This window comes from Aptenodytes patagonicus, chromosome W, assembly GCF_965638725.1.
Source record: "Aptenodytes patagonicus chromosome W, bAptPat1.pri.cur, whole genome shotgun sequence".
NCBI lineage: Eukaryota > Metazoa > Chordata > Aves > Sphenisciformes > Spheniscidae > Aptenodytes > Aptenodytes patagonicus.
In genome coordinates, this window is record NC_134981.1 from 25,092,416 (window position 1) to 25,380,773 (window position 288,358).

At 43.0% G+C, this 288,358-nt stretch overlaps 1 protein-coding gene across 1 annotated transcript; it reads right to left on the reverse strand.

Moving 5' to 3' along the window:
• Positions 1 to 16,073: 16,073 nt before the first annotated feature.
• Positions 16,074 to 222,096, reverse strand: LOC143171960 (myocyte-specific enhancer factor 2C-like). Its single transcript, XM_076361146.1, has 15 exons — positions 222,048 to 222,096; positions 221,881 to 221,949; positions 206,074 to 206,172; positions 202,987 to 203,060; positions 201,765 to 201,820; positions 149,648 to 149,840; positions 129,451 to 129,579; positions 118,955 to 119,158; positions 60,747 to 60,884; positions 57,090 to 57,276; positions 36,088 to 36,260; positions 34,793 to 34,816; positions 33,768 to 33,894; positions 32,740 to 32,875; positions 16,074 to 16,730 (listed from the first exon to the last, which is right to left on the reverse strand). The coding sequence occupies exons 8-15, from the start codon at positions 119,126 to 119,128 to the stop codon at positions 16,412 to 16,414; spliced, it is 1,278 nt and encodes a 425-aa protein (XP_076217261.1). The 5' UTR covers positions 119,129 to 119,158; positions 129,451 to 129,579; positions 149,648 to 149,840; positions 201,765 to 201,820; positions 202,987 to 203,060; positions 206,074 to 206,172; positions 221,881 to 221,949; positions 222,048 to 222,096; the 3' UTR covers positions 16,074 to 16,411.
• Between the last annotated feature and the right edge of the window lie 66,262 nt (positions 222,097 to 288,358).

Here is a 288,358-nt window from a genome sequence, read left to right on the forward strand (position 1 = left end):
ATGGCCCTTCTCCAGGGTATTCGTACAGTTCTTCCTCCGGCTCCCTTTTAGAAGAAGCTTCTTCCTCCCTTACTAAACGAGCTGACTTTCGCTTCCAAGATTTCTTCTTGTGTACAGGGGCGACTGATACCGGCACAGGCTGGTTCTTTGGTTCAGCCGCAAGGCGTGTCGCTGGGGTCTGAGTGGCCGCAGGGCCTGTCGCCGGGGTTGGAGTGGCCGCAGTGCATGTTGCCAGGGTCTGAGTGGCCGCAGGTCCTGTCGCCGGGGTCTGAGTGGCCGCAGTGCATGTCACCGGAGTCTGAGTGGCCGCAGTGCATATTGCTGGGGTCTGAGTGGCTGCAGGGCCTGTCGCCGGGGTTGGAGTGGTCGCAGTGCATGTCACCGGGGTCTGAGTGGCTGCAGTGCATATTGCTGGGGTCTGAGTGGCTGCACGGCGTGTCGCTGGGGTTGGAGTGGCCGCAGGGCATGTTGCCTGGGTCTGAGTGACCACAGGGCATGTCATTTTACTGTCAGAGCCAGAGACCTTCTCTTCCCTTTGAGGGTACTGAATGGTGTTGAACAGGGCTCGGTAGGCATGGGCCAGGCCCCAGCACGTTGCAATGATCTGCATCTCTCTGGAGTTGCCAGGGTGACAGCATACTTTGTCCAAATATTCTACTAACTCTTCAGGATTCTGCACTTGCTCAGGGGTGAAGTTCCAAAACACTGGGGGTGCCCATTGGCCTAGGTACTTGCCCATCTTGTCCCACACACCCTGCCACTCATAACTATCCAGCCTTGGGGCAGATCTCTGGATGATATTCTTAAATTGCTTACCAACTTTAGACAAAACCTAAACAATATTCCCAAGAAGTACCAATAGAAGTATCTTAACTGCCCAAGGCTGTTCAAAATGCTGAAAAGTTACTGTAATGAAGGAGGAAACATCATAGAAGAAGGTAGTGACACTGCCAATCTGCATTTCCTCCGTAAAAAAACTCTCAGAAAAGTCACTGTAATTGCTGGTTGTCTCCACGAAATGGTATCCGTGGTACAGTAATGGCTTCATTGCGAAACTTACATACCACGCTAACGTCAAGGTCAATGTTCTAAAAACAAACCTCACAAGCGAGACATCACTAATCACTGCAGACCACAGCAAACTGCAAAAACCAACACCAATCTTTAACATGTACAGCAGGAAAAAGAGCGTGATGCAGATTACACAAATCAATATCGAGAACAGAAAAACCAACATTGTGACCCACAAGTGTTAACAGATATAAGTTCCTTAATACACTCTGGTTAATCTGTTATTATCTCAAACCCTTCGAGCCCCACGTTGGGTGCCAAAAAAGGACTGTCGTGGTTTAATCTCAGCCGGCAACTAAGCACCACGCAGCCGCTCGCTCACTCCCCCCAACCCCGGTGGGATGGGGGAGAGAATTGGAAGAGCACAAGTGAGAAAAACTCGTGGGTTGAGATAAAAACAGTTTAATAATTGAAATAAAATGATAATAATAATAATATAATAATAATAATACACAAAGCAAGTGATGCACAGTACAATTGCTCACCACCCACCGATCGATGCCCAGACAGTCCCCGAGCAGCAGCTCCCCCGGCCGGCTTTCCCCAGTTTATGTACTGAACATGACGTCACATGGTATGGAATGTTTCTTTGGCCAGTTTGGCTGTGCCCCCTCCCAGCTTCTTGTGCACCTCCAGCCTTCTCAGTTGGTAGAGCATGGGAAACTAAAAAGTCCTTGGCTAGTGTAAGCATTACCTAGCAACAACTAAAACATCGGTGTGTTATCAACTTTGTTCTCCTCCTAAATCCAAAACACTGTACCAGCTACTAGAAAGGGAAATTAACTCTATCCCTGCCGAAACCAGGACACCATGGAGGCCATCACACAGGGCACTCATGAATGTGAAACGTGCCGCAATCAAGCAAGCCATATGAGTAAAGTCTCCCTGGAATAGAGGGCAGTGGCTGGGTTTTTGATATGGCGAGGCCTGGCAAATTGACTATATTGGATCACTGCCACGAACCTGCCAAGGCAAGTACTACATACTCACCATGGTGGAAGCAACTACCAGTTGGCTAGAAACATACCCTGTAAACCATGCCACTGCCCGAAACACCATCTTAGGCCTTGAAAGGCAAATTTTGTGGCGACATGGTACCCCAGGAAAATTTGAGTCAGACAATGGGACTCATTTCTGAAATAACCTCATAGACACCTGGGCCAAAGAGCATGGCATTGAGTGGGTGTATCACATCCCCTATCACCCACAAACCGCCAGAAAAATTGAATGATATAATGGACTCTTAAAGACTATGTTGAGAGCGTTGGGCAATGGGGCATGGAAGCACTGGGATATAAATTTAGCAGAAGCCACTTGGCTGGTTAACACCAGAGGATCTGCTAACCGTCCTGGTCCTGCCCAAACAAAACCCCTACATACTGTGGGAGGAGATAAGGTCCCCGTATTGCACATAGGGAAGTGGCTGGGGAAGGCAGGGTGGATTTCTTCTCCCTTGGGAAAAGGCAAACCCATCTGTGGGATTGTCTTCGCTCAAGGACCTGGGTGTATTTGGTGGATAATGTGGAAGGATGGGGAGACCCAGTGTGTGCCTCAAGGAGATTTAACCTTGGGGGGAAAATAATCTGTGATGTGAGTTGTATGTTGTAGGAAGTAATGTACCAGGAACTACCTGAACGGACAAAGAGTGAGCTTTGCAGGGAACCGGGTGAGTGCAACAATGACTCAAACGAAGCCCAACAATTGAACATACTGCTTCTGTCCTGAGCGCCCGTCTTGACAGATGGGGCCCAAGTCATAGCCTGTTCTTATGAACATTTGGAGGAGTGGCAGAAGCCCATGGAATGGGAGAATAATATCTATCTGTTAAAGGACAGGGGATAGTAGTTAATGAGAATGTATAAATCTGTATGTTGGGTATAAAGGTGGTTTAAGTATGTAGTTTAAGTTGTAAGTGTTGGGAAGAAGGGATTTCAGTAATGAGAATTAGATACAATGGGATGATTAGAAGATATATAAATGTATCAAATTATGTGGGACCTGAGCATGACGCAAATGGTATGGAATAAGGGGTGGAGATTGTATTGGGTCTGGCTGGGATGGAGTTAACTTTCTCCATAGCAGCCTTCATAGTGCTGTGCTTTGTATTGGTAGCTAGAAAGGTGTTGATAACACACCAGTGTTTTGGCTACTGCTGAGCAGTGCTCCCACAGCATCAAGGCTGTCTCTCCAACATTCCCCCCTCACCAGTAGGCTGGGGGTGGGCAAGATCTTGGGAGGGGACTTAGCCAGGACAGCTGACCCAAACTGACCAAAGAGATATTCCATACCATATGATGTTGTGCTCAGCAATAAAAGCTAAGAGAAAGGAGGAGGGGAGGGGGGGCATTTGTTTTTAAGGCATTTGTCTTCCAAGGCAACTGCTACGCGTACTGAGGCCCTACTTCCCAGGAAGTGGCTGGACATTGCCTGCTGATGGGAAATAGAGAATAATTTTTTTTTTTGTTTCCTTTGCTTCCGTGCACGGCCTTTGCTTTTCTTTATTAAACTGCCTTTATCGCGACCCATGTGTTTTTCATCTTATTTTCTCCCCCTGTCCTGCTGAAGAATGGGAGTGATAAGGTGGCTTGGTGGGCACCTGGTGGCCAGCCAAGGTCAACCCACCACACTGTTTTTCACCTTTTCAGACTATAAGTTGCCGTTACAGTTCCTTGTTTTTGCGCTTATAGATGGTATCTCAGGATGTCTCCAATTTCTAAGTACCCAGCTCTACTTCAAAGATGCCAGCTGCACTTTTCAAGGATGCTTCTGGTTCCCAGGCTAACAGTTCCCTGGCTGGCAAGCATTTTCTCTGTCAGAATTTTTCAGCAGACATTTTATTCTGTTCAGTAATTTTCCCCTTCTAACCAGGTTGCCTTTCTGGCTGCTCACAGTTGCTCAGAGAGGTTGTGGAGTCTTCATCCTTGGAGATATTGAAAAGCTGTCTGGACATGGTCCTGGGCAACTGGCTCTAGGTGTCTGTGCTTGAGCAGAGGGGTTGGACTAGATAATCTCAAGAGGTCCCTTTCAACTTAAACGATTCTGTGATTCTGTGAAAAGCAATCAGTTGCATTTGTATTGGCTGTTTTGGTGGTCTGATTGCTGCACCTTGGCTTGTCAACTGTTTGTAGTCTAGATTCTAGATGCTTTTTTCTTGTTTCCTCCTTTGAGTTTTGGTGATGCAGCATACTGTGGTGGGTTGACCCTGGTTGGATGCCAGGTGCCCACCAAGCCACTTTATCATTCCCTCTCCTCAACAGGACAGGGGAAAGAAAATATAACAAAAGGGTCTAGATAAGGACAGGGAGAGATCACTCACCAGTTACCATCACAGGCAAAACAGACTCGACTCGGGAAAAATAATTTAATTTATTGCCAATTAAATCAGAGCAGGGTAATGAGAAATAAAACCAAATCTTAAAACACCTTCCCCCCATCCCTCACTTCTTCCCGGGCTCAACTTCACTCCCGATTTCTCTACCTCCTCCCCCCGAGCGGCACAGGGGGGTGGGTGTCCTGGTTTTGGCAGGGATCGAGTTAATTTCCTTCCTAGTATCTGGTACAGTGCTGTGTTTTGGATTTAGGATGAGAACAAAGTTGATAACACACCGATGTTTTAGTTGTTGCTAGGTAATGCTTACACTAGCCAAGGACTTTTTATAGTCCTTCCATTATAGGACTTCCATTATATCATTCAATTTTTCTGGCGGTTTGTGGGTGATAGGGGATGTGATACACCCACTCAATGCCATGCTCTTTGGCCCAGGTGTCTATGAGGTTATTTCAGAAATGAGTCCCATTGTCTGACTCAAATCTTCCTGGGGTACCATGTCGCCACAAAATTTGCCTTTCAAGGCCTAAGATGGTGTTTCGGGCAGTGGCATGGTTTACAGGGTATGTTTCTAGCCAACTGGTAGTTGCTTCCACCATGGTGAGTATGTAGTACTTGCCTTGGCAGGTTCGTGGCAGTGATCCAATATAGTCAATTTGCCAGGCCTCGCCATATCAAAAACCCAGCCACTGCCCTCTATTCCAGGGAGACTTTACTCATATGGCTTGCTTGATTGCAGCACGTTTCACATTCATGAGTGCCCTGTGTGATGGCCTCCATGGTGTCCTGGTTTCGGCAGGGATAGAGTTAATTTCCTTCCTAGTAGCTGGTACAGTGTTTTGGATTTAGGAGGAGAACAAAGTTGATAACACACCGATGTTTTAGTTGTTGCTAGGTAATGCTTACACTAGCCAAGGACTTTTCAGCTTCCCATGCTCTACTGACTGAGAAGGCTGGAGGTGCACAAGAAGCTGGGAGGGGGCACAGCCAAACTGGCCAAAGGGACATTCCATACCATGTGACGTCATGCTCAGTACATAAACTGGGGAAAGCCGGCCGGGGGAGCTGCTGCTCGGGGACTGTCTGGGCATCGATCGGTGGGTGGTGAGCAATTGTACTGTGCATCACTTGCTTTGTGTATTATTATTATTATATTATTATTATTATTATCATTTTATTTCAATTATTAAACTGTTTTTATCTCAACCCACGAGTTTTTCTCACTTGTGCTCTTCCAATTCTCTCCCCCATCCCACTGGGGGTGGAGGGGGAGTGAGCGAGCGGCTGTGTGGTACTCAGTTGCCAACTGAGGTTAAACCACGACAATGGGGAATGGGGATTGCGGTCAGTTCATCACACGTTGTCTCTGCTGCTCCTTCCTCCTCACATTCTTCCCCTGCTCCAGCGTGGGGTCCCTCCCACAGGCTGCAGTTCTTCACGATCTGCTCCAGCGTGGGTCCTTTCCATGGGGTGCAGTCCTTCAGAAACAGACTGCTCCAGCGTTGGTCCCCTGCAGGGTCACAAGTCCTGCCAGCAAACCTGCTCCAGCATGGGGTCCTCTCTCCACAAGGCCACAGGCCCTGCCAGGAGCATGCTCCAGCACGGGTTCTTCACAGGGTCACAGCTTCCTTCAGGCGCATCCACCTGCTCCAGTGTGGGGTCCTCCATGGGCAGCAGGGTGGATATCTGCTCCATCGTTAACCTCCATGGGCTGCAGGGGGACAGCCTGCCTCACCATGGTCTTCACCATGGGCTGCAGGGGAATCTCTGCTTTGGCGCCTGGAACACCTCCTCCCCCTCCTTCTTCACTGACCTTGGTGTCTGCAGAGTTGCTTGCCTCACATATTCTCACTCATCTCTCCCAGCTGCTGTTGCGCAGCAGTTTTTTTTCCCCCTTCTTAAATATGTTATCACAGAGGCACTACCACCGTTGCTGATTGGCTCAGCTTTGGCCAGCGGCGGGTCCGTCTTGGAGCTGACTGGCATTGGGTCTATCTGACATAGGGGAAGCTTCTAGCAGCTTCTCACAGAAGCCACCCCTGTAGCCCCCCCCCACTACCAAAACCTTGCCACTCAAAGTCAATACACACACCTTCACATATACTTATTCCAGGATGCTGTATTTTCACTGTAAGACTACATGACCCGTACCGAGCAGCTCTCCTAAATACAGCAAATGATAGGCTATGTAATGTACTGCCATAGCAAGGTTATGTTTTATATCAACTGTGTTTATCATGCAAATATATTACCTTTAAGTTTCATCCCCTTACAGTGAAAGGTTCTATTACATCATTTCTCTCCAGGCAAAAAAGTGAAACCTTCATAGCTAACAGTGATTAAAAAAAAACCAACCCCAAAATGAGGTAATATATAGTCTAGTCTAAAACAACTTATAGATCATTGTCCAGACAAGAAAGAACAAATACTTGATATTGAAAGCTCTAGACAGGACATGAATGAGTCACAGAGAGAAGCACAAAGACAGAACAGAGAAAAAAAATTAGAACAGTGCACTTTACAGGTTTTGGAAGCAATGTACTCATTTCAAATTCATCATTCACACAGGCATCCCGATGTTAGCTTTGAACTATCTGTAGCCATTAAGCTGAGGCACAATGGACCTCAACGCATGGTGCTAAATCTGCTGGAATTAGATGAAGAGATACTCTGGAAGTTTGCTAGTACAGAATGCCATGCTACTCTGGCTATGGTGTTAGCAGTAATACCTGCTAACAACAATTAAAGTTACCTTGGACATGTATGACGGTGTGCCCCCCCCAACCTGACCTTTATCTCCTGTAACCCTGCTCAAGCGATAACCACCAGTGGCAGTCGTAATGGATGCGTCTGGTCGTGATGGCTGCACCCGGCTCAAAGTGGATTCGGGAGACAGATAACAACACAGTAGCCAAGGGCTAATTTGAACAATGCGCCCACCTAACCACAGTCCTGGGCAATGTCCGATTCAAGACAAATTTGGAAGAAACTAACATCTGTAGTCAGTATGCAAATATGACTATGAGTCAGTCATATTACCCCATAAAGAGTGAGCAGCCCAAGAGCCCTTTGAGCTCTCCTGCACAGCAGCGGGCTGCACAACAGGATCTCCCCTTGAGTAGGGACGCCTCTCAAGGTTACGCCTGCTGCAGAGATCCCTTACTCCTCAATACTGAGAGATTCCTTGCCGCAACAGATCCTCGGTAAATGACTAATAGCTTGCTAAACTTTGTAAGCATTCGCTAAGATTATATCTTAGATTGATTGCGCATATATATAATCCTTTAGACATAAACCATTGACCAAGTCCGGGACTAAGTTTGGATCCAGCCGCATCTAGACTCCTCTAAGGGAAGGAGTTTAGAATGCAAGGAGGTCCTCTCTGAACCTCATGACTCAACGGGAGGGTCTCCCTAACAGTTTTGTCTGACCGTGTCCTCTATGCAGTAAATAATCAAGTGTACCTTGCCATCGAATCTTGTTAAACCACTGTCGCATTTACTATCAAACTTTGTTAAATTGCTGTTTTATATCAATAAACATATTGTTGCTTCTCTCTTACGAGTGAAGTGCATCTCTCCATCCGCAACAACATGTTTACATGAACTGCAGATTTACCTTTACCTATTGCAGGCACTCTGAACACTCAATGCAAAATGTTAAACACAGCACACAAATACAAAATAAATGTAGCCCAAGTTTGCTATGGCTAAGCAGTCTGAGATTCCCAAAACCAGGGACTCCAGGAAACTGGAGTTCCATTTGTATGCATAGATGGGAACATTAATGGAACATGCAAAGCCTTGGGTCTGCATTAGTGAATTTATGAGGAATAGGCTAGGTTTGTCACTAGACACATGACCAATTTCTTCCTGCTGCCTATAGGCTAAAGGACTGTTTTAAAATCGTTGCTCCTCCCTGCTTCTTAGCCCCTCTTCCCCCTCAATGTTATACCTGTTGAAATGTAGGCATTGCATGTGAGGCAGGGTTAGGTATGAATGGGTTATAGCTACAATAAACAAAAGTCTGTAGTCTAAACAGAATCAGTAACCTGTGCTCTCTTGTGTGAGACACATTCACAATATGTCCCAGCATAGTATTCAAAAGTGTTCTGTTGTATGAATGCCATATTCTGAAAGAGGCATTAATCCAAGTTCCTTAAAAGTTAAATAACTTGCAACTTTTAAAGATCTGTGATGCTTACAAGTAAAAACATGTTAGTTTTGCAGTCTTACCCAAACTTCCATGCAACTCACCTTCTTTGATCCTGCTATCAACACACTTTGTAATGAAGCCCAGGATGCTGTTGGCCGCCTTTGCCATGGGAGTGCATTGCTGGCTCATGTTCAACTTGGTGTCCACCAGGACCCCCAGGGCCTTTTCTGCAAAGCTGCTTTCCATCTGGGCAGCCCCCAGCATATATTGGTTCATGGCATTGTTCCTCCCCAGGGGCAGGACTTTGCACTTCCCCTTGTTGAACTGCATGAGGTTCCTGTCAGCCCATTTCTCCAGCCTGTCAAGGTCCCTCTGGATGGCAGCACAACCCTCTGGCATATCAGCCACTCCTCCCAGTTTTGTGTCATCAGCAAACTTGCTGAGGGTGCACTCTGTCCAAGTGTCCAGGCCATTAATGAAGATGTTGAACAGTATTGACCCCAGTATCAACCCCTGGGGTACACTGCTAGTGACTGGCCTCCAACTGGACTTCATGCCACTGATCACCACCCTCTGGGTCCAGCCATTCAGCCAGTTTTCAATACACCTCACTTGTCTGCTCATCCAGCAGATAAGCAGATCTCTATGAGGATCTTTGAGGGAGATAGATTGGTGGAGCCGCACCCTACCTGCTACGCCACCTGGACGCTCACAAGTCTATGGGGCCGGATGGGATCCACCCGAGAGTGCTGAGGGAGCTGGCGGAGGTGCTCGCCAAGCCGCTTTCCATCATTTATCAGCGGTCCTGGTTAACGGGGGAGGTCCCGGACGACTGGAGGCTTGCCTATGCGACGCCCATCTACAAGAAGGGCCGGAAGGAGGATCCGGGGAACTACAGGCCTGTCAGCCTGACCTCGGTGCCGGGGAAGATTATGGAGCGGTTCATCTTGAGGGCGCTCACAAGGCATGAGCGGGACAACCAGGGGATCCGGCCTAGCCAGCACGGATTCATGAAAGGCAGGTCCTGCTTGACCAACCTGATCTCCTTCTATGACCAGGTGACCCGCCTAGTGGATGAGGGAAAGGCTGTGGATGTGGTCTACCTGGACTTCAGTAAGGCCTTTGACACCGTCTCCCACAGCATTCTCCTAGAGAAGCTGGCGGCTCACGGCTTAGACAGGTGTACTCTTCGCTGGGTCAAAAACTGGCTGGACGGCCGGGCCCAGAGAGTTGTGGTGAATGGAGTTCAATCCAGTTGGTGGCCGGTCACGAGCGGTGTTCCCCAGGGCTCAGTTTTGGGGCCGGTCTTGTTTAATATCTTTATCGATGATCTGGACGAGGGGATCGAGTGCACCCTCAGTAAGTTTGCAGACGACACCAAGTTGGGCGGGAGTGTTGATCTGCTCGAGGGTAGGAAGGCTCTGCAGAGGGACCTGGACAGGCTGGATCGATGGGCCGAGGTCAACTGTATGAGGTTCAACAAGGCCAAGTGCCGGATCCTGCACTTTGGCCACAACAACCCCATGCAGCGCTACAGGCTTGGGGAAGAGTGGTTGGAAAGATGCCTGTCGGAAAAGGACCTGGGGGTGTTGGTCGACAGCCGGCTGAACATGAGCCGGCAGTGTGCCCAGGTGGCCAAGAAGGCCAATGGCATCCTGGCCTGTATCAGAAATAGTGTGGCCAGCAGGAGTAGGGAAGCGATCGTGCCCCTGTACTCGGCCCTGGTGAGGCCGCACCTCGAATACTGTGTTCAGTTTTGGGCCCCTCACTACAAGAAGGACGTCGAGGTGCTGGAGCGTGTCCAGAGAAGGGCAACGAGGCTGGTGAGGGGTCTGGAGAACAAGTCTTATGAGGAGCGGCTGAGGGAACTGGGGTTGTTTAGCCTGGAGAAAAGGAGGCTGAGGGGAGACCTCATCGCTCTCTACAACTACCTGAAAGGAGGTTGTAGCGAGGTGGGTGTTGGTCTCTTCTCCCAAGTAACAAGCGATAGGACGAGAGGAAATGGCCTCAAGTTGCGCCAGGGGAGGTTTAGATTGGATGTAAGGAAAAATTTCTTTACTGAAAGAGTGGTTAAACATTGGAACAGGCTGCCCAGGGAAGTGGTTGAGTCCCCATCCCTGGAAGTATTTAAAAGACGAGTAGATGAGGCACTTAGGGACATGGTTTAGCGGACATGGTGGTGTTGGGTTGACGGTTGGACTCGATGATCTTAGAGGTCTTTTCCAACCTTAATGATTCTATGATTCTATTCTACGATTCTATGATCTTATGGGAGACAGTGTCAAACTCTATTCAGTGATTCAAATCCAGGCTTCACTGAAGTTAGAGACAGGATTTCAATTTCAAATAAGTGAGGGTACCTGGCAATTAACTCCTCTTGTTCAGAATTCTGCTTGTAAAGTGAGAGCAATGGAATTTCTCTAACTTTGTGGGATGATGTGTGGTGGGGCATTAACATTTGTGAGGCACTGAGATGCTCATGGTGTGTGACCGATCAACGAACCCCTACAATGGAAGAAGGCTCAGAGAAGATACGCAAGGATGATGAGCTCATGAACCTCAAAAAAGAATGTAGGCAGTGACCACAGCTGTCATAAAGGAAGCTGAACTTATCTCAACACCAAGGGGACCAAAGGGTGGCCTTTTTTGTAGATAAATGACTGTATCAGTTGAGTGGGTCAACTGGTTATGTAAATGGCCTTCCTAAAATAATCAATAGAAAGTATTATCTTCCAGAGCCAGCCAGACCAATATGGAGGAAGGGTATATGTGGCTCAGCCCAACTGTTGTGGTTTAACCTCAGCCGGCAACTGAGCACCACACAGCCGCTCACTCACTCTCCCCACCACTGGTGGGATGGGGGAGAGAATCGGAAGAGTAAAAGTGAAAAAACTTGTGGGTTGAGATAAAAACAGTTTAATAATTGAAATATAATAATAATAATAATAATAATAGACTATACAAAGCAAGTGATGCACAATGCAATTGCTCACCACCTACCGACCAATGCCCAGCCAGTCCCCGAGCAGCGGCCCCCCTGGCCAGCTTTCCCCCAGTTTATGTACTGAGCATGACGTCACATGGTATGGAATGTCCCTTTGGTCAGTTTGGGTCAGCTGTCCTGGCTGTGCCCCCTCCCAGCTTCTTGTGCACCTCCAGCCTTCTCAGTTGGTAGAGCATGGGAGTCCTTGACTAGTGTAAGCAACAACTAAAACATCGGTGTGTTATCAACATTTTTCTCATCCTAAATCCAAAACACAGCACTATACCAGCTACTAGGAAGAAAATTAACTCTATCCCAGCCGAAACCAGGACACCAACATAGAGTATAAAAATCAAACAGCCAACAAAATGAACTTTGAAGAGAGGAACATGCTTGAGCTGGCTTCAACCCACGTATTCCTTCCCAGTGATTGGAGACACCCAGTGTTGTGATGGTGAGCATATAGAGACTGGTAATGGGAATGATATTTGTATTGTAATTCAACTGTATATTGCAGTGTTGATTCTTTTGTGTGTTACAGTGCAAAACATTAAAAATGGAACATTATTTAAATTAATAAAAAATACACCATACACACCATATCACTAAGAAAGCCAGTAACTTTACTGATTTGTCTGCAAAATACAAATTGTACCTTATTTCCAGCAGGAGAATCTTTTGAAATTTTCCCATTTTTGTTCACTACAGACAGCTGAATTAAGTCACTTGAGATACACAGATGTGGTTTAACTTAGCTATCTTGTCATCTAATGGCGACAAAGTCCAGCTTATGCTGCTGTGAGCCTCTATTTTAATATTTGTTGCAAATGCTTGTATGCCCCCATTTATAAGCTATTTTATATTTACCATTGTTTTATGGAAACAAATCCCCAGGAAAAAGAAAGAAAAAAAGAAAAAAGGATGCAACAAACCATCTGAAGTAATCCAAGTGTAATGCCTGTGGTAACCCAGGTCTGACATTACTTATTCCATAAAAGACTCTGGTACTGCATTTTTTTAATGAGTTATTAAACTGACCTCTTTGAATCAAACTGAGGTATGGATCAGTCTGAGGTACGAGCAAGGACAGTAAAAATGCAACATCTGATTATGAAAATAATCAAAGGGATACTTTTGATGAAGAAGGTCTGTGGCTCAAAGCTTGGATTGTTCCACATCTTTGGTAAAAATATATTAACAAAAACCTTTTAGTACATCTACAGTCTGAAGCATTATAACAGACACCAATGTTCCATCAGTCCTTCAAGACACCTATAGTGGCAGGAAATTAATGCCATATAACTGATGATATCACAGCAGATGGCACAAACAGGAACAGATGTAGTATGCCATGTTTAGGCAACATCCTTTACTGAGGTTTCAAGTGGCTTTTAAAGGCAAAGGAAAAAGGAAAACAAAACAGCTTTGCTAGTACTATAAATAAAAGAGGGTATATGGGCTAATACATACAATAAAAAAGGGTTGACATCCTTGAAAACAGTTTATGACTTCTTTTATTCTTATGTCAGCTTTACCTGAAAAAGATCTGAGGACAACAGATATTTTTGTTATTCATTAAAATTTGCTGAATTCCTCTTCTGGGAAAAATATAAGCCATTTTGTTATAAAACACTTTTGAAAAACATTGAAATGATAAAAATTTTACTGTGAATGACTCAATGCATACAATATACAGATTGTGCAGAATGGGTATGTCATATAACTGTCACCAGCAGTTAGACATTAACTGCCAACACCTTTTAATAGAGGTTAACTTACTTATAATAATACTTGGAGATGTCTAGAATGACACTTCGTGTTTGAACTTGCAATTAAGAATGTTGCCTAAAACATTATATAGCATGGGTTAAGGTCAAGTAAATGTTAATACTCTTTCAGGGCTCTGCCCCAAACTCCTTAAAGACAAAGGAATCACACAATAAACCCAAATTACCTTTGCAAATAAAATAAATGGTAAGGTACACAAGGGAACAGAGAAAGGTAGACATTTACAGTTTACAGAAAGTGACTTCACAATAAAAGTTGTGCTTCTTTTCATTAGATCAGTTTACAAATATGCATTATCCCCCACTATCTTGCCACTATGTGTTAGTTGCCCTCAGTAGCAGGAACAAGAGGGATGACTGGCATCCATTTTCATGTGATTCTGTTCTGTTTGTGTTCATATAAATATCCTTGAAAGACTTAATATAAATTGCCCAGGCAATACCTTTCACACTACTTTCTGCTTAGTTACTTGCAGTAATGTATTACACTGCATCTCCCTTAAAAATGCTATCATCTTTCCTTTCATGTGTTGCTGAGGCAAATTGCAAGGTGAACTATTAATATGGCTATTCTTCATATTTCAATAGACCAACTCCTCCACCCCCACTGACAAGTTTCTACTACAATACTGAAAAAGTTGCATTTTTTGTTGAAATGACAAGGTACATTTGTGATATATTTGCATATTTTTGATAGACCAAATTTTAAAATTCTCAGGAGAATATGAGTATAGGTTCTTCTGAAGAAGAAAGTGTTTCTGAAAAGCTGTTTTGTGTTTTAAAATTAATTACGGGCCCCATTTTCACTTAACCCCCCCACATGCATATCTTTTTACCCTGCAGACTGCTACATGAGAGAAGATGGATGCATTAGTAGCACAGCATTCTGCTTAAAGAGTTTCCAAATTATGCACTAGCCCCTGCATGGCTGAGAATACCTGTAAGACAGGATTATATAAGGGCATAAGGGAAGAGCATAGGTCAGAATGCACACTGTAGTCTATTCATTGTTTGCTAATACAGAGGTAGACTCTACCATTGAGCAGTGCACAGCAACTGCACGTATAGATGGGAAATAGAGGATGTATTTCCCTTAACAAAATCTTCTGTGTTGATATTTAGCTATTGCAGCTATATCCTTCACCATAGTGTTAATGTATGTAAGTGAGAGTTGGAATGACTCTTGGAAAAAAGATAAATATTACCAGTTTTACTATGGCACTAACATTTTGCTTAAATGCTGTTTTCCTCCAACAGAAGTTTAAACTGAAACAATTGAATATACCATCTTCTTCTAATAAACAAGAGGGACAAAGAGGAACTCATCAGGCTATTTTAGTCAAAGGAAAAATATGAGGCAGGAGAAAATGTAGATGCCATATGCTGAAGCAAATCTTGTTAGGGTGTAAATACACAGGGACTGTTGTTCAATGACATTCCCACTGTGAGATTATGTGACCACAGAGGTCCATGAAAACAATGATGATGTAATCGCCAATATTGGTTGTGTAAGATAAATTGACTTTTGAATGGCCCTTTAATTGATAATCTCTCTAAAATTTTTAAATCTGTGAGAGAAGGGAGTTATCTATATAATAGGTGCGTTTGTGCCAATCCCTCACTTTTTACTCTGTCTACCACTTCTGGAAATATTCACCTGCACTCACATAACTGACAGCCGTTAGAGCTGTACATCCAGTTCTAAAAGGCAGAATACCAGCTTCGTTTATGAGAAAGGGCCAAGTTATGCCACTTTGTCATTTTACCCATGGAAAACTACAAGATACACAGGATGTAAGTAATAGAAGGGCCCTTAACCTGTTATAATGAACAAAACAGCATGAAAGAACTAATCAGTATATACAGGCAATCGCAGTTCACCCAACTGGTAAAATGTTGTATTAAAATGATTTAGGTTGTTACACCATGGGTAAATTCTAACTTTTTACGGATCTCTCTTTCAACAGATGACTTGGATCTGTAAAATGTATGCCCAGTAAAAGAAAACTGAAAGAAAAAAGTTAAATGTGCAACTGCACAAATATAATTCCCCCTCTATTAAGATAACAAAAATTTTTGCTGTTACCATAATTATTATATATATTAGAAAGCTATACACAAGCATGTTAATTTCACAGATTTTTAGAAAAGATCCTTAATATTTTATATAATTAGAAATACACATTTCAAAAACAAAACTTCTGCAAAGAGAAAACAGTTATCTTGGTTAGCAAAACATTGAGTTCTTCATGGCTTAGGGTAGTGCTTTCTATACAAAAAGTCCTCTGCTTTCTTCAGGACTGTTAAAAAGATTAGCAAAACTATCAAGGAAAAAAGAACACATTTTGGCTTAAGGAAACTACAAAAGCCACAAATGCTTTGCAAACTGTCTTACTTTTTAATAAGAAAATAAGCAAAATCTAATGTACATATTCTTATATTTTTTATTTATTATTTAAGAAGTGATGCAGACCCAGAATTGTAAAAAATAAATATGTTTGCCCTCAAACTCAACATTTTTACAGGTATGGTCCTCTTTAAATGTCTTTGATCCTTTTTAACTGAGGGTCATACTCTAATGATATGCCTGTATGTTTGTGAGCATTTTAGGTATGTTAGGTGACTGAGTCTCTTCCTAGCATTGATTCATGGCCACCCAACTGCTGGGTCTGTCAAAACACCTGTACAATTTCTATATGTTGCATAACAGCTGCTTTCTCTCTCAGTAAAGATCTGCCACTTCTGGCAAATGTTTTCCTTTTGTCTATTTACATGTAAATGACGTTGAACCTGCAACATGACACTATCTATTGTAACATACATTTTGCAAGGGAGCACAACAGTGAAAAGAAGTTAGTCTTAAAATCTATTTTATACAAGTGTTCTGTTGTACAACTCAAGTGTTAAGCTTATCTCAGCATTTCTGTTTATCCTTATACTGTATCACTGAGGTAATTTAAAAATACTTTTACAAAACAGAGTACCTGACTTTTTTTTCCACACATGGCACATAATGCATATTGACCTCCCTCCTCCATTAAGGTATAGCACACATGCACTACAAGAAAAAAAAATGTAATAAGGTTATCATGTTGCCCATCCTTCAGAGAGCCGCATGCGCTTGACAGAGGGGCTTTTCCTTTCGTCCGGTGAAGGTCTGGTGAGTCCAATGGGGGAGTGGAATTCGTTCTGGTGATCTTCTTGGTCACTTCCGTCATATGAACTGCTACAGCTGCTCAAACTGTTAACAGATCTCCCCGCCTCATGGCACATATGCTGTGGGTATCTTGAGGGTGTGCTGGTATGGTCTCTAGGAGGAGAAACAGGTTCTGACTTGATGTTGAGGCTTTGAGTAGAAGGCAGGGAGATATTTGTACTCTGAGATAAATGAGTGCTAGTGCAAGCTCTGTAGGAGGAAAGGAAACCCAGTTACAGACTGAGGAGGCATGGAGCCCCTGGAAATGCACAAACACACAAAACATCAGTGTAAAGGCTCATGCAGTACTGGTGGATGCTGAGAGAATGAGGACTGTTTACTAGGAAGTATTGCAAAAAAAAATCAGAGAGATGAAAACATCACAACAGACATGGTTCTCTTGAGTGGCTCTGGGATATGCCTTGGGATTGAAAGAAAATCTCTCTCTCGTTTTCTCATAACAAATAACATATCAACATATTTGTCATAACAAATTTTGGAAGCTGAGCCTTTGCACTGTTGGAACCACCTGTAGGTTTCTTTATAACTAATGCTTGTGTGTGTGTATGCACTGGCTGAGACAGGGGAGGCATGGACTTTCTGCTGGGATTAATTTGATTAGTTCAAATGCACCAAACATTTTTATCACTGTTCATTTTGACATGCAACTTTAGATGCAAACTGTATAACAAAAATTTGGCCTCTGTACATGTTATACCTTTCGGAATGCAGTTAAATTTACTGGTCCTCGGATTAACATTAATAAAATACCACAGACAGGTAAGGATTTAGACATGATTTTATGGTATAAATGTATGAATTCATAATTCACACCAGAATTTTTATGAATAAACTACCAAAGAGAAGCTGAAAAGTAGTGGAAGGTATCAGAAGAGTATATTGATTTGCATGTAGGAGAACCCAACTCAGAGGATGTTGCAAACATCAAGAGAAACCGTTGCTCTAAAACTTTTAAAAAGATGAGCTATATACCTGTTTTAAGTTCATTTTCTTTTTGTAGGCAGGTTATGGCAGAAGAAAGCTGAAGTAGGTGGGGAGGAGAGTGAATACTGAGAATGCATTTTATGTCTAAGGGAGAAAATGAGATCACTTGCATCTGATGAATGCTTTGTACAGAAGCACCACCTACTGGTAAAATCTGACTTTTCTTTTTATTATTAAAATACAGTTCTCAATATGCAATTCCCATTATGTTCCTAGACATTGTTCCAGTTCAGAGACCATTTACTAGTCTGAAGTTAGTGCCTAATCCCAAACACACAGTTTCAAGGTTTCTAATAGTGAGGATTTATACAAGGAAAGATTGAAGGTAATAGGGGCAATAGGCCACTCAGCCACAGAAGATTTTAAAAACCAAAGGAGTGTTCAAACATTTTTACAGCAAGCAGAAGACATTTTGGGATTTAGAAATATGTTTTAAACATGTAGGAGAAACTGTTAAGTTTAGACGTGGTCATTTCCATTTATTGAAATATTCCACTTTTTCTGATACCTCATTGACTGAGTTGAGCTTTACTTAGGCAACATCTACTATAACTTCAATGAAAAGCAAAATGTTTTATTTTCTTTTGACACATTTATACTTGAAACTATATGGCTTCACTATTGAATATCAACTGCTTTTATCACTACTTATTGCAATGTTAAATAACAGATGGATCTTGTTAGACAACAGAGAAAACAGGATGTTCTGTCTCCAATTGCTTTCTTACCCTTCATTCCTATAGAGACAAGTTTGTCAAAATTTGCAGCAGTCCCTTTCATGAGTCACAGAGTTAGTGATTAATAGCCCTCACTGTAGCAAATGTAGGTATTTTTTTGGCAAACCTCACCGCCCAAGCCGCAGAAGGCAAAGGCGGGGACTGGGAGAATGAAGAGCCGCCCACTGTGGGAAAAGATCAGGTTCGAGACCATCTAAGGCACCTGAAGGTGCGCAAGTCCATGGGACCCGATGAGATCCATCCGCGGGTCCTGAAGGAACTGGCGGATGAAGTGGCTAAGCCACTCTCCATCGTATTTGAGAAGTCGTGGCAGTCCGGTGAAGTTCCCACTGACTGGAAAAGGGGAAACATAACCCCCATTTTTAAAAAGGGAAAAAAGGAAGGCCCGGGGAACTACAGGCCAGTCAGCCTCACCTCTGTGCCTGGGAAGATCATGGAACAGATCCTCCTGGAAGCTATGCTAAGGCACGTGGAGGACAGGGAGGTGATTCGAGACAGCCACAATGGCTTCACCAAGGGCAAGTCCTGCCTGACTAACCTAGTGACCTTCTATCATGGAGTGACTACATCAGTGGACACGGGAAGGGCTACGGATGTCGTCTATCTGGACCTCTGTAAGGCCTTGGACACGGTCCCCCACAACATCCTTCTCTCTAAACTGGAGAGGTATGGATTTAATGGGTGGACTGTCCGGTGGGTGAGGAATTGGTTGGATGGTCGCATCCAGAGGGTAGTGGTCAACGGCTCAATGTCCAGATGGAGATTGGTGACGAGTGGCGTCCCGCAGGGGTCCGTATTGGGACCGGTACTGTTGAATATCTTCATCAATGACATAGACAGCGGGATCGAGTGCACCCTCAACAAGTTTGCAGATGACACCAAGCTGAGTGGTATGGCCGACACGCCTGAGGGACGGGATGCCATCCAGAGGCACCTGGACAAGCTCGAGAAGTGGGCCTGTGTGAACCTCATGAGGTTCAACAAGGCCAAGTGCAAGGTCCTGCACCTGGGTCGGGGCAACCCCCAGTATCAATACAGGCTGGGGGATGAAGGGATTGAGAACAGCCCTGCCGAGAAGGACTTGGGGGTACTGGTGAATGAAAAGCTGGACACGAGCCAGCAATGTGCGCTCGCAGCCCAGAATGCCAACCATATCCTGGGCTGCATCAAAAGAAGCGTGGCCAGCAGGTCGAGGGAGGTGATTCTGCCCCTCTACTCTGCTCTGGTGAGACCCCACCTGGAGTACTGCGTCCAGCTCTGGAGCCCTCAGCATAAGAAAGACACGGACCTGTTGGAGTGGGTCCAGAAGAGGGCCATGAAAACGATCAGGGGGATGGAACACCTCTCCTATGAAGAAAGGCTGAGAGAGTTGGGGTTGTTCAGCCTGGAGAAGAGAAGGCTCTGGGGAGACCTTATTGCAGCCTATCATTACTTAAAAGGGGCTTATAAGAAAGATGGAGAGAGACCTTTTACCAAGGCCTGTAGTGACAGGACAAGGGGCAATGGTTTTAAACTAAAAGAGGGTAGGTTTAGACTAGATATAAGGAAGACGTTTTTTACGATGAGGGTGGTGAGACACTGGAACAGGTTGCCCAGAGAGGTGGTAGATGCCCCATCCCTGGAAACATTCCAGGTTAGGTTGGACGGGGCTCTGAGCAACCTGATCTAGTTGAAGATGTCCCTGCCCACGGCAGGGGGGCTGGACTAGATGACCTTTAGAGGTCCCTTCCAACCCAAACTATTCTATGATTCTATGATTCTATATTTTGCTTTTGTAACTATTAAATAAACTGTATTGGGTCTGGCTGGGATGGAGTTAACTTTCCCCATAGCAACCCTCATAGTGCTGTGCTTTGTAATGGTATCTAGAAAGGCATTGATAACACACCAGTGTTTTGGCTACTGCTGAGCAGTGCTCCCACAGCATCAAGGCTGTCTCTCCAACATTCCCCCCTCACCAGTAGGCTGGGAGTGGGCAAGATCTTGGGAGGGGACTTAGCCAGGACAGCTGGCCTAAACTGACCAAAGGGATATTCTATACCATATGATGTCTGCTCAGCAATAAAAGCTAAGAGAAAGGAGGAGGAGTGGGGCCATTCGTTATTATGACGTTTGTCTTCCGGAGCAACCGCTACGCGTACTGAAGCCCTACTTCCCGGGAAGTGGCTGGACATCGCCCGCTGATGGGAAGTAGAGAATAAATCTTTTGCTTTCCTTTGCTTCCACGCATAGCCTTTGCTTTTGCTTTATTAAACTGCCTTTATCTTGACCCATGAGTTTTTTTTCCATCTTATTTTCTTCCCCCCGCCCATCCTGCTGAGGAGGGGAGTGATAGAGCGGTTTAGTGGGCTCCTGACATCTAGCCAAGGTCAACCCACCACAGGATGTCATCTACCTGGACTTCTGTAAGGCTTTGATATGGTCCCACACAACATTATTGCCTCTAAATTGGAGAGAGATAGGTTTAATGGATGGACTAAACAGTGGATAAGGAACTGGCTGTATGGCTGCGTCCAAAGAGTTACAGTCAACGGCTCAATGTCCAAATGGAAACCAGTAACGAGTGGTGTCCCTCAAGGGTCCATACTAGGACCAATGCTATTTAATAACTTCATCAGTGACTTAGTGGGATTGAGTGCACCCTCAGCAAATTTGCAGATGACACCAAGCTGAGTGGTGCAGTTGATTCACTGGAGGGAAGGGATGCTATCCAGAGGGACCTGGACAGGCTTGAGGAGTGGGGCCATGTGAACCTCATGAGGTTCAACAAGGCCAAGTGCAAGGTCTTGCACCTGGATCTGGGCAATCCCCAGTATCAATACAGGCTGGGGGATGAAGGGATTGAGAACAGCCCTGCTGAGAAGGACTTGGGGGTACTGGTGGATGAAAAAGTGAATATGAGCCGGCAGTGTGCGCTAGCAGCCCAGAAGGCCAATCGTATCCTGGGCTGCATCAAAAGAAGCGTGGCCAGCAGGTCGAGGGAGGTAATTCTTCCCCTCTACTCCACTCTTGTGAGACCCCACCTGGAGTACTGTGTTCAGCTCTGGAGCCCTCAGCATAAGAAAGACATGGAACTGCTTGAGCGGGTCCAGAAGAGGGCCATGAAGATGGTCAGGGGGATGGAGCACCTCTCCTATGAAGAAAGGCTGAGAGAGTTGGGGTTGTTCAGCCTGGAGAAGAGAAGGCTCTGGGGAGACCTTATTGCAGCCTATCATTACTTAAAAGGGGCTTATAAGAAAGATGGAGAGAGACCTTTTACCAAGGCCTGTAGTGACAGGACAAGGGGCAATGGTTTTAAACTAAAAGAGGGTAGGTTTAGACTAGATATAAGGAAGACGTTTTTTACGATGAGGGTGGTGAGACACTGGAACAGGTTGCCCAGAGAAGTTGTGGATGCCCCGTCCCTGGAAACATTCAAGGTCAGGTTGGACGGGGCTCTGAGCAACCTGATCTAGTTGAAGATGTCCCTGCCCACGGCAGGGGCATTGGAACTAGATGATCTTTAAAGGTCCCTTCCAACTCAAACCATTCTATGATTCTATGATTTTATGATTCTATGAGAAGATGATGTCACTTTACAAATCCAGGGACACTTAAAAACCCATGCTAGTTAAAAAACCTACACATATTCATTCAAATTCGTTCACATGGAACAAACTTGACTGTTACATGCATACTGTTCTGTTACAGCCCCCAAAGGAACAAATCTAAAGAGATAAGCTGCATTTTCTACGAAATACAGCTAGTATTGTTACACTGCAGTGTTACTTTTTTAATAGTGTTTCAGAAGTGAATATGAGAATGCATTTCTATAGACACTTCTTTAGATTCCTTGTGATTCTTCACAGGTGTTATGTAAATAAGTGGCATACAAGTTTGTGGCAGTCAAAAATATTACAGATTGATCTGCATTTTGGACACTTCTTTAAAACTGAAAAAATAATTTTGGCAGATCAGGACTAAAATTTTGAATTTTAAAACAATATAAATATTAAAACAATTGATATGAATTATCATTCAAATTTTTCATTTAAAATACTGTCTTTTTAAAAATATTTTTTTACTAAAACTATTTCATAAATTTAATAGGTGCTTTTGATGATGATAATGTGCATTATTTGGTTAAAATCTTCTGAAACATTTTTACTAGAATCTCATATAAGCTGATATGGCCAATTACAAGGGAAACGTACTGTTACACATAGGTGTGAATGGCAAAAGAGTACATACTTAGGTGCAGCATTTAGTCCTGTATTCTAAACAGAGGATAGACCTCTACTTAGAATGGAAGCTTTCTATATTATAAAAAATGAGAATTCTTTTCGCTACTAAATGATTTATTTGTGTGTGCGAGTGTGGAAACGGCTGTTTATGTATCTGTATGTAATAATGTATATTTTACACAGTTGCTTCATATAAATATGCAGTTTTGGTCCAGGTATATATTATATTCATCATTTGAAACCTACACTAAGTTCACTGAAAACCAAATAGAGAGAAAGAAATCTACTGAAGGAAGAAAGAGCCACACATATATGTTTTCTTTTAAACCCATACTTGTTTCTCTAATTTACCTTGTGTCCTGGTTTCGGCAGGGATAGAGTTAATTTCCTTCCTAGTAGCTGGTACAGTGCTGTGTTTTGGATTTAGGATGAGAACAAAGTTGATAACGCACCGATGTTTTAGTTGTTGCTAGGTAATGCTTACGCTAGCCAAGGACTTTTCAGTTTCCCATGCTCTACCAACTGAGAAGGCTGGAGGTGCACAAGAAGCTGGGAGGGGGCACAGCCAAACTGGCCAAAGAAACATTCCATACCATGTGACGTCATGCGCAGTACATAAACAGGGGAAAGCTGGCCGGGGGGGCTGCTGCTTGGGGACTGGCTGGGCATCGGTCAGCAGATAGCGAGCAATTGTACTGTGCATCACTTGCTTTGTGCATTATTATTATTATCATATTATTATTATCATATTATTATTATTATAATTTTATTTCAATTATTAAACTGTTTTTTATCTCAACCCACGAGTTTTTCTCACTTGTGCTCTTCCAATTCTCTCCCCCATCCCACCGGGGGTGGGGAGTGAGCGAGCGGCTGGGTGGTGCTTAGTTGCCGACTGAGATTAAACCACGACAGTCCTTTTTGGCGCCCAACGTGAGGCTCGAAGGGTTGAGATAATAGCAGATTAACCGGAGTGTATTAAGGAACTTATATCTGTTAATAGTTGTGGGTCACAATGTTGGTTTCTCTGTTCTCGATATTGATTTGTATAATCTGCATCACGCTCCTTTCTTTGCTGTACATGTTAAAGATTGGTGTTGGTTTTTGCAGCTTGCGGTGGTCTGCAGTGATTAGTGATGTCTCGCTTGTGAGGTTTGTTTTTAGAACATTGACCTTGACGTTAGCGTGGTATGTAGCTTTCACAATGAAGCCGTTACTGTACCACGGATACCATTCCGTGGAGACAACTAGCAATTGCAGTAACTTTTCTGAGAGTTTTTTTACGGAGGAAATGCAGAATGGCAGTGTCACTACCTTCTTCTATGATGTTTCCTCCTTCATTACAGTAACTTTTCAGCATTTTGAACAGCCTTGGGCAGTTAAGATACTTCTATTGGTACTTCTTGGGAATATTGTTTCGGTTTTGTCTAAAGTTGGTAAGCAATTTAAGAATATCATCCAGAGATCTGCCCCAAGGCTGGATAGTTATGAGTGGCAGGGTGTGTGGGACAAGATGGGCAAGTACCTAGGCCAATGGGCACCCCCAGTGTTTTGGAACTTCACCCCTGAGCAAGTGCAGAATCCTGAAGAGTTAGTAGAATATTTGGACAAAGTATGCTGTCACCCTGGCAACTCCAGAGAGATGCAGATCATTGCAACGTGCTGGGGCCTGGCCCATGCCTACCGAGACCTGTTCAACACCATTCAGTACCCTCAAAGGGAAGAGAAGGTCTCTGGCTCTGACAGTAAAATGACACGCCCTGTGGCCCCTCAGACCTGGGCGACACGCCCTGTGGCCACTCAGACCCCAGCGACACACCCTGTGGCTGAACCAAAGAACCAGCCTGTGCCAGTATCAGTCGCCCCTGTACACAAGAAGAAATCTTGGAAGCGGAAGTTGGCTCGTTTAGTAAGGGAAGAAGAAGCTTCTTCTAAAAGGGAGCCGGAGGAAGAACTGTACGACTACCCTGGAGAAGGGCCATCACGAGAACAGGAGGAGGAGAGCCGGCCGCTGATCGGGGAGGAAGAAGAGGAAGAACTCATAAACGAGGCAGTGACCACCCGATCTCTATCCCTGAGCGAGCTGCGAGATATACGAAAAGATTTCAGCCGCCGTCCAGGCGAGCATATTGTCACCTGGCTGCTCCGATGCTGGGATAATGGGGCCAGTAGCCTGGAATTAGAGGGTAGGGAAGCCAAGCAGCTGGGATCCCTTTCTAGGGAAGGGGGCATTGACAAAGCAATTGGAAAAGGGACACGAGTCCTCAGCCTTTGGAGGCGACTCTTGTCAAGCGTGAAGGGAAGGTATCCCTTTAAGGAAGATGTCATATGTCGCCCAAGCAAGTGGACCACCACGGAGAAGGGTATCCAGTTTCTGAGAGAACTAGCTGTGCTGAAGGTGATTTATGGTGACCTGAACAATGAACAGCTATCCAAAGATCCAGATGAAGTCAAGTGCACACGACCCATGTGGCAGAAGTTTATAAGGAGCTCACCATCGTCATACGCCAATTCATTGGCAGTGATGACATGGAAAGATGGAGAGGAACAAACAGTGGATGAATTGGCTAGTCAACTCCGGCAATACGAGGAAAGTCTTTCTTCCTCCATCGTCTCGGCTGTGGAGAAACTGTCCGGGGAGATCCAGAAATTCAAAGAGGATAGGTCCTACTCCTCACCTGTACGGACCAGTATCTCGGCTATTAGAAGTAAGCGTTCTTTTGCTCAAGAGAGAGAATATAAAGGGTACACACCACGGGGCACCCTATGGTTTTACCTGTGTGACCACGGAGAGGACATGAGGAAGTGGGATGGAAAACCTACCTCAGCCCTAGGGGCACGGGGACGTGAATTGCAAGGAAAAACAATCACAGAAAGAGGTTCTTCCAGGAAAATTGCTGCTCCAGTTTCCAGCGGGCAGTTCCCCAGAGAGAGTAGAAGGGCTGATCTTACTCCTGATCTTAATGAAGAAACTCCTCACTCGTACGTACAAGAAATGAGAAACGAGTACTGTGATGAGGACTAGAGGGGCCCTGCCTCCAGCCAGGGGGAGGAAAGGGACAACCGGGTTTACTGGACTGTGTGGATTGGGTGGCCTGGCACATCAGACCCACAGAAGTATAAGGCTCTAGTAGACACCGGTGCACAGTGTCCCCTAATGCCATCAAGCTATATAGGGGCAGAACCCATCTGTATTTCTGGGGTGACGGGGGGTTCCCAAAAGCTAACTGCATTGGAAGCCGAAGTGAGTCTAACTGGGAATGGGTGGCAGAAGCACCCCATTGTGACTGGCCCAGAGGCTCCGTGCATCCTTGGCATAGACTACCTCAGGAGAGGGTATTTCAAGGACCCAAAAGGGTACCGGTGGGCTTTTGGTATAGCTGCCTCGGAGACGGAGGAAATTAAACAGCTGTCCACCTTGCCTGGTCTCTCAGAGGACCCCTCTGTTGTGGGGTTGCTGAAGGTCGAAGACCAACAGGTGCCAATCGCTACCACCACAATGGTGCACCGGCGGCAATATCGCACCAGCCGAGACTCCCTGATTCCCATCCATGAGCTGATTCGTCGACTGGAGAGCCAAGGAGTGATCAGCAAGACTCGCTCACCCTTTAACAGTCCCATATGGCCAGTGCGGAAGTCTAATGGAGAGTGGAGACTGACAGTAGACTATCGAGGCCTAAATGAAGTCACGCCACCGCTGAGTGCTGCCGTGCCGGACATGCTAGAACTTCAATACGAACTGGAGTCAAAGGCAGCCAAGTGGTATGCCACAATTGATATCGCTAATGCATTTTTCTCAATCCCTTTGGCAGCAGAGTGCAGGCCACAGTTTGCTTTCACTTGGAGGGGCGTCCAGTACACCTGGAACCAACTGCCCCAGGGGTGGAAACACAGCCCTACCATTTGCCATGGACTGATCCAGACTGCACTGGAACAGGGTGAGGCTCCGGAACACCTGCAATCCATTGATGACATCATCGTGTGGGGCAACACAGGAGGAGAAGTTTTTGAAAAAGGGAAGGAAATAGTCCAAATCCTGCTGAAGGCTGGTTTTGCCATAAAACAAAGTAAGGTCAAGGGACCTGCACAGGAGATCCAGTTTTTAGGAATAAAATGGCAAGATGGACGTCGTCAGATCTCAATGGATGTGATCAACAAAATAACAGCCATGTCTCCACCAACCAGCAAAAAGGAAACACAAGCTTTCTTAGGCGTCGTGGGGTTTTGGAGAATGCACATTCCAAATTACAGTCTGATTGTAAGCCCTCTCTATCAAGTGACCCGGAAGAAGAACGATTTCAAATGGGGCCCTGAGCAACGACAAGCTTTTGAACAAATTAAAGAGGAGATAGTTCACGCAGTAGCCCTGGGGCCAGAGGGCAAAGATTTCGGAATGTCGCCAGAGGAGGAGGTGACGCGTGCTGAGGAGGCCCCAATGTATAATGAACTCCCAGAAAATGAGAAGCAATATGCCCTGTTCACTGATGGGTCCTGTCGTCTTGTGGGAAAGCATCGGAGGTGGAAGGCTGCTGTATGGAGTCCTATGCGACAAGTTGTAGAAACTGCTGAAGGAGAAGGTGAATCGAGCCAATTTGCGGAAGTAAAGGCCATCCAGCTGGCTTTAGACATTGCTGACCGAGAAAAGTGGCCAGTGCTCTATCTCTATACTGACTCATGGATGGTGGCAGATGCCCTGTGGGGGTGGTTGCAGCAATGGAAGCAGAGCAACTGGCAGCGCAGAGGCAAACCCATCTGGGCTGCCGCATTGTGGCAAGATATTGCTGCCCGGGTGGAGAACCTGGTTGTAAAAGTCCGTCACGTAGATGCTCACATACCCAAGAGTCGGGCCACTGAAGAACATCAAAACAACCAGCAGGTGGGTCAGGCTGCTAAGATTGAAGTGGCTCAGGTGGATCTGGACTGGCAACATAAGGGTGAATTATTTCTAGCTCAGTGGGCCCATGACACCTCAGGTCACCAAGGAAGAGATGCAACATACAGATGGGCTCGTGATCGAGGGGTGGACTTGACCATGGACACTATTGCGCAGGTTATCCATGAATGCAAAACATGCGCTGCAATCAAGCAAGCCAAGCGGTTAAAGCCTCTCTGGTATGGAGGACGATGGCTGAAATATAAATATAGGGAGGCATGGCAGATCGATTATATCACACTCCCACGAACCCGCCAAGGCAAGCGCCACGTGCTTACAATGGTGGAGGCAACCACCAGATGGCTGGAAACATATCCCGTGCCCCATGCCACTGCCCGGAACACTATCCTGGGCCTTGAAAAGCAAGTCCTGTGGCGACATGGCACCCCAGAAAGAATTGAGTCAGACAACGGGACTCATTTCCGAAACAACCTCATAGACACCTGGGCCAAAGAGCACGGCATTGAGTGGGTATATCACATCCCCTATCATGCACCAGCCTCCGGGAAAATTGAACGATACAATGGACTGTTAAAGACTACACTGAGAGCAATGGGTGGTGGGACATTCAAACATTGGATACGCATTTAGCAAAGGCCACCTGGTTAGTCAACACTCGGGGATCTGCCAATCGAGCTGGCCCTGCCCAGTCAGAACTTTTACGTACTGTAGATGGGAATAAAGTCCCTGTAGTGCACATAAAAAATATGCTGGGGAAGACAGTCTGGGTTATTCCTGCCTCGGGCAGAGGCAAACCCATCCGTGGGATTGCTTTTGCTCAAGGACCTGGGTGCCCTTGGTGGATAATGCGGAAGGATGGGGAAGTCCAATGTGTACCTCAAGGGGATTTGATTTTGGGTGAGAATAGCCAATGATCTGAATTATGTGATGTTAAGTACTAATTATAGTTATAATAGTTATACTAATAATACACAGATATACTAATAATACTAATAATATTATATGCCATACTAATGTTATTACAATAAGAATCACCCAGACTAATGAAGAATAACTTCAGTGAAACCAAGCAAAGCACAGTGATGATGGAACCAGAACTGACTTCAACATGAAACAATCCAACACCACATACCATCTCCATCTTTCCTGCCCTGAAAGATTATTATGATAGATGGAGCCCGAAGACATGGACTAAATGAACTCACCGAACATTTTAGACGGATGGCCCACAGACGAAGGGAATGATATCTCTGTGTGTGTGTGTGTATATATATATATATATATATATAAAAGGGGGTGGTGATTAATGAAAATGTACTGGAAAATATGAGACTTGAGCATGACGCAGATGGTATAGAATAAGGGGTGGATATTGTCCTGGTTTCGGCAGGGATCGAGTTAATTTCCTTTCTAGTAGCTGGTACAGTGTTTTGGATTTAGGAGGAGAACAAAGTTGATAACACACCGATGTTTTAGTTGTTGCTAGGTAATGCTTACGCTAGCCAAGGACTTTTCAGCTTCCCATGCTCTACCGACTGAGAAGGCTGGAGGTGCACAAGAAGCTGGGAGGGGGGCACAGCCAAACTGGCCAAAGGGACATTCCATACCATGTGACGTCATGCGCAGTACATAAACAGGGGAAAGCTGGCCGGGGGGGCTGCTGCTTGGGGACTGGCTGGGCATCGGTCGGTGGGTGGTGAGCAATTGTACTGTGCATCACTTGCTTTGTGTATTATTATTATTATCATATTATTATTATTATAATTTTATTTCAATTATTAAACTGTTTTTATCTCAACCCACGAGTTTTTTCTCACTTGTGCTCTTCCAATTCTCTCCCCCATCCCACCGGGTGTGGGGAGTGAGCGAGCGGCTGTGTGGTGCTCAGTTGCCGACTGCGGTTAAACCACGACACCTTACCTCCTCACTTCAAATAAACTTTTTGTTCATAAATGTATATAAGGAAACGGTGAAAATTCACTGTAAAATTTAGTTATGTCTGTAACTAGGAGAACAGTGGCTATTTTTGACTTGCTAGTAATTCTTTTTCTTTCAGGTTAGAGCAAAGTATTTTTTTCATATTTTTGATCATAGCAGATTAACAGTTTTTGTGTAATGATATTTTGATTAGCTTTCACACTTTAACATTTATACTTTTAAAGGGAATTTCTAAACAAAGAATAATTGGAAATGGAATCACTGAAACATCTTATTTACAATGGTGGCATAAGAAAAAAGGCTCAATCTGAAATATTTTAGGCTTTAATTCAGAACAAGGAAGTTGGCAGAACTGATACAAATTCACAAAACATGATGTTATTATGTCTAATTTCTTCAGTTAAAAGGATTCAGTGGAAAATATTTGTCCAGGTCCAGTTATGCCTACTAACCAAAATTAATCATTGCTAATTAATCAGCTTGGAAGATAAGAATCACAGAACAATTCAAAAGCATATATGAATTTGGGCAGATCTTTCATTCAGTTGGGCAGAAGTTTGGAGAAACTTCTCATATGTAAGTAATTATCTATATTGAAAATTCTTGAGATGAAATACTGTGACTGAGTTTGCACTTATATTTTATGAAAGCTAAACTTTCACCTGTGGATGACACTTAAGACAGAAAAGATCCTCTCTTAGACTGATAAATATGGATGAAAGAGAGTGGTTTCCATGTAATGGACTTGTGCCTAAAGAATTTATATCGTTTATTTCGAAGTTAGGAATGGAATCCCCTCCTGGTTAACAGCTATTAACTTCTGATAGACTCTTTGGTCCATGTTAAATAAGTGGTAACCCTCTTTGTAGAAGACATTGCAACAATATTCAGACAAAACCCCTTAAGTTTTGGGAGGGATACATTTTGATTTTTAATGGGTTTAATGTGTATTTTTTCCAGATGTAGACCCAGTCTGTGAAAGTAATATTTTTCTTTTTAATCTAAAATGTTAAAATGTCTGACTTGCTTTAATGTTACAATCATATAAAAACAGACTCTATATTGTTATCTGATTCACCAGGCTCAGCAAAAGGCCAAAAGCTGTACAGACACAGAAAGTGAACTACTCTCATATGGTCAGATATTTTCCCTTAGGCCCACTGGCACTAGTATGGTTGCTAATTGCAGAGCCAACATGGAGAGTTAGAGTTAGACTGTAGAAATCTTCTACACTTATCTGAAAGATGGTTCTGACAGTGCTGCTGAAATTTTTGGGGACTTATCTGGAGCAAGCTAATATGTCAATTACTAACCACATTCTTCTGCCATGCTTTGAGGAAGAGGAGATGATAGCTTTAGGCCCCTGTGAAAAACAAAAAAAACCTGCTGGAGAATTGGGATACCTCTCCCAGTAACTTCTGTTCTTTCTTAGGCACTCATGGGTCTTTACAGATTACTGTTTATCAACAAACATCTCACAGATTCCACAGCTTTTCAGTATATGGACTCACTCAGATAGTATTCCCACAGCATAGGGATTTGGGAAGGTCAAACCCTTTCTAGATCTATTTTCTCAGATGTCTGGGGATGACTAGAGTTTTGTGTGATTGTCTTTATTTTTCTGCAAATTCTAGCTCAGCTGATGTGGACTGGATATGTTCTGTGTATTTTCAAGTTTTTTAAGTAATTCAGAATTTAGAATAGGTGCTTTTGTATATATAACTCAGCAACTAAAATAAGGAAACGCTTATGATTTCCTGCACACATAGAAGACTTCTACAGAACTGTCAGTGAAGCAGCTTTCATAGCTGAACTGATTTACAAATCACTGAAAGAATAATAATGAGTAGCAACTCAGAATGTATTCCACCAGCCACAGCTATTACACTTCGACTTTCTGTGATATGAATTAGAAACAGATAATGATGTATGACATATCTGAAAAAGCACATAGTTAGTTTAGGATTTAATTTATACTTTTTTTTTGGTTAACCAAATAGCCTTATTACATTCTTTGATACACCACTGAAAACCATCAGCTTATTGTAAAGTTATACATTGATATTTAACATGTGAGTTTTCGATTTATTTGAGACTTTATGTCTTTAGTTGTATAGCTAGCCTGAATGTTGACCCAGAAACAGTGCAAACTTCAAAAGAAAATAAAAGAATTAGAAAGTTATTAAGACTATTTTTTCTAGCACAGCAACTATTTCAGTTGTATGTTTTTATGTAGTTAGTATCTATATATGCTTATTTATATAGAAGTGGGGTTCAAAAAGTGTATGTGTCCTCTAAAACATTTGTATTCCTGTCCTTTAAAAACCCAAACCATTTGCACATGGTAATGAACTTATGGTAAGTTACAAAGTGTGGTCAGAAAAATTAGAAGGAGAATTCTGAAGTTTTATAGTATTAAATACTTTCAGATTATGGCAACTGTCTTGTAAAAAAATTAGTGCACATGCACAATACCTCTTTCTGAAAAAAAATTGTTTAATTTTCTAATGCTTGTGAATTAAAATTATACTCAAATATACTCCAGTTGCTTTCAGCTTGTACTTTTACAATGAAAACTTTTTAAATTCAAACATGTCTGGCCATACCTTAGGTTAAGTGTGGAGTGTTGGCGAATTCTTAGGATCTTACTCAATAGAAATTGCAGATACTAGGATTTTTGAAAATTCATACTCTTAAAGTTTATTTGAATTAGCCAATAGGTTACTTTTTCAATAACTCATTAGGTGATTTCCTTGTGTGAATTTTCACACATTAAAAAATACTGAAATAATTTATCAGTGTGCTTCACCAATCTTGAAGAAATATCTTGAAATTAGCCACCAGAGGGCTGTCCTCCTCAACATAGGCAAATCACAATAAGTTTTATGGGCTGCTGGGTTCTTGGGCCTAATTATGTTATTTGCTTGTATAAAACATTTTGAAAGAAATGAAATTTGTATGTCACAGCTGAGCAGATGGGAGCATATGATTATTATAGAAGGTTAAGGCTTAATCTAAGGTCAAATCATTATGTCACTGATTAAAAATAATTAGAAATTTTTTAACTTTATTGTAAAAGTTTGTGCTATAGTAACTGCAAATAAAAGGAATAAAGGCCAAAATAAAGCAACAGTGTTTAGTTTTGTCTTTAGTGGTGAAATAAAATGCTATTTAAAGAAATGAAGAACAAAACATGAGCAGTAATCTCTACTACTGAGAAAATGTCAGGGACACAGAATATTACATTTTAGCTAACTGAAAAGCTTTTCATGAAATATGTAATTTCAGTTTTTGGAAATGGAGCTGTTATACACAGTAAATATTTCCTGATATGTTATCTTGATATATTCCAGATTTGGGATTACTGGGGATACAGAAGTCACTGTAGAACAATATGATAGTTTAAAGTAAATACTGCTTACCCCAATTGACTGAGGGCAGATGGTGGTATATTATGTAGGTGTTGCTGTTGCCAGCCAGTCACAGAACCAAGATGAAGAGCATTGGCTGTATTAAACCCAGAGAGAGATGATATATCTGCACTACTCAGAGAATATTCTAGATTTGAAAACAGAAAAGACAATAATTAAAAGAGAATTAAGGAGGAAGTAATTAAACAATAACTAGCATCATAATTTGCACATCACTTAATATGCCTTTTAATTTTAATTACACCAATCATATTAAGTTGCACTAGGAAAAACAGACTCTCCTCTTCAGCCAACTCATTAATTTGGGATCAAATAATGCACTAATAATTATTCTGTAATTTACCAGGGCTTTTCTGGATCTGAAAGATCTAAAGTATTCTTAGCCTGTATATCCACCATAACTATATATGCATTTTCATGGAGCCAAAGACTTGAAAAACATTGTAATATTTCATTTATGATCTTCCTCACAGAACCTAGTAGGTAGCCTGTGTCTGAACAATGCATATCTTCTCTAAAAGCATCTGATATGTATACCAACATGTTTTATACAGTAGCAATGTGCATGGGAACTGGAAAGCATGTCTTGGGGCTTCATTTCTAGTCCCTTCTAGGTAACTATGTAATAGCCCACAGACTTATTGAACTCCATTTTGAAACCAGTGAAACCGCTTGCTCCCACTACCCTTATGACTTTAGGAAGGTGTATTCAAGACCTAGGTGAAATTATCTGTTGTATTAAGAGGATTAAGAAGTCTCTTTTAAGTTGCATTTCTTATTAAAGCCAATGGAAGAAAGCTATCAAAGCAGTTTTCCATTCAAACAAAATATCTATTTTTAAATAGATATGCCTCAAGTCAGTGACAGATACAGAATAAGTAAATGAAGTGTGAAAGCATATCAGCTATGAATTTTTCAGTTTAGCCCAGCAATCATTAGCTAATTCATTACTACAGAGACAGACATTTGTCAGCATCTTGTTCCCTCCCCCACCTTTTACATCTTGCACTGATACTTACCAGTACCATATGTTGTTGAGATGGCTGATGGGTATCCTCCCATCCCTTGCCCTGGTAGAGTAGGAGTTGCTATGGAAACCACTGGAGTAGCCAATGACTGAGCAGACTGGGAGTTATTTATCCTCTGCTTCATTTAAAGTAAGTAAAATAAACATATTATTGACTACTTTTAAGTCAGTTAAGTATATTAGCTTTCTGGGTATGCTTTGTGCATAAGAAATACAAGCTGATACAAATTTCTAGAAATTAATCATTTAACATGTGGCTTTCATGAACTCTGTCAACTCTATAATTTACAATCCTTCAAGAGACCAATTGTCACCATAGTAACCCATTACATCAGTATCTCCTGGGTAACTGAACTAGTAACAAGTAAGATTGCTTTTATTGTGGGTAGAAAAACAGATCGTATGAAAAACTGATGAAATATGTAAATGCTATTCCTATTGTTTTGCTTTTCATTCAAATGAAAAAACAAGAAAGCATTAATGGATTTTATGCTTAATTCAGTGAGTGGCACCCCAATAGAATTGAATACTGAACTCTTTATAGCAGCAGATGGTGCTCTGCCTGCTTTGCTTTTTGTAATAGCAAAACAAACTTCAAGGAGTATTAGGTAGCAAAGCAGTTATACATTTATCTTTAACTCTGAGGCACTAGATGCTGTACTGTAAAAATTGCATTCAAGAACTCCAATCTTGTGAGTGGCAGGAAAAAACATCCAGAGAGCCACCAAAAAATGTAAGAAGGCTGTGTCATCTTCAAGAGCACAAGATTACACACTAGCAAAACTCCAAGCTCCAACAACAGGAAAGCTTTATTTTAACATGCATAGTTTGAATATGTGCAAAATGTGCATCTTTGTCTTCTATATTGCTAGATTTCAAAAATTATGATTCTTTTGTTTATAATATAGTAATGGTAAAGTTTTCTATTTTATTTCAACCACGACTTCTACACAAATATCAATCAGACAAAAGAAGTTTTTTTTCCCCGTTATTAAGATGAAGGTCACTACCACTTACCAAAAGCAGATCAACATCCTCGGACTGAGAGCATAGGAAAGGAGCATTAAAAATTGGTGAATGTATATATTTACCAGGGTGCAGATTTTCTAGTCTAATGAACAGCTTCATCTGATAGGGGTAGCAAATTAAATATTTTGAGCATAGCTTAGAAAAATAACAGTTCATAGATCTGTTCTTTGTCCTTTTAATGAGATGTTTGTCTCAACTGTGAAGACAATCTATCCAGTTTTCAGCACAATTCTTTGTCTTAGAATTAATTATTCCTTCCACAACCCCAGTGGCTGCAGATAGTGTTGCTATACCTGGTTTCAGGACACCTGACCATTCACAGAATCCCTTGGAAAGTATCAGTATTTAAGGACCTTCAAATAAATCATTTAATGAAGACAGCTTGTCACCGCCTTGGTTGATTCTGAGTATAGCCCTGTAGGAGACTATTTATTACTTATCCTCTCAGAAGACAGCATCACATTTATGGGGGGTTTCGTTAGATATTCAAAGTTAATTTATAATGCATCAAGTTAAAGTAGCCAACTTGGAAGTTGTTTTAATAGCATGTCTGTTAAATAATGGAAAAATGTGTTTATAGCATCACTTAAATTCACCATCAAGATATTTTTTTAATGAAGTTCACTTTTAATGTTAAATCACTCATGAAAGACTTACTTGCAACCACTAATCAACAACTTTACTTGTAACCACTTTCAGTAGGGAACTGAAAGATGCTCACATGACACCTTAACGGTTCAACCTTCTATCATACTACTCTGCTTACATTTTTTTAATCCTGGCAGGAGATACAGCAATCTGATGCCCCATTTTATCTTGCTCTATCTATTTACTACCTCTCATCATTATAAAATTTGGCCTTTGGAGATCAGTGTGATAGAATTCAAATTAATTTATTTGTAGTTAATTTGCCATCTTCTGAGAATCTGTGTGGCTAAATATTTAAGAAAAATATAGTGTATTAGTAATACTTAGGGTTAAATGCAGTCTTTATAACAAATCCAGGAAAGGCTCTTCCAGCTACTAGGAAGGAGAGTGCGCAAGTTTAGACTGTGCAGGACATAGTTCCCATTTTGTAACTCAATAGAAAAATGAGGTAAAAATGACTTCATAAAAGCAATCAAATAGGCTCTGCAAAATGTCAGGCCTTAAGGCTAGATAGAAAGACTAAGTAAGCAAGAATATGAAATGTTTTGCTACTGATTTTAGTAGGTTTAGCAGGCCTTGAAATTCTTAAATATCTCTTATTTGAAAGGGGAAAAAAAGCTTTGAGAATGCATTACCACTGATGGCATTGTATTTTTGCTGCCAGGTGGAATAAGCACTCGGAGATCTGTTTTACGGTTGTTCATTCCCATATTCATTGGGGGCGGAGATTTTGCTTGCATATTCTTATTCAAGTTGCCCAGTGAGACCAGCAGACCTGGTGAGTTGCGGGGGTTGCCATACCCATTTCCTGTTTAAAAAAAAAGATAAAAGAAAAAAGAAAAAAAGAGAGAAGGATCATAAGCTCAAAGGTATTTCTTAAGACTGAACATTAAAAATTTCAAATAAAAAATTCAAATACATGTATCAAGTAATGTATCTATATAGGAAAATACAACTCATGCCATATTTGGAACAACTGGTCTTAAAATGCTTTCCTTCATGGCAGATGACATTTCACTGATGTGCTGAATTTTAACTTGATTATATGACTCTATTTATAGTACTATAGTATACACAATGATATACTGTGCACTCAAAGGAGCCAAGATCTAACTTTTGCCTTAAAGAGAATTAGGAAAGACAGACAATATTATGGCTTAAAAAAAAGTCAAAGCTATGCTGTGTTTTCTCAACAAGTACAGAGGATTCTGACTTGCCTGACAGCCCTTTCCAGTTCATGATTTTGTTTTGTTTTTAACCAAAGGATGAATAGAGCAAGGCTATAATTTCCAGAAAAGGCAGGGGGAGGAATAGGAAGATTCTTAAATGTTTTTGGCTCTCTTTCCCCACACTTTTTGGACCTGATTCTGTCAACACTAAAGTCAATGGGAGCCAGAGCATGTCCTTATTTGGAATACGCCTCCATATTCTTCATTTCTTTGCTTTCTGCAAGCCCCAATAACAATTCTGAGAAGCAAATGCTTAATTTTTTTTTTTTTTCAGAAATGAGTTTCCTTCTCTCACTAAATAATACTGACAATTGTATATCAGTACTGTTACTGACCTACCATCCCGCTAAAAATGAGACCTCCCTTTTTAATCCATCTAATTTCATCTCCTACCCTCACAAAGTTTGGGGAAAGAGATGACTTTTTAGCGTAGCCTTGAAATTCTGTCACTACAGGGTCAAGAGAGATACAGAAACTGCCCAGTCATAGTGAGGAAATAGTATGAAAATTAATATAGAAAGAGAAAAATTTCACATATAAATACCAAGAAAACAAATTTTAGGGAAGACATTCTGTTCTGGGCTAATCTTTTGTTTACAGCTAGAAAGCTGCAACACACAAGCTAAAAACAGTGTGGGAAGATGAGCTAGTGAGCACAGAACAGACCTATGAATTAGAAGCCCTGGAATTTCACAATTTCCTTTGTAGTCCCAAAGTCAGTGAAGCACTCAGTATCTCACTTTTTTCATATGTGAAATGGGGGTTACAGCCCTAATGAATGTAACTGCATAATGGAACTAAATTTAATAAAGTCTATGAGGTGGCCATAAAAATAACAGTAAATGAGAGTGAATCTGTTTTCTAGTTTGGATAATGAAGTATGCCCAAGCATTACTACCATTAAATCATATTTTTAATCTGCAAGCACATTAACTAATTGTATTAATCAGATCAGCAAATTCATGAAGAAAATTGATCAAGGGCTATTAAATACAAAAATACCACTTCAGGCTCTGGAACACCCTGAACCATAAAAACTAGGATTGGGACACAGGGGAAGTATTACTAAGTGCTTAACTCTCATATTCTTTGGGTACCTGCTATTAGCCACTGGTCTGCCCTGGCTTGTTTATTCTTATGCTTTTACTTATAATGATCTTCCAACACTTTGAAAAAAGAATTAAGATCAAAACTTAAATGCATCCAGATCAATTCAGAGATTTTAAACAAAAATATTCTTTATAGTTAGTCTGGTTGTTTATTTCCTTAATATCTTACAGTTAGTGAGACAAAATGAGTTAATTTAAAAAAAAGTGTATTTTACACTTATCAAGCAAAAATAACAGAGCACTGGCAAGAATTTCCCATTTCATGTTAGTACGATTTTTCTTAAGTCAATGCCCTGGTTTCGGCTGGGATAGAGTTAATTTTCTTCCCAGTAGCTGGTATAGTGCTGTGTTTTTGATTTAGTATGAGAATAGCATTGATAACGCACCGATGTTTTAGTTGTTGCTAGGTAATGCTTACACTAGTCAAGGACTTTTCAGCTTCCCATGCTCTACCGACTGAGAAGGCTGGAGGTGCACAAGAAGCTGGGAGGGGGCACAGCCAGGACAGCTGACCCAAACTGGCCAAAGGGATATTCCATACCATGTGACGTCATGCTCAGTATATAAACTGGGGGGGAGTTGGCTGGGGGAGGGGTGACTGCTGCTCGGGAACTGGCTGGGCATCAGTTGGCGAGTGGTGAGCAATTGCATTGTGCATCACTTATTTTGTATATTCTTTTATCATCGTTATTATTCATAGAATCATAGAATCATAGAATCATTAAGGTTGGAAAAGACCTCTAAGATCATCAAGTCCAACCGTCGACCCAACACCACCACCCACTAAACCATGTCCCTAAGTGCCTCATCTACTCGTCTTTTAAATACCTCCAGGGATGGGGACTCAACCACTTCCCTGGGCAGCCTGTTCCAATGTTTAACCATTCTTTCAGTAAAGAAATTTTTCCTTACATCCAATCTAAACCTCCCCTGGCGCAACTTGAGGCCATTTCCTCTCGTCCTATCGCTTGTTACTTGGGAGAAGAGACCAACACCCACCTCGCTACAACCTCCTTTCAGGTAGTTGTAGAGAGCGATGAGGTCTCCCCTCAGCCTCCTTTTCTCCAGGCTAAACAACCCCAGTTCCCTCAGCCGCTCCTCATAAGACTTGTTCTCCAGACCCCTCACTTATTATTTTCCCTTCCTTTTCTGTCCTATTAAACTGTCTTTATCTCAACCCACGAATTTTACTCTTTTTTTTTTTTAACCGATTCTCTCCCCCATCCCACTGGGGGTGGGGGGGAGTGAGTGAATGGCTGTGTGGTGTTTAGCTGCCTGCTGGGTTAAACCACAACAGTCAACAATTGCTCTCAACATGGATTTGCTATATTTTAAGCTCTAATTAATGCTATGTGTTCTTACAGGTGAAGAGATTAAAAGGGGCATTTTAAATATACAATACTTTTTTTTCCTAGAAACTACAGTGCCTTTTAAAAGCTGAACTTCGGTTTGACAAACTGAAGACTGGAAAAACAGTTATGACATGGTGAAAGGATCAAGAGAAGAAACTGAAGCAAAATAAGAGTTTTTCTTGTGCTGGTTTCATACAGGAGCTATTTTACCAAAAGGAAGTAAAACTGCCTTGTGAAATCTGTTTTATGACAAGCATTTGTTCAGAGTGTGAAAATAAAGCTGTTTGAAGAAACAATGTAGTTTTTTAAAATTCTGCAATATACTATCTAAGATATTTAAGGAAACAGCATGCACTGTAGCCTATATGTTTGTTTTTATGCTTACAATTTTTGGAGAAAAGAAACCTTTACAAGAAAACACTCCTGTTTCCTACAGAAGATTTACTTAATATAATTTTCTATTAAAAAAACTAAGAGAAAGAATGCATCCTTATCAAATTATACTGTTCAGAAACTTTATTCAGACCTTTAATATTATTTACCTACTGATGTAAAACATTTTGAATAGTGATAACATTTCTTACATTTATATTTTTACAACTTTTTTTTAAGAACTACTGCAATCTTCTCTTTACCAATGGATTTCTGCTGTTCGTGGAATATTATGCCAGCTAGCATTTTGGAGCCATAAAATAACCATTCTTCCTTCCAGCCACCAAATTGTTATTCTTTTGGTATAATATGGATTCTGGAATATAAGACTTTGGAACTTAAACCAATGATATAGAAAACCATTATTTAAAAATCAGTGATGAATGCATGGATGTGGCTTGCAGCTAAGAAAAGTCTGCATTTAAACTATCTCTTTAAACCATATCCTCCTTACTCAGAAAGCTGTGGCTTGCTCTGAGGCAGCTGTCCCAACTTCAGATAAATCCACCAAAGAGAATGGTCTCATTTACATTCAAAGGCGCACATGCACACAAAGTATAAAACACAGCATTTTTTTACCCTTTCTTAAATATGTTATCACAGAGGCGCTACCAACGTCACTGATTGGCTCAGCTTTGGCCAGCGGCAGGTTTGTCTTGGAGCCGGCTGGAACTGTCTCCGTCCAACATGGGGGCAGCTTCTGGCATCTTCTCACAGAAGCCACCCCTGCAACCCCTCCCGCTACCAAAACCTTGCCATGTAAACACAGTACAATAATGAAAATAAAACCAGTAGATGTACAAGTTTTAAAGTGTGTATGTCAGAATTTGTAAAATTTACAGTATTTTCAATTTTGGAAGTTTTCAGAGAAAATTATTTTTCTTAGTGTTGTTTGCTATACTGATCTGAAAGAGTAAAAATATTTTACACATAGAAGAGCTTGTTTCTAGACAGAACTAGTGGAGCAGCACGTCATGAAATGCAGTGCCAGACTTTGTATTTGGACTAATGGCACAATATAAAGACAAATGCTTTCTAAGCATAGAATGCTCTTCTTGGGTATGTTCCCATATACTGCAATTAGGCACAAGTGCCATTAACTCCAGAGAGAATTTTGTCCAAGTACAGATCGCATGATTAATCCTTATGATATCCCTTTTTAAAAACTCACATCCAGAAAAGCTATTTTTATGCACCAGTAGTTAGTCAGTCAATAAAAATTAATACAGAATATTAATCTAGTAATGGAAAACTGCTATTTGAACTATGTTGCAAATTAAAGTACAACTATCTTAAATGGTCACTTCTGTATTGTAAGAATTTAAGGGTAAGAATAAGGCACAAATTTATTCAGGATAGGATAGACAGCAAAGTTTATTTCTCTTCCTTCCTACCCCATTGTGGGGATGGGAATCTCACTAACGGACATTCCTGAGTTTGATTTTAATGAGCAAACACTGTACCACCTGGCATGACAAGGCACTTAAGCAGAAAACAACGGAGAAAGGAATGTGCAGCTGGAAGGAGAAAAACAAGATAAAGACCATGAGGGCATTTCGCATGATCAGAAAGAACGGGCCAATCTGCTAGAGCATAGATGCGCGTGAACACAAGGCTATAACCTATCTGCAAGCTGCAGGTAGCGCGTGTACACTTCTGCTTGCTATAAAAGATGCTAACAAAGAGCAATAAAGGTCTTTGGTTGCCGTGTCTGCCGGAGTCCGTGCCGCTTTTCACCCCCACAAATGGCGCCCAACGTGGGGCGAAAATGCTGGAACAGAGCACCGGTGGGGAGCCAGCTGAACGAGTCACAGCCAGCGGGAGACAGAGCAGTCTCAGGAAAGAGCTGGAGCCGGAACTTTGAATCATCGCCTCATCGGAGCAGAGGTGAGCAGCTGGGAAACTTAAAATGGGATCGCAACTAACTAAGGAGGAGGAATCTATACTATGTACTATTAAGAAGCTGTTAGAAAAGTGTGGAATTAAGTATGATGATTATACCCTCCGCCTATTGCTTTCATGGCTAAAACGAAAGGGAATTCCCCTTGATTCGGCTACTGCTTTTAACGGCGAGCGGGAGACCCGCTACGGGGCGTGGGACTCGCTCAGTTAATGGGGGAGGACCCTGTCAATACGCCGCAACTGCAGGCACGGCTGGTGCCTGAAATTTTAAGACAATCAGCAGACCTTGCGTTTCAAGCAATGGTAAAGGTCCCTGATACAGGACGACCGGTAAAATCTTTTACTAGCATTAAGCAAGGGACCAACGAACCTTATATGGATTTTATCGACAAGCTCCAAGAAGCTATTCAAAAACAAATACAAAATCCTGAAGCCAAAGAGGTATTGCTTATGAAATTGGCTATAGAGAATGCCAATGAGGACTGTAAAAGAGTCTTACAGACATTGCGAAATCCGACCATAATAGACATGCTTGACGCGTGCAATCATGTGGGTTCAATTACACATAAGAATGAGGTTTTTGCAGCCTGTTTAGCCGCTGCCTTGCGTCCCGGTAACAAAGCGTGTTTCCGCTGTGGAAACTCGGGGCATTTTAAACGGCAATGTCCTGAGAATCCTGTACAGAAGGGAGGATCGGAAGGAATTCAGCAGCCCCCTGGTATTTGCCCGTGCTGCCGCAAGGGGAGGCACTATGTTAATCAATGCCGGTCGAAATACGATCTCCGCGGTCGACCCTTGTCGGGAAACGGGAAGTCGAGCGCGAGGTGGGGGCGCGCACCGACACAAATGCCACCCCAAAATCCCCAACCCCAAAACCCCATGAGACCGCTGTCTCAGCAGGCCTGGATCACCTCAAGGCCAGAACCATCGGCAGTGCCGGAGTGGATGTCTCCACAGCCACCAATCTCTCTATAAACGATCAGACTGTGCACAGGGTGCCCCTCAATGTGAGAGGCCCCCTTGGCCAGGGGCTGAGTGCCCTATTGGTGGGGAGGTCCAGTGCTACTATGCAGGGTTTGTTTGTGTTACCTGGGGTTATCGACTGATTATACGGGACAGCTGCAAGCGTTGCTATGGACCCCCTCTCCTCCAGTATTTATTGCAGCTGGAAGTAGGATTGCACAGCTAGTTCCTTTTAAGAGTATGGTTCGTAATCGGGATCCTATTTCCCGGGGAGCTGGTGGATTTGGGTCCACAGGTGAACTAAATATTTTTTGGACTCAGCTTGTCCAAAGAACTCAGCCCACTTTGACCTGCACTCTAAAGAATAAAGGCAGCAAACCGGAACAACTGGTAGTGAAGGGAATGATAGATACAGGGGCAGACGTTACTATCATCAGTACTGCAAAGTGGCCTGGATCATGGGAAACCATCCCGGTCAACACAGGGCTAGTGGGAATCGGAGGCCTGTCGACGTCCAGGCAGAGTGCCAACTTAATACAGATTGTAAGCCCGGAAGGACAGGTTGCAACTATTCGACCTTTTGTGGTTCCTGTGCCGTTAAACCTGTGGGGACGAGATGTCTTGAGCACTTGGGGACTAGTGATTGGCACTGCTGATCCGCATCAACATTTTTAGCGGGGGTCACTGGCGTTCGGCCCACCGTTCGACTCACATGGCTCACCGATCAGCCAGTGTGGGTGGATCAGTGGCCCCTATCACAGGAAAAGGCCGACGCGTTGCGAACGTTGGTGGACGAGCAAGTGAGTCAAGGACATCTGGTTCCCACCACCAGCGCCTGGAACACCCCAGTGTTTGTTATAAAAAAGAAAAGTGGTAAATGGAGACTTCTACATGATTTACGGCAAGTAAATGCCGTGATTCAAGATATGGGGACATTGCAACCAGGTATGCCTTCACCGACATTGATACCTCGTCAATGGGACATTGTGATTATCGATTTGAAAGACTGCTTTTTCACGATTCCCTTAGCGCCGGAAGATGCTCCCAGATTTGCCTTCTCTCTCCCAGTTGTAAACCATCAAGGGCCTAGGTTGTGATATCATTGGACGGTGTTGCCCCAGGGCATGAAAAACAGTCCCACAATATGTCAAATGTATGTTGCGTGTGCGTTGTCGCCCATAAGAAACAAATATCCTGACTTAATTTGTTATCACTACATGGACGATATTTTAATCGCCGGACGAGACCCAAAGGAACTCGTCACAGTTATGAAAGATATGTTGCAGGGGTTAAAGACATACGGCTTGCAAATAGCTCCTGAAAAGGTGCAAGTGCAAGCCCCGTGGAAGTACTTGGGGTGGAAGATTTTAGAACATACAATACAGCCCCAACCCATAACCTTGCAATCTAACATTAAAACACTGAATGACTTGCAAAAACTAGTAGGGACTATCAATTGGGTGTGCCCATTGCTGGGAATAGATAATGACATGTTAAACCCACTGTTCAAGTTGTTAAAGGGTAATCCTGAGTTGACATCTCCACGAGAATTAACGACAGAGGCCAAACAAGCGCTACAAAAAATATCACAGGCGCTTACCGAAAGGCAAGCACAATGCGTAATTGAAGGATTGGGAGTTAACTTGTATGTCCTAAATCAGTCCCGACAAGCAGTGGGCCTCTTAGGCCAATGGGACACCAAGGGTACCCAGGATCCCTTAGCCATCATTGAATGGGTATTCCTGCCGCATCAAGCACCAAAAACGATAGTGACAAGGGTGGAAATGTTTTCGATGCTTGTGCGAAAGGGACGCGCACGATGTTTGGAATTAACGGGCACAGATCTTAAAACAATTTATCTCCTACTGACTAAAGACCACCTTAATTGGTGTGAGGCTAATAGCCTAGAACTACAGATAGCGCTGGAAAACTTTAAGGGACAAATTCTAATTCACTATCCATCTCACAAATTATTCTCCCTTAATGAGGAAATTAGTATAATTCCTGAATCGTTGAGTAAGGAGGTACCTGTCGAAGGACCCACCTTATTCACCGATGGATCAGGACGAACAGGTAAGGCAGTTATAGTGTGGTGTGAAAAAGGGGAATGGAAACATCAAGTTCACCATGTTGTAGGAAGTCCTCAGCTGGTGGAAATATACGCAGTAATTCAGGTCTTTCGCCAATGGGAGATGCCATTAAATTTGGTTACTGATTCTCAGTACGTCGCCAACGTTGTCAGGCGCTTGGAAAAGGCTTGGCTCAAAGAAGTTGATAACGAACCAGTGTTTTTAATGTTCAAACAGGTATGGGACTTGTTGAATCGCCGCGTAAACCCGTATTACGTGCTCCACGTGAGGAGTCATACCTCTCTCCCAGAGTTTATATCAGAAGGGAATGCGCGAGCTGATCGTCTCGCTGCCCCCGTATGGACAGTCCCTGTACCAGACGTTTCTACACAAGCCCAATTGTCGCACGAGTTTTTCCATCAATCTGCCTGAATGCTGCGTCGACAATTTGGGTTGACTTGGGACATGGCACGAAGTATTGTACAAATGTGTCCTGACTGTCAGCAATTAGTTCCCATACCCCAAACAGGGGTAAATCCCCGAGGAGAAAAGGCCCTACAGATTTGGCAATCCGATGTTACTCATATCGGAGAATTTGGCAAACAAAAATATGTGCATGTTTCCATCGATACATTCTCCGGAGCTCTATGGGCGACCACAGAGACCGGAGAAAAAAGCAAAGATATTTTACGGCACTGGAAAGGGGCCTTTGCTGCTCTAGGGGTTCCACACCAGATCAAAACGGACAATGGGCCCGGGTACATAAGCGCAAAAACGCAGGCCTTTTTGGCACAATGGGGCATTCGACATATCACTGGTATCCCGTATTCCCCTCAGAGCCAGGGTATCGTTGAGCGGGCTCATCTCACTCTCAAGCAGCTACTACAAAAACAAAAAGGGGGAATGCTAGGGGAATCACCGCAAGCCCGCCTCCATAAAGCAATATATGTTTTAAATCATCTTACAATAAGGGAAGACAGGACAGCAGTTGGCAGCCCTAACACAGTAATAGCGAGACACTTTACATCTTGTAACTCAGCTTCTCCGGTAGGAGAAAGGGCTCGGGTGTGGGTCAAGTCATTGGAAAATAGCCAATGGGAAGGCCCTTATGATCTTATAACATGGGGGAGAGGATATGCTTGTGTTTCCACAGATCGTGGACCCCGGTGGATACCTGCCCGCTGCGTTCGACCGTATCTGGACAAGGAGCCCAAGGAGCCCACAGATGCATCAACGGTTTGAAGTAGATTACTGGGACTTACACAAAGTATCTCATTCGATATTTGGGGAACCACCTAGTGGACCAGGCCGTGCTGGGGTATATAGGGGACCAAGTGGGTTGCCATTAGCCGTGGACTGGGAACACCAGGCGGCAGAGAACAGTCAACTGGATAATCGAGAGGTGACAGGAATTCCCTGCCTCCAGTGTCCCGGATCAACACATCACGCATGGACTTTGTGCAAATGTGATAATTGCGAAAGAAACCGGTATTGTCACTCTCAGTTCCGGGCAGGAAGGTGCACAAGGTGTAAAGGGAATACCACCGGGAACGCCGAACCACAGAATCTACAGCTAGTGTGTGGGAGATCACATTGTGTCCCCCAGCTGTGGACTGTGTGGGAAACGGACTGGGAAAGTACCAAACGACAGTGTGACAAACGACTTGGGTGGAAACGGACAAAAAGAGAACGTAAACCATGATGCCAGTATGGGGGGGGGTGTCTTGTGGCTAGTATCACTGTGTGCGGTTGTTGCGTTATGGGCACCCTCACAGCCAAAGGAAAATGTTTGGGTAACTCTGGCCAATCAGACAGGACAGGATTCCATCTGCCTGTCGATATCTTCCCCCGGTAACCCCTTTTCTACCTGCCTAGTGGGGCTTCCTTTAGATAATTGGGACTTGGGCCTGATCAGTCCTTTCAAGGAGGCCTGCGGGGGGGGACGACACGCCACCGACAATTGGGATGGATGCCTACCACATCTTAATCACTTGCCAATAGAACCTCAGGAACTCGAGCTATTAGGGTCCATAAAAATGGATTGGTGTTTGTGTTTCAATTATTCAGGGGCCAATGTTTCCTGAGCCTGGCCTGGCATTCCCTCTCATATTAAAGGTGGGCCGTGTTCGTTGGGAAGATTAACTCTACTAATGCCAAACACATCTATGATCCTAGACCACAGAAGGAGCACCCCTAAGACGCGCAGTAAGCGCAGAGCACATGCCTACACTTCACAATGTGATGATGCTGTCGACCTATGGAACCGGAACACTATAGCTGCGGTTGCAATCTTGGCTCCAGGTGTCGCAGCAGCAAAGAGTTTGGTCACATTAAATAAATTAGGATGTTGGCTAGCGAAACAATCAAATGCAACCTCTGAAGCACTAACGGGATTACTAATGGATGTAGATTCTATACGACATGCTACTTTGCAAAATAGAGCAGCGATAGATTTTTTGCTTTTAGCGCAAGGCCATGGGTGTGAAGAGTTGGAGGGAATGTGTTGTATGAACCTATCTGATCATTCAGAATCAATTCACCGCAGCATTCAGATGTTGACGGAAGGAGTAGAGAAGCTAAGAGTGGAAGACCCCTGGGACTGGTTGGATAAATTATTCGGGAAATGGGGTCTAAGTGGCTGGTTAAAAGGACTAGCCAAGCTAGGAGGGCTATGCTTAGTAATGTTCCTTTGCATCCTGGTTTGTGTGCCGTGTCTGTTACAAGGTATGCGAAAAATGATTGAAAGATCTGTTTCAGCAGTGTTTCTAGTAAAACAAAAAGGGGGAGATGTGGGGATGGGAATCTCACTAACGGACATTCCTGAGTTTGATTTTAATGAGCAAACACTGTACCACCTGGCATGACAAGGCACTTAAGCAGAAAACAACGGAGAAAGGAATGTGCAGCTGGAAGGAGAAAAACAAGATAAAGACCATGAGGGCATTTCGCATGATCAGAAAGAACGGGCCAATCTGCTAGAGCATAGATGCGCGTGAACACAAGGCTATAACCTATCTGCAAGCTGCAGGTAGCGCGTGTACACTTCTGCTTGCTATAAAAGATGCTAACAAAGAGCAATAAAGGTCTTTGGTTGCCGTGTCTGCCGGAGTCCGTGCCGCTTTTCACCCCCACACCCCATTAGTAACATTTGCACCTTACATATAGTTTGGGTCACTGGTATGACAATGGTTGCAAACTGGCTGCAATTCTCGATATTCTCAGAGTTATGGAAATGCTTCTCTACTGAGCATTTAAGTTTGGAACCTTTCCACATATTAAGGTAACACAAATAAGGAGTGAATAATTTATTTCCATATTTCTCAACATTCTTGAACAGCATTGTCATGAGTTCAAAGTCTCAAAGTATGAAAAAATCAGAAGAATTTTGTATTTTGACTTCCTGAAGTTTTGATTCTGTTGATTTTTTATTTTATCATTTCAAAGAAACAAAAATACAATTAATGAACAAAACCTCTATGGTTAGTCCTAGAAGAGTTAAGAACAAGACAATAAATATGTCCTTTCTTTGCTTTTTTCTTTCATTTACTCTAACGCTTTTCACTGACCATATGGGTTGAGAATTTAGTAGATATTTAGGAACCTGGGATGCCTACTTCCCATTAATTTTAATAGGAAAGAGCTTTCAAATTTTTGAAGGAGTTTTAATAAATATTAGTAGTAATTTCAAGTTCTCAACAAGCATATGCTCTTACTTGTGGAAATTATCATAATTCTTCCAAGAAGAATATGTACATTCCATTTCATGGAGGATTCATAGAATCATAGAATCATTAAGGTTGGAAAAGACCTCTAAGATCATCGAGTCCAACCGTCAACCCAACACCACCATGCCCACTAAACCATGTCCCTAAGCGCTGCATCTATACGTCTTTTAAATACGTCCAGGGATGGTGACTCAACCACTTCCCTGGGCAGCCTCTTCCAATGTTTAACCACTCTTTCACTAAAGAAATTTTTCCTCATGTCCAATCTAAACCTCCCCTGGCGCAACTTGAGGCCATTTCCTCTCGTCCTATTGCTAGTTACTTGGGAGAAGAGACCGACACCCACCTCGCTACAACCTCCTTTCAGGTAGTTGTAGAGAGCGATGAGGTCTCCCCTCAGCCTCCTTTTCTCCAGGCTAAACAACCCCAGTTCCCTCAGCCGCTCCTCATAAGACTTGGTCTCCAGACCCTTCACCAGCTTCGTTGCCCTTCTCTGGACACGCTCCAGCACCTCAACATCCTTCTTGTAGTGAGGGGCCCAAAACTGAACACAGTATTCGAGGTGCGGCCTCACCAGTGCCGAGTACAGGGGGACAATCACTTCCCTAGTCCTGCTGGCCACACTATTTCTGATACAGGCCAGGATGCCTTTGGCCTTCTTGGCTGCCTGGGCACACTGCCAGCTCACATTCAGCTGGCTGTCAACCAGCACCCCCAGGTCCTTTTCCGACAGGCAGCTTTCCAGCCACTCTTCCCCAAGCCTGTAGCGCTGCATGGGGTTGTTGCGGCCGAAGTGCAGGACCCGGCACTTGGCCTTGTTGAATCCCATACAGTTGGCCTCAGCCCATCGATCCAGCCTGTCCAGGTCCCTATTTCTTATTGGGTTACGTTAAATACAAATACCATATATGTGACATTATGACTGACCACCAAGCCTGTCAAAAGAAATGTTAAATTTAGAATGGGTCTATATAAATATGCGATCAAACTATGCTATAATTTACCCTGGAATTTATAATATAAGAAAAATAAATGAAAAAAGAATAAATGCAGTAATAGACATTTTGCTATTTTCACATTCAGTTTTACATTCTTCACTCAATTCAGTTTTCCACTACTTAGAAGAATGGTAATTGTGCCAAATAGTAATTACAAGGCAATGAATAGGTGCCTTTCTCTTCTTGCATCTTATGTGTATATATATTTTTAATACATATGCATTGTTGGAAGAGATCTTATTGTTTACCACCCAAACAAAATAGATACCAACAATAATGCACTAATGCCAGGAAGTTGTACTGGTGTTGACCTAAACATACTTTTAAAAAAGCTAATTGAAGGTTCTTACTCACATGTTGCATGTTAGTCATTTCACAGTACATGACCTTTACTAACTTCAAGTGGTAGAAGAAAACAAATCTGCAAATATGCTCATCCAGAAAAAGAATATCTTTACATTAAAGTACCTGCCCATTTCCACAACATTACACTAATGGACCTTCTTTACTGAATTACTGAGAGCCAACTGAGACAGATGTGGTATATAAAATTTGCTGACTTGCTGTGAAAGAATTCTCAGGCATTTGTGAAATATCAGCTGCTTTTTGTACTGAAATAGGAACTCTTTGCTTTTGTTATAGCTTAAGAAATCAACCATTTCAAATAATGTAAATATAAATGTAAAGATTCCTACAACAATATAGGACTAAGTTGATATCTGACAGTGACATCCTCTCTCTAATTAACTTATTCTTGTGATACAGGTAGTATAACTATTAATGGGAAATTCTTGCTCTTTAAGTCTAAAGCTATGTAAAGGGCTCTGCTAGCACTACAGTTTTCCTGTACTGGGAAAAAGCCAGTATTTGGGAATCATTAAAATGCTGTGAATGCTATAGGCAATTTAGGTGTATGTGATGGCCACCTGCACTGAGAGTGCACAAAGGAAAAGGTTGCACTGTGTATCTCATTTCATGATTCTAGGAGTTATTGAGAAGATCTTGTTTTGGGAGCCAAGCAAAACTCCACTATTCCCATTGCAATGGAGATAAATGGTCTGATCAAATTTGCTAAGGAAAATTGTGTGTATGATTTGCTTATATTTGTAATATATTGTCAAGAAAATGGCTTCCCTACTCTATAGCTCTTATTTTTCAGTTTTGCTACATCCCTGGGCTGGTTAAAGCACTTAGGCTCAGATCCTACATAGTCTGAGAGTCTGGGTCTTACTGCTAAATCTCATATTTACTATCATTAACAGTTCTCTCAAATTCTTGCCCAAAGTTCCAAATTGCCCAGGCACAGCCCATATGGTGAGAGACAATTTTATAAATGCAGGCTCAACTGTGAAGAGCAGATTACCTCTCATCTCTATTCACGCTCTTTTGGCATTCCTAAAACCTCCATATGCATGTGTCAGGGCTCTGATGGCACTACTGGCCTTGCCCAGCCTCCCCTGGGGCCTTCCCCCACCCCTGCCCATGGCCCAGGACCCCATTTCAGCCCAGCTCAGAGATGCCATAGGAGTGCTGGTCTTCAGCTCTGCCACAGCCCTGCCCTGCCTGGCCATGGGCCCCACTGAGTTGGGCCGGATGCATGGGCTGACGTCCCAGCCTGGCCTCAGCCCTTCCCAGTCCCCACGGAGGTGCCTGATGCCCTGGTCTGGAGGCTGCCCCTGGCCTGCCCTGTTCCTTTGCTGGGGGTGGTGGGACAGGCCCTGGCTGGCGAGGCCCTGCCCTGCCCACCCATGAAGCCCCCATAGCTCCAGGCTCTCCAGCCCTCAGGGAGCCACCCACCTTCACGGTACCCTGACAGCATGTTCCTTATCATGAATGAATTAAAAACCAACTCTCTCTCTTCAGATCTTCATGTTGAGTACTGCCAACTACCTTAATGAACTGTTTACATGGATGAAGTAGTCAAAATTAATTCTAATCCATGAACTAGTGTCATCTAAAATTTGGAACATCCTTAGAATCTGTTGTTACATGTTGAATATTTGCAGGTGCACACATCAATTGCTGAAAAAGGGCATGCATGTCCAATACTGCAATGACCAGGTTCAGATTTCCTTCAAGACAGAGAGGCTGCTTCTCAGGAAGAAGTTGAAAATAAAGGAGTAGCTCTTTGGCCACTTGACAGTGCAGAACAGACTGCAAAACACATTTCTGGAAATCTAAGGCAGTGTCACAAATCTAGGAGGCTAAAAATCTGAGATACTTTTTCAACCAGAGAAACAGATGAGTTTATTCACACATAGAGTGAAAGACCATGAGAACAAAAATCTGACTTGTCCATCACAGACCATTACATTTCATGCAAATACTTTAATGCTGAATCAAGTACATGACTAAGTATATGGCAAACTAATCTGATCACCTGTCGTGGTTTAACCTCAGCCGGCAACTAAGCACCACACAGCCGCTCGCTCACTCCCCCCACAGTGGGATGGGGGAGAGAATCAGAAAAGTAAAAGTGAGAAAACTCATGGGTTGAGATAAAGACAGTTTAATAGGTAAAGCAAAAGCTGCACACGAAAGCAAAGCAAAACAAGGCATTCATTCACTACTTCCCATCGGCAGGCAGGTGTTCAGCCATCTCCAGGAAAGCAGGGCTCCATCACGCGTAATGGTTACTTGGGAAGACAAACGCCATCACTCCAAATGTCCCCCCCTTCCTTCTTCCCCCAGCTTTATATACTGAGCATGACGTCACATGGTATGGAATATCCCTTTGGCCAGTTTGGGTCAGCTGTCCTGGCTGTGCCCCCTCCCAGCTTCTTGTGCACCTCCAGCCTTCTCAGTCGGTAGAGCATGGGAAGCTGAAAAGTCTTTGACTAGTGTAAGCACTACTTAGCAACAACCAAAACATCAGTGTGTTATCAACATTATTCTCATACTAAATCCAAACCACAGCACTATACCAGCTACTAGGAAGAAAATTAACTCTATCCCAGCCGAAACCAGGACAACTAGGAAAAGAATTTTATCCAAAGAATCCAAGTTATTCTAGAGGAATATTTGTAATTTCTTGTCATAAAGGAAAAAAGTCATCCATGCCTGTCTTTAAAATCCTACTTACAAAGAATCACAGTTTGGATGACTCAATTGTACATTACATGTGAACTTAGGGCTTTCTTACTTTCAATCCTTCCAAGTTGTCTTTTTATAAATACAAATATTGAGACATTGACAATTAGAGAGACGATGAGACAGAGAATAACTAAATAAATTACTAAGTCAACACTTACACAACTCATGGAAGCCTAACAACGGCCAATTTTTCACAGATCTCCATTGAGGTCTACTCAGAATGAGCTTACATGGACCTCTTTATGGATAAGAGGTCACATGAGTTAGCTGAAAATACACACATCCATCTTTTGCATACAACACACAAAGTCATTGTGAGATTTTTTGACTTTTAGATGGACAGCAGCCTCCATCCTTTCAAATCCATTCTCAAAGGTTTTCTGATGTGATATTTACCTGTATGAAGAGAGTCTGAATTAGCTCTATAAAACAGATCAGTTGTCTAGGGCAGAAATAGGACTTCATTTTAGAAAGGCCTATGTTGACTGCCTACACAGACATGAATTTCAGGTACTATAAGATAGACAATTGCCTTCATACTATGTATTAGAGCTATCAAACAAGTTCTAGTGTTGTTACTGCTTTATCACGAATCTCCCACTAGTAGGTACTTTCCTTAAAACATCAACTCCTAGACTTGAAAAAGAGCCAAGAAAGAAAAGAGCAATTTATGCAGGAAGTCATATTATGATACAGTGTCAGAATCAGCATATATATCAACCTTAGTGCACAAAGTGGATCTTCCAACTGTTTTTCTATACAGTTCTTTCTGAGAGCAGTTAACCCAGTACAATTGGATGTGCTTCATGTTTTCCTGCTGAGCTTATTTTCTTCAAACATATGTGTTCACTTCTCAAACTGAAACAATAATCGTGCCATTGTAATTTGTAATCTGTATTTATAATAATGTAACATTGCTGACCTTGCTAACAAACCACTGAGTTTACTGAGCAAAGGGGATTACTTTGACAACACTGCTTTGATAAAAAGCAAGGTACTCAATAGTTCATGGTACTAGATGCTTTCTGTGCCTTAGTCTTTACAAGTAAAACTGGCTTTCAGGAATCCCAGGCCCCTGAGACCTGAGTGAAAGTCTGGAGAAAGTAAGACACCCTCAGTGGAGGAGGACCAGGTTAGGGAGCACTTAAAAAGACTGGATCTATATAAGTGCGTGAGGCCTGACAGATTGCACCCACGAGTGCTGAGGGAACTGGCTGATGTCATTGTGAGGCCACTCTCGATTATCTTTGAACAACCATGGCGATTGGGAGAGGTTCCTGAAGACTGGAAGAGATTAAATGCCACTCCTATCTTCAAGAAGGGAAAGAAGGAAGATTCAGGGAACTACAGGCCATCAGCCTCACCTCAGTCCCTGGGAAGGTGATGGAGAAAATCCTCCTGGAAAGCATTTCCAAATACATGAAGGACAAGAAGGTGATCAGGAGTAGTCTGCATGGATTTAGGAAATCATGCCTGACCAACCTGAAAGCCTACTACAATAGGGTGACTAGCTTGGTGGATGAGGGGAGAGCAGTGGATGTTGTTTAACTCAACTTTAGTAAAACCTTTGACACTGTCTACCTTAACACCATCACAGACAAGATGACAAAGTATGGGTTAGATTAGTGGACAGTGAAGTGGATGGAAAACTGGCTGAATGGCTGGACCCAGAGGGTGGTGATCAGTGGCATGAAGTCCAGTTGGAGGCCAGTCACTAGCAGTGTACCCCAGGGGTTGATACTGGGGCCAATACTGTTCAACATCTTCATTAATGGCCTGGACACTTGGACAGAGTGCACCCTCAGCAAGTTTGCTGATGACACAAAACTGGGAAGAGTGGCTGATATGCCAGAGGGTTGTGCTGCCATCCAGAGGGACCTTGACAGGCTGGAGAAATGGGCTGACAGGAACCTCATGCAGTTCAACAAGGGGAAGTACAAAGTCCTGCCCCTGGGGAGGAACAATGCCATGAACCAATATATGCTGGGGGCTGCCCAGATGGAAAGCAGCTTTGCAGAAAAGGCCCTGAGGGTCCTGGTGGACACCAAGTTGAACATGAGCCAGCAATGCATCCTGGCTGCAAAGAAGGCTAATGGTATCCTGGGCCACATTAGGCAAAATATTGCCAGCATGTGGAGGGAGGTGCTCCTTCCTCTCTACTGAGTGCTGGTGAGGCCACACCTGGAGCCCTGCATCCAGTTCTGGGCTCCCCCATACAAGAGAGACATAGACATACTGGAGAGAGTCCAGAGAAGGGCCATGAGGATGAAGAAGGGTCTGGAGCATCTCTCCTATGAGGAAAGGTTGAGAGAGCTGGGACTGTTTAGCCTGGAGAAGAGAAGGCTCGATGGGGATCTTATCAATGTATATAAATACCCGATGGGAAGGAATGAAGAAGAGGGAGCCAGACTCTTCTCAGTAGTGCTCACTGACAGGACAAGAGGCAATGGGCACAAATTAAAACACAGGAAATTCCATCTGAACACAAGAAAACACTTTTTTATTGTGAGGGTGACTGAGTACTGGAACAGGTTGCTCAGAGAGGTTGTGGAGTCTCCCTCCTTGGAGATATTCAAAAGTCATTTGGACACGGTCCTGAGCAACCAGCTCTAGGTGGCCCTGTTTGAGCAGAGAGGTTGGACGAGATGCCCTCCAGAGGTCCCTTCCAACCTAAACGATTCTGTGATAACACAGGCCTTAACAAATACAGTTCTCATTAGTTCTAAGGGAATAGGACTAAAGGGGCTAATCTTTTGCTCTGTGTACTTTCAAAATCCTTCCCCTGTTGGGTCCCAAAGCACTTAAGTAAATGCTTAAAACTAAGCTTAAGTTAATTACTGATTATTTAAATAAATGCTAACAGCTGACTAGCAATAGTTTTAAGCATAGGCTTGAAATGAAATCTGCTCGGTAGATGGAAGTCTAATGAGGGACTCAATGTTGCAATCTTTACTTAAGCTTAAATTCATAAAAATCAAACTCTGATTCCACTAAAGTCAATGGAAAAACTATCTTTGACTTCAAAAGGATCAGGATTTCAGCCACAGGAGTTTTGACTGAACAGGGCTATATAATGGACCCAAAATTTTTTATGGAAAGGCTAATATGAAGGAAATCAGACATTTATATACATGGAATTTGGTGAAGTGCAAGATTTTCAACAGTGCTGAACACCAGTCTCTTATAGAATCATAGAATCATAGAATCATTGAGGTTGGAAAAGACCTCTAAGATCATCGAGTCCAACCGTCAACCCAACACCACCATGCCCACTAAACCATGTCCCTAAGCGCCTCATCTACACGTCTTTTAAATACGTCCAGGGATGGGGACTCAACCACTTCCCTGGGCAGCCTGTTCCAATGTTTAACCACTCTTTCAGTAAAGAAATTTTCCTCTCTTCCTACTGAGAAGCACAGATAACACTTCCCACCCTTTCAGTTGGGGGAACTAAGCCAATGCTCAGCACTTTCTAATATCCCATCTCCAATATGGAGCAATTTTAGGACTCAGCCTTTGGAGGAAGTCCCTTTTTCCATTACAATGCTAAACAAATTCTTTTCTCTTTACTTGCACTGGTGCCTGCACCAGTTGTGAGGTCCCCACCAATCAGGCCACCTAGAGGGTTGAAACGAAATACTTCAAATGAGTACAATAAAACATCATAGCAGGCAAACACACAAAACATTTTCTCTAACTTCAAATTACTTGATCCAATACCCAATTCTGTTTTCCTCTGACTCCAACAGGCATCAGATCAGGACCACAGTCATAAAATTGTAATGTTTAATGCTACACATAGAAGATATTTGCCTTTCAAGGAAAAACAAAATATGCAGTACCTAACATTTCATTAGTTTATTTCCATACTTACACAGCATATGAAAAAATAATTATATTGGAAAGTTATGTCTAGTATTCCTTCATTTGAAAACTATATTTAGTTCAGTATTAGTTTGAAAAGCAATGGCTTCTACATAGGCTCAGAAGACACTGAAAGTTCCTGTAAGAGAACCTAACTCAGACACTGTAATACATATTTGCATAACTTTTCATTTTAATTTTCTCAGACTTTCATAGACATTAACTCCAAGGATTTTTAATACTTCTTTCTGTGCTTGGAGACCTCAAATGGTTCTTTGAACCCTGTATACTTAAGGGTGTTGATGTTGCTTCAGACAGTTTGAATGAATCTAACCCCCCTTTATCATGTTCAGAGGTGACCCCTCATCATCACTAGTACAGAGCATAGCCTCTTGCTATATAAGGCACTCAAGTACAGAGCTCAACTAACATTTACCTATCAAGGAACTTGTGAATGCATAAATAAGAAATTCTGTGTTTAGCCACTAGACTGCTGATTTAACAAGTGGCCTATTTTAGTTGCTTCAGTTTGTTTGCATTGGCCACACATTCTTCCCTGTCCTCTTAAGTTTTATGGTGTAGTGAGTTCTTGCATGAATTAAGTAGACAAGCTGCCCTTTTATGAAACAACTGCCCTTTTATCCTTCATTGATTTCCTTTAATCTTAGTCAATATTCAGCTTTTTCTAGAACATTGCTTTTTTATTATTTTCTAAATTGGGAATAGAAATCTCTTTGGCTTTTCTTTTGATTTTTCAATGCAGCAATTTTGGGAAACTGTTATGACTGGTAAATGACTGTTATGAGTTCTTGTTTCTCAGAGTACAGTTTAAAGTGACCTAAGGCACACAAGCAGACGATAAAAAAGAACATTTAAAGGGACGGGACTGAGTAGAGCCTACCTGTGTTACCTGCACTCGGAGGCCGATGCATCACACCAGGAGACATGCTATTTCTTTGCAAAGAAGGATGGGCCAGTGGCAAAAGGTTGGGGTTACCCAGTGAGCTGACTGGGTTACCGTATACCAAATTGCTGTGGTTGGACACTGGGATAGAAACTGGCATCTCAAAGTTCAGTGGTGGAACAGCCTGTACAAGTAAAAAAGGGGAAATAAAGACAAGAATAGTACAGAAACACAACAATCTTCAAGTATAGTTGCTCCATATTTAGTTCAAATATTTTGTAGCTAGTGGTTAAAATATTTATGCTCTCACCCACTAAGAGACAAGAGTTTTAAACAGAGTTACCAAGGCTTTTAAATATGGTTTTCAAAATCATGATTCCATCTTCCTTTAATGCAGCTTGTACATTTACTTTGTAAGAATTGGAATGTTTTTTTTCTTTTTTTTTTGTTTAAAATAAAACCCTGCTTCATGAAGCTTAATTTTCTTTTTCTTTCATTCAGTGAAGTCATAATTGTTCATTTGTGATATCTTAATTTAGTGTCACAGGTGACTGCAAGATCAAAGGTATGTGATTATGATGACTTCATTGCATGGAGAAAAATTAGAAGGGGTGGAAAGCAAAGGGGAAAACTTTAATTTCAGCATATGTTGCTTTAGCAACCAGAATGATCCCAAATCATGTTAAAGGTACCAACACAATAAAAGACTTTTTTTTTTTTAAAGTTTCTATCTTAGTTTGGGAAGGGCTTAAAAGAAACAAAGTTCTACTCAGGGATGTGTAGCAAATACAAGAACTTTACATATATACCATTCTTTGGCTTTTTTTTTTGGGGGGGATGGTGTTTGTTGATGCTTTTTCAACCAGGCCTTCATCTATTTAGAGACAGAGATACTTATAGCTCCCTTCTAGTGAACTATTTCTGTCTCCTCTGCTTTCATCACTCTTATGAAAATTACAAATAAATGTATAATAATTATCAGATGTTTTAGAACAATATAAATACTTATCCCCAGAAAATTATCTGAGGAAACATTATTGGCCTTAGCTGTTAAGAGGAAAAGCTAATTTTATTTTCATTTGGCAGCAGCTTTGTTCTCTTACAAGACCAGGCACAGGCATTGCATTGTTTTATAAATTTTGTTAGTGATTTAATGGCTTGACTTGTTGACATTTTGTTCAGTTTTGTTTTCTTCCCCCCAGATTTCTTAGCTACCTTTTGATGATCACAAGTAAATGAATATAACTTCCCTGAAGCTATACTGATTTGTACAGTTAAGGATCATGTTTTATATTTACAAATTTACATTATATACTAGCTTTGAGCTCCATCTTGCCCATTAGATTTAGGCTTACACCAAGAGAAGGAGCTCCTATTGCATTAAGGGACAACATCTACTGATTCTTCCTTTTGTGGTAAGCAGCTTGCCGGTGCACGCAGACTTTGAGTTCTGTGTGTGAAGTATTCAAAGGGATATCCTATCTTATATAAAAAGAAATGCTAACATTTTGCAGTTCTGTAGTGCGTCTCTGAAGCAATTTCACAAAAAGATAATAAATTGTACCTTGTAAGATCCCTTCAAGGTAGGAAGTTATACCCAAAACACAGCTCAGGAAACCAGAAGAGACAAGTTAATAGCTGGACTAGGACTATATCTGGTTTTAAATTTGACATCAAAAGGTTAAATTTAATGAAAGCAACTAGAGGGAAATTTCATTAATTTTTAGGAGGACAAAAGCAATGTACCATGTTTAGATTAGCTGTATTGTTTCTAATTCCTAGATCTTTCTCAGTTTTATAGAAAAGGCATTTTTCCCAAATACTTATGGAGGTAAAGAAGGTGACAGAACTCACTTCCAGCCAGGAATGAGTTCTTCAATTTTTTAATATTTTTTTTTCCATTTCTTAAGACTTTAAGTGGTTATAACGTGCTGCTTTGCTGGAACAAAACCAAGCAGCATGAGAGACAATGAAGGATCTGAAGAACCATCAAAACCCCAGTTTTTAAAGATGGAAAAGTAACTTGGTTAAATCCTATCTGATTGAAAATTCTGTTGCCTTGGTTTGAACAAACCAAAGGTCATCCTTGAAAGAGGATAGGAATGGCAATTCGTACGATTTTGACTTGAAAAAGGGTTAAGTGTTTCAGCTTATAACAGTCATCTGAAGTGGTGCAGTCATTGCTTTATTGAACTGAGTTTCACCCTGAAAAACCAAATTCATGGTGACAGCTTTAAAACTTTTTTGTTGAGAAAAACAGCTATACAAAGGAAGCAAATGGAAAGGGAGGCAAGAAAGATGGAATATATATATATATATATACTTCCCTGATGTTTTATATACATGTCGAGCATTCTTAACAAGCCATTCCAAATCCTCATTTGTCAAATTTGGTACTATTCTGGTCTCACTGAAAAAATATTTATAATTTAAATTTTTGCAAAAACATGTTTGGCATAGATGTGTGAACTTCTTCAAATTTTAATTAACTCGTGAAAATTTTTCTTCTGAGAATTAATATAAAGAACACTTATACTGTGTGAGACAGAGCATCCTTAAAAAGTATTCTCAGCTTAGATATCAGATTTTGCACACACAATTGACTAGGACTACAGAAGAGACTTTTACTCATTCTGGGTATGCAGACATCCTATTTTGTAGCTAACCATACAACCTACATGTCGGAATGAGGGATGAACACATCCAAATAATTGCACTATCTCTTCTAAAAGCAAGCAGTTATCTATGCAAATTCAGATGCTTCTTTGAACCTGGGCAAATCTTTGGGTTTGCTAATCTTTCTTCCACACAGAAGAAGGGTCAAACAGAACCTCCACATTCTGTTTGTCAGCTTTATAAATCTAATCTTAAGCATAATGACAAAATAGCCTGCCCCTCCATCTTGTGCAAACAAAGTAGCACATGCAGAGTTAGTTCTCTTAGATATCTGGCAAGGCATATGACTGATGGTTAGAAATTTTTTACTTGGTTAAAACAAAATTTAGCTCTTGTTAAAGCATTAAAGAAATGCTGATGAGGTCAAAGCAAATTCTCTGATAAAGCTGTAAAATGACCCCAACACACAAACATATCTGAATCCTACCATTAGGCTCTCATGCAGTCTGTTTCTCTGCAGTGAGCAAGTAGCTATAACCCTTCAGTGCTCCAACTAAGTTTGGCAGAAACACTCAAGAACTGAAATGGCACATAGAGAATGCAATAATTACTATATATAAAGGAATTTCAGTTCTACATTGTTTTTTCTATATCACCACAAAAAGTATTCTGTGGGTTTGTTAGTCTGTCCACAAAGAAAGATTTCCATTATTATTTTCTTAGATATAATTTGGGCAAGCGGTGTGGTAAAACAGTTCTGTACATCAAGTTAATATAATGTGTATATATATAATTCACTTCCTTCTGTAGGTTTCTGTAGGATTCACCTATAGTAGACTTTGTGTATGTGTCAGAGGCAGAGACTTGGAAGAAAAATATGTTATGTGAAATTTTCTGACCACAGTATTTAATTATATATTGTGCTATTAAAGACTGTTTCCAGCTGAAATGTTTTCCTTAAGAAGCCAGAACTGAAAGGGTTATGGTTTGTTACTGCAACAGTTGTCAGCAGACAGCCATCTAACCTTTGGTACTTACAAGTATTTTATGGTTCTTGATCATATTCTCAAATTCTTCATTAATTTTTTTGTATTTTTCTTCAGTGTGTGGGGTGAGAGCGTAAGAGGAGTCAGGATCAGGGCTTTCGCAACATTTGCTTTCTTTCTTGTTCAGTGCCTGCCAGGTTCAAAGAAATATCAAAAAGTAAAAAAAATGAAAGGAAGCTCAGAGTACTTACACATAATCTTTGCCTGCTGATCATTAGATCAGTATCTTCATCATTTTTCCTGTACTTGTCCTCAGACTCAGAGCTGTGACCTACTGAATCATCTGCATTGGGGTCTGGACTGTCACAGCCATTAAGTCCTTTCTTTCTTAATGTCTGAAATACATAATTTGGAAAGTTCAGTACATGACAGCCTGCAAGAGAGACTCAGCAGTGTTACAGTAACACAAACTGCCCAGCAGTGGAAGGTTTTATACTGTACTTTAGGGAAAGAAACTGGCTATAGATCCACCACATCAATGCTATAAGGCTCCAATTACCGGTGGCAAAGACAGGACCATACAGACTTCTTTCTTCTGAAATTGGAATCCATCAGTAAAGAACGGAGCTAGCAATCTGGCAAAGTGTCTGTGCTAGTGCACACCCCTCCCACCATATCTGATAGCATTAAAGGGTTAAGGCACCTAGAATGCAATTTATTTTAACATATTTAGGCATTTCAAATGTCAATAGCCAAGGATGTGTGTCATTTAAAGTGGAATAACACTGTGTTTTCCTTTACTCTAAAGAAAGACACAGGAGAAAGAAATAAAAAAACCCTGAAAACAGATTTAGGAATCCATGTTCTTGACAGAAGAAAAAGGAGCAGTAACTAAATTGAATTCCTCCTTTGAACTAGACACAAGGAATGACACTAACAGTGCCCTGCCACTCATAAATGTATGCTCTTGATAGGACAAGGGGGAGGAGACAGTTGCTAATGTGACTGTGAAATAACAATTAAGAGCTTCTAGACATGTTGTTTATTTTTCATTGACTCCAGTTACAGTGCCACAAATGTGCAGTGCTGAACTTCAATGTTCATGTTTAATGTTAATGAGAAGCAAGTCTTTGTGGCCTGTCCAAGTATAAGCACCAGTACACAAAGTGAGTATTTGTAGGTTTCCTCAAATTTAGCTTTAAGAGTTCCTAGGTCAAAAATTCTTCAAAGAATCCATTTGTCGGTCTACAAACATTATCAGTAAGTTTGCAGTTAATTCTGAGTTGAAACCTGGCTGAGTGGTCTCAGTTACAACATATAGATTGCATAGCACTCTTGTGTTGCTAAGTGGCTATGCTTGTGATATGTGATTAGTATGGGATGCTCCATGCAGCACTAGTCGGTTTCTTTTTGACTTCTCAGAATGGCTGCACCCCATTTGAGCTTTTAGTTCCATTTGGAAAAGTACATTTCCTAATTATTTTCTTTATGGTAATGCCCAGTTCATCACTGTTAAATCCCTCAAGTATTACAATTTCATACTTTGTTTCTGTAATATTGTATTTATATCTTTAAAGATCAGAGTTCACTTTCTATATTTTAGCTGAGACAAGAACAGAGCCCTCTTATTCCTGCAAAAACTATTCTCCTTGTGGAAAACCCTCGAACCTCACATTTTCATCAAGCCAGCAAAGTGATGGCCATCTGTCCTAAGAGATCTGAACCTTTCAAACTCATGTTGTGGACCTCTGAAACAAAACTAGGCAATTGCAGAAGGCTAGCTTCAACTCAGTGTAGATCTTTTCAAACTTTGTATCAATACAAACTTCACATCTAATCCCATGAGATACTCCTGACACAGACAAAATTATAAATCCTTTTGAATCAAACCTTAAGAAGCCGAAACAACTTGAGTCTCTCCACTTTTTTTCCATCCCCTCTTTTCTCTCTCTCTTATCTCTTAAATGTTAGCTAACAGAACTGACAGAGACTACAATGTCATGGATGATTTCTACTACTACTAGCCTGAAACAAACCAATTATAAAGAAGGCTTTTGCAATCAGCTGTTTGATAGATTTAACAGATAAAATATGATACATTAAAAGTGAATTTTTCCTTTTAGATCTGAATAACTAATCTCAGCTAATGTTCATCTTTTCATATAAATACAAAACAGTTGTCATCTGAATACAGAATACATAAAATGTTGTTTTCAAGATCCATTGGATCAAGCTGCCCAGACATGAAACCCAGATCAGTAGTCCTGGGACCTTTTCCTGAGCTCATCTAAGTCACTGACAGAGTCCTACTGATTGTGGTCCAAACAGCAATGGAGTCTGACCAGACGTTATAAAACAAACTTTATTGAGGCAGTAAGAAAGATGAACAATAACGTGCCCATACGGCGACTCACCCGATCGCTGATAGCCAGCACAGGATCGTAAGCGATGCCATGGCTCCAGGCGGACTGTCAGAGACACTTAGTGTCTGGGTCATCTGACAGCAACAGCCAATCATGCAAATGCCTTTTGAATACAGGTGAGTCGCACCACCCCTTGGCTCCACCAATGGCAATGTAGTTTGAGAGAATCATACCTTACATGGATAATGTGGGTGGCATCCTGCCTATGCTGCAGATGTCGGTCAAGGGGCAGGGTGTCAGGGGGCAGGGTGTCACTTCCACCCCTTGATTCACTCAAATCATCACTTGATGTGGAGTTATAGGCTAGGGTGTTATTTGGCAGGTCATTAGCTATATAATAAGCTAGGTGAGGTTGGTATTTGCTTATATCCAGTGGCCCCCAACCTTGGTCAGGGAGTGGCTTGACCACAACTGGGAAAATGCTTTACAAGATGATCTACAACCCGATCCACTGATACAAAACAAAACATAAACAATGACAATAAACAAGATAATTACAAAAAGTACAGCCAAAATCTTTTTGACAACTACCCTGAGATCTGGGAACCAAGAGGTAAGCCATGACCATAATTTGCCAATTCCCAATCAGTATTTTTGGTTGCCACCTGATGCAAGGGCTTTAATTGTTTCCGGATTTTCTTAAGGTCGGTCTCAAAGTATTGATCTTGGTTGACACAGACGCAGCAGGTAGTATTTACTAATGCACAAATGCCACCTTGCATGGCCAACAAGTAGTCTAAGGCTAGACATTTTTGAATGGTAATCTGTGATACTTGAGTGACTTCTTGCTGCAGTGCTTGGATGGCATCGGTTGTTTCCAGGGTAGCAGAGAGATTGACGATCACTTTCTCAAGCTCAGAGATCCCTAGCCAAGGAAGGAGGGCTTGGGCAAACTGGTGAAATCCAGATCTTGGTTTTACCAAAGGTTTAATGCCACGCTGATGTTGCAGGGTGTTGTGGTTTAACCTCAATCGGCAACTGAGTACCACACAGCCGCTCGCCCACTCCTCCCCTGCCCCGCCCCGGTGGGATGGGGGAGAGAACTGGAAGAGTAGAAGTGAGAAAAAACTCATGGGTTGAGATAAAAAAACAGTTTAATAATTGAAATAAAATAATAATTGTAATGATAATAAAATGCAATAATAATAATAAAAATAATACACAAAGCAAGTGATGCCCAGTGCAATTGCTCACCACCCACCGACCAATGCCCAGCCAGTCCCCGAGCAGCGCCCCCCCCGGCCAGCTTTCCCCAGTTTATGTACTGAGCATGACATCACATGGTATGGAATGTTTCTTTGGCCAGTTTGGCTGTGCCCCCTCCCAGCTTCTTGTGCACCTGCAGCCTTCTCAGTCAGTAGAGCATGGGAAGCTGAAAAGTCCTTGACTAGTGTAAGCACTACCTAGCAACAACTAAAAAATCGGTGTGTTATCAACATTATTCTCATACTAAATCCAAAACACAGCCCTGTACCAGCTACTAGGAAGAAAATTAACTCTATTCCAGCTGAAACCAGGACAGGATTGTTTTGTGCAAGCCCCAATTTTGAATCTGCGCTGGATACTGTTCTTAGGGACAGTCCACCAGAGCCTTGCTAATTGGGATTCTAACTTGTTAATTCACGCATCTCAGACACTGGCAAATGTTAGAAAGGGAACTGATGGATTTGTACACAATATTCTGCATCTGGTGTTCGCGATCTAAAGGGTTACTCGGCCTACACGTGTGTCGAGATCGTAACCATGGGTTCGTAGGATTCCGTAATACACAAGGACGCAGAGGCTTTTATCCTCTAAATTTCTGTACTTTATTACAGATTACCACACAAATTGCCACTAGCAAGTATACTACCACAAAAATTGCCACTAGCAAGTATACCTATGATTAAAAAAGTGAATATGTCAAGCTATTACAAAGTACTATCAGCAATCAATAGTATAGCAACAATCAGTTGTATAGCAATGATCAATATTATAGCAACAACCAAGTAGGTATATATTATTACAGGTTACTACAAACTTATCATTAGTAAAGCAACTTATCAACAATATAATAACAGATATACTTATGATAGATTACTTATATGGACATATAGTAGCGGAATCAAGTGAATTAGATTTCAGAAGGGGCCAAACCTTCCCAAAGGTTTGAGAGGACAAACTGATCCCAGAGGGCGACCCAACGATTCCCAGAAGAGGGCAAGACAAACCAAATCCCAAAAGTGGGCCCAGAGGTAGAGCAATAAAGTAACAGACAGTCTCACTTCAAACACGATCTGTGTCACAGAGTTTGGAGTCAGCCAGGCATCCCTGGTGAGAGTCCAAAATATCATAGAAAGTTTTTGCAGAGAGTTCAACCTGTTTAGGAAAGGAAAAGTACATGCAGCACAGGAAGTTCTCAAAGAGAGAGGTTCCATTTGGGGTAAAAATTAAGTCCCTTTTATATCAGAGACATAAGAAGGTGTAGGAAACCACCACTTCGAGCAGCCAATAGATGCTGTTCATTTCTGTTTTTTCACCTGTAACAGCCAATAGATGATGTCTTCTGTTCTGTCAGACCAATTTTTATTTTTCCAGACTGTTTTCCACCTTTGAGATGATAAGTTGCTTTTACAGTTCCTTGTTTTTTGCGCTTATTGATGTTATCTCAGGATGTCTCTGGTTTCTACATACCCAGCTGTATTTCGGAGATGCTAGCTCACAGGCCTAGTTCCCAGGCTGACAGTTCCCAGACTGGCAGGCATTTTTCCTGTCAGTATTTTTCAGCAGACATTTTCTTCTGTTCCGTAATTTTCTCCTTCTAACCAGGCCACTGTTATGGCTGCTCACATCATCTGGGTACTAAGGGGTTCACGTGGTGGGAATGTCAGTATTGGTGGAATTGTGGGCCATGCACCTAAAATTTTGTCAGATATTACTCTATTCGGGCTAATCTCTCAACCACCAGCTATCCACTGCTGTCTTGGTGAAGAACGGATCAGAATTCTACGTCCTCCAGAACTTTACAGGCTATGATCTGTCCAGCTATAAACCATGTGGCGGGGTCCATCCTACACCATGCAAACCCACCGTGCCAATACTAACAATTGCCTGAGAGGCACTACTCACTGCCGTGACCTTAGCACAATAGGCGCACACAGCTTGTAATGGCTGTGTGGCAATCGTGCCATGAAAACCCTCCCATGGAGGTGGGAGGGGACCTGTACACTTGGGTGAATAGTGCCTGGGACACATGTTGAAGACGCCCTGTGTCCTGGTTTCGGCAGGGATAGAGTTAATTTCCTTCTTAGTAGCTGGTATAGTGCTGTGTTTTGGATTTAGGACAAGAACAATGTTGATAAAACACCGATGTTTTAGTTGTTGCTAGGTAATGCTTACAGTAGCCAAGGACTTTTCAGTGCCGACTGAGGTTAAACCACGACAGTCCTTTTTTGGCGCCCAACGTGGGGCTCGAAGGGTTTGAGATAATAACAGATTAACCAGAGCGCATTAAGGAATTTATATCTGTTAACAGTTGTGGGTCACAATGTTGGTTCCTCTGTTCTCGATATTGATTTGTGTAATCTGCATCGTGCTCCTTTATTTTGCTGTACATGTTAGAGATTGGTGTTGGGTTTTGCAGTTTGCTGTGGTCTGCAGTCATTAGTGATATTCTGCTTGGGAGGTTTATTTTTAAAACATTGACCTTGGTCTTAATTTGGTATCTGAATTTCGCAACGAAGCCATTACTGTACTACGGACACCACTTCGTGGAGACAACTAGCAGTTACAGTGACTTTTCTGAGAGTTTTTTTACGGAGGAAATGCAGAATGGCAGTGTCACTACCTTCTTCTATGATGTTTCCTCCTTCATTACAGTAACTTTTCAGTATCTTGAACATCCTTGGGCAGTTAAGATACTTCTATTGGTACTTCTTGGGAATATTGTTTAGGTTTTGTCTAAAGTTGGTAAGCAATTTAAGAATATCATCCAGAGATCTGCCCCAAGGCTGGATAGTTATGAGTGGCAGGGTGTGTGGGACAAGATGGGCAAGTACCTAGGCCAATGGGCACCCCCAGTGTTTTGGAACTTCACCCCTGAGCAAGTGCAGAATCCTGAAGAGTTAGTAGAATATTTGGACAAAGTATGCTGTCACCCTGGCAACTCCAGAGAGATGCAGATCATTGCAACGTGCTGGGGCCTGGCCCATGCCTACCGAGCCCTGTTCAACACCATTCAGTACCCTCAAAGGGAAGAGAAGGTCTCTGGATCTGACAATAAAATGAGAGGCCCTGTGGCCACTCAGACCCCGGTGACAGGCACTGCAGCTGAACCAAAGAACCAGCCTGTGCCGGTATCAGTCGCCCCTGTACACAAGAAGAAATCTTGGAAGTGGAAGTCGGCTCGTTTAGTAAGGGAGGAAGAAGCTTCTTCTAAAAGGGAACCGGAGGAAGAAGTATACGAGACACATGACCCTAGAGAAGGGCCATCACGAGAACAGGAGGAGGAGGGCCGGCCGCTGATCGGGGAGGAAGAAGAGGAAGAACTCATAAACGAGGCAGTGACCACCCGATCTCTATCCCTGAGTGAGCTGCGAGATATACGAAAAGATTTCAGCCGTCGTCCAGGCGAGCATATTGTCACCTGGCTGCTCCGATGCTGGGATAATGGGGCCAGTAGCCTGGAATTAGAGGGTAGGGAAGCCAAGCAGCTGGGATCCCTTTCTAGGGAAGGGGGCATTGACAAAGCAATTGGAAAAGGGACACAAGCCCTCAACCTCTGGAGGTGACTCTTGTCAAGCGTGAAGGAAAGGTATCCCTTCAAGGAAGATATTCTATGTCACCCAGGCAAGTGGATCACCATGGAGAGGGGTAGCCAGTACCTGAGGGAATTAGCTGTGCTGGAGATGATTTATGACGACCTGAACAATGAACAGTTATCCAAAGATCCAGACGAAGTCAGGTGCACACAACCCATGTGGCGGAAGTTTGTACAGAGCGCACCATCGTCATATGCCGACTCATTGGCAGTAATGACCTGGAAAGATGGAGAGGGACAAATGGTGGATGAAATAGCCAGCTAACTCTGTCAATATGAAGAAAGTATCTCTTCCTCCCTCATCTCGGCTGTGGAGAAACTGTCCGGGGAGATCCAGCAACTCAGAGAGGACAGGTCCTACCCCCCACCTGTACAGACCAGTATCTCAGCCATTAGGAGTAAGCGTCCTTCTGCTCAAGAGAGAGAATATAAAGGGTACACACCACGGGGCACCCTATGGTTTTACCTGCGTGACGACGGAGAGGACATGAGGAAGTGGGATGGAAAACCTACTGCAGCCCTAGGGGCACGGGTACGTGAGTTGCAAGGGAAAACCATCACAGAAGGGGGTTCTTCCAGGAAAATTGCTGCTCCAGTTTCCAGCGGGCAGTTCCCCAGAGAGAGTAGAAGGGCTGATCTTACTTCTGATCTTAATGAAGAGACTTCTGACTCGTATGTACAAGAAATGAGAAACAAGTACTGTGATGAGGACTAGAGGGGCCCTGCCTCCAGCCAGGGGGAGGAAAGGGACAACTGGGATTACTGGACTGTGTGGATTCGGTGGCCTGGCACATCGGACCCACAGAAGTATAAGGCTCTAGTGGACACCGGTGCACAGTGTACCCTAATGCCATCAAGCTATATAGGGGCAGAACCCATCTGTATTTCTGGGGTGACGGGGGGTTCCCAAAAGCTAACTGTATTGGAAGCCGAAGTGAGCGTAACTGGGAATGAGTGGCAGAAGCACCCCATTGTGACTGGCCCAGAGGCTCCGTGAATCCTTGGCATGGACTACCTCAGGAGAGGGTATTTCAAGGACCCAAAAGGGTACCGGCGGGCTTTTGGTACAGCTGCCTTGGAGATGGAGGAAATTAAACAGCTGTCCACCTTGCCTGGTCTCTCGGAGGACCCCTCTGTTGTGGGGTTGCTGAAAGTCGAAGACCAACAGGTGCCAATTGCTACCACCACAGTGCACCGGCGGCAATATCGCACTAACCGAGACTCCTTGATACCCATTCATGAGCTGATTCGTCAACTGGAGAGCCAAGGAGTAATCATCAGCAAGACTCGCTCACCCTTTAACAGTCCCATATGGCCAGTGCGGAAGTCCAATGGAGAGTGGAGACTGACAGTAGACTATCGTGGCCTAAATGAAATCATGCCGCCGCTGAGTGCTGCTGTGCTGGACATGCTAGAACTTCAATACGAACTGGAGTCAAAGGCAGCCGAGTGGTATGCCACAATTAGAATGATAGAATCATAGAATCATTGAGGTTGGAAAAGACCTCTAAGATCATCGAGTCCAACCGTCGACCCAACACCACCATGCCCACTAAACCATGTCCCTAAGCGCCTCATCTACTCGTCTTTTAAATATCTCCAGGGATGGGGACTCCACCACTTCCCTGGGCAGCCTGTTCCAATGTTTAACCACTCTTTCACTAAAGAAATTTTTCCTCACGTCCAATGTAAACCTCCCCTGGCGCAACTTGAGGCCATTTCCTCTCATCCTATCACTAGTTACTTGGGAGAAGAGACCGACACCCACCTCACTACAACCTCCTTTCAGGTAGTTGTAGAGAGCGATGAGGTCTCCCCTCAGCCTCCTTTTCTCCAGGCTAAACAGTCCCAGTTCCCTCAGCTGCTCCTCATAAGACCTGTTCTCCAGACCCCTCACCAGCCTCGTTGCCCTTCTCTGGACACGCTCCAGCACCTCGACGTCCTTCTTGTAGTGAGGGGCCCAAAACTGAACACAGTATTCGAGGTGCGGCCTCACCAGTGCCGAGTACAGGGGGACAATCACTTCCCTACTCCTGCTGGCCACACTATTTCTGATACAGGCCAGGATGCCATTGGCCTTCTTGGCCGCCTGGGCACACTGCCGGCTCATAGTCAGCCGGCTGTCAACCAACACCCCCGGGTCCTTTTCCGACAGGCAGCTTTCCAGCCACTCTTCCCCAAGCCTGTAGCGCTGCATGGGGTTGTTGCGGCCCAAGTGCAGGACCCGGCACTTGGCCTTGTTGAACCTCATACAATTGGTCTGGGCCCATCGATCCAGCCTGTCCAGGTCCCTCTGCAGAGCCTTCCTACCCTCGAGCAGATCAACACTCCCGCCCAACTTGGTGTCGTCTGCAAACCTACTGAGGGTGCACTCGATCCCCTCATCCAGATCATCGATAAAGATATTGAACAAGACCGGCCCCAAAACTGAGCCCTGGGGAACACCGCTCGTGACCGGCCGCCAACTGGATTGAACTCCATTCAGCACAACTCTCTGGGCCCGACCGTCCAGCCAGTTTTTTACCCAGTGAAGAGTACACCTGTCTAAGCCGCGAGCCGCCAGCTTCTCTAGGAGAATGCTGTGGGAGACGGTGTCAAAGGCCTTGCTGAAGTCCAGGTAGACCACATCCACAGCCTTTCCCTCATCCACTAGGCGGGTCACCTGGTCATAGAAGGAGATCAGGTTGGTCAAGCAGGACCTGCCTCTCATGAACCCGTGCTGGCTAGGCCTGATCCCCTGGTTGTCCCGCTCATGCCTTGTGAGCGCCCTCAAGATGAACCGCTCCATAATCTTCCCCGGCACCGAGGTCAGGCTGACAGGCCTGTAGTTCCCCGGATCCTCCTTCCGGCCCTTCTTGTAGATGGGCGTCACATTGGCAAGCTTCCAGTTGTCCGGGACCTCCCCCGTTAACCAGGACTGCTGATAAATGCTGGAGAGTGGCTTGGCGAGCTCCTCCGCCAGCTCCCTCAGCACTCTCGGGTGGATCCCATCCGGCCCCATAGACTTGTGAGCATCCAGGTGGCCACTTTTGAACAAATTAAAGAGGAGATAGTTCATGCAGTAGCCCTGGGGCCAATCCAGGCAGGACAAGATGTAAAAAATGTGCTCTACACCGCAGCCGGGGAGAATGGCCCTACCTGGAGCCTCTGGCAGAAAGCACCAGGGGAGACTCGAGGTCGACCCCTAGGGTTTTGGAGTCGGGGATACAAAGGATCCGAGGCCCGCTATACTCCAACTGAAAAAGAGATATTAGCAGCATATGAAGGGGTTCGAGCTGCTTCAGAAGTGATCGGCACTGAAGCACAGCTCCTCCTGGCACCCCGACTGCCGGTGCTAGGCTGGATGTTCAGAGGGAGGGTCCCCTGTACACATCATGCAACTCATGCTACGTGGAGTAAGTGGGTCGCACTAATCACACAACGGGCTCAAAAAGGAAACCCCAGTCGCCCAGGAACCCTGGAAGTGATCGTGGATTGGCCAGAGGGCAAAGATTTTGGAATATTGCCAGAGGAGGAGGTGACGCGTGCTGAGGAGGCCCCAATGTATAATGAACTCCCAGAAAATGAGAAGCAATATGCCCTGTTCACTGATGGGTCCTGTCGTCTTGTGGGAAAGCATCGGAGGTGGAAAGCTGCTGTATGGAGTTCTATGCGACAAGTCGCAGAAACTGCTGAAGGAGAAGGTGAATCGAGCCAATTTGCAGAAGTAAAGGCCATCCAGCTGGCTTTAGACATTGCTGACCGAGAAAAGTGGCCAGTGCTCTATCTCTGTACTGAGTCATGGATGGTGGCAAATGCCCTGTGGGGGTGGTTGCAGCAATGGAAGCAGAGCAACTGGCAGCGCAGAGGCAAACCCATCTGGGCTGCCGCATTGTGGCAAGATATTGCTGCCCGGGTGGAGAACCTGGTTGTAAAAGTCCGTCACGTAGATGCTCACATACCCAAGAGTCGGGCCACTGAAGAACATCAAAACAACCAGCAGGTGGATCAGGCTGCGAAGATTGAAGTGGCTCAGGTGGATCTGGACTGGCAGCATAAGGGTGAGTTATTTCTAGCTTGGTGGGCCCATGACACCTCAGGTCACCAAGGAAGAGATGCAACATACAGATGGGCTCGTGATCGAGGGGTGGACTTGACCATGGACACTATTGCGCAGGTTATCCATGAATGCGAAACGTGCGCTGCAATCAAGCAAGCCAAGCGTTTAAAGGCTCTTTGGTATGGAGGACGATGGCTGAAATATAAATATGGGGAGGCCATATACACTGTGTGTATATATGAAAAGACAGGAAGGGTGGTGGTGATTAATGGGAATGTGTTGGAAAGTGTGGGGACCTGGGCATGACGTAGATGGTATAGAATAAGGGGTGGATACTGTCCTGGTTTCGGCTGGGACAGAGTTAATTTTCTTCCTAGTAGCTGGTATAGTGCTGTGTTTTGGATTTAGGATGAGAATAATGTTGATAACACACTGATGGTTTAGTTGTTGCTAAGTAGTGCTTACACTAGTTAGCCGGGTTAAACCACAACAAACCCACAGTAGTACAAGGAAAATGACTAATAAATAGCATTATAGCAGGAGGGTTTTTTTCAGATTATTATTGTTTAACCCTGGCCAGCAGCTAAGTACCACACAGCTGCTTGCTCACTCCCCCCACAGTGGGATGGGGGAGAGAATCGGAAGCGTAAAAGTGAGAAAACTTGTGGGTTGAGATAAAGACAGTTTAAGAGGTAAAGCAAAAGCTGAGTGCATAAGCAAAGTAAAGGAAGGAATTCATTCACTACTTCCCATCAGCAGGCAGGTGTTTAGCCATTTCCAGGAAAGCACGGTTCCGTTACGCGTAATGGTTATTTGGGAAGACAAACACCATAACTACAAATGTCACCTCCCTTCCTCCTTCTTCCCCCCAGCTTTTATTGCTGAGCATGATGTCATATGGTATGTAATATTCCTTTGGTCAGTTGGGGTCACCTGTCCCAGCTGTGTCCCCTCCCAACTTCTTGCCCACCCCCAGACTACTTGCTGGAGGGGCAGCCTGAGAAGCAGAAAAGTCCTTGACAGTGTGTAAGCACTGTTCAGCAGTATCCCTATTTTATCAACACTGTTTTCATCACAAATCCAAAACATAACCCTGTATTGGGTTTATGTGTCAAGGTTTTTGTAGATATGGGAGGGCTACAGGGGTGGCTTCTGTGAGAAGATGCCAGAAGCTTCCCCCATGTCTGACAGAGCTAGTGCCATCTGGCTCCAAGATGGACCCACCGCTGGCCAAAGCTAAGCCAATCAGCAACGGTGGTAGCGCCTCTGTGATAACATATTTAAGAAGGGGAAAAAACTGATGCGCAACAGCAGCTGGGAGAGAGGAGTGAGAATATGTGAGAGAAACAACTCTGCAGACACCAAGGTCAGTGAAGAAGGAGGGGGAGGAGGTGCTCCAGGAGCTGGAGCAGAGATTCCCCTGCAGCACGTGGTGAAGACCATGGTGAGGCAGGCTGTCCCGCTGCAGACTGTGGAGGTCCACAGTAGAGCAGATATCCACCCTGCAGCCCATGGAGGACCCCACGCTGGAGCAGGTGGATGTGCCCGAAGGAGGTTCTGACCCTGTGGAGAACCCGCGCTGGAGCAGGTTTTCTGGCAGGACTTGCGACCCCATGGGTGACCCACGCTGGTGCAGTCCATTCCTGAGGGACTGCACCCCATGGAAAGGACCCATGCTGGAGCAGTTTGTGAAGAACTGCAGCCTGTGGGAAGGACCCACACTGGATAAATTTGTGGAGGACTGTCTCCCGTGGGAGGGACCCCACACTGGAGCAGGGGAAGAGTGTGAGGAGTCGTCCCCCTGAAGAGGAAAGAGCAGCAGAGATAGTGTGTGATGAACTGACTGCAAACCCCATTCCCCATCCCCCTGTGCCACTCGGGGGAAGGAGGTAGAGAAAATCGGGAGTGAAATTGAGCCTAGGAAGAAGGGAGGGGTGGGGGGAAGGTGTTTTAAGATTTGTTCTTATTTCTCATTATCCTACTCTGTTTGAAAGGTAATAAATTAATTTCCTCAAGTCGAATCTGTTTTGCCCGTGATGGTAATTGCTGAGTGACCTCCCTGTCCTTATCTTGACCCACAAGCGTTTCGTCATATTTTCTGTCCCTGTCCAGCTGAGGAGGGGGAGTGATAGAGCGACTTGGTGGGCACCTGGCATCCAGCCAAGGTCAACCCACCAGTCCCATACCAGCTACTATGAAGAAATTTAACTCTATCCCAGCTAAAATCAGTACACAGATCAATCCATCTATCCAGGGTGGTCCAGTAGTTGGGTTTAGTCAGTGGCTCTGGGCTCATCATGGACACTTCCTGAAATACAAAATTGCTTCATGTACAGCCCAAAGGGGCGGTCAATGGATCTAACATTGAGATTGGGCCCCCCGGTGTCCACAACAATGGTGACCGAGTTCTGGTTGTTCACGACAGCTTCTAATCGGGGTAGGACATAGGGTAAGCAAAAGGGTCTGCTGGAAAACAGAGCTAGGAGGCGGATCTCCATCTGGCAGCATATATCCACCCACCAGTTTGCACATGACACCACTCACCTTAGAGAGAGAGGAAGGAGGGGCCAAAAAGGTTAACTCCAATGGCCATTCAAAAGCTTTAACAAAACATTGTTTGGCAATTTATCTATTTGTTGTGGGGTGGGGGTGTGGTGTGTGTAAACACCCTTTAAACCCCCTTTCCAGCAGGAGCTGCCATAGGCAGCCCATCTCTGTTTGGCTGGAGGAGGTGCCCTGTCCTCTGCCTGGGTGAAGATTCCTCTGCATCTGATGGCCGGGTACAGAAGCCATTGCCATGGCACCCACCCCTGCAGAGCCCCGGTGTCTCGAACCCACGGTCCCCCTCACTGAGGTAAGTTAGAGCTGCCTCAGTGCACCGGAGCCTCCCGAGCCATTCCACCCAGCCTTCCCCTGGCTTTTTATGAAACTGGTTCTCCAGGGAGCAGAACTGTTCCCTGGTATAAGCTTGCACCCTGCAAGTGCTTGAGGCAGGTAGGGGAAGGGCTCCTGCTCCTGGGCTACGACTGCACCAAGGCCTAAGAGTGGGGTCAGCAATTGTCTCCTTAATCACACGATATAAGGAGAGTGGAAGGGAATATGGAGGAGCAGGTGTGTCTTCCTGTGTAGGGTTGGGAAGGGGGTCATGGTCTGGTCCGGGGCCAAAAATGTCCCAACCCAATTATCATCCTTATCATCGTCCTGGTAGATAGCAGCCCTAACTTGGGCTGTTGTACTGGAATGATTTCTCTGGGCCTCAAGGGCCTACTGTGCCAAGGGAGCTAACTTACACTCATCCCTCTTGACCACTTAGAATCATAGAATCATAGAATCATTGAGGTTGGAAAAGACCTCTAAGATCATCGAGTCCAACCGTCAACCCAACACCACCATGCCCACTAAACCATGTCCCTAAGCGACTCATCTACACGTCTTTTAAATACCTCCAGGGATGGGGACTCCACCACTTCCCTGGGCAGCCTGTTCCAATGTTTCACCACTCTTTCAGTAAAGAAATTTTTCCTTACATCCAATCTAAACCTCCCCTGGCACAACTTGAGGCCATTTCCTCTCGTCCTATCGCTTGTTACTTCGGAGAAGAGACCAACACCCACCTCGCTACAACCTCCTTTCAGGTAGTTGTAGAGAGCGATGAGGTCTCCCCTCAGCCTCCTTTTCTCCAGGCTGAACAACCCCAGTTCCCTCAGCCGCTCCTCATAAGACTTGTTCTCCAGACCCCTCACCAGCCTCGTTGCCCTTCTCTGGACACGCTCCAGCACCTCAACGTCCTTCTTGTAGTGAGGGGCCCAAAACTGAACACAGTATTCGAGGTGCAGCCTCACCAGTGCCGAGTACAGGGGCACGATCACTTCCCTACTCCTACTGGCCACACTATTTCTGATACAGGCCAGGATGCCATTGGCCTTCTTGGCCGCCTGGGCACACTGCCGGCTCATGTTCAGCCGGCTGTCGACCAACACCCCCAGGTCCTTCTCTGCTGGGCAGCTTTCCAGCCACTCTTCCCCAAGCCTGTAGCGCTGCATGGGGTTGTTGTGGCCGAAGTGCAGGACCCGGCACTTGGCCTTGTTGAACCTCATACAGTTGGCCTCGGCCCATCGATCCAGCCTGTCCAGGTCCCTCTGCAGAGCCTTCCTACCCTCGAGCAGATCAACACTCCCGCCCAGCTTGGTGTCGTCTGCAAACTTACTGAGGGTGCACTCAATCCCCTCATCCAGATCATCGATAAAGATATTAAGCAAGACCGGCCCCAGTACTGAGCCCTGGGGAACACCGCTCGTGACCGGCCGCCAACTGGATGTAACTCCATTCACCACAACTCTCTGGGCCCGGCCATCCAGCCAGTTTTTGACCCAGCGCAGAGTACACCTGTCTAAGCCGTGAGCCGCCAGCTTCTCTAGGAGAATGCTGTGGGAGACGGTGTCAAAGGCCTTGCTGAAGTCGAGGTAGACCACATCCACAGCCTTTCCCTCATCCACTAGGCGGGTCACTTGTTTAGCTTCTCCTGCCTGTTTGAGGGCACCACACAGCCTGGTAATTTCAGCCCAGGCAGCGTCTAGGGCACAACTCAGGAGGCCAATCAAGGCGTCAGGGGAGAGGGTGTCACTGATTCGCATGGACTCTCTGTGGAATGATGTTGATGTGAGCTGGATCGGATGGCATCCTTAACTTTCACCAAGCTTTGAAATGATGGTCTAGCTCCTCTATTTACAAATGGCAATGATATTCTTTGTCCTCAGAGATCAACACAGCTGCAATTGAATGGGCAGGGAAGTGAGGGAAGTGAGCTACACAATCATTATTACCAGAAAACCCATAGTAAGAGCAATATGAGAAGACGAGGGAGAATGTTTTGCAGCCTCCCTGAATCTTTTTCTCTCCCTTATTCTCAAATCCTTGTCTGCTGCATTCATAAGTGTGCCTGGGTGAAAGAAAATGCACCTTGTCCTCAGCTCACTCACAATGCCCTAAAGCTCTGTGACTGACTACTTAGCACTCGTGAACCAGTGATGGATCACTTCTGTGGTTTGTAGAGGTTCAGGAATGCACTGCCATCTTTCAAATGTTCAGAGGAAGAAAGGCAATGCAATGTCTTGCAGCAGTCTCCAATAAGTGACTGGATTCCATCACAACATAGTAATCTATTTTTATTTTCATAACCTTGGAAAGCAGTGATACCGAAATACTAAGGAGACATACGGTTCTCTTTGTCGAAGCAAAGTAGCTAAATGTTCTGCAGACTGGACATTCCATAGATAAAAGGAATCCTTGAAGCTGTGTGTACAGGGGTGGAATGGATAAGGAAGTTATGCTGAAATCAGCTACTGCAACTAGGTGAAAAGACTGAGTTCAATTAGCGGACACAGTGAGGAAGACTATCGACGACCACCAGAGGACCCTGGAAGACCCCCAATGAACATAAGAGCGCATGCGTTAAAGACATTTGCATATGTTAATGAGTTCCAAGAAATAACATGAATATGCTAATCATTTCTCAGAAATCTAATGAATATGTATATTCTGATTGTACATAACTCCCATAGTTGAGCAGCCCGGCGCGCACACTAGGTGGAGTGATCCCCTGTGCGCCCGGCACCGCAATAAAGAATGCCTGCTTTCTAAAACTCCAAATTGAGTCTTAGAGAGTTTTTCATCTGCCGACTTACGGTAACAGCAGGTACAATAAATCAGAGTTAGAATGCTGCCATACCAGACCAAGAAGAAGCAATCTCTATTTTCACCAAAAATTCAAAGACCAAATTTAACAAAATCACACTGGTATTCTACCCCAAATTAACTTTAGCCCTAACAGAGTAAAGACTAACTTTTATTTTGCAAAACCCACCAATCCCATGTATTTGGCTGGTACCTTGGCTGACATGGCTACCCTAGCTCACTAGTCGAACCTCCTCCTTCCTGCCCTGCCCCCAACATCCTGCTTCAATGAGTTAGGATAAGGTTAGACAACAGAAATGTCCACCAGTGTGCTGCAGTCAGAGGCACATCTCCTAGCTTTGTGAGCAGTAGAACTAATACCTGGTTTCCTATGGATTGCATTTTGGGGTAAAGTGGAATGTCCAGAGAAGTTTTCCTGTTGCTGGGTCTCTTGGGATTTCTCCTGCACCCTACCCATCTTTCTGTGGATTCTTTGTTGCCTATTTGTGTAAGGACTCATGCTTCAACTCTGCCTTCAGCTGGGGCCCTTTCTGGATCTCTTTTTTTCCTGTATGAGAGCATATAATTTTCATGAAACTTCTTGGAATTTCGTTGTCTGTGAGACCTCTTTGTGCCAAGTTTGCTTGGTACTGAACAAAGACTGAAAAAGTTATAAGGGAAATACAGAAGAACAGACTGATAGACTGCACAGACATACACTCACATCCTTAGGAGAGCAGGCTGAAAGTGATATACTTATCCTCTGCATCGAGGTACTGAGTGGTATCTAGGACAAATATAATGATCCTGAGCATCATTTTTTACTTTCCTCCACATTATTACCAAATTCATACCTCTCATAAAGGTACTTTATTGTTGTGTTTCAACACAACTGATACTTGTTGGTACAACACAACTAAAAGTGGGACTGATCAATACCCAACTCATCAGTCCTTATTCACAAGCTCTCTGGACTCCATGTCAATTTTTCTCTCTGTCCCTCTGCTCAGTGTCACCTTTTGATTACGGAGGCTGACTGTGAACACTGAAGAATGGACTCATTAAGAAGACCAAGCGGGTTTCAGCAGGCTAGAGTCTTTGACTCAGTCTTGCAGTGACTTCAAAATAATTTTTCTTACCATGTTAAACTGTCATAGCCTCTTGAAATCCCTGGAAAATAGCCAGACCTATAGCATCCTCCTGGAGATTGACTAGTTTCCAAAGATGTAATGATTATTCAGGGAATTTTAAAGAGCAAAAAGTTACACAATTGTGTAGCGCATTGTATTCTAGAGAACCCCAAGACAGATTTCAGTTGGGAGCTCTTGCTGGGACTCCGGAAAAAAAGGAGAGTTTACCACTTGTGGAAGAAGGGGCAGGCAACTCAAGAAGAGTACAGGGATCTCGTTCGGCCATGCAGAGAGGAAATTAGTGTCGTGGTTTAACCTCAGTCGGTAACTGAACACCACGCAGCTGCTCGCTCACTCCCCCAACCCCAGTGGGATGGGGGAGAGAACTGGAAGAGCACAAGTGAGAAAAAGTCGTGGGTTGAGATAAAAACAGTTTAATAATTGAAATAAAATGATAATAATAATATGATAATAATAATAATAATACACAAAACAAGTGATGCACAGTACAATTGCTCACCACCCGCCAACCGATGCCCAGCCAGTCCCCGAGCAGCGGCCCCCCACCCCGGGCCAGCTTTCCCCAGTTTATGTACTGAGCATGACGTCACATGGTATGGAATGTTCCTTTGGCCAGTTTGGCTGTGCCCCCTCCCAGCTTCTTGTGCACCTCCAGCCTTCTCAGTCGGTAGAGCATGGGAAGCTGAAAAGTCCTTGGCTAGTGTAAGCACTACTTAGCAACAAACAAAACATGGGTGTGTTATCAACTTTGTTCTCCTCCTAAATCCAAAACACAGCATTGTACCAGCTACAAGGAAGGAAATTAACTCTATCCCTGCCGAAACCAGGACAATTAGAAAGGCAAAAGCCCAGCTAGAACGCAATCTGGCCGCTGTCGTTAGAGACAACAAAAAATGTTTTTACAAATATATTAATGACAAAAAGAGAGCCAAGGAGAATCTCCATCCTTTATTGGATGCGGGGGGGGGGAACATTACCACCGAGGATGAGGAAAAGGCTGAGGTACTCAATGCCTTCTTTGCCTCAGTCTTTAACAGGCAGACCAGTTATCCTCAGGGTACTCGGCCCCCTGAGCTGGAAGACAGGGATGGCGAGCAGGATGAACCCCCCATAATCCAAGAGGAAGCAGTCAATGACCTGCTACGCCACCTGGATGCTCAAAAGTCTATGGGGCCGGATGGGATCCACCCGAGAGTGCTGAGGGAGCTGGCAGAGGAGCTCGCCAAGCCACTCTCCAGCATTTATCAGCAGTCCTGGTTAACGGGGGAGGTCCCAGACAACTGGAGGCTTGCCTATGCGACGCCCATCTACAAGAAGGGCCGGAAGGAGGATCCGGGGAACTACAGGCCTGTCAGCCTGACCTCGGTGCCGGGGAAGATTATGGAGCGGTTCATCTTGAGGGCGCTCACAAGGCATGAGCGGGACAACCAGGGGATCAGGCCTAGCCAGCACGGGTTCATGAGAGGCAGGTCCTGCTTGACCAACCTGATCTCCTTCTATGACCAGGTGACCCACCTAGTGGATGAGGGAAAGGCTGTGGATGTGGTCTACCTGGACTTCAGCAAGGCCTTTGACACCGTCTCCCACAGCATTCTCCTAGAGAAGCTGGCGGCTCACGGCTTAGACAGGTGTACTCTGCGCTGGGTCAAAAACTGGCTGGAAGGCCGGGCCCAGAGAGTTGTGGTGAATGGAGTTAAATCCAGTTGGTGGCCGGTCACGAGCGGTGTTCCCCAGGGCTCAGTTTTGGGGCCGGTCTTGTTCAATATCTTTATCAATGATCTGGATGAGGGGATCGAGTGCACCCTCAGTAGGTTTGCACATGACACCAAGTTGGGCGGGAGTGTTGATCTGCTCGAGGGTAGGAAGGCTCTGCAGAGGGACCTGGACAGGCTGGATCGATGGGCCCAGACCAATTGTATGAGGTTCAACAAGGCCAAGTGCCGGGTCCTGCACTTGGGCCGCAACAACCCCATGCAGCGCTACAGGCTTGGGGAAGAGTGGCTGGAAAGCTGCCTGTCGGAAAAGGACCTGGGGGTGCTGGTCGACAGCCAGCTGACTATGAGCCGTCAGTGTGCCCAGGCGGCCAAGAAGGCCAATGGCATCCTGGCCTGTATCAGAAATAGTGTGGCCAGCAGGAGTAGGGAAGTGATCGTGCCCCTGTACTCGGCCCTGGTGAGGCCGCCCCTCGAATACTGTGTTCAGTTTTGGGCCCCTCACTACAAGAAGGAAGTTGAGGTGCTGGAGCGTGTCCAGAGAAGGGCAACGAAGCTGGTGAAGGGTCTGGAGAACAAGTCTTATGGGGAGCGGCTGAGGGAACTGGGACTGTTTAGCCTGGAGAAAAGGAGGCTGAGGGGAGACCTCATCGCTCTCTACAACTACCTGAAAGGAGGTTGTAGCGAGGTGGGTGTCGGTCTCTTCTCCCAAGTAACTAGCGATAGGACAAGAGGAAATGGCCTCAAGTTGCGCCAGGGGAGGTTTAGATTGGATGTAAGGAAAAATTTCTTTACTGAAAGAGTGGTTAAACATTGGAACAGGCTGCCCAGGGAAGTGGCTGAGTCACCATCCCTGGAAGTATTTAAAAGACGTGTAGATGAGTCGCTTAGGGACATGGTTTAGTGGGCATGGTGGTGTTGGGTTGACGGTTGGACTCGATGATCTTAGAGGTCTTTTCCAACCTTAATGATTCTATGATTCTATTTCTAAAGAAAATAAGCTATTTTCGTACTATGGAAACTCTACTGTTTCCAAGCAATTAAACAATTAATTATATTGGATTCCAATAATCTAAGATCAGCAAAGGCATTTAAAAACTGAAATGGTTAAAGGAAAATAACCTTTGGCTGAAATTGCATATGCCAGAAATTTAGCTTAAATTCTGCTCTATAAATCTCTGAAGAGAAGTCCTGATTTAGTGACATACTGGCTGCAGTATAAAAAACTATTTATTTTCATTTCATACAGAAGTTATCATCACTACAAAACCACAAAAGAATATATGATGCTATCAGCCAGGTCTGATTTTATCAAGGCAATGAAAATAGTTACAATTTGAAGACTTATAAGGAGGAAAAACCTTTTGTTTTTACAGCCCACTCTCTACTTATACAGTATTATCTTCTCCTTTTAGCATTATTGTAACAGGCAGACTGGATGTCCTGGTTTCGGCAGGGATAGAGTTAATTTCCTTCCTAGTAGCTGGTACAATGCTGTGTTTTGGATTTAGGAGGAGAACAAAGTTGATAACGCACCGATGTTTTAGTTGTTGCTAGGTAATGCTTACACTAGCCAAGGACTTTTTAGTTTTCCATGCTCTACTGACTGAGAAGGCTGGAGGTGCACAGGAAGCTGGGAGGGGGGCACAGCCAAGCTGGCCAAAGAAACATTCCATACCATGTGACATCATGCTCAGTACATAAACTGGGGAATGCTGGCCGGGGGGGCCACTGCTCGGGGACTGGCTGGGCATCGGTCGGCAGGTGGTGAGCAATTGTACTGTGCATCTCTTGCTTTGTGTAGTAGTATTACATTATTATTATTTTATTTCAATTATTAAACTGTTTTTATCTCAACCCATGAGTTTTTCTCACTTGTGCTCTTCCAATTCTCTCCCCCATCCCACTGGTGTTGGGGGGAGTGAGTGAGCGGCTGTGTGATGCTCAGTTGCCAGCTGAGGTTAAACCACGACACTGGAGAAGGCTAGAAATTGAAGGTGTGGAGCTCCATAATTTTTTTTTCATCCTATCTTTTAGTTTGCTCACTTTTGTAAAGGGGATGCTCCTTTGTTCTTAATTGGTTCCGCAGCAGATGAACCTATCTCCACAGTGCTGTAGCACTTGAGAAGCCACAGATATTTGGGCTTGAAAAGGCTCATATTAACTGCCAAATGATAAAGACCAGGTTGATCAATAAGGTCCCCAAAAGGTTTACACAAGTCCATTCTGTCTATTCTGTTTATATATCCCGTGGACCAAAGATCTAACTATCTATTGCAAGGTTAATCACTATCTTCATTTGTATTATGAAAAGTACCATCTCATTGGCTCTTTGTCCATAACAAATGAAGCCTTCACAGAATCAAAGATTCCAGTATTGAAAAATTCAGAGAGTTACAAGTCTATTTTTACTAATCCCCAAATCTGTGAAGTTGTCTAGAAGCCACCACAATGATCTTTAACTGATAACCCCATTAACAGCCATGAGTACCCACATAGTTGCAATTTGGTAAATTATATTCAACTGTCAGAAAACAAACCCCACAAATGCCCTCCATTTTCCACTATCACATTCTATTCTGTATCTGGATGGGAGAAATCTTCCAGACACAAATGAAAAATGGTTTGGTCTCTCTTGCACACTGGAACCACATATCTATGTGGCAAGGCACACAATAACTGATTATAAAGGAATGACATGCTATTGTGTTGAACCACTTTATTAGTTATAGCCATTCTAAAGCATCCAGCCAAATTTATGGAGCCAACCCCCCCCCATATTTAAATCATGGGCCTGATTCATTTAAGCATCTATTTGCTCTCTGTACAATAAAAACATTAAAGTTAGAAAGTGTTGAGTGAAGACAACCTTCACTCTCTTCTCTTGCACAGTTATATAATGATGAAATTTTATGATAAAATTGCACTATACAATGTATGGTGCAATCAAGTAATGAAAGATTCAAGTGAAATGAAAAACAAAGAGGAAGAGACAGGTTGCTATGGTAACCTTTCATCTGAATTCCCTGACTTCTGAGTAACTAAAAATCTCAATTTTTATGTTCCATTAATGTAGGGTTCTTAGATTTTTACATTTAATAATGAACATAAACTACTATGCTAATACAAATGCACTTTAATTGCATGTGCAAGAAAATCAGATACAACATTATTAAACTTACTGTTATCTAACAAGCTCCAGACAAAAAAAAAATATACTAATAACACCGAAAGATTGAACATTTCTTAACTCTACTGTATAAATTATGAAATGCTTTTGTGGTTTACACTCTTTTTGAAATAAGCCACAGGGCTTATATAATAGCTGTACTTTTATAACCACATGTTAACCCTTTGGGTACTAATTTATTTTCACCAAAGTTTCAAAGAAAGAAATTTCCATTGTCTGGTCCTGTACATCTGTCTTCAAGTGACTACACATACGTGTGCTTTTCACAACAACTCACCAAACCCTCTACTTGGATTTGCCTCTCACTTTTGCATGCTGTCTCCTCCTTCAAGTACCTTCTCTAATCACACTTTTTGTGAAACCAAATAATGCAGACACCCTTTGCCAATAACAAACATCTGCATCTCTTTGCTTTTGATTGATCAACCAGTGTGTTATGTTTATATGCACATATTGTAAGCTCCTCAAGACAGGAAGTTTTGCCTGTTTACAAAGTTCAGTCAATTCACTTCAACTCATGCTCTTGTCATGTGCCAGGACATATACAATATAGAATCACAGAATCATAGAATCATTGAGGTTGGAAAAGACCTCTAAGATCATCAAGTCCAACCATCAACCCAACACCACCATGTCCACTAAACCATGTCCCTAAGCGCCTCATCTGCACGTCTTTTAAATACCTCCAGGGATGGGGACTCAACCACTTCCCTGGGCAGCCTGTTCCAATGTTTAACCACTCTTTCACTAAAGAAACTTTTCCTTACATCCAATCTAAACCTCCCCTGGCGCAACTTGAGGCCATTTCCTCTTGTCCTATCGCTAGTTACTTGGGAGAAGAGACCGACACCCACCTCGCTACAACCTCCTTTCAGGTAGTTGTAGAGAGCGATGAGGTCTCCCCTCAGCCTCCTTTTCTCCAGGCTAAACAACCCCAGTTCCCTCAGCCGCTCCTCATAAGACTTGGTCTCCAGACCCTTCACCAGCCTCGTTGCCCTTCTCTGGACACGCTCCAGCACCTCAACAATCCTTCTTGTAGTGAGGGGCCCAAAACTGAACACAGTATTTGAGGTGCAGCCTCACCAGTGCCGAGTACAGGGGCACAATCACTTCCCTACTCCTGCTGGCCACACTATTTCTGATACAGGCCAGGATGCCATTGGCCTTCTTGGCCACCTGGGCACACTGCCGGCTCATAGTCAGCCGGCTGTCAACCAACACCCTCAGGTCCTTTTCCGCCAGGCAGCTTTCCAGCCACTCTTCCCCAAGCCTGTAGCGCTGCATGGGGTTGTTGTGGCCCAAGTGCAGGACCCGGCACTTGGCCTTGTTGAACCTCATACAATTGGTCTGGGCCCATCGATCCAGCCTGTCCAGGTCCCTCTGCAGAGCCTTCCTACCCTCGAGCAGATCAACACTCCCGCCCAACTTGGTGTCATGTGCAAACTTACTGAGGGTGCACTCAATCCCCTCATCCAGATCATCGATAAAGATATTAAACAAGACTGGCCCCAAAACTGAGCCCTGGGGAACACCGCTTGTGACTGGCCGCCAACTGGATGTAACTCCATTCACCACAACTCTCTGGGCCTGGCCGTCCAGCCAGTTTTTGACCCAGCGCAGAGTACACCTGTCTAAGCCGTGAGCCGCCAGCTTCTCTAGGAGAATGCTGTGGGAGACGGTGTCAAAGGCCTTGCTGAAGTCCAGGTAGACCACATCCACAGCCTTTCCCTCATCCACTAGGCGGGTCACCTGGTCATAGAAGGAGATCAGGTTGATCAAGCAGGACCTGCCTTTCGTGAACCCGTGCTGGCTAGGCCTGGGGGGTTCATCCTGCTCGCCGTCCCTGTCTTCCAGCTCGGGGGGGCCGAGTACCCTGAGGATAACTGGTCTGACTATTAAAGACTGAGGCAAAGGCGGCATTGAGTACCTCAGCCTTTTCCTCATCCTCAGTGACAATGTTCCCCCCCGCATCCAATAAAGAATGGAGATTCTCCTTGGCTCTCTTTTTGTCATTAATATATTTGTAAAAGCTTTTTTTGTTGTCTTTAACGACAGCGGCCAGATTGCGTTCTAGCTGGGCTTTTGCCTTTCTCATTTCCTCTCTGCACGACCTAACGAGATCCCTGTACTCTTCTTGAGTCACCTGCCCCTTCTTCCACAAGGGGTAAACTCTCCTTTTTTTCCTGAGTCCCAGCAAGAGCTCCCTGTTCAGCCAGGCCAGTCGTCTTCCCCACCTGTTCTTCTTACAGCGTACAGGGACAGCCTGCTCCTGCGCCTTTAAGACTTCCTTCTTGAAGATCGTCCAGCCTTCCTGGACCCCTTTGCCCTTCAGGACTGTCTCCCAAGGGACTCTCTCAACCAGCGTCCTGAACAGGCCAAAGTCCACCCTCTGGAAGTCCATGGTTGCGGTTTTGCTGGCCCCCCTCCTTACTTCACCGAGAATCGAGAATTCTACCATTTCATGGTCGCTAAGCCCAAGACGGCCTCCGACCACCACATCTCCCACCAGTCCTTCTCTGTTTGTAAGCAGCAGGTCGAGCGAGGCACCTCCCCTGGTAGGCTCACTTACCAGCTGCGTCAGGAAGTTGTCTTCCACACACTCCAGGAACCTCCTAGACTGCTTCCTCTCTGCCGTGTTGTATTGCCAGCAGACATCCGGGAAGTTGAAGTCCCCCACGAGAACAAGGGCTAGCGATTGTGAGACTTCTGCCAGCCGCTTGTAGAACGCTTCATCCGCCCCTTCATCCTGGTTGGGTGGTCTATAACAGACTCCCAGCACGATATCTGCCTCGTTGGCCTTCCCCCTCATCCTTACCCATAGACACTCAACCGTACCATCATCACAATCGTTGAGCTCTATACAGTCGAAACACTCCCTAACATACAGGGCCACCCCACCGCCTCTCCTTCCTCGCCTGTCCCTTCTGAAGAGTCTATAGCCATCCATTGCAGCACTCCAGTCATGAGAGTCACCCCACCATGTTTCTGTGATGGCGACTAAGTCATATCTCTCCCGCTGCACAATGGCTTCCAGCTCCTCCTGTTTGCCGCCCATGCTGCGTGCATTGGTGTAGATGCACTTGAGCTGGGCTATCGATTTCGCCCCCGGCATCGGCATGCCGCCCCTAGGCTCATCTCTAGTGAGCCTGGTTTTATCCCCTTCCCCCTTCGAACCTAGTTTAAAGCCCTCTCAATGAGCCCTGCCAATTCATGAGCAATGATCCTTTTCCCCCTGTGAGACAGCTGGACTCCGTCTGTCGCCAGCAGGCCCGGTGCCGTGTAAACCTCCCCATGGTCAAAAAAGCCAAAATTCCACCAATGGCACCAGCCCCTGAGCCACGTGTTGATCAGGTGTGTTTTCCTGTTCCTTTCAGTATTCTTCCCTGCCACTGTAGGGATTGAGGAAAACACTACCTGTGCTCCCGATCCTTGAACCAGTCTCCCCAGTGCCCTGAAGTCCCTTTTGATCACTGCAGGACTTCTCTCTGCAACCTCATCACTGCCAGCCTGTATAACCAACAGTGGGTAGTAGTCGGAAGACCGTACCAGACCAGGGAGCTTCCTAGTAATGTCTCTGACCCGGGCCCCAGGGAGGCAGCAGACTTCCCTGTGGGACGGGTCCGGTCGGAATATAGGGCCCTCTGTTCCCCTCAGAAGGGAATCGCCTACGACAATTACCCTCCTTTTTTTCTTAGCAGCGGCAGTCATAATGCGTGGGGCTGACTGCCTCACCCTAGGCAACCCCCTGGATGGACCTTCATCTACATCCTCATTTGCCTGGCCCTCAAGTTCCAGGGCCCCATATCTGTTGTGTAAAGGCAACCGGGAAGGTGAGGGAGGCCGGGCGGGGGCTCACCTGGCACGCCGAGCAGGGACCTGTTTCCATTCCCCCCCGTCGCTTAGGTCCCGTCCTTCTGCCTGGTGGCAAGAAGGCAGGGGGTCCTCTGCTTCTTGTGGAGCCTCCATCTGCTGCCTCTGCCTCAGGGACGGTAGGGTGCGGCTCCACCAATCTATCTCCCTCTCACACTCCCGGATACTCCTCACCCTTTCCACCTCCTCCTTCAGCTCTGCCACCAGGCCAAGCAGATCATCCACCTGGTCACACCACACACAGGTGGTGTCTCTGCTGCCAGGCTCAGGCACTCCCTGCAGCCAGAGACCTGGACAGCTGTATGCTCACGTGTGAGCTCTGTCTGGGTCGCCACATGCCTTCTGGCAACGGCTTTCGGCCGAGTGGAAACCATAGCTGGTCCTCTTCTCGGAAGCCGACGATTACCAATTGAGTTGGCCCTCTAGAGCCAGGAGGGGGGCTGTGCCCTGCCCGCTCGCCTTCCCTGCACGCCCTGCCTGCGCAAACTGCTACGCCACACCCTTCTGACGCACCACATCCTGTTTGCCCACTCTGTTCACCACCCTCCAGGTCGCTCACTCTCCCTGGGGGCTGCTCTTGTAAGTGAGTGGGTTTGGCCGCCGCCCCTCTTGTCCCTGCCCACGCTGAGTCAGAGCTGCCGCTCGTCAGGAACGCCCTCCTCCGGCTCAGGGAATGGGGGGGCTGGGGCACCCTCTCGCTCCCTGTGCTTTTGCTTTTCGCGGGTTTGGCCGCGGTTTTGCCGCTTCAGGAAGGGTCCCCCGGCGCGATCCTCCGCTCCGGAGCCCTTTGCCTCGGTGGCTTCGCTATAATATTTTGTAATACATATATAAAACCAAAAAAATCCATGATGTTTTGAAAGAGCACTGGGACAGTGTAGGTTTTGTTTCCTATAGCTGTGCTATGTAACTTGGGCACTGGGGAGCTCTGCAAAGCGTGTTCTAGGAGGCAGCACTTGATGCAGCCCTCTGATCCAGGGAGACACATAGCCATATGGAGGTACAGTTTGTTCTCTCTGACCTTACAATTTGTAACAGACTGGTCAGTCTCAGCACATCTCCTGTTGCCTCTCTGCAGTGTGTCCCCTACATCCATGTGAAAGAACACACCTTACCTTCTGGCTGCTGTACCTGGATTACACCTCTGGAGAGATAAGGAGACTGGAGATATGGAAATTGCAGAGTTGCTCCCTAGAAGGTGACAAGCACGCCCCTTTCCTTAGTATTCATTCTTACCCCCTTGCCAGTGCTTTTCTATTTAGTATTGATTTCAGTTAAGCAGGGCAACTTTAGCTTTATAAAAGAATATAAATAGAAGGAGGATAAGTCAAATTCAGAGATCTCATAGCAACTAATCTAAACCATGCATCTTTCTGGATTAGCTCACAAGCAAACACAAACAAAACACTCTGGCATAAAGCTTTGTAATATTTCTATTAATGCATATATGTACAAACTAAGCTTACACACCTACATTCATAATTATTTCACAGGATGTGCAAACTATTTCTGTTCATCATTGCATTTGTAAATTGTTTTTTTAAGAATTCAAATATGAATAATTCCTGAAATTTTAAGTAAGGACATTTCCTTACCCTTCAAGCTTATTTTCATCAGTTATCATAGAACAAAAGGTTTGACACCCCCCCCCAATCTACCAGGCAGCTGATGTAGAATTCCCACACTAACTCTCAATTGACAAAATCATATTTTTCCAACTTTGACAAAACAGACCTACAACAGCATCCACAACTTCTGCTCAGGACTGAGTACAGTCACCCAGGAATTCATTTGAGACCAGAGAAAACAGAGAGCAAGGGAAGAGGAGGGAGCACATCAAGTGATCTGCAAACACAAGCATTGGCTCCCTGCTCCATCAGAACTCAGCAGTTTACGATCTAACATAAAGCAATATCCTTCACCATCAGCTATTTGACTCATCCCCACTATCTACACCTGTCAGCACCTCGGCACCTGTTGTCTAATTTGGCAGTGGCCAAGTGCTGGCAGCCGATAGTAGTGGCAGTGCTGCAGCATGGCCACAGATGGCTGTCTCTGAGGCCTGTCTGCATCTCTGCATTTCAGGAGCCTACTGTTTTTATTGGTACTATTGTCACACTTTTTAGCTCTCATGTGGTCAAAGCCTATAGGAACATACCATGTGTGCTTTATGGATATATGCATACATACACCCACACCTTCTAGTATATCACTTCTCAATTCCTTCTTTTTGTCCAAATCTAGACCCACATAGGAGGATTTTTTTTTTGCTCTCTGAAGTCTTCATATTTGAACATGACCAGCCTCCGTTTATGTGGATTAGTGGAGATAAAAACAGTTATGTGCTTTTCCACACAATACTGGTATTTCCTAAATAGTGATTTCATGTGTGAGATTAATTTGAGGTGTTAAGTTCCAGTGATATAAATGCAATATTGACCTAGTTGTGATTACAGCTTTTATTGAATTATTACCAATCTGATAAAATCACCTTTATAAATATGTAAGGTTTAAAAAGGAAAAAAACCAATTTAGTCTTGTACAAACAAAATTCCTTTGAAATATTAGCAGATTTATTACTTAGAACAGAATTATTCTCAGGATGTTTGTGTTTTAAGGATGGAATAGTCATCACTCCAAATAAGGTGACTATGTGTGAAACAAATGCCTGATTCTTGAGCACCGCCGTGAATATAACCTCATGCTGAGGGTCCAAAGGCCTGTAGTAGGCCCTTTTTTGAGTAATGGAAATATATAATGGGGAAATTCTAATTATAACTGCTCAGCAGTGGTAATTTGTGAACATGAGCCAGCAATGCATCCTGGCTGCAAAGAAGGCTAATGGTATCCTGGGCCACATTAGGCAAAGTATTGCCAGCATGTGGAGGGAGGTGCTCCTTCCTCTCTACTGAGTGCTGGTGAGGCCACACCTGGAGCCCTGCGTCCAGTTCTGGGCTCCCCCATACAAGAGAGACATAGACATACTGGAGAGAGTCCAGAGAAGGGCCATGAGGATGAAGAAGGGTCTGGAGCATCTCTCCTATGAGGAAAGGTTGAGAGAGCTGGGACTGTTTAGCCTGGAGAAGAGAAGGCTCGATGGGGATCTTATCAATGTATATAAATACCCGATGGGAAGGAATGAAGAAGAGGGAGCCAGACTCTTCTCAGTAGTGCTCACTGACAGGACAAGAGGCAATGGGCACAAATTAAAACACAGGAAATTCCATCTGAACACAAGAAAACACTTTTTTACTGTGAGGGTGACTGAGTACTGGAACAGGTTGCTCAGAGAGGTTGTGGAGTCTCCCTCCTTGGAGATATTCAAAAGTCATTTGGACACGGTCCTGAGCAACCAGCTCTAGGTGGCCCTGTTTGAGCAGAGAGGTTGGACGAGATGCCCTCCAGAGGTCCCTTCCAACCTCAACCATTCTGTGATTCTGTGATTCTGTGAAGGAGTGAGAGAGTCAGAGGGAAGCTGTATAAAGGAGTTGGATAAAACTTCCTAACTGCATGATTATCAAAGAAAACCGGTCCTTTGAACAACTCTTCTTTTTCCTGAAACATGACTTCCTCAAAAGTCATACTGCTCCTGTCACTCTGCTCTTCCCTTGGAAGAAATCAGAAGGAAGGAATCAGAAATGACAGAATTAACAAAAACATGGTTAGATTTTGAAAAGATTTTGGAGAATTTAGGAAGCTTTCCAGGTAAGGGAATTCTGAATTTCTGTTACTGCTTCTCAGCCTACAAATAGTCCAGCCATGATGGATGCAAATCATGCCATCGTGGAGACAAAAGATAAGCCCCTTGTATTGGGTTTGCGTGGCAAGGTTTTGGTAGCGGGGGGGGCTACAGGGGTAGCTTCTGTGAGAAGATGCCAGAAGCTTCCCCTATGTCCAATAGACCCAATACCAGCTGGCTCCAAGACAGACCCGCTGCTGGCCAGGGCTGAGCCAATCAGCGACGGTGGTAGTGCCTCTGTGATAACATATTTAAGAAGGGGGGGTAAACTGCGCAACGGCACCTGCAGCCAGAGAGAGGAGTGAGAAAATGTGAGAGAAACAACTATGAAGACACCAAGGTCAGTGAAGAAGGAGGGGGAGGAAGTGCTCCAGGTGCCGGAGCAGAGATTCCCCTGCAGCCCATGGTGAAGACCATGGTGAGGCAGGCTGTCCCCCTGCAGCCCATGGAGGTTAACGGTGGAGCAGACATCCACCTGCAGCCCATGGAGGACCCCATGCTGGAGCAGGTGGATGCCTGAAGGAGGCTGTGACCCTGTGGAGACCCCATGCTGGAGCAGGCTCCTGGCAGGACCTGTGGACCCGTGGAAAGAGAGGAGCCTATGCTGGAGCAGGTTTGCTAGCTGGACTTGTGACCCCGTGGGGGACCCACGCTGGAGCAGGGGAAGAGTGTGAGGAGTCTTCCCCCTGAGGAGGAAGGAGCGGCAGAGACAACGTGTGATGAACTGACCACAACCCCCGTTCCCCATCCCCCTGCGCCACTTGGGGGGAGGAGGTAGAGAAAATCGGGAGTGAAGTTGAGCCCAGGAAGAAGGAAGGGGTGGGGGGAAGGTGTTTTAAGATTTAGTTTTTATTTCTCATTATCCTACTCTGATTTGATTGGTAATAAATTAAACTAATTTCCTCGAGTCGAGTCTGTTTTGCCTGTGATGGTAATTGGTGAATGATCTCTCCCTGTCCTTATCTCGACCCACAAGGCTTTCGTTATATTTTCTCTCCCCTGTCCTGCTGAGGAGGGGAGTGATAGAGCGGTTTGGTGGGCACCTGGCATCCAGCCAAGGTCAACCCACCACACCCCTTTACACAGAATTATCCAAAGGCTAAGCTGCTAGCATATATCCCAAGAGGCTGCAGTTTAGCTCCCATTTCTTTTACTAACTTCCTGCATGGACTTTGTTAATTCACTTCTCCCCAATTCTCCTTCAGTCAAAAATTGAATGATAGTAACTACCAATGTAATTGGCATGGTATAAGAAGGAATACATAAAAAACAAAGCAAACAATGTACTCATTATGGATTCTAAATTTGCTACAGATAGACAGACATCAAATACACCTGTAAGAAACATGCTGCCATTTGTAGCTTTGCTGAGTAGAAGCTAAGTTAAATTAACAACACAATAGTCAATTTCAGTACTCTAGGAAGGAATAGAACATGAGAAACAAAGCAACTTCTAATTATTATCATTGCTTGAGAAAGCAGAAGTGGCAGAGCCATATTCAAGATCTAGTCATAGAATCATATCATAGAATCATAAAATGGTTTGGATTTGAAGGGAACTTTAAAGATCATCTAGTTCCAACCCCCCTGCCATGGGCAGGGACATCTTTCACTAGATCAGATGGCTCAAAAAACCGATCCAACCTGACCTTGAACACTTCCAATGATGGGGCAGCCACAACTTCTCTGGGCAACCTGTTCCAGTGTCTCACCACCCTCATCGTAAAGAATTTCTTCCTTAAGTCCAATCTAGATCTACCCTCTTTCAGTTTGAAACTGTTGCCCTTTGTCCTGTCACTACAGGCCCTGGTAAAAGGTCTCTCTCCATCTTTCTTATAAGCCCCCTTTAAGTATTGAAAGGCTGCAATAAGGTCTCCCCGAAGCCTTCTCTTCTCCAGGCTGAACAACCCCAACTCTCTCAGCCTTTCTTCATAGGAGAGGTGTTCCATCCCCCTGATCATTTTCGTGGCCCTCTTCTGGACCCGCTCCAACAGGTCCGTGTCTTTCTTATGCTGAGGGCTCCAGAGCTGGACGCAGTACTCCAGGTGGGGTCTCACCAGAGCGGAGTAGAGGGGCAGAATCACCTCCCTCGACCTGCTGGCCACGCTTCTTTTGATGCAGCCCAGGATACGATTGGCCTTCTGGGCTGCGAGCGCACATTGCCGGCTCATGTCCAGCTTTTCATTCACCAGTACCCCCAAGTCCTTCTCGGCAGGGCTGTTCTCAATCCCTTCATCCCCCAGCCTGTATTGATACTGGGGGTTGCCCCAACACAGGTGCAAGACCTTGCACTTGGCCTTGTTGAACCTCATGAGGTTCACATGGGCCCACTCCTCAAGCCTGTCCAGGTCCCTCTGGATGGCATCCCTTCCCTCCAGTGAATCAACTGCACCACTCAGCTTGGTGTCATCTGCAAACTTGCTGAGGGTGCACTCAATCCCACTGTCTATGTCGTTGATGAAGATATTAAACAGTATTGGTCCCAGTATGAACCCTTGAGGGACACCACTTGTTACTGGTTTCCACTTGGACATTGAGCCATTGACTGCAACTCTTTGGACGCGGCCACCCAGCCAATTCCTTACCCATCTAACAGTCCATCCGTCAAACCCATATCTCTCCATTTTAGAGGTCAGAATGTTGCGGGGGACTGTGTCAAAGGCCTTACCAGAAGTCCAGGGAGATGATATCCATAGCTCTTCCTGTGTCCACTGATGCAGTCCCTCCATCGTAGAAGACCACCAGATTAGTCAGGCAGGACTTGCCCTTGGTGAAGCCATGTTGGCTGTCTCTAGTCACCTCCCTGCCTTCCATATGTTTCTATATGTCTTCCAGGAGGATTTGCTCCATGATCTTACAGGGCACGGAGGTGAGGCTGACTGGTCGGTAGTTTCCGGGGTCCTCCTTTTTACCCTTTTTGAAAATGGGTGCTATGTTTCCTTTTTTCCAGTCACTGGGGACTTTGCCTGACTGCCATGACTTTTCAAATATGATGGAGAGTGTCTTGGCAGCTACATCAGCCAGTTCCCTCAGGACCCTTGGATGCATCTCGTTGGGTCTCATGGGCTTGTATATGTTCAGGTTCCTCAGGTGGTCTCGAACGTGATTTTCTCCTATGATGGGAGGGACTTAATTTCCCCAGTCCCTGCCTTGAGGTTCAGGGACTTGAGAGATGTGGGAAGAGAGATTGCTAGTGAAAAGTGAGGCAAAAAAGTTGTTGAGTACCTCAGTCTTCTCCATATCATTTGTCACCATCTCCTCTGTCCTATTTACCAGGGGGGCACATTTTCTTTAATCTTCCTTTTCTGGCCAACGTACCTATAGAATCCCTTTTTATTATTCTTTGCATCCCTTGCCATATTCAGCTCCATCTGTGTCTTAGTTTTCCTGATCCCATCCCTACACATCCAGGCAGCATCCCTATATTATTCCCAGGACACATGTCCCTGGTTCCACTGCCTGTGCATTTGCTTTTTACACTTTAGAATCGGTGGGGAAGGGGATACCAACAGGAGAGCTGAAGGTAAGCCAAGGGGTGGCATGGCATCGCCTGAGGGTGGCAATGCTTGTGGGAACATTTACGCTGCTCCTGGGAGCAGGGAAGGTTCAGGAGCACATCTGAGATGATTGTACACCAACGCATGCAGTATGAGAAACAAACAGGATGAACTGGAAGCGTTGGTCAGTTCCCAGAGCTATGATGTCATTGGTATTAGTGAGACTTGGTGGAATGAGTCCCACGCCTGGAGTGCTGGGATGGAGGGCTACAGGCTGTTCAGGAGGGATAGGCAGGGCAGGCGAGGTGGAGGAGTGGCACCGTATGTAAGGGAGAGGTGTGACTGTACAGCCCTTACAGTTAGTGGTGAAGTGGTTGAGAGCCTCTGGGTGAGGATTAGGGGGATGGGAAACAAAGCAGCTGTCATAGCGGGTGTCTACTATCAATTGCCCAGCCAGTTCAATAGCACTGATGAGTTATTCTATAGGCAATTAGGAGAAATCTCTGGATTGGTAGCCCTTGTCCTTATGGGAGATTTCAACTTCCTAGGCATCAACTGGGAATATCATACTGCTGTGACAAGCAAGTCTGGGAAATTCCTGAAGTTTGTGGAAGATAACTTCTTGTCACAAGTACTCAGTGAGCCAACTAGGAAAGAAGCCCTCCTAGATTTGCTATTTGAGAATAGAGAAGGACTCGTGGGGGATGTGATGGTAGGTGGCTGTCCTGGCCACAGTGATCACGAAATGGTTGAGTTGAAAATTTTCGGTGTAATGAGAAAAAAGGTCAGCAGAGTTGCTACCTCAGAGTTTCCAAGAGAGCAAACTTTAAGCTACTCAGGGAGCTACTTAGCAGTGCCTTTGAGGGCTTAGGGGTCCATGAGTGCTGGTCAGTTTTTAAGACCCACCTTTTAAAAGCACAGGAGCAGGCAATTCCATTGTGCTGCAAGTCAAGCAAGCGGGGCAGAAGACCAGCTAGGCTGAACAGGGAACTCCTCATGGAGCTCAAGAGGAAAAAGAAATCGTATATGCAGGGAGAAGACATGAAAGGCCAAAGATCAACTAGAGTTGAAACTGGCCAGTGATGTATCTGACAACAAGAAGGGCTTTTTTAAGCATGTTAATAGCAAGAGGAGGTCTAAAGAAAACATTGGACGGATACCTGTTGAAGATGGTCATCTGACTAATAGGGATGAAGAAAAAGCAGAGGCATTCAATGCTTTTTTTGCCTCAGTCTTTAATAATACTGATAGACCTTGGGCTGCCCAGTCCTCTGAGTGAGTTGGAGGACCACGAGTGTGGGAACAGTGACTTTCCATTTGTGGACACTGAAATTGTAAGGGACCAGCTCTATCAGCTGAATGTTCACAAGTCCATGGGGCCTGATGGGATTCATCCCAGAGTACTGAAGGAGCTAGCGGATGTTATGGCAGGACCCCTATTGATCATCTTCCAAAGGTCTTGGGAGTCTGGGGAGGTCCCTGCTGACTGGAAGCTAGCCAACATTATTTCAATTTACAAGAAGGGCATGCGGGAAGACCCCGGGAACTACAGACCTGTTAGTCTAACCTCAGTTCCTGGAAAAATTATGGGGAAGATCATACTGGGTGCTATTGAAAGGCATTTAAAGGACAATGCAATCATCAGGCACAGTCAACATGGGTTCACAACAGGGAAAGTCCTGTCTAACTAATTTGATATCCTTCTATGATAGGGTCACCCACCTAGTGGATGAAGGGAAGGCAGTGGATGTAGTTTTTCTGGATTTTAGTAAGGCTTTTGATACCGTTCCTCACAGCATCCTTCTGGACAAGTTGTCCAACTGTGAGATGAGCAGGTTCACAGTGTGCTGGGTGAAGAACTGGCTGAAGGGCAGGGCTCAAAGGGTTACAGTGAATGGGACTACATCTGACTGGTGTCCGGTCACCAGCAGTGTTCCTCAGAGTTCAATCCTAGGGCCGTTTCTGTTCAATATATTTATCAATGATCTGGATGCAGGAGTTGAATGCACCATTAGCAAGTTGGCTGAGGATACCAAACTGGGAGGTGCTGTTGACTCTCTTGAGGGATAAGAGGCCTTGCAGAGGGATCTGGATAGATTGGAGCATTGGGCTATGATTAATCGGATGAAATTTAACAAGTCCAAATGCCGGATTCTGCACCTGGGATGGAGTAACACCGGACACAAGTATAAATTGGGAGAGGAGTGGCTGGAGAGCAGCCCTGCAGAAAGGGATCTGGGGGTGCTGGTCGACAGCAGGCTCAATAGGAGTCAGCAGTGTGCCCTGGCAGCCAAGAGGGCAAACCGCATTCTGGGATGCATCAAACACAGCACAACCAGTCGGTCAAAAGAGGTGATTATCCCGCTGTATTTAGCGTTGGTGCGGCCTCACCTTGAGTATTGCGTGCAGTTCTGGGCCCCACAATTTAAGAAGGATGTGAAGGTCCTGGAATGCATCCAGAGCAGGGCAACAAAGCTGGTGAAAGGGCTGGAGGGCATGTCCTATGAGGAGCGGCTATGGACTCTGGGTTTGTCTAGTTTGGAGAAAAGGAGGCTGAGGGGCGACCTCATTGCTCTCTACAGCTTCCTGAGGAGGGGAAGTGGAGAGGGAGGTGCTCATCTCTTCTCCCTCTTATCCAGTGACAGGACACGTGGGAATGGTTCAAAGCTGCGTCAGGGGAAGTTCAGACTTGACGTTAGGAAGCATTTCTTTACCGAGAGGGTGGTCAAACACTGGAACAGGCTTCCCAGAGAGGTGGTTGATGCCCCATGCCTGTCAGTGTTTAAGAGGCATTTGGACAATGCCCTTAATAGCATGCTTTAACTTTTGGTCAGCCCTGAAGTGGTCAGGCAGTTGGACTAGATGATCGTTGTAGGTCCCTTCCAACTGAAAATATTCTATCCTATCCTATCCTATCCTATCCTATCCTATCCTATTCTTTAGTTTGACCAGGAGGTCCTTACTGAGCCATGCTGGTCTCCTGCCTCTTACATGTGGGAATTGAGAGCTCTTGCATTCTAAGAAAAATGTCTTTAAAGAGCTGCCAGCTCTGTTCAGCTCCTTTGTCCCTGAGGGCAGTTTCCCAGGGGCTCCCATCCACTAATTCCTTAAACAACTGAAAGTTTGCTCTCCAGAAATTCAGCATCCTGACTCTACTCTTCACCTGGCCCATATCCCTTAAGATTGTGAATTCCACCAGGGCACAATCACTGCAGCCCAGGCTGCCACCAGTCTTGACATCTCTAATTAGTTCTTCCATGTTGGTGAGCCACAGGTCCAGTAATGCTTCTCCTCTGGTCAGGCGGTCTATCACCTGGATTAAGAAATTGTCCTCGATGCTTTCCAAGAGTCTCCTGGACTGCCTACAGCTTGCTGTGCCGCTTTTCCAGCAGATGTCAGGGTGATTGAAGTCCCCCAGCAGGATCAGAGCCTGCGAGCGTGAGTCGGAGAAATTTGGCCAGAACTGAGGATCTGAGGGCAGAGTTTATTGAGATACTAGGAAAATCATGGGTGAGAGGGAAAAACAGGAAAAAAAAGTTATCTTCACTCAGAAACTGAACATCTGTAGTGATCCTGACTGGAAGACCATTGTATATCGAGGAGTTAGTGATCCACAGAACAGTTAACCTGAGTAGGCCCAGATCTGTGCTGCGCTGTGCGGCAGATACAGCTTGGCCTTAAGGCCTGTGTTGTGCTATACAGATCCCTTGGCTGCAGGATAAACTCAGATAGCTCAGTGTAGCAAAGGAGCCTGTGGGCAGCTCCCACTTGGTACCAGCAGTTAATCATAGAATCATAGAATCATAGAATCACTGAGGTTGGAAAAGACCTCTAAGATCATCGAGTCCAACCATCAACCCAACACCACCACCCACTAAACCATGTCCCTAAGTGCCTCATCTACTCGTCTTTTAAATACCTCCAGGGATGGGGACTCCACCACTCCCCTGGGCAGCCTGTTCCAATGTTTAACCACTCTTTCAGTAAAGAAATTTTTCCTCACGTCCAATCTAAACCTCCCCTGGCACAACTTGAGGCCATTTCCTCTCATCCTATCGCTTGTTACTTGGGAGAAGAGACCGACACCCACCTCACTACAACCTCCTTTCAGGTAGTTGTAGAGAGCGATGAGGTCTCCCCTCAGCCTCCTTTTCTCCAGGCTAAACAGTCCCAGTTCCCTCAGCCGCTCCTCATAAGACTTGTTCTCCAGACCCCTCACCAGCCTCGTTGCCCTTCTCTGGACACGCTCCAGCACCTCGACGTCCTTCTTGTAGTGAGGGGCCCAAAACTGAACACAGTATTCGAGGTGCGGCCTCACCAGTGCCGAGTACAGGGGCACGATCGCTTCCCTACTCCTGCTGGCCACACTATTTCTGATACAGGCCAGGATGCCATTGGCCTTCTTGGCCGCCTGGGCACACTGCCGGCTCATAGTCAGCTGGCTGTCGACCAACACCCCCAGGTCCTTTTCCGTCAGGCAGCTTTCCAGCCACTCTTCCCCAAGCCTGGTTGGGTGGTCTATAACAGACTCCCAGCAGGATATCTGCCTCGTTGGCCTTCCCCCTCATCCTTACCCATAAACACTCAACCGTATCATCATCACAATCGTTGAGCTCTATACAGTCGAAACACTCCCTAACATACAGGGCCACCCCACCGCCTCTCCTTCCTCGCATGTCCCTTCTGAAGAGTCTATAGCCATCCATTGCAGCACTCCAATGTTACACCACCTGCGTGGCCTTGCCTTTATCTAACAGTGCAGTAAGAAGTTCTCATGAGAACACCAGTTATGTTTTGACTGTAGAAATGATAGAGTTGTTTCATTGTAAGAAAATCCTATAATAGCTTGAAAGACCAAAAGGGGAGAATCTCTTCTATGGATGGGGTCTGCATGGCATGCTGCGTGTGGGTTGGAGTCCTGTTTGATGCTACACTGCTTGGGGCTCCCAGCATCTAAAGGGACATAACATTATCTATGCTATTCTCTTCTTATAGTGTTAGCTCTAATAAATAGCGTTTTAAATGATACCTTACAGAGTTTGAGCGCCCTTCTTACTGGGATCATAACAGACCAGCACCTCCTGGTGCAAAACAAATGGCTGCAAGGTGGGTGTACATTCCCTTCCTCTGACTGCTGTGAAGGTGGTAACCTCCAACAGAGGAAAGGCAGTAAATAGCTTAGGGGTACTAGCATCTTAAACTATCAGAGCTCTTTCCTTAGAAAGCCTAAGTCAGAGTCTCACAGAGCCATGTTACATATAAGAAAGGGAGCTTTTTGAATTGAGAATCCCAAACCCAGAGCAGCCTGAACTGAGCTAGGGACTGTATTTGTTTTAAAGAACTGACCTCCTTTGTGATTCTTCATTTCACATTATTTTGGGTCATGGACACAGGTAGTTTTTTGGGGACTGTGTTCCCAAGAAAAAAGGTAAATCTTTATCAACTTCAGGCTATCTGAGAAAAATGTTCAGAAGTTGATAACATTCTCATACCTTTTTTTAACATGCTCAGATTGTATACAGGAAAGCACCATAATGAATCCCTGCCTAACAAAGAGCTGAAATCCACAGGTTCACAAGAACTACTCCCAATCATCTCATCCCTCTAAACGTTTTTTGTGGACATAGAAATGCCGCTGAACTTCACAGCAACCTGTCCCAAAATCTAGGAATGCCTTAAATTTGGATCAGCTACAGACTGAACCAGTAATGCGTACCTATGTCTTCAACCACCCTGAAACAGCTATGCTGAGAGATGGAACAACAGTATTTCCTATTGACATTATTGTGGCAAGAAAATTGAGCTAATTTACTTATTCCATTATGTTGGCTATCTTCTAAACTATCCTTGATGCCACAGTAGCTAAAGCTCTTTTCTTAACTTCTGCAGAGCATTTACAATGCAATAGAACAAACTAGTGGAAAAGTAAAGAGTATCAAAAGGAATAATAAAGGGATACTTCAGGGACTCTCATTTATTTAACATTTGAATATGAAAATTCAATTTTATAATCAATCAGAAGCTGAATGTGCCAAAGAAATCAGAGACTGTGACAAGATCGAAGTTGAGCTTACTTCAGAACACATGTAGCCTTGCCTCTCTATAGAAAATTTAAAACCAAAGATCTGATAAACAAATCTTGCAAAATCCTGATTGATTTCAATGGGCCCAGGCTTTCACCAAGCACTTAAAGAAGTAAAAGGGACCAACAATGTCCTAAATAACCAAAATTTCAATGAAAATCAGTAATGTTACAAGATTCTTTTTGTGAAAAGGCCAAGGAGCATATAAGAAATGGGCATATAAGAACTTCTCCAGTTCAGAACTACATAATTTTGTTGAGTCTAGTCTGTGCAAATGGGTTCACAGTCCTGAGGTTTGCCTGGAATTTCTCATCAATGTGAAACTTTCAAATAAACTACAGCAAAGCCTACTTACACTGTTTCCAAAGGTTGGCAAGATTCCTATTTCTGCCTGGGATATTGTGCTGGTTTTAGCTGGGATAGAGTTAAATTTCTTCATAGTAGCTTGTATGGGGCTACTATTATGTGTGATGGAGCCCTGCTTTCCTGGAGATGGCTGAACACCTGCCTGCCAATGGGAAGTAGTGAATGAATTCCTTGTTTTGCTTTGCTTGCGTGTGTGGCTTTTGCTTTACCTATTAAACTGTCTTTATCTCAACCCATGAGTTTTCTCACTTTTACTCTTCTGATTCTCTCCCCCTTCCCACTGTAGGGGGAGTGAGCAAGCAGCTGTGTGGTGCTTAGTTGCCAGCTGGGATTGAATCACGACAGTCCTTTTTGGCGCCCAACATGGGGCTTGAAGGGTTCAAGAGAATGACAGATTTGATTGGAGTGTGCTAGATCGAATTTATAGCTGTTGTTGCTGTTTAGCTATTAATTGGCAGGCTCCTGTGCTTGCCATGGGGCTTGCTTGCTTTACTGTATATTAGAGTCTAGTGTTTTCTGGTGGCTGCTTTTTGCTTTTGCTGCTTGCAGTACTGCTTATCATCTTACTCTGCTGTGCCTGGGAACATTTTGATAACAGCAATGGCCATGCGCTTGGGCTGGCAGATGGCCAGGGCATCGCTGCTGTTTCTGTGCTGCTGTACTGGACAGGCTGGAACTCCATTGTGAACTCGAGTCAAAGGGACTGTGACCTGTGGATGAGTCCACGTGGAAGCAGGACACCTCGAAGCATCTGTGGCTGTGGATAAGTCCACGACACAGTAGGTACACCCCTGAAGGAACTGTGGCCATGGGTAAGGCCATGTTGGAGCAGGTACTCTCCGGAAAGAACTGTGGCTGTGGGTAAGACTATGCTGGAGCAGGTACATTTCTGAAGGGATTGTGGCCCATGGATAAGGCCACACTGGAATAGGTGCACCTCAAAGCAACTGTGGCTGTGGATAAGTCTATGCCGCAGCAGGTATACCCCTGAAGAGACTGTGGCTCATAGATAAGGCTCCACTTGGAGCAGGTACTACCCTAAGGGACTGCAGTCTGTGGATAAGTCCAAGCCGGAGCAGGGGCAAGGGGAGGAGTTCATTGCAATGCTAAACCCTATGGCCTGGTCCAAAGGGACCAGGGGTGAAGATTGTAATGGAAATGCCTTTAAATTGTTGTAACCTGGGATTTGAGTTGCATGTTATAGGAAGTACCATAGCAGGAACCACCTGAACCAATGGACGATGAGCCTTATAAGAAGCAGTGCAAGTGCAACAGTGACCCGATCTGAGCTGCCTTTGGTGCCCAATAACTTCACACAAGGCACCATCTCTCCTGTCCTGAGTGACCACCATAACAGATGGAGCCCAAAGTCATGGACTAAATGAACTCAATGGACATTTTGTGGACATTTCTGGACATTTTATGGACATTTTAGAGGGGTGATCCATAGACTAAGGGAATGATATCTGTGTATTATATCAAAGAATGGGAAGCGGGGCGGGTGGTTGATGAGGTTGTACTGGAAAATATGGGACTTGAGCATGACGTAAATGTTATGGAATAAGGGGTGGAGAATGTGCTGGGTTTGGCTGGGATAGAGTTAAATTTCTTCAGAGTAGCTAGTATGGGGCTATGTTTTGGATTTAGGATAAAAACAGTGTTGATAACACAGTATTTGAGGTGCGGCCTCACCAGTGCCGAGTACAGGGGCACGATCACTTCCCTACTCCTGCTGGCCACACTGTTTCTGATACAGGCCAGGATGCCATTGGCCTTCTTGGCCGCCTGGGCACACTGCCGGCTCATAGTCAGCCGGCTGTCAACCAACACCCCCGGGTCCTTTTCCGCCAGGCAGCTTTCCAGCCACTCTTCCCCAAGCCTGTAGCGCTGCATGGGGTTGTTGTGACCCAAGTGCAGGACCCGGCACTTGGCCTTGTTGAACCTCATACAGTGGGCCTTGGCCCATCGATACAGCCTGTCCAGGTCCCTCTGCAGAGCCTTCCTACCCTCGAGCAGATCAACACTCCCGCCCAACTTGGTGTCGTCTGCAAACCTACTTGAGGGTGCACTCGATCCCCTCATCCAGATCATTGATAAAGATATTGAACAAGACCGGCCCCAGTACTGAGCCCTGGGGAACACCGCTCATGACAGGCCACCAACTGGATTGAACTCCATTCACCACAACTCTCTGGGCCCGGCCGTCCAGCCAGTTTTTGACCCAGCGCAGAGTACACCTGTCTAAGCCGTGAGCCGCCAGCTTCTCTAGGAGAATGCTGTGGGAGACGGTGTCAAAGGCCTTACTGAAGTCCAGGTAGACCACATCCACAGCCTTTCCCTCATCCACTAGGCGGGTCACCTGGTCATAGAAGGAGATCAGGTTGGTCAAGCAAGACCTGCCTCTCATGAACCCGTGCTGGCTAGGCCTGATCCCCTGGTTGTCCCGCTCATGCCTTGTGAGCGCCCTCAAGATGAACCGCTCCATAATCTTCCCCGGCACCGAGGTCAGGCTGACAGGCCTGTAGTTCCCCGGATCCTCCTTCCGGCCCTTCTTGTAGATGGGCGTCACATTGGCAAGCCTCCAGTCGTCCGGGACCTCCCCCGTTAACCAGGACTGCTGATAAATGCTGGAGAGTGGCTTGGCGAGCTCCTCTGCCAGCTCCCTCAGCACTCTCGGGTGGATCCCATCCAGCCCCATAGACTTGTGAGCGTCCAGGTGGCGTAGCAGGTCGTTAACTGCTTCCTCTTGGATTATGGGGGGTTCATCCTGCTCGCCGTCCCTGTCTTCCAGCTCAGGGGGCTGAATACCCTGAGGATAACTGGTCTGACTATTAAAGACTGAGGCAAAGAAGGCATTAAGTACCTCAGCCTTTTCCTCATCCTCAGTGACAATGTTCCCCCCCGCATCCAATAAAGAATGGAGATTCTCCTTGGCTCTCTTTTTGTCATTAATATATTTGTAAAAACATTTTTTGTTGTCTCTAACGACAGCGGCCAGATTGCGTTCTAGCTGGGCTTTTGCCTTTCTCATTTCCTCTCTGCATGACCTAACGAGATCCCTGTACTCTTCTTGAGTTGCCTGCCCCTTCTTCCACAAGTGGTAAACTCTCCTTTTTTTCCTGAGTCCCAGGAAAAGCTCCCCGTTCAGCCAGGCCGGTCGTCTTCCCTGCCCATTCTTCTTAGGGCACATGGGGACAGCCTGCTCCTGCGCCTTTAAGACTTCCTTCTTGAAGAACATCCAGCCTTCCTGGACCCCTTTGCCCTTCAGGACCGTCTCCCACGGGACTCTCTCAACCAGCGTCCTGAACAGGCCAAAGTCCGCCCTCCGGAAGTCCACGGTTGCGGTTTTGCTTGCCCCCCTCCTTACTTCACCGAGAAGCGAGAATTCTACCATTTCATGGTCGCTAAGCCCAAGACGGCCTCCGACCACCACATCTCCCACCAGTCCTTCTCTGTTTGTAAGCAGCAGGTCGAGCGAGGCACCTCCCCTGGTAGGCTCACTTACCAGCTGTGTCAGGAAGTTGTCTTCCACACACTCCAGGAACCTCCTAGACTGTTTCCTCTCTGCCGTGTTGTATTTCCAGCAGACGTCCAGGAAGTTGAAGTCCCCCACGAGAACAAGGGCTAGCGACTGAGAGACTTCTGCCAGCCGCTTGTAGAATGCTTCATCCGCCCCTTTATCCTGGTTGGGTGGTTGTCGTGGTTTAATCTCAGTCGGCAACTAAGCACCACGCAGCCGCTCGCTCACTCCCCCCCCGCCCCCGGTGGGATGGGGGAGAGAATTGGAAGAGCACAAGTGAGAAAAACTCGTGGGTTGAGATAAAAACAGTTTAATAATTGAAATAAAATGATAATAATAATAATATGATAATAATAATAATAATACACAAAGCAAGTGATGCACAGTACAATTGCTCACCACCCGCCGACCAATGCCCAGCCAGTCCCCGAGCAGCGGCCCCCCCGGCCAGCTTTCCCCAGTTTATGTACTGAGCATGACGTCACATGGTATGGAATGTTTCTTTGGCCAGTTTGGCTGTGCCCCCTCCCAGCTTCTTGTGCACCTCCAGCCTTCTCAGTCAGTAGAGCATGGAAAACTAAAAAGTCCTTGGCTAGTGTAAGCACTACCTAGCAACAACTAAAACATCGGTGTGTTATCAACTTTGTTCTCATCCTAAATCCAAAACACTGTACCAGCTACTAGAAAGGAAATTAACTCTATCCCTGCCAAAACCAGGACAATATCCACCCCTTATTCTATACCATCTGCGTCATGCTCAAGTCTCATATTTTCCAGTACATTTTCATTAATCACCACCCTCCTTTCTTTTTTTTTTTTAATATATATATATACACACACAGAGATATCAGTCCCTTAGTCTGTGGGCCATCCCTCTAAAACGTTCGGTGAGTTCATTTAGTCCATGATTCGGGCTCCATCTGTCATAATAATCTTTCAGGGCAGGAAAAATGGAGATGGTATGTGGTGTTGGGTTGTTTCATGTTGAAGTCAGTTCTGGTACCGTCATCACTGTGCTTTGCTTGGTTTCACTGAAGTTATTCTTCATTAGTCTGGGTGATTCTTATTGTAATAACATTAGTATGGCATATAATATTATTAGTATGATTAGTATATCTGTGTATTATTAGTATAACTATTATAACTATAATTAGTACTTAACAACACATAATTCAGATCATTGGCTGTTCTCACGCAAAATCAAATCTCCTTGAGGTACACATCGGACTTCCCCATCCTCCCGCATTATCCACCAAGGGCACCCAGGTCCTTGAGCAAAAGCAATCCCACGGATGGGTTTGCCTCTGCCCGAGGCAGGAATAACCCAGACTGTCTTCCCCAGCATATTTTTTATGTGCACTACAGGGACTTTATTCCCATCTACAGTACGTAAAAGTTCTGACTGGGCAGGGCCAGCTCGATTGGCAGATCCCCGAGTGTTGACTAACCAGGTGGCCTTTGCTAAATGTGTGTCCCAATGTTTGAACGTCCCACCACCCATTGCTCTCAGCATAGTCTTTAACAGTCCATTGTATCGTTTGATTTTCCCGGAGGCTGGTGCATGATAGGGGATGTGATACACCCACTCAGACCCCGGCGACAGGCCCTGCAGCCACTCCAACCCCGGCAACATGCACTGAGGCCACTCCAACCGCGGCGACAGGCCTTGCGGACACTCCAACCCCAGCGACATGCACTGCGGCCACTCCAACCCCAGCGACAGGCCATGCAGCCACTCAGACTCCGGTGACATGCACTGCGGCCACTCAGACCCCAGCGACACACCCTGTGGCTGAACCAAAGAACCAGCCTGTGCCGGTATCAGTCGCCCCTGTACACAAGAAGAAATTTTGGAAGCGGAAGTCGGCTCGTTTAGTAAGGGAGGAAGAAGCTTCTTCTAAAAGGGGGCTGGAGGAAGAAGTGTACGAGACAGATGACCCTAGGGAAGGGCCATCATGAGAACAGGAGGAGGAGAGCCGGCCGCTGATCGGCGACGAAGAAGAGGAAGAACTCATAAACGAGGCAGTGACCACCCGATCTCTATCCCTGAGTGAGCTGCGAGATATACAAAAAGATTTCAGCCGCCGTCCAGGTGAGCATATTGTCACCTGGCTGCTCCGATGCTGGGATAATGGGGCCAGTAGCCTGGAATTAGAGGGTAGGGAAGCCAAGCAGCTGGGATCCCTTTCTAGGGAAGGGGGCATTGACAAAGCGATTGGAAAAGGGACACGAATCCTCAGCCTTTGGAGACGACTCTTGTCAAGCGTGAAGGGAAGGTATCCCTTTAAGGAAGATGTCATATGTCGCCCAAGCAAGTGGACCACCATGGAGAAGGGTATCCAGTTTCTGAGAGAATTAGCTGTGCTGGAGGTGATTTATGATGACCTGAGCAATGAACAGTTATCCAAAGATCCAGATGAAGTCAAGTGCACACGACCCATGTGGCGGAAGTTTATAAGGAGCTCACCATCGTCATACGCCAACTCATTGGCAGTGATGACCTGGAAAGATGGAGAGGAACAAACAGTGGATGAATTGGCTAGTCAACTCCGGCAATACGAGGAAAGTCTTTCTTCCTCCCTCGTCTCGGCTGTGGAGAAACTGTCCGAAAAACTGTCCCGGGAGATCCAGCAACTCAGAGAGGATAGGTCCTACTCCTCACCTGTATGGACCAGTGTCTCGGCTATTAGAAGTAAGCGTTCTTTTGCACTGTGTGCGGTTGCTGCGTTATGGGCACCCTCACAGCCGAAGGAAAATATTTGGGCGACTCTGGCCAATCAGACAGGACAAGATTCCATCTGCCTGTCGATATCTTCCCCCGGTAACCCCTTTTCTACCTGCCTAGTGGGGCTTCCTTTAGATAATTGGGACTTGGGCCTGACTCCTTTCAAGGAGGCCTGCGGGGGGGGACGACACGCCACTAACAATTGGCATGGATGCCTACCACATCTTAATCACTTGCCAATAGAACCTCAGGAACTCGAGCTATTAGGGTCCATGAAAATGGATTGGTGTTTGTATTTCAATTATTCAGGGGCCAATGTTTCCCGAGCCTGGTCAGTTAACGCTACCCTGGGAATCTATAAAAATGAATCACTGTGGTGTAACCAGACAAGCAGCAATATATCTAAATCATCTAATGCACCTATAGGATTACCCAGGGGGGTCTTTTTAATATGTGGAGACCGGGCCTGGCCTGGCATTCCCTCTCATATTAAAGGTGGGCCGTGTTCGTTGGGAAGATTAACTCTACTAATGCCAAACACATCTATGATCCTAGACCACAGAAGGAGCACCCCTAAGATGCGCAGTAAGCGCAGAGCACATGCCTACACTTCACAATGTGATGATGCTGTCGACCTATGGAACCGGAACACTATAGCTGCGGTTGCAATCTTGGCTCCAGGTGTCGCAGCAGCAAAGAGTTTGGTCACATTAAATAAATTAGGATGTTGGCTAGCGAAACAATCAAATGCAACCTCTGAAGCACTAACGGGATTATTAATGGATGTAGATTCTATACGACATGCTACTTTGCAAAATAGAGCAGCGATAGATTTTTTGCTTTTAGCGCAAGGCCATGGGTGTGAAGAGTTGGAGGGAATGTGTTGTATGAACCTATCTGATCATTCGGAATCAATTCACCGCAGCATTCAGATGTTGAAGGAAGGAGTACAGAAGCTAAGAGTGGAAGACCCGTGGAATTGGTTGGATAAATTATTCGGGAAATGGGGTCTAAGCGGCTGGTTAAAAGGACTAGCCAAGCTAGGAGGGCTATGCTTAGTAATGTTCCTTTGCATCCTGGTTTGTGTGCCGCGTCTGTTACAAGGTATGCGAAAAATGATTGAAAGATCTGTTTCAGCAGTGTTTCTAGTAAAACAAAAAGGGGGAGATGTGGGGATGGGAATCTCACTAACGGACATTCCTGTTTGATTTTAATGAGCAAACACTGTACCACCTGGCATGACAAGGCACATAAGCACAAAATAACGGAGAAAGGAATGTGCAGCTGGAAGGAGAAAAACAAGATAAAGACCATGAAGGCATTTCACATGATCAGGAAGAACGGGCCAATCTGCTAGAGCATAGATGCGCGTGAACACAAGGCTATAACCTATCTGCAAGCTGCAGGTAGCGCGTGTACACTTCTGCTTGCTATAAAAGATGCTAACAAAAAGCAATAAAGGTCTTTGGTTGCCGTGAAGATTATGGAGCGGTTCATCTTGAGGGCGCTCACAAGGCATGAGCGGGACAACCAGGGGATCAGGCCCAGCCAGCACGGGTTCATGAGAGGCAGGTCCTGCTTGATCAACCTGATCTCCTTCTATGACCAGGTGACCCACCTAGTGGATGAGGGAAAGGCTGTGGATGTGGTCTACCTGGACTTCAGCAAGGCCTTTGACACCGTCTCCCACAGCATTCTCCTAGAGAAGCTGGCGGCTCACGGCTTAGACAGGTGTACTCTGCGCTGGGTCAAAAACTGGCTGGACGGCCGGGCCCAGAGAGTTGTGGTGAATGGAGTTCAATCCAGTTGGTGGCCGGTCACGAGCGGTGTTCCCCAGGGCTCAGTTTTGGGGCCGGTCTTGTTCAATATCTTTATCAATGATCTGGATGAGGGGATCGAGTGCACCCTCAGTAGGTTTGCAGACGACACCAAGTTGGGCGGGAGTGTTGATCTGCTCGAGGGTAGGAAGGCTCTGCAGAGGGACCTGGACAGGCTGGATCGATGGGCCGAGGCCCACTGTATGAGGTTCAACAAGGCCAAGTGCCGGGTCCTGCACTTGGGCCGCAACAACCCCATGCAGCGCTACAGGCTTGGGGAAGAGTGGCTGGAAAGCTGCCTGTCGGAAAAGGACCCGGGGGTGTTGGTTGACAGCCGGCTGACTATGAGCCGGCAGTGTGCCCAGGCGGCCAAGAAGGCCAATGGCATCCTGGCCTGTATCAGAAACAGTGTGGCCAGCAGGAGTAGGGAAGTGATCGTGCCCCTGTACTCGGGACTGGTGAGGCCGCACCTCAAATACTGTGTTCAGTTTTGGGCCCCTCACTACAAGAAGGACGTTGAGGTGCTGGAGCGTGTCCAGAGAAGGGCAACGAGGCTGGTGAGGGGTCTGGAGACCAAGTCTTATGAGGAGCGGCTGAGGGAACTGGGGTTGTTTAGCCTGGAGAAAAGGAGGCTGAGGGGAGACCTCATCGCTCTCTACAACTACCTGAAAGGAGGTTGTAGCGAGGTGGGTGTCGGTCTCTTCTCCCAAGTAACTAGCGATAGGACGAGAGGAAATGGCCTCAAGTTGCACCAGGGGAGGTTTAGATTGGACGTGAGGAAAAGTTTCTTTAGTGAAAGAGTGGTTAAACATTGGAACAGGCTGCCCAGGGAAGTGGTTGAGTCCCCATCCCTGGAAGTATTTAAAAGACGTGTAGATGAGTCGCTTAGGGACATGGTTTAGTGGGCATGGTGGTGTTGGGTTGATGGTTGGACTCGATGATCTTAGAGGTCTTTTCCAACCTTAATGATTCTATGATTCTAATCTTTCAGAGACTTAAGGAAGAGTCACTCTTTTCTTTTAAGAAACAAGCAGTGGTTAGAAACCTGTTGCAAAACTGGAAACATAGGTTCTGTTTCTTCCTCAAACTGAATTGGTTCAAATCCATACCTCCCGTATTTCTGTAAGGGATTGTATTTACTCAACTTCCCATGCTGTAGACAGTTCTAGATAGGTCAAGTCTCCATACTCCCTGGTAACATTGTGCTTTTGTGCATTAAAGAATGAAGCATTCATTGGGTCAGAGTAACAGAACTCTAGGAGACAGAGCTCTTTGGCTTCTTACAGCATTTTTGTTTGAGGGAAGGATCTGTTGAAATCCGATTTCTGCTCCAAAGATTGTGTTTGCATTTTGCATTAAACAGACTCTCATTAAAATGCAGAAATAATTCTTTAAGAAAGGAATAAAACTGAGGTTTCTGTGCTTTTGATAGTATACAAACACTGGAACTCTATTTTGTGAAAAGCTTGATCCTATCTTTGTGCATTGCATTAAGCATACTTGGAAAACACTTGCCATGGATATCTCCCCTAGGACTGAGAGTTCCCAGATCTTTGGGGCTTAAAGAAGGAAAAAGCTCTCCATTTTGGGCTAGATTGAGTTAGTCCTGAGTAAGCACAGACGTACAGGCACCTAAGAATCTTTAAGATCAAATAGCAAGGTCTCTCACCAAGTTCACGTGCCTCCAGATTAGACTTTTGGATAAATGACCTTAGTTGTCACATTTTAAAGCTTATGTTTAGTCACTTTTGTAAAACACTTTCAGATATAGGATGGCAAGTACTGAGTGTAATTATGAATTTTTATTCAGAAGTTAAACAATATATGTGGGATGAGGGAAAATTTACACCTGAGAAGACAAGCTTCTTTTCCTATAGGCTATAAAAATAGAGATTAAATGCTAAAGCACATACTTTAACCCCTGGAAACAAAAGCATAAAGCTTCCATTTTATTGATATCGGCTTGAACATGCTAGAAGTATGTATTAATCAAGCCTTGGATTATAACAGTGAAGTATAAATTATGTGGTTTTATGTTTCATCATCTTATAGCCATGATTCTATTGTAGTAAGCTAAATATACTTTAAACACCATACATTCCATTAGGAACTGCTACTTTGTCAAGATTTTGATCTCTCTTGAATCAATCTATAGCAGCTGTGTGTTGTTTAAAATACTGTTATTGACTCTTCTATAATTTGCTTTCTTTGAACAGCCTATGTGCAGTAACGTTTGATCAGACATAAACATATACTTTAACAACCCAAAGTAAAGTGCATGCACATTTTTATAACAGTGCACTATAAAATGTAATTATAGTTGTCTATAGAACACACAGGATGATATAAATATATAGATGTGAGATTTTTTAATGCAAGTCTATTCAAGACATCACAGATTTTTCCCTCTAACACCAGTCTCTATCATGCAAAAGCATTAATGAACCATTTAGAATAAAGATGATGCAACTTCTTTTAATAGTATATTTACTCATTCATTAACTAGCAACCATATATAAAAACACCCATAGCAAAATTAAGTAAGGAAAGCAAAACAACCTTAAGTTGTAGGTTTATAAAATATATCATAAAGAACATGTTGATTTCAACCTCTCTTAAAGGCTTTTTTTTAATTCAAAGAACAATGGATATTTAAGATTTAACTACCACAGACATTCAACAGTTCTTGACTATGGACATTAATTCACAACTGACCACTAGATTTGTGATTATTAAAAATGTAGAACAAGAAAGCATATGTGTTTGAAGTATTGCTTACTACAAAAGGTTGTAGAAGCTGTAGAAATTGATGTCTGTGCTAGGAATCCTAACCAGAGGGTTTTGAAGTCAAACTGACTTCAAAATGACCATTCTGGGCTTTAAATCAGGGTTCTAATTAAACCTGAATGGTGGACTTTACATATCAGAGCTTTTTAGCATTTTAATAGCAGAGGAGTCTTTTACTTAATAAAACTATGAGCAGTGGCTAAGGGCCTACATCTGGAAACACCTATACACTAAAAAAACTTTACTCGTGTAAGTGTATGAAGAACTGTGCATTACTCAGTGCTGTGCAATCTTCAACACTAGTTTGACTGAGAAAAGCTGACAGCTTATGGGATCCCAATATAACAAAATATCTTGGGGAAAGTTCAGTACTTTGTTGGGCAAGTGGGTAAGTTCAGTACAAGTTGGGCAAGTTCAGTACTTTGCATTAAAGATAGTTGTGAGGTAGCAAAAGATATGGTATTTCTACACTTGTGATTAATATTACTGTGTAAGAATTCAGGTGAATAATCACATTTTGTATTTACTTTACAAAGCAGAGATGTCAGTGATGAAAATGAAAAATGGGTTTGCTCACAAAATCCTTTGTCTCTAGACCATAGCTATAAGTAGCTCACTAGGTTGAAAATGGTAATGCAGGGTAGCGTGTCCTATTTTTCCATGCTTGCAGTGAAGATACAATATGGAAAGTCATCCTTGATAATTACTAATGCACCATACAGACACAATTACACCACGTACTGCATAAAGGAATCACTTGTGGTCTGCCTCCAATACAAGTAGTATTGGCAGTAGGGGGCCAACATGCAAGAAGGCAAAATGCTTTACAAGGAGGAAGGAGACTAGAAGAGTTGATCTACCCAAATACAAGGACCTTGATTCTTTTTGGAGTGATTTAAGTCCCCTTCCATCAATTATAGTCCTTTGTCTCCAGAGCCTTATCACAAGCAGCATTACAGGAACTGAACAAAACAATACTGAGGCCCAAATAACCCTGTGAACTGTGCTGACATTTCCTCATCCTGTTGCTTGTTGCTGTGTTTGACCAGGTTATTCAGATTTAAAAAAAAAAAAACAAAACACTCCATACAGAACAACAACAAACGTTCCTGTTTTAAATAACATGCTCAACCCTTCCTGGTGTCTTTTCTCCCTTCTAGTATTACTGATACCTCACAGTATGATGATAATGATGATGTGATATAAAAACCTCAGTAGCACAAAACAAGATGGACTTTCTTTAAAATGACAGCTTTCCAAATGAAAAGTTTATGCTTTGCAAAGTTCTCAGCAGATTTATTTTTAAGTTAATTAGATCCTTCCTATTTGCATTCCCCCTACCCCCTTGCCCAAATGTATGTTTTGGATAAATGGTGAATTACAATTAAGAAACGTAACTCTCGTATTTCAAGAAGTGTTCCACAGCTAAAAAGGGGGGGGGGCAGATTTAGACTAGATGTAAGGAAGAAATTTTTTACGCTGAGGGTGGTGAAACACTGGAACAGGTTGCCCAGAGAGGTGGTGGATGCCCCATCCCTGGAAACATTCCAGGTCAGGTTGGACGGGGCTCTGAGCAACCTGATCTAGTTGAAGATGTCCCTGCCCACGGCAGGGGGGTTGGACTAGATGACCTTTAGAGGTCCCTTCCAACCCAAACTATTCTATGATTCTATGATTTCTCAGTAAAATAAATCAGCTGTCTACTCATTCACTTTTACTACTCAGAATTAGAGTAATTTTTTTTCTTAGTGATATGTGAAGTTTTGAGGGTACAATTGAAAGTGTGAAATCAATCAAAAGCATCTATTTTTTTTTCATTCATTCACACTAGATATATAACATTAATGGTATTTCTTAAAAGGACATTGCAACCATTGCTCATCTGAAAAGAAATTTAAAAACGTGGAAAGTCAGAAAAAAGGACCTTACGAAAGTCAGCTATTTTTGACAGTAAGACAGCTTCTGTGAAACAAAGCCTTGTCTTTCAGAAATTGCTTACGATCTATGAGAAAAAAAATATATCCTTGGGCTAAAATGTTTATTGGCACCTAGAAGTCTGAAGAGAGCAAGTCAGGCCTGTGGTTTTTTGAGGGCACTTTATCATCACCTGCATTCTCAGAGATTTGTGAATGAATAGAGCTGTATTACTCAGCTTTCTATTCCATGCCTATTACTCTCCATTTTCCTTGGCAAGACTGAGAGCCAAGCTATTTTTAGTTAGGCAGTTTTCTATTTTTAGACAAATAACAGTTAAGAAACATTTGTTAGGAAAAAAAAAAAGAAAAACACGAGGGGGAAGGAATGAAGCTTCCCATCTCATATTGTGAAGTAAGCCCTTCAACCTCTAACTCCAGGCGTTTCAGCTGCTTCTAATCTTGGAAAAATAAAGAAAATTAAGAGTTCAAGGATTTTAAAATAAACCTACCCTCTGGCAAACAGACTAAAATGCAACAAGCTGTTACTATGTGAAACAGTGACTTCAAAACCAAAGAACATTCTCCAATGGGATTGGGATAAAACTTTGGAGCTATTAAGTTATAAGAATGTTATACAGACATGTAAGATTTTTCCAGCTTCCCACCAGATATATAATTTTTGGAGAAAGAAACAGTCATCTGTGAAATAGATCTAGCTCTAAGAAATACATATTTAAGTTCCCAGTCTGACAAAGGAAGGAATCATGAGTAGAGTTTGAAACACACTTATATTCTGCACATATTCTTCACCTTTGTTCTCACAGTATTTTTATAACAATCTGGTCCAAACATTTTCTAAGATATTAAAGTATTTTAAAAATTATTACTAAGAACAGAAGAATAAAAAAAATAAAGTGGGACCCTGACCAATAGTAAGGATTGATCCTCAATCAATATAAACCAGGAAGTCAAGAACTTCCTCAAAATATACCCAAAAGCAGCTTTTGCTCTAAGTGCAGATGAACTGAATTTGTATCCATTCAACTTTTCTCTGTCCCTATTCTCTTCTTCCAGATCATGGAAAAATAAGCTATCAGGTGAGCTACTTCACTTTCATTTGAGACACATTAAGATTACAAAATATGTTTTATGCCAACCAAATCCTTGTTGAAAATAAATCATAGTAAAAAACTGGCCCTTTTTGGAGAGAGAACAAAACAAAGCAATTCATTATGCAACTTTCCCTTAGCTGTATTTTTCACATACCGGATTAATTTGAAATATTTTCAAAATAAAAAATGGTGTCAAAATTTGATCATCTACTTTTCTTCTTATAGGCTGTAAGGCACAAAAAGTCTATCAGTTAGGTGCACAACAGCAGGATGCTGTAGATTTATCAAGGAGACCTTAAAAAACAGTCTGTGGATAAAAAGACAGAGTCAAAATCTCATGTGAATAAGTGGGAGGAAAGGAATAAATTGTTATCTACTGGATATAGTAATGTGACTAATTTGTACAGTCCCACTGACAGGGACAGCAGTCTCATTGAGGGACTACTTTAGACAGAACAGAATTGCCTTCCACAATTTTCCAGCTTTGAAGTTTTTTTTGAGGTCTTGTAATAGCCAATATTTACTTAAAGCCCACATTTATGGAATAATGAGATTACTTAAGAACATCAGCTTTTGTTTTAAAATGTGTATTTCTAAATTATTTGCTTGAAAAAATGAAATTAAGATTGATGAAATGGAGAGTTTTAAAAATATTTCTGAAAATGGGATTTCCTCCCTCCCCCCAAAGATCTTTTTCTACTAACCATGGTTAGGAAAAATATAGAAAAAGTCCACATGAGGATATTAGGTTACAAACACATCTTCTAAAGGCTCAAAACTCAGAAGACAAACAAAGAAAGACCAAAGGAATATTACAGAAATCCTCAAGATCTTGAAGCCAATACTATGATTCTGTCATATATGAGGTTAGCAATAATGGTTTGGCTAATATTTAGTAAAAATGAAACAGGAAACAAACATTTAAAAAGCCTAAATCATCATCCAAACAAAAGTCTTTGGCATGTTGATCCTGGCCAATCATCCCCTGTCTGTGGAAACTGATAACAGTAGCTTTTTGTTTAGCAAGCTGGTCTCCAACCAATTTACAAAGGAAATCAGTATCGCTTTCCCTATTTTACAGACAAGGAAACAAGCATTAGGAGGAGATGTGACTTGTCCAAGGTCACACAACAGCATTTGGCAAAGCTATTAATAAAATCTAAGTCTCATGAGTCCTAGTCCAGGGCACTATCTGATAGACTGTACTGTCTTCAGGTCATGCTGAATAACCTTTCTTACATACAGGCTTACTTTCTGTAATGTCCCAGATCTTCAGCCCATGGTATTTGAAATAATTCTGCTGATTTTAACAGCTGAAGAGCTGGCTTGATGTGCATTTCACAGCTTGTTTATATGCAGTATTATGACTGTATATATGATTTATATGCAGAAAAAGAAAAGAAACTGGGGTCATGGAGGAGTTCTTGTAAGACAACTGCAGAGATTATAGACAGATGTGCGTGTATGCATGCAAAGTAGCAGTTTTAAGGACTGGACTTTCTAAAATTCAGAGAAGATCTGCTGGGTGATCATCACTGAAACAGATTTATACATATAATGAAGCTGTTAGGAAAGAGAAAAGTGGAGGAAGTTCACGTTTTTCCTTTTTTTTCCCTACAAGCAATTAGCAGTATGGCAGACAGGAACTAAGGAGGTGGATGTGTGTGTGCCAAAAAACCCCTCATCACTAGGATAATCAGAAATATATACCCATAAATTGGATAAGACCAAAATAGCTTTGCTTGACTTGCAATGATACAAGTATTAAAATTAATTTTAAGTCATTTTCCCTTGAAAAAAGAGTGTAATACTTATTAGATGTATGATACTTGGTGTCTTCTGCAACTTCAAATAATAAATTGTGGCCTGAAGGCTCATTCCTTCAGAAATGCTAAATATAATTAAGCTCAGTAAATAAACTGAAAATGCCTGATTAACAATTTTAACTAAACCTATATGAAAATTCATGTAATCTTTACATTTGAATAGCAGTGGTTTAATTTGAAAGTAATTAACTACATATTAGGGATCTACAGTTTTGATTTTCTTTAAATATAGATTGTTCAAAGAAGTTATACCACATTCTAATGACCACAGTAAAAAAAAAGTAACTAAATAGTTAATATTATGCAGAATGTGAACGGAAATTGGATTCTAAATTAAAGACCTTTATATGGTTGACAGTTGTTTTTCAAATTTTTATAAGGCCACCTAAAAAAATTTTCTTTTGTTGATTCTGTGCAGAAATCTGTGAGCACAGCTATGCCCTTTTCTTCTGCTGAAATATAGTTATATAGTTAAAAGCCATTTAGTTGAAAATGATCAGATTTAATAACACTGATCCTCAGCTGCTGTTGATTGCTCTGGAAGAACAAGATTAAAAACTTGTAAGTGTGAAATGTAGCTGTCTGAAAGCAGAAAAAACAGACTCCTTACAAGGAAAATATGTGTAATGTAGTCAGTTTAACTGATCCATTTAAATATTTAAATCATAGAATCATAGAATAGTTTGGGTTGGAAGGGACCTTTAAAGGTCATCTAGTCCAACCCCCCTGCCGTGGGCAGGGACATCTTCAGTAGCAGATTTATATTCAGTACCTAAAAATATATCCAGACTACAAGAGCCAAGCCATCTCTCAGACTGCATACTTTTGTGGGCTTTATTTCCCTATTATACTAGTCATTGTGATGTTAATTATCAAGTAAAGGCATGATAATTACATGTCTTTTTTGCTAATATGACTCTTGTTCAAAACCTACACCCTGCACAAGTACTCCTTTAATCCTGAAACAGTACTGGCTTTGGTGTGTGTATTCGGAGTCTTGTGGAAGACATTGTATTCAGGGAGTTAGTGATCTTGAGCAGCCCATGTCTGCTCTATTGGGCCTTATACTTAAGGCTTGAGTAGCCCGTATGTTAGCATGAGTAGCTGCTGTAAGGAAACCTGCTGGAATGCCCTGTGTCGGCCTGTGCTGTGCGCTGGTGGGTGTTATGACAGAGATAACATTCCAACCTGTCAGGAGAAGATATATGATTATGTTTGCTACACAAAATAAAAGGCACCATGGCATGGGAGAGAGGAGGAACCTCTCCACAGATGGGATTTGTGCAGCGTACTGGGGGAAAAAAAATCCATCCAGGGTCTGTACGATGCTTCATGAAAGCAAGGTTCTCAGTATCTGAAGGGACTTAAAATTTAATCACTATCTATATTCCTCTTTGTACTCTATCTCATTAAAACAGCTATTTTATTAAGCCATTTGTTGTCGTGCTTTTCTTATTGAGATATGGAAATAACCCTGAAATCTATCTCTCTCCCCCCCTCCCCACCCTGGTGCAGAACAGTGTGACTTAAGTATTTTGCATTACAGGCAGAATACTGAAAGCTGTAACAAAAAAATAATCAAATGACTTCATTCAGATTTGACAACACATATGGAAAAAAACATATAAAATGCACTTCATTTGACCTTTTCTGCTTATTGTTAATTACTCAAATAATATTAATTTCAGTTACCTACTTTTATTTGGCTGCTTTTACAGGAGTGAAAAGAAAAGGGATGCCCACTGAATTTTGAGTGTACAGAACATGGGCTACCAGAGGTAACAGGGCTAAACATATTAGTAGCATTTATGAGCAAATTCTCATTGATTTCTATATCTTTAAGACAGGACCTCATCCTTCCAATACTTTTTAAAATTATACCATTAGATGCCTAATCTTAGGTGCTTTGAAACAATTTTAAAATATTGCTCAGTGTTTTGCTATTACAAGATCTTAATTGAGTACCTCTGTCTCAGAGCAAAGTCAGAAAAAGAATCCTCACAAAATACAAAATCTTACCTCAACAATATCCAAATTTGTTCGACTCTCATGTAGCTCGTTGTACTCCGTATATTTCAGCAACACTTTGTCCATATCAGTGCTGGCATACTGAAACAGTTTGTTGGTGCTGTTGAAGATGATGAGAGCAATCTCACAGTCACATAAGACACTAAGCTCATAAGCCTTCTTCATTAACCCAAATTTCCTCTTTGTAAATGTCACCTGGAAAAAAAAAAAAGAAAAAAGGTCCACATAACATGTGACTGCTGTAGTCTTTGAGTTGAACAACTTTAGAAGAGTATAAATAAATAAAGATCCAAAATAGAATATAAGTATCCATGTGGATGTGTTATGTAACTGAGGAAATATATGTAATTCTCATTGCACAAAACTCAAGCTACAAGTAAATAGTATGGGACATAGTAGCACTATGTAGTGTTTATGCTACTTTTGCCGTTCTTAAACACTCTGTTTACACTGCATACATCTTTCCCATCAATATTTTAAAACTGCACCTCAGTGTAAAAGAGATACGGTGTTCATATAAAAACACAATAGTTTTGAAGAAATATCTCGATGTACTGGATCTGGCTGGGATGGAGTTAACTTTCTTCATAGCAGCCTGTATGGTGCTGTGCTTTGCATTTGTGGCTAAAACAGTGTTGATAACACACCAATGTTTTGGCTATTGCTGAACAGTGCTTGCACAGCGTTAAGGCTTTCTCTCTTCTCCCCCTACCCTGAGCCAGTAGGCTGGGGGTGGACAAGCGGTTGGGAGAGGACGCAGCCAAGACAGCTGATCCAAAATGACTAAAGGGATATTCCATACTGTATGACATTGTGCTCAGCAACAAAAGCTCAGGGAAAGGAAGAGGAAGCGGGGACATTCATGGTTACGGCATTTGTCTTCCCAAGTAACTGTTATGCATTCTGAGGCCCTGCTTCCCAGGAAGTGGCTGGACATCTGCCTGCCAATGGGAAATAGTGAATGAATTCCTCTTTTTGCTTTGCTTGCGCTTGCAGTTTTTACTTTTTTTATTAAACTGTCGTTATCTTGACCCACGAGTCTTTTCCCCTTCCTTCTATTTTTCTCCCCATCCCACAGGAGAGGGAGTGAATGGCTGTGTGGGTATTTGGCTGCTGGCTGGGGTCAATCCACCACACTAGTGTGGGTAATTCAAATACATCTTATTTAACACTCAAGTTCTCATGTGAGAAATGAGAAATAAAGCAAGAATGAAGAATAAACACTAGATGGCCAGCAACAAATATCGTCTTTGAAATAAGGTCTTACCATGTCAAAGTAGATGCTTAGAAATATGAACTGTCATTTTTTTAGTACATGACTCTGGTCATATTATATAGGTAAAAATAGGGATGTGCTTAGAAATTCTCAGTAAATCAACTATTGCCCTAAAACTTCATGCAAAACCTAAGCAGTATGTACATAACTATCATTTTCCAAAGGGATTGTTTTGACAAAGACCTGCACATCAAATAAATTTCGGGTTTTTTTAATTTCTGCACTAGCTTACAAGTTCCAATAAGATATGTAGCTTAGAGTAAGAAAACAGCATGAGATGTTTAAGCTAATTGTATGATTGAATTTGTTTCTTCTTCTTCTGTTTCTTCCTATATGCAATTTCCACTAAGTGTATACAATGACTGTGGGGTTTTTACATCTTTTTTCTTCTCCAGCAATTTTCAGTGACAAGATTTTTAAAGAAAAAAATATGGCTTTTCTAAGTATATTATTAATCAAATGTAACATATAGTGAAGGTATTCAATATGGCAAGGACAGGTAGTCAGCCAAGTTGTCTAATCTCACACTTGTTGCTATCAGTTCCTTAGTAGTCTTAAGTAGTAGTACCTCTGCACTTGGTTTAGTACTGAGATAAGAAGATTCCTCTGTACATGATTCATATGGCTGCTGTTTTATCTTGTCACATTCCTAATGCACGTTAATGCTAACTACAACCCCAGCCTACTTTAGAATCCCAACAGGTCATGCCATGGAAAATGTGATCTTTAAGTATTGCTAATCCCTACTTGCTAGTCCATCTCAAAGAAGATGAGGGTCTGTGCCGATACTCTGTACATTTATTCACCAAAAACTATACTAAATGTTATTGCACTTATTGCCATTTCAATCTCTTTAGCCTCTCTGTCAACATACTGTTAAGAAAAGATGAATTACCATTAAATACAATTATTCAAGCATTTTAAAAAACACTTTCCACAGCATTGGTCTGAAGTTTACATAACTGATAGTAAATTCTATCTAAATTGGTCTGTCTCAATGGCTTTTGGTATTTGGAATGAATAATGAGATAGGTAACAAAACTTCATGCAAATTCTGAAAAAAATATACTAGTCTTTCAAATACTTTAATAATTTTGCTGATTGCAGAAAATTGCAATGCATTTGTTCAGAAACGCATTTATATATTTATAGCATGTTTTAGAAAAAGTTAAACACTACTAACAACATATTTTTATGCATCTCAAACACTTTTCAATAAACTTTTTGATCACAGTGCTGTAGGTGGAGTATCTGTATACAGTATGGTTTCTGTTGCACAGAAACCTCGGAATTTAGCATGTTACAGCTTCTTACGATCAAAGCACACTCCAGTACAGAAATATCTTTAAAGCCATTAGGTGCTCCTGAACATTTAGAGTAACCACACAGCTGTGCTGCATAGCTCATACTTATTCCATAATACTTATCATCAAAATGATAGTGGTTAGAGTTCCTTTTTGTGGAAAATGCAAAAAGGACAACGGATAAACTAGATCTTTCTTTCTTTCTTTCTTTAAAACATAATCTTGATTTCTCTGAATTCAGTTTGCTGTTAACTCCTTGATCTTTCTAACATTTTCCAAATCTATCAGATGTTTTCTGCCACTGCTCCTAAATGCATGAAAAACAATTTTATCTACTACCGTTTCCTTGGTGACCTGGTATATTATTTTTCTTTTTAAATATGCCACTCATTGACAGGTTGCACTTTAGAGCTTTTACATGTAAAAGTAATAATGTATTTTTATATTTTATATTTATGTAAATCTATCATGCTTTTACAATAGCTTATAGTAGGGGTGAACTTGTATTTTCAAATGTATGTATGTAATTTCAGGAAAGATTAAGAACACTTTTCAAGCTCTTTAAAAACAAATTATCTTTTGGCATAATCTCTTTTATATGGCGACATAAGGAAGATGAATATACTTCTCTTCCATACTCTAAAATACTTAGGTGAGTAATATAAGTAAACAGCCTCTTTGTTATTTAACTTTTTTTTGGTTTCAATTTGTTATATGAACCATATTCACCTAAACTAAAAATATCAAATAAATATTGTCTAAGGTAACAGAAAATATTCTAGTAATGCAGAAATCTCACTGAGTGGTAAAGATTAGCATAAATGTTTAAAAACATTTAGCCTCCTTTGTCTAGGCAGCTTGAAACCTACACTTAGGAAGCTTTGACTGCACTTTAAAAATTGTACTGACTCAGTGCTGAGAATGAACAAGACACACAGTCCACATGAATACAAGCTTTTGAGTAGCTGTAGCCAGAGCACCAAAAAATCTGGACTTACTATCATATACTGCATTCAAATTACTCAGTCATGATAGAATCATATATCACAGACAATCTGTCATTTTTTTCAGGACAGTGTCTTTGGGAGGAAGAATCTTAATAACATAAAGAGCACTAGAGAAACTGAAAGAAAACATATGGACAATAAGCCAATTCATCAATATATTTAAAAAGGACAGCTAAAAAATGCATGCATTTCAATGATATCTGTTTAATATTTAACTTTTCAGCAGCAAGAATCAAATCACTACATGGTTCTTCTCTGTCAAACTTAGTCAAGATATGATTAATTATACCTGCTGTCTAAACCACTGCTAATTTGTAGGTCTTTTTCTGTTAAAAAAATTTCTGCTTTTCAGGAAGAAGGTAGGCAATTTATGAAGTACTTCTCTTTTGGACTAGGATAATATTTTATAATGATAGTGTGAGAATTGGGGGTAATGAAAGCAGAGTAGAGGGAGGAAGCGGAAGAGATAAGAGGCCAGTATTCAACTGTCTTTAAAACTTCTCTAAGCATGTACATAGAAAACGAAAGGTATAAAACAGTAACATAGTTCCTAAATACTTTTATGAGGCTTTTTATGCATAGTTTTATATCTATTGCAAAAAAAGCACTGCGCAGAGAGTACCACATTTACCCCTGAAACATATCAAAAAATAACCTAATTCCATCCCTGCGTATGAAATCTGTAAGAAAAAAACCCCACTAGTCTACTACTATTTGATAAATGCTATAGTTCTTTTATTAATTTAAAGGTTATTTTTCAAAACTTAAGAGCCAAACTGTCTTTGTAATGGGAATGATGGTACCTCGAAGATCAGGTTCCTAAAGCCCACAGCATTTTTGTATGGTAAGAAGTATAAATGCTGATGAATATATAGGCTGTGAGCAAATCAGGTGCTTATTTCAAGTATTAGGAAAACTAAACAAAAAACAGTGATGAGTCAGTTTCTACCTTCACTGATATAAATCAAGGTTAGCTTTTTGTGCATTTTTGAATGAAACTGGCTAAAGGTGAAACCCACTGAATGTGCTAAAGGAAAGGCATTGACAAAAGAGGATTGTCAAAAGGATGTTTTTTCACTTCAACTCTGGCTCTTCTTCAAGATCATGGAAAGACCACTCAACTAGCTCTTCATGCCTAAAGCTACAAGAGTCTTGCTGGGGGATGGTTTATGGACTACCCATTGCAATGTCTATGAATGGGGCTGTAGACAGCCAGAATGCAGGTGTATATGAGCACACACTGCAATATGCTCCATTTAGGTGGTAGTTTGGTCCAGAGCCAGACTTTGATTTGTAGTAAGTAATACTTATTACTAATACACTAGGAGACAATGTTACTTGGTTTTGAGTGTAGATCCTTTCACATGCTGAAATTTAAATGTGTGTGCATATGTGAATGCGTCCACCAATTTTTCAACCCAAATGCTTTACTAGAAAATGGTGATAGTAGCCACTGGCAATAGTCTTTATTTAGTTAAATTTATAACAAAAATGTTGTGCTCCTTACAGATGTTAATACATCAGTGGAGGAACAGAACCAGACATAAATACTGCTATTTGACTAATACAGCCTTCAGGACTCTTTATTTATCTTTGCAGCAATGTAACTGTCCTGGTTTCGGCTGGGACAGAGTTAATTTTCTTCCTAGTAGCTGGTATAGTGCTGTGTTTTGGATTTAGGATGGGAATAATGTTGATAACACACTGATGTTTTAGTTGTTGCTAAGCAGTGCTTATACTAGTCAAGGACTTTTCAGCTTCTCATGCCCTGCCAGCAAGAAGCTGGGAGGGGGCACAGCCAGGACAGTTGACCCAAACTGGCCAAAGGGCTATTCTATGTCATGCTCAGTATATAAACTGGGGGGGAGGTTGGCCGGGGGGGCACGGCCGCTGCTCGGGAACTGGCTGGGCATCGATCAGCAGGTGGTGAGCAATTGCATTGTGCATCACTTGTTTTGTATATTCTTTTACCATTATTATTATTTTCCCTTCCTTTTCTATCCTATTAAACTGTCTTTATCTCAACCCATGAATTTTACTTTTTTTTTCTCTCTGATTCTCTCCCCCATCCCACTGGGTGGGGGGGTGGGGGGAGTGACTGAATGGCTGTGTGGTGTTTAGCTGCCTGCCGGGTTAAACCACAACAGTAACCTTTCTTTCTGTCTGTATTTTTTTGGGTGGGAGATTGGTCTGTTTTTTGAGGGGTTTTTGTTTTGGTTTGTTTTTAATTAAGCTCCTTCTCATCCTTTATTCTGAAATCTCACAGATTCTGAGACACTGATTTTGGACAAATGACCCATAATAGTAGTGGCACTATGAGTACTCCATATTTGTTACTGAAAATCACAGCGTATATGCTTAGATTTCCTGTTTTGAAAGTAGCAGTCCTGTGCTCTTTCAAGCAATTCAATCCAGTCAGTGGCAAAATATCAGTTTTTCCCTTATTTCTTCCTATCCTAATTATAAATATATTTAGTTGCTGATGTAGGAAAAAGAGAGAAACAGGGAATTTGCACGTAATCCTTCCCATTATGTGTGAGTGACTAGGGAAAACAGGGCCTACTGATTGTCCTGGTTTCGGCAGGCATAGAGTTAATTTCCTTCCTAGTAGCTGGTACAGTGCTGTGTTTTGGATTTAGGGTGAGAACAAAGTTGATAACTCACCAATGTTTTAGTTGTTGCTAGGTAGTGCTTACACTAGTCAAGGACTTTTCAGTTTCCCATGCTCTACCGACTGAGAAGGCTGGGGGTGCACAAGAAGCTGGGAGGGGGCACAGCCAGGACAGCTGACCCCAACTGACCAAAGGGATATTCCATACCATGTGACGTCATGCTCAGCATATAAAGCTGGGGAAAGAAGAAGGAGAGGGGGGGACGTTCGGAGTGATGGTGTTTGTCTTCCCAAGTAACCATTATGCGTGATGGAGCCCTGCTTTCCTGGAGATGGCTGAACACCTGCCTGCCGATGGGAAGTAGTGAATGAATTCCTTGTTTTGCTTTGCTTGCGTGTGCAGCTTTTGCTTTACCTATTAAACTGTCTTTATCTCAACCCACGAGTTTTCTCACTTTTACCTTTCCGATTCTCTCCCCAATACCACTGTGGGGGGAGTGAGTGAGCAGCTGTGTGGTGCTTAGTTGCCGGCTGAGGTTAAACCACGACACTGATACATCAAAGTATCTGATACATACACTGCCTGGTCAAGAAGAAATATTCTGTTTGTCCTTATTCCATTTGAGATATCTAAATTTCTGACACAGAGCCCAGAGTAGGCATGGTAGATACAAGATATTTGGCAAGTAGGAAGTACCACGTGAGCAATATACCTACCTTTAAATATAATAAAATCAAGTTGGCCATATATAAATCAAGGGACTTTTGGCTAACGTGGCACTGCCAGGCACGTAATCCTATCATATGTTGAAACCCCAATAACTACTAGAAGGGACCAGCTCTTGTCATATTCCTTCTTCCACTTCCTCGTATTTGATTTTGTTTAGATCTGTTTGTCATATGAAGCGGCTTGGCTGCAAAAATCTTTACAGTAACCCTCAGTGTGATTGGGAAGCAGTACCAGTGGAGGATTCACTCTAGACAAATCTTCCTTTACACAGTGGCTGGGCATGTCATATTGGACTGGAAACATCACACCCATTTTTAAAAAGGGTAAAAAGGAGGACCCTGGGAACTACCAGCCAGTCAGCCTCACCTCCGTGCCCAGTAAGATCATGGAACAGATCCTCCTGGAAGACATGTCGAAACATATGGAAGACAGTGAGGTCATTAGGGACACCAACATGGCTTCACCAAGGGCAAATTGTGCCTAACTAATCTGGTGGCCTTCTATGATAGAGGGACTGCATCAGTGGACAAGGGAAGAGCAACTTCTGCAAGGCCTTTGATATGGTCCCACACAACATTCTTGCCTCTAAATTGGAGAGATATGGGTTTGACGGATGGACTGTTAGATGGGTAAGGAATTGGCTGGATGGACGTGTCCAAAGAGTTACAATCAACAGCTCTATGTCCAAATGGAGATCAGTAACAAGTGGTGTCCCTCAGAGATCCGTGTTGGGACTGGTACTGTTCAATATCTTTATTAATGACATAGACAGTGGGATCGAGTGCACCCTCAGCAAGTTTGCAGAGGACACCAAGCTGAGTGGTGCGGTCGACAGGCCAGAGGGATGGGATGCCATCCAGAGGGACCTGGACAAGCTCGAGAAGTGGGCCCATGTGAACCTCATGAGGTTCAACAAGGCCAAGTGCAAGGTCCTGCACCTGGGTCGGGGCAACCCCCAGTATCAATACAGGCTAGGGGATTGAGAGCAGCCCTGCCGAGAAGGACTTGGGGGTACTGGTGAATGAAAAGCTGGACATGAGCCAGCAATGTGCGCTCGCAGCCCAGAAGGCCAATCGTATCCTGGCTGCATCAAAAGAAGCGTGGCCAGCAGGTCGAGGGAGGTGATTCTGCCCCTCTACTCTGCTCTGGTGAGACCCCACCTGGAGTACTGCGTCCAGCTCTGGAGCCCTCAGCATAAGAAAGACACGGACCTGTTGGAGCGGGTCCGGAAGAGGGCCACAAAAATGATCGGGGGGATGGGACACCTCTCCTATGAAGAAAGGCTGAGAGAGCTGGGGTTGTTCAGCCTAGAGAAGAGAAGGCTTCGGGGAGACCTTATTGCAGCCTATCATTACTTAAAGGGGGCTTATAAGAAAGATGGGGACAGACTTTTTAGCAGGGCCTGTTGCGACAGGACAAGGGGGAATGGCTCTAAAGTAAAGGGGGGGCAGATATAGACTAGATATAAGGAAGAAAGTGGTGAGACACTGGAATAGGTTGCCCAGAGAGGTGGTGGATGCCCCACCCATCCCTGGAAACATTCAAGGTCAGGTTGGACAGGGCTCTGAGCGACCTGATCTAGTTGAAGATGTCCCTGCCCATGGCAGGGGGGTTGGACTAGATGACCTTTAAAGGTCCCTTCCAACCCAAACTATTCTATGATTCTGTGATTCTATGATTCTATTCTATATTCTATATTGTATAAAAAAGGCTTTGTACTTCTTTGTTATGCCCTATTTTTAGTATATTAGTACATAAATAACTGGTCAAAAACTAAAAATAGCAATATAATTTAGTTTTCCCCAATCCTAAAATGATGGTGGATCTTTGATATTAATTTTTTTCTTCTTGAGTCAAGAGGAGGGATAATTTGAAGATGTGTTAATTAACAGATGACATAGCAACTCAGAAATTATTAGGTTAGCAGTATCAAGTATGCTTCACACTTTAACTTATAAATTAAGATCTAAAGAACAGATAGGGATGCAAGAATAGTGGTGAATCTCTGCTATTTCATTTCTTTTAGTTGAATCAGACAGATGATAAGATTAAACCCATTATTTATAGATGTATATATATGTACATGTTCTAGGCAAAGACATCACATTAATGGAAAAATCATATCAATCAAAAACACACTGGCTAATACAATATACAAGAAAGGGGACTTTTTTCTGTATCCCAGCACTCTTTCTGGCAGGTACAAATAGATGCTTAGGATAAAAGACATGTTTACTAGTTCTGTGCAGCTAAAATGTTTGTAAGGTAAAAGTCAAAGAATATTTCATCCCCTGCTGAGCAAATGGTCAGGAAGCACATTTGTCTGCATTTCCTTTCATAACAGGAAGTATGTAACTTCTTCTCCACAGTGGCTTCAGTTCTGCTTCCCACCTCCAGCTCTTTCTCCCCCAGGGCTTTCCAATCCATTCCTTGCAAGAAAGCAAGGCTGTGCCTGTGTCTGCACTAGTTTTCAGCTCTACTGTGTTGGGAGATGGCTTATTTAATATTGTAGTCTCTTTACTTAGGCTTCTTGCTCACACTTCAAATTAAAAGTAATTTGACCTAAAACTTTACCTTACACCAATTCACTCTAAATTATGCTCAAAACATACATTTGTAATACAAACACACTTAACTACATTCTAGAAATTCATGACTCAGTTTAGCATCTCTCTTAAAACTTTACCTCTGAGGTAGTCTGGCACAACATGAAAAGTGCTATCAGGGCTGTGCAGGTCACTAAAATTTGGGAGTCGTGAAAACTTGGGGTGTATTCTTTGCTTACAGAAACCTAACTTTTCTGAAAAAAATAGGACCAGGGCCTAACTGTAATGATATATTCCAAGGATATTTCTTGTTGTGTGCAATTTAATGTAAGCAAGAGGGGGAATACAAATATATGTAAAAGATAAAGAGAATATTATATTTAAGACAAAGGTTCATTGAACAGAATGATGCTTAGTAGCACAGTTAAGCATATATGTTTTAATCTAAAAATAATTATCTGAGGGTGATACCAAGTACAAAGGAATGTTAAATAAACATATGAGGTAATGTAGCCGAGTTTGAAATACCCCGTGAGTAGATAAGCTAGACATTCAGTAGATAGAAGGAGGCCTTGAAACTTTGTATCTTGGAGTAGAATAGACAAGGAAGCTATGCTGAAATAAACTAGTTTGTTTATTTGCGCAAAATTGCGCAACTGAGCCAAAGAACAAACTGTGCATCCACGAAGACTGAGTTCAACTAGCGGACACGGTGAGGAAGACTATCGACAACCACCAGAGGACCCTGGAAGACCACCAATGAACATAAGAGTGCATGCGTCAAAGACTTTTACATATGTTAATGAGTTCCGGGAAATAGCATGAATATGTTAATAATTACTCAGAAATCTAATGAATATGTATACTCTAACTGTATATGACTTCTGTAGTTGAGCAACTCGGCGCGCGCACTAGGTGGAGCGATCCCCTGTGTGCCCGGCGCCGCAATAAAGAATGCCTGCTTTCTAAAACTCCAAATTGAGTCTTAGAGAGTTTCTATTTTGCCGACTTACGGTAACAGTTTTGGCGACCCAGGTGGGATGTAGCTCTTGAGCCTCGACGGATCCTGGAATCGCAGAACCTCAGCTGGCACCGAGGGATTCTCGGAGAGGACCTTTCCCGATCCTCGGACCGAAGAGCCCCTGAGCGAAGAACACTGCTTTGTGAGTAATAAGGCATTCTTTTGGAAACTTGGTTACCTGCCCGTCAGACACAGCGAAAGCTCTGCAGGGTTGGGTTTGGGACCCGGGAAGGGGTTAGAGTCCCCATTTGGTTTAAAAGGGGTTAGAGTCCCCGCTCAAGGTAAATGTTAAGAGCAATTGCGGTAACAATTATTGTAAGTATTTGTCTGTTATCTGTTATTTGTCTGCGGCAAGGAGAACTTGTAACTGATAGGGAACCGTGTTGCAAGCTCCGTTGAGACAAGCAGTAGGGAATGATGGTCCGTTACAGTGAAGATGCTTTTTAGATTACAGATTTAAACAACTGGAAAATAGCTGCCGTAGTTACAGGGATGATTCTGATCGAGTGGTGTCCTGGTTTCGGCTGGGAGAGAGTTAATTTCCTTCCTAGTAGCTGGTACAATGCTGTGTTTTGGATTTAGGATGAGAACAAAGTTGATAACACACCGATGTTTTAGTTGTTGCTAGGTAATGCTTACACTAGCCAAGGACTTTTCAGCTTCCCATGCTCTACCGACTGAGAAGGCTGGAGGTGCACAAGAAGCTGGGAGGGGGCACAGCCAAACTGGCCAAAGGGACATTCCATACCATGAGACATCATGCTCAGCACATAAAGTGGGGGAAAGCTGGCCGGGGGGGCTGCTGCTCGGGGACTGGCTGGGCATCGGTCGGCAGGCGGTGAGCAATTGCACTGTGCATCACTTGCTTTGTGTATCATTATTATGATATTATTATTATTATCATTTTATTTCAATTATTAAACTATTTTTATCTCAACCCACGAGTTTTTCTCACTTGTGCTCTTCCAATTCTCTCCCCCATCCCACTGGGGGTGGGGGGAGTGAGCGAGCGGCTGTGTGGTGCTCAGTTGCCGACTGAGGTTAAACCACGACAGTCCTTTTTGGCGCCCAACGTGGGGCACGAAGGGTTGAGATAATAACAGATTAACCGGAGTGTATTAAGGAATTTATATCTGTTAGTAGTTGTGGGTCACAATGTTGGTTCCTCTGTTCTCGATATTGATTTGTATAATCTGCATCGTGCTCTTTTTCCTGCTGTACATGTTAAAGATTGGTGTTGGTTTTTGCAGTTTGCTGTGGTCTGCAGTGAATAGTGATGTCTCGCTTGTGAGGTTTGTTTTTAGAACATTGACCTTGACGTTAGCGTGGTATGTAAGTTTCGCAATGAAGCCGTTACTGTACCACGGATACCATTTCGTGGAGACAACCAGCAATTACAGTGACTTCTCTGAGAGTTTTTTTACGGAGGAAATACAGAATGGCAGTGTCACTACCTTCTTCTATGATGTTCCCTCCTTCATTACAGTAACTTTTCAGTATTTTGAACATCCTTGGGCAGTTAAGATACTTCTATTGGTACTTCTTTGGAATATTGTTTAGGTTTTGTCTAAAGTTGGTAAGCAATTTAAGAATATCATCCAGAGATCTGCCCCAAGGCTGAATAGTTATGAGTGGCAGGGTGTGTGGGACAAGATGGGCAAGTACCTAGGCCAATGGGCACCCCCAGTGTTTTGGAACTTCACCCCTGAGCAAGTGCAGAATCCTGAAGAGTTAGTAGAATATTTGGACAAAGTATGCTGTCACCCTGGCAACTCCAGAGAGATGCAGATCATTGCAACGTGCTGGGGCCTGGCCCATGCCTACCGAGCCCTGTTCAACACCATTCAGTACCCTCAAAGGGAAGAGAAGGTCGCTGGCTCTGACAGTAAAACGACACACCCTGTGGTCACTCCAAAAGTAGCGACAGGCCCTGCGGCCACTCAGACCCCAGTGACAGGCACTGCGGCGACTCAGACTCCGGCAACAGGCCCTGCGGCCACTCAGACCCCGGTGACAGGCCCTGTGGCTGAACCAAAGAACCAGCCTGTGCCGGTAACAGTCGCCCCTGTACACAAGAAGAAATCTTGGAAGCGGAAGTTGGCTCGTTTAGTAAGGGAGGAAGAAGCTTCTTCTAAAAGGGAGCCGGAGGAAGAACTGTACGACTACCCTGGAGAAGGGCCATCACGAGAACAGGAGGAGGAGGGCCGGCCGCTGATCGGGGAGGAAGAAGAGGAAGAACTCATAAACGAGGCAGTGACCACCCGATCTCTATCCCTGAGTGAGCTGCGAGATATACGAAAAGATTTCAGCCGCCGTCCAGGCGAGCATATTGTCACCTGGCTGCTCCGATGCTGGGATAATGGGGCCAGTAGCCTGGAATTAGAGGGTAGGGAAGCCAAGCAGCTGGGATCCCTTTCTAGGGAAGGGGGCATTGAGAAAGCGACTGGAAAAGGGACATGAGTCCTCAGCCTTTGGAGACGACTCTTGTCAAGCGTGAAGGAAAGGTATCCCTTTAAGGAAGATGTCATATGTTGCCCAAGCAAGTGGACCACCACGGAGAAGGGTATCCAGTTTCTGAGAGAACTAGCTGTGCTGAAGGTGATTTATGGTGACCTGAACAATGAACAGCTATCCAAAGATCCAGACGAAGTCAAGTGCACACGACCCATGTGGCGGAAGTTTCTAAGGAGCTCACCATCGTCATACGCCAATTCATTGGCAGTGATGACCTGGAAAGATGGAGAGGAACAAACAGTGGATGAATTGGCTAGTCAACTCCGGCAATATGAGGAAAGTCTCTCTTCCTCCCTCGTCTCGGCTGTGGAAAAACTGTCCCGGGAGATCCAGCAACTCAGAGAGGATAGGTCCTACTCCTCACCTGTACGGACCAGTATCTCGGCTATTAGGAGTCAGCGTTCTTTTGCTCAAGAGAGAGAATATAAAGGGTACACACCACGGGGCACCCTATGGTTTTACCTACATGACTACGGAGAGGACATGAGGAAGTGGGATGGAAAACCTACTGCAGCCCTAGGGGCACGGGTACGCGAATTGCAAGGGAAAACCATCACAGAAGGGGGTTCTTCCAGGAAAAATGCTGCTCCAGTTTCCAGCGGGCAGTTCCCCAGAGAGAGTAGAAGGGCTGATCTTACTCCTGATCTTAATGAAGAAACTTCGGACTCGTACGTACAAGAAATGAGAAACGAGTACTGTGATGAGGACTAGAGGGGCCCTGCCTCCAGCCAGGGGGAGGAAAGGGACAACCGGGTTTACTGGACTGTGTGGATTCGGTGGCCTGGCACATCGGACCCACAGGAGTATAAGGCTCTAGTAGACACCGGTGCACGGTGTACCCGATATGCCATCAAGCTATAAAGGGGCAGAACCCATCTGTATTTCTGGGGTGACGGGGGGATCCCAAAAGCTAACTGCATTGGAAGCCGAAGTGAGTCTAACTGGGAATGGGTGGCAGAAGCACCCCATTGTGACTGGCCCAGAGGCTCCGTGCATCCTTGGCATAGACTACCTCAGGAGAGGGTATTTCAAGGACCCAAAAGGGTACCGGTGGGCTTTTGGTATAGCTGCCTTGGAGACGGAGGAAATTAAACAGCTGTCCACCTTGCCTGGTCTCTCGGAGGACCCCTCTGTTGTGGGGTTGCTGAAGGTCGAAGACCAACAGGTGCCAATTGCTACCACCACGGTGCACTGGTGGCAATACCGCACCAACCGAGACTCCCTGATTCCCATCCATAAGCTGATGCATCAGCTGGAGAGCCAAGGAGTGATCAGCAAGACCCGCTCACCCTTTAACAGTCCCATATGGCCAGTGCGGAAGTCTAATGGAGAGTGGAGACTAACAGTAGACTATCGTGGCCTAAATGAAGTCACGCCACCGCTGAGTGCTGCTGTGCCAGACATGCTAGAACTTCAATACGAACTGGAGTCAAAGGCAGCCAAGTGGTATGCCACAATTGATATTGCTAATGCGTTTTTCTCAATCCCTTTGGCAGCAGAGTGCAGGCCACAGTTTGCTTTCACTTGGAGGGGTGTCCGGCACACCTGGAACCGACTGCCCCAGGGGTGGAAACACAGCCCCACCATGGACTGATCTGGACTGCACTGGAACAGGGTGAGGCTCCGGAACTCCTGCAATCCATTGATGACATCATCGTGTGGGGGCAACACAGCAGGAGAAGTTTTTGAAAAAGGGAAGGAAATAGTCCAAATCCTGCTGAAGGCTGGTTTTGCCATAAAACAAAGTAAGGTCAAGGGACCTGCACAGGAGATCCAGTTTTTAGGAATAAAATGGCAAGATGGACGTCGTCAGATCCCAATGGATGTGATCAACAAAATAACAGCCATGTCTCCACCAACCAGCAAAAAGGAAACAGAAGCTTTCTTAGGCGTCGTGGGGTTTTGGAGAATGCATATTCCAAATTACAGTCTGATTGTAAGCCCTCTCTATCAAGTGACCCGAAAGAAGAACGATTTCAAATGGGGCCCTGAGCAACGACAAGCTTTTGAACAAATTAAACAGGAGATAGCTCACGCAGTAGCCCTGGGGCCAGTCCGGGCAGGGCAAGATGTAAAAAATGTGCTCTACACCGCAGCCGGGGAGAATGGCCCTACCTGGATCGTCTGGCAGAAAGCACCAGGGGAGACTCGAGGTCGACCCCTAGGGCTTTGGAGTCGGGGATACAGAGAATCCGAGGCCCACTATACTCCAACTGAAAAAGAGATATTGGCAGCATATGAAGGGGTTCGAGCTGCTTCGGAAGTGATCGGCACTGAAGCACAGCTCCTCCTGGCACCCCGACTGCCGGTGCTGGGCGGGATGTTCAGAGGGAGGGTCCCCTGTACACATCATGCAACTGATGCTACGTGGAGGAAGTGGGTCGCACTAATCACAAAACGGGCTCAAAAAGGAAACCCCAGTCGCCCAGGAATCCTGGAAGTGATCATGGATTGGCCAGAGGGCAAAGATTTCGGAATGTCGCCAGAGGAGGAGGTGACGCGTGCTGAGGAGGCCCCAATGTATAATGAACTACCAGAAAATGAGAAGCAATGTGCCCTGTTCACACTGATGGGTCCTGTCGTCTTGTGGGAAAGCATCGGAGGTGGAAAGCTGCTGCATGGAGTCCTATGCGACAAGTTGTAGAAACTGCTGAAGGAGAAGGTGAATCGAGCCAATTTGCAGAAGTAAAGGCCATCCAGCTGGCTTTAGACATTGCTGACCGAGAAAAGTGGCCAGTGCTCTATCTCTATACTGAGTCATGGATGGTGGCAAATGCCCTGTGGGGGTGGTTGCAGCAATGGAAGCAGAGCAACTGGCAGCGCAGAGGCAAACCCATCTGGGCTGCTGCATTGTGGCAAGATATTGCTGCCCGGGTGGAGAACCTGGTTGTAAAAGTCCATCACGTAGATGCTCACATACCCAAGAGTCGGGCCACTGAAGAACATCAAAACAACCAGCAGGTGGATCAGGCTGCTAAGATTGAAGTGGCTCAGGTGGATCTGGACTGGCAGCATAAGGGTGAATTATTTCTAGCTCAGTGGGCCCATGACACCTCAGGTCACCAAGGAAGAGATGCAACATACAGATGGGCTCATTATTGACAGGTGGACTTGACCATGGACACTATCGCACAGGTTATCCATGAATGCGAAACATGCGCTGCAATCAAGCAATCCAAGCGGTTAAAGCCTCTTTGGTATGGAGGACGATGGCTGAAATATAAATATGGGGAGGCCTGGCAGATCGATTATATCACACTCCCACGAACCCGCCAAGGCAAGCGCCACGTGCTTACAATGGTGGAGGCAACCACCGGATGGCTGGAAACATATCCCGTGCCCCATGCCACTGCCCGGAACACTCTCCTGGGCCTTGAAAAGCAAGTCCTATGGCGACATGGCACCCCAGAAAGAATTGAGTCAGACAACGGGACTCATTTCCGAAACAACCTCATAGACACCTGGGCCAAAGAGCATGGCACTGAGTGGATGTATCACATCCCCTATCATGCACCAGCCTCTGGGAAAATCGAACGATACAATGGACTGTTAAAGACTACGCTGAAAGCAATGGGTGGCGGGACATTCAAACATTGGGATATGCACTTAGCAAAGGCCACCTGGTTAGTCAACACTCGGGGATCTGCCAATCGAGCTGGCCCTGCCCAGTCAGAACTTTAACGTACTGTAGATGGGAATAAAGTCCCTGTAGTGCACATAAAAAATGTGTTGGGGAAAACAGTGTGGGTTATTCCTGCCTTGGGCAAAGGCAAACCCATCCGTGGGATTGCTTTTGCTCAAGGACCTGGGTGCACTTGGTGGGTGATGCGGAAGGATGGGAAAGTCCGATGTGTACCTCAAGGGGATTTGATTTTGGGTGAGAATAGCCAATGATCTGAATTATGTGATGTTAAGTGCTACATAATATTAAATGCCATACTAATGATAGTACAATAAGAATCACCCAGATAATGAAGAATAACTTCAGTGAAACCAAGCAAAGCACAGTGATGATGGTACCAGAACTGACTTCAACATGAAAGAATCCAACACCACATACCATCTCCATCTTTCCTGCCCTGGACGATTATTATGACAGATGGAGCCCGAAGTCATGGACTAAATGAACTCACTGAACATTTTAGAGGGATGGCCCACAGACTAAGGGAATGATATCTCTGTGTGTATGTGTGTGTGTGTATATACATATAAAAAACAAGGGGGTGGTGATTAATGGAAATGTACTGGAAAATATGAGACTTGAGCATGACACAGATGGTATAGAATAAGGGGTGGATATTGTCCTGGTTTCGGCAGGGATAGAGTTAATTTCCTTCCTAGTAGCTGGTACAATGCTGTGTTTTGGATTTAGGATGAGAACAAAGTTGATAACACACAGATGTTTTAGTTGTTGCTAGGTAATTCTTACACTAGCCAAGGACTTTTTAGTTTTCCATGCTCTACCGACTGAGAAGGCTGGAGGTGCACAAGAAGCTGGGAGGGGGGCACAGCCAAACTGGCCAAAGGGACATTCCATACCATGTGACGTCATGCTCAGTACATAAACTGGGGAAAGCTGGCCGGGGGGGGCCACTGCTCGGGGACTGGCTGGGCATCGGTCGGCGGGTGGTGAGCAATTGTACTGTGCATCGCTTGCTTTGTGTATTATCATTATTATTATTACATTATTATTATTATTTTATTTCAATTATTAAACTGTTTTTATCTCAACCCATGAGTTTTTCTCACTTGTGCTCTTCCAATTCTCTCCCCCATCCCACCGGGGGTTGGGGGGAGTGAGCGAGCGGCTGTGTGGTGCTCAGTTGCCGACTGAGGTTAAACCACGGCAACTGCAAAGTCTGAGTGAGGGCAATCAGTTCAGGTTTTTGGGCCGATGTTCTAATGGGCAATGCTTGTGCCTTTACCACCGTCTCAACAGTGGTAACTGCATATCCTGATACCCACTTTCCTTCTTTCATAAAGCTGCTACTGTCCGTGTACAGGTCCCAGTCCGGATTGTGCAAGGGAACATCCTTTAAATCTGGCCTGCTTGAATAGACTTCCTCAATGGTCTGCAGGCAGTCATGTTCGGGTTTGCCGCCTTCTTGTCGGGTTGAGAGAAACATGGCAGGGTTAGTTACGGTAGTAGTCTTTAAGGTCACATCATCTGGTTCCATTAGTACCACTTGATATTTTAGCATTCTACTAGGAGACAACCAATGTCCACCCTTTTGGTCCAATACTGTAGTTACCATGTGTGGAACATAAACAGTTATTTTCTGTCCCATGGTGAGCTTCCGAGCCTCTTGTATTAACAATACCGTCGCAGCCACTGCTCTTAAACATCCGGGCCATCCCTGGCTCACTGGATCCAATTGCTTGGAAAAATATGCCACTGCTTTTCTACATTCTCCCAAGCGCTGGGTTAAAACACCTAAGGCCACTGCTTGTCTTTCATAAGTGAATAGTTCAAAAGGCTTTTCTAAATTAGGCAGCCCTAAGGCTGGGGCTTTCATCAAGGCCCTTTTAAGTTGAATATATGCATTCCAACTTTCGTTTGTCCATTGCAGGGGACCTTTCGACGATTTCAGTAACTCATACAAGGGTTTTACCATCAGTCCGTAATTAGCAATCCATAAGCGACACCATCCCACTATTCCTAGAAAGGTTCTCAATTCATGAATGTTTCGAGGTTCTGGAAGTTGACAAATAGCCTCTTTCCTTTCATTGCTTAACTGTCTCTGTCCCTTCAGAATTTCAAAGCCTAGATATGTTACAGTTTCTTGTGCAATTTGAGCCTTCCCTTTTGACACTCGATAACCACTAAGTGCGAGGAAGTTTAATAAACTGATTGTCAGTTCCAAGCATTCTTCCCGGGAGTTCCCAGCTAATAGTATGTTGTCAACATATTGTAACATTACTCCATTTTTATTGTCTTGTCTCCATAATTCTAACTCTTTTGCTACTTGATTTCCAAAAATCATGGGACTATTTTTGAATCCTTGTGGTAATACTGTCCAAGTATACTGAGTCCTTCTTCCCGTCTCAGGGTTTTCCCACTCAAAGGCGAACAATTCCTGACTTCCAGAGTCAAGTGGGATGCAGAAAAAGGCATCTTTTAAATCTAAGACTGTAAACCATCCCTGATCTTCAGTGAGAGCAGTTAATAGTGTGTACGGGTTTGCTACCACTGGGTGTATATCCTGGACAATTTGATTCACTGCCCTCAGGTCCTGGACTAATCTGTAAGATTTCCCATCAGCTTTCTTAACAGGTAAAATTGGAGTATTATACTTAGATCCACATTCTCTTAATAACTCATATTCCAAAAACTTCTGTAGAATAGGTACCAACCCAAGTTTAGCTTCTAATTTTAAGGGATACTGTTTCAGTCTTACCGGTGCTGATCCTGGTATAAGGTCTATCCTTACGGGTTCAGCCCTCTTTGATTTTCCGGGTATTTCTCCTGCCCAGACAACAGGAATCACTGCATCCTCAACTTCAGCCGGGATTTTTCCTTCCACCTGCTCAATTTCCTGCAATAACTATATTGAGGCTTGGACAAATTTAGATTCAAGCATTGACACTTCTACTTCTCCATTTTTGAACTTTATTTCAGCTTCTAGTTTTTCTAATAAATCTCGGCCTATTAAAGGTTTTGGTGCACCTGGTAGATACAAAAACTGATGCGTTACCCATTGTTTTCCAATTTTAAATTTTAAGGGTTTAAAAAAGGTCGTGTCTCTGGCTTTCCTGTCGCACCAATAATTCTCACAGTATCATATCCTAACTCATGTTTCTTTGTGTTCAAAACCGAACAGGTGGCCCCTGTATCGACCAAACATTCTATTTCAGTTTCATCTTCCCCCAGCTTAATTTTAACCAGAGGTTCTGCTGGGGAAGATTCCTCCGGTCTCCTTCAGTCTCTTGCCTCTACAGCTAACACGGGAGTGTCTTGTTCCCCAAATTTCTGCAAAAATGGGCACTCTCATTTCCAGTGTCCCTTTCTTTTACAATAAGCACACTGTGTCTCTCCTACTGGGGACCTTGGGAATCCTCTACCACGTCCCGTCCTCTTCCTTGATGACCACTTCTAAATCCTCCCCTGGGTCCTCCTCGAGGACCATAGGTTCCTTCTAGTGCCGCGATCAATCTAGCATTTCCCTTTTCTTTCTGCTGATCTCTGTTCCTATAAATCACCCAAGCCACATCCAGCAATTTTCCTGGGTCCCTGGCATCTGCTCCTTGTAGCTTCTGCAGCTTTCTTTGGATATCATCAGCGGACTGCCCGATAAACAAGGTTGCTAGCTGATTCTTCCCCTCCTCTGGCTCAGGATCCAGAGTTGTATACTTCTGGGCAGCTCCCTTCAGTTTATTTAGGAAATCGGTGGGAGACTCCTTTCTATCCTGCTTAATTCTCATATAATTTTGACCAATTTATCGCTTTTGGTATAGCATTTCTTATACCAAACGGAACCCACTTCTCATATTGTGTTAATAACAATTTCTGCCCATTATCATTAGGGTCCCAGTCAGGATCTGCTGAGGGAAAATGATGCTCCAACTGTCCTTGTAATGTCCCTGCCGCTATTTGGGCTTCAACCTGAGTCCTTGCCATTTTGCGAATCATCTCCCTCTCTGTACTATCAAACAATACTTACATGATAGCTTCAATATCTTTCCAATCTGGATCCTGAGTTTTTATCATAATTTCAAGAGCGCTAGCCACTTGTCGTGGTTTAACCTCTGTCGGCAACTAAGCACGACACAGCCGCTCGCTCACTCCCCCCAACCCCCGGTGGGATGGGGGAGAGAATTGGAAAAGCACTAGTGAGAAAAAGTCGTGGGTTGAGATAAAAACAGTTTAATAATTGAAATAAAATGATAATAATAATAATATGATAATTATAATAATAATACACAAAGCAAGTGATGCACAGTACAATTGCTCACCACCCGCCGACCGATGCCCAGCCAGTCCCCGAGCAGCGGCCCCCCCAGGCCAGCTTTCCCCAGTTTATGTACTGAGCATGACGTCACATGGTATGGAATGTCCCTTTGGCCAGTTTGGCTGTGCCCCCTCCCAGCTTCTTGTGCACCTCCAGCCTTCTCAGTCGGTAGAGCATGGAAAACTAAAAAGTCCTTGGCTAGTGTAAGCATTACCTAGCAACAACTAAAACATCGGTGCGTTATCAACATTGTTCTCCTCCTAAATCCAAAACACAGCATTGTACCAGCTACTAGGAAGGAAATTAACTCTATCCCTGCCGAAACCAGGACAATATCCACCCCTTATTCTATACCATCTGCGTCATGCTCAAGTCTCATATTTTCCAGTACATTTCCATTAATCACCACCCCCTTGTTTTTTATATGTATATACACACACACACATACACACAGAGATATCATTCCCTTAGTCTGTGGGCCATCCCTCTAAAATGTTCAGTGAGTTCATTTAGTCCATGACTTCGGGCTCCATCTGTCATAATAATCGTCCAGGGCAGGAAAAAAGGAGATGGTATGTGGTGTTGGATTGTTTCATGTTGAAGTCAGTTCTGGTACCATCATCACTGTGCTTTGCTTGGTTTCATCGAAGTTTGTTCTTCATTAGTCTGGGTGATTCTTATTGTAATATCATTAGTATGGCATTTAATATTATGTAGCACTTAACATCACATAATTCAGATCATTGGCTATTCTCACCCAAAATCAAATCCCCTTGAGGTACACATCGGACTTTCCCATCCTTCCGCATTATCCACCAAGGGCACCCAGGTCCTTGAGCAAAAGCAATCCCACGGATGGGTCTGCCTTTGCCCGAGGCAGGAATAACCCACACTGTTTTCCCCAACACATTTTTTATGTGCACTACAGGGACTTTATTCCCATCTACAGTACGTTAAAGTTCTGACTGGGCAGGGCCAGCTCGATTGGCAGATCCCCGAGTGTTGACTAACCAGGTGGCCTTTGCTAAATGTGTGTCCCAATGTTTGAACGTCCCGCCACCCATTGCTCTCAGCGTAGTCTTTAACAGTCCATTGTATCGTTTGATTTTCCCAGAGGCTGGTGCATGATAGGGGATGTGATACACCCACTCAGTGCCATGCTCTTTGGCCCAGGTGTCTATGAGGTTGTTTCCGAAATGAGTCCCGTTGTCTGACTCAATTCTTTCTGGGGTGCCATGTCGCCATAGGACTTGCTTTTCAAGGCCCAGGATAGTGTTCCGGGCAGTGGCATGGGGCACGGGATATGTTTCCAGCCATCCGGTGGTTGCCTCCACCATTGTAAGCACGTGGCGCTTGCCTTGGCGGGTTCGTGGGAGTGTGATATAATCGATCTGCCAGGCCTCCCCATATTTATATTTCAGCCATCGTCCTCCATACCAGAGAGGCTTTAACCGCTTGGATTGCTTGATTGCAGCGCATGTTTCACATTCATGGATAACCTGTGCGATAGTGTCCATGGTCAAGTCCACCTGTCAATAATGAGCCCATCTGTATGTTGCATCTCTTCCTTGGTGACCTGAGGTGTCATGGGCCCACTGAGCTAGAAATAATTCACCCTTATGCTGCCAGTCCAGATCCACCTGAGCCACTTCAATCTTAGCAGCCTGATCCACCTGCTGGTTGTTTTGATGTTCTTCAGTGGCCCGACTCTTGGGTATGTGAGCATCTACGTGACGGACTTTTACAACCAGGTTCTCCACCCGGGCAGCAATATCTTGCCACAATGCGGCAGCCCAGATGGGTTTGCCTCTGCGCTGCCAGTTGCTCTGCTTCCATTGCTGCAACCACCCCCACAGGGCATTTGCTACCATCCATGAGTCAGTATAGAGATAGAGCACTGGCCACTTTTCTCGGTCAGCAATGTCTAAAGCCAGCTGGATGGCCTTTACTTCTGCAAATTGGCTCGATTCACCTTCTCCTTCAGCAGTTTCTACAACTTGTCGCATAGGACTCCATACAGCAGCTTTCCACCTCCGATGCTTTCCCACAAGACAACAGGACCCATCAGTGTGAACAGGGCATATTGCTTCTCATTTTCTGGGAGTTCATTATACATTGGGGCCTCCTCAGCACGCGTCACCTCCTCCTATGGCGACATTCTGAAATCTTTGCCCTCTGGCCAATCCATGATCACTTCCAGGATTCCTGGGTAACTGGGGTTTCCTTTTTGAGCCCGTTGTGTGATTAGTGCGACCCACTTCCTCCACGTAGCATCAGTTGCATGATGTGTACAGGGGACCCTCCCTCTGAACATCCAGCCCAGCACCGGCAGTCGGGGTGCCAGGAGGAGCTGTGCTTCAGTGCCGATCACTTCCGAAGCAGCTCGAACCCATTCATATGCTGCCAATATCTCTTTTTCAGTTAGAGTACAGCGGGCCTCGGATCCTCTGTATCCCCAACTCCAAAGCCCTAGGGGTCGACCTCGAGTCTCCCCTGGTGCTTTCTCCAGACGCTCCAGGTAGGGCCATTCTCCCCGGCTGCGGTGTAGAGCACATTTTTTACATCTTGTCCTGCCCGGACTGGCCCCAGGGCTACTGCGTGAACTATCTCCCGTTTAATTTGTTCAAAAGCTTGTCGTTGCTCAGGGCCCCATTTGAATTCGTTCTTCTTTCGGGTCACTTGATAGAGAGGGCTTACAATCAGACTGTAATTTGGAATATGCATTCTCCAAAAACCCACGACGCCTAAGAAAGCTTGTGTTTCCTTTTTGCTGGTTGGTGGAGACATGGCTGTTATTTTGTTGATCACATCCATTGGGATCTGACGACGTCCATCTTGCCATTTTATTCCTAAAAACTGGATCTCCTGTGCAGGTCCCTTGACCTTACTTTGTTTTATGGCAAAACCCGCCTTCAGCAGGATTTGGACTATTTCCTTCCCTTTCTCAAAAACTTCTCCTGCTGTGTTGCCCCACACGATGATGTCATCAATGGATTGCAGGAGTTCCGGAGCCTCACCCTGTTCCAGCGCATTCTGGATCAGTCCATGGCAAATGGTGGGGCTGTGTTTCCACCCCTGGGGCAGTCGGTTCCAGGTGTGCCGGACACCCCTCCAAGTGAAAGCAAACTGTGGCCTGCACTCTGCTGCCAAAGGGATTGAGAAAAACGCATTAGCAATATCAATTGTGGCATACCACTTGGCTGCCTTTGACTCCAATTCGTATTGAAGTTCTAGCATGTCTGGCACAGCAGCACTCAGCGGTGGCGTGACTTCATTTAGGCCACGATAGTCTACTGTCAGTCTCCACTCTCCATTAGACTTCCGCACTGGCCATATGGGACTGTTAAAGGGTGAGCGGGTCTTGCTGATCACTCCTTGGCTCTCCAGCTGATGCATCAGCTTATGGATGGGAATCAGGGAGTCTCGGTTGGTGCGGTATTGCCACCAGTGCACCGTGGTGGTAGCAATTGGCACCTGTTGGTCTTCGACCTTCAGCAACCCCACAACAGAGGGGTCCTCCGAGAGACCAGGCAAGGTGGACAGCTGTTTAATTTCCTCCGTCTCCAAGGCAGCTATACCAAAAGCCCACCGGTACCCTTTTGGGTCCTTGAAATACCCTCTCCTGAGGTAGTCTATGCCAAGGATGCACGGAGCCTCTGGGCCAGTCACAATGGGGTGCTTCTGCCACCCATTCCCAGTTAGACTCACTTCGGCTTCCAATGCAGTTAGCTTTTGGGATCCCCCCGTCACCCCAGAAATACAGATGGGTTCTGCCCCTTTATAGCTTGATGGCATATCGGGTACACCGTGCACCGGTGTCTACTAGAGCCTTATACTCCTGTGGGTCCGATGTGCCAGGCCACCGAATCCACACAGTCCAGTAAACCCGGTTGTCCCTTTCCTCCCCCTGGCTGGAGGCAGGGCCCCTCTAGTCCTCATCACAGTACTCGTTTCTCATTTCTTGTACGTACGAGTCCGAAGTTTCTTCATTAAGATCAGGAGTAAGATCAGCCCTTCTACTCTCTCTGGGGAACTGCCCGCTGGAAACTGGAGCAGCATTTTTCCTGGAAGAACCCCCTTCTGTGATGGTTTTCCCTTGCAATTCGCGTACCCGTGCCCCTAGGGCTGCAGTAGGTTTTCCATCCCACTTCCTCATGTCCTCTCCGTAGTCATGTAGGTAAAACCATAGGGTGCCCCGCGGTGTGTACCCTTTATATTCTCTCTCTTGAGCAAAAGAACGCTGACTCCTAATAGCCGAGATACTGGTCCGTACAGGTGAGGAGTAGGACCTATCCTCTCTGAGTTGCTGGATCTCCCGGGACAGTTTTTCCACAGCCGAGACGAGGGAGGAAGAGAGACTTTCCTCATATTGCCGGAGTTGACTAGCCAATTCATCCACTGTTTGTTCCTCTCCATCTTTCCAGGTCATCACTGCCAATGAATTGGCGTATGACGATGGTGAGCTCCTTAGAAACTTCCGCCACATGGGTCGTGTGCACTTGACTTCATCTGGATCTTTGGATAGCTGTTCATTGCTCAGGTCACCATAAATCACCTTCAGCACAGCTAGTTCTCTCAGAAACTGGATACCCTTCTCCGTGGTGGTCCACTTGCTTGGGCGACATATGACATCTTCCTTAAAGGGATACCTTTCCTTCACGCTTGACAAGTCGCCTCCAAAGGCTGAGGACTCGTGTCCCTTTTCCAATCGCTTTGTCAATGCCCCCTTCCCTGGAAAGGGATCCCAGCTGCTTGGCTTCCCTACCCTCTAATTCCAGGCTACTGGCCCCATTATCCCAGCATCGGAGCAGCCAGGTGACAATATGCTCACCTGGACGATGGCTGAAATCTTTTCGTATATCTCGCAGCTCACTCAGGGATAGAGATCGGGTGGTCACTGCCTCGTTTATGAGTTCTTCCTCTTCTTCCTCCCCGATCAGCGGCCGGCCCTCCTCCTCCTGTTCTCGTGATGGCCCTTCTCCAGGGTAGTCGTACAGTTCTTCCTCCGGCTCCCTTTTAGAAGAAGCTTCTTCTTCCCTTACTAAACGAGCCAACTTCCGCTTCCAAGATTTCTTCTTGTGTACAGGGGCGACTGTTACCGGCACAGGCTGGTTCTTTGGTTCAGCCACAGGGCCTGTCACCGGGGTCTGAGTGGCCGCAGGGCCTGTTGCCGGAGTCTGAGTCGCCGCAGTGCCTGTCACTGGGGTCTGAGTGGCCGCAGGGCCTGTCGCTACTTTTGGAGTGACCACAGGGTGTGTCGTTTTACTGTCAGAGCCAGCGACCTTCTCTTCCCTTTGAGGGTACTGAATAGTGTTGAACAGGGCTCGGTAGGCATGGGCCAGGCCCCAGCACGTTGCAATGATCTGCATCTCTCTGGAGTTGCCAGGGTGACAGCATACTTTGTCCAAATATTCTACTAACTCTTCAGGATTCTGCACTTGCTCAGGGGTGAAGTTCCAAAACACTGGGGGTGCCCATTGGCCTAGGTACTTGCCCATCTTGTCCCACACACCCTGCCACTCATAACTATTCAGCCTTGGGGCAGATCTCTGGATGATATTCTTAAATTGCTTACCAACTTTAGACAAAACCTAAACAATATTCCAAAGAAGTACCAATAGAAGTATCTTAACTACCCAAGGATGTTCAAAATACTGAAAAGTTACTGTAATGAAGGAGGGAACATCATAGAAGAAGGTAGTGACACTGCCATTCTGTATTTCCTCCGTAAAAAAACTCTCAGAGAAGTCACTGTAATTGCTGGTTGTCTCCACGAAATGGTATCCGTGGTACAGTAACGGCTTCATTGCGAAACTTACATACCACGCTAACGTCAAGGTCAATGTTCTAAAAACAAACCTCACAAGCGAGACATCACTATTCACTGCAGACCACAGCAAACTGCAAAAACCAACACCAATCTTTAACATGTACAGCAGGAAAAAGAGCACGATGCAGATTATACAAATCAATATCGAGAACAGAGAAACCAACATTGTGACCCACAACTATTAACAGATATAAATTCCTTAATACACTCCGGTTAATCTGTTATTATCTCAACCCTTCGTGCCCCACGTTGGGCGCCAAAAAGGACTGTCGTGGTTTAACCTCAGTCGGCAACTGAGCACCACACAGCCGCTCGCTCACTCCCCCCACCCCCAGTGGGATGGGGGAGAGAATTGGAAGAGCACAAGTGAGAAAACCTCGTGGGTTGAGATAAAAACAGTTTAATAATTGAAATAAAATGATAATAATAATAATATGATAATAATAATAATACACAAAGCAAGTGATGCACAGTACAATTGCTCACCACCCGCCGACCGATGCCCAGCCAGTCCCCGAGCAGCAGCCCCCCCGGCCAGCTTTCCCCAGTTTATGTACTGAGCATGACGTCACATGGTATGGAATGTTTCTTTGGTCAGTTTGGCTGTGCCCCCCTCCCAGCTTCTTGTGCACCTCCAGCCTTCTCAGTCGGTAGAGCATGGGAAGCTGTAAAGTCCTTGGCTAGTGTAAGCATTACCTAGCAACAACTAAAACATCGGTGCCTTATCAACTTTGTTCTCATCCTAAATCCAAAACACAGCACTGTACCAGCTACTAGGAAGGAAATTAACTCTATCCCTGCCGAAACCAGGACAACTAGTCAAGGACTTTTCAGCTTCTCATGCCCTGCCAGCGAGAAGCTGCAGATATTCCATACCATGTGATGTCATGCTCAGTATATAAACTGGAGGGAGTTAGCCGGGGGGCTGGTGACTGCTGCTCGGGAACTGGCTGGGCATTGGTCGGTGGGTGGTGAGCAATTGCATTGTGCAACACTTATTTTGTATATTCTTTTGTCATTATTATTATTTTTTTCCCTTCTTTTTCTGTCCTACTGTCTTTATCTCAATGCACGAATTTTACTTTTTTATTTGCAGTTCTCTCCCCCATCCCACTGGGCCGGGGGAGTGAGTGAATGGCTGTGTGGCGTTTAGCTGCCTGCTGTGTTAAACCACAACAGTTATCCAAACAGCTTCCTCCTTGCAGTGGGAGAGGATGGAAGAATTCAGCTATTGCTGTACTGCTTGGTTCTGATACATGCTCCATCTATTTTTTCCCTGTATGTGCTGCTCTGCAGAGAATTTATGAGTGAAAAAAGCCAAGGATGCATAATCCATGTACATCATATTCCCATCTAGCATGCCTTGTACTTTGAAAGCATACAGAGTTTTTTTATAAATAACAAGTCAGTTTCAAGTCAACAGATTTGCTGCTGTTCTTGCAAACATCTTCTGGTGAGCTAGTAAGAAGGAAAAAAAATCCAGTCTTATACACTAAATTTTCTTCTTTCCATGTCATCGCAATTGGAGCTATGAATAAGCTTTGGAGAACTGTGCTTCTGTTGGGATTTTAACTTTATTAATCAAAACTTTTAACAGTTTTTTCCTCTGCAACTATTTAATATATTCTATACATTAAAAATATATTTACGGCAGGAATATAAACCAGCTAGCATTTTAAGATTACAATTAGAAAATAAGTAAATGATGCAACTTCCCACAGAAGCAGCAATAGCTTATGGAATATATTATATTTTTAGAAACAATAAAACTTGTGAAAGAGTATGTCCCATATAAATGGTTAAAAAAACAATCAGTAGTGAAAAATTCAGTGGTGTTTAATCATTTATGTATGGCTAAAACTGAAAAGCCTTATCCCACAGTTCAGCTGAACCAATGGAAATCTTTTTATGGACTTCACTGAGCTTTAAATCAGGGTGCTAAATATAAAGAGGACAAAACCAATAGAAACACTTTCTAAATTATATTTCAGTATAGTAATAGAAATGTGAAGTAGAATCAAGGCATTTATAGTATGTGGAGGCTAAAGCACAGCAAATCTGTACCTTCAGCTTCACAGTGTATCTGGCTAACCAGAACTATGGAAATTATCAAATCCTAGCAAGATAAATGCTTTCTGCACTAATACTACAGTTGTTAATATTCTAGTGTTATAGTTTTATTGAAAATTATTAGTTCTGAAAGCTGGTGCTAGAAGTCTTGAAACTCTACACTGAATGACTTAAACGCTTGCTGTATCCATTTTTTAAAGTAAATTTATCTTCTTGAAAGATACCCGATTGACAGAATTGTGGATTTAAATCCTCCATAAATCCTGTGTTTCAGTAAACAAGTTGACACTGAAGGTGGTGTATAAACTAGTGTTACTAATGGCTAAATTTTGTAGTTTTATTTACAAAATGATAATTCAGGTACACTTTGAAAAGAAACCATGGTAGTATGGGAGAGTTCAAAACAAACAGCATCATAACAGTTAATGATACATGCAGTTCAATATTTCAAATCCAATTTCCATTCCAAATTATAAACCAATTAAAACAAATATGGTGGTGGTTTTATTTTGACATAATTATTGCTTTTTAGCTTGGCCCACAGCAATAAGTAACCTTTAAGGAAATTACAAAATGTATTCATCATAAATCCTTGTATTTTTTGCTTTTAAATGTGATTTTCTGCCATGAAGAACACAAGTGACTACTCACAATACAGAATTTACAAATTCTGGGAAAGCATACTTTAAAATTATAATTTGTCATTATGCCTAGATTGAGTTATTTATGGCATTATAAAATCCTTGAAATCTAACAACATAATCATTTCTTATAAAGCAACGTGAATATATGAAGAAAATAATAGATCAAATGAATAGAAATAATATAATAATAGTTACTCAATATCAGGTGCTTAAAAACAATTACAGAAGATTACTTCTAAATTTCAGCCACATGTATGCAGAACACTAGTTATACTGTTAAACAGTTTTATTGAGAATTCCTCACAGTTGGGAATCTCCAGTTTCAACAAACCACCCATCAGATACATCAGATGTAAACAGCAGTAGCTTTTCACTGATTTTATTTTAAGATGGCAATTGTTGAATTTTATTTTTCTGAAAACAGAAAAGCAGTCACTCTAATTTATGATCCTATTTTAACTCGTAGCGGTAGTATTGCTTATATGTGACATTGAGCTACTCCGTCATTTTATTTAAAACAGTGATAATAATTATTTACCCAATCCTGATAGACCTATTTAGCCATAGCATTGGTAAGGGAGGCTTTGTTTTATGACTGCAACATGATAATATTATTGTGTGTTGGTTTTAGAATGTGTTATGCTGCACAAATTCTTTTTAAAATCCACGTTCAGACAAGAACATACCAGATTTTTGTATGAAGTACCGTCATTTTTCTATGCAGGAGGTAAAAATAAAAACAATGCAAACATGTAGAAATGCAAATAATTTGAATCTATTAATTTAAAAGAAAGTCCTCATGCAAATAAAGGCAGAATATAATAGGTCACAAAATACAGTACTATAAGCCTGAATCCTGTAACAACTTGCATATGTGCTTAATCATTTATATTATACACTGAAGCCAAAGGGACTACAGAGAGGGCCCAAAGTAAAGCATACACATCAGTCTTTGTATAAACCAGGCCTAGAGTAATATATAGGAATATATTACTGAATTTGAAAAAGCTATGTGTGAGGTTTCTGATTGTTTCCAGAAGTACCTTTTCTTTGATAGTCTTCCATACATTGTGTATATGTATACATATGTATACACACAAAATTATCACCGTTTTAAACACTTCTGAGAATAAAGCACCCTAGAAATATATGATGTTCAGATACAGTATTTTTGCTACTCACCTGTTACGTTCATCCATAATCTTTGTAATCTGAATCTTTTTTCTCCCCATAGTCCCCGTTTTTTTTCCTCTCCTTCTTCCTTAAAATTATGTATTTTCCCTTTTCTTTTCTTCCTTTTTCCCGTTTCCTCAAAACAAGTCTCCTTCTTCAGCACTTGAACTACTCAGCTCACAGTCTCCCCCATCCTTTCATGCTAAACACACAAACAAAATTAAATGTTACTATAAAATTGATAACTAGATGAAAGTTACTATAGGGAGTTGACCAAGTGTTCTAATTATAATTTAGTGTACAAGTAAATTGTAATAACTATTTACTGCATCTATAAAGTAAGAAATGCATAGGGAAATATTAATAATATCATTCAGAAGTTTCTTTTTATGAACAAGCCCACAAATATTTCAAGAAATGAGTAAAAGGACTGAAACGTACATTGTCAAAACTAACAGAATTAGGTAACTCTAGTTTTAAATATCACTCACTGCACTAATATGAAAATTACTTAAATTGGAGAGTTAATGAACCTTTCTGTATCTATGTATGCTAAGTAGACCAGCTAATTCATTTCCAAAGGGAAAACAATGTTGTGTTGTGACAGCAGAGGTGATAATGTCTGTCATTATGCAAATAGGATGCACCTTTATTAAAGTGTTCTTTGATATATGAGAGAGATCAGCTAGTTTAAATTCCAAGCTTCTAACCTTATTCTTTAAGAATATAGATTAGTGCAAGTATTACTCAAGATTACTTCAAGAAAAAAGTAGTGTTCTCCCTCATTTAATTTTAGAGAAAATTTCAAACTGTTTTGACAAATTATTTATAACTAGCAAACATACACATCTTTCCTTCTAAGAATTTTTGCACCAGAAGCCAAGCTATGTAACACAGAGTAATAGGGAATGCAGAATGTTTTGAACAAATATTTTCACAGTTTTAGTAATGAACTGATATCAGCTCCCAGAGCTTTACAATACTAGTTCTATTGCAAAACAGTCAGACAAAATATATAAAAATACATAATAGCATGTAATAAGCATTCCCTATTTCACAAAATGTCATAAATCACAAAATTAATTTCCAATTCTCTCTTGATTTTCTTTGCATACATTAAAATTTAAGCCACTCAGTGTTTTATTGCTCTAAGAAAAAAAGGAGTTAACAGATAAGCAGTCAGTTGGAGTTTTATAACTAGCCACTATAATATAATTAATTTGCTGGGAAAAACAAAATTTCAAGTGTAATATTCACTACCTTTTTGTACATGAATGCCTTTTTATATCACCCTAAGTCATTGTAATGCAGAATATGGCATGTAAAATGGAACAATTCGTATTGCCAATATTATGAAGTGTAAAGGCTGCAACATTTTTTTTGCTGCTTTTCACCTATTTGAAAACAGTTCAGCAACTTTTCACTGCTTAAAAAGATACAAAGGCACTTGATCATATTAACCACAAAAAAATAAAAGTCCAAAACACTGAAATAAAGTAGTTTAATGTATTTATAAAACTTTTTTTCTAAACAGAGCTAGGAGACAGTCTTATCTGATATTCAGTGTTGACAGACAAACCCAGTCTATTTTTAGAAACAGTTTTAAATTTCCTTGGACTAAGTTTCTTTCCTGTTTTTCCTATAGTCTTACCTCTGATACAAAGAGTGTTAGAATGTTTTTTCCTATGCACATGCGGGACCCAAAGGAGTCTAACAGGCTTTCTCTGTAACAGTAAGCCAATATGCTAATCCACAGCAAATGCATATGGAACAATTTCCTTTAATTCAGCTGAACCTGGTGGAACTATTGGCTTACAGCACTATGCCCGCCTATGGTCTAATTCATTTCAGTGTAGAAGGTCAGGGTGGACAGATTTGAGCAGTGACATGATTAGCAAGGATGAGAGCTGCTTTGCAGATAAAGATTCTGATGCTGAATGAGTTCAGAAAAATCATTGAATACTGAGGAAATCTACCAGGAAGGGCACAAATCTTAGTGGAGTGGCAACATGGTGAGTGTCTCCCACGCACTTATCAGTTCCACATTTAAGACTAACCTTCAAACAGCAAAAACTTTTATAGACAGTTTAGAGTCAGAACACTTAATTCCTATGATCTACACAAAATTATCTTAAAATAATTCATGCAACACTTGAGGAGCTGAATTTTGTTCATTACTTGGAGTAATCCACTAAGTACACTAATTTTACTTTAAGTGGAAAAATAGATGAGCAGGAAAATAAAGGTGAAGGGGGATAAGGATGATTTTGTTATTAAATATTATCATACAGTCTGAGAGAAGCTGAAGGAGAAGAAAGAATGTGTTAGACCATATATACCCAATATACAATTTGCAAAGAAACATAATTCTGCTTCTGACAGGCAGCAGGTTACATTTTCTTGCATTGATGAAAAAAATAGCTCTCCCATTTGCTTTTTGCTTACCAGTCTAATTTCAAATAAAAGCTATTCAGTTTGTCTAGCAAATTTATTTTTTTTTTCCTTGACACCTTCAAAGGTTGGTGACTTCTGTGTCAAAAAGAATGTAAATAACTTTGGAAACCAATAAATCTCCATGGCTGTTTTAGGACTTCAGCAATGCTCCCAATACTTTTCTGAAAGTTCCCACAGGATTAAGGATTACAGTATTAAGTATTTAAAGTTCCTGTTAACTGATAAATTGTATTTCCCTAACACAAATAAAGCTAGAAAACTAGCACTAGTTAGAAAAAGTACTACAAAACTCAAATAATACTGCAGGCTTTCATTACCTAAAAGAATCTAAAAAGGAACTTAAAATGATTCCAGAAGCTTTGTCAAAATAACTTTTCACAAAAAAGAAACCTTCCAACATAATGACATGGTTACATCCAAACAATTTACATTTAAAGAAATACAGTTACATGCTATGGTGTTACAGTCTTCTGCATTTTTTTTTTCAAACTCAAATATTAAAAAAAAAAATCAGACTTCTTACAAAAAGAGGAACTTCATTTTTGGTGGGCTTCTCTTCACTATATGATTTGTCAGAGACAGTGACAGCTGACAGAAGATTGATCTGAGTCTTGAGAAGGGAAAAAAATAATGGACAAGTGCAGCAGATCATTCAGTCACACCTATCTCTCTTTTGTACATTCACACAGACGTATACATGCACACATGCGCACTCACACACACTATCCCCTCTCTGCAGCATGGAAGAATCTTGATAGAATGGCAGGAAACATGCACAGAGTGGTCAGGGAAGGATATGATGTCAGCAACCACGAACAATAAAAGGTGTAAAGGTGCTTCCTTCCCTAAACTGTTCCAGAAGTGCAAAATGGGAACCAAAACTCTCCACTTCCTTCTCCAAGCAGAACTGTCTGAAACTGCTCTGCTGCAACACCCCAGTCAGAGAGTTCTTTGAACGAGTCACACCAGGGACAAGAAGGAGTATCAAAACAGGAGAGTCAAAATGTTTAATTTATAAACAAGAAGGCAGCCAAAGAAAAACTAAGTTAAAATGTGCTAGGGATTAGTGTTTTCATGGTTGCTTTACAAAAGAAACAAACTTGCCATAAAGATGTCTCTATTCCATTAGGCAGCTTGCATTCTCAATGGATTAATTAGATTAAAATTAAAGAATCAAACCAAGTCTTCAAACAAAAAATGCTGTCCCCATTCTCTTACCAATCTTATATCGATAAATAAAAATCAATTAAAGATCTACGAAATCAATGCAAGCCTTTTTGTTTACTCAAAAGTTTTGAATCAGATTCAAAACAAAAATCTAAATGTACTGAGTAAGAAGGCATCAGCTACTTGTCTGATGAAAAATTAGGTGCAAAGACTACAACAAAATCATGAAAATCCACAGCAGGGAATATATATTCAAATAAAATGATCACTGAAATGTTATCTGTAAAAGCCCTAGCTGATCAAGTTCCATATACAGCCAGCCAGCCATACTTAAACAAATGGGCAGACTGCATCAAATAAAGACACCAAGTCTTTCAAAGTCTGTCACCTTGAGCTGGATAAAGTTGCAATAAATACAGAAAAGGATGAAAGTAACGTTTATCTCCCATATCATCCCACTGAGATCAGCTGACAATACGTTCAAGATAAAAGTGGTCCTTCACATTCAATGTAGTTTGGTTGGTTCCATGGTCATTACAGAGGACACAGTTTGGCCCATTAACAGAAACTTTACGATAAAATTATATATGTCATCACCACAGCAATACATCAGTAAAGTAGAAATGACACAATCTACAGTATGGTTATCCAGGCAGAAAGCCATGAATGATGAGTCATCTTAAGGTTTCAAACATACGTCCACAACACTCTGATTTAGAAATTAAACATAACCTACATTTATGTGTTTTGATCTTATATTTATATTTCACTAATTTTATTAGTGATTTTGAAAGCATCTGCTGAATTTATAAGATTCTCTTCCATAACTGGTACTCCCTGTATTTATTTGATTTTTTTGTAAGGGATAGCATAATGTGTTTATTTTTAACAGTCTCAGCTTCAGAAGATATAATTTATTTGTTTTTCCCATTAATATTTGACTGTATTCCTATTATATTGACAAAGTAGCAATGAATTTCAGAAAATTCCTCTTTCCTTTATAGATTCCTTACCTCTAATGTTTGGAGTTTTTTGCATTCTTCTTCTAGCTGAGAAAAAAGCTGAGTTACTGCCTTGTTAATCAATACCATTATTTTTATTCCTAAGAGGAAGAGACATGAGAAGATCTAGCATTGTGAATTTTTTTAAATTTGGAGTTAAACACTTCTTGTAAGAATAGATATGTGTCTGCTATGCTTGATGAAGAAAGGAAGACTTGGCTAGTTTATATTTTTGAAGATTAGATGAAGAAGAATATTTGATATGTAAAGCAAAGAATGCAGACAGTAATGCATATTCTAAGGGAAGCAGTTGAGTGAAATGCTAGTATACTAAAAACATGCCCATAAAAAGTTGATTTTAAATCTACAATGACCAGTAGGTGATATTTCAGTGATATTTCACCCAGTTCAAAAAATGGAAAGCAACTAGTCTGAAGGGACAAAGTTTACAGATTCAGGATTAGGCTCATGATGTACCTACAGCAGCTAGACAGACATAATGGGAGTCTGACCAATAAATATGGAATAGGATCCTTAAAATTCCTGGGACATTGACTCAAGTGTATTATTGAATCAGACAAGCTAATAATACAAGGGAATAAGGGATTGAAAAATGAATCACCTAATTGGTCTGAAATGGACACAGTGACTAGGAATGTGAACCTGTCTGAAAATGGAGTAGGGAAACTGGACCAGTTGGAATTTCAGCTAGGAGTCTGGACAGTTTTGAGCTAATGATTGGACTGGATTTCATTATAGCTAATAGGTGTACAATAAGTGTCAGGAAAGGCATTTTACAAATTCAGTCATTTAGTGGGCTGGAGGAAAAAGGGAAACATTTCAGTGGTCAACAAAGTATGATTTAGCATTTTCTGTGTTGAAAAAGTCTCTTGGAACTACTATGGTCTTAGTCTAGCTATATTTAAAAACATTTTTCATACTGGGTAAGATAGTAGTTGGAGTAATGGCTGAAAGATGAAATAAGATACAGGGGTAGGGTTACTACTGATGAGCATAACTTCTATGTTCTTATAGACTTGGATACTTGAACAAAAGACAGTAAAGAACTTTGATGGCTACTGTTTTATGGAGGTTTGTGATTTGTGACCATGAAAGAGAAGTTGAAAATTGAAAGATATTGGGAGAGAGCTCAGTTACAAAAAAAAAAAAAAAAAAAAAGGGAGTAGAGCCCTAAAGTAAAACTAAAACAGCTTTTGAGTTATTGCCTGATGGGAAAGGTGACTTCGAACTGTGAGCTGCACATTAATACTTGATACTACACATCAATACTTGAATCTTGCTATATTTAGAGAGATAAGAAATCTTTGTAAACAAGCAGTATCAAGGAAATATCTGAGTCCCTTGTCAGTTCCCCTGCCTTAATGGAGACAGCCTTTAACACCCTGATTTTGGCTAGCTATTCAACCCAAAAGGGTGCAATATCTCTTAAGGATGTGACCTAATCTGGGTGCTGGCTGCACAGTTCAGCCTCCTATCGAGGAACTAAAGCAAGGAAACATGAAAGCTTTCAAGCAGATATCCTTGAGCCACAGAAATTCCTCAAAATGTGACCAAATCTGAATTGGAAAAAATAAATGGTCTTTTGGGTGCACAAGCCCTTCTTGGGATCCACAGTGTACCCAGAAGCTCATCTTTTTTTTTCATCTTCATCTTTTTCTAATGACAAAACTCATAAATTAGGATACATTGCTGCTTTTAAATATTCAAAGTATACACAATTTAAATAGCAACACATGAACTCAGAATATATCTGTTCTAAAAAAAAAAAAGGAAAAAAAAGAAAGAAAAGGACAATGGCACCAGTATAGGAAAGCAGCACTTATATTATGATTACAAAGATCTGATATCTCTTTTAAGCCCCAGGATAGGAAGTAATCATTGTATGTATATTATCTGATGTCTCATGTCTGGAATTTTGCATGTTCAGGATAAAGCATCTGTTAGAAAAAGGGAAGGTTCTGACTACTGAGAAATAAAGCACACTGGCATATTTGATAGTGCTAGCGCACCATCATTTATTTGCCAAAGCTACTTGATTTCTGCCTCCTGGCTATATCTTGACAAGAGGCATCTCTCTATGCTGGAAGATGCAAAATAGATTCCCACTGGTTTGGAACTCTAAAAGACACATAAATAGACAATGTTGTAAGAAAGAAAAGATAACATGGATTTTACTATGAGGGTGAAAACAGAAAAAGATGCCTAGTGGAAGAAGAAATGGGTAAGGTGCCTGAAACAACTGACTTCTATCTGTTCAGGCAGGAATTTTCTGTTGTTCTGGCCTAGTGAGATATTCTACAGATTTTTTTTGTCCTTGGTGGTAGAGAAAGGGACAAACAATATATGTATTTGTGTTAAGAATACTCACGAGAAAAGAGAGAGACAGAACTGGAGAAACATAAGATATACAGCACACTGATGATTTATGCTTTGATACAATAAAGAGCTAGAAGAGCTGCACTTTAGATACTTGAAGATCCATCTTAAATCAGTTAGAAAAGAATAAAAAGCTCCACCTAATTTAGCATGCTGTTCAACCACATCATAGTTCACATTCAGTTTTTGAAAATTGTTTTAGGTAGCTAATTCATACTTTCCACATGAGGATTTGCGCTTCTAACTTTACACAGAATTGGAGTCTAACAGCTCTCACCTCAAGACGTGTAAAAGCAAATTTTCTACTGAAACAGGTGTTTACCACAGAGGTAAACCTAACACTGCTTGCAATTACAAAAGTCACAAGTAAGCATCACACCTTGCCTACTGAACCTGTAGCCCCTGTAGCACTCCTGTAGCACATGCAACTGGATTTATTTCTTACACATACAAAACACATTGCATTAGGCAACAGCCAATGCATAAAGTCAGCATCCCTGACAAATATCAATAAAACCCAGACATATAAAATGTGCTTAATTTGCAGAGGGAAATGCTGCGCAATTTGCTTGACAGTTTTCATTCCATTTTCAATGATCTTGCCTTTTTCTTTTTAAACGGATCATTGCAAACATTGCTCTTTTTATTATTGTCTGAGAAGTAATTAAGGTTGAATATTTATTACATGATAGTGAAATTCTGAGTGCTTTTAGTAAATGTACTATAATTCTCATCTGGCATAGTCAGTGAGTAAGTAAACAAACATAGAAGATCATTTAGCAGGTTTAAAAATATATGAAAGTAATGTTAAGGGCAAGATTATGATCACAAAAATGTTAATATCTGTCCTGGTTTCGGCTGGGATAGAGTTAATTTTCTTCCTAGTAGCTGGTATAGTGCTGTGTTTTGGATTCAATATAAGAATAATGTTGATAACACACTGATGTTTTAGTTGTTGCTAAGTAGTGCTTACACTGGTCAAGGGCTTTTCAGCTTCTCATGCCCTGCCAGCGAGAAGCTGGGAGGGGGCACAGCCAGGACAGCTGACCCAAACTGGCCAAAGGGATATTCCATACCATGTGACATCATGCTCAGTATATAAAGCTGGGGGGATTAGCCGGGGGAGGGGTGACCGCTGCTCGGGAACTGGCTGGGCATCGGTCGGCAGGTGGTAAGCAATTGCATTGTGCATCACTTATTTTGTATATTCTTTCATAATTTTTATTATTATTATTTCCCCTTCCTTTTCTGTCCTATTAAACTATCTTTATCTCAACTCACGAATTTTACTTTTTTTTTTTTTCTCTCTCTGATTCTCTCCTGAATCCCACTGGGGGTGGGGTGGAGTGAGCGAACGGCTGTGTGGTGTTTAGCTATCTGCCAGGTTAAATCACAACAGTCCTTTTGGCACCCAATGTGGGGCACGAAGGGTTAAGATAATGACAGATCTGACCAGAGTGTGTTAAGGCAAATTTGTTATAAGCATTCATCATATTGGTTTAACAGTCGCTGGTCACAAAGTTGATTAATTTACTCTCAAAGTTGTCATGCTTGCTCTCAAAGTTACATTATCTAACCCTTACTTGCTGTATATGTTCCCTGTTGTGCTGTCTATCACCTCTGGGAGCTGGATCAAGGATATCATTTTGCTGCACTGTGTAACACTACTGGTTTCTGATGTGATAAAATTTTTGGTCGTGAGTAATTTTTGTATTTGTACTTCTGTATTTGTACTCAGCATTGCCGTCATCTCCGTACCTAGGGAGCCACTTTTCGGAAACTATTAATAATTACACCTTTTACCTTTTCTCCTCAGGGAACCAATCTATGGGGGAGACAGTGGGGGGACACTTTCCCCTGCTCCTTCACCTTCCCTTTCTCCTTCAGGCGAGTTACAATACCTCTTGAGTATTTTGAATATCCTTGGGATGTTCAAACCAGCATGGCCCTATTGCTATGTCTCCTGAATGTGGTTCAGGTCATGATCTTGTTTAAGGTTAAACAATTATTTAAGAATACCATCCAGAGACAGCCCCGGCGACAGGCACTGTGGCTACTCCAACCCCCACGACAGGCACTGTGGCTACTCAAACCCCGGCGACAGGCACCACAACAACTCCAGCCCCCATGACAGGCACTGCAGATACTCAAACCCGGACGACAGGCACTGCGGCTACTCAAACTCCCGCGACAGGCACTATGGCTAGTCCAACCCCAGCGACAGGCACCGCAACTACACCAGATCCCCGCGACAGGCAGTGCAGCTACTCAAACCACGGCAACAGGCACTGTGGCTGAACCAGAGAACCAACCCGTCCCGGTATCAGTCGCCCCTATACACAAGAAGACATACACAAGAAAATCAACTTGTTTAGTAAGGGATGAAGATGAACCAGGGCCATCACGAGAACAGGAGGAGGAAGAGGCAGAACCCATAAATGAGGTGGTAACCACCCCATCCCTATCCGTGAGTGAGCTGCGAGATATGTGAAAAGATTTCAGCCGTTGTCCAGGCGAGCATATTGTCACCTGGCTACTCCAATGCTGGGAAAATGGGGCCAGTAGCCTGGAATTAGAGGGTAGGGAAGCCAAGCAGCTGGGATCCCTTTCTAGGGAAGGGGGCATTGGAAAAGGGACACAAGCCCTCAGCCTCTGGAGGCGACTCCTTTCAGGCATGAAGGAAAGGTATCCCTTCAAGGAAGATGTTCTATGTCACCCAAGCAAGTGGACCACCATGGAGAAGGGTATCCAGTACCTGAGGGAATTAGCTGTGCTGGAGGTGATTTATGGTGACCTGAACAATGAACAGCTATCCAAAGATCCAGATGAAGTCAAGTGCACACGACCCATGTGGCGGTAGTTTGTACGGAGCGCACCATCGTCATATGCCAACTCATTGGCAGTACTGACTTGGAAAGACGGAGAGGAAAAAACGGTGGATGAATTGGCTGGCCAACTCTTGCAATACGAGGAAAGTCTCTATTCCTCCATATGGGCCTACATCTCGGCTGTGGAGAAACTGTCCCGGAAGTTCCAGCAACTCAGAGAGGATAGGTCCTACTCCCCACCTGTATGGACCAGTATCTCAGCCATTAGGAGTCAGCGTCCTTCTGCTCAAGAGAGAGGATATAGTGGATACACGCCACGGGCCACCCTATGGTTTTACCTACATGACTACGGAGAGGACATGAGGAAGTGGGATGGAAAATCTGCCTCAAACCTAGAGGCACAGGTCCGTGAGTTGCAAGGAAAAACAATCACAAAAGGGTGTTCTTCCAGGAAAATTGCTGCTCCAGTTTCCAGGGGGCAGTTCCCCAGACAGAGTAGAAGGGCTGATCTTACTCCTGATCTTAATAAAGGGACTTTTGATTCACATTTACAAGAAGTGAGTAACGGATACTATGACCCGGACTAGAGGGGCCCTGCCTCCAGCCAGGGGGAGGAAAGGGACAACCGGGTTTACTGGACTGTGTGGATTCGGTGGCCTGGCACATTGGACCCACAGGAGTATAAGGCTCTAGTAGACACCGGTGCACAGTGTACCCTAATGCCATCAAGCTATAAAGGGGCAGAACCCATCTGTATTTCTGGGGTGACGGGGGGATCCCAACAGCTAACTGTATTGGAGGCTGAAGTGAGCCTAACTGGGAATGGGTGGCAGAAGCACCCCATTGTGACTGGCCCAGAGGCTCCGTGCATCCTTGGCATAGACTACCTCAGGAGAGGGTATTTCAAGGACCCAAAAGGGTACCCGTGGGCTTTTGGTATAGCTGCCTTGGAGACGGAGGAAATTAAACAGCTGTCCACCTTGCCTGGTCTCTCGGAGGACCCCTCTGTTGTGGGGTTGCTGAAGGTCGAAGACCAACAGGTGCCAATCGCTACCACCACGGTGCACCGGCAGCAATATCGCACCAACCGAGACTCCCTGATTCCCATCCATGAGCTGATTCGTCGACTGGAGAGCCAAGGAGTGATCAGCAAGACTCGTTCACCCTTTAATAGTCCCATATGGCCAGTGCGGAAGTCTAATGGAGAGTGGAGACTAACAGTAGACTATCGTGGCCTAAATGAAGTCACGCCACCGCTGAGTGCTGCTGTGCCACACATGCTAGAACTTCAATACGAACTGGAGTCAAAGGCAGCCAAGTGGTATGCCACAATTGATATTGCTAATGCGTTTTTCTCAATCCCTTTGGCAGCAGAGTGCAGGCCACAGTTTGCTTTCACTTGGAGGGGTGTCCGGCACACCTGGAACCGACTGCCCCAGGGGTGGAAACACAGCCCCACCATTTGCCATGGACTGATCCAGAATGCGCTGGAAAAGGGTGAGGCTCCAGAACACCTGCAATCCATTGATGACATCATCGTGTGGGGCAACACAGCAGGAGAAGTTTTTGAGAAAGGGAAGGAAATAGTCCAATTCCTGCTGAAGGCCGGATTTGCCATAAAACAAAGTAAGGTCAAGGGACCTGCACAGGAGATCCAATTTTTAGGAATAAAATGGCAAGATGGACGTCGTCAGATCCCAATGGATGTGATCAACAAAATAACAGCCATGTCTCCACCAACTAGCAAAAAGGAAACAGAAGCTTTCTTAGGCGTCGTGGGTTTTTGGAGAATGCATATTCCAAATTACAGTCTGATCGTAAACCCTCTCTATCAAGTGACCCGGAAGAAGAACGATTTCAAATGGGGCCCTGAGCAACGACAAGCTTTTGAACAAATTAAAGAGGAGATAGTTCACGCAGTAGCCCTGGGGCCAGTCCGGGCAGGACAAGATGTAAAAAATGTGCTCTATACCGCAGCCGGGGAGAATGGCCCTACCTGGAGCCTCTGGCAGAAAGCACCAGGGGAGACTCGAGGTCGACCCCTAGGGTTTTGGAGTCGGGGATACAGAGGATCCGAGGCCCACTATACTCCAACTGAAAAAGAGATATTAGCAGCATATGAAGGGGTTTGAGCTGCTTCAGAAGTGATCGGCACTGGGGCCGGTCTTGTTTAATATCTTTATCGATGATCTGGATGAGGGGATTGAGTGCACCCTCAGTAAGTTTGCAGATGACACCAAGTTGGGCGGGAGTGTTGATCTGCTCGAGGGTAGGAAGGCTCTGCAGAGGGACCTGGACAGGCTGGATCGATGGGCCGAGGCCAACTGTATGAGGTTCAACAAGGCCAAGTACCGGGTCCTGCAGTTGGGCCACAACAACCCCATGCAGCGCTACAGGCTTGGGGAAGAGTGGCTGGAAAGCTGCCTGTCGGAAAAGGACCTGGGGGTGTTGGTCGACAGCCGGCTGAACATGAGCCGGCAGTGTGCCCAGGCGGCCAAGAAGGCCAATGGCATCCTGGCCTGTATCAGAAATAGTGTGGCCAGCAGGAGTAGGGAAGTGATCGTGCCCCTGTACTCGGCACTGGTGAGGCCGCACCTCGACTACTGTGTTCAGTTTTGGGCCCCTCACTACAAGAAGGACGTTGAGGTGCTGGAGCGTGTCCGGAGAAGGGCAACAAGGCTGGTGAGGGGTATGGAGAACAAGTCTTAGGAGGAGCGGCTGAGGGAACTGGGACTGTTTAGCCTGGAGAAAAGGAGGCTGAGGGGAGACCTCATCGCTCTCTACAACTACCTGAAAGGAGGTTGTAGCGAGGTGGTGTCGGTCTCTTCTCCCAAGTAACAAGCGATAGGACGAGAGGAAATGGCCTCAAGTTGCGCCAGGGGAGGTTTAGATTGGATGTAAGGAAAAATTTCTTTACTGAAAGAGTGGTGAAACATTGGAACAGGCTGCCCAGGGAAGTGGTGGAGTCCCCATCCCTGGAAGTATTTAAAAGACGAGTAGATGAGGCACTTAGGGACATGGTTTAGTGGGCATGGTGGTGTTGGGTTGACGGTTGGACTCGATGATCTTAGAGGTCTTTTCCAACCTCAATGATTCTGTGATTCTATTATACACTGAAGTACAGCTCCTCCCGGCACCCCGACTGCCGGTGCTAGGCTGGGTGTTCAGAGGGAAGGTCCCCTGTACACATCATGCAACTGATGCTACATGGAGTAAGTGGGTCGCACTGATCACACAACGGGCTCGAATAGGAAACCCCAGTCGCCCAGGAATCCTGGAAGTGATCATGGACTGGCCAGAGGGCAAAGATTGTGGAATATCGCCAGAGGAGGAGGTGACGCGTGCTGAGGAGGCCCCAATGTATAATGTACTACCAGAAAATGAGAAGCAATATGCCCTGTTCACTGATGGGTCCTGTCGTCTTGTGGGAAAGCATCGGAGGTGGAAAGCTGCTGCATGGAGTCCTATACGACAAGTTGTAGAAACTGCTGAAGGAGAAGGTGAATCGAGCCAACTTGCAGAAGTAAAGGCCATCCAGCTGGCTTTAGACATTGCTGACCGAGAAAAGTGGCCAGTGCTCTATCTCTATACTGAGTCATGGATGGTAGCAAATGCCCTGTGGGGGTGGTTGCAGCAATGGAAGCAGAGCAACTGGCAGCGCAGAGGCAAACCCATCTGGGCTGCTGCATTGTGGCAAGATATTGCTGCCCGGGTGGAGAACCTGGTTGTAAAAGTCCGTCACGTAGATGCTCACATACCCAAGAGTCGGGCCACTGAAGAACATCAAAACAACCAGCAGGTGGATCAGGCTGCTAAGATTGAAGTGGCTCAGGTGGATCTGGACTGGCAGCATAAGGGTGAGTTATTTCTAGCTTGGTGGGCCCATGACACCTCAGGTCACCAAGGAAGAGATGCAACATACAGATGGGCTCGTGATCGAGGGGTGGACTTGGCCATGGACACTATTGCGCAGGTTATCCATGAATGCGAAACATGTGCTGCGATCAAGCAAGCCAAGCGGTTAAAGCCTCTCTGGTATGGAGGACGATGGCTGAAATATCAATATGGTGAGGCCTGGCAGATCGATTATATCACACTCCCACGAACCCGCCAAGGCAAGCGCCACGTGCTCACCATGGTGGAGGCAACCACCGGATGGCTGGAAACATATCCCGTGCCCCATGCCACTGCCCGGAACACTATCCTGGGCCTTGAAAAGCAGGTCCTATGGCGACATGGCACCCCAGAAAGAATTGAGTCAGACAACGGGACTCATTTCCGAAACAACCTCATAGACACCTGGGCCAAAGAGCATGGCACTGAGTGGGTGTATCACATCCCCTATCATGCACCAGCCTCCGGGAAAATCAAACGATACAATGGACTGTTAAAGACTACGCTGAGAGCAATGGGTGGTGGGACATTTAAACATTGGGATACGCATTTAGCAAAGGCCACCTGGTTAGTCAACACTCGGGGATCTGCCAATCGAGCTGGCCCTGCCCAGTCAGAACTTTTACGTACTGTAGATGGGAATAAAGTCCCTGTAGTGCACATAAAAAATATGCTGGGGAAGACAGTCTGGGTTATTCCTGCCTTGGGCAAAGGCAAACCCATCCGGGGGATTGCTTTTGCTCGAGGACCTGGGTGCGCTTGGTGGATAATGCGGGAAGATGGGGACGTCCGATATGTACCTCAAGGGGATTTGATTTTGGGTGAGAATAGCCAATGAATTAAATTGTATGATGTTAATTACTATGCAGTACTGTATATCATCACTTCTGTGGTGGCTATACGCCATTTCAACGGCATTACAGTAAGAATCACCCAGATTAATGAATCATGAACTTTGATGAAACCGAGGAAAGTGCAGCGATGATAGAACCGGAGTAGTGCAGCAGTGATGGGACCAAAACTGGCTTCAGCATGCAACCATCCAACACCACACACCACCTCTCCTGCCCTGAAGACTTTTATGACAGATGGAGCCCAAAGTCATGGACTAAATGAACTCAATGAACATTTTAGAGGGATGGCCCATAGACTAAGGGCATGATATCTGTGTGTATATATCAAAAGACAGGAAAAGGGGTGGTGATTAATGGGAATGTATTGGAAAGTGTGGGGACCTGGGCATGATGTAGATGGTATAGAATAAGGGGTGGATACTGTCCTGGTTTCAGCAGGGATAGAGTTAATTTCCTTCCTAGTAGCTGGTATAGTGCTGTGTTTTGGATTTAGTATGAGAATAATGTTGATAACACACCGATGTTTTAGTTGTTGCTAAGCAGCGCTTATACTAGTCAAGGACTTTTCAGCTTCTCATGCCCTGCCAGCGAGAAGCTGGGAGGGGGCACAGCCAGGACAGCTGACCCAAACTGGCCAAAGGGTTATTCCATACCATGTGACGTTATGCTCAGTATATAAATTGGGGGGGATTAGCTGGGGGAGGGGTGACTGCTGCTCAGGAACTGGCTAGGCATCGGTCGGCGGGTAGTAAGCAATTGCACTGTGCATCACTTATTTTGTACATTCTTTTATCATTATTGTTATTATTATTAATATTTTCCCTTCCTTTCTGTCCTATTAAACTGTCTTTATCTCAATCCACGAAATTTGCTTTTTTTTTTTCCTCTCCGATTCTCTCCTCAATCCCACTGGGCGGGGGGAGTGAGTGAGTGAACGGCTGTGTGGTGTTTAGCTGCCTGCCAGGTTAAACCACAACAATATCTCTGTTTAAAATCGTTGATTTGAGAAAGTTTTAATTATCTTATTTGTCTAAAGCATTTATATACACATGTTGTTCTAGCACTAAAGCCCTTTATGCTAATGTATATCCTCTTGAAATAAAGATATTTCATAGCACTATCATAAAAGGTCCAACATGGTACACAGCAGATTCATCAATTTCCTGTTTTGTACCCTCTCTCTCTCTTACACCATCCTAATCAACCTGATTAAAGCTTTGTGCATTTGAAACCTCAGATGATACTTTGTTTAACTCTATCCCACTGTGGTCTTTTTATAAAGATAATTAAATTTGATCTTCTGACAGCAATTATTAAATGATCCCAACTGGCCCCAATTAAAACACATGGCTCAAAGGCCTTTAAAATCCAGTGAAGTGCCAAACCCTCTCTTTCACTTGTACATCTTCCTTTACCTTGCTTTATTTTCTTGAAGCCAATTAAGGTCATCTCATCAATTGGAACTGCATGCTATTGTGTAGACTAATTCAAGATACAATGTATCAGTTTACTGCTGCAGACATACTGAAGTATGGACAACACTCCAGAAGTCATCTTTTTGAAACACCTCCCTGATTCAATTCACCTAGCTTTTAAGGGGAGAGAAATGCTTTTATACATTCATTGTGCTGCACATGACCCACATACGCTTGCTTTTAAAACACTGCATATAACAAGCATTAGAGAAATATATTAAATATCCATAGTATGAAATTTACACTGCTTACAATTCTCCTTATAACAACACTTTTCTTCTTTAAGTCTTTCCATTTTGTTTTCATTTCTTCATTTCTGAGATTCAAAGAAATGTAACAGTCATGTAACTTCTGAAGTTAACCTTTTTTTTACCCTTAATTTCTGCTCTAATTTTTCTACATACGTTCAGTAGTATGCTGTGAAGAAATGTTCCCATGATTTCACATAAAGGCAGGTAACCCCAGGATTTGGAACCCATTGGTTTGTGTGGTACTCCAGAGAAACAGCTGAATTAAAAACAGCCTCATGAGACTCAAGTAGCTTCTATACACATCTCTCTCTTTTTATTCTAAGCTTTAACACCTGCTTGAAAATTTAACCCCCATATTTTTCTGAAGAAAATATGGGACAGATTTGTCGACTGCCGTTTGGTTTAGGTCAAAGCTGAGCCGTATGATGTTCTGCTAAATTAATTGCAATGTAATTGATAGTTTGACACTTTTTTTTGAAAAGATGATGCTCTATCCACTTTATAACCAGACTGCTTTCCCTATATTAAAATACACAAGACCTTGTACTTCTGCACATTCACTGTAAGTGGAGCTTTGAGTAATAACTTGCTAAAGTACAGCACACATTTTCCATTTCAATATTTCTAATTCAGTGTTATACAGGAAAAGATCATGTGCACAGTCGTCATCAAGAGAGTATGCAAAAAGTAAAGAAAAAGCTCAAAACAATATTAATTTTAAGTAGTATTTTTTTTTTTTTAAGTAAGCAGTGGGCAATGTTTTCTATATATTTCTTTCATTTACATGTTCAAAAAATGTAATCAAGAGATTCCTTAAACACAAAGAAGATAGAAAGACACTACATTTCAATGTAATATTTCCTTTACTGGCAGGAAGATATGCAAGTATGTAAAACAATTATGTAAATTATGTATAACATAATTAGACACATTTCCTGTCCAGCAGGGAAACACATTTTTCTTAGTAAAAATCTAAGAAATTAAAGTGATGCCAACCACTTTTCAAAATGTAAAATAAATTTGTTGCTAAATAATCGCAAATGTTACATTTGGGAAAAAATTTTAAATATTGACTTTAAAAGGCAGGCAACGATTTTACTCCCACAAATTCTATATGACTCCAGTAAGTTTTAACTGTAATGTACAATAACAACTGACACAGTTTCTCATACCGCATTCAAATTTCAGAAGATTAAAAGAGATTTTGAGTATACTGTGCCATAAATTATTTCTCATTGTATTGTGATAATTCCATACAATTTGTTAATTTTAGATCATTCTTTTGCTGAATACAGAAAACCCTGCCACAGATTTAGTGCTGATTTAGCGCAGATTTAATGCAAAGAGCTTAAAATATCCTGTGGAAAAAATTCTGTACAGAAATCAGATCAACCCAAATCCTGCCATTACTCAGCACTGCAGTGGTATGCAGATGTTTGTAGTGGTTTAAGGATCCATCAGGGGCTGGAAACTACATACTCAACTCCAACATGATTGAATCTCATCAATTAATATATGTTAGGAAAAGGCTCCCATGAAGATAATATATGATTAAAGATCCAATGCAGCTATCACAAATCAAAAATCTGCATGTTAAAAAGAAATATCAGTCTGGGTTTCTGAATGTTTACATTGATAATGGATCCATGGAAAAAACCCACAAAACTAATTATAGTATTTCCTCCAGGTTTGGGGTAATGACTTAGGGAGATCCAGGTACTAAAGCACTATTTAGTGTTCTGACTGTTGCGCTGCAAATAGTTAAGAACCTTGCCAAAATGCAGCAGTTATTTTGTTTTAGTGCTATTTTAAAAGACAGACCTTCATTGTGAGTGAGATGGCCTTCATTGATGCACTTTGTTGTCAAGACATTCCTCTGAAAACACAGCATGTCCTTATCACTACAAAAAATACAGTACTATAAAACTGTGTACTATAGCCCTAAGGCCAGCACTGTGATCCTAGCTATTCAAATGCACAAACATGAATAAAACTACACTGCAGCCAGTTCCATTATTTCACATTTACATTGGTAAAAATGAGATCTGAATGTAGCCTGTAACCATTCTTGAAATAAATATATCAATAAAAAATAGTTTTCATATATGTATACATGGAAAATGAAGCCTGTTGCTTTATTAATACATAACTCTGTGATACTGACTGCTACCTATTCAGAACAATAAACTTTTTTCTTTATATTTTGCACAACAATATTTTTATTTCTGAAACTGCATATGAGTGAATTGGGCTGTGATTTTTTTTTCTTTTTTAACAGATATTATCCATTTTTCTGGCTATCATTTGGGTTCCTACCTGTCAGTCAGTAAACTCTGAAAATATTTGAATAGTACTTTGTATATGTATGCATGTATGAACATGTGTGCCCTTGTCTTGACATCATGTTCTAAAAGTAAGTACTTTCTCTTTTCTATCTGAATGAGAGACAACAAAAACAAATTTTTGAAACAGTAGTCTGACTGGAATTAGTCAGTGTATTTTTAAAAATGCTTTAACTCATATTCAGACGAATAAAAACATCATGTTGATGGATAAAAGTGGGGACAAATTTTAATCAATGCTAACAGAGAATAATGTAATGGAGATACAATTCTCCCTAAGTGGAATGTGATGGTTTTTAAGGGTCTTTTCTCCCCTTTAAACTCCTTGAACAATTTCAGAAATGCTTTTTCCATTAGTGCTAGAAGCTGTAGTATGTATCTTCAGCACAAAGTTAATTTTCTTAAAATATCACTTATTACATTGGTACCAAATCATCTGTTGACTTTAAAGTTATGGTTTCAAAGGTCATGAATAGGCACAGAATTTTGAATATGCTAAAACTTAATATGCTGAGAGGTCAATAGAATAACTCATAAGTGTTTAAAGCTACCTGTATGTGTAAGGCTGTCTGAAAAAGACTAAAAGCACTTCACATTTCTGACCCGTTTACATGGTGCAAAAATTCCTAATATTCTTTAATATTCTTCACTACATTATACTAAGGTTAAAAGAAATCATGAATCACCATAATTTTTAACAAAACAGTGTGAATAATGTTAAGGTTATGCTGCCTTTTATTCCTCAGGAGTGTGTTCATTGATTCCCAAGCAATCAGTAACATTTTTGATTAAGAACTCAGAAATAGCTGAAAAACCCAAAGCTTCTCTGCTGTTGAAACATTCACGTTTGACTGTCCCCACTAATGACAGTAAACTATGCAGCCTCAAGCTAAAGAGAATAATTTATTTTCTGCAATGAATAGACAAAAAAACCAGATAAAATCAATTTTAATACTAACTACATTGTTATGTCTATTAAAGAAAAAATATTTTTGGCCCTAGAGACACTTTGAGATTGAAATAATAAAATTCAAGTTGCAAATCATGTAGTGATAAATGATACCAATTCATAATTGATTCATAAATGATACAAAAACAAGAGTCAGACAAGAACTATATATTTTTTCTTATAAATTTTTGTGGAACAAAACTATATGTTTTAAAGAAGTCAGCTTCAAATTTAGTATTTATTCCTGATAATAAAACAGCTTTACAAAACTGCTGCCAACAGTAACAGCAGAATAATAAAAAGCAAGTTCTTCATGGTGAGGAAATATTGTGTCAGAGTGATTTGCTATTCTGTAAACCTAAATTTCCTCTCTGCATAGCTAAAACTAGATAATTTTACAATTAGATCAAGCATAAATGAAAAGTAAGTATCAGTCCATTGCTCTTGAGCAACATATTTTCCAAGCATGATTATCAAATTGATGTGTTGTTTACTTATAATGTCTCTAGCTGAGAAATCTCCAACATTTTTTTACTTCAGATTTAACAAATTCTACATAATGAAATACCTTTACAATGTTCATCCTCCTATCTATCTGTGTTCTGCTGCAAAAAAATTAAGTGAAAAATCATCTGAGTTAGTAATGGCTTCTGCTAACTAGAACTATCAATGGCATGTTATAACCTAAATCAAGATGTTACAGGGTTTTTTCCAATTATTTAAAAAAATCTGATTATAGAACTTGAAAACAGAGTTCCTGAGGGTGGGAAACACAGTATCACACTTGATTAATTCTGTGTATATGTAAGTTAGCAGCAATTTTTCTATTCACTTTAACAATAGTAGTGTTGAGGCTTTGGACAATGAAAAAAGTCATATTGTGCTAAAGAGCTAACTTAAATGTCCAAGACCACTCTAGTTTCAAGGCTGCAGACTCTCTACTGTTTTCCCCACACACCTCTATGACATTATCCTGTTTAAAAAAAAAAAAAAAAAGTTGATGAGACTCAGCCTCTCTGATGAGTACATTGGGCAATTCTGGAGAGGAGAGCTGAATTACTATGATGTGGAAGGCTCTAGATCCTCATAGCACTGGCTACAGCAATGCTGTATAGTAACAAAGCATCATAAAAATGAAGCAGAAAACTTTCAAAGTGCTTCTTACAATTAAAAAAAAGATTCTTTACCAGAAATGTTAATAGAAAAGTGTTAGTCCCATATATTAGCTAGAGTTGAGCACAGGAATTGAAGGCTTCATTTTGCAGTTTTGCATGAAGCAACTACAGAATATATTGAAAATGTTCAAGTATAAATTAGAAACTTTAACTACAACTACATCTCTTAAAAATTCTAAGTTACTGAAAACTTAAAGGGATACTTTCAAGCCATTTTAATCACCCAACATTTTCCCCTACCAGCTCAGATTTACTTTTCAACACCAGCAGCTCAAGAGAAGAATAAACTGATTTATAGCGAGCTTGCTGGTCAGTTGTCATTTTTTTCTTGGCTCCAGTAGATGGAAGCAACTCTCTTGCTGGGTTTTAAGTTTAGCGTAGTTCCTGGGCTGTTTTTTAGGCCAATATCTGTATTTTTATATTTATTTTGTTGTTTGTTGGTCCTTTGAAGTTAGATTCCCAGATAATTTGTTCCAGTTCCCAGAGCAGTTTCTTCAGATGAGAGCCATGTGTTAGTAAATCTGTATCTCCTGCTGAAACCTCTTGCAGGGATAAACAGCCTGTTGAAAATAAATCCTTATGAACTTCTTTCTGGAAACCTCACTGCTGCATGGTTCTGTAGAAATAACCACTGATGAGACACACGCAAAAAAATGTCTGTAGTCTGGATTCAGGTGTGTACAGACTGGTACTTGGCAATCTTATGGTACAATACCTTGCCAGATAAAAAATATGGAAGCAGGAGATTCTGGATTGTTTTGCGGGTTTGGTTAAGCCAATGCATCACTCATTTCCTTTCACTAGTCAAAAAGTATGCTGTCCACGACATTCAGCATCATGTCCATGGTAGGCAGGTGTTAGAAGAACTTTAAGCGTAGAGTTCTAAGACTGAATTCTGCTCAACCTGATTTGTCTAACAAAAAGCAGAAGAGTAGCAAGAGCAGAAGTTCTGACACTACCTGGAGCAGACTCTAAAGGTTCCATAAAAATGAAGCAGGCATTGAACCTGGCACAGACAAAACATATTACATATCAAGACAGATATTCACACAGAACTGTAGTAATATTTGTCCCTATTTCCTCAGACCATAAGTCAGTGCCATGCTCTTCTGCCATGTAAGAAGGAGAGATTAGATGTTTATCTTTCTAAAGACCTGTTAGCCTCAATTAAACAGATGTCAACTACTTTTAACCTGTGTGACATATGGTCACCCTGGTTAATGAAAGAGACACTTTCCTGAGTCTCTGGAGTCAAATCAGCATGTGCTATGATCCTGTCAATTCTCACAAGCTACTCAGGGTCAAGCTGGGTCAGACTTATGTACTGCAAGTTCTTTAGGACTGGGACAGTCTTTTCCTATGAGTTTCTATGGCACATAAAATAATGGTCCTTCAATCATAACTGGAACATCTGGATATTACTGTATTCTTTTATACATTTATTTAACTGTAGTTGAACAAAAGACCTACAAAAACATACAGGTAGCATATGAAGTGGCACAGTTCTCAACCAATGGTGTTTTGAAGACACTAGGCTAACAAAAATGAGCATGTTTCAAATTAACAGCAAAACTAAGACCCTGATCACTGAGAACATAAAACATTTCATGACAATCTTTAATGGAATTAATTATGTCTAATGTCCTGGCCAAATTCCATCTTGTATCATTATTCTGCCCATAAAAATTCTAATGCAGTTGAACAAGGTATTCTTTGCTTTCGCATTTAGACATATTTGTTGCTGTTTTGTCCTGTTACAAGTGGTAGCATTTCATCATGGCTCTGCTTTCAGATCCAAGTAAATTAATCATATCCCTTGCCTTCAATGGGTTGGTTTTAGGTCTATTTCATACTATACAATTAGAAAGCATTTTTATTAATAGGAATGTCATCATGTCTGAAGTGAGCAAAGTCTTTCTCTCTCATCACCTTTTCCAGAAAAGTAACAATAAAAGAATAAAAATGCTTATAAGAATTTCCTTTCAGATTAATGAAGATTAATGAAAACATGAGCATGTCACATCCAAAAAACCCAAATGAAATTAATATCTATATTTCCTCTTCTCAAATATAATTGATTACAACATGGAGATTTTGGAAATACCGTCTTATGGATGACTACAACAATATGATGAAAGAAAATAATTAAATAAGCCTAAAAGAATGATAATACTCAATTCTTGAGTGGTCTTTGAATAAACCTAACCTAACTGATAATCTTTTCCTAACAATGATACATTTTATGCGGACGTATCTAATAAATCAGAGAAACAGCTTCTTTTCACTCAGTTCAGCTCTTTTCATCATGATGACAGAAACAAATGTTCCTATAAAAGTTGCTATAGCCTATATTCTTCCCTGTATTAGTTTGCACACAGAGTGGTACAGACCAAATTGATGGACATAATTCAGTCTTAAATTAGCCAAAGGGTAAATTGCAATATAATCTCTGGAGTGTGCAGATCCTTCTTTACAGTTTTTTATTGTTATTGATGTTTTAAATGAGGTCAACTTTTTCTTTTTGGAAACTGGTTTTAGTACTCAGTGTTTTCAAGAACCCCTTTCTAACCATTATAAAGTTGTCTCAGAAAACAAATATCTTAAGAACAATACTCTGTGGTGATATTTTCAACCAGATCTGTGGGGAATTTGATAGACTTTTCTTGAAGCAGGCTTTACTTCCTTAATTTTTAGTAGGGTTATTGCAGTGATTACATTTTATGGCAAACATACCGCTTATTTTTAAAAAAATCAATGCCCCAGTTCCATCTGAACCTGAAGATGTCAAAGCTCACTATTTGTTAGAATACTGTTAGAATGACCAACTTCCAATAGCAGGAAGGAGAGGCTTGATTGTGTGACTAGTAAAAAGGACCACTGAGATTTACCAGAAAATACATTTTTTGACCAGAAGGTCAGATCCATTGCTCAGAAACAAGGAGTGACAGTCTCCAAGAAAACAGCTTCTTAGCAATTTAAGAATGCATTAACAAAAGACATACACAGACCTGTTAATAGAGGGTGTGAAAGTACATTCTATACTGCTGGCTTGGCATCATGCAAAAGACAATAGAAAGTTTTCCACACAAAAAAATAGTACGTAGGAAAGGAGAGACAAGACTCTCTCTCCTCAGATACATTTATACAGTGTGACACAGCCAGTCTAAGATTGAGGTTTCTGTATATTGTATATCAATTTTTTATACTACCCAATGACTACATTTTATAGGTGAAATACAATTTCTCTATATTGTTTTGAGATGGAGAGACCAAATGGAGACCAAATATGTCTGATAAGTAAGAAACTATCTCTATTATCTGTAGACAGATATACTATAATATGCTATATAACATGGTAGAGTTGAAAGTACTTTTATTATTTATACTAATACATAGTTTCCTAACATTATTCTGTCACATAAAATATAGTTAGTCTTGATGTAGAGATATTCTCTTGCCAGAAATTCCTATTTCTGAAAACTTAATTTACTACAAATTCTATCATTTGAAAAATGTTTAGAAGGAATTTTCTTCTACACATGCATAGCTTCTTACTGAAGTTAGCCAAACTTCTGTGGGTATGAAATTTGCTTACCTACTTCTCCCTGTTGTAATCTCCATAACACAGAACAGTTGTTGTATATTACACACAAAAGGGAAAAAAAACAAATCTGAATTACAATTCAGTAGTATACCATAGATAAGGTTCAATGCAAGAAGTGCACAAAATAATTGCTTTTAGCCTTGCTGAATGAATTAAAATATTTGGATTCAACATTAAAAAAACCCACAAAAAAACATTTAATCCTTCTTATTATGCATCATAATAGGGAAACCTACATGAGGGAACACAGGTGACACAGGCATGGACAGAAAACAGCAGAAACTAAGTTTAAATAAGAGAGAATGATAGCCATCAGCAACTCTGAACACTTCCTTAAAAATTGGATAGGCTTAAAAACACTTCCTTAAAATCTTTAGCCTCAAGTCAGGCCAGAGAATTATTCTTTAGCAAGGAAATATGTGTAATGTATTGAACTACTCTGAACAAATCTGACAAAATGTCAGGAGCTTCCTTGGTGTTTAAATGGCTGCCACAAAAAAAAAAGAAAAAAAAAAGAGACCACCAGCTTTGTGTGTGGTCAAATTTTTTTTAGGAATTGGACTAAAAGGGTAGAAGGTCCTCAAAAATGCCTTAGGTAACAATTGTAACTCTGCAGTTTTGGGACAGACATGTGAGCCAGAAATACTAACTTTCAGCATATATGGAATGAAGTTGAGACTAATCTGAAGAACAATTATAGCATACTTATTCACTTTGGTTTCTTTAGAACCATATAGAACAAACTTCAAATTTTAAATCGGACTATATTTTAGATGGTTACTTTTCCCTGGTTGATCGGACTTTTTAAAATACATTTTGAAAAAAAGTAGTTAAGATAAAGATGGTGCTGCATCACAAGCTTGAATTTCTTAGCATTCTGTTTACAGCAATTCCAAGGGCAAATCCTCTTTACAAGGCTGAGTCTCAATCCACTTTTGCCAAATGCCAACACTGACTTGGAGTAGATTGTTTAACGTCTATTGCCAGCAATAAGAAACTTTTAAAACCTGAAATTACAGTTTATGATTAAACAATTTAATCTTACATTTTCCAAGGTATAGACTGCAATATTCACTCATATGAAATAATTTAAATTTAGGAAGGACACTTTGGATTCCAGTTTGCTGTTAAATCTGCATAGAAGAATATGGTGACATATTTCAAATATTTAAATTTATTTTTATGGGCTTTTTTCCCCCCAGTTTTCAGTCATATTTCAACTGAAAGGCAGTGGTGTGGTGTTCCTCAGGGCTCAATTCTAGGGCCAGTCCTGTTCAATATATTTATCAGTGATCTGGATGCAGGAGTTGAATGCACCATTAGCAAGTTGGCTGAGGATACCAAACTGGGAGGTGCTGTTGACTCTCATGAGGGACAAGAGGCCTTGCAGAGGGATCTGGATAGATTGGAGCATTGGGCTATGATTAATCGGATGAAATTTAACAAGGCCAAGTGCCGGATTCAGCACCTGGGACAGAGTAAAGCTGGACACCAGTATAAATTGGGAGAGGAGTGGCTGGAGAGCAGCCCTGCAGAAAGGGATCTGGGGGTGCTGGTCGACAGCAGGCTCAATAGGAGTCAGCAGTGTGCCCTGGCAGCCAAGAGGGCAAACCACATCCTGGGATGCATCAAACACAGTATAACCAGCTGGTCAAAAGAGGTGATTATCCCGCTGTATTTAGCGTTGGTGCGGCCTCACCTTGAGTATTGTGTGCAGTTCTGGGCCCCACAATTTAAGAAGGATGTGAAGGTCCTGGAATGCATCCAGAGGAGGACAACAAAGCTGGTGAAAGGGCTGGAAGGCATGTCCTATGAGGAGCGGCTATGGAGTCTGGGTTTGTCTAGTTTGGAGAAAAGGAGGCTGAGGGGCGACCTCATTGCTCTCTACAGCTTCCTGAGGAGGGGAAGTGGAGAGGGAGGTGCTCATCTCTTCTCCCTGGTATCCAGTGACAGGACACGTGGGAATGGTTCAAAGCTGTGTCAGGGGAGGTTCAGACTAGATATTAAGAAACATTTCTTTACCGAGAGGGTGGTCAAACACTGGAACAGGCTTCCTAGAGAGGTGGTCGATACCCCATGCCTGTCAGTGTTTAAGAGGCATTTGGACAATGCCCTTAATAGCATGCTTTAACTTTTGGTCAGCCCTGAAGTGGTCAGGCAGTTGGACTAGATGATCGTTGTAGGTCCCTTCCAACTGAAAATATTCTATTCTGTTCTATTCTATTCTATTATATTCTAGTTTGCTTTTTAAGAATGACAGTGTATTCCTTATATCTGAAAATCTGGTAGTGCTGTAGTACAACGTTTTGCCCTTGCTCTCTTCAGTAAATCTAAAATGATTTTTAAATATTTGTTGTAGCATAGCACTTCTAGAAAATACATGCTATGACTTCACTCTTCATCTCTTGATGCTTATCAATGATTCAATTTCAGATTATGAAGTAGATTCCCTCAGTTGGGTTATAGCCTAAAGGCTCTGTTCTTTCTTTTTGCATCCATGCACATATATCTTATTTCCCTCTTGCTGCCCGTGAAAGGTAAATGCATTAGTCACATAAAATTGAATGAAAAAGCACACTTTTAAATGTGTGATAATGTTCCAGTTTTTGCATATATTTTTAAAGAAAACTGCAATGTACATGAATGTTAAGTGCAATATCCTAAAGAGATGAAGCCTCCATTAGAACCTAACACATATATTTTTAAGCAACAGAGGAAGAGCTCTAACTTATCAGGTGCCTTCCACCTTAGTATCTGAACTCGTGGTAACACCCATGACATCACTCCTTTTACCTCTACCTTCTCTTTTTGCAGTTGTGCATCTCCTTTGATGATGAGGCCAATTTCAGTGTTTTAGCTCTTCTTATGCCAATAGATGAAAAATATGCCCCGTCCCACCCCTGTTCATTCACTTGTAATATTCCAGATTTAGGTCATTAAACACCACCATGTGAACTTGTCAAAAATAATGATAGAAAAAGACTCTAAAAGTAACCTTCACTTATGCATGCCATCAAATCCCAGGGTACTACAAAAAGCAGTGAGAAAGATCAAAAGAGAAACAGGGAATCACAGGTCCTGTGCAGTGGTTTGTTTGAATGCATTTGTTCAAGATAAGATGGAAGAGGAACAAGAAAATATACATGCTGTTGTTAAAGGGAATTTTTTTTGTGTCTAATATATGTCTGATATATTAGAGAAATTGTTCACGAACAGTTCATCCTTACACAAAGATTACTCGTGCAATGCTGCCAAAGTCAGAGTCAACCTGCATTATCATCCATGGACTGTAAGTGCCAGACAAGCAAGTTAAGTTGCTTTCATTCTCCATTGTGCATTGCATAAAAACAATTTCTAATTGCATGCTGAGGAATACAGATGAGTGAATAACAATTTCCCACAAATTAGATAGATAGAACTGTTGCATTCTGACACGCTTCTTTTTTATTTGTATAAATTCAGACATGTATGGCATAAATCCCTGAAGAACAGTGTCCTAAGTATTCAATAGAGAGAAAAATCTTATAAAATCTTATCATTTCTTAAGGATAATTTTGAGTCAAGTCACTGTGAGTATTTTTCTAGTATGTATTTGCAGACAGCATTGAAACACATTATCCATTATTTAATGTAGCTTTTTTATGCTTTTTATTTACAACAGTGTTTTGGAAAAACACTCTAGAACAGAATAACGTATTATTTAGAAATGCTCTATAAATTGTGCTGCATATCTGTATCTGTAATTGGAATTCCACAATGGAATTCAGGTGAACAAAATGTAATTATTAGACTGAAAATGTAGACATGATACTGAAGAAAAAAATCTTACTTGTTGCACAAAGTACTTTATGAATGCCCACAAGAGTAAGATCTGACCTCATTGCAGCCATCAACATTTGGCATCTAGTCTAAGCTTCTTCAAACATGAACTTTCTTTATCATCAATGGAGAAAATTAGGCACCATATAAACATAGCCAAAATTACAGGGACTATAATAGAAGTAGTAGGACAAAGAAGAGGATTCCTTTCCATCTGAAGCTTCATACAGCTCAAGCCTAGTGACTTAGACTGCACAATGGAAACAAGAAAGGAACAATCCCTCATAAAGAAAAAGAATAAATATTCAAACATCTTTTTTTTTTAGATATTAAATGCAATAATGCCCCATGTGTCCTACTTAGTTAGCAATTATATTGCCTTACTGTGTGTTTTAACATGGAAAAACTTGTATCCTTATTATGCAACATGAAACTCATCATTAAGAAGTCACTATCAATAATATTCATTGTGATTTTTTTTAAAGTCTTCCCACACTAAACCACTAACATGCCTAGTTTACTGTACAAATAAGGAAACAAAAAATCCTTTGAAATAAAAACTCCAACAAAAATTATTGAGGGCAACGATAATAATAATAATGGTTCTAATAGGAATTATGCTGAAAAATAATAGTGAAGAAAAAATAAGTACCCAAAAATTTAAATTTAATTTCAGTGTTTTCTGATAAGGAGATATGGTTCAAGACAGATTTCCTGGGGGAGTTCCTTACCTGAAGGCTTATCACAGCAAAGGACATAACTTGCCAATGTAAGATGTGATGCTGAGATTCCTAAAATGTGCTATGGGGGTGGTGATATCTGTCAAGATTATATTTGTGGAGGAGTTCTTGAAAATAGCCAGGATCTAAACCATTAAGGATTTCAATACTGAGAGAGCAATCTTTAAAATCAAACAGCTACTTCATAGCAGACAAAGTAAATGAGTTCAGGTACAAGGAGGATGATTTGCTCAAGACAGTCCAGGAGTGTGTCACTGCATTCTGAACAGGCTGCAAGTGACAGAGTTGAGCTCCTGGAAGCCTTTCTAGGAGGGATTTACAATAATCCTCTCCATCAAGAGAGCATGTGCTGCTGCTATGAGGTCATCAAAGGATAAATAACGGCACTGTCTGCATCAAGCATGCCACTAAAAAGACATTTTTCAATCTAATTCACTGCACTAATCTCTACAGAGGAGAGGGGAATGAACTGGACATCAGGATTTTTAGTACAATTCCCTACTGTGTGCAAAACCCCTCAGTCGATAGCCACATGTAAAAAGAGAGAGCAGTCTCCTAAAGATGACAAAAACACGCTGGTAAGATTTGTGCTTTCACTGGAGCTAAGTCAAAGGGAGCTGGCAATATTGCCTGTTTGGAAACAGCTACATTTGTGGAATCTCTGGAGTGAGAGACAGTTCCTTATCACTAGAACTGTGCTGAAGTCTTTGATATTTAGCATTCCTACAATACCCACTATAAGCACATACACTTCATGACATCATTCTGGTATCTGCCAAGCTAACCTTGAACCTTCAGCACTGCTCTGAAGAGCCATAAAATATTTTTATCATTAATCTGATATTCTGCACAATAAAATTGTTGGCTAATTCAGGCATGAGGCTTTGCAGTTATAAAGTATTTGATTTCCCAACATATTCAAACTAAGATTTTGTTGAATTTGTGCATGCTGAATTGGACTATAAACTGAAAAATGTATTGTAATAGCATACAAAATCTTCTTGTAATCTTAAATAATGAAAATATTAAAATAAATAAATAATTGAAAAGTTTTTTCAGTTCACCAAATTGAATTAAGGTAATAAAGCATCATTACATATATTTTCTAATACTTTTATAAAACAGTCACATCTTGAAAACATATAAAACTATTCACATTATCAGTGAATTAAAGTATTCAAAATTAAGCATTTATTGGCCTCCAATGAACAATAAATGATGTTCTTAAAAGAGAAAGTTTATGTGATGCACACATTATAGGAAACCTAGTAGCATAATTATTAAAACCAACAGCTTGTACCCCTACAACTTGACTGAGTTTGAAAAAATTTTCAGAATTAGCTGATGAACTTCTGTCAATAATAGCAGTAGCCTTCATGAATAATTCAAAATATGCCCCATTCCCTTTTTGTCTCAACAGGCTAACAGCTGCAGCTCTCAAATGACAAGTGGGTTTTTTTTCAGAAGCTTCTGAAAATAGTATACTGATTATAAAATAAGATATATAATATAATAAAGTTTTTCACTCTCTGCGTTTCACTTCTTGCTTCTGACTTACAGTAAGTAATGAAGTTTTACAACAAAAGGAGGAATTTTCTGAATGGACTTGTATGAGTTATGCAGGAGGTCTACAGAAGCAGTTGGGAAAGGAATTGAGGTCCTCTACTAAAGATTTTGTGTTTTACCTTCAAAAGAACACCTAACACAATCACACAATTCACCCAGATTAGTGTGGCCCAAAAAACTCACTAAGAATTTTTTGCTTTGTACATAAAAGCTACAAATTAACACTTTCATAACATGGATCTTCATGCTGGTCTGATACAAACAGGAAGAAACGTTCTGGTTGAGGTTGTTGCACTAAATTAGATATTTTCCATAATATTCTCTACTTCATACTGAAAATTTGGCACTCCCAGATGCCAAAAAAATCACAGAACATGTTTGGTGAATTCCCTGACATAGAACAGGGTTTCTATTGAGCTAACAAGGCTTCAGTAAAAGAGGAGAAAAGCTTAAGGAGATTGTAGCACAGGTTTCATCAATGACATTGCAACTGACAGTACCATCAGAGAAGTTGTGGATGCCCCATCATTGGGAGTGTTCAAAGTCAGGTTGGACAGGCTTTGAGCAACCTGATCTACTGAAAGATGTCCCTGCCCATGGCAGGGGGGTTGGACTAGATGATCTTTAAAAGTCCCTTCCCTTTAAAGGTCCCTTTCAAACCAAACCATTTTATGATTCTATGATCAGTCCAGTTTAGGAGGAGAAATGACGTTCAAAGAATGTCTTCTCAGACTTAAACAATTTAGAATAGAAACTCTCCAAATCAGTTTAAATATTTTTTTATTTAGCAGAACAGGCAAATAAACCAACACTAGACAAAACTCTAATCACTCAGAAAAAGACCTTCCACTGTCATTAGGCCTTATTACTTAAACAAAGGTCTCTCAGATAAGTGTGCTTAAATGATTTGAATATTTTTCAGTATAGTGAAAAGATTCTTCAGTGGCATTATGTAACTGGGTATTTAGGGAAGGAAAACATTAGCTTAATATAATGCTGAAATAGCTATGCACATAGCTGTTTCCTGATTTACTGAGAAGCTACCGTGTGCAGCACTTCTGACTGAAAGCAGTAGTGGACAAAATCTTTTTGATGATACAGACTGAAAGATCAGCTTGCCGCTTTGTAATTTTTTTAATAGAAATAGTGTATTATCTTTCAATCCATGAGCCAGCTTCTGTTCATAGGAAGTGTGCTCTAAGCACAAGAGAAGAAAAACTCTTTGCATTGCATGCCCTGGATATAAGCCATAAAAATTGAGCTGGTGTTGAAGATTTGAAGGTGATCTTGTTGCCAGGAGATAAGCAGAAAGGTTTCTTTAACTTCTGTTTTACCTCCTTGTAATGAACTGTTTCTATTCTCAGCCCCAGAAATGCCTTGGCTCTTCTTGTTCATCATAATGCAAGATCCTTCAGTGCTCAAGTTGCCCAATGGGTCTGGTCTAGAAACGACTTTATTGAACTGTTCATTTGAGTAAGAGTTCTCTTGTGCTTAACTTTTTCTCAGAATTGAAGTCCTGTAACACTGACAATTTCATAAAAAGGTTAACATGGTATTAGATAGCTGTGGTGGGTTGACCTTGGCTGGCCGCCAGGTGCCCACCAAGCCGCTCTATCACTCTCCCTCCTCAGTGGGACGGGGGAGAAAATAAGATGAAAAACTCATGGGTCGAGATAAAGGCAGTTTAATAAAGAAAATCAAAGGCCGTGCATGGAAGCAAAACAAAGCAAAAAGATTTATTCTCCACTTCCCATCAGCAGGCAATGTCCAGCCACTTCCTGGGAAGTAGGGCCTCAGTACACATAGCGGTTGCTTTGGAAGACAAACACCTTAATAACGAATGCCTCCCCTCCTCCTCCTTTCTCTTAGCTTTTATTGCTGAGCACAACATCATGTGGTATGGAATATCTCTTTGGTCAGTTTGGGTCAGCTGTCCTGGCTATACTCCCCTCCCAACCTCTTGCCCACCCCCAGCCTACTGGACTTTGGGGGTGGGGGGGGTTGGAGAGACATCCTTGATGCTGTGGGAGCACTGCTCAGCAGTAGCAAAACATCAGTGTGTTATCAACACCTTTCTAGCTACAAATACAGTGCACAGCACTACGAGGGCTGCTATGGGGAAAGTTAACTCCATCCTAGCCAGACCCAATACAATAGCTTAACAAATCTCTGTCAGTTAAGCTGTTTTCAAGATAACAGAAGTCCTACCACCAAATGGCTACTTTGTCCATAGCTATCTTAACAGTTAACATAGTTAATTTTTCTGAATACTATGAAAAGTATATTCAAAAATGGAATGTTTTTCTTCAAAATAACATATTTATTATTAAAATAGCATCTATATTTTTGCCAAGGACAAATCATAACCGAAATGGAAAGCCATAATAGAATTGACCAGAGAATTGATTACTGATATTTTTGTTTGTTGAATATAGTGACCAGAATCAAAAAGAATCATTGTAAGGTATCTATTGCACTGTATAAATACACACAACTTCTACTTATGAGATTTATGCAGGTGGAGCATGAATGGCATAAACCAGCAAAATCTTTGTGCTGTTAAGACTCAGTGGTCAACTCTGACAACTTTCTCTCCTATGTTATGGATGACTATAAGTTCTTCTTGAGTAACATGTAGGTAACACATGCTGGGGCACACAGTTATCATTACTGGTGTAACTAGTCTCTTTGAAGAGCCCTAGTCCATGAATAATACATTTTTGGGGATAGCTCACATGACGAAAATAGTCTGTCTCTGCTCACAAAAGGTCCACATCTAAACTGCTACAGAGAAAAAACTGCTTCATACCACTATGGACGGTGTTCCCCCCATTGGAAACTGATGCTACTGGCAAGGCACTGGAAAGTATTTTTAAGTGAAAAAAGCCCACGCTGTTCATAACAGCAAGAAAATTTAATTTTCCAGTATCGCTTTTACCTTAGTTTTCCAGTGTATAATCATACAACAAAGTAATTTCTTTCATGCTATTTTTCATTTCTTGAAGTTAGTTAACTGTGTAAAATGTAAATATACACTCAAGGTTAAGACTTACCTACCTATTCTATATATCTGTTTATACAGATATCTTCACCTTGCCACTTAAGTGACTACCAATATTTATTCCCAAAACATCACTGGGAGACTGAAAATATGATTCCCTAATTGATAGAGATGAAAGTAAGGAATAGAAAGTTAAGTGCCCTACTCATTGTTAACTAAAACCAGTAGCATCAACAGAAAAGCAGCTCTCAACCTTTTTTTTTTCTGCTCATCACTTGATCGGCTTTCCTTATGGATTTTTTTTTAATGGAAGTTATCAGCTATGCATAAAATGAAAAAAAAAACCAATCTTGACTTTATATCTTCTCACTTGTGATACATCTACAACTAACATCAGCAGTGATTTCTGAAACAGACTCTGAAACCAGTAAACATATAGAAGGGAGTTCTATATAAGTCCTCAGCTTTGGAATTTTTCATCTGTTTTGCCCAATCTGGATGTGCATAAATTTCATCTCTTTTGCCATATCAGGTTCCAAGTAGGATCGTGAAGTATCAGACAAACAGATTTGAGATTATTCTACTTAGTGTTTGGATCTAAAAGGAATATATCACTATGCTGAACTGCAGTTCAATTTATAGATTGGGGTTTTTTTGCAACGAAGTATAATTAATAAGTTTAAGTTTAAAAGGAAGTGCTTTGAAAAAAACACAAGATAAATAAGGATGGACATAAGAATAGGGGGTTATTCTCATAGCCTTTCATTTGGTCTTTGGCCTCTTTCCTGATGCTTTGTAGAAGGATGTCAATTCTCATGACATATATAGCAGGATATAAAATCCTTTCAGAAATGTATTAAATTCTCCCATTCATTTCACATAGGCCAATCTACTAATAGGTGTGCTGACCCTGTTGTAATCTTGGTCTTAAAAGTATAATAGCGAAGTGGTAACAATTAGTATATCTGGAGTTGAACTAACAGCCTAGTAATCAAGGTAGAGATGTAGCATAAGCATCCCCCTCCCGAGCAACCTATTTCCCCTTAGCTTTCTTTTTACATTATGTGTGATAACTGATACACTGAAAGTATTTGTCTTATATATTAACAATTCCCATCCAAAAATATTTTTAGGATTAACTTAAAAAGTCAGTATTATTTGCAGAAATCCTAGAAAGATCTAGCTTGCAACAAAAAATAATATTAAAAATATCAGTAATGGAATCTGGAGCTTACAGTTATTTTCTAGTCCAACCTGTCTATAAACCCAAGAAAAATTATGTTTGGGATACTTATATATATGATTCCCATATCCACATACACAAAGAAATATAAAAGTACATACAAAAAACCCACTAAAAATTGCTATATTTCTAACCCATAATATAGAAGGACCACAAGTCTAGAAGAACAGAAGAAAGACTTTAATTATATATAGTAACTGTATACATGTGACTAGAGCACCATGTGTTTATGGACTGGTTATTTTGAGGTCTAACTGTGAAGAGACATTTTGACAATTTTATTCACAGTCTAAGGCATACCCCAAGGCAAGCATAGTTTGAAAACCATATATGTGTGTGTGTGTGTGTGTATGTATATATGTGTGTGTGAGTATAAATATATATGTACATAATCATAGGAAGTGATTTTACAGAAAAAACACAAGTCTAGCTGACGTGGCAGTCTACCACTGCATAGTATTTCTGGATAGACTTTTTAACATATATACCCCATCAAGAACATAAAATCTGAAATTATCTGAGGAAACAAAAATGTGATGCACAGAATTCAGTTTTAAGTATATAAAGGCACACCTCAACATGAAATAGTGTTTAAAAATACCTCCTAAAAATACAGACCAATTTTTTTAAAAATATATTTAATTTCTTTTAATATATATATACAGCTACCTCAAATGCAGCCAAGTCATTAGGCTCATTAAATCAGTCTGATTTTGGGAATTAATGGAGATTTCCATTGTTGAAGAATTAATTTTTAGCTATCAATATAAAAAAAAGAAACCCAGGGACATCAACCCTCCTGTACAAAATGCAATTCAAAGATAGAAATTATATCATTAAGATGAAAACAGTAGGATTACAGGCAACATCAACTTGTGAAACAAATTCTGTTCTTTAATAAACATCTAGTGTGCCCATTGATATTTAATGTTAACAGTTTTTTAATGGCTGAGGCTGTAACCTTAGCAGCCCAATGTGGAATTTGCTACTGTCATCCATGCCTTCATAGGGATAGAGGTAGAAGGCAGCAAAGCACTAACTCAAAGTTATGTTTACCAAATTCGAGCTGTTGATTCATTTTCCACTGGCAAAGACATAATAGGAGCACCCCATCACATCATAAACACTATTATGCTGGTTAGACACCTTCCATAAAGTTTAACTAACACACTAACTCCTGCTACTGAACATTGAGAATTGCAAGACATTTTTAATAGCAAAACTATCTGTGTTTCTTTTCCTTCCACCTTCTTCCACCTTGTTTGTTTATACTGTTAATTCTTTGAGGTAGAGGCTGTCCATTTTGTGTATTTGCACAGCACCTTGCACTATAGGCCCTGATCTCTGTTAGGACCTGTAGCTGTTACTACAATACAACAATAAGTAGTAACAATAATAATTTTTAAAGATTTTTTTCTCTGTAGGCAACAAAGTCTAAAATAGTCAAATTTCATTTTGCTATTTATATCTTCTCAATCTCTTACTGGACAAGTACTTTTTACTAGAAGGAATATGCCCTCTTATACAGTATCTTTTTGTATAATTCATATGCATGCAGTATGCTTAAGATTCCACATTTTTTGATGATCAGCAATATTTATAAAGTGGAATATAAAATTTGAAAGAAATACTATAATATTTTCTAAATAACAGTTGGGAATATTACAACATTTATTCCAGAATGGACAGGAGTAACTGCCACCACTTGAAACAGAGAGGTTTGTTGATTGTAGTGTGATGTTTTTCTATGTACGTTATTGGATGATCTATAATTTAAAAACTAGGAATTTTTTTAAAAGCTAAAAAATTAAACAAATACCCTGTTTAACTTGATGCACAGTAGTCTGGATAAAACCCTATGACTGTACAATAAGTAAAAAAATAAAAATAATGCATTTATTCTCAGTTACTCTTTAGAAAAGAGAATCCTGTATAAGTGACTACAGCAGCATATTCTGTCACATTTTTTTTCCTTAAACTGAGCCCTGTCAGTGACAGCAAAACAGATTGTGTGCATCTGCTGGGAATGGGCCAGATGACAGTGGAAGAAACATACACAGATACCTTGGCACAACAACTAAAGAAGAAGAAAAATAGACAGAAAGAAGCAGAAAGTTCTAAACTTCAATTAAAATAGCCTCTCTAACAACAGTTATCTAAGAGTCTGTTGCAGACTGCATGCTATACTTCACAGTGTAACTTTTCAAAAGCAACAACACATTTATACTGTACATTGTCTTGCTTACTCCCTATGGTGCTCATATGGCCACCATTCTGGAAGAGAAGATAAGGAGATCTTGTTTTGAAATGTTCTATTCAAGTGGTACCTTTGTTTCTAATGAGTTTGGAAATAGAGTCAGAGTGGAACTGAGAAAAAGAGGTGAATGTTAATTAACAGAATTAATGATAATTCTGTATAAAAAGCAGTTTTTAGTAGGTCATCAAGTCAGTGGAGTTATGCTAGAATACATGAGCAAAGGACATAGTTTCATATATTCAATTACATCTGTAATGCTGGTAAATAAACATATTAATATCTGTGGATGTAAGTTCACTTTGTGTTTGTGAAAACAGAATTTCACCATTATAGTGGAAAGAAAAGAAAAAAACCAGCATAATTTTACAACCAAGAAGCTGTTCCAATATCATGTAACTCTTAGATAAATACTAGTCAAGAATGAATATCCACACAACTTTTTAACCAGAGTTGTTGTTATTCTTCATTTATTCAAGCATAATAATGCATTCAGGAAATCAGGTTTGGATTCACACCCCTATATTCAACACAGTCACATTAATTGTCCAAGAAACTGGCTGAAGAGGCATGTGTGCTAGGCCACAAGGTCTTTTCTAAAGGACTACCCAAGTTCACCTGAAGATGACTGAGATCAGTCATGTAATGGCTATTTTTGAACTATTTGTTCTTGTAAAGGTTTATTTAACATTCTTAGATACCCTGAGCAATGTATCTCACCCTAAAGCTGTACTTCCTGTCTCAAACAACCTATTATCAATCCATTAGCCATATATAGCATGCTCATTGTCCTCATATTCAAGCACCAATTCATGTTCTTAACTACTATCCCTAAATTTCACAGCTCTGCTAGGCACGGTATGTCTCAGTTCAAGAAATAAACTCAAATGAAAGAATGAGGCCACTAAAAATTACCAAAGGCTGACATGGATGTATTTATAAAAGAAGTAGTTTCACATATTTAGATGAATATACACCTAAATATAAAGATAAAACAAAAGGTACTTTCTTCCTTATGCATTGTGTTTCATAATGAAAAATTAGATGTTTCAGACAATGTAATAGGAAACATTGCATGGAAATTAGCTGTTTAAACTAGTTTTAAGCTATATTATAGACTAGAAACACAGAAGGATTTGTATTTTTTGAGTACAAGAGAGAAAAGAGCACAAGAGACAGTAGTTATGGAACTATGGCATTCCAGTGAAACATGACTGAATTACAGCCCTTCATTTGATGAATATTTAATTATCTATACAAAAATGGGATGGTCTCACAATGGGAAACTGAGAGTAACTTTCTCCCAGAATATTCTATAGCCAACAGATTAAGGACCTTTCCAGAAAGAGGACATTGTATTTTCTGTGAACTGCTCCAAATTAAGGGTAAGTATTATTTCAAATCAGGTTTCCCAAATCCTGGATTTGTACTGTGAAAGTTAAAGAGTTTATACACTTAATCTGGGGATGTGGATTTCAGTAGACAACAGGACAAATAGCAAAGTAAAACCTAAATTCCCTTTTTTCATCTTGCCCTAAGTCCTTTCTAATCTATGTAGATACATCTTGGCATCCTGAATAGATTTTAGCTTTTACAGCATCTCAGTGAAGTTTCCAGTTTTCATCCCTGTTTAGCCCTTGGAGAACTGGAAAACATTTAGAGGTTTTGAGTCCCTGTCTTACATTGTATGCATTGGACTATTATGCAAGTTCTGCACTTTATTTGCATACTTTTTAGCCTTGCTTCTATTATCTCAAATAAAGTAAATGTACCTTTTTTGGGATGACAATTAGTGGATTCATATGTTCAAGCTAGACAATATATTTTTTTAAATACCCTTTTTATTATTAAGTTTTGTAATTCATATCAGAGGATTCCTCTTCCCAGTCTTCCTGGAAATCATCACCAATGGGTTGCGTGTGGCACTGGAGATTATTATATTCAAGAACCTTGTTTAAAATTTGGAGCACATTTTCAGAACTGAATTTACTGAATGTTCACTTTGTCAATTGAAAAGCCATATTTTAATCTCAGATATCAACTTTAGATCATCATATATTCAAAATGTACTGTGTGCACATGCATGATAGTGGATATTTGTTTAACTGTTCTGCATTTAAGATTAGCATTTAGACCAACATACAAAAATAGAATGCTGCTGCTTCATTCTTGCAAATATCAGCAAGGGAATATTCACAAAACTATACTTCTACAACTTTCTTTGTGATTTTCAAGAGGCCTTTTTGAAATATCTACATTGTAGTTTGAACTTATATCTATGAAACATGGAAGCTCTATTTTTAGGATGATGCTTAAATTGCAGAGCAATCTTCCAGTCCTTTAGTGGAACAGCTTCCTCTTTCCAATTACATTTGGAAACCAGTAGAATGAAAGGAGAGAACAAATACTTTCTTCCTGACCATCCTCAAAATTACTTTTTATCAGAAATCTGGGGAAGTGCTATTTCATGTCCTGTTTCGGGTAGCCAAAGAACTGAAAGTCTCACAAAAGGTTTCTCTTTAATCTTATACAGAAAAATGTGGTAGAACATAGTGCTACTGCTGTACAGACAAAATTTAGTGATTTGTAACAGAAGGCAGAACCAGGAAATCACCACTTGTCCAGATACATGACAAGTACTGCTCTTCAAAACAGACCAGAGTCTCTCTTTTGTGTCATGCATCTTTGCTGCATCATATATTGCTTCATATTGTTATTAAGTGACAGAAAAAAACTCATTAAATAAAGAACACACTCTGCTTCCATTGAGAAATCCGGGTGGGCTCACTGAAGTATTTTTCTAGAGGATTAGAAGAAGAAAAGAAAAAATCCTGACAGCATTAAAACTCCATACAAAATAACATTTCTTCTATTGCGCTCTCTGCATTTTTCATAAGGATTCACGTGACACCTATCACCACTGTATCTTATCGCAGATGCATTTTTTTAAAATATGAACTTCAAGAAAAGATAACAGTGTTAAGGTTAAGATAACACATGTAAGTCATGCCTTCAAGATGGACCATTCTGTTGATCACCAAAGAACATAATACTGAGCCTGTGACAAATAACTACTGGAAGCATAAATTAAATAAACCTAATGTTTTGGACAGGGATTTAAGTACTGGGACTTGTACTGAAGATAGACCCTCATTTTGCCTTGTCAATATCAAGTTTTGGAAAAAAACACAAAAATACTACTGTAATTTTCAACTTGTATACTAATAATGTTATAAAAAATGGAGAAGAATATTCTTTTGTTTCTGTCCTGTGCATAATTTTTTTCAAGCATTTTGTTTTATTGTAGCATCAACAATAAAACAGAAGAGCCAGATCCATAGCTGGAATAAGTCTACTGTTATCCCAGTGAAGTTATGCAGATTTCTGCCTACCAAGGATATTCTCCATCTCTGTACATGTAATCACAGGCTGTTCTGCTTTATTTAGGTAGCTTGCCAATCATTCCATTATGCTTCTTTTTAAGAAAAACCTGAAATATTATTTTCCAATTAATACACCTTTAAAATGCAAATTTAAATTATTTCAAATTGCTATCAACACATCACATGTAAATAAAAGCACTAATAATACAATGGTCCAGGGTTACATTTTTTTAATATCTACTCTTAAGAACTTGAATGAAATTTTGTGTCATTCTACTTAGTTTTAAATGAGTCTACCAGTCTGTAGGCTCTTACTAAAATTTAGAATCATATTTCTGACCTCTAAAATTTATGTGTGTGCGTTTTGGATAAAGCTGTATGGTTTCTATGCCACTGCAAGGATGCATTCCCTGGCCTGGTATTCTGACATAAAAAATGTATCATGTAGAAGTTTGGATAAGTGTGCAGTTTCACACTTATTTCATATATTGCAGTGGGGTAATAAACTGGCTTTTTTTCTGATTATGCTGCTATATCAATCCCTTCTCTGAATTTTATACACATAAATGAGATAAAAGAAAAACAGACCACTTTTCCAGGATTCTATAGGCAAAAGAGAATCTCATCAAATACTGCTTCAAAGACCAGTTTCTCATATGTATAAAACACATTTAAACAATTATTGCTATTATTTTGTTAAAACTGTTGCCCTACATCTGCTATAATTAATGATTATTCATAGTAAGCCAAATACTATACACTTCAATGGGAAATTTATTTGAAGAAAGTCTGCAAGATTAAGGTTTTAAATTTGACTACAGTGCATTGTCCACTCTTCTCCATTTGGATACCATCTTTCCAAATAGTTCAGAGCCACATCCTTCCTCATCTTCCTTTATGCTGTTTCTCCCGCTTCTCATACTCAGTATTGACAAAAGCTACATTCAGGATGCATGGGCCAGCGCTATGGGAAGGTTACAGAACCTGTCTCCTGTGGTTTCCCTGGGATGCCCCATATTTAGGGACAGCTTTTCCACCCAACTCCATTGAAACAATTTAAAATAATCTCCATTGGATTCCACTCCATGTGGAATTTTTAAATGAAAAGCGCCCTCCTTTAGCTTCTTACACTGGTGGATACATTCTGTAACATTTTAATTTCTATGATGATCCTTCAATAACTAAGAGTTATTTGGATTAAAATAATGTACCATTATTTCAAATATAATGCCATAACACAATGTATTTGTCAGTAGGGGAAATAATTTATTAGAAATTAAATAAATAGCATGTGCTACTATGTTACTTGTTATTTATATTACCAAAAGTAATGTTTCATGTGGACAATGTTCTGCATTACATTTACTTTTGCATATGTTTTTTATAAACAAATTCACAATCCTCCCTCCTTGTCCTTTTTACATATTTTGCTAACAGCTATTGATTGACTGCTTAAAAGTAAAAACTGAAATTTAACTGAACGTGGGTTCCACAAATAACATATGTCCTGTATCTATAAATACATCTGCAAACACAAATAATGTTATTTCTAATTGGGTTTACTTAACTGTACTTCTTGTGAGTATGGGATGAGAGATAAAAGACATTAATTTTGGAAGCGGAAGTCGGCTCGTTTAGTAAGGGAGGAAGAAGCTTTTTCTAAAAGGGAGCCGGAGGAAGAAGTGTACAAGACAGACGACCCTGGAGAAGGGCCATCACGAGAACAGGAGGAGGAGAGCCGGCTGCTGATCGGGGAGGAAGAAGAGGAAGAACTCATAAACGAGGCAGTGACCACCCGATCTCTATCCCTGAGTGAGCTGCGAGATATACGAAAAGATTTCAGCCGTCGTCCAGGTGAGCATATTGTCACCTGGCTGCTCCGATGCTGGGATAATGGGGCCAGTAGCCTGGAATTAGAGGGTAGGGAAGCCAAGCAGCTGGGATCCCTTTCTAGGGAAGGGGACATTGACGAAGCGATTGGAAAAGGGACACGAGTCCTCAGCCTTTGGAGGCGACTCTTGTCAAGCATGAAGGAAAGGTATCCCTTCAAGGAAGATGTCATATGTCGCCCAAGCAAGTGGACCACCATGGAGAAGGGTATCCAGTTTCTGAGAGAATTAGCTGTGCTGGAGGTGATTTATGATGACCTGAACAATGAACAGCCATGTCTCCACCAACTAGCAAAAAGGAAACACAAGCTTTCTTAGGCGTTGTGGGTTTTTGGAGAATGCATATTCCAAATTACAGTCTGATTGTAAACCCTCTCTATCAAGTGACCCGAAAGAAGAACGATTTCAAATGGGGCCCTGAGCAACGACAAGCTTTTGAACAAATTAAACGGGATATAGTTCATGCAGTAGCCCTGGGGCCAGTCAGCGCAGGACAAGATGTAAAAAATGTGCTCTACACCGCAGCCAGGGAGAATGGCCCTACCTGGAGCCTCTGGCAGAAAGCACCAGGGGAGACTCGAGGTTGACCCCTAGGGCTTTGGAGTCGGGGATGCAGAGGATCCAAGGCCCGCTATACTCCAACTGAAAAAGAGAGATTAGCAGCATATGAAGGGGTTCGAGCTGCTGCAGAAGTGATCGGCACTGAACTGGCACAGCCAAACTGGCCAAAGAAACATTCCATACCATGTGACGTCATGCTCAGCACATAAACTGGGGGAAAGCTGGCCGGGGGGGCCGCTGCTCGGGGACTGGATGGGCATCGGTCGGCGGGTGGTGAGCAATTGTACTGTGCATCACTTGCTTTGTGTATTATTATTATTATCATATTATTATTATTATCATTTTATTTCAATTATTAAACTGTTTTTATCTCAACCCACAAGTTTTTCTCACTTGTGCTCTTCTAATTCTCTCCCCCATCCCACCGGGGTTGGGGGGAGTGAGCGAGCGGCTGCGTGGCGCTCAGTTGCCGACTGAGGTTAAACCACGACATCTGTATCTATAAAGGCAAACACAAATAATGTTATTTCCAATTGGGTTTACTTAACTGTACTTCTTGTGAGTATGCGATGAGAGATAAAAGACATTAATGTCTTAGATGAATTCCTGCACTGGCATGTGCTTAATAGTAATTTTCATTATAAACTTTCCTTAATCAATCATACAATTGAAGAATAAGAGTCAGAAAAGACCTGTTAGATTGGATTCTAAGTTTCATATGGATAGTGCTTTGTAACCTGGAAATGGGAGGCAGAAGATCTTTATGCCATCTGTTCAATTCTGTCCCTAGTCTGTGGGCTGGTTTATGGCTAACTTAAATTAAGGCAGTAGATACCGACTTCCTAGGACCTGCTGTGTTGGCCAGGATTTCTAAAGCTCTCTCTGCTCAAACTCTTGAAGCTCTCCAATGTCAGGGAATGTGGCAGAAGGCAGAGATAAGTACATCTACCCTGCTGAACCAGGTGACTGTTAAGTCACCTATTTGGGGAATTACAAAAGGGACCTAGGTTAGCGACCTGGCTGGTTGGATTACTGAATCCATCTTGCAAGAAAGTTTATTCCATACAATATTCAAATAAACAATTCTCAAATATTTTTATCCAGACCTGTTTCTAAAGAACTCAGATGATGCACTTTGAGAATTTCCTAGGATGTGTTTCTGCAATCTAAATGTATTTTGCTGAAAAAGAGAAGAGAGAAGAAGAGAGAAGAAGAGAGGAGAAAGAAAAAAGAAAAAAAAAGCCTTATAGAGGTCTGTTTAGCTTTATTTCAGACTAATAACCTTACACTTGAACTGCCTTAAAGAAAGATTCTTCTCTGTTCTTCACTGTATTTCTCTTTCAAATTTATTTTATCTTTCAAGGGAAAAAGCAATGTAAGTAACTCATATGAGAAAATTCTATCACTTTTCAATGTTAGTTTTCCTGGCTGAACAATGAATACCATTTGCATAGTTTGAAATGCTTTCAAGATGCAAGGAAGTTTAAAGGCTAGGATACTAACTGATGTTTAGTGGCTTAAATAAATGGCAGATCCCAGAACTGTTTCTTTCCAGTTTAAAACTGACAGGGGAAAAATGTGATACAAACATGGATGATGGCAGAACACATTCCTAAAAATGGCATTTTTTTACGTATTCTAAAACAAAACACCAATTCACATGACTGAGATCTGCATGATTAGATTTAACTCTCTGTATTCAATGGAAAAAAATTATTTTATATTAGTGAGCACCTAAGTTTACCATATGTTCATTGAGAAGAAGAAACCAATTTTCATCACCCGTATTAACTGGTAAACTTATGATTTTTTATTGCAAAATCACTTTTATTTCTCTTCAAAACTTTCTTAGAGGAACAAGTATCTAGGAAATCCACTGCTTTTCTTGAAAGTCTTAGAATAACAGGCTATATTTCTGATGTCACCATTAAATTGATCTCATGCTTTAAAATGTGCAAAAGTGCTCTCAGCCTTGGCTGCTTCTGTATCCTTATAAGACTGTACCTGACAGTTCAAATATACAGCTGGGGCCCATAAGTTATATTTTCTCACATTGATGCTGGGAACTTTTTTGAAAATTACACTGTCAGTGGTGGGTTGACCTTGGCTGGCTGCCAGGTGCCCACTAAGCTGCTCTGTCATTCCCCCTCCTCAACTGGACATGGGGAGAAAATATGACGAAAAGCTCGTGGGTAAACATAAGGACAGGGAGATCACTCACCAATTACCATCACGGGCAAAACGGACTCGACTTGGGGAAGTTAATTTAATTTACTGCCAATCAAAAGTCAGAGTAGGATAATGAGTAATATGAACTAATCTAAAAACACCTTCCCCCCACCCCTCCCTTCTTCCCGGGCTCAACTTCACTCACAACTTCTCTACCTCCTTCCCCCCGAGCAGTGCAGGGGGATGGGGAATGGGGGTTGTGGTCAGTTCATCACACTTCAACTCTGCCACTCCTTCCTCCTCATGCTCTTCATCTGCTCCAATGTGGGGTCCCTCCCATGGGAGACAGTCCTTCACCAACTTCTCCAACGTGGGTCTTTCCCACAGTTCTTCAAGAACTGCTCCAGCATGGGTCCTTTCCACAGGGTGCAGTCCTTCAGGAATGGACTGCTCCAGCATGGGTCCTCTCCATGGGGCCACAGGTCCTGCCAGGAGCTTGCTCCAGCATGGGCTCTCCATGGGCTGCAGCTTCCTTCAGGGCATATCTACCTGCTCCGGTGTGGAGTCCTCCATGGGCTGCAGGGTGGATATTTGCTCCACCATGAACCTCCATGGGCTGCAGGGGGACAACCTGCCTCACCATGGTCTTCACCACAGGCTGCAGGGGAATCTCTGCTCCCGCGTCTAGAGCACCTTCTCCCCCTCCTTCTTCACTGATCTTGGTGTCTTCATACTTGTTTCTTTCACATATTCTCACTCCTCTCCCCAGCTGCTGTTGCACAGCATTTCTTACCTTTTCTTAAATATGTTATCACAGAGGTGCCACCAGCATCGCTGATTGGCTCAGCTTTGGCCAGCGGTGGGTCCATTTTGTAGCTGTCTGGAACTGGCTGTGTCCAACATGGGGGCAGCTTCTGGTGTCTTCTCACAGAAGCCACCCCTGCAGCCCCCCCGCTACCAAAACCTTGCCACGTAAACCCAATACATCCTCCCATCAAAAAAAAAAAAAATTCTACTCTTGTATGATATAAATCTAATATAATTGAATGGGGTTTTCTTCAGGTATTCATGAGTTACAAGGCTAGATCAAACTTGTAAGAAAAGGACACTATATTTCAGTCTTTACCATTCCAAGCTCTGTTTCAATATTTTACGCACATAAATTCCTTTCCAAAGGTACTGGTCATCCACATCTATAATCAAAACTGCAAAGTGCACACATGCCTTGCACATTTTAAAACTGGCCTAATACATTTTTCTTGCTTATACAGCATTAAAATAACCAGGAACAATTACAAAATGTGACAATTTAACTATTCTTTAAGAACTATAATGAGCGAGCATGTCTCAGACTAGTCTTTTTCATTTTATTTGGCTGTGAGGTACTTCAGGATATTTCAAATACTTCTATAGCTGCATTTATTGCCTGTTTCCTAGGTCTGAGTTTTAGATATACTATCCTACCAAAACTTTTTAAATTCCCATTTGAGTCCCATAATACATTGTTGAAAAGTTAGTGTAATGTACATGGGAAACAAAAGGGGGGGGAAAAAAGGAAAATGTACTCTACGTATGATATTAACTTTTCAAAATACAGCTAGTCAAAGCTAGAAAAAAAGAAAATTGAAATGTGCTTTGCAGTGTCCATTAAGATGAAACATCTCAATTTACAGGAGTTTCCTGTCTGATTATAACACACACAAAACTAAATACATAAATATTAATTTTATTAATTTTATGAAAGCAATGAAAAAAATTATTACATTTATGGGGGACTCAGTGTTTTATTATGTGAAACACTAGGAGGCATCAGTTGGGTAAAAAAGTTCTTTTTCTAAAAATAAGGTAAGAAATTAGCATAGATGTAATCATCTTGGAAGTTTAATACTTTCAAATGTTAAAGGATATACATTATAACTAAATTATGCAAATAGCCAGAACTCTATATTCTCATTGATATGAATAAAGGACAACATTTAATTTGCTAACTATTTCAAACCAGAGTACTATGTTCACAGATGCAACACAAAGTGCAGTTGTACATTATATTACATTTTTAAATATAACAGAATAGTCCTAAATGAAGATAACTTACTTGTTCCTCAATATTATACTTTTTGATAAAACTGCAAAATACTGATGCCTGCTGTCTTTTATGCACTGTCTCCTGAACATATGCTCTTAATAGGGTAAGTGCTGTGAATTTAATACAGTCCCAGGCACTGTCAAGAATTTTAATTGCTATTGCAGGATATCATCTAGGCAAAGCTGTTTTTAAAAATCTCAGGACAATCACCTACTAAATTTTAAATGTATTTTCCAAAAGTGGTGAATAAACAGTGCTACAAGTGGCTCTTCCTTTTAGCATTGAGTCATACAAAACCAGCAATGTCAAAATTGAATTTTCCTTGCTTCAGATTGCATTTAACAATGACTAAGCAACAGAGTTATAGTTGTCTTATAAATTAATCAGTTGAAATTGAAATGTGCCTTGCCATGCTACAGCAATCAGTTTTTATCTCTGCCTAATCAAAACGACATGTGAACTTCCTAATCCTTTTGTAAGGCACATAAGACTTTGTTGTCACTGTTGGTTTTGTGAATCGCCTCTATAAACTGTTCTGATTTCCTAAAGATGACAGAACCCGATGAACAGACAAGGTCTACTGCACTGCAGTCAATGAGACTGTGAGATTAAGGTGGAGGACTGAAGACACTAGCTTTTAATCATGTGTCCACATGTAACATTGACCATCAGTCCTGAGGTCAGAGGACCCAAGTAATTCCTGTATTTTAAAAATAGAAAAATTAAAAAATTGGGGGTTTGTGTGTGTGTATCAATTTTTCACTTGCACCATCAGTGGTATTTATTAACCAGACTTCTTTTAAGCACATTTTGCTTTTGAAATAAGATGCAAAACTGTATTTTCAACATTTCCATATACCAGAGTACTATTCCTATTAAGCCTAATGTTTTCTAGCTGTTTTGAATTACATATACATTTTTTCTACTTTGTACATGTCTAAATTGCTACAGAGCCTAAATGTGGACATAGAAAAATATATCTGTTAATATCATACAGCAAGATTTAAAAAGCTTAAAATACATCACAAAAATAACTGCTTTGGTTATTCTTCAAAATGCTGAAGCAGAGACTATAAACTTTTTGAAATTATATGGCACCTTATTTATGTTCATCTTTATAATCAGTGTTTTCAAAAGAATTTCATTGCATCTTATTTGACTTTTGGATAAATTATTATGTAATTTAGAATAATGATGTCTAAGGTAAAAATAGAGTCTACATATCATAAAACAAATGATCATTCTTTCAAGCACCTAGTTCATGACTTCTTACTCAATGAAACATAGAAATACTCCTTAGCTCTCTGTGAAGATGAACTGAAATATTTTGCTGAACAATAAATTAACCTGTTACAGAGAAAAGTAAAATAAAAAGAAACAAAACTGACAAAAGTATTGAATTCACAACTCCTGCTCAGATCCTGTTTCTATGTAGTTATATTTACCTACTAAATAGTGAGTTACTCTACTATCAAAATCTTTCAGAGGAAAACTTTTGGAAAAATCTTCAGAAAGTTTCATTTATCTTTGTCTACAATGCATTACAAGTTTTAAAAAAAACAAACCCATTTAAGATAGATATCTCTGTTTTTGAATACACATGTTGCAGGTACACAGATAAAGAGACTTTATAAAAAAGAATACTATATAAAGTTCTAAGAAAAACTCTCTGACTCCTATAATGAAAGAAACTTCACAGTAGGAAAGTATTTGTATGATTATCCTTATGACACTCCAAAATTAGTAGCTCATGAACATAATTCTGAAAGATTTCATCTCGCACACTATTCATCATTTAGTACCAATTTCTACAAGGCTCTTTTTAAGCCTGATTTCCTTTTTTTTTTCTTGGTCAAGTAATCTTTAGAGTACACAAACATTTGACTACTGCATTAATGTATAAGAAATCGAAAGTGACATTCTTTTCATCTCTATCCTAAGAAAACTGTGGGACAGGCACAAGGTTTAGGTCTTCTAGGGACCTGATCCTGTAAATCATTATTCATATGCCCTATCCATTTTCACACAAATAGTTGCAGTTGTCAGTGGGACTAGTTGTGTAAGTACTATTTGCGTGAAAGAAGGTTTTCATGTTCAGGCCCTAGAATTTTCTTCTGATGTTATCTATGTAAGGTATATTAGTAAAAATATGTATATATATACATCAAGATTTAAAAAAAAAAGGATGCATACTACAAGGAACATAGACACCCCAAATTAAGGGCTGTTCTCTTAAGTTCTTACTCAAAGAAATTTTCCATTGCTTCCGAAGGGACTTAAGAGTGAGCAGAGACTTCACTATCAGACCCAATATGAATTATGTGTTCATGAACATAGAAAGAATAATACATATTAAATTGTCCTGGTTTTGGCTGGGATAGAGTTAATTTTCTTCCTAGTAGCTGGTATAGTGCTGTGTTTTGGATTTAGCATGAGAATAATGTGATAACACACTGATGTTTTAGTTGTTGCTAAGCAGTGTTTATACTAAGTCAAGGACTTTTCAGCTTCTCATGCCCTGCCAGTGAGGAGGTGCACAAGAAGCTGGGGGGGAGTATAGCCAGGACAGCTGACCCAAAATGGCCAAAGGGATATTCTATACCATATGACATCATGCTTAGTATATAAGCTGGGGGGAGTTGACTGGGGGGCAGCAATCACTGCTCAGGGACTGACTGGGAGTCGGTCGGCAGGTTGTGAGCGGTTGCATCACTTGTTTTTTTTTCCCCCTGGGTTTTGTTCTCTCTCTCTCTCTCTCATTGTTTTACTTTCCAATTTATTATTATTATTATTATTATTATTATTATTATTATTATTATTATTATTATATTATTTCAAGTATTAAACTGTTCTTATCTCAACCCACGAGTTTTCTTACTTTTGCTCTTCCGATTCCCATCCCACCGGGGGAGGGGAGGATGAGCGAGCAGCTGTGTGGTGCTTAGTTGCCGACTGAGGTTAAACCACGACAGAAATGTAATATAACACAGGTATTTTAATAAAACTGATAAAGTAAGAAAATCTTGTGGATTTTTTACTTCATGTTAGGTTCCTAGAATCATGTAATAAAAATAATTTACAAAATAGCAAATCCCCAAAGTGGTCAATTGCTTGAGTGTTTGAACTGGAAATCAGTATGCAACACAAAGGTTAAAACAGGTTCATAGGTGGTTATATTTCCATGCCCTGCCAAGCCTCTAGGGATTAGTTATTATACTCCATGTAAACATCTTTACTCTTCTAACACAATACTCTGGAAAGTGCCAGTAAAAAGAAAACTAGTCACATTTTCTTTTAACATAATTGGTTTACCATCCATTTTTTTATAGTTCTTTTAAAGTAAAGATATGAAACTAGGACATTTGCAATTAAGCTGATACATGCTAGGAAAAATGCATTATGTGTCAAAACAACACTTTTCTGACCACTAGTAAAATACTGACGAAGTGCCTTTCTCTGCTTAATTCTCTTAAATCTTTAGTCTTAAGATGTGTATTACAGTACTGAATTTTAGGATACAGGTATTTACATTATAATTATTATATACAAATTATTATAAAATTATTACATACAATTATAATTATTATATACAAAGGAAGAAAATAGAACTCTTCTATAAAAGATAATGTTTAGGTTCCCACAGTGATTCATTAAGTTTTGCTTTGCACTGTGCTGCTTTTTTTTTTTTTTAGAAAAGGAATCATAGAATCATAGAATAGTTTGGGTTGGAAGGGACCTCTAAAGGTCATCTAGTCCAATCCCCCCTGCAATGAGCAGGGACGTCTTCAACTAGATCAGGTTGCACAGAGCCCCGTCCAACCTGACCTTGAATGTTTCCAGGGATGGGGCATCTACAACCTCTCTAGGCAACCTGTTCCAGTGCTTCACCACCCTCATTGTAAAGAATTTCTTCCTTATGTCCAATCTAAATCTACCCTCTTTTAGTTTAAAACCATTACCCCTTGTCCTATCACTACAGGCCCTGGTAAAAGGTCTGTCCCCATCTTTCTTATAAGCCCCCTTTAAGTATTGAAAGGCCGCAATAAGGTCTCCCAGGAGCCTTCTCTTCTCCAGGCTGAACAACCCCAGCTCTCTCAGCCTTTCCTCATAGGAGAGGTGTTCCATCCCTCTGATCATCTTCGTGGCCCTCCTCTGGACCTGCTCCAACAGGTCCATGTCTTTCCTGTACTGAGGACTCCAGAGCTGGACTTGTTTTGTTTTTCAAGCTGACAGAAGGTCGCACTAAGTTTTATGGAAAATATATGTATTACAGTTACATAATGCACCAATAGTCTTAAAAGTGTTTCATTTACATTAAACTTTATCTTAGCACATAAGTAACTGTACCACAACTAACCAGTTTTGTAAGGCTGATTAGCTCTACTCATTCATGATAAAAAATGTAAAAATTACTTAAAATACTATGTAAAGACCAAAGCATACTATTCCAAAAGAGGTTCACAGCATATGACTTAAACCCCCACAACAATATAAGAAGTCTTTCCATCTCAAATTTAAGTATTCAAATGAAAGATGCACAAAGTTAAACACTTATAAGCATGCATTACCTAAATTCAAGAATTGAAGAGCCTATGATACAATGAAGTTTAAGAGCATTTCATTCTTAAACTGGATTGCTTCCTTAGTCTGATAAATCAGGGTACAAGCACTACAAGGTCATACCATTTGGTGAACTATTAAAACCAAATAAGCTTCAAACACTTCATAATATCAAGCATACAAATGAGGCAAACTAACTTCATCAAAGTTTAAACACATGACATTCATAGGGACAAGTCTGCAGTAATTTGACTAGCCAGCGATTTAGCTATGTTACATGTCTGAAAAGTTACTTTTAAGTAATTGACAGTGTAATCATACACTTAAAAGGTCTGCAAGCAACTTCAATCCCAGTCCACATACACTGACTGATACATTCTTCAAACGCAATAGGAAATGTACATGGGACTTTTCTATGATGCCCACTATATTTTATTTCAGTGATGAATTTCACATGTACTTACATTATAAACATTTAGCTGTTTGGATGATCATACTAATCCTTGAGATATTTTCCTTTCTTAGGAAAAAAGAAAAAAATTCCTTTACTTCTTCCAGCCTTAAATATCCACCACCTGGTTCAACATGCAGCCTCCCTTAATCACACACACAACCTTCAAAGTCAATCCAATAAGCAGCCAGAAGATGTCTGGGGTGTGTGTGTATGCGCGTGCGTGTGTGCAGCAATGAGGGAGGAGAAAGTGGCTGAGTTGTCGATCGGATTAAAAGTAACCGGGCTCGTCCTGAAAGCATCCAGGAAGGAAGTGACAGCAGGCGAATGGGAAAAGGCGAGCAGCTCACAGCCTTTGTAACATCGCGGAGGGGAAGGGGGGAGGCAAGGAAAGGGATTCAAACTACACGCCTGATGAGGTGTCTTTTTCTGCTTTGCTCCCTCTTCCTCCCTTTTCTTCCTTCTCCGTGTCTCAATTTCTCTCTCTCCCACAATCCCAAACAAATGACTCTCCTCCTGAGCTGGAGAAATAATCAGTTCCAGTCTTGCAAAAAGGGGGCGGGATCAGATCCCGAAAGCATTTTAATAAGACAAACATAGAGCAGCAGCAGCAGCAGCAGCTGCTCCTTTTCTTGCCCCTCCAGTCTAAACTAGGTTGAAAAATGGCTCTACTACACTACTTTAATTATGTATATGGTATGCAGAATAAATCACTGAACATCAGCACCTCAATCAAGCACTTTTAAAATTATCATTGCATCTTGGGTGAATCAATCTTTCCATTCCTGACATTTTGCTAATTTTAGTTTTACAGTGGGGGTGATGACATGGCAATACACAAACCTAATCACAATCCTTTATTACACAGAGCAAAGACAACACATCGAGTCAGTGAATATTTTCCCCCTTCTGGCAAGGTACAGTAGCATGAGGACATAAGATCACTGCAAGAACTGGGAGAAAAATCAGTCTGGGTCAGCTCAGACACAGGCAAAGCAATTTCTGCATGCTGAATTAGTGAAACAAGAAAGGCTGTCCGGTATCCTACAATGGCAGCACTGACCAAAAGAGTATGCTTTCTGCATGTGAGACGTTATGGGGTGGAGGGGCTTTGAAATATCCTTAAATGTTGCAACCCTTAAATACCCACGATCATCTGCTTCCATGCTCCGCGGGCACATTGCTCTGCATCAATACATTCTGTGCTTTATGTGCAGGGACACACAGAAAGGTACCTGGGTGAAATCGAAGATGCTGTCAATCATGAAGGGAAGGGAAGGCACGAAAAGTGGGTGGCGCTGTGCAACCCCTGCAAGCAAGAGAGTCTCAGTCATCACTGTTATCATCTCAGTGGTAGGGGCTGTCAGGCCAGCAACTTCTTCATCATTTTGGAAACATTTCCACAGCAGAACTGGGCAGTTGGCGTTAGGTATTTTTAGCCCCCATGACATTTCCTACCCCATCTCCTTGTACCTTTATTGGGCTCTTTCTCCAGAGCCCTCAGTCTGTAAAGCAACCCAACTTCCCAAACTCATTAGGCTTCATATCCAATTGCTGGTGAGTTCATCCCAACACGCTGTGCAAGAAGCAGTACCACACAGAGCAGAAACAATCCTGATGGCAAAGTTTGGGGCAAATAAGCAACTACATTCAGCAAACAGGAATGCTGGTTAGATAAAATCCTGTTTACTTCATTGCACAGGTCCAAATCATAGCCTACTGTCTGAGATGGTCTCTTGTCAGATTTATCCACAGAAATGCAGTATTCCCAACACACTGTATAAAAGAACAGGATGGTTTTTTATATGTTCATTTGCTTTTATAACCAGATTGAAAGGACTGTACTGCATGTGAATTTGAATCCAAAATAAGCACATGTAATAATGAGTAAAACTGGACTTTGCATATACTTGTTTTAATTTTTATGTAGATAGCCAACTTTTACAATCCTCTGAGAGTAGCAGGAGACTTTATAAAGGCACAGACCATTATTTTTATGATAGAGTACAGTACTGGAAACAGGAAGAGCACATATGATAAAACTAAGACTGAATTCAGACAACTGATAAATTTATATTTGTTTTATTTTAATATGAGTTCTTGGTCTTGCAGTCTTTTTCCCCATAAACATCTCATTGGGCCACTGACCTACTTCTAAAGTTCCTTATTTGACAATGAATAAATGCCTTTTAAATTTAACTATACTTCTTAAAACATGGATGTTCAAAGCATGGTCAGAGCAAAATGAAGCTAATGGAGTTCTAAAATGCAGCCTGCAATTGTTCTCAACTCAGATCCCTAGAGAGTACCTTTTACTGACTACAGGTTTAGACAACTTAATGGACAGAGTTACATTCTATAAAATACACCCACTACAACAATAACAATAATACTGATGTGTCTAGAACCATGAGGTAGCCAGACATGAACCAAACACATTGTAAATGGTGGCGAGAAGCATATATGCTTGACCAGTGTCAGCAGTGAAGCCCAATATAACATTGGGAAAGAAATACTTTCTCAGCCCCAGGTTTGGCATGAAGCACAGTAGGAAAGGAATATGGAACAGTTACATGGATTGTACCCTTGCCTCTTCTGCAGACAGTTTTGGTCTCCTAGCATGGCACCCAACTTTCCAGTAATATTGATATTTTCTTAGTGGCAAAAATAGAAAATTGTGTTAAGACTTCACACTTTTGTGCTCTAATTGAAAAGGACCGTCATCTGCTTTGTTTTGTGCAGGATATAAAGGTTTTCAGGTTTCTTGCCAGTTGATAAAACAGCCCTTCAACTGGCAGGAGAGAACTTGACTATTATCTTAGCTTAAAAGAAATTATTAGAGTAGGCAAATATTTCAGAAAATAACATATACAGCAGCTTGACACGTCTACTACATCTCCATGTGGGTTTTTGTGGCCTAATCTTTAAATAGTTGTGACCTTCACATACTAGAGTATCTTAAAGCCATGCCAAGTTTTTGTCATGAGTACAATTCATCAAATCCTTGTAAAGAACATCTCGATTTTTAAAGCAGGGTTCAGATGCTAGATGGACAAACAGAAATGAGGGAAGTGATCATGCTTTCTCACTCATCTCAGGGTTAGATAAGGCATGAATATCTTATGAAGTGTCTAGGATCTTTTGCTATTTTGCTGCATTTAATTTTAAAATCTGGAATAATTTCAAACAGTGAAAAACCTTTGTTATGGTATCTGTACTTGTACTGATGCTCCACAAATGGACCCTTTTTGAATTTCTTGCAGGACAAATCTACTCTTTTGGATGTTGACAGTTCATGTGTAGGTCTGCTGACAAAACTACTTTTTCTTATTCCACCACTTAAGGCATACACTATTTTAAACAATGAGACATTAGTCAAAATGTAATATTATAAAATCAGATCCCCAAAGTTTTATCAAAGAGTGAAGTGTGTCCAAGTATCTCTTTCCCTTACAAGTGTGATTATCTCAAGGTGGGCTTGGAAAATATTCCTTTGAAGATGATTATCAAAGTCCATTTTTATTCTTTTGTGGATGCTGAACATATCTTTCCCTTAGGAGAAATGAGATTGCCAGCTTACATCATTTAATGACATTTAAACTGAAAAGCACTACAGTTACTATGAAATGATCCACCTTCTTTGTATCTTAACCCTGGTGTTTAAAGGTGTTTCTGTTCAGCCCCACTCCATGCCACCACCTCGCTATCTTGTAAGAGCAATACAGTAAAACACTTCTTCCCATGTCTGTCTGCTTTTAAACTTGGCCCACGCTGGGTGCAGTGCTTGAAATGAGCTTTACAAAATTATTTAAAAGTGAGCTGGGGCAGTTGCCACAGCAACCCACCCTGAGAGAAATCAAGGCTATAGATTCATCTACCCCACAAGATCATTCAACAGTACTGTATCTGCTCTTCATTCATTCAGAATTTTCCATTAATCCATATGCTTTTATAATGAACAAAAAATATAAATACAGATATAATTTCAAAGATAATAGTATATATATTCCAGGAACACAATTTAAATGCTTTATAAACCATTGCAAATAGCTGAAATGTACATGATTCTTTGCAAAATCATTTAATTGCAAAAATTTGCAAGGTAGGCACAGCTGTCACATGAACTTTAAATAAAATGGCATGCCATTACTAAAATGGTGTTATATACATCAAGCAATGATTAGAGAAAGCCTTTGTCACAGGTGTACTTGTAAGTATATAATACAACAGAGCTTGCTCTCCAGACTTTGCATTTGACATTAAATCTGAAAACAATAAATAGGACTTTGTAATATTAAATGCAATAAATATTAAATACTCACCACGTATACCCTCTTTATTGTCAAAATCATCTGCCTCCAATGCTTTACTTAATCTTTTTCATAGTAGTTACTTCACAATTTACAATTGTTTTTCGGCACCTTAGATGTTTAAAAGCACAAAAGTAGTATATTATTTAAATGCAAACATATAGTACTTAAATATATTTAAAGATATTTATAAAACAATTTATATAAAAAGAATATGAATCTTTACTGGTATGCGCTTAGGCCTAAAAAGAATATCACTTGTAAGTAACTTTAAGTTTTCAGAATCTGTAATAAACTCCATCTGAATCCTACTTTAGGGATGCTACACTGTCAATAAAATCATAAAGCTATTGATCTTGGACTGTACTAATCTTCCAATAGGTACTTAGAAAATTATTTATGCTTTTATGCGCTTTTTGGAAAATGTAGTTGATTTATTGTTTGATAAATGTCAATTTAAAAAACTGCCAAATGCTAAAATGTTAAAGCTTGGAATATTAATTTATTCCTTCTTTTAAGAACTATTGTTTGTTCTGCAGCTACCCAAGGAAGTTTCTCCTCAAGCCTGCCTCTAGGAATGCAACACTGAGTATCATCAGGTGAATCTTTTTAATTGAAATACCCATTTTTTGTTGTGGAAAAGGTGTCCTTATGTAAATCCAAATAAACTATTTCTCACTGCAGTATAATAGGTGGCTATACTGATAGTTGCTGTTTGGAGAAGTGACCGCTGTAGTCTCTGTCTTGACCTCTTGTAGCCTGAAAATATTTTGACTCTATATTGATATTTTTTAAAAGTTTCACACTTTTTTTTTTAATTAAAAAAAAAAACAAAACGGCTTGAGGATTCCAGTTCAGTGAGATTTGGGAAGGAGTGGCTAATAGGAAGGACACATGATGCACAGTGGGTAAGTAACACAGAAGTAGGTAAGTTGCTCTCTCTTTAGACCCCTCTGCTAAACACAGCGCAGCTCAACAGCCAATGCGAGTCGGGTGCCCCCCACACAGGGGGCATTGCCTGAGAATCTACCGGGGCCGGGAAGTGGTGTGGTGGGGCATTGCCACCCCGGTGACTGGCGGAGGGTCCAGCTTTGCTCCGGCAGCACCACCAGACCCTTCCGGTCGGGGGGCAGAGTCACCGATGACTCCCCGCCGCGTGTGCAACTGCGGGGAGTAGAGGGCAGGCGTCGGGTGCTGGCTGCCCGGAGACCATGGGTATGCACAACCACGACACCTTTTGAGTGCGGGAGAGAGACGCCCGTGTGGGTTTGGAGGGAGTGCGGAGAGTGGCGCCGCCGTCCCCGATGAGGAGGGAGCGATGCGGGGCTGCAGCTGCAACAGTATTTTGTCTACCTCTTCGACCTTTGGAATAAATAAGACCATTTGTTTGTGGGACTGAAGTACAGCACTAGCTACAGCTAGCATTTTGTGCAATGCAAATAGGCTTTGTAGTGCACATGAATAATAGTCTCAGACCATGTTGGGTAAAATATATTGCTGTCTACCTAGCATGTGGGATGGCACATAGCCAGTAGTGACAGAAGTCTACAGGGAGGTGTATGATATGAAAATGTGTATTAATGAGCAGGGTGAGGCTGGTAAAGTTATTTGATCTGTAGCTAGTGGGTGACAATGTGGTAGATAGTTTATTCTGGGAAAGGGAATGGCAGGGGGCTTTTCAGTTTCTGGAAGGCAATGTGTGTGTTAACATGCATCATGACTGAGTGACTATGGTAGGAGGAGTGTAGCACATACTTGGCAATGTTTGTAAAGATGGAGTAAATGGTATTTCTGGTCTAGATGGAGAGCTCAGAGGTAGAATAATCTGGGGCATTATCTATAAGTTTCAAGGCTTTCAGAAAGTTGTTTTTTTAATGTTCCTTTTTTTTTAAAAGTGTTTGGTTTTTTTTTTCTGCTACCTTGCTGATATTTTCAAGGGCCTTTGCAGGGAAGAGACTAACTGATTGTACAGGGGAAAAGGATGCCAAATGCAGAGTCAACAATAAAAAGGGGGGCTGTTTGTTTTGCTAAATTGTTCCATCTCTAGTAATCTGAAGTATTTCACTGTTAAAAAAGGCAGTTTCTGAAAACGTAGTTTGCAAATTTATATTGTCCTTTAAATATTCCATAAAAAGTTGTCCAAGACATTATTTTTATCTAAGAATTTCTTTACTGTACTGTTTGTTTTGTTTCTTTAACAGTATTTTAAAACTAGAGATAGGAGGAAAATTTTTCATAGACAAATGTTTTCTTTCAACAGAAAGATTAGATATTATTAAAGTTGTTTTGATACCAGCAGAGTTTAAACCTAACCTTATGTAAATATGCTCTAATTGTTGTAGCTTTAGCTATCCTGCAGAGCATTCCTGAGGTCAAGGATGGAATTTTAACTTACCTTAGAATAACAATCACAAGGACTTGATCAATTAAGGATGTATAGAATGCTTACAAAGCCTTTGGAAAGATAACATCTGTAGTGGCATCCTGAAGTTAACTACGCCTCGGAATGAATAGGGGGCACCCACCCAAATGACCACCGACGACCACTTGGGACCCCTGCGCATGCTTAGTATAGTTTCACAACGTTAGCAATATGTAAATGTAGTAGATAAGAAGGGTCAATGTGACGTATACTAATGAATTATGCAAACTTGAGTGTATAAATATGCTAAGTATTCTGTTTAACCTTACACTCGATTTGGGGAACTTCCCCCGAGTGTCCAATTCTGCGCACTATCGAATAAAGCAATGTCTCCTTCCTAAACGTAGTCTTTTCTCTGCGTTTTGGGAGTTAGAGTAAAACGATAACAGTTTTCTGGTGACCCAGATGGGACCTCTAACTTGGAATAGACCTTGACTTGCTGCGTACCACCGGAGGGGAGCTCTCACTGCCTGGACTCGGGCGCGCACCAGAGGATTTCTCCAGGGACTCCATCCGTGATCTCCCCGCCAGAGGGTGAGTAGCGAACCAAAGTCCTTAGAGACATTGTAATCAGGTAATTTGGTTCCCCGAGTAAATCATATCCACTATTAGGAACATATTGAAGGGATAACAAGGTTAAATTTTGGACTATTGGAAATCTCCTCATATGCTATTACGGTGACGACCGGAGTATGGGGAGTTGGGTTGAGAGCGCTTCTCTTGGTAGCATTGGTAATTGTTAAAAGTCTGTTTGTTAGTCTGTTTGTTCTGCTTGTGTTCTGTGTTATCAAAATGGGTAATGTACCCTCGGCAGAAGGTGGCATTACCAAATGTTTGCCATTAGGATGCATTCTGGGAAATTGGAGTAAATTTGGGGGTGATCCCCTTACCCGAAAGAAGTTAATTATGTATTGTAATGACTGGTGGCCACTTTATACCCTGGAAGATGGGGAAAAATGGCCGTGGCTCGGGACTGTTAATTATAATACTATTTTGCAGTTAATGTTGTTTTGTAAAAGGGAAAGGAAATAGGATGAGGTGCCATACGTCCAGTTGTTGTTTGCGTTGCAGGGCAATTATGAAATCCAGAAGAAGTGTGGGTTAGTCTCAAAAGATTCGAATGTGTTATTAATGGAAAAAGATCAGAAAGGACAGAAAGGGTTGTCGCAATGTTGTTCAGCATGTATTGTTGGGTCAAGATGTAAAAAGCTTAAAGATGATGAGGAGGATGAGAATGTGGAGTTGTTGGTTGCCCCTCGAAAGATGAGTGGGCGTGATAAAGGAATATGAGACAGTCAGGAGGATGAGATGCCTCAGCTGGAATCTGACGGGGAGGAAAGTGATATAGAAAGTAGAGCTGGTAATGATCCTGTTAGTCTGATTGCTAGACAAACGAGGGACAAGAAACCAATTATACAAGCCCCCCTTAGACAGGCTGTGGGGCCAGAAGGAGCCCCAGTATATGTGAAAGTGCCGTTTTCTACAGCAGATCTTAAAAATTGGAAAGATGTGGCAGGGTCTTATAGGGAAGACCCGGATAAGGTAGCCAGGACTGTGAGATTATAATTGAAAATCATGATCCCGACTGGCGGGATATGCAGGTACTAATGAATACCCTTCTTATGTATGAGGAAAGGAGAACCGTGCTGGCAGAAGCTAGGGAAGAAAATGAGAGATTGCATAAACAGCACGGAAGTGAAAGACTGAAGGAATTTTTGCCAACCGATGACCCGGCTTGGGATCCAAATGATGTTACTAAGAGATAGTTAATTTCAGGATATCAGCAATTGATTCTGTTTGGGATTAAGAACGGGATCCCGAAGCCCAAAAAATTGTGTAAATTATATCAGGTTGTACAAGGGAAAGAAGAGACTCCCTTGGCTTTCTATGAAAGATTGTGTGAGGTAGCCAGGCAGTGGACAGATTTGGATCCCGAGAGGGAATCAGATTGACGGGGACCGGAGGTAGATTCAAACTCCCCAGCAGAACCTCTGGTTACAATAAAGCTGGGGAATGAAAAGGTTAATTTCCTGGTAGATACAGGAGCTACATATTCTATTTTGAATTCTTGTAAAGGGCCTTTAAGTAAATTTACGATGCCGGTTGTTGGTGCGACAGGGAAATGAGAGGTAAAGCCCTTTTTCCAGCCCCTCAGGTGTGAGGTAGGAAAACAGACTGTCCTGGTTTTGGTAGGGATATAGTTAATTTCCTTCCTAGTAGCTGGTACAATGCTGTGTTTTGGATTTAGGAGGAGAACAAAGTTGATAACACACCGATGTTTTAGTTGTTGCTTGGTAATGCTTACACTAGCCAAGGACTTTTTAGTTTTCCATGCTCTACTGACTGAGAAGGCTGGAGGTACACAAGAAGCTGGGAGAGGGCACAGCCAGGACAGCTGACCCCAACTGGCCAAAGGGACATTCCATACCATGTGACATCATGCTCATTACATAAACTGGGGAAAGCTAGCCGGGGGGGGCCGCTGCTCGGGGACTGGCTGGGCATCGGTCGGCAGGTGGTGAGCAATTGTACTGTGCATCACTTGCTTTGTGTATTATTATTACATTACTATTGTTATTATCATTTTATTTCAATTATTAAACTGTTTTTATCTCAACCCATGAGTTTTTCTCACTTGTGCCCTTCCAATTCTCTCCCCCATCCCACCGGGGGTTGGGGGGAGTGAGCAAGCGGCTGTGTGGTGCTCAGTTGCCGACTGAGGTTAAACGACAGTCCTTTTTGGCGCCCAACATGGGGCACGAAGGGTTTGAGATAATAACAGGTTAACCGGAGCGTATTAAGGAACTTATATCTGTTAGTAGTTGTGGGTCACAATGTTGGTTCCTCTGTTCTCGATATTGATTTGTATAATCTGCATCGTGCTCTTTTTCCTGCTGTACATGTTAAAGATTGGTGTTGGTTTTTGCAGGTTGCTGTGGTCTGCAGTGATTAGTGATGTCTCGCTTGTGTGGTTTGCCTTTAGAACATTGACATTGGCGTTAGTGTGGTATGTAAACTTCGCAATAAAGCCGTTACTGTACCACGGAGACCATGTCGTGGAGACAACTAGCAATTACAGTGACTTTTCTGAGAGTTTTTTTACGGAGGAAATGCAGAATGGCAGTGTCACTACCTTCTTCTATGATGTTTCCTCCATCATTACAGTAACTTTTCAGTATTTTGAACAGCCTTGGGCAGTTAAGATACTTCTATTGGTACTTCTTGGGAATATTGTTTTGTTTTGTCTAAAGTTGGTAAGCAATTTAAGAATATCATCCAGAGATCTGCCCCAAGGCTGGATAGTTATGACTGGCAGGGTGTGTGGGACAAGATGGGCAAGTACCTAGGCCGATGGGCACCCCCAGTGTTTTGGAACTTCACCCCTGAACAAGTGCAGAATCCTGAAAAGTTAGTGGAATATTTGGACAAATTATGCTGTCACCCTGGCAACTCCAGAGAGATGCAGATCATGGCAACGTGCTGGGGCCTGGCCCATGCCTACCGAGCCCTGTTCAACACCATTCAGTGCCCTCAAAGGGAAGAGAAGGTCTCTGGCTCTGACGGTAAAACGACAGGCCCTGCGGCCACTCAGACCTGGGCGACACGCCCTGCGGCCACTCCGACCCCAGCGACATGCTGTGTGGCCACTCAGACCCCGGCGACAGGCCCTGCGGCCACTCCGACCCCAGCAACATGCTCTGCGGCTACTCAGACTCCAGCGACAGGTACTGTGGCCACTCAGACCCCGGTGAGAGGCCCTGTGGCTGAACCAAAGAACCAGCCTGTGCCGGTATCAGTCGCCCCTGTACACAAGAAGAAATCTTGGAAGCGGAAGTCGGCTCGTTTAGTAAGGGAGGAAGAAGCTTCTTCTAAAAGGGGGCTGGAGGAAGAAGTGTACGAGACAGATGACCCTAGAGAAGGGCCATCACGAGAACAGGAGGAGGAGAGCCGGCCGCTGATCGGGGAGGAAGAAGAGGAAGAACTCATAAACGAGGCAGTGACCACCCGATCTCTATCCCTGAGTGAGCTGCGAGATATACGAAAAGATTTCAGCCGTCGTCCAGGCGAGCATATTGTCACCTGGCTGCTCCGATGCTGGGATAATGGGGCCAGTAGCCTGGAATTAGAGGGTAGGGAAGCCAAGCAGCTGGGATCCCTTTCTAGGGAAGGGGGCATTGACGAAGCGATTGGAAAAGGGACACGAGTCCTCAGCCTTTGGAGGCGACTCTTGTCAAGCATGAAGGGAAGGTATCCCTTCAAGGAAGATGTCATATGTCGCCCAAGCAAGTGGGCCACCATGGAGAAGGGTATCCAGTTTCTGAGAGAATTAGCTGTGCTGGAGGTGATTTATGATGACCTGAACAATGAACAACTATCCAAAGATCCAGACGAAGTCAAGTGCACACGACCCATGTGGCGGAAGTTTATAAGGAGCTCACCATCGTCATACGCCAATTCATTGGCAGTGATGACCTGGAAAGATGGAGAGGAACAAACAGTGGATGAATTGGCTAGTCAACTCCGGCAATATGAGGAAAGTCTCTCTTCCTCCCTCGTCTCGGCTGTGGAGAAACTGTCCGGGGAGATCCAGCAACTCAGAGAGGATAGGTCCTACTCCTCACCTGTACGGACCAGTATCTCGGCTATTAGGAGTCAGCGTTCTTTTGCTCAAGAGAGAGAATATAAAGGGTACACACCACAGGGCACCCTATGGTTTTACCTGCGTGACCACGGAGAGGACATGAGGAAGTGGGGTGGAAAACCTACCTCAGCCCTAGGGGCACGGGTACGTGAGTTTCAAGGGAAAACAATCACAGAAAGAGGTTCTTCCAGGAAAATGGCTGCTCCAGTTTCCAGCGGGCAGTTCCCCAGAGAGAGTAGAAGGGCTGATCTTACTCCTGATCTTAATGAAGAATCTTCTGACTCATATGTACAAGAAATGAGAAATGAGTACTGTGATGAGGATTAGAGGGGCCCTGCCTCCAGCCAGGGGGAGGAAAGGGACAACCGGGTTTACTGGACTGTGTGGATTCAGTGGCCTGGCACATCAGACCCACAGGAGTATAAGGCTCTAGTGGACACCGGTGCACAGTGTACCCTAATGCCATCAAGCTATAAAGGGGCAGAACCCATCTGTATTTCTGGGGTGACGGGGGGATCCCAACAGCTAACTGTATTGGAAGCCGAAGTAAGTCTAACTGGGAATGGGTGGCAAAAGCACCCCATTGTGACTGTCCCAGAGGCTCCGTGCATCCTTGGCATAGACTACCTCAGGAGAGGGTATTTCAAGGACCCAAAAGGGTACCGGTGGGCTTTTGGTATAGCTGCCTTGGAGACGGAGGAAATTAAACAGCTGTCCACCTTGCCTGGTCTCTCGGAGGACCCCTCTGTTGTGGGGTTGCTGAAGGTCGAAGACCAACAGGTGCCAGTCGCTACCACCACAGTGCACCGGTGGCAATATCGCACCAACCGAGACTCCCTGATTCCCATCCATAAGCTGATTCGTCGACTGGAGAGCCAAGGAGTGATCAGCAAGACTCGCTCACCCTTTAATAGTCCCATATGGCCAGTGCGGAAGTCTAATGGAGAGTGGAGACTAACAGTAGACTATCGTGGCCTAAATGAAGTCACGCCACCGCTGAGTGCTGCCGTGCCGGACATGCTAGAACTTCAATACGAACTGGAGTCAAGGGCAGCCAAGTGGTATGCCACAACTGATATTGCTAATGCGTTTTTCTCAATCCCTTTGGCAGCGGAGTGCAGGCCACAATTTGCTTTCACGTGGAGGGGCGTCCAGTACACCTGGAACCGACTGCCCCAGGGGTGGAAACACAGCCCCACCATTTGCCATGGACCGATCCAGACTGCACTGGAACAGGGTGAGGCTCCGGAACACCTGCAATCCATTGATGACATCATCGTGTGGGGCAACACAGCAGGGGAAGTTTTTGAGAAAGGGAAGGAAATAGTCCAAATCCTGCTGAAGGCCGGTTTTGCCATAAAACAAAGTAAGGTCAAGGGACCTGCACAGGAGATCCAGTTTTTAGGAATAAAATGGCAAGATGGACGTCGTCAGATCCCAATGGATGTGATCAACAAAATAACAGCCATGTCTCCACCAACTAGCAAAAAGGAAACACAAGCTTTCTTAGGCGTCGTGGGTTTTTGGAGAATGCATATTCCAAATTACAGCCCTCTCTATCAAGTGACCCGGAAGAAGAACGATTTCAAATGGGGCCCTGAGCAACGACAAGCTTTTGAACAAATTAAACGGGAGATAGTTCACGCAGTAGCCCTGGGGCCAGTCCGGGCAGGACAAGATGTAAAAAATGTGCTCTACACCGCAGCCGGGGAGAATGGCCCTACCTGGAGCTTCTGGCAGAAAGCACCAGGGGAGACTCGAGGTCGACCCCTAGGGTTTTGGAGTCGGGGATACAGAGGATATGAGGTTGGCTATACTCCAACTGAAAAAGAGATATTGGCAGCATATGAAGGGGTTCGAGCTGCTTCGGAAGTGATCGGCACTGAAGCACAGCTCCTCCTGGCACCCCGACTGCCGGTGCTAGGCTGGCTGTTCAGAGGGAGGGTCCCCTGTACACATCATGCAACTGATGCTACGTGGAGGAAGTGAGTCGCACTAATCACACAACGGGCTCGAATAGGAAACCCCAGTCGCCCAGGAATCCTGGAAGTGATCATGGATTGGCCAGAGGGCAAAGGTTGTGGAATATCGCCAGAGGAGGAGACGACGCGTGCTGAGGAGGCCCCAATGTATAATGTACTACCAGAAAATGAGAAGCAATATGCCCTGTTCACTGATGGGTCCTGTCGTCTTGTGGGAAAGCATCGGAGGTGGAAAGCTGCTGCATGGAGTCCTATGCGACAAGTTGTAGAAACTGCTGAAGGAGAAGGTGAATCGAGCCAATTTGCAGAAGTAAAGGCCATCCAGCTGGCTTTAGACATTGCTGACCGAGAAAAGTGGCCAGTGCTCTATCTCTATACTGAGTCATGGATGGTGGCAAATGCCCTGTGGGGGTGGTTGCAGCAATGGAAGCAGAGCAACTGGCAGCGCAGAGGCAAACCCATCTGGGCTGCTGCATTGTGGCAAGATATTGCTGCCCGGGTGGAGAACCTGGTTGTAAAAGTCCATCACGTAGATGCTCACGTACCCAAGAGTCGGGCCACTGAAGAACATCAAAACAACCAGCAGGTGGATCAGGCTGCTAAGATTGAAGTGGCTCAGGTGGATCTGGACTGGCAACATAAGGGTGAATTATTTCTAGCTCTGTGGGCCCATGACACCTCAGGTCACCAAGGAAGAGATGCAACATACAGATGGGCTTGTGATCGAGGGGTGGACTTGGCCATGGACACTATTGCGCAGGTTATCCATGAATGCGAAACATGTGCTGCGATCAAGCAAGCCAAGCGGTTAAAGCCTCTTTGGTATGGAGGACGATGGCTGAAATATAAATATGGAGAGGCCTGGCAGATCGATTATATCACACTCCCACGAACCCGCCAAGGCAAGCGCCATGTGCTTACAATGGTGGAGGCAACCACCGGATGGCTGGAAACATATCCCGTGCCCCATGCCACTGCCCGGAATGCTATCCTGGGCTTTGAAAAGCAAGTCCTATGGCGACATGGCACCCCAGAAAGAATTGAGTCAGACAACGGGACTCGTTTCCGAAACAACCTCATAGACACCTGGGCCAAGGAGCACGGCATTGAGTGGGTCTATCACATCCCCTATCATGCACCAGCCTCTGGGAAAATCGAACGATACAATGGACTGTTAAAGACTACACTGAGAGCAATGGGTGGCGGGACATTCAAACATTGGGATACACATTTAGCAAAGGCCACCTGGTTAGTCAACACTCAGGGATCTGCCAATCGAGCTGGCCCTGCCCAGTCAGAACTTTTACGTACTGTAGATGGGAATAAAGTCCCTGTAGTGCACATAAAAAATATGCTGGGGAAGACAGTCTGGGTTATTCCTGCCTTGGGCAAAGGCAAACCCATCCGTGGGATTGCTTTTGCTCGAGGACCTGGGTGCACTTGGTGGATAATGCGGAAGGATGGGGACGTCCGATATGTACCTCAAGGGGATTTGATTTTGGGTGAGAATAGCCAATGATCTGAATTATGTGATGTTAAGTACTAATTATAGTTATAATAGTTATACTAATAATACTAATAATATTATATGCCATACTAGTGATATTACAAAAAGAATCACCCAGACTAATGAAGAATAACTTCAGTGAAACCAAGCAAAGCACAGTGATGATGGTACCAGAACTGACTTCAACATGAAACAATCCAACACCACATACCATCTCCATCTTTCCTGCCCTGGACGATTATTATGACAGATGGAGCCCGAATCATGGACTAAATGAACTCACCGAACGTTTTAGAGGGATGGCCCACAGACTAAGGGAATGATATCTCTGTGTGTGTGTGTATATATATATAAAAAAAAAAGGGGGTGGTGATTAATGGAAATGTACTGGAAAATATGAGACTTGAGCATGACACAGATGGTATAGAATAAGGGGTGGATATTGTCCTGGTTTCGGCAGGGATAGAGTTAATTTCCTTCCTAGTAGCTGGTACAATGCTGTGTTTTGGATTTAGGAGGAGAACAAAGTTGATAATGCACCGATGTTTTAGTTGTTGCTAGGTAATGCTTACACTAGCCAAGGACTTTTTAGTTTTCCATGCTCTACCGACTGAGAAGGCTGGAGGTGCACAAGAAGCTGGGAGGGGGCACAGCCAAACTGGCCAAAGGGACATTCCATACCATGTGACGTCATGCTCAGTACATAAACTGGGGAGAGCTGGCCGGGGGGGCCGCTGCTCGGGGACTGGCTGGGCATCGGTCGGCAGGTCATGAGCAATTGTACTGTGCATCACTTGCTTTCTGTATTATTATTATTATCATATTATTATTATCATTTTCTTTCAATTATTAAACTGTTTTTATCTCAACCCACGAGTTTTTCTAACTTGTGCTCTTCCAATTCTCTCCCCCATCCCACCGTGGGTGGGGGGAGTGAGCAAGCGGCTGCGTGGTGCTTAGTTGCTGACTGAGGTTAAACCACGACAATTGTTAATTTATGTAATTTTAGAATATTTAAACCTCTTCACCATTAGCTAGCCATTTCAAAAGAAGTTTCCACTAGGACAGTTCTCCCTCTTTCCCCCCAAGAAAAAAGGCTCCCAAGAAATACATTTGAGAACTAGCATTATAAGAAATTTTGGGAAATATGGGGAGATTTTTTTTTAAGCTGTGCGTTCCCTCCCTTTTCCTGAAATGGAACTGGCAGACTATGGTATTGTGATATTTTTCAGACATTTTGCAAAAAACCCCACAACCTAAAATAAAAAAATATGATTGCACCCCCACGCTAATTGTGTGACACTCAAGCATTTGTCTGTCTTGTGCTGCATGATGATATAGAAGCAGAATTAAGTATTCTGCAGTTGCTACAAATTAGATCAGTATCTACATCTGTGTAGACAATGGAATTCATAATTTTGAGGGCCAAGCAAAGTAGGGATTTGTTTTGGATAGACTCCTAGCCACAATTCAAATAAAATTCAAATCAGACCTGTTCTAAGAGTAGAAAACTGTTAGTCAACTCATTCTCCTGTTGCTGAAGGCCACTACGGTTCCCCATCCTGGCTACAGATACAAATTCCAACATACCCCAAGAAAGGTTGCTGTTACAATATTCCTAGCTTTAAGAAGAGATTCCTTTTTTTTTTTTTTTTTTTGAGGAAACCCAATTCTCAGGAGTTTTCCAGACCAGACTTTGAGATATATTTCAGATAAGCATCCAGATTTTTTGATGTTTCTTTGGTGATTTGCATCTATTTCAAGTTGCTTACTACTTTCTGTAACCAACATTGGAGTAAATGATATGCAAATTTAAAAGGTCAATCATCCTGCCTGTTAGATTATGTTGTATGATATTTGCAGCATAAATTGAGTATAGAATATAATAGTAATAGAATAGTATATGGAATGAAGGAATAACAGTACTGCTGGCAAACTATGTATACAGATGTCTGTATACAGATGCCAAAAGCAATAGGTTAGTCTCTGGACATTTTGAGAAAATGCACTCTTCTTAATTTTAATGTTTGTAAACTCATCAGTCCTAAGTTCATGGTTTTGTTTTGCATTTGAACAACTCCAAGCACAAGTGTTGATCCATAACTATAGCTTCTAGGTGCTGCTGTAATACTAATTCTTCTGTTCTCTAAAACAGCTAATAGTTTTATATTAATTATTGTTTTTGATGCCTTTTGAAGGTTGACAGCTCTTGTTGATATATGAAGAAGAACTTGTAACCTCTATAGCCATAAAATGTAATTGCACAGTAGTTGGGTCAGCTTTTAGATGTGCTTGTGCCACTTATGTTAGTCTATATTAAAACTTCTGATGTCATTGGTTATAACTCTTCCCATGGAAACACACTAAAAAGCTGATATTACTGAGGTTAAAAGGAAACTGAACCTTGGAGGTCATGTTTGGATATGTACTTTGGTTTAGATGTATTTAATTTGAAGTTATTATTGCTGTTGGATAATCTAGTTTGAGCATCTTTGCACAGTTCCTTTATGATATGGACAGATTTAAATTCCCATTTGTGGTCTGTTACATTCTGCAAGCCTGCACCATTTTATAAGGAAACAAAGAATCAGGCCTGCAGTATCTGATTTCAGCAGTGTCTTTACGGATAGCTACAGTGACGCAGTTAAAGGAGAAGAAACTTAGTTACTAAATTGGAGAAGCTAAGTTTTTGAAACTGAGGGTTATTATTTTTGTCAGGCAAGTAAGGACCATATAGAGACAACTTCAATTCTTTTCTTTTTTTTAACCAATTAATCTCCAATCAAATATAAACTGAAACTTCTTGGATTGACCCATCAACTATATCATTACCCTCTCCATTCTTAAACTCTCAGTAAAAGCTAAATATTTCCATTATGGTGGCAAAAAAGTGAGTTGATAACATTCATTAGCTTTTGTCTCTACCTTTTACATCTTCAACAATCTGAGGTTCTGTACTGTAAGGCCTCCTTCCTCTAGTATCTCTGGATGCAATTTAGCTGTCCTCTTGGCCGTGACTCAGATAAAGGAGTTAGGGCTGGAGAAGACAAATTTGTTTGGAAGGGAGTTATGGGATTTTCTAGCTCTAAGTGGGAGCAGAGGTTCTTTTGGTATCTAGATATTCAGGTGGGGTGAAGATGGGGCAAAGGTAGAGGAGGGCATATGAGCATCAATAATTTAAGAAGGACCCATGCTCGCTAAGGGATATACAGATTAAGAATTTCTGGATTAAAGTGAGGTTTAATTAAAAGTTCCTGCATCCTTTTTGCAGATTAAACCCAGTGTTTTTGAAACTATTTACAGAACAGTTTTTTCCTGGAACAACAGGGAGAAGTGCCTCTTTGCCTTAAGTGTGAGACAGTTCCCTCATGTTTTTAAGGAAGAATACAAATCAAAACATCATTTCAGTGAGGTTGTATGTGCCTAAAATCTAAAATGCTATCAAAAGTATAGCGGTTGAAGATCAAATGGTTAATGAAGTCAGACAGTGTAAGGACACATAATTAAATGGATGGCCATAACTTTCCAAAGGTAGTAACTATCTCCTAATATGCAAGTAGATTATTTCCCAATCTCTTCTATTTTTCTCATAATAGTAGACTCTTCATTATTTTGTCATAATTATTGCACGTGATATTAATTTGTTATTACCAAATATTCTTCTACAATAATTTCAAACTCAGGAGATGGATTGATAGCGGGAAAAGGGCTATTTGCAAATAGTTGTATAGTGGCTAGAGAGTATCCTGCCACCACTTCAGAAAGCAAAGAAAAAGAATGAACGATGCAGATATCTATAGCAAAACCTATATATGATCCTGTGATTTTGTATATTTACATTTAATTTTTAGTTCAGCAATATCTATATCATATAAATGGAAAATTTGCATGTTTTAAGCGTTCATTTATGAAGCAGTAAATAAGGCATTAAGGCTACTCTTCCCCCTAATTTTTATCATGTAATTTCATGTTTTAATCTAACTTTTAAATGCAACTTCATTATCTTCAGTGGAAAGTTTCTAATTTTCACCAGTGTAAGTGAAAGGTGAATGTGCTGAAAATACCATGTAATGCTGTATAAAGAGCCTTGAATTAACTTTTGATAAACACAACATACAGTCACTAAATTGTAATTTTTGCCAAAGCTTTGTGGTTAGATTCCATTTATATTTACATGCACTATGGAATAACTAATATAAATGTTTTCCTGACACTGAAGCTTGGGATTTATTAGAAAAGACAAACGTGATTGAAAGCTGAGCTAGACTGTAGCTTTTCAAAATAAAACATATAAAAAGGTAGTTGTAGAATAAACCATTGTAGTTTACAAAATAGACAACAAAGCAGGTCCCGGGAACAGAAGGGATGTTGATTTCTTAGTTAATAGGGAATAGTTGTTACAGAAATAAATGGGTGTACCTCATTTCAGGTAGTAAAGCTTCAGTGAATTAAATAAAGTTTTTCTATTTTTTTAATCTCTGAGTATTTCAGAGAAGTGTTACATAGAAGTATTTTAGAATTTCATTTAATGTGCTTAAGATTGATAATCAGAAAAATAAGAAGCAGAAAGACCAATAAAGGACATGAGTTTAAATTTGATTGTATAAATTATCTAATGTGAAATTTCCACCTTGTGTAACATTAAATAGTCCTTTTCTAGAAAAGTAAAACATTCTATACTGAAGTTATATTTTAAAAAATACTCTTTTTCCAAATGAAGTGAGATACAGACTAACTATAATAGAAATTTCATGAAATTATCCAGGAGTTTGTCACATTACTGTTACCAGTAATCTTATGTTGATGTTCAAAAGGAGTTTCTAAGGCTTTGGAATGTCAGCTGAAGCTCCAGGGAGCGTTCTACAGACAAAATCCTTTATTTTCATTAGGAAATTACCAGGATAGCTCATTTATTTTAAAGGATGCAGACTGGGGGGAGAAGAGTACAACAGCAATATTGTCTGACTTCTAGTGTTCTTGTATGTAATCCTGTATGTTCTTTCCATTCAGATTCATAGAAACAGTCTGAAAGAAATTGGCTATAAATATCCATTCACTTTCAAGAAGCTTTTCATGGCTACAGAAGCTAAAATCAAGCACTGTATCAAATAAAATGTGAAACGTGCTACAAAGCTTATCTGCTTTCTCTTGAAGAAAGCTTTATGAATGTAGCCAAAAGCCTGAATCTGAATCATACAGTACTGTGGCAAGCAGAACAACTCTAGACTTAAAATAATTTTTAATCATTTTCTCTATTAAAACTCACCAATGCCTTTCTTCTGCTTCTCCAGGAAGTTGCACCTGTCAGCACCTGCTGAGGGCTTTGTTGATCAAACTGGCAGGTAAAAAAAAAAAAAAATCCTGTAGAATAAAGCCAGACCAACTGGCTTTGAAGAGAAAACCCCCTAGTTTGGGTTCGTTTGCCTCACTCACCCTCTACTCCACAGCCCGAGGCTTTTTCTCCTTTAGTTGTTGACCTGTAGGCTGTGTGATGCGAGCGCGCAAGTGTCTGGCAGGCCAAGGTGCACCTGCTTCTGTCACTCCTGAGTAAATTTAGCTGTAAAAGGTATCACTGACAAGCAGACCTTTGTCAGTGCTGGCAAACGAGCACAGAATTACTGTCCCCTTTCAAAGTACGCTGCAAGTTCAAATGGAAAACATTGAATCAATCATCTTATTTAGAAATCACTTATTTGAGAAGGGGAAAAAAGCAAAATTTCTTATGGCAAAAGTTTCCTCCTTTACATAGACATTAAAATTACATTTCAAGAATAATCTTTGAACAAGATGAGTTTTTGTTCTATTAATTGTGGCTGGAAGTGTTACCGTAAGTCGGCAGATGAAGAACTCTCTAAGACTCAATTTGGAGTTTTAGAAAGCAGGCATTCTTTATTGCGGCGCCGGGTGCTAGGTGGAATTTCCACAAATCAAGCACACCTATGGCTAGATCACCATTACATTTATACACAAGAATTACAAGGTAGTACACTCCCAGTTACAATGATTGGTTAGTGATTTACATATAATTATAATATCTGCTGTGTCATTCTCTTCTGTTACTACACTTGCGCAGGGGAAGGGTCTTCACCTGGGCAAGGGTCGTCTTGACCTGTGGGTGTGTTTTTTAGTATTATAATGAAGGCAGTCCACTTCAGGTTACCTTAAAAGTAAGTTTTGTTGCCAAGTTGGCCAGCTAGATATCTACCTTGCCAGGTTGTCAAATAACTCATCCTATATACAATAGAACCTAGGTGCTCTGGTTATGGTCTAGAGAGTCCAGAGAATAGGGACTTCAAGCAACACAGCCTCAAATAATAAGTAACACAGCAACCCATACATAACGCCAACATAGAGACTAACTTCTTGAAATCAAGATGTTCTTATAGTTGATTATTTCACAACCAAAAATAGAAAGATTCAGTAAAACTTAAGATAATCTTCAACAGAAGGAAACATTTAAAATGGAAATACAGCACACACATTTCAATTCAGGTTATTAAACTGTTAAGTATTAAAGTTGATTGCCTTTCTTTTCACTAACTCATTGTGCCTTTTTATCCAAAGAAATATTAGACTGAAACCTCTCAAATAGGGCGTATTAATCTCATTCCCAAAATTAGAAAGCATGCACCGTTGAGAGACTAGATATCAGAATTACATGTTCATAGCACTTATGCTTTGGGAATCTCAGAATCAACCACTTTTAAAATGGAAGCTAAAGTAAATGAAAAGCCTTCTGACAGTAAAGCAATCTAAACTTGGTGTTCTTGTCCTTATTGCATTAAGGTGAGGACGTTTATCATTTATATCCACCTCACTATTTTTTTTTTTCCTCTTCCTGGAAATGGCTTCTGGTGATTTAAACAAAAACATGTAATTTGCATCAGTAGGTCTATTGCAGACTTAAAAAAAAAAAAAAAAGTTGCCAACATATGTTTGCTGGGATTAGAAGCAGCATCTCTTGATATTCCATTTCTTCTTCAAAACTATGTCATAAACAACTTTAAAGAAAAATGTCAGAAGTATATATTTTATGACAATATGCTTTTTAAAAGGAGCAAAATGTTGCTTTAAAAAAAAAGTGATGAGAAAAAGTCTGGGTCAGGAGCTCTTTATAAAATAAACAATGTTCCTATTTACTTACACAGTAAGTAGGAACCAGGGTATATGTCTCTGCAGGGGCACCCTTTCAGATAGAAGTAGTTCATGTTCCCTTCAGACTTAGGCACTGCTCTAATTGCAATAAAGCAGACTGTTTTTCTACCTGGAAAATAAATAGTAGAAAAAAAAAGAAGAAAATAGACTCTCTGTTTTCTTTTGGAAACAGCTATAGCCACCTATATGGCTGTTTAATAGGTCACAGAAGTTAATAGCTTAACAATTAGCTTGAAACCTAGCCAAAAGACTGAAAATAAAGAAAATGTTTTAGCATAGAAATAAATCAAATGAAAAATAATAATTTCCTATTAAGATGTGCCTGCCCCGCTACTGTTAAAATATCAAGCCAAAGGACTAGCAGAAATAAGGAACTTTCTAGTGCCATATTTCCATGCAGAGAAAGGAGTGTAGACATGAACTATATTTATTTTCAAAACTATCCTTCTGAAGAAGATCCACTGTAGAGCAAACGTCGTTATTTGAAAGTTGCCTTGGCTCAATTTCAAGATTGTTTAGGAATTCTGCCTTTTATCTGGTACAACTAATGCTCACTTTTAATATAGCTTGATTTACAAAGTATGAATATAAGTGATTGCTATCCATTATCTTTATTTAAAATTCTGTATGTATTTTTAAAAAACCTATATTAATTTTGTTGATGGAAAACATTTTCTTTACCTGAGCAAGGTTGTAGCACTAAAATATTTTGTTAATTACAACTAAAAAACTTATTTCTATCTAGAAAGATCCAGCAGTTCTCATTGAAATCCAACTGGTTGTCTCTATATGGTCCTTACTTGCCTGACAAAAATAATAACCCTCAGTTTCAAAAACTTAGCTTCTCCAATTTAGTAACTAAGTTTCTTCTCCTTTAACTGCGTCACTGTAGCTATCCGTAAAGACACTGTTGAAATCAGATACTGCAGGCCTGATTCTTTGTTTCCTTATAAAATGGTGCAGGCTTGCAGAATGTAACAGACCACAAATGGGAATTTAAATCTGTCCATATCATAAAGGAACTGTGCAAAGATTTGGTTTGCTAAATTTGTGTATCTGCATATTATTTGCATTTATTCCTGTTATTGTTTTTATTTACCAACTTGTTTCAACAACCTAGTACCTGCTGAGTGCAGATGGCATAAATCATCTCTCCACTCATTCGACTGTAACAGCAGTTGTAGACACTCTATGTAAAACTTCACTAACTAATGACAGTTGTTACCTAGCTACATGCTAGATTTTCCATATCAGTCTTATACATCTATTTATGTGTGTATTTACAAATGTGTAAATATTTTATTTAAGTATTATGATTTTGGTGTGGACTGACTGAACCTGTGTGATTTTCTGTGAAAACTTCAGTGGGTAATCTGTCTGTGGGTTGGTCCATTTGTCCTGCAGATACTGCTGTGGATTGCCACATGAGACCTAGGATTGTAATTGCTCTTAAGAACTTTTACTCTGAGCCAACTAAGCATATCAGAGAAGTGAAACTTTCAGCCTCTGGGGAAGGATGCAGCACACGTGACAATTTTGTACATTTTCCTTATATCATGTGCCTGTCTTTGCTACAAGTTCAAGGTTGCTGGGGTACTTGCTGGGAAAGTAGAATGAGACACTAGTCCCAGCTTAGCCCTGTGAAATCAGTCTGACATAGGCAAGGAAGCTCTGACCTTGTTCATCATCCTGAACAAATAAATTTCAGTTATATACTTGAAGGGGAGGATTGCTCAGGTACACTGCAAATGCACTGAAGGCATGCTGGGCTTGATCCTGCCATACTGAAAGCTGGGAAGCAAGATTTGCCCTTTTGCCACTATGTAATCGACAAAAATCTGAATCTTCCTAGTCACAGATCTGGGAAAGAAAGGGATGAGGAAAAAGGATAATGGTATTGTTTGGGCACATAAATCTTCATCTAAGTAATATATTTTCAGCTTTATGATTTTTAGCTTTTTAAATCAGTATGTCTTTTTTCTAGCATTTGTTAAAGAATTGCATCCAAAATGCTGAGCATATTGCAGATAAAATCTATCTCCCTTCTCCATCACATAATAGAGATACATTTGGCCTAAATTCAGTTTTTCAGGTGCTAAAAAGCTATGATAAAATTGCACAGATTGTATGATAATGGCATATTACACAACTCTAGATCATCATATGCCCAACTTATTAAAGCTTGCTATAGACCATTTTTATAGCACCATCAACTTACATGGCACTTTACAGACATAAAGGCTCATTGCATACTCATTGAATTATAGATCAAATACAATACAAATAAGCAGGGGGGAAAACCAGGAAAACACTTAAGAAAATGGAGAAGGCATAAGAAGTATTGCTGTTAAGCAAAAATGGGGATGAGTTGTTTGAAAGCTTTTAAGGATCAATGGCAGAGTAAAATGTGTGCAAGGAATTCTCCAAGGAGCACCTCCTGGATTTTTTGGAGCTATCAGAGCAAAAATGGGCCCAAAATTTTGACTCTTCCATGCTTGAGACATACACAGCTGAAAAGGACTGAATAAGAAACCTGACTGACTAAAAAGTAGCTGCACTTGAGGAACTTGTACACAATCATGATGGCTCAAATTTGTGAACTGAGCTTAAAAAGAGTTAGGGGGTCAGAAAGCTGAAAATATGGAATCTGCTTCCATTAGTAGGAGCAGAAAATTGCCAAGAGGGAAATACACAGCTACAGTAGCAATATGATAGAATGTGAAATCCACAATTCAGAAATGTGCATAACTTTAAGCCCAGCAATAAACTTATATACTTGAATTTGCATGCAGCCTTCTCTATACCATTGTGCAGAGTCCTAAAGCAGGAAAAATGTAAACATATGTTTGGCAAGCAAGAGAGCGGGCAATGTTATGTAGGTTTTTCTAATACAAGAGAAGAGCTGGAATTTTGTTCTTGAAGAGAAGCTAAATCAAGAGAGAATGGAAGAAATATGGTTGGAAGATGTTGGGGAATTTTTACTGCACCCCTTGAGGCAAATTAAACATGTCAGTGCTTAAATATAAAGAGATTTAATGAACAATGCACTGGACAGAGTCCTACCGCCATAAGTGGGCCTACAAGGAGTCTGCAAAGGTGCTGCACGAGCTGATTCCCTATATACACTTGCCTCGGCACCAGTCCTGTGAGCATCGGCATCGGGTTCCTTAACCTGGTCTTTGGTTCATCCCCCAGCGCCAGTTCTGCTGACCAAAAGTGCCCGCCCGCCCCCCACCCGAGCTTTCCATGATCGTTACAAGACAATGCTGCGGCTGTTTCTTATCTCATCAGCGAGGGAATCTTCGCTTCCTTACAGGAAGTCCTTCTGTCTCTGGCATTCCTGCTTCCAGCCAGTTTAACCAGTTCTGTAGTTAGGCTTTCCTGCCCTCCATGCCAGATCATTCCTTGGTCAGGAGTTACCATTGCTGAGCAGTTACAATTTGAATTTCCCCTTCAAAGAAAACAACTTTAGCAGCATTCTGAACAGATTTGAGGGGAGGGTTATAGGGCAGGGTTAAAGTAGTTAAGGTGAGATGTCTGACCTTTTAAGTGGTTGTTAGTGGTGGGGAGGCAAATTTCAGAGACATTAGAAGAATACTGTTTAGGAAACTAGCCACAAGAGAAAAGGATATAAAGTTCAGAAATTTGTAAGTCCATAAGTTAAGAAAGAGAATGGAGTAGTTAATACAGACTGAGGTAAGAGGTAGAGAAGGAGTAAGAAGGAAGAGAGAGTGTTTATGTAGGGAGAATTCTGTTTGCAGCACTGGCTGGTAGTCAAAGGGAGATGCATGCAATATTGCAGAAACAGAGAGAGTCAGATTTGGGCATAAATGCAGCTGAAGGCATAGAAGAAGATAATGCCTCCGAGAGTGGAGAAAAGATAAGAATTTAGGATAGGCTTCTCTACTTTTCTGTTTTGGATGTCCTAAAAGGAAAGAAACTTTTCAAAAAGGAAAATTAAAAACAATGAAGGAGAAGGGTAGACAGTTGCATGGGAGAGAAAATTTGATCTTGCAACTAGTTACCAGTTCTACTGAAATACTGTGCCTAAAAGAGCTGTATACATACCTACACAAGCACATTAATTTCCCCTATCTCTTGATTTTCTTTAAAAGATTTAAAAGAAACTATGTGGAGAAGTTACTAATCTAGGCAGAGCAAGTAATTTCTGACACATGCAAGAGTACTAGGTAGCAAGTGTGCTTGTGTAATATAATATGCAAAGCATAAAGGTGTCACCGAAAATCGAGAATAAAACTCCTTAACACTGGGTGTATTAAAGAGCAGGCATTACTTTATTCGGCCGGGTGCATGGGGGATCTCTCCTCCTAGCATGCACACTGTATGTTGCATCAACTGTCCCTTATATGGTTCTGCGATATACATATTCATAATACTTTCTTGGAAAAATCATGCATATTCATTATATTTCTAGGAACTAATTATAATATTTGCATAGTCCTTCACGCATGCGTTATGAGTCCTTAGGAGCATCTTCAGGTGTCTTAGGTGGTCTCTGGAGGTCTCTCGTGGTCTCTTGTGGTCTTTGCAGGAGGTGAACTTTTCTTGAACCTTTGGGCCCTTCTCCTTATATGGTCACAAATTGGCTCATTACTGCCATTTGCCACAGTTTTGGTTGTCCAGTTTCTGCTAGCACTTATCTGTCTCTCATGATGTGCTCGTTAGCTTTGGCCTTGTATGTTTGACACACGCTTGATTAGTCCAGCATTTTATCTTACAACTATTTACAACAAAGGCATGAAGGGAAAAGGTGACATGGTAGGGCCCAAACTTGATTTTTCATACAAAGCAGCCTCTAGGCAGCTCAGTGCAGTATGTAACACTGCCTCTGTCAGAGATATAAATATTAGGTGACAGGCTGACTTGACAAGAAGGCCTGTTCCACAAACTACAAATACCTAGCTCAACAAACCTCTGTCTTACTGGATTCTGAGTAAAAAAAAAACACCAACACAAAAACTGGTTCTGGGATACGTGTGAATAGATCTATACTGTTGCACTGAAGGAAAGAAAACAGTGTGAGCAGTTGCAGTCTATAGGAACTCAGGTACATAGATGCCATTAATTTAAATGCTCTCCAGTATATTGTTAATAGAGAAAAGAGAGGACAAGGTCCCCAGGAATGTTTACTGCAGAACAGTTGCACTGATTATAAGCTATATTAAAGTAATAAATTAACAGTGACCTTCTCTTCCAAAGTATGATTTATTACAAACTAATCTGCTGTTTTGTATAACTGTTTTACATACTAATTGCCAGTATAGTTGCCCAAAAATTAAAATATAAATATGATATTGAGTGATTCTGTATTGGGTTTATGTGGCAAGGTTTTGGTAGCGGGGGGGATGCAGGGGTGGCTTCTGTGAGAAGATGCCGGAAGCTGCCTCCATGTCGGACAGAGCCAGGTCTGGCTGGCTCCAAGACGTACCCACCGCTGGCCAAAGCTGAGCCAATCAGCAACGGTGGTAGCACCTCTGTGATAACATATTTAAGAAGGGGAAAAAACTGCTGCGCAACAGCAGCTGGGGAGAGGAGCAAGAATATGTGAGAGAAACAACTATGCAGACACCAAGGTCAGCGAGGGGGAGGAGGTGCTCCAGGTGCCAGAGCAGAGATTCCCCTGCAGCCCATGGAGGACCATGGTGGAGCAGATAACCACACTGCAGCCTGTGGAGGACTCCACGCTGGAGCAGGTCTTCTGGCAGGACCTGTGGCCCCATGGGGGACCCACCCTGGAGCAGTCCATTCCTGAAGGACTGCACTCCGTGGAAAGGACCCACGCTGCAGCAGTTTGTGAAGAACTGCAGCCCGTGGGAAGGACCCACATTGGAGAAGTTTGTGAAGGACTGTCTCCTGTGGGTGGGACCACACATTGGAGCAGGGGAAGAGTGTGAGGAGGAAGGAGTGGCAGAGATGAAGTTTTATGAACTGACCACAACCCCAATTCCCCATCCCCCTGCACTGCTCGGCGGGGAGGAGGTAGAGAAGTTGTGAGTAAAGTTGAGCCCGGGAAGAAGGGAGGGGTGGGGGGAAGGTGTTTTTAGATTAGTTCATATTACTCATTATCCTACTCTGTTTGATTGGCAATAAATTAAATTAATTTCCCCAAGTTGAGTCTGTTTTGCCCGTGATGGTAATTGGTGAGTGATCTCCCTGTCCTTATCTTGACCTGCGAGCTTTTTGTTGTATTTTTCTCCTCCTGTCTTGTTGAGGAGGGGGAGTGATAGAGCGTCTTGGTGGGTACCTGGCAGCCAGTCAAGGTCAACCCACCACAGTCCTTTGTGGCACCCAACATGGGACATGAGGAATTAAAGGATAGTAATTGGGAGAGGTAACTGGCAAAGCGTGGGCTGAACATTGTTAGAGAGTGGAAGAGTTGTGGGGAATTTCAGTTGTAATTGTGGTGAAGGGATGAGGGGTGGAGTGTGTGTAAATCATCCACTTTTGTTGGTGTTGTGATGATGTTATTTTGATTTTGGTGTAGGGAATTCTTTTTGTTGATGTAAGTGAAGTTTGTGAAGATTGTAGATTGCGTGATGAATGTCTATTTTAATGATAATTCTTGAATATGTGATTCACAGAGCTGAGGGGTGGAATGTATTGGGTTTGCATGGCAAGGTTTTGGTAGTGGGGGGCTGCAGGGGTGGCTTCTGTGAGAAGATGCCAGAAGCTGCCCCCATGTCAGACGGAGCCTGTTCCAGCCAGCTCCAAGGACCCGCTGCTGGCCAAAGCTGAGCCAATCAGTGACGTTGGTAGTGCCTCTGTGATAACATATTTAAGAAACGGTAAAAACTGCTGCACAACAGCAGCTGAGAGAGAGGAGTGAGAATATGTGAGAGAAACAACTATGTAGACACCAAGGTCAGCAAAGAAGGAGGGGGAGGAGGAAGGGTCTGATCAGGAAGCCAGTCCTTCAGCAAAGAAATGGGAGGAAGAAGTGAGAGAAATCAGATAAGAGGCGGAAACTACCCGGTACCTGACCTCATCAGAACTTCGCGACATGCGGAAAGATTACAGGCACCAGCCAGGTGAGCGGATTGCTGCCTGGCTGCTCTGAAGCTGGGATAGCAGGGCCGACAGTCAGCAATTGGAAGGCAAGGAAGCCCAACAGCTGGGTTCCCTTGCTAGAAACCAGGGAAATGACAGAGGAATTGGAAAAGAGGTAGCAATTTGCAGTCTCTGGAGACGGCTCCTCTCAAGTGTGAGGGCAAGATGAGGCAAGATGAGGCAGCAGATGGAGGCTCCGCGAGAAGCAGAGGATCCCCTGCCTTCTTGCCACCAGGTAGAAAGAGGGGACCTAAGCGACAGGGGGGGATGGAAATGGGTCCCTGCTCGGCGTGCCAGGCGAACCCCCGCCTGGCCTCCCTCACCTTCCCGGTTGCCTTTACACAACAGATATGGGGCCCTGGAACTTGAGGGCCAGGCAAATGAGGATGTAGACGAAGGTCCATCCGGGGGGTCGCCTAGGGTGAGACAGTCAGCCCCATGCATTATGACTGCCGCTGCTAAGAAAAAAAGGAGGGTAATTGTCATAGGCGATTCCCTTCTGAGGGGAACAGAGGGCCCGATATGCCGACCGGACCCGTCCCACAGGGAAGTCTGCTGCCTCCCTGGGGCCCGGGTCAGAGACATCACTAGGAAGCTCCCTGGTTTGGTACGGCCTTCTGATTACTACCCGCTGTTGGTTATACAGGCTGGCAGTGATGAGGTTGCAGAGAGAAGTCCTGCAGCGATCAAAAGGGACTTCAGGGCACTGGGGCGACTGGTTCAAGGATCGGGAGCACAGGTACTGTTTTCCTCAATCCCTACAGTGGCAGGGAAGGATACTGAAAGGAGCAGGAAAACACACCTGATCAACACGTGGCTCAGGGGCTGGTGCCATCGGAGGAATTTTGGCTTTTTTGATCATGGGGAGGTTTACATGGCACTGGGCCTGCTGGTGACAGACGGAGTCCAGCTGTCTCACAGGGGAAAAAGGATCATGGCTCATGAATTGGCAGGGCTCATTGAGAGGGCTTTAAACTAGGTTTGAAGGGGGAAGGGGATAAAACCAGGCTCACTAGAGATGAGCCTAGGGGTGGCGTGCCGATGCCGGGGGCGAAATCGATAGCCCACCTCAAGTGCATCTACACTAATGCACGCAGCATGGGCGGCAAACAGGAGGAGTTGGAAGCCATTGTGCAGCGGGAGAGATATGACTTAGTCGCCATCACAGAAACATGGTGGGGTGACTCCCATGACTGGAGTGCTGCAATGGATGGCTATAAACTCTTCAGAAGGGACAGGCGAGGAAGGAGAGGTGGTGGGGTGGCCCTGTATGTTAGGGAGTGTTTCGATTGTCTAGAGCTCAACGATTGTGATGATGATACGGTCGAGTGTTTATGGGTAAGGATGAGGGGGAAGGCCAACGAGGCAGATATCGTGCTGGGAGTCTGTTATAGACCACCCAACCAGGATGAAGGGGCGGATGAAGCGTTCTACAAGCGGCTGGCAGAAGTCTCTCAATCGCTAGCCCTTGTTCTCGTGGGGGACTTCAACTTCCCGGACGTCTGCTGGAAATACAACACGGCAGAGAGGAAGCAGTCTAGGAGGTTCCTGGAGTGTGTGGAAGACAACTTCCTGACACAGCTGGTAAGTGAGCCTACCAGGGGAGGTGCCTCGCTTGACCTGCTGTTTACAAACAGAGAAGGACTGGTGGGAGATATGGTGGTCGGAGGCCGTCTTGGGCTTAGCGACCATGAAATGATAGAATTCTCGCTTCTTGGTGACGTAAGGAGGGGGGGGCAGCAAAACCACAACCATGGACTTCCGGAGGGCGGACTTTGGCCTGTTCAGGACGTTGGTTGAGAGAGTCCCGTGGGAGATGGTCCTGAAGGGCAAAGGGGTCCAGGAAGGCTGGATGATCTTCAAGAAGGAAGTCTTAAAGGCGCAGGAGCAGGCTGTCCCGGTACGCCGTAAGAAGAACGGGCGGGGAAGACGACTGGCCTGGCTGAACGGGGAGCTCTTGCTGGGACTCAGGAAAAAAAGGAGAGTTAACCACTTGTGGAAGAAGGGGCAGGCAACTCAAGAAGAGTACAGGGATCTTGTTAGGTCGTGCAGAGAAGAAATGAGAAAGGCAAAAGCCCAGCTAGAACGCAATCTGGCCGCTGTCGTTAAAGACAACAAAAAAAGTTTTTACAAATATATTAATGACAAGAAGAGAGCCAAGGAGAATCTCCATCCTTTATTGGATGCGGGGGGGGGAACATTGTCACTGAGGATGAGGAAAAGGCTGAGGTACTCAATGCCTTCTTTGCCTCAGTCTTTAAGAGGCAGACCAGTTATCCTCAGGGTACTCGGCCCCCCGAGCTGGAAGACGGGGACAGCGAGCAGGATGAACCCCCCATAATCCAAGAGGAAGCAGTTAACGACCTGCTACGCCACCTGGACGCTCACAAGTCTATGGGGCCGGATGGGATCCACCCGAGAGTGCTGAGGGAGCTGGCAGAGGAGCTCGCCAAGCCGCTCTCCATCATTTATCAGCAGTCCTGGTTAACGGGGGAGGTCCCGGACGACTGGAGGCTTGCCAATGTGACGCCCATCTACAAGAAGGGCCGGAAGGAGGATCCGGGGAACTACAGGCCTGTCAGCCTGACCTCGGTGCCGGGGAAGATTATGGAGCGGTTCATCTTGAGGGCGCTCACAAGGCATGAGCGGGACAACCAGGGGATCCGGCCTAGCCAGCACGGATTCATTAGAGGCAGGTCCTGCTTGACCAACCTGATCTCCTTCTATGACCAGGTGACCCACCTAGTGGATGAGGGAAAGGCTGTGGATGTGGTCTACCTGGACTTCAGCAAGGCCTTTGACACCGTCTCCCACAGCATTCTCCTCGAGAAGCTGGCGGCTCACGGCTTAGACAGGTGTACTCTGCGCTGGGTCAAAAACTGGCTGGACGGCCGGGCCCAGAGAGTTGTGGTGAATGGAGTTAAATCCAGTTGGCGGCCGGTCACGAGCGGTGTTCCCCAGGGCTCAGTTTTGGGGCCGGTCTTGTTCAATATCTTTATCGATGATCTGGATGAGGGGATTGAGTGCACCCTCAGTAAGTTTGCAGATGACACCAAGTTGGGCGGGAGTGTTGGTCTGCTCGAGGGTAGGAAGGCTCTGCAGAGGGACCTGGACAGGCTGGATCGATGGGCCGAGGCCAACTGTATGAGGTTCAACAAGGCCAAGTGCCGGGTCCTGCACTTCGGCCACAACAACCCCATGCAGCGCTACAGGCTTGGGGAAGAGTGGCTGGAAAGCTGCCTGGCGGAAAAGGACCTGGGGGTTCTGGTGGACAGCCGGCTGAACATGAGCCGGCAGCGTGCCCAGGCGGCCAAGAAGGCCAATGGCATCCTGGCCTGTATCAGAAATAGTGTGGCCAGCAGGAGTAGAGAAGTGATCATGCCCCTGTACTCGGCACTGGTGAGGCCGCACCTCGAATACTGTGTTCAGTTTTGGGCCCCTCACTACAAGAAGGACGTCGAGGTGCTGGAGCGTGTCCAGAGAAGGGCAACGAGGCTGGTGAGGGGTCTGGAGACCAAGTCTTATGAGGAGCGGCTGAGGGAACTGGGGTTGTTTAGCCTGCAGAAAAGGAGGCTGAGGGGAGACCTCATCGCTCTCTACAACTACCTGAAAGGAGGTTGTAGCGAGGTGGGTGTTGGTCTTTTCTCCGAAGTAACAAGCGATAGGACGAGAGGAAATGGCCTCAAGTTGCGGCAGGGGAGGTTTAGATTGGATGTAAGGAAAAATTTCTTTACTGAAAGAGTGGTGAAACATTGGAACAGGCTGCCCAGGGAAGTGGCTGAGTCCCCATCCCTGGAGGTATTTAAAAGACGTGCAGATGAGGCGCTTAGGGACATGGTTTAGTGGACATGGTGGTGTTGGGTCGATGGTTGGACTCGATGATCTTAGAGGTCTTTTCCAACCTCAGTGATTCTATGATTCTATGATTCTAAGATATCCGTTCAAGGAAGATCTTGTGAACTACCAAGGAAAGTGGACTACTGCAGCTGAAGGCATCCAGTACCTGAGAGAATTAGTGGTGCTGGAAGTCATCTACAGTGATCTAGACAACGACAAGGTCTCCAAAGATCCAGATGACGTCCTGTGCATATGGGCCATGTGGAGGAAGGTGGTCCAAAATGCCCCAGTGTCATATTCTAACAGCTTGGCAACAATGTATTGCCCAGATTCAGATACACCAACTGTGGAGAAAGCATCTTCCTGGCTCTAAAACTTTGAAGAAAATCTCTGTCCCTCCTCATCCCTACGGGCCAGTGCCTCGGCTATCTGGGGCGCCTCACGGAGTCAGTCCCCTCCTGCCCCGGTCAGGGGGAAAGGGAGCTCCAGGCGCGTGCCGTGTGGCACTCTGGTTCTTCCTGCGTGACCAGGGGGAAAACATGAGGAAATGGGATGGTGAACCCACCTTTAAGCTGGAAGCCCATGTTCACGAACTGAGAGGGAAGACAGCTGCTGAGAAGGGGCCACACAAGAAGGCTGTCAGCTTAGTTGCTGTAGAGACACAAGAAGGCAATCAGCGATCTCCCAGACACAGAAGAAGGACTGAGATCACCTCCCTTGATCCTGGTGAGGGGACTTCTGGTCTGGCACTGCAAGGGTCAGACAGTGAATACTCCAACCAGGAACAGGAATAGAGGGTCCCTGCCTTCGGCCAGGAGGAGGAAAGGGATGACCGGGTACACTGGACTGTGTGGATTCGATGGCCTGGCACATCAGGCCCACAGAAGTATAAGGCTTTGGTAGACACTGGTGCACAGTGTACCCGGGTGCCGTCAGGGTATAGGGGCACAGAACCCATCTGGATCTCTGGAGTGACAGGGGGATGCCAAGAATTGTCTGTATTGGAGGCTGAGGTGAGCTTAACAGGGGACAAGTGGGAAAAGCACCCCATTGTGACCGGCCTGGAGACCCCTTGTAGCCTTGGCATAGACTACCTCAGGAGAGGGTACTTCAAGGACCCAAAGGGGTACCGATGGGCTTTTGGTGTAGCCACCGTGAACACAGAGAATATTAAACAGCTATTATCTACCCTGCCTGGCCTCTTGGAAGATCCCTTCATTGTGGGATTGCTGCGACTTGAGGAACAGCAGGTGCCGATTGCTACCAGGACGGTGCACCAGTGGCAATAACCAACCAAGACTCCCTGGCTCCCATCTATAAGCTGATTCATCAATTGGAGAGCCAAGGAGCAGTCAGCAAGACTCACTCACCCTTTAACAGTCCCATATGGCCAGTGCAAAAGTCTGACGGAGGGTGGAGGTTAACAGTAGACTATCGTGGCCTGAATGAAGTCACGCCACCGCTGAGTGCTGCCATACCAGACATGCTAGAGCTCCAAGATGAACTGGAGTCAAAGGCAGCCAAGTGGTATGCTACAACTGACATTGCCAATGTGTTTTTTTTTCAATCCCTTTGGCAGCAGAATGCAGGCCACAATTTGCTTTCACGTGGAGGAGTGTCCAATACACTTGGAATTGATTGTCCTGGGTGTGGAAACACAGCCCCACCATTTGTCATGGACTGATCCAGACTGCACTGGAACAGGGTGAAGCTCCGGAACACCTGCAATACATTGATGACATCATGGTGTGGGGCAACAAAGCAGAAGTGTTTGAGAAGGGAAAAAGAGTAATTCAGATTCTTCTGAAAGCTGGTTTCACCATAAAAAGAAGCAAGGTCAAGGGATGTGCACAGGAGATTCAGTTCTTGGGAGTAAAATGGCAGGATGGACATCGTCATGTCCCTATGGATGTGATCAACAAGATAACAGCCATATCCTGTTGTAGAAAAAAAGTTAGTTGAAACTTGGAGCTAGCAGCTCCATTAATAATAGCTAGAGCAGCCAAAGCTAGCAGCTTAAACATTAATAGCTAGAGTAGACAAAGCCTACAGATCATGGTATATGAACTGTAACAACCATATTACAACATGCCAAATAGCTAACTACAGAATCGGCTGAAACCGACCTAAGAGGATGTGATATTGTATAAGAAGATGACCACTTAGCAACCGCTTAGTAACAAACCAGCAAACAAATCAAACCAATAAAAAAGCAAGAAGACCCCAGACCTTAATATTACCGTTGGTCCGAACTACTGCGTGAGGGGTGGGTAACTTAGATTGTAAAGGTATAATTGCCCAGGGATTTCTTTGTTCGGGGTCCCTCTTCGGAGGCACCCAGCTCGAGCTGTAATGCTATTAATAAAAAGTACTTTCATAAAGGAATCTATCGTTCAGCTTATGTGGAAACCTAGACTCGAACCCTGTTATGGTGGCTGGCATGCATAATTTCCATAACAGTTTGGCACCCCAGATGGGACTCTAGGCAACCACCGTTGGATGTCGGACTCTCTCGTCTCCAAATGTCCAATTGCCGGCATCGGGTGAGTTCACCTGGGAACTTTGGAGACAGGAGGCACCGACCAGTGAGTGTTAAAATTCCGCTACTAAATTCTGGGTTCGAGTGAGTTTGAGTCCCCTAAATTCTGGGTATTCTGGGTTCGAGTGGGTTCAAGTCCCAGCTCGGAAGCGCACTAGGAGAGGTGTGCGCAGCCTCAGCGTAAGGCGCACAAATTTGGCATACAGATATGGGGAACGTACCTGGCATAGAGAAGGGGACGCCCTTAGCTGAGGTACTAGAAAATTGGAGGAAAACAGATGGCACTACAGATCTATCAAAAAAAACCCCACCAAAATGAGCAATAGCATCGTGTAAGGAAGACTGGCCAACACTTACAGGAGCGGGGGTATGGCCCAATGAAAGATCCTTTGAATTAAAGAAATTTGCTACGCTCCAGAAAATTTTAGAAGATGAAAAAACCTAAGCAAATGGATTACTGGTATGTATGTGTCCTGCTTTCGGCTGGGATAGAGTTAATTTTCTTCCTAGTAGCTGGTATAGTACTGTGTTTTGGATTTAGGATGAGAATAATGTTGACAACACACTGATGTTTTAGTTGTTGCTGAGCAGTGCTTACACTAAGTCAAGGACTTTTCAGCTTCTCATACTGCCCTGCCAGTGAGGAGGCTGAAAGTGCACAAGAAGCTGGGAGGGGGCACAGCCAGGACAGCTGACCCCAACTGACCAAAGGGATATTCCATACCATATGACATCATGCTCAGCATATAAAAGCTGGGGGAAGAAGGAGGAACTGGGGGATGTTCGGAGTTATGGCGTTTTGTCTTCCCAAGTAACCATTACGCGTGATGGAGCCCTGCTTTCCTGGAGATGGCTGAACACCTGCCTGCCGATGGGAAGTAGCGAATGAATTCCTTGTTTTGCTTTGCTTGCGTCCGCGGCTTTTGCTTTACCTATTAAACTGTCTTTATCTCAACCCTCTAGTTTTCTCACTTTTACTCTTCTGATTCTCTCCCCCATCCCACTGTGGGGGGAGTGAGTGAGCGGCTGTGTGGTGCTTAGTTGCCGGCTGGGATTAAACCACGACAGTATGGGATAATTGGGCATATGACCACCGTAAAGAGGATGGTCGAAAACGAGTATGAAAACCTTGAGGAAGAACTTTAGCTACAGCAATTGTGAGTAATTTAACTGAGGCACCTGCAGAGCCGGTGTCTGCACCACCCTATATTCCTCCCTCTGTATGGCTTGTTGCTTCTGCTGGGCTTTACCCTGTGGTTTCTAATGTTATCCCTAATCCTCTTGCAATGCAGCCAGTGGCGGCAGTGGGTATGTGTGTGTGAAGTGTTTTTCCCCCACCTCCAGTGTTACATGTATACACCCATCACCCCTGGAACCCCGGGGATTTGGTTATGTGGGGAAATCAAATGCCTAGGTTAAGGGAAGATGCAGGTCGATGTGCATCATTATTTTCTAATGTTTGTTTGGGATATAATCCATCCTGGGCAGATGTTAACCTGTTACTGAGAGAGTTATTCCGTCCAGATGAGCAGGATAAGATAATTGAAAAGAATGTGGAATTGACCCTACAGGCAGGGGGGAAATCGGACTGCTGGGCCTCAGGTTGATTCTAATTAGGATTATAATAATCAAACAGAGATAATTGCCAAACGGTGGTTAGAAATCTGACAAATGTGATTAGAGTTTGCGAGGAGATAAGAGTAAATTGAACTAAAGTACAGAAATGTAGGCAGAGGCCAGAGGAACACCCCAGTGACTACTGGGGAAGATTGCAACAGGCTTTGTTGACGTACAGGGGAATGACTCTCCAGAATTTTAATAATAAATTGGCAGCAAGTGTGTTTGTGAACCAAACCACCTCTGACATCTGCAACTGTTTTAAGGATCACATGCCAGGGTGGCAAGGAGAAAATTTGAAAGATATTATATTACCTGGAAGTCCTATATTTGTACAATATGTACATTATTTGTTATTTGCCAGCAAGACATATGAAGATTGCTTGAAAGATACTATTTGTCTATATACTGTTTTAGCAGAATAAAGGTCACCATACATCTCTTTCTAAGCTTCAGCTGTGTCAGCAGAAAGTAAAATATTTAGAATTAATATTAACAGAAGGACAAAGATCAGTAGACCCAGAACAGGTCCAGGCTACTGTAGAAATATCTCGACCGGTAACAAAGAAACAACTGCGAGGATTTTTAGGCGCAGTAGGATACTGCAGACCCTGGATACCGGGGCTAGGGGAGTTAAGCCAGCCATGGACAGAAGCTACCAAGGCAGAGGAAGTGGAACCTATACGTTGGGGTCCGGAGAGAGAAAAGGCTTTCCAAGCTATAAAAGGAGCTTTAACTTCTGCTCCGGCACTGGGATTGCCAGATTACTCCAAGTCCTTTGAACTATTTGTGCATGAGAACAAAGGAGTAACCAACGGAGTCCTTACTCAAAAGCTAGATCCACATCGCTGCCCTGTGGCTTATTACTCAACTCAACTGGATCCTGTAGCGGCAGGGAATAATTCCTGTGTTAAAGCGATAGCAGCAACAGCAACTATCATAAAAAGGAGCAGACCATTGGTTCTGAGTCACCCAACAACTGTGTGTGTCCCGCATGAAGTAGAACTAGATTCTTAAACAACATGCTACACAAGCATTGTCCCCACAAAGAGCACATCGTTATGAATTAACAATTTTAAATGCGGATAATATTACTTTAAAAAGATGTAATGTTTTGAATCCAGCAACTTTACTGCCTGTTCCCTCCGATGGTGAGCCGCATCATGATTGTGCTAAGGTAGTGTTTCACTCCAGCCGCCTACGGGAAGATCTGCGAGATCGACCTCTAAAGAACTCTGATCTAACCCTTTTCACTGATGGATCTTCATACTACGTGAATGGAAAATGACACATGGGCTATGCAGTGGTGAGAAACTTACAGGTACTTGAAGCAGAACCTCTACAACCCTCGGAAGAGTGCCCAAGGGGCTGAATTAACTGCATTAACAAAAGCAGCCTGGTGGGGACATAATCAGCGGGTAACTATTTATACTGATTCTAAATACACTTTTGGAGTGTATCATGCAACGGCTATGCTATGGAAAGAACGAGAGTTCCTTACCTAGGCGGAAAGAAATATTTCTAATGGAACTGAAATCCGAATGCTGTTGGAAGCTATTAAGCTTCCAAGGGAAATCGCTGTAATACACTGTCCAGCTGATACCAAAGGCTCCAAAAAACCTGAAAGAAATAGAATCATAGATTCATAGAACCATAGAATCATTTAGGTTGGAAAAGACCTCTAAGATCATCAAGTCCAACCGTAAACCTAGCACTGCCAAGTCCACTAAACCATGTCCCTAAGTACCACATCTACACGTCTTTTAAATACCTCCAGGGATGGGGACTCAACCACTTCCCTGGGCAGCCTGTTCCAATGCTTGACAACCCTTTTGGTGAAGAAATTTTTCCAAATATCCAAACTAAACCTCCCCTGGCGCAACTTGAGGCCGTTTCCTCTCGTCCTATCACTTGGTACTTGGGAGAAGAGACCGACACCCACCTCGCTGAAACCTCCTTTCAGGTAGTTGTAGAGAGCGATGAGGTCTCCCCTCAGCGTCCTTTTCTCCAGGCTAAACAACCCCAGTTCCCTCAGCCGCTCCTCATAAGACTTGGTCTCTAGACCCCTCACCAGCCTTGTTGCCCTTCTCTGGACACGCTCCAGCACCTCAACGTCCTTCTTGTAGTGAGGGGCCCAAAACTGAACACAGTATTCGAGGTGCGGCCTCACCAGTGCCGAGTACAGGGGCACGATCGCTTCCCTACTCCTGCTGGCCACACTATTTCTGATACAGGCCAGGATGCCATTGGCCTTCTTGGCCGCCTGGGCACGCTGCCGGCTCATATTCAGCCGGCTGTCCACCAGCACCCCCAGGTCCTTTTCCGACAGGCAGCTTTCCAGCCACTCTTCCCCAAGCCTGTAGCGCTGCATGGGGTTGTTGCGGCCGAAGTGCAGGACCCGGCACTTGGCCTTGTTGAATCTCATGCAGTGGGCCTCGGCCCATCGATCCAGCCTGTCCAGATCCCTCTGCAGAGCCTTCCTACCCTCGAGCAGATCAACACTCCCGCCCAACTTGGTGTCGTCTGCAAACTTACTGAGGGTGCACTCAATCCCCTCGTCCAGATCATTGATAAAGATATTGAACAGAACTGGCCCCAAAACTGAGCCCTGGGGAACACCGCTCATGACCGGCTGCCAACTGGATTTAATTCCATTCACCACAACTATTTGGGCCTGGCCATCCAGCCAGTTTTTTACCCAGCGAAGAGTACGCCCATCCAAGCCATGAGCAGCCAGTTTCTCCAGGAGAATGCTGTTGGAGACGGTGTCAAAGGCCTTACTGAAGTCCAGGTAGACCACATCCACAGCCTTTCCCTCATCCACTAGGTGGGTCACCTGGTCATAGAAGGAGATCAGGTTGGTCAAGCAGGACCTGCCTTTCATAAACCCATGCTGACTGGGCCTGATCTCCTGGTTGTCCTGTACGTGCCGTGTGATGGCACTCAAGATGATCTGCTCCATAACCTTCCCCGGCACCGAGGTCAGGCTGACAGGCCTGTAGTTCCCTGGATCCTCCTTCCAGCCCTTCTTGTAGATGGGCGTCACATTTGCTAACTTCCAGTCGACCGGGACCTCCCCGGTTAGCCAGGACTGCTGATAAATGATTGGAAGTGGCTTGGTGAGCAATTCTGCCAGTTCCCTCAGTACCCTTGGGTAGATCCCATCCGACCCCATAGACTTGTGTGTGTCTCAGTGGTGTAGCAGGTCGCTAACCATTTCCCCTTGGATTATGGGGGCTTCACTCTGCTCCCCGTCCCTGTCTCCTAGCTCAGGGGGCTGGGTACCCCGAGAACAACTGGTCTTACTATTAAAGGCTGCGGCAAAGAAGGCATTAAGTACCTCAGCCTTTTCCTCAGCCTTTGTCACTATGTTTCCCCCCGCATCCAATAAAGGATGGAGATTCTCCTTAGCTCTCCTTTTGTTGCTAATTTATAGAAACATTTTTTATTGTCTTTTACGGCAGTAGCCAGATTAAGTTCTAGTTGGGCTTTGGCCCTTCTAATTTTCTATTTCTGAACAGAGAAATAAATTTTTCTCTGTTCAGCCAGGCCAGTCTTCTTCCCCGCCGGCTCGTCTTTCGGCACATGCTCCTGCGCCTTTAAGATTTCCTTCTTGAAGAATGTCCAGCCTTCCTGGACCCCTTTGCCCCTCAGGACTGCCTCCCAAGGGACTCTGTCAACCAGGCTCCTAAACAGGCCAAAGTCTGCCCTCCGGAAGTCCAAGGCGGCAGTTATGCTAACCCCCCTCCTTACTTCCCTGAGAATCGAGAACTCTATCATTTCATGATGGCTATGTTCAAGATGGCCTCCAGCCATCACGTCACCCACAAGTCCTTCTCTGTTCATAAACAACAGGTCCAGTGGGGCACCTCCCCTGGTAGGCTCACTTACCAGCTGTGTCAGGAAGTTGTCTTCCACACACTCCAGGAACCTCCTAGACTGTTTCCTCTCCGCCGTGTTGTATTTCCAGCAGACGTCCGGGAAGTTGAAGTCCCCCATGAGAACAAGGGCTAGTGATTGTGAGACTTCTCCCAGCTGCTTATAGAATATTTCGTCTGCCTCTTCAAATAATAAAATTACTCGAACTTATAGTCAAATAGGTTTAAAATGGCCTGAAGTTTTAGGAATAGTACTATGGGATATTGGGATATTAGAAATACCCCTCGCCAATCTCTAGGGTTGTCACCAGCAAAAAGTGTTTAGCAAGCATTTAGCTATACCCAGGACCTTTGTCCCCGCTAGGACCGGCCTCTTAGATGGAGATGTACAAGTTACGAAATTCGTATTGGAGATACAAAACAATCTATAAAAAAGTTTCAAAATTAAAAGGAATCATGCTCAGTGGTACCAACCCACCCCTCCAGAGATACAGGTACACGATTTGCAGCTTGAAGATAGAGTTTTAATAAAAGTATTTACCTGTAAATCTAAACTGGAAACCAGGTGAGAGGGGGTCATATACTGTCTTATTAAGTTCTTATTTTTCTATAAAAGTTACAGGAAAGGAAGCCTGGATCTACCACTCACATGTTAAATGGCTACCTGGGGATCATTCAGTAAATGAACAAGGACCGAAGACGAATAACTACCACAATTGCTACTTTGTAGACTGAAACCAGTCGAATTTCTGAAGGATGAAATGGGCCCATGAAACATCGGGACATCTAGGGAGAGATGCAACATACAGATAGGCTCGTGATCGAGGGGTGGAGCTGACCATGGAGGCCATCACACAGGTCACCCATGAATGTGAAACGTGCTGCAATCAAGCAAACCACACGAGTAATGTCTCCCTGGAACAGAGGGCATGGCTGGGGTTTTGATATGGTGTTGTGGTTTAACCTCAGTCGGCAACTGAGCACCACACAGCCGCTCGCTCACTCCTCCCCCCGCCCCCGCCCCGGTGGGATGGGGGAGAGAATTGGAAGAGCACAAGTGAGAAAAACTCGTGGGTTGAGATAAAAAGTTTAATAATTGAAATAAAATAATAATAGCAATAATAATAATAATAATGTAATAATAATAATAATACAAAAAGCAAGTGATGCACAGTACAATTGCTCACCACCCGCCGACCGATGCCCAGACAGTCCCCGAGCAGCGGCCCCCCCGGCCAGCTCTCCCCCAGTTTATGTACTGCGCATGACGTCACATGGTATGGAATGTCCCTTTGGCCAGTTTGGCTGTGCCCCCTCCCAGCTTCTTGTGCACCTCCAGCCTTCTCAGTCGGTAGAGCATGGGAAACTGAAAAGTCCTTGGCTAGTGTAAGCACTACCTAGCAACAACTAAAACATCGGTGCGTTATCAACTTTGTTCTCCTCCTAAATCCAAAACACAGCACTGTACCAGCTACTAGGAAGGAAATTAACTCTATCCCTGCCGAAACCAGGACAATATCCACCCCTTATTCTACGTCATGCTCAGGTCTCATATTTTCCAGTACATTTCCATTAATCACCACCCCTTTTCCTGGGTTTCTTTTAATATATATGTATATACACACACAGAGATATCATTCCCTTAGTCTATGGGCCGTCCCTCTAAAACGTTTGGTGAGTTCATTTAGTCCATGACTTCGGGCTCCATCTGTCATAATAATCGTCCAGGGCAGGAAAGATGGAGATGGTATGTGGTGTTGGATTGTTTCATGTTGAAGTCAGTTCTGGTACCATCATCACTGTGCTTTGCTTGGTTTCATCTAAGTTTATTCTTCATTAATCTGGGTGATTCTTATTGTAATATCATTAGTATGGCATATAATATTATGTAGCACTTAACAACACATAATTCAGATCATTGGCTATTCTCACCCAAAATCAAATCCCCTTGAGGTACACATCGGACTTCCCCATCCTTCCGCATTATCCACCAAGGGCACCCAGGTCCTTGAGTAAAAGCAATCCCACGGATGGGTTTGCCTCTGCCCGAGGCAGGAATAACCCAGACTGTCTTCCCCAGCATATTTTTTATGTGCACTATAGGGACTTTATTCCCATCTACAGTACGTAAAAGTTCTGACTGGGCAGGGCCAGCTCGATTGGCAGATCCCCGAGTGTTGACTAACCAGGTGGCCTTTGCTAAATGTGTATCCCAATGTTTGAATGTCCCGCCACCCATTGCTCTCAGCGTAGTCTTTAACAGTCCATTGTATCGTTCGATTTTCCCAGAGGCTGGTGCATGATAGGGGATGTGATACACCCACTCAATGCCGTGCTCTTTGGCCCAGGTGTCTATGAGGTTGTTTTGGAAATGAGTCCCGTTGTCTGACTCAATTCTTTCTGGGGTGCCATGTCGCCATAGGACTTGCTTTCCAAGGCCCAGGATAGTGTTCTGGGCAGTGGCATGGGGCACGGGATATGTTTCCAGCCATCCGGTGGTTGCCTCCACCATTGTAAGCATGTGGCGCTTGCCTTGGCGGGTTTGTGGGAGTGTGATATAATCGATCTGCCAGGCCTCCCCATATTTATATTTCAGCCATCGTCCTCCATACCAAAGAGGCTTTAACCACTTGGCTTGCTTGATTGCAGCGCATGTTTCGCATTCATGGATAACCTGCGCAATGGTGTCCATGGCCAAGTCCACCCCTCGATCACGAGCCCATCTGTATGTTGCATCTCTTCCTTGGTGACCTGAGGTGTCATGGGCCCACTGAGCTAGAAATAATTCACCCTTATGTTGCCAGTCCAGATCCACCTGAGCCACTTCAATCTTAGCAGCCTGATCCACCTGCTGGTTGTTTTGATGTTCTTCAGTGGCCCGACTCTTGGGTATGTGAGCATCTACGTGACGGACTTTTACAACCAGGTTCTCCACCCGGGCAGCAATATCTTGCCACAATGCGGCAGCCCAGATGGGTTTGCCTCTGCGCTGCCAGTTGCTCTGCTTCCATTGCTGCAACCACCCCCACAGGGCATTTGCCACCATCCATGACTCAGTACAGAGATAGAGCACTGGCCACTTTTCTCGGTCAGCAATGTCTAAAGCCAGCTGGATGGCCTTTACTTCTGCAAATTGGCTCGATTCACCTTCTCCTTCAGCAGTTTCTACAACTTGTCGCATAGGACTCCATACAGCAGCTTTCCACCTCCGATGCTTTCCCACAAGACGACAGGACCCATCAGTGAACAGGGCATATTGCTTCTCATTTTCTGGTAGTTTATTATACATTGGGGCCTCCTCAGCACGCGTCACCTCCTCCTCTGGCGATATTCCACAACCTTTGCCCTCTGGCCAATCCATGATCACTTCCAGGATTCCTGGGCGACTGGGGTTTCCTATTCGAGCCCGTTGTGTGATTAGTGCGACCCACTTCCTCCACGTAGCATCAGTTGCATGATGTGTACAGGGGACCCTCCCTCTGAACATCCTGCCCAGCACCGGCAGTCGGGGTGCCAGGAAGAGCTGTGCTTCAGTGCCGATCACTTCCGAAGCAGCTCGAACCCCTTCATATGCTGCCAATATCTCTTTTTCAGTTGGAGTATAGCGGGCCTCAGACCCTCTGCATCCCCGACTCCAAAACCCTAGGGGTCGACCTCGAGTCTCCCCTGGTGCTTTCTGCCAGAAGCTCCAGGTAGGGCCATTCTCCCCGGCTGCGGTGTAGAGCACATTTTTTACATCTTGTCCTGCCCGGACTGGCCCCAGGGCTACTGCATGAACTATCTCCTCTGTAATTTGTTCAAAAGCTTGTCGTTGCTCAGGGCCCCATTTGAAATCATTCTTCTTTTGGGTCACTTGATAGAGAGGGCTTACAATCAGACTGTAATTTGGAATGTGCGTTCTCCAAAACCCCACAACGCCTAAGAAAGCTTCTGTTTCCTTTTTGCTAGTTGGTGGAGACATGGCTGTTATTTTGTTGATCACATCCATTGGGATCTGACGATGTCCATTTTGCATTTTATTCCTAAAAACTGGATCTCCTGTGCAGGTCCCTTGACCTTACTTTGTTTTATGGCAAAACCCGCCTTCAGCAGGATTTGGACTATTTCCTTCCCTTTCTCAAAAACTTCTCCTCCTGTGTTGCCCCACACGATGATGTCATCAATGGATTGCAGGTGTTCCGGAGCCTCACCCTGTTCCAGTGCAGTCTGGATCAGTCCATGGCAAATGGTGGGGCTGTGTTTCCACCCCTGGGGCAGTCGGTTCCAGGTGTACTGGACGCCCCTCCACGTGAAAGCAAACTGTGGCCTGCATTATGCTGCCAAATGGATTGAGAAAAACGCATTAGCAATATCAATTGTGGCATACCACTTGGCTGCCTTTGACTCCACTTCATATTGAAGTTCTAGCATGTCCGGCACGGCAGCACTCAGCGGTGGCGTGACTTCATTTAGGCCACGATAGTCTACTGTTAGTCTCCACTCTCCATTAGACTTCCGCACTGGCCATATGGGACTGTTAAAGGACGAGCGAGTCTTGCTGATCACTCCTTGGCTTTCCAGTCGACGAATCAGCTCATGGATGGGAATCAGGGAGTCTCGGTTGGTGCGATATTGCCGCCGGTGCACCGTGGTGGTAGCGATTGGCACCTGTTGGTCTTCGACCTTCAGCAACCCCACAACAGAGGGGTCCTCTGAGAGACCAGGCAAGGTGGACAGCTGTTTAATTTCCTCCGTCTCCAAGGCAGCTATACCAAAAGCCCACCGGTACCCTTTTGGGTCCTTGAAATACCCTCTCCTGAGGTAGTCTATGCCAAGGATTGTCCTGGTTTCGGCAGGGATAGAGTTAATTTCCTTTCTAGTAGCTGGTACAGTGTTTTGGATTTAGGAGGAGAACAAAGTTGATAACACACCGATGTTTTTGTTGTTGCTAGGTAATGCTTACACTAGTCAAGGACTTTTCAGCTTCCCATGCTCTACTGAATGAGAAAGCTGGAGGTGCACAAGAAGCTGGGAGGGGGCACAGCCAAACTGGCCCAAGGGACATTCCATACCATGTGACGTCATGCTCAGTACATAAACTGGGGAAAGCTGGCCGGGGAGGGGCCGCTGCTCGGGGACTGGCTGGGCATCGGTCGGTGGGTGGTGAGCAATTGTACTGTGCATCACTTGTTTTGTGTATTATTATTATTATCATATTATTATTATTATCATTTTATTTCAATTATTAAACTGTTTTTATCTCAACCCACGAGTTTTTCTCACTTGTGCTCTTCCAATTCTCTAACCCATCCCACCGGGTCGGGGGGAGTGAGTGAACGGCTGCGTGGTGCTTAGTTGCCGACTGAGATTAAACCACGACAAGGATGCACGGAGCCTCTGGGCCAGTCACAAGGGGGTGCTTCTGCCACCCATTCCCAGTTAGACTCACTTCGGCTTCCAGTGCAGTTAGCTGTTGAGATCCCCCCTTGTCACCCCAGAAATACAGATGCGTTCTGCACCTTTATACCTTGACGGCATTAGGGTACACTGTGCACCAGTGTCTACCAGCGCCTTATACTCCTGTGGGTCCGATGTGCCAGGCCACCGAATCCACACAGTCCAGTAAACCCGGTTGTCCCTTTCCTCCACCTGGCTGGAGGCAGGGCCCCTCTAGTCCTTGTCATAGTATCCGTTACTCACTTCTTGTAAATGTGAATCAAAAGTCCCTTTATTAAGATCGGAAGTAAGATCGGCCCTTCTACTCTGTCTGGGGAACTGCCCGCTGGAAACTGGAGCAGCCATTTTCCTGGAAGAACCTCTTTCTGTGATTGTTTTCCCTTGCAATTCACGTACCCGTGCCCCTAGGGCTGAGGTAGGTTTCCCATCCCACTTACTCATGTCCTCTCTGTGGTCACGCAGGTAAAACCATAGGGTGCCCCGTGGTCTGTACCCCTTATACTCTCTCTCTCTTGAGCAAAAGAACGCTGACTCATAATAGCCGAGATATTGGTCTGTACAGGTGGGGAGTAGGACATATCCTCTTTGAGATGCTGGAACTCCCGGGACAGTTTTTCAGAGAGTTTCTCCACAGCCGAGACGAGGGAGGAAGAGATCTTTTCTTCGTATTGCCGGAGTTGACTAGCCAATTTATCCACTGTTTGTTCCTCTCCATCTTTCCAGGTCATCACTGCCAATGAATTGGCGTATGACGATGGTGAGCTCCTTATAAACTTCCGCCACATGGGTCGTGTGCACTTGACTTCATCTGGATCTTTGGATAGTTGTTCATTGTTCAGGTCATCATAAATCACCTCCAGCACAGCTAATTCTCTCAGAAACTGGATACCCTTCTCCATGGTGGCCCACTTGCTTGGGTGACATATGACATCTTCCTTGAAGGGATACCTTCCCTTCACGCTTGACAAGAGTCGCCTCCAAAGGCTGAGGACTCGTGTCCCTTTTCCAATTGCTTTGTCAATGCCCCCTTCCCTAGAAAGGGATCCCAGCTGCTTGGCTTCCCTACCCTCTAATTCCAGGCTACTGGCCCCATTATCCCAGCATCGGAGCAGCCAGGTGACAATATGCTCACCTGGACAACGGCTGAAATCTTTTCGTATATCTCGCAGCTCACTCGGGGATAGAGATCGGGTGGTCACTGCCTCGTTTATGAGTTCTTCCTCTTCCTCCTCCCCGATTAGCGGCCGGCTCTCCTCCTCCCGTTCTCGTGATGGTCCTTCTCTAGGGTCATCTGTCTCGTATACTTCTTCCTCCGCTTCCCTTTTAGAAGAAGCTTCTTCCTCCCTTACTAAACGAGCCGACTTCCGCTTCCAAAATTTCTTCTTGTGTACAGGGGCGACTGATACCGGCACAGGCTGGTTCTTTGGTTCAGCCACAGGGTGTGTTGCTGGGGTTGGAGTGGCCGCAGTGCAAGTGCATGTCACCGGAGTCTGAGTGGCCACAGGGCCTGTTGCCCGTGTTGGAGTGGCCGCAGTGCATGTCGCCGGGGTTGGAGTGGCCGCAGTGCAAGTGCATGTCACCGGAGTCTGAGTGGCCGCAGGGCCTGTCGCCGGGGTTGGAGTGGCCGCAGGGCCTGTCGCCAGGGTTGGAGTGGCCGCAGTGCAAGTGCATGTCACCGGAGTCTGAGTGGCCGCAGGGCCTGTTGCTGGGGTTGGAGTGGCCACAGGGCCTGTTGCCGGGGTTGGAGTGGCCGCAGTGCATGTCGCCGGGGTTGGAGTGGCTGCAGTGCATGTCGCTGGGGTCGGAGTGGCCGCAGGGCCTGTCGCCGGGGTTGGAGTGGCCGCAGGGCCTGTCGCCAGGATCGGAGTGGCTGCACGGCATGTCGCTGGGGTCGGAGTGGCCGCAGGGCGCGTTGCCCGGGTCTGAGTGGCCGCAGTGCGTGTCGTTTTACTGTCAGATCCAGAGACCTTCTCTTCCCTTTGAGGGTACTGAATGGTGTTGAACAGGTCTCGGTAGGCATGGGCCAGGCCCCAGCACGTTGCAGTGATCTGCATCTCTCTGGAGTTGCCAGGGTGACAGCATACCTTGTCCAAATATTCTACTAACTTTTCAGGATTCTGCACTTGCTCAGGGCTGAAGTTCCAAAACACTGGGGGTGCCCATCGGCCTAGGTACTTGCCCATCTTGTCCCACACACCCTGCCAGTCATAACTATCCAGCCTTGGGGCAGATCTCTGGATGATATTCTTAAATTGCTTACCAACTTTAGACAAAACCGAAACAATATTCCCAAGAAGTACCAATAGAAGTATCTTAACTGCCCAAGGCTGTTCAAAATACTGAAAAGTTACTGTAATGAAGGAGGAAACACCATAGAAGAAGGTAGTGACACTGCCATTCTGCATTTCCTCCGTAAAAAAACTCTCAGAAAAGTCACTGTAATTGCTAGTTGTCTCCACGAAATGGTATCCGTGGTACAGTAACGGCTTCATTGCGAAGTTTACATACCACACTAAGGTCAAGGTCAATGTTCTAAAAACAAACCTCACAAGCGAGACATCACTAATCACTGCAGACCACAGCAAACTGCAAAACCCAACACCAATCTTTAACATGTACAGCAGGAAAAAGAGCGCGATGCAGATTATACAAATCAATATTGAGAACAGAGAAACCAACATTGTGACCCACAACTACTAACAGATATAAGTTCCTTAATACACTCCGGTTAATCTGTTATTATCTCAAACCCTTCATGCCCCACGTTGGGCGCCAAAAAGGACTGTCGTGGTTTAACCTCAGTCGGCAACTAAGCACCACACAGCCGCTCGCTCACTCCCCCCCACCCGGTGGGATGGGGGAGAGAATTGGAAGAGTAGAAGTTAGAAAAACTCATGGGTTGAGATAAAAACAGTTTAATAATTGAAATAAAATGATAATAATAATATGATAATAATAATAATACACAAAACAAGTGATGCACAGTACAATTGCTCACCACCCGCCGACCGATGCCCAGCCAGTCCCCGAGCAGCGGCCCCCCCCGGCCAGCTTTCCCCAGTTTATGTACTGAGCATGACGTCACATGGTATGGAATGTCCCTTTGGCCAGTTTGGCTGTGCCCCCTCCCAGCTTCTTGTGCACCTCCAGCCTTCTCAGTTGGTAGAGCATGGGAAGCTGAAAAGTCCTTGGCTAGTGTAAGCATTACCTAGCAACAACTAAAACATCGGTGCGTTATCAACTTTGTTCTCCTCCTAAATCCAAAACACTGTACCAGCTACTAGAAAGGAAATTAACTCTATCCCTGCCGAAACCAGGACAGTTATCAGAGAGGCGCTACCAACGTTGCTGATTGGCTCAGCTTTGGCCAGCGGTGGGTCCATTTTGTAGCCATTTGGAACTGGCTGTGTCCAACATGGGGCAGCTTCTGGTGTCTTCTCACAGAAGCCCCCCCGCTACCAAAAACTTGCCATATAAACCCAATACATTGGGAAAATAAAACCAAGACTAAAACCTCAGGCTAGGGAATTTGCTCTGTAAATTCTATCTTTTGAGAAAGAATTTTCAGGTTAAAGCAATTCTTTCTCTTTCTAGGTTATTTTGCCAACTTATGCCAATTTACTTATACTATTAACCACGAGATCAGTTTATGACCCTCTAGTCAGGTGTAGCTCTTGGCCATTTTCAAAAGAAAACTAATAGTCCTGAAAATTCTACCATTCTGTTAAGGGTAAAATACCACCATGTATCCACTAAATATAGTCACAATAGCGTGAAATGAGCCCAAGTCCTGTGTTTTCTCTAGGTTGCCTTGAATGAGGTTTTGCTAAATACGCATAAAAGCAGTTCATAATTTCAAAACATTTTGTGTTTGTTTTTTTTTTTAAATAGCATGATGCATTTATTCAAATAAAAACTATCTTCTGAAAAAAACCCCTAACAGCAGAAAAGCCAAAATCTCCAACAGGAACCAGAACTGTTCGATGAACACTAATATTCATACCACTTTTTTCAATTATTTGAATTTGTTTTCTGGTAGTAAAGCCAGCATGAAGAACTACTTTACAGTAAATAAAATCTTCAGTCTTAAATGCTAAAAACAATTTTTTAAGCTAAAGTTTTTCTTTTGAGAGTTGTCCAAGGTTTCAGTCTATGACTTCTTGCTAAAGCTACTGCTACAGAAATCAGACCTAAGGCATATCTGTTTACACAGCTGTGCAGGAACTTCCCTTGCCAAGGGAAGGATTGCACCCTGGCAAAGATCAGCTCCCTCTCATTCCTAACTTCTTGCTCAAGGCTGTTGAGTAGTAATTTGTGTCCCAAAAGCAGAAAATGGGACAATGCCCCCAACTGGTCAACAGTGACTTTCAAAGCTGACCGAGAATTAAAACCTCAATTATTTTTTTAAATCTTTTTTCTTTTTTGTGAGGACAAGGAGGCAGGCTCTCATCTCTTTTCAAATGTTTAAATTTAAGATTACTAATAGGAAACATTATACACATTTTCATCTATATTTTCCCAATAATTTTCCATGCACCTCAGCCAACACAAGTGGCATCACTCCCACTGAAGAGAAACTAATTTACACCAGCTGAGGTCCCGGAGCTTATGTTAATTTCATATTTATATACTGTAGTCTGTGAAATATCAATAAAGCATGCAGGTTTTGAAATGGATAAGATCATATGAGTACCACGTAACTATTTTACTTATGGACTTAAATCAGAACTGTTACTTATGGCTGGCCTACTATGATATGCTTTCTTAAAGGTCCTATCTGTGCTGCAGCTCACTTGACTTAAATTCTGCAGCAGTTTTCTGTTGCAAAAGACTGAATTCAGGCACTGCTGCAGGTAAATTAAAAAAATGGAAGTCTTTACCAAAATGATATGATGAATTCAGCATTGTATGGCATTTAATCTTATATTGCATCCTATTGGTTTTATGCTAGCCTTAATTTTTCATTTTTAAGTGAGTCACAGAATGCAATATTGGTACCAAGAGTTGTCAGCATAATAAACAGAAAGTTTTGGGAGTAGATATGGGGAAATGGAAGTTTATTAAACATGGGAAAAAATGAGAAGATGGTCTGGGATGTAGAGATTAGGATAATAAGCAGGTGTGAAATACTTAACATCATTGACCATTTAAATTATGTCTATCGAGTTCTCTGGTTTAATTAACAATTAAAATCAAGGGGGCAGTTCATGCTTATTTAAAGCCATTGCGTTAGGCTGCCTGCAAACTTTGGCATGTATCTCTGCTTGACTTTATATTCAGTTCACATCTGGATGATTTTCTTTGTCACTGAAGGCTAAAAAAAACTCTTGTAGTTTTTAAAATGACAGTCTGCATCCTCCAGTGTGTGCCTGCAGCAGTGGGTAGATTCTGTGGCAAATTTAATTGCCATAGAATCACAGGGCCCTGACTGTAACCAAATGGTGTGTGATAAACACAGAAACTTAATTTATTAAAATATTCTCTTCATTTAGTACTTAAATGTACTAGAAGTTGCCTTTTGAAAAGCATAGGTTGTGAAACAATAATTGCTGTTGAGGTCTCTGGATAGGTTCATTGTTTATATAACTTGACAGCAGGCTAGCTACTGTTTCACAGTTTAGATAATTTATTTTCATGGTCAAAATGTTTGTATAGTAGCAAAATGGTTTAGTGTATCTCTGCAATGGAGTAGTGCCTCATTTTGCAGCAGCTCTGGCTTTCTTTAGTTCAGGCTTCATGCTGAGTGGGTGCTTCAGGAAGCTGGCAAACTGTTAAATCAGTCTTGTGCTAGCTAGAAATGCTTTCCCTGTTGTGCCAGTCTACAGTACCCCCACAAAAAAACCCCTTTGGAACCTCATTTCAGTAGCATTTTCTAGTGTTTCAGGTAGCCCTGAAGGGAGAAAGAGACATACTCTGTAATTTCTCTTGAATAAAGGAGCATACAGATATGAAAGTCCAATTCAAAAGCCTCCTAAAGTGAAAAAGGAAAAGCTGATAGTATTATTCTTTGTGTTATACAGAAATGCATCAATGAACATATGGAAAAATTAACTAGTGATGTGAACATTTCACGTTAATTGAGACTTGGGTCAGTAATAGCAGACCGTATCTCAATCTTTGGTAGCCGCCTTCACCATAATGTTTAGGAAGGACTCAGATATTTTTAATATGCACTCACAATATCTTTCTGAGATTAGTAATTAATACATAGTAAACCAAGGGGAAAATAAGATCTCCCTTCTGCTTCCTTTAGTACACTTTCACTAAAGTGCTAGGAGAGTATGGGAAGAAAATCCCTTGCATCTATTAGCACCACATATAATTTAATTCTGATTCTTTTTTCAAGTGTATCTCCTTTATAGGTACAATGGCAAGATTACTATAGAAAAAAAATGCATGAATTTTTTATAAAAAAGCCTGACTTCTAAATGAAAGAAAAAAATCTTTTGACTTCAGTTTTTGTAACTTTTTGAGAAAACTCTCAAAATTACATTATATGGGACTGAAAGCATATAGATATAAAAGTCCAATTCAAAAGCCTCCTAAAGTGAAAAAGGAAAAGCTATAAATGTGCTGATAGTATTATTCTTTGTAAATTTTTTTTTTTAATTCATTCACTTTGGAGTGTCAGATAGGAGCAGGTAATAGAAAATCCAGCTTGAGTATATTTCTCCATATATCCCCCTTTATAGAAATTTGTTACTACAGCTGATAAACAGAATTATACAAGCTTTGTCACACAAATCACATTATAAAAGGTTCCAAAAACTTGACAATGTTAACAATTGTTTTCAACAAATGGCTGCTTTACTGTAGCACTGTTAGAGTTGATGTCCTTGTGTACATCTAATAGAGCAATGTGATTAAGACAAGCTTGACCATGGTAGATATGAGCCAAGTTTTCAGTCTCCTCACAGCAGGAAGACTGATCAGCTGTTGCAGATAAGGCAAGAACAGCTATCAGATTTCTGCCATTAAAAAAAGGCTTCTCTTTGGGCATGCATTCTATGGGAATTTGTAACATCTGCTACTAACCTTACGTTCTAGATAAGAACAGCTCATAATTGTAACTAACATTGATATTATTCAGTTTAGATGATGCACTTCCAAGGAGATTACTGAAATATCTTCGTAAGAAGAGATTTATCTAAACAGCAGTCTAAAGTATGATATACTTTTATAAAGTGGTACAGTAGTGAATTATCACAATTCCTCTAGTGCCACTTACCACTGCAATTTATGCCCACCTTACACTGAATTTAATTTGCACAAATAATCTATATTGTTTTTTTGTTCTGAGAATATGTCATACTTGTGGTAGGTTGACCTTGGCTAGCTGCCAGGTGTTCACCAAACTGCTCTATCTCTCCCCCTCCTCAACTGGTCAGGGGGAGAAAATACGACGAAAAAGCTCATGGGTCAACATAAGGACAGGGAGATCACTCAGCAATTACCGTCACAGGCAAAACAGACTCGACTTGGGGAAATTAATTTAATTTATTGCCATTCAAATAGAGTAGGATAATGAGAAATAAGAACAAATCTTAAAACACCTTCCCCCCCACTCCTCCCTTCTTCCCAGGCTCAACTTCACTCCCAACTTCTCTACCTCCTCCCCCCGAGCGGCACAGGGGGATGGGGAATGTGGGTTGTGGTCAGTTCATCACATGTTGTCTCTGCTGCTCCTTCCTCCTCAGGGGGAGGACTCCTCACACTCTTCCCCTGCTCCAGCGTGCGGTCCCTCCCACGGGAGACAGTCCTCCACGAACTTCTCCAACGTGGGTCCTTCCCATGGGCTGCAGTTCTTCATGAACTGCTCCAGCATGGGTCCTTTCCATGGGGTGCAGTCCTTCAGGAACAGACTGCTCCAGCGTGGGTCCCCCAGGGGGTCACAGGTCCTGCCAGGAGCCTGCTTCAGCGCGGACTCTCCATGGGGTCACGGCTTCCTTCAGGGCACATCGTGGGGTCCTCCACGGGCTGCAGGGTGAATATCTGCTCCATCGTGGACCTCCATGGGCTGCAGGGGGACAACCTGCCTCACCATGGTCTTCACCATGGGCTGCAGGGGAATCTCTGCTCTGGCACCTGGATCACCTCCTCCCTATCCTTCTTCACTGGCCTTGGTGTCTGCACAGTTGTTTCTCTCACATATTCTCACTCCTCTCTCCTAGCTGCTGTTGCGCAGCAATTTTTCCCCTTTCTTAAATATGTTATCACAGAGGCGCTACCAACATCGCTGATTGATTGGCTCAGCTTTGGCCAGTGGCTGTAACTGACTGTCCGACATGGGGGCAGCTTCTGGCATCTTCTCACAGAAGCTACCCTGGCAGCCCCCACCGCTACCAAAACCTTGCCACGTAAACCCAATACAATACTTATATATGGAAAACAGTGCAAGTGCCCTACCTAGAACATCAGTCATCTTTTCCATATATTTTTTCTCTATCAAGTAGTTGAAAAGAGTGGAAAACTCAGTTCTTTAGCCAAAATTTTGTCAAGGGAAATGGGCCTGAGTTAAGACAGTCATAACTTCCATCCTACTGACCCTGAATTCTTTATGTACAATGTCAAAGCCATTGGAGTCAGCAGATTTGTTATCATGTCTGGGTGTGGAAATAGTGAGAAGCAGCAAATTTGAACAGCATAATCTTATAACAAACCTATGGGGATTTTCTCATATAAGTTAGTGTAGACTTTGTTAGTCTATACTCAGATTTCCACTTTGTATCTATGAAAAACTCTTTTGAAAAGCCTGAGTTTCTGACAAGAGCCTGGGTGGGGGAGAATTTCAGGTTGCTTCAGGGTGGACATCTGCACATATCCTGAAACCATCCTTTCTCTGATGATGCTGCAGATCTTGGAACATCATAGGTATATGCTTCCAGAAGATATGGAAAAACCTGGAACTGAAGTTATCTATTAATGGCTATTTCTGACAAGCTTGTACAATGCTAGAATGCAGTACTAAAGGGCAACATTTGACGGTCTTTAATTACCATCCTTTCTCTTCTTGCAACCCACTGACATGCTTTCTATACATCAACCAAATTCTGAGACAAATGTCTCGGACAACAGTCTTCTCCACTGAACAACCCCAATTCAAGCCTAGAAAATGATCCATTCTATGCACTGAATGAGGCAGGAGTCTGATAGAAAAAGAGGATTATGGTATCGTAATTGAAGATCATAACATAATACATACAAACAAGGGGGAAAGGAGAAAATTTAAGGATGCACTCCTGACCTTAATTCTGTTATTTCCCTGTATTTTAAGGCTTGATGCTATAACCTAAACATATTTATAAAAGCAATCTTATTATGGGAAATCATAGGCAGCTTTAGCTATGGGCAGCACCACATGTGCCTCCTATAATTGCCAGGTTTAAAATAAAATATGGCAAGTATAACAAAGAGGGCTTTGCTCTTAACCCAGCAGAAACAAATATTAGTTTTGCCTTTTGTGTCATTTGGGTAAAATTAGGTACTATAATAAAATCTATATTGCAGGAAGAAGACATTAATTTTTATGTCACCTTATAAAAATCAAGGTGACAATACAATTCTTCCTTCCTACAATATTAGATAAGGATTCTTACCCAGATACTCTGGACTCAGAGAGTAGTCATTTGATTCATATTTCATTCTCAACCTCTCTTGTTGAAAATCTAAATCTCATAAACCAAGGGTTGTCATTATCAGCTACTAAATGTTTGTATCGGTGGTTATTCTTTACGGTCAATTAGACTCAAGAATATTTCATTCTTGGCATATTACAAAAGAAAATCTTTCATGCAGAATTGATGAAACAAGAATGCTTCTTACTGTATTATTCTGTTCTCTGCTTTTTGTGTTCTTCTAATACAACTGCATGCGTTAGCAGGCTGACTTCACTTTGAAAATCTTAAGCCTCATTCGTTAGAACATTTGCTTCATGTTGGTCAGATTTCTCTGTAGCCCTTTTTTCTATTTATAGCCACTGAGGCTGACACATAGTTTCCAAGAACTTTAGCATGTATTGTGTCTCCCGAATCCCAAATATTTCTTAAGAGACAAAGCAAAAGAATATTTAGATAATCTTTAGACTGGTAATGCAAGCTTCAAGAAGAAAATGAGACAGCTCTGAAAATAAGAAAAGTAACTCGCAGAGGCGATCAGCTCCGGTGCAGGCATGTCCCGCAGCGGAGCGGCGGATCGTGGCATACAGGGGGGTTTCCAGAGCCGGGGAACCCACAGGGGAGCGCAGAGACCCACCGGGAGACGGCAGCTCTCACGAGGGCGGCTGACGAGGTGTGGGCGGGGCCAGGAGTAACTGGCTGCCACCCCCCACTCCCACTAAAGGCAGCCCCAGGGAGCGCTAGTGACCAGGACAGGCAAACAGGGCGTGGCGCGGCGGTTCACGCGGAAGGGCGCACAGGGAGGGCGCCTCTTTGAAGGGGAGGCATTCCACGGGCCGAGTGGGGGACTCGGCGTACACATAACCCAGCAACTGGGCACAGGACAAGGGCACTCATCCTACCCGACCCTCAAGGCAGAATGGTGGGCACTCGTCTGAGGGTAAAGGCGGTGGCTCCAGCTGGGGGGTCTGCACCATCTACCCCAGCAGTGGCCGATGCCTCCACGCAGACGAAACTGCTGAAGGGAGAGGCTGCAGTGCAGACCTCAGGCTACAGGAAGTGCCTAGACCTCTCTCCTGGGGTAGGGACAGGCAGCAGACCTGCGTGCAAAAGGTGTGCCCAGGTCGAGGACCTCCTGCAGCAGGTAGCTGAGCTGCAGGAGGCGGTGAGAAGACTGCGCAACATCAGGGAGGCAGAGAAGGAGCTAGATAGCTGGTTCCAAGTGCAGTCTGCAGCGGACCTGCAGCCCACAGCCAAACAGCCAAAACCTCCCCCACTGGCACACGCAGAAGGGAGCAGGGGGGCCAATAATGCAGAAGAATGGACGGTTGCAAAGGCAAGGACCAGCAGGAGGAAGAGACTTCCCCCGAAGCCTGAGGTGCCCTTGCAGAACCGCTTCACCGCTCTGCAGGCCAAAGAGGAAAGTCCTGTCGCACCAGAAGAAGCGCTGGAGCTGAGTAATGCAGCCTGATCTGCCCCCCGTATAACAACCAGCGCCACTACAAAAAGGCAACGGGTGATAGTAGTAGGCAACTCTCTTCTGAGAGGTACAGAGGCACCCATTTGCCGACCGGACGCACTCTCTAGAGAGGTGTGCTGCTTACCGGGGGCTTGCATCAGGGATGTCACCGAGAGGCTACCAAGCCTCGTACAGTCCACTGACTGTTATCCACTGCTGCTGTTTCACATGGGCACCAGTGACACAGCCAGGAGCAGTCCGAGGACTATCAAGAAGGACTACAGAGCCCTGGCAGCGGCGGTAAGGGACTCGGGAGCACAGGTAGTTTTTTCATCAGTCCTGCCGGTCAAAGGGAAGGGGTTTGAAAGGGCCAGTCAAATCTGGCGAGTCAACAAATGGTTACGGGACTGGTGCCACAGCCAGGGGTTTGGCTACTTAGACCATGGGACTCGCTTTGAGAAACCTGGTCTACTGGGGGCTGACGGGGTCCATCTGTCAGAGGAGGGGAAGAGCATCTTCGGTCATAGGCTTGCCAAGCTGATGAAGAGGGCTTTAAATTAGAGATGCCAGGGGAGGGGAACCTCAATCCATCCCACTCCTACCAGTTTGATGTCAGGGCCAGCAATAGATGCCCAGAGCCTGGAGAAGGATCACAGGTCAGCAGGAGACCGCCTGAAGAGCAGCACAAAGGAACTCCAGCCAGTAAGACAGCTTCTTCGGGGGCCCAACTTAAATGCCTCTATGCAAACGCACGTAGCATGGGGAATAAACAAGAGGAGTTAAGAGACGTGCGCACGCCTGCAGGGCTACGACCTTATTGGCATCACGGAGACGTGGTGGGATGGCTCCTATGATTGGAGTGTTGGGATGGAGGGATACAGGCTCTTTAGGAAGGACAGGCAGGGGAGACAAGGAGGGGGTGTCACCCTGTATGTCAATGACCAGCTGGAGTGCATGGAGCTCTGCCTGGGGATGGATGAGGAGCCAACCAAGAGCTTATGGGTCAGGATTAAAGGGAAGGCAGGGACAGGTGACATTACGGTGGGGGTCTGCTACAGGCCACCTGACCAGGAAGACCGAGCGGATGAGGCCCTCTATAGACAGATAGGAGCAGCCTCACGCTCACAAGCCCTGGTCCTCATGGGGGACTTCAACCACCCCGACATCTGTTGGAGGGACAACACGGCAGGGCATAAGCAATCCGAGAGGATCCTGGAATGCATCGATGATAGCTTCCTTCTCCAAGTGGTAGAGGAGCCAACGAGGAGAGGTGCTACGCTGGACCTTGTTCTCACCAACAAGGAGGGGCTGGTGGGGAATGTGAAGCTCAAGGGCAGCCTGGGCTGCAGCGACCACGAAATGGTGGAGTTCAAGATCCTTAGGGCACCGGGGAGGGCGCACAGCAAGCTCACTGCCCTGGACTTCAGGAGAGCAGACTTTGGCCTCTTCAGGGATCTGCTTGGTAGAGTGCCATGGGACAAAGCCCTGGAGGGAAGAGGGGCCCAAGAAAGCTGGGTAATATTGAAGGATCACCTCCTCCAAGCTCAGGAGCGGTGCATCCCAACAAAGAGGAAGCCCGGCAAAAACGCCAGGAGGCCTGCGTGGATGAACAAGGAGCTCCTGGACAAACTCAAACACAAAAAGGAAGCCTACAGAGGGTGGAAGCAAGGACAGGCAGCCTGGGAGGAATACAGAGACATTGTCCGAGCAGCCAGGGACCAGGTTAGGAAAGCTAAAGCCCTGATAGAATTAAATCTGGCCAGGGACGTCAAGGGCAACAAGAAAAGATTCTATACGTACGTCAGGGATAAAAGGAAGACGAGGGAAAATGTGGGCCCTCTCTGGAACGAAATGGGAGACCTGGTTACCCGGGACACGGAGAAAGCAGAGGTACTCAATGACTTTTTTGCCTTGGTCTTCACCGGCAAGTGCCCAAGCCTCACCGCCCAAGCCACAGAAGGCAAAGGCGGGGACTGGGAGAATGAAGAGGCACCCACTGCGGGAAAAGATCAGGTTCGAGACCATCTAAGGCACCTGAAGGTGCACAAGTCCATGGGACCCAATGAGATCCATCCGTGGGTCCTGAAGGAACTGGCGGATGAAGTGGCTAAGCCACTCTCCATCGTACTTGAGAAGTCGTGGCAGTCCGGTGAAGTTCCCACTGACTGGAAAAGGGGAAACATAACCCCCATTTTTAAAAAGGGAAAAAAGGAAGGCCCGGGGAACTACAGGCCAGTCAGCCTCACCTCTGTGCCTGGGAAGATCATGGAACAGATCCTCCTGGAAGCTATGCTAAGGCACATGGAGGACAGGGAGGTGATTCGAGACAGCCACAATGGCTTCACCAAGGGCAAGTCCTGCCTGACTAACCTAGTGGCCTTCTATCACGGAGGGACTACATCAGTGGACACGGGAAGGGCTACAGATGTCGTCTATCTGGACCTCTGTAAGGCCTTTGACACGGTCCCCCACAACATCCTTCTCTCTAAACTGGAGAGGTATGGATTTGATGGGTGGACTGTCCGGTGGATGAGGAATTGGTTGGATGGTCGCATCCAGAGGGTAGTGGTCAACGGCTCAATGTCCAGATGGAGATTGGTGACGAGTGGCGTCCCGCAGGGGTCCATATTGGGACCGGTACTGTTTAATATCTTCATCAATGACATAGACAGTGGGATCGAGTGCACCCTCAGCAAGTTTGCAGATGACACCAAGCTGAGTGGTATGGTCGACATGCCATAGGGACGGGATGCTATTCAGAGGGACCTGGACAAGCTTGAGAAGTGGGCCTGTGTGAACCTCATGAGGTTCAACAAGGCCAAGTGCAAGGTCCTGCACCTGGGTCGGGGCAACCCCCAGTATCAATACAGGTTGGGGGATGAAGGGATTGAGAACAGCCCTGCTGAGAAGGACTTGGGGGTACTGGTGGATGAAAAGCTGGACATGAGCCGGCAATGTGCGCTCGCAGCCCAGAAGGCCAATCGTATCCTGGGCTGCATCAAAAGCAGCGCAGCCAGCAAGTCGAGGGAGGTGATTCTGCCCCTCTGCTCTGCTCTGGTGAGACCCCACCTGGAGTACTGCGTCCAGCTCTGGTGCCCTCAGCATAAGAAAGACATGGACCTGTTGGAGTGGGTCCAGAAGAGGGCCACGAAAATGATCAGGGGGATGGAACACCTCTCCTATGAAGAAAGGCTGAGAGAGTTGGGGTTGTTCGGCCTGGAGAAGAGAAGGCTTTGGGGAGACCTTATTGCAGCCTATCATTACTTAAAGGGGGCTTATAAAAAAGATGGCAGCAGACTTTTTAGCAGGGCCTGTTGCGACAGGACAAGGGGGAATGGCTTTAAACTAAAGGGGGGGCAGATATAGACTAGATATAAGGAAGAAATTTTTTACGCTGAGGGTGGTGAGATACTGGAACAGGTTGCCCAGAGAGGTGGTAGATGCCCCATCCCTGGAAACATTCAAGGTCAGGTTGGACGGGCAACCTGATCTAGTTGAAGATGTCCCTGCCCACGGCAGGGGGGTTGGACTAGATGACCTTTAGAGGTCCCTTCCAACCCAAACTATTCTATGAATTTTTTCATTTAATGTTAATTTATTGTCTTTAATACATATATACTTTGATTGTTATACTTAAAACATTCACAAGATCAGAAAAGATTATGAAATCCCACTAATTCTAGCACTAATAACAGCTTTTGTTGGTCAGATTGTAAATTGTATTGCATGATCGTTCATTTTAAAAAGCAGTAATGTAGCTTAAAAAATAAGATGAGCAAGAAAATAAAACAAGAGTTGCCTTTCCAAACCCAATACTTTTTCATTCCTGACCTAGCTTTATTTTCTTTTCCCTTCTTCAAGCATCTTTTACATTATGTACTAAAAATAAAAGCATTCAATTTTTAAGCCCAAAATTACTGCCTTTCAGATCCTTTATTATCCTTTCAGGCACCAAAAAAAGAGATCAAAGCAACACCACACAATTTGGAAAGTTAACAAAATGTTGTTCATGGAACAAAAGTCTAAGTAGATGTAATTACAATAGCCTTTAAAATGTATTATTTCTCTACCAATGTCAATTAAACATTTTAAAGAGCTCTAAGTTCTACACAAAATTTTTGCCTGAGCCAGAATTCTCTCAACAAGATAGAGGAAAAAATAGCTTCAAATCATGTGACGTGAAGTCCACATGGGTCAGCTGGCTCCTTTCCAACAATATGAGTGAACTTTGCTCAGAACCTAGTTTTGTTCTCCAGTTAAAGGTCTCACTCAAAACATGACACCTAGATAGTACACAGAAAGTGAGCACTGAAGATTGACACATAGCAACTGTATATACAATCATAGAATCATAGAATAGTATCTAGAATAGATCAGGTTGCTCAGAGCCCTGTCATAAGGCCCTGTAAGCAGCCTTGTCCAGACACAGCTCCATTCTTGGTTCTCAGCTCTACCACAGTGAGTCTAAAACATTCTTTTTTCTTCAATTTCAGTACTATCATGGGCTTGAACTTTCTAAATATTCAGGGCCAAGTGGCTAGCAGACATAATATTGATAGCAGTTGATAATGCAGAAACTCTGCAAAAAAAGGAAATATTTTTTTGCCATGTGTGAAAATAGTGAAAGACAAAACATTCAGGAATTTTTATCCACAACTGATAACTAAAAGAGCTAAGCTTCTCTTTGATTTTCTACTTTCTGTTTACTGGAAAAACTGGGTTTTCCTAGCTCCAGGACAAATCTCTTAACACATTTCAGGGTGGAATCCATGCCCTGCAGTACAGAGCAAACAAGAGAAGTTCCTAGAGATGTCTACACAAGGCTTGCTTAGACCACCTCTGCTGTTCATTTCCATTGACAGAAGCCACAGGGCTAAAGGAAAAAGGAGCCAGGTCATTGCTGGCATTTTGAGCCAAATGGGTGGTTTTTTTCTCACCTGACAAAGTTCTGAGTCTAAGCTTGCCATTTAAGTTCCTTTTGTAATCAGTGGCAAGAGATAGACATTTCTTCACAACTCATGTTTAGAATGGGCACCCTGCAGGTCCCCACCAGTCCCATGACAGTTGAATAAGTCTAGACAGCTCACTTAGATAAGATATACCCAAGTTTTAGATGGCTGAAGTCAGATGTCGTCTGAACTTTCACTAGCAGTACCAAACATTTTTATTGAAAATTTGAGTTTGTCTATTGAAATACTCTCACCACCATCCATTCTGCACTGGCAGTAAAAAGAAGGGGAGACTATACAAGATGAAATGCTCTATAGACAATGCCTTAGAAGCTATAAAGAGGGATATCTTAATTATAGTCATCCAAAAGGTTGTAAAGGATATTCAAGACAGCTGGCTGAATTTTGCAGACAAAGAAGTCTCACCAATCTTTTAAGATCACTGATTCTGAAATTAATACATCAGGGTTTGGTTTAAATGAGCCGTGTCTTGAAGAATATAACATACTACAAGTGGGAACCAGAGGAGAAATATCCAAGCACAGAAAAGGATTATTTCTTGCTGCTATCAATTCACCCCTTCTACAGCCTTAGATACTTCGCCCTCCTCAGCCTTTAGGAGCTGGGGTGGAACTGCATGCTACTGCATGAATGAAGGTGTGCAGTGTAGACTCTGTCTGTGATCCCTCTATGCCAGAACACTTTATGACTTCTGTAATTAAGCCTATTGTGTATTTTCTACAGCTGGTACACTTTTCCCTTAGTGCTTCTGTTGTCCCACAAGCGGGGGGCCATGCAGTGGGGATGAGCCCTGTCTGAACTGACTGCAGCTGTTCAAAAGGGTGTATGTGGAGAAGGTATTTCAGGTGAGAGCAGAGCTCCCACCTCCCCCCTCTCCCCACTCCCCCCCCCCGGCCCCTCCGCAGAGGTCCCGGTGAGGGCAGGGGAGCACATCCACAGAGTGTCCGGGCAGGGTGTCCCGGACCTGCCAACCCTATATCCCCGACCCTGCTCCAAAAACTGACAGCACTGGGTCACAGTCAGATTTAGAGCAGGACCAGGGGCAGACCAGCCCAGCCCTGTAGGAACTGGAACCCTGTTAACTTGACTTCATAAAGTTAGAAATTCTTCTGTAAGGTGAGGATATCCTTTTGCAACTGTTAATACCTCTTTTTAACTTTATTGCTCACATTCCAATGAGTGGTTTGTAAGACCTTGGGCTTAGCTTTCCAGTCTCTACCTTCTTCATGGTCAGTTCGGTTTAGGTCTCAATTTGTGGTGGGCTACATGTTTTTCAAAGGAAACCGCTTCTACCCACCAGAGCCAATTTACACTCCAATCTTTACATAAGATATATTATGTTCTCAATCCATTCCCCCATTTAGCCCAGGAAATTTCCTCACAATATTCCAAAGGTTTGGTAAATAATTCTAACAGGTAGGACACATTTGCGAAAGGATCAATCCCCTCCCCACATAGAGAATACTGTATCTGCCATTTTGGGAATACTCACAGCCTGACCGAATCCTGCCGACTATGCCAGGTGTTAGAGGAAAATATATCATGCTAGATCCAACAGCTCGAGAGAGGTGAGGCTGCTGCCGCCACTCCATGTCCCAAGGTCCAACCAGCAGTGAGGCTGAAGATGTATTCCCAGCAGGCACATGCACACAAAGCACATATACCCCACATACATGCATACATACATATATATATGCACATGGCCAGCCATACAGGTCACCAACAGACACTCAGAACACTCACATGAACACTGACAGCATCGATGGCCTCCTCCTGCTCTCCTCTCTGGCTGAACAGGATGGAAGTCCACTAGTGAGAATACATACATACATATGTACAAGGTGGATCTCTCCAGCAGCTCATCTCAGACACTCAGTCTGCCCATTAGCTGGCACCCAGTTGCTGGCACCTGGACATATGAGCCTCTGAAGCCACAGTTCCCAGTCCAGTTGCTGGTAAAGACTGTTGCTGATAACATCAGCACTCAGAAGTATAGTTCCAGGTTCTCAAAAGAACAGATTTGGCGACCCAGGTGGGACCCTGCTCTTGAGCCTCGACGGATCCTGGGATCGCGGAACCTCAGCCGGCACAGAGGGATTCTCAGAGAGGATATTTCCCGATCCTCGGACCGAAGAGCCCCTGAGCGAAGAACATTGTTTTGTGAGTATTAAGGCATTCTTTCGGAAATTTGGATACCTGCCCGTCAGATGCAGCGAAAGCTCTGCAGGGTTGGGTTTGGGTCAGAAATTTGGATACCTGCCCGTCAGACGCAGTGAAAGCTCCACAGGGTTGGGTTTGGAGCCCAGGCAGGGGCTGGTCCCCGTTTGGTAGGGGTTAAACATCCCCATTTGGTTTGGAAGGGGTTAAAATCCCCGTTTGGTTTAAAAGGGATTGGAATTCCCGCTCAAGGTAAATGTTAAGAGCAACCGCGGTAACAATTATTGTAAATACTTGTCTATTACTGTAAGTTGTATTGTATTATTGTAAGTATTTGTCTCATATATGTATGCCTCTTTTTTAACCATACTTAAAAGGTTTGATTTTCCAGTAGTGGGTATCTAGGAGCATGGAGTGATGGAGAGTGGAAAGGGAATAGAGAAGGTAGATGTATATGACCTGACCTGCTTGAAAAATGGTAGAGCCCAGTGCAGAAGAATACACTGTGATTGCCCTTGGAGGGATAATTGAACCACTGCAGCAGATAGACGTGTTTTCTGAGAGTAAATAGGCAAGTGCAATCAGAGCAGAATCATAGAATCATAGAATCATTAAGGTTGGAAAAGACCTCTAAGATCATCGAGTCCAACCATCAACCCAACACCACCATGCCCACTAAACCACGTCCCTAAGCACCTCATCTGCACGTCTTTTAAATACTTCCAGGGATGGGGACTCAACCACTTCCCTGGGCAGCCTGTTCCAATGTTTCACCACTCTTTCAGTAAAGAAATTTTTCCTCATGTCCAATCTAAACCTCCCCTGGTGCAACTTGAGGCCATTTCCTCTCGTCCTATCGCTAGTTACTTGGGAGAAGAGACCGACACCCACCTCACTACAACCTCCTTTCAGGTAGTTGTAGAGAGCGATGAGGTCTCCCCTCAGCCTCCTTTTCTGCAGGCTAAACAACCCCAGTTCCCTCAGCCGCTCCTCATAAGACTTGTTCTCCAGACCCCTCACCAGCCTCGTTGCCCTTCTCTGGACACGCTCCAGCACCTCAATGTCCTTCTTACTCAATGCCTTCTTTGCCTCAGTCTTTAACAGGCAGACCAGTTATCCTCAGGGTACTCGGCCCCCCGAGCTGGAAGACAGGGACGGCGAGCAGGATGAACCCCCCATAATCCAAGAGGAAGCAGTCAACGACCTGCTACGCCACCTGGACGCTCACAAGTCTATGGGGCCGGATGGGATCCACCCGAGAGTGCTGAGGGAGCTGGCGGAGGAGCTCGCCAAGCCATTCTCCATCATCTATCAGCAGTCCTGGTTAACGGGGGAGGTCCCGCATGACTGGAGGCTTGCCAATGTGACGCCCATCTACAAGAAGGGCCGGAAGGAGGATCCGGGGAACTACAGGCCTGTCAGCCTGACCTCGGTGCCGGGGAAGATTATGGAACGGTTCATCTTGAGGGCGCTCACAAGGCATGTGCGGGACAACCAGGGGATCAGGCCCAGCCAGCACGGGTTCATGAGAGGCAGGTCCTGCTTGACCAACCTGATCTCCTTCTATGACCAGGTGACCCACCTAGTGGATGAGGGAAAGGCTGTGGATGTGGTCTACCTGGACTTCAGCAAGGCCTTTGACACCGTCTCCCACAGCATTCTCCTCGAGAAGCTGGCGGCTCACGGCTTAGACAGGTGTACTCTGCGCTGGGTCAAAAACTGGCTGGACGGCCGGGCCCAGAGAGTTGTGGTGAATGGAGTTAAATCCCGTTGGCAGCCGGTCACGAGCGGTGTTCCCCAGGGCTCAGTTTTGGGGCCGGTCTTGTTCAATATCTTTATCGATGATCTGGATGAGGGGATTGAGTGCACCCTCAGTAAGTTTGCAGACGACACCAAGTTGGGCGGGAGTGTTGATCTGCTCGAGGGTAGGAAGGCTCTGCAGAGGGATCTGGACAGGCTGGATCGATGGGCCGAGGCCAACTGTATGAGGTTCAACAAGGCCAAGTGCCGGGTCCTGCACTTCGGCCACAACAACCCCATGCAGCGCTACAGGCTTGGGGAAGAGTGGCTGGAAAGATGCCTGTCGGAAAAGGACCTGGGGGTTCTGGTGGACAGCCGGCTGAACATGAGCCAGCAGTGTGCCCAGGCGGCCAAGAAGGCCAATGTCATCCTGGCCTGTATCAGAAATAGTGTGGCCAGCAGGAGTAGGGAAGCGATCGTGCCCCTGTACTCGGCACTGGTGAGGCCGCACCTCGAATACTGTGTTCAGTTTTGGGCCCCTCACTACAAGAAGGACGTTGAGGTGCTGGAGCGTATCCAGAGAAGGGCAACGAGGCTGGTGAGGGGTCTGGAGAACAAGTCTTAGGAGGAGTGGCTGAGGGAACTGGGGTTGTTCAGCCTGGAGAAAAGGAGGCTGAGGGGAGACCTCATCGCTCTCTACAACTACCTGAAAGGAGGTTGTAGTGAGGTGGGTGTCGGTCTCTTCTCCCAAGTAACAAGTGATAGGACGAGAGGAAATGGCCTCAAGTTGCGCCAGGGGAGGTTTAGATTGGACATGAGGAAAAATTTCTTTACTGAAAGAGTGGTTAAACATTGGAACAGGCTGCCCAGGGAAGTGGTTGAGTCCCCATCCCTGGAGGTATTTAAAAGACGTGCAGATGAGGTGCTTAGGGACATGGTTTAGTGGGCATGGTGGTGTTGGGTTGACGGTTGGACTCGATGATCTTAGAGGTCTTTTCCAACCTCAGTGATTCAATGATTCTATGATTCTGTGATACTGTGAGAAAGGCTCCTTATATCCAGTTCACTTCTCTTTGCTAGCTGTGAAAGGGGATAGCGTTGTGTTCTCATGCTCATTTATTAATTTGACTGTGTAATTGAATAAGATGCACAAGAAGTATGAAGGGCTGTTACAGTATTTGTTATAGAGTTAATAATATGAGGCATTCTTTTAATATGTATTTTTCCAACATATTTGCTAGGAGGTGTCTTAGCAAGACATGCATTTTAAGTAGGGAAATCCCTGAAGAGTGTGAAGTTGGGACACCAACTGTCAGAATAAGCTTTAACTAAACATGAATTTCTAAAGAGTGCTCATTTGACTCACCTTTGTTTCCCTTCCTCCCAGTTTATTTCCCTTTTGAAGATGTAGGAAGTTAAGAAAAAAAAAAGTCTGAAAATATCTTTTAAAACCATGCTTTTTAAATTTATGTCTTCTAAAGCAACTTTTACCTCAAACTTTGTGTGTATGTCATGATTATAAATTCTGTCTTTCCTCATGTTCTTGATGGCCTGGTTTGATGTCTTGAACCTCTCGTTTTTTGCAAGACGTCCCTCAACATATTAATGCTCATGCGGTTTTAGTGGAACTACTTTAAAATATAAAAATAAGCATGTGCATAAGAAATTTCAAAATTATAATTTTTAAATAGGTAACACATAAGAGATATCACACCCTCTGGGCAGTTTAATATTAAACTGCTGTAGGAAATGCAACTTCTTATTTTCTGTCTCCTTCTGTAGAAGGTAAGATACATTTTTACATTTAATATTTCCTTCTCTTCAATGCTTGAATGATACAAGAAGATGCTAATCACAATTCTGGCTGAGATCTATGATGAGAAAAAAATTTCCTTCCAATCATATACAACGCTAATCAAAGAAAACAAAATACTCAGTTTTATTGAGTTAATATAATAATAAGCCTATTCTAATCATTATTGCCAGCACTTGCCATTTTATCACCAGTCACAGTACATTTGGTAGTTTCCATAAAATCCTCACTCCTTTTCTCAGGCAATTAGATCCAGTATTTTTAAAAGTTTCAGTCCCTTATAAACACTGAAAAAAGCATGAATCTTAACAAGTGAAAAGCCAAATGAAAAAATTTTTTTTTTTTTTTTTATTGTTAAGCCAATTTCAGTTTTGAGGACCTGGTTCATGATTTCTGAAAAACTGGGTTTGCAGTACTGCTGATTTCATAACATTCACTATGATTTCACTGGGTTCCAGTCACCCTTTTTCTCCACTCCACCCCACCCCCATTTCCAGGACCAGTATTTTGGAGCTTCCATACTATTCTTGGAATGTCTGACCAAAGCCCAAATGAAAGGCACCAACATCTTGAAAGCAAAAGTCTTCTCAGATTTCAAATAACACTAAGGTAACTCCAAATGCTGGTTGTGCCACCCACAACCACTGTCATCTATATAAAACTTTTACTGACAACAGCTGATCTCTAATAGACAATAGAAAATTTGGAGAAATAAAAAAAATGCTAAAAAGAACAAACAAATTGATAGTGATGTGGAACACTCATGTTGACTTAATAGAATGGCCTAGTTCTTCAGCATGGATGAATTTCTGGCTACTGTTATCCCAGTATAACTACTATTGATCATGCTGCTCTGCCAGCACTGATGTTTTAAGAAAAGTAATACCTCAGAAGGAAATTTCCAAAATATAGACAATCTGTTTCAATAAAGACACAGTTTTTAAACTTAATTGCTAGACCTGGGAAGCTTGGCTACCACGATCACTGACTCTGTCTGGGTACACTTTGATGAACTTATGTTGGCGGAATCCTCAGTGAATGAATCATTCCCTTCCCCCAATACCACTTAGTTTTTTCTTCTTGCTGTGGAAGGGTATGAGGAAGACTTAGACTATTAAATGGGAAGAATATTGCCAGCAACTTTTTTGTTAACATACTATACTTCTGGTTTTCTTAGTTCTGGGTCAGGAATGCTTTTACTGTCTTATCAACATGACATGGCAAAGTGTAAATTAAGAACTTTAGTGTCAATGGAAAGATTGCTATTATCATTAATGGACATTGGATATGGAACCCATGTGACATGTGAGAGGATTGATCTTTAGCCATCTAAAAGTTGGGATCTAGCCTGCTGGACTCCTGTGGTCAACAGGCCATTTTGAGAGTGCTCATCTTAAGATACTTATCCCAGATAGGTATAGTGATTGACGCCCTGGAGGGGCCTACCTTTTTCCCTTGACTGTGAGGAAAGCCTAGATAAGTAGTTTAAACTAATACACAGTAGTTTAAATTAATACACAAAGCAAGTGATGCACAGTGCAATTGCTCACCACCCGCCGACCGATGCCCAGCCAGTCCCCGAGCAGCGGCCCCCCTGGCCAACTTTCCCCCAGTTTATGTACTGAGCATGACGTCACATGGTATGGAATATCCCTTTGGCCAGTTGGGGTCAGCTGTCCTGGCTGTGCCCCCTCCCAGCTTCTTGTGCACCTGCAACCTTCTCAGTTGGAAGAGCATGGGAAGCTGAAAAGTCCTTGACTAGTGTAAGCACTACTCAGCAACAACTAAAACATCGGTGTGTTATCAACTTTGTTCTCATCCCAAATCCAAAACACAGCACTGTACCAGCTGCTAGGAAGAAAATTAACTCTATCCCAACCGAAACCAGGACAGATACTCTTCAAGTGTCATCTGAAAAATAATTTCTGTGGTGTAAACAGGGTTTGTATTAAAGGTTCTGCAAAGAGAAAGGAACCTTCATCCATCAGCAATTAGATACAGCAGTAGGCAGATTCTTGAAGGCTGTGGCATATTTGCTTTTAAAGGAGGTTTCCAAATTCTATTAAAATTAATTGTATATTCTCAAATGTTCTTGACCTTTTCCATGAAGACACCAGGGTAGGTAACATGGTTGCAAGGTTCCAACATAGAACAGTTACTGAGTGTACTGGTTTTGGCTGAGATAGAGTAAAATTTCTTCATAGTGGCTCGTATGGTGCTATGTTTTTGGATTCGTGACCAAAATGGTGTTGATAACACACCAATGTTTTAGTTACTGCTGAACAGTCCTTACACAGCGTCAAGGCCTTTTCTGTTTCTCACACTGCCCTGCCAGTGAGTAGGCTGGGGGTGCACAAGAAGTTGGGAGGGCACACAGCTGGGACAGCTGATCCCAACTGACCAAAGGGATATTCCATACCATATGATGTCAGGCTCAGCAATAAAAGCTGGGGGAAGAAGGAGGAAGCAGGGACGTTCGGAGTTATGGCATTTGTCTTCCCAAGTAACCGTTATGCATGATGGAGCCCTGCTTTCCCGGAGATGGCTGAACACCTGCCTGCCGATGCAAGTAGTGAATGAATTCCTTATTTTGCTTTGCTTGTACATGCAGCTTTTGCTTTACTTATTAAACTGTCTTTATCTCAACCCACATGTATTCTCACGTTTACCCTTCCATTTCTCTCCCTCATCCCACTGCAGGGGGAGTGAGTGAGCAACTGTGTGGGGCTTAGCTGCCTACCAATGTTAAATCACGACACTGAGTAAGAATTAATATTCTCAGGTAGAAAAAGGCTGTGAGTGTTTTTTACTACCAGTCTGTTTTAATAACAGCTTGTGAATTGGGACAGCTGAAACAGAAATTACTCAGGATGTTTTTAAGCCATGATTTTGGTCACCTCACTTATCACCGTGACAGAATATTTCCTTCAGCAAATTAGAAACTGACTTTTTCCTTATGTACTTTTCAAGGATTCCAAAGATTCATTCAGAATGCTAAGCTGCAGTAAAATCCAGCATAATGTAAATCACTCTCTCATATTGCTTTGCCTTTCTCTCTTTGAATAGAGCTATAAACGCAATGAAAAATAAATTATTTTGAATGATATAAATAGAAAAATTGGTATCACTCAATGAGTTTAAAAGTCAGACCATCTTGCTAATAGCTAAAGAATGTATTTCCTAAGTTGGATTTTGACTACACAAGTTCGAATGAACATTTTTTATTTTAATAAGGAGAGAGTTTTAAAGTGCTGAAACTGGAGATAAGGTAATATTATCTTCTTGGCACATTTAATAAAATGTATTTATGCAGTCTGTATTTCCAACCTCTCTTCCTTGTTTAGCATTAATGCTGCAAATTAATGTATTTTTCTGAACAGCAAATCCAAGCAATAATGTGGTCATGGGGAACTGGAACAAATGACCACTTGCTCTGGAAAGCAGCACACTGAGTTTTAAGTCCTTCTTGTTTACATAGTGGCTTGGCTCTCAGCAACAAGTCATAGCCACAGAAACAAATGCCTCAAATATCATGTAGAGCCTGTAAACCTAGGAATGTGCTGTGTGCTGCCAGCAGTGCTCTATATGATCTCAAGCAGCCTGTCTTCCTGAGACCTGGGAAGATTTCAGACATTTCAGAAAATCAGACATTTCAGAAGTCAACTAAATAAGCTAACAGTGAAGCTTGGCTTTAAGTCTTTCAACTGCTAAATATTGCTAAATATTGTAATAACTCCAACACTAAGAGTGTTTCTAATGGAAGAATTCATTAAAATACATGCATTTTGCTTTGATGGCTTTTTTGGGAAGTGAAAAAACAAATCCCAACTAAGTTGGTCCTTAAATAACATGAGATACCAGTTTATATTTTCTCTCCAAATGTAAAGACAAAAATTCACCAAGATATTATTTAATGAGTTATTGTATGCATATCTGATTCAAAGATGGTAGTCTTTTCTTGGTACACCCTGGGAATGAGTGTCCATACTTTGTGTGGGGAGTTATATAGTCTTCAAATTAAAATTCCCCTTTGTTCTAGACTTCCAATGGACCCTTCTTTCCTGTTTAGAAAGCAAAAACACAAAAGGCAACTCAATACTGTCCTGGAGAAGGATCCCCTATGATAAGTGGATGTCCAACACTGTATCATTGCAGGGCTGGTTTATCTGTACATTTAGCTGACCAGCTCGTGAATCCCTACTGCTGCTCCCCAAAAGCCCTACCAGAAACCTTGCCAATAGCCTCAAAACCAGGTTATGGTTGATTTGCAAAGCATCCTTTCCAGTTTTATTGATCTTCCTACGCATCTCAGTAGATTCATTTTACTTTAGATAGATGTTTCTACTTTCTTAACTCACACATAACTCTGACTTGTTATGGTTAGCTATCAAATTGGCATTTCCAAAAGCACCCATCTCCACCCACCCACCAAGTAGTCCAGGACAGAAGGATACCTATTACATGAGCCCCTGTTCCAGGGTGTGAAATTCTGAGCTGGCACTGACTAGTAGCAAAAATTATTCAGAAGTACCACAGTGTACACATTTAACTTCTCAGTTCTTAGACTGCCTGTAAACTTTCCAAGTTGCAGAGACTACACTGGGATGTAATTAAATAAGGATGCTGTCTATAAATATAATGACTCTTTTAAAGTCTTTCATTTAAAGGTATAAATGTGGTGACCTTAAAACAACTAACAATAGTTTACATGGCTTGCTTTCAAATTTCTATACTTACATCAGCAGAGAACAGGAGAAATAAGGAATCTTGCCACTCTTTTTGTGCCAGATGAAGACTGTCCAATCTCATTTCTGTAATAAAATCAAAAAGACACATTAAATTATTTTTCATACTTTGGATTGCAAGAACAAACTAAATGCCATGGGCCAGTCCTGAACATGCTTATCTTCTTCAGTAATGTAATTGAAGAAAGTGGTGTCCTTGAACCACTGGAACTACTTTTGCTTATATGTATATTTGAAGAACTGGGCAATTAGATTTTAGTTCTTGGCTTTCCAAACTGTGCCTGATCATTGCAGAAAAAAGAATTTAACAAAGTACTTTCAAATGGTTGATGTTACCCCAGTTTTCTACTGAAGAGCTGATTAGTTTGAATGAAAATAAATACCATTGCCATGCAAAGAATACAAATTTTGTTGTTGCTACAGAATTTTTCCCCCATCAAGTACTGACTAGAGTTCAATATATATATTTTTAGACTTAATAGTAGACATGCTAAATTGTACTCTCATTATCAAAATGCATTAGGTTACAGATTAATAAAACACCTTACTTTAGGCCAGCAAAGGTTCTATTAAAACTAAAGGATATTTGTGTTCAAGAGTCATAAAATATGCTCTTTACACAGGATTCTTTCAAACCACAGTCTAATGAAATGTATGAATATACTTCCATAGGCTTTGGTGAGTTTTATATCAGGCACTAAGATAGTGTGTGTATTACATCTTCTTAATTGAGATCCGCAGGAGAAGAAAAAAAATTTATTTATTATATATTAAGATATTCTGAAAGGTTTTTTTCTTATGCTAAAAATTTATTGAAAGGAAAATAGATTCTGTATGACGTATTTTTTTAATCTTATCCAAATCAGCAGTGTTAAGTCTGATTCTCCCTAGTTTTGTTGAAGTCTCCTGAAGATTTCAAATCTTAACTGAGGACACAAGGTCTTGAATTGCCAACAAAGACATTTGCTCTCATTATCTAATCGAAGCCAAGAGGTATCATCTTTTTCTGAGTACAGTCAAGATATTTAGAGAACCTGGCACCAGCAAAGCCTACCCATTGTATTCGACTATGTAATAGGTTTGGAAACACTTTATAAATCTGAAGAGTAGCATGTGAAAATGAGGATACTTGAGGAAGAAGGCTTCTAAAGATGTTCTTGTGAATAAGCTCCTGACTATTCCATGCACAATTAGATTCTGAGGCAGCATAGAGCCAATTAATTATACGACCACATAAATAAATGTTAGAGGAAAATATATCATGCCAGATCCAACAGCCCAAGCGGTCTATGTGGCTGCGGTGCGCTGAGTCTTACAGTCCCACTCCTCAGGAAGGGAGCTTCAGGATCAGAGGTGCTGCAGGTTTCAAGGCAACTCTGTGTAGTCTCAGCAGGACCTGCGGGGATTATTCTTCTGTTGCCTTGCTCTGGTATCTCAGTGGTGCTGTGCAGCTGTGCTTTGGTCCTGCACAGTGTGGTAGGGCATTTTGTTGCTACAGGTCACGAGTAGATCAGCTCCCATCACCATCCTGGATCATGGAGGGCCAGCAGGCCAGCCCTTAATTATAAATGGAAAACAGGTCCCTGTTCCTGGACTTAGTGAGTTAGCACAATTGTTAATGAGGCATGTTTTCATGGTAATCCCTTCCCATATCATTAACATTTCCATCACAACAAAAACAGTGTCCCTGTGTAAGTCACTTCACAGTACAATGGTGTGTGAAAACTCTGGTGATTGCGGGGCTGTCATTCCTCTTGGTTCCCTGCTCCAACCCATATTCCTTGATCTCCAGCAAAGGGGTTCTGCCCTTCAAATTGAAAACCCATACCTCCCAATGTACCACCTAGTTCCACGCATAACTTTCCCCTTAGCCTTTGATGTACAGATACCAACATAGATACAAGCACAGACCCATGTACTTCCCAGGTCACCCAACCAACAATACAGATGGACTGTACGAACCCAATTCCTAAATTTTTTCCTAGTACAGCTCTGATGACTGCAGGGGCTGTCATTCCCTTAGGTTCCCTACTCCAACACATATTCCCTGATCTCAGTCAAGTTTTGCACTTCAAATTGGAATCCATCCCTCTCGCTGTGCTACTCAGTCCCATGCATAATCTCCCCACAGCCCTTGACTCTTAACATGCAGATACAGCTATATAGATATATACAAGGATATAGATCTAGATACATGTACCTCACAGATCATTAAACAATACAGATGGATCGTTAACATAATAATTTCCACCCCCAAAGTAGCCACCAGCATATTAGTAGATTTAGTACCAGATTAGGGGCCAGTCCTCTCTCAGTCAGAAGTCCTGTGGTTACATGAGGACAGTGAGTGCAGGCAGAGGTGCCTGCTGCTTCTTAACATTACCTCTTCCCCCGCAACAAACCGCATTGCCTGCATGCCCCAGGGGGCTCACAACAGGGCATTTGGCAGATGTTTTGATCTTTTAGGGCAATTGGATACAACCATAAACGATTCTAGCTAGGCCCATCACAATGTGCCTTCTGTTCCCTGGGTAGTTTTAGCACCATTAAATGAGAAGTATCAAATGAACCTGATCCGAATTGAGTACAGCTACAGGAAGGGGTGTTTCGGCTGACATGAGCCTCCCAGATACTCCTTTTCCTCCTGAGCCCCACACCCCCCACCACACCACACACCCCCCCCCCCACGCTGCACCAGACAGGTCCCTGTGCCTGCGGCAGAGTTTGAGCACACTCATGGAGTGGCTGGGAGTGTATCCTGTTAGGAAAATCTCATTCCCTAAATATTATACCAATTAGTCTTTATAGTATTGGATTGGATTTGCATGGCAAAGGTTTTGGTAGCGGGGGGGGACTGCAGGGGTTACTTCTGTCAGAAGATGCCAGAAGCTTCCCCCATGGCCGACAGAGCCAGTGCCAGCCAGCTCCAAGACAGACCCATCACTGGCCAAAGATGAGCCAATCAGCAAAGTTGGTAGCACTTCTGCCATGACCCAGACTGGGTACCTCAGGGGGTCGTAGTGGTTTCGTGATTCCCTTGGGCTAAATTAAGGTGAAACGACACCAGACGATCGATCAAACATTTTATTTATGGTAGAAGCAACCTGAACTTGGAAAGCGTGATGGTAGGTGGCGTGGGTTCTATTGAGACATACATAAGAAGAAAAAGGAAAGAGAGGAAAAGGAAAAGAGAGAGAGGGAGAGAGAGATCACCACCCTTGGATCCCGCGATGACAACCGCGGACGTGTCGATACTCCGGCGGTGGGCGCGCACGTGGCTCCTTGCAGTGGTGCCTTTTATAGCCAAGTTCCCGCCTCTCGGCTGCACCAGTCACGCCCCTCGGGTAGTTATGTAACTCCTGATGTCCTGCGCAGGCGCCACCCGGGGGTGGTTGCGAGAGGGTCTTTTGGGTGGTCGTGAGCCCCTTCCTCAAATGAACTTTGTATGACCTCGGGCCATATATGGTGCGTTGTCCTGCCGGGCTTATCAGAACACGGAACTGCGCACCCTCCAGCATGCCCTCCGAGTCCCGTCCGGGTCCAGTGCCTCTCACCTGCGGTCCACTGTTGCCATGCAGACCGCAACCTGCTTTGCCACAATGTTTGAGGTATTAACTCTTTCAGTCTCTCACACCACCCCGTGGCTCAAACATTGTCCATATAATCTTCATCCAGGGTGGTGATTTTCACATAACGGATAGAGGATAGAGAAGATAAAAGTTGTGAAATCATACACCTTACAATGGCAAGGCCAATCATCAAAAACAAGAATCCACAGCCCAACATCATAGCAATATTTAAAAGCCATTTTCCCCAACCTGTTAGTCCCAGTGAATTCAGGTGAGAGTTGAACCAAGATCCAGGGCTCCAGCCGTTAAACCAGCCCTTCGGCTGCATCGCTTGGAAAAGCTCTCCGGTCTGCTCCGACACCTCTCTCATCTTCTGTCGCGCTTCTTCTATGGTGGCAGTTGCATTATGTATGGTGAGGCAGCATTCTCCATCAGTGAGATTTAACATTCCACATACCCCTTGCTCTTTTAATAATAATATATGTAAGGCTAATCTGTTTTGCAAAGTCATTTTAGACACCTGTTGAATCTGTACATTCATTTCCCCAAAGGCCTGATTGGTCCAATTGCTTAGGACATGTACCTGCCAGGTCAGATTTTCTAAGACAAATTGGTGTCTTTTAAGGGTCACATGTGGGGTAAATATATGTTCTAACATCAGAGATGTTGTCATGCCCCAGGTATAATAATCGGGTACTCGGATTCCATGCACTGCCCACTCGGGTCACGCCTGGGACCCATCACTTTCCCGGCGCCTTCTGTTTTGATGAGGCACTGAGAAACTGAACACTCTAGAAGGACACATTGTAGGAACTCCTATTCCACACTGTAATCCGGCATGTAGTCTCACATTAAGATGGGAATATAATTTTCCATCCGAGCATCCCCACACTGTGCCCCATGGGGACACGTACCTGGCAGTAGAGCAAGTGTCCATCCTGCTGCTCCCTCCCTCACCATTCACATATGCGGGATCATGGGAGAGGGGAATTCCACAAGTTGTTAGGGATGTACCTCGACCGGTTTTGTTCATTACTCACTCACATAGATCTCGTCTTTGTTGTCGGAAACCATATATTGGATATCCCCAACATGTACACATATCCCGAATGAACGTTCTCAACTCCGGGTTATACCAGATTTCCAGTGGGTCATCAGCCCCCATGGTACAATTTATCATTTGGGTACAATTAAATAACGGGGACTTGGTCTTACTCTTAATCTTCATGCAGACTTCACCTAGATCATTTGGGTCCCCCTTTTCTTTGCCCAAAACATGTCTCCAAGACCAGGCCCAGTGGTGCCAACTACGATTCCGGGCACTTGTGTTCCCTTCTTGGCCCGGAATATCAATACACCACAATGGGTTCCATGGTATCTTATACTCATATTCAAAATAGCCATCGGTGAGGGGAGGCTTTCCCGACACTATTTTCATACAGGTCTGGTTAAATGTCTGAGTTTCATTTCTATATTCATTGCAAGTTTGATTCCACAATTTTTTCCAGGAAAAATTGGTCAGAAGTTGATACCTGGTCCCCAAGCGATCAACCACTGTGTCGTTTTCTATTGTTAGGCGATAGCTGTCTAAGTGAAAGCTACTGTTTAAATCAATCATTGCAAATTTAAATCCCCCTTCTGTCGAGTCAGGGAGGGTAATACATACTCCTTGGTCCGTGTGATTCCAAATATGTACAAACCCCTGTATCAACTCCCAAGCCAAATTGGGGGTACCACCCCGTGATCCCAGTATCCCAACAGTGATAAAAAGAAAACAGGTTTTCCCGTCCATCTTTCTCAATATAGTCACCAAATAATTTCCAGTAAAATCAAGCCAATAACACAAATATCAACAACCCTGCAATTGTGAACGTAGATTCCACGATGGTTTGTTCACAACCTGCAACATATAGATATATAGATATGCCAAACAGTATAACCAAGGAGACAAAATCACATATGGCTGTAAAGGTTTCTGCGACGACCTGCAAATACATAGAACAAGAACAAAGCAGGTTCAAAAGGACGGCACAATCCATCTAGTATAAATTCGATGAACCCTTCTGTGGGTGTCGGTGGCTACCCAGGCATAGAGGTTAAGCAGAGTTTTCAGAGTTAAGGGTACTTCTCCTACCATTGGTAAGTCTACCAAAACAGGTTGTTCTGGGTAGTGAAGTGGCTCTACCGGGTCCTTCATTTCCCTCTTCCCCAAGAGCAGGGAGGGGGGTTTGGGGAAAAATGCGGTGAGCCTGGGACATCCATTTACCCCCCAGCGACTGTTCACTTTCGCTACGGCATCGGGGAGTTGTGCGGGCCATCCAGAATTGTGGGGGCTAAGTACACGCTTCAGCAATCCATTTGTTCTTTCCACTATCCCATTAGCTTGAGGATAGTAGGGGGTGTGAAATATCCATTGTATTCCCTTTTGCCCATTCCTGAACCACCCCGGCAGTAAAGTGGCTACCGTTATCTGATTAGATTGACTGGGGTTTAGGTAGATAACTAAACCATAGCTTCAAGCCTTTCACCATGTTATCCCCAGTTGCTCTCGCAATAGCCTCAGCCTGGGTAAGTCCCGATACCACTTCCACCCCAACAAGAACATACTGCTTCCCCTCTGACTTTTTAAAAGGTCCTATGTAATCAACTTGCCAAGTCTCCCAGAGGCCCTTTCCATTCCGTAAGTGGAGAGGGGGTTCTTGTAAGGGATGCCTCTCTAATCCGGTTTACAAGCAGAAATGATCGTGTTACACAGTTCCCGAGTAACAGGCCAGCCTCTGCCACCAGCTTCTTTGAAAAGGTCTTTAACCCCCAAATGACGGCGTTTCACATGTAACCACTCTAACAGATATTCCCACTTTTCTTCTTCGGCTTCTGTTGCCATTGTAGCTAAACGGGTCAGCGAATCTACCTGGTTATTCCAAACGTGGGCTGGGTGATTCCCCCTTTGGTGTGCAGCTACCCATCCCACCAAGAAAGTCCCCTGTTTAGCAGCATTTAAGATTTCCTCCCATTTTTCCCTTTGCCATGCGGGTACCCAGTTAACTTCCCACTGATTTTGTTCACAGAAAGGGAGCCACTCAGTACATCCTTTAAATACAGCATATGAATCCGTATAAATAAATGTTGGTTCTTTGCTCTCAGCCTCTCTTTTTATCACACTCCAAACTGCTATCAGCTCCCCTACCTGAGCACTTCCCTCCCCCTCCATTACAATTCGCTCCCCCGAATCAACATGTAAGGCTACTGCTTGGTATTTCCATACCTTACCTTCTCTTTTTGAAGATGCATCAGTAAACCACACATTCTTCAAGTGAGGTTCGAACGGGGGAGCTGGTTTTATAAGGGAAGGGGGGGTCTCCTGGTTAGATTGGTTATTGGGTTACTCCTGTATCTGAAGTACCTTAGGTGCTCCTTCTTCTATCTTATGTGCATGGCAATAGTGATCCAGTTGTGCATACCATTTTCTGACTGTTTCCCGCTGTGCAACCCCTGTGGGGGGTGGGGTCCCAGCCAATACTGGTTTCAGGACCTTAAAGGGCCCTCTCAAAAAAATTGATTGTTGTGATACCGAAATACTAAGGAGACTGTCCTGGTTTCGGCAGGGATAGAGTTAATTTCCTTCCTAGTAGCTGGTACAGTGTTTTGGATTTAGGAGGAGAACAAAGTTGATAACGCACCGATGTTTTAGTTGTTGCTAGGTAATGCTTACACTAGCCAAGGACTTTTCAGCTTCCCATGCTCTACCGACTGAGAAGGCTGGAGGTGCACAAGAAGCTGGGAGGGGGCACAGCCAAACTGGCCAAAGGGACATTCCATACCATGTGACGTCATGCTCAGTACATAAACTGGGGAAAGCTGGCCAGGGGGGCCGCTGCTCGGGGACTGGCTGGGCATCGGTCGGCGGGTGGTGAGCAATTGTACTGTGCATCACTTGTTTTGTGTATTATTATTATTATCATATTATTATTATTATCATTTTATTTCAATTATTAAACTGTTTTTATCTCAACCCACGAGTTTTTCTAACTTGTGCTCTTCCAATTCTCTCCCCCATCCCACCGGGGTTGGGGGGAGTGAGCGAGCGGCTGCGTGGTGCTTAGTTGCCGACTGAAATTAAACCACGACAGAGACATATGGTTCTCTTTGTCGAAGCAAAGTAACTAAATGTTCTGCAGACTGGACGTTCCATAGATAAAAGGAATCCTTGAAGCTCTGTGTACAGGGGTGGAATGGATAAGGAAGTTATGCTGAAATCAGCTACTGCAACTAGGTGAAAAGACTGAGTTCAATTAGCGGACACAGTGAGGAAGACTATCGACGACCACCAGAGGACCCTGGAAGACCCCCAATGAACATAAGAGCGCATGCGTTAAAGGCTTTTGCATATGTTAATGAGTTCCAAGAAATAACATGAATATGCTAATCATTTCTCAGAAATCTAATGAATATGTATATTCTGATTGTACATAACTCCCATAGTTGAGCAGCCTGGCGCGCACACTAGGTGGAGTGATCCCCTGTGCGCCCGGTGCCGCAATAAAGAATGCCTGCTTTCTAAAACTCCAAATTGAGTCTTAGAGAGTTTTTTGTCTGCCGACTTACGGTAACAGTTTTGGCGACCCAGATGGGACACTGCTCTTGAGCCTCGACGGATCCTGGGATCGCGGAACCTCAGCCGGCACCGAGGGATTCTCGGAGAGGACTTCTCCCGATCCCCGGACCGAAGAGCCCTTGAGCGAAGAACACTGCTTTGTGAGTAATAAGGCATTCTTTTTGGAAATTTTGCAAGGGGTTAGAGTCCCCACTAGAATGGGTTAGAGTCCCCACTAGGGGTTAGAGTCCCCGCTACCTGCCCGTCAGACGCAGCGAAAGCTCCACAGGGTTGGGTTTAGGACCCGGGCTAGGGGTTAGAGTCCCCGTTTGGAAGGGGTTAGAGTCCCCACTCAAGATAAACATTAAGAGCAACCGCGGTAACAATTATTGTAAATACTTGTCTATTATTGTAAGTATTTGTCTCATATAGTAATTAGTTATTTGTATTATTGTTGCTGTACAAAAGGCTCGTCTGTGTGTGATTCTATTATTGTAAGTATTTGTTTGTAGTTATTTGTATTGTTGTTGTATGAAAGACTTGTTTGTGTGTGATTCCCCATGTATAAAATGGGCGCTGGATCATCTGCCGGATCATCCACTGGTGGGGGAATTTTAAAGAAATCACCTTTGGGTTGTATTTTAAAGTATTGGAAACAAATTGCAGGATCCCCTGGTGGGGTCGCAAAAAGGGACGATCTAATTAAGTATTGTAATCAATGGTGGCCACTATATAAACTAGAAGATGGAGAAAAGTGGCCAAGGAATGGTACTCTGAATTATAATACTCTGTTACAACTAATGCTGTTTCTAAGGAGAGAAGGATAATGGGATGAGGTATTGTATGCTGATATGTTCTTTACATTAAGGCAGCATCCTGAGTGGTAAAAGGAGTGTGGAATTAATTTGGCCCCAACTGATCCTCTGGTATTGGCATTGGAAAAGGAGAAGCGAGAGAAAGAAAAAGGGAAAGGGTTAAAGAGGTGTTGTCCGGCATGCAGTATTGGACAGAGATGTTTGAAGTTGACCCAGAATGAGCAGGAAGAGGATTTAGAGACGTTAGTGGCTCCAGGGTTGAGGCAGAGGCCTCAGAATCATGAACTTGAGCCCTTTGGGGCAGAGGGTGGATTGGACAATGAGTCCGAGAGAGATGCTGCAGGGGCCACGCCGGTGGCAAGGAGAACTCGTAACCAACGGGGAACCGCGTTGCAAGCTCCGTTGAGACAAGCAGTAGGGAATGATGGTCCGGTTGTAGTGAAAGTGCCTTTTTTTTGATTACAGATTTAAACAACTGGAAAGCAGCTGCCGGTAGTTATAGGGATGATTCTGATCCAGTGGCTAGTGCTCTTGAAATGATAAAAACTCAGAATCTAGATTGGAAAGATATCAAAGTTATCATGCAAGTATTGTTTGATAGTACAGAGAGGGAGATGATTCGTAAGACGGCAAGGACTCAGGTTGAAGCCCAAATAGCGGCAGGGACATTACAAGGACAATTGGAACATCATTTTCCCTCGGCAGATCCTGGCTGGGACCCTAATGATAATGGGCAGAAATTGTTATTAACGCAGTATCAGAGGTGGGTTCTGTTTGGTATAAGAAATGCTATACCAAAAGCGATAAATTGGTCAAAATTATATGAGAATTAAGCAGGATAGAAAGGAGTCTCCCACCGATTTCCTAAATAAATTGAAAGAAGCTGCTCGGAAGTATACCACTCTGGATCCTGAATCAGAGGAAGGGAAGAATCAGTTAGCAACTTTGTTTATCGGGCAGTCTGCTGATGATATCCAAAGAAAGCTGCAGAAATTACAAGGAGCAGGTGCCATGGACCCAGGAAAATTGCTGGATGTGGCTTGGGTGATTTATAGGAACAGAGATCAGCAGAAAGAAAAGGGAAATGCTAGACTGATTGCGGTACTAGGAGGAACTTATGGTCCTCGAGAATGACCCAGGGGAGGATTTAGAGGCGGTTATCGAGGAAGAGGACGTGGTAGAGGATTCCCAAGGTCCCCAATAGGAGAGAGACAGTGTGTTTATTGTAAAAGAAAGGGACACTGGAAACGAGAGTGCCCATTTTTGCAGAAATTTGGGGAACAAGACACTCCCGTGTTAGCTGTAGAGGCGAGAGACTGAAAAAGACCGGAGGAATCTTCCCCAGCAGAGCCTCTGGTTAAAATTAAGATGGGGGAAGATGAAACTGAAATAGAATGTTTGGTCGATACAGGGGCCACCTGTTCGGTTTTGAACACAAAGAAACATGAGTTAGGATATGATACTGTGAGAATTATTGGTGCGACAGGAAAGTCGGAAACACGACCTTTTTTTAAACCCTTAAAATTTAAAATTGGAAAACAATGGGTAACGCATCAGTTTTTGTATCTACCAGGTGCACCAAAACCTTTAATAGGCCGAGATTTATTAGAAAAATTAGAAGCTGACATAAAGTTCAAAAATGGAGAAGTAGAAGTGTCAATGCCAGAATCTAAATTTGTCCAAGCCTCAATATTGTTATTGCAGGAAATTGAGCAGGTGGAAGGAAAAATCCCGGCTGAAGTTGAGGATGCAGTGATTCCTGTTGTCTGGGCAGGAGAAATACCCGGAAAATCAAAGAGGGCTGAACCCGTAAGGACAGACCTTATACCAGGATCAGCACCGGTAAGACTGAAACAGTATCCCTTAAAATTAGAAGCTAAACTTGGGTTGGTACCTATTCTACAGAAGTTTTTAGAATATGGGTTATTAAGAGAATGTGAATCTAAGTATAATACTCCAATTTTACCTGTTAAGAAAGCTGATGGGAAATCTTATAGGTTAGGCCAGGACCTAAGGGCGGTGAATCAAATTGTCCAGGATATACACCCAGTGGTAGCAAACCCGTACACACTATTAACTGCTCTCACTGAAGATCAGGGATGGTTTACAGTCTTAGATTTAAAAGATGCCTTTTTCTGCATCCCACTTGACTCTGGAAGTCAGGAATTGTTCGCCTTTGAGTGGGAAAACCCTGAGACGGGAAGAAGGACTCAGTATACTTGGACAGTATTACCACAAGGATTCAAAAATAGTCCCATGATTTTTGGAAATCAAGTAGCAAAAGAGTTAGAATTATGGAGACAAGACAATAAAAATGGAGTAATGTTACAATATGTTGACAACATACTATTAGCTGGGAACTCCCGGGAAGAATGCTTGGAACTGACAATCAGTTTATTAAACTTCCTCGCACTTAGTGGTTATCGAGTGTCAAAAGGGAAGGCTCAAATTGCACAAGAAACTGTAACATATCTAGGCTTTGAAATTCTGAAGGGACAGAGACAGTTAAGCAATGAAAGGAAAGAGGCTATTTGTCAACTTCCAGAACCTCGAAACATTCATGAATTGAGAACCTTTCTAGGAATAGTGGGATGGTGTCGCTTATGGATTGCTAATTACGGACTGATGGTAAAACCCTTGTATGAGTTACTGAAATTGTCGAAAGGTCCCCTGCAATGGACAAATGAAAGTTGGAATGCATATATTCAACTTAAAAGGGCCTTGATGAAAGCCCCAGCCTTAGGGCTGCCTAATTTAGAAAAGCCTTTTGAACTATTCACTTATGAAAGACAAGCAGTGGCCTTAGGTGTTTTAACCCAGCGCTTGGGAGAATGTAGAAAAGCAGTGGCATATTTTTCCAAGCAATTGGATCCAGTGAGCCAGGGATGGCCTGGATGTTTAAGAGCAGTGGCTGCGACGGTATTGTTAATACAAGAGGCTCGGAAGCTCACCATGGGACAGAAAATAACTGTTTATGTTCCACACATGGTAACTACAGTATTGGACCAAAAGGGTGGACATTGGTTGTCTCCTAGTAGAATGCTAAAATATCAAGTGGTACTAATGGAACCAGATGATGTGACCTTAAAGACTACTGCCATAATTAATCCTGCCATGTTCCTCTCAGCTCAACAAGAAGAAGGTAAACTTGAACATGACTGCCTGCAGACCACTGAAGAAGTCTATTCAAGCAGGCCCGACTTGAAGGATGTTCCCTTGCAGAATCCGGATTGGGAACTATGCACGGACGGTAACAGCTTTATGAAAAAAACGAAAGCGGGTATCAGGATATGCAGTTACCGCTGTTGAGACGGTGGTAAAGGCACAAGCATTGCCCATTAAAACATCGACCCAAAAGGCTGAATTGATTGCCCTCACTCGGGCTTTGCAGTTAAGTAAAGACAAGCGCGTAAATATTTGGACTGATTCGAAATATGCTTTTGGAATAGTGCATGCGCATGGAGCGATCTGGAAAGAAAGAGGACTATTGTCCGCACAAGGGGCAGAGGTGAAACATAAGGAAGAAATTTTGAGTTTATTAGAAAGTATAAAAGCCCCTGCTGCTGTAGCTATTATGCATCGTAAAGCTCATCAGTCAGAACGAAGCACTCAAGAGCAAGGAAATAAACTGGCTGATTTAGCTGCAAAGCGGGCTGCAGAAAAAGGCATAGAGGAGAAAGTGCTAGCTATAGTGCCAGAGAAGAGAATTTCCCTCCAGAAAAGCCCTATTTATGATAAGCAAGATTTAAAATTAATCGAGACTTTACAAGCAGAAAGACGAGAAGATGGATGGGCAGTTACACCTACAGGTCTAGTAGTCATACCTCATTCCCTCATGAATAATTTAGTAAAGGAGGAACACAACGCTGTGCACTGGGGAACTGAAAATTTGCTAAAATATTTGCAGAAGTCGGTTATTAGCAGAAACATGGTAGAAATTATTAAATCAGTCACACAAAGATGTGAAATATGCTGTAGGAATAATCCAAAAACACAGAATAAAATTCAATTTGGAAAAACCGCTGAGGGACAGGCACCTGGGAATATTGGTAAATAGATTTTACCGAATTGCCAAGAAAAGGAGGGCTAAAGTATTTGTTGGTCCTCGTGGATACATATCCAGGTTGGCCTGAGGCCTTTCCATGTCGCACCGATAAGGCGAAAGATGTAGTAAAAATATTGTTGAAAGAAATAATTCCAAGATTTGGAGTACCTCTAGGGATGTCATCAGACAGGGGTCCACATTTTATAGCCAGGGTAATTACTGAAATAAGCAGACTGTTAGGTATTAGCTGGGATTTACATACCCCTTATAGGCCTCAATCTAGTGGTAAAGTAGAAAGAATGAATTATACCCTCAAGACTCAGTTAAGTAAGATATGTCAGGAAACCTCAATGAATTGGACACAGGCCTTGCCTCTAGCTTTGTTAAGAATTAGAGTCCAACCACGAGGTAGACAACATTTCAGCCCGTACGAATTGATGTATGGACGACCGTACCAAACACCTGGACTGCCAGGAGAGATGCGAATACAAGGGGAGAATGATGCAAGAAGTTACTTGATTGCTCTCGGGAAAGTTTTACGAAAACTAAATAAGTATGTAGTCTTAAATGAATCTCTAGGTCTTGATTCCCCAGCGCATCCATTCCAGCCTGGAGATTGGGTATACATCAAATCCTGGACTTCTGAACAAGAGAAATGGAAAGGACCATTTCAAATCCTGTTAACTACACATG

Coding starts and splice junctions, on each gene's coding strand:
- LOC143171960 (XM_076361146.1), bottom strand. CDS start 119,128: ATGAAGAAGGCTTATGAGCTTAGTGTCTTATGTGACTGTGAGATTGCT. Junction 60,885..118,954: donor CAAATTTGGATATTGTTGAG/GTAAGATTTTGT, acceptor TGAACCTGGCAG/GCACTGAACAAGAAAGAAAG. Junction 36,261..57,089: donor TCCGAGTGCAGGTAACACAG/GTAGGCTCTACT, acceptor TTTTTTAAACAG/GAAATGGGTATGGCAACCCC.